At 40.5% G+C, this 288,358-nt stretch overlaps 1 protein-coding gene and 3 pseudogenes across 1 annotated transcript; 2 read left to right on the plus strand and 2 right to left on the minus strand.

Annotated features, from left to right (window-relative positions):
• The first annotated feature begins 14,273 nt into the window (after positions 1–14,273).
• On the plus strand, positions 14,274–239,401 carry LOC133055035 (SNRPN upstream reading frame protein-like; annotated as a pseudogene).
• Positions 21,763–22,299, minus strand: LOC133052325 (peptidyl-prolyl cis-trans isomerase A-like; annotated as a pseudogene).
• Positions 239,402–239,607: 206 nt separating the features above from the next.
• Positions 239,608–240,542, plus strand: LOC133050497 (small nuclear ribonucleoprotein-associated protein N-like; annotated as a pseudogene).
• An 8,662-nt stretch (positions 240,543–249,204) lies between these two features.
• On the minus strand, positions 249,205–249,626 carry LOC133050499 (large ribosomal subunit protein eL34). The gene has a single exon (XM_061134719.1). The coding sequence runs from the start codon at positions 249,588–249,590 to the stop codon at positions 249,237–249,239; it is 354 nt and encodes a 117-aa protein (XP_060990702.1). The 5' UTR covers positions 249,591–249,626; the 3' UTR covers positions 249,205–249,236.
• Positions 249,627–288,358: the final 38,732 nt, after the last annotated feature.

Below are 288,358 nucleotides of genomic sequence, written 5' to 3' on the forward strand. Positions count from 1 at the left end.
GTTGACTAGTTCCAGAATTTCACTCTCAGTTCTTTCTAGAAAATAAAACATCTTTCCACCGATTGAGGGCAAAGGGAAGAAAAAAATCTTGTGTAAATACAACTGGAAGGAGATAACGTGTGTTGGCTTGGATGTTAGCTGCCATATGTCTTCATATCTGCTTTCATAATGGTTCTCTGGCTTCAGTGTCCATTTTTATGTCAGATGGAAATGTAACTTGCTGAGGACATTATTTCTCTACTCTGCTCTGAGTGAATTGATGTGATCAGAACAAGGAGCCAGAATTCACACAGATGATCACGTCAGCCTCCACAGCAAGTACAGATAATTAAAGGTCGTGACCAGATCCACAGAAACAAAATAGTTTGGATGCTATAATACTTTATGCAGTGTCTATGAATTGACATTCAGACACATTAGGAAAAGTCTCATTGCCTGACTCCCTTGACTAAACATTTTCTCTTGGCAAACTCCTACATTTACCGTATAACCTTCATCATTCTGGCCTTGATTGGACACAGTCAGTATTTATTTTACATTATTTTATTTATTTTTTAGTTAAAAAACTGGCAGCACTGGGTCTTTGTTTTGGTGCCTGGGCTTAGTTGCCTAGCAGTATGTGGGATCTTAGGTTCCCCCACCAGGGTTTGAACCCACATCCCCACCATTGGAAGGTGAATTCTTAACTGCTGTACCATCAGGGAAGTCCCTCACAGTCAGCATTTATTAATCATATCATGAACAGCCAGATGCCTGTGTGACAGGACCAGGTGCATTGATGTTATTCTCCCGATAGGTCTTTCCCCACAATTCTGCCCCTGAGCTGGATGCCAATCCCTGTATTCTTCCTCAAACAGGTCACCTATCCTCTCTGACAGCTCCGTGTCATTACGATGCTATGTTCGTCTAAAAAAGATCTGACTCACCCTTTAAGATTGAACTCAAGCACCATCTCTTCCCTGGAGTCTCCCCTAATTCCTTCCACTTTGGATTTTCTTAAAATATGCATGGTAGAAAGAAAAAGAGAGCCACAGTATTTTGGAGCTCCTCCTATCAAAAGGAAGAGTCTGTTTCCCTTTTGCTTGAATCCAAACTGGCCTTATGAGCTGCTCTGACCAATAGAAAGTGGCAGAAATGATGCTATATGAGTTCCAGAGCCTGGGTCTCCAGGTGCCTTAAGATGTCTCCCTTTGTCCTCTTGGAATGCAGCCCTGAGACCACCAAGCAAGGGAACTGTCCAGCCTGCCAGAGGGTGAGAGGCTGTGGGGGAGAACCAGGGTGCCCTGGCTGAGGTCATCTGATCAGCCCCTCCCAGTGGAGCCATTGGATGATTCTAGCCACAGGAATGAGCGCAGGTGAGCCAGATGTTCCTGTGTGTAAGCCTGGCCAAGAGCAGAATCATAAGCATATAAATGGTTGCGTTTTTAAAAAAATTACCTTTTTTTTTTTTCCCACATGACATATGGGATCTTAGTTCCCCAACCAGGGATCAAACCTGTGCCCTGTGCAGTGGAAGCTTGGAGTCTTAACCACTGGACCACCAGGGAAGTTCCCTAAATGGTTATGGTTTTAAGTCACAAGATATTGAGGTGACTTGTTACACGGCAATGGATAACTGATAACAATGGGCTATTTTTCTTGATGTTTTTAAAGGTCACATATGTGAAGGATGTTAGAGAATTGTGTTTGGGAAGGTGCTTTCTTCTCAGGGGAAAATCTTCTCTTTCTCCTATTTTCTTTATTCAAAGAATTCTCCTTCACTATTTAAGTGTCATATTAGGTATCCATTCTTGGAATCCTTCTCTGCACTCAGAGACAGGATCAGGAGCCCCTCGGGTGGGCTGTTTTGCACTCTTGTTCTTACCATAGTGCATTTTATACTTTATAGTTAAAACTATATATTTTTTTCTGGTCTGCGTTCTCTGTGAAGGTCCTGGGAGGGCAAAGACAAAGCTTAGCTCACCTGCGCATCTAGAATTTGGCACAGCAGAGGACATACATGGAAGGGTTTTCTGCTTATGGATCTCACTGGTTCATCAAATACTGATGCTCTCCCCAGGTCACCTGTTCCACTGGGGGACACCACTCAGCGTGACAATGCTTTCCCCTATCACAATATAATCCCTATCTGTGTACGTTCTATTCAAAGATCTGCATCTGGCCGCTAGAGCCAGAAGACTAATGCCCTGCATATTTGAGCACAGGTAATGTGCCCTCCTCATTAAATCATTTCTTGGGACGTCGCTGGTGGTCCAGTGGCTAAGACTTTGTGCTCCCAATGTAGGGGGGCTGGGCTCAATCCCTGGTCAGGGAACTAGATCCCGCGTGCTGCAACGAAAAGATCCCAAGTGCTGAGACTGAGACCTGTTGCAGCTAAATAAATAACATAAGAAACCATTTCTTCTTCAGTTCATGGCAGGAGAAGCAGCTGAGGATCCTGGGGATGTCTGGCATAGAGCTCCTGACCATCCTGAGCTCTCTTCTCTTTATTAACAAAATTCACCCTAACTTTTGGCATCAAAACCCATTCTTTAGGTTAACAAACCCATCATAAAATGTCATAACAAGAACTTGGCACTATTGGGAGAGGTCTGATCCAGTCAGAGAAGAGTGTGATAATCACTTTCAGTTCAATTCAGTCACTCAGTAATGTCTGACTCTTTGCGACCCCAGGGACTGCAGCATGTCAGGCTTCCCTGTCCATCACCAACTCCCGGAGCTTGCTCAAACTCATGTCCATCCAATCGGTGATGCCATCCAACCATCTCATCCTCTGTTATCCCCTTCTCCTCCTGCCTTCAATCCTTCCCAGCATCAGGGTCTTTTCTAATGAGTCAGCTCTTCGCATCAGGTGGCCAAAGTGTTGGAGTTTCAGCTTCAGCATCAGTCCTTCCAATGAATACTCAGGATTGATTTTCTTTAGGGTTGACTGGTTTGATCTTGCAGTCCAAGGGACTCTCAAGAGTCTTCTCCAACACCACAGTTCAAAAGCCTCAATTCTTCGGTGCTCAGCTTTCTTTATAGTCCAACTCTCACACGACTACTGGAAAAACCATAGTTTTGACTTTTGTTGGCAAAATAATGTCTCTGCTTTTTAATATGCTCTCTAGGTTGGTATTAGCTTTTCTTCTAAGGAGCAAGCGTCTTTTAATTTCATGGCTGCAGTCATCATCTGCAGTGATTTCGGAGTCCAAGAAAATAAAGCCTGTCACTGTTTCCATTGTTTCCCCATCTATTTTCCATGAAGTGATGCAAGAAATATCAATAACCTCAGATATGCAGACAATACCAACCTTACAGCAGAAAGTGAAGAAGAACTAAAGAGCCCCTTGATGAAAGTGAAAGAGGAGAGTGAAAAAGTTTGTTTAAAGCTCAACATTCAGAAAACTAAGATCATGGCATCTGGTCCCATTACTTCATGGCAGATAGATGGGGAAACGGTGGAAACAGTGGCTGACTTTATTTTTCTGGGTGGGCAGATGGTGATTGCAACCATGAAATTAAAAGACGCTTACTCCTTGGAAGGAAAGTTATGACCAACCTAGATAGCATATTAAAAAGCAGAGACATTACTTTGCCAACAAAGGTCTGTCTAGTCAAGGCTGTGGTTTTTCCAGTGGTCATGTATGGATGTGAGAGTTGGACTGTAAAGAAAGCTAAGTGCCGAAGAATTGATGCCTTTGAACTGTGGTGTTGGAGAAGACTCTTGAGAATCCCTTGGACTGCAAGGAGATCCAACCAGTGCATCCTAAAGGAAATCAATCCTGGGTGTTCATTGGAAGGACTGATGTTGAAGCTGAAACTCCAATACTTTGGCCACCTGATGCGAAGATCTGACTCATTTGAAAAGGCCCTCATGCTGGGAAAGATTGAAGGCAGGAGAAGGGGACGACAGAGGATGAGATGGCTGGATGGCATCATCGACTCGATGGACATGGGTTTAGGTAAACTCCGGGAGTTGGTGATGGACAGGGAGGCCTGGCGTGCTGCTGTTCATGGGGTCGCAAGGAGTCGGACACGACTGAGCGACTGAACTGAACTGAACTGATGGGACTGGATGGCATGATCATAGAGTTTTGAATGTTGAGTTTTAACCCAGCCTTTTCACTCTCCTCTTTCACCTCCATCAAAAGGCTCCTCAGTTCCTCTCCACTTTCTGCCGTAAGGGTGGTGTCATCTGCATATTGGAGGTTATTGATATTTTTCCTGGCAATATTGATTGCAGTTTGTGCTTCATCCAGCCCAGCATTTCGCATGATGGACTCTGCATAGAAGTTAAATAAGCAGGGTAACAATATATAGCCTTGATGTACTCTTTTCCCAATTTGGAACCAGTCCATTATTCCATGTTCGGTTCTATTGCTTCTTGACCTGCAAACAGGTTTCTCAGGAGGCAGGTAAAGTGGTCTGGTATCCCCATCTCTAACAATTTCCCACAGTTTGTTGTGATCCACACCATTTGTGTGTGGTCAACATAGACTAAGCTAAAAGGCTTTAGTGTAGTCAATGAAGCAGAAGTAGGTGTTTTTATGGAATTCTCTTGCATTTTCTAAGATCCAATGAATGTTGGCAATTTGATCTCAGGTTCCTCTGCCTTTTCTAAATCCAGCTAGAACATCTGGAAGTTCTCAGTTTAAACCACTAACTTGGTGGCATTTTGTTACAAAGGAACAGATGATCAATACATCATCAGCCTGTGCTGCGCTGTGCCTAGTTGCTCAGTTGGGTCTGACTCTTTGCGACCCCTGGACTGTAGCCCACCAGGCTCCTCTGTCCATGGGATTCTCCAGGCAAGGATGCTGGAGTGGGTTGCCATTCCCTTCCCCAGGGGATCTTCCCAACCCAGGAATTGAACCCAGGTCTCCTGCATAGCAGGCAGATTCTTTACCATCTGAGAGCCACCAGGGAGGCCTGATAATCACTTTATTCTTTTATTAATGCAACCTAAGGCCATATTGATTTCCTGGTTACAGTGCCCCTGTGGCTAGCAGTAGCATAGCAAAAACTCTTCTGAGTCAGAGTTACATAACATCTAACCTCAAAGGAAGAATGCATAGTTTATTTTACTAACGTTTTTGGACAAGTGTGTCAATCTTCATAGCACTTAAATTTTATATGGTGATGAGGCATTTCAGATGCTATTGAAGGCATTTCAGGTGCTAATTTCAGGTGTTAATTTCAGGTGCTAATTTCTTTTTCTGTTATACCTGTGAGAATTCTTGTTGACTAGAATTTCATATCCATTTCATTTAACTATGCTATGTCTTTAATAGGAAAGCTTCTGTCTAGCATTTGGCAAAATTCTTTGTTTAATTCTATTGGATTCTGTTTGTAAAAAGAAAAAAAAAACCCAAGTGACACTAAATCTTTTCAGAGAACCGGATATTCTTGTCCCCCAGCCTCCAGTATTGCAGAAAAAGTTCCAGTAAAGTAGATAAACACTACAATAAAGTGATAGTAGAAAGAAGGGAGTTTGTAATCAGACAAATTTGGGTTTGAATCTCTCTTCAACCACTAGGTGGTCTATGAAAATAGAGATGTGACTAAACCACACTATCAGTTACCGGAGTGAAAAAAGGGAATGAATTACTTCATGGTACCAGGGTGTGGTCATCCGATGTCTGGGATTCCTTCGTTTGTGGTTTCCTGTAGGTCCTGGCTGTGCGGAGTACCACCCCCAGTGAGGTGACCTGGCCGACGCTGGGGCTGGTAAATTCTGATACCGAAGCTGTATTGCTGTGTATCATTTGTAAATAATACAAAGCATGTATTATTTAACATGCTGCATCTCCAGTGACTTCTGTATTTAAAATAGGGATGAACAAACGGATGCAATAGCCCTCTGAACTTTACGATTTGGTGTGTCAGGGGCTTTTTCTGGGCTTGGACAGCTTGGGTGGGGTGTGTGTGTATGTGTGTTTAAAAGATCCACAGCTGCATACAAAGTGACAGGACCTTCTCAGTGAGTGAGGGAGGACTATGTGTGCACCTGTGGAGGCGAGGAGAAGAGGGCCTCTCACAGGGTTAAAACACAGGGTAACAATGTTTTCTGAACCCGCACTGAATCGGCAGCTCGCCTCCCACTAAAGAGATGAGGAGGACTCAGGTTTCCTCCCATCACCTTGCTGCAGAGACGGGCTAGGCTGGTTGTAGCGTCTGTGGGTGGATGCTGCCACCTCGTGGTAGCTTCTCAGAATGCGCCACGCAGGACCCTGCGAAGCCTGAGCTGTCCCCCTTCTGCTTTTGGAAGAGGATTAAGCGATTTTGCCAGAAAGTAATTTAAAAAAAATTATAAACTGAACCAAGATAGATGTATTCTGGAGTAGAATGTATGTCATATTTACTTTATTTAATACTGTTTCAGAGTGGTTTTAGATTCACAGCGACACTGAGTGGAAGGTACAGACATTTTCCCTTATCGCCCCTGTATCCCTACTTAGACACCTAACTTCCCTCATTATCAACATCTTCCACCAGAGTGTTACATTTGTTACAACCTATGAACCTACATGGTAATCATCCAAGGTCCACAGTTTACATGAGGGCTCATTCTCAGGGCTGTACCTTCTACAGACTTGGACAAAGTTATAATGATGTGTATCCATCATTATGTATGGTCCAGAATATCTTCTCTGCCCTAAAAAATCATCTGTGCTCTGCCTGTTCACCCAAAACTTTACAGAATGCCAAGCAATGTAAGGACATATACCCAAACCCTTACTAGCCCTTTCACTCAACTTTGAACATGTAAGGAAAAAAAAAATAATACAGGCATAACTCAGAGAGATCACACATCGTGTTCCAGACCATTGCAGTAAAGTGAAAGTCAGGAGGACCAGAAGTGTTGATGTCTGAGGAGAGGAGAAGATAAGTTCAAGCAAAAAAGCAAATTTGCCCTTCCTTTACCTTTTTGTTCAATTCAGGCTCTTTTAAAAAAATTATTTATTTGGGTGTACCAGGTGTTAGTTGCGACATGAGGGAGCTTTCAGTTGTGGCATACAAACTCTTAGGTGTGGCATGTGAGATCTAGTTCCCTGACCAGGGATCAAGCCTGAGCACCCTGCACTGAATGCAGAGGCTTAGCCATTGGACCACCAGGGAAGTCCCAATTCAGGCTCTTTATGGATAGGATGATGCCCACCCACACTGGGGAGGGCAATCTTCTTTACTCAGCTGCTGATTCATATGCCAGTCTTTCCTGGAAACACTGTTGCAGACACACCCAGAAATAATGGTTTACCAGCTGTTTGGTCTCATCCCTTCAGTTCAGTTCAGTTCAGTCACTCAGTTGTGTCTGACTGTTTGTGACCCCATGAATCACAGCACGGCAGGCCTCCCTGTCCATCACCAACTCCCGGAGTTTACTCAAACTCATGTCCATCGAGTGGGTGATGCCATCCAGCCATCTCATCCTCTGTCTTCCCCTTCTCCTCCTGCCCTCAATCCCTCCCAGCATCAGGGTCTTTTCCAATGAGTCAACTCTTCGCATGAAGTGGCCAAAGTACTGGAGTTTCAGCTTCAGCATCAGTCCTTCCAGTGAACACCCAGGACTGATTTCCTTTAGGATGGACTGGTTGGATCTCCTTGGAGTCCAAGGGACTCTCAAGAGTCTTCTCCAACACCACAGTTCAAAAACATCAATTTTTCGGCGCTCAGCTTTCTTCACAGTCCAACTTTCACATCCATACATGACCACTGGAAAAACCATAGCCTTGACTAGACGGACCTTTGTTGGCAAAGTAATATCTCTGCTTTTTAATATGCTATCTAGATTGGTCATAACTTTCCTTCCAAGGAGTAAGCGTCTTTTAATTTCATGGCTGCAATCACCATCTGCAGTGATTTTGGAGCCCCCCAAAATAAAGTCTGACACTGTTTCCACTGTTTCCCCATCTATTTCCCATGAAGTGATGGAACCAGATGCCATGATCTTAGTTTTCTGAATGTTGAGCTTTAAGCCAATTTTTTCACTCTCCTCTTTCACTTTCATCAAGAGGCTTTTTAGTTCCTCTTCACTTTCTGCCATAAGGGTGGTGTCATCTGCATATCTGAGGTTATTGATATTTCTCCCGGCAATCTTGATTCCAGCTTATGCTTCATCCAGCCCAGCGTTTCTCATGATGTACTCTGCATATAAGTTAAATAAGTCAGGTGACAATATACAGCCTTGACGTACTCCTTTTCCTATTTGGAACCAGTCTGTTGTTCCATGTCCAGTTCTAACTATTGCTTCCTGACCTGCATATAGGTTTCTCAAGAGTCAGGTCAGGTGGTCTGGTATGCCCATCTCTTTCAGATTTTCCACGATTTATTTTGATCCACACAGTCGAAGGCTTTGGTGTAGTCAATAAAGCAGAAATAGATGTTTTTCTGGAACTCTCTTGCTTTTTCAATGATCCAGCGGACTTTGGCAATTTGATCTCTGGTTCCTCTGCCTTTTCTAAAACCAGCTTGAACATCTGGCAGTTCACGGTTCATGTACTGCTGAAGCCTGGCTTGGAGAATTTTGAGCATTACTTTACTAGCTTGTGAGATGAGTACAATTGTGCAGTAGTTTGAGCATTCTTTGGCATTGCCTTTCTTTGGGATTGGAATGAAAACTGACCTTTTCCAGTCCTGTGGCCACTGCTGAGTTTTCCAAATTTGCTGGCATATTGAGTGCAGCACTTTCACAGCATCATCTTTCAGGATTTGAAATAGCTCAACTGGAATCCCATCACCTCCACTAGCTTTGTTCGTAGTGATGCTTTCTAAGGCCCACTTGACTTCACATTCCAGGATGTCTGGCTCTAGGTGAGTGATCACACCATTGTGATTATCTGGGTCATGAAGATCTTTTTTGTACAGTTCTTCTGTGTATTCTTGCCACCTCTTCTTAATATCTTCTGCTTTTGTTAGGTCCATACCATTTCTGTCCTTTATCGAACCCATCTTTGCATGAAATGTTCCCTTGGTATCTCTAATTTTCTTGAAGAGATCTCTAGTCTTTCCCATTCTGTTGTTTTCCTCTATTTCTTTGCATTGATCGCTGAGGAAGGCTTTCTTATCTCTCCTGGCTATTCTTTGGAACTCTGCATTCAAATGGGAATATCTCTCCTTTTCTCCTTTGCTTTTCGCTTCTCTTCTTTTCACAGGTATTTGTAAGGCCTCCTCAGACAACCATTTTGCCTTTTTGCATTTCTTTTCAATGGGGATGGTCTTGATCCCTGTCTTCTGTACAATGTCACGAACCTCTGTCCATAGTTCATCAGGCACTCTGTCTATCAGATCTAGTCCCTTAAATTTCTCACTTCCACTGTATAATCATAAGGGATTTGATTTAGGTCATACCTGAATGGTCTAGTGGTTTTCTCTACTTTCTTCAATTTAAGTCTGAATCTGGCAATAAGGAGTTCATGATCTGAGCCACAGTCAGCTCCTGGTCTTGTTTTTGCTGACTGTATAGAGCTTCTCCATCATTGGCTGCAAAGAATATAATCAATCTGATTTCAGTGTTGACCATCTGGTGATGTCCATGTGTTGTTGGAAGAGGGTGTTTGCTATGACCAGTGCGTTCTCTTGGCAAAACTCTATTAGCCTTTGCCCTGCTTCATTCCATATTCCAAGGCCAAATTTGCCTGTTACTCCAGGTGTTTCTTGACTTCCTACTTTTGCATTCCAGTCCCCTATAATAAAAAGGACATCTTTTTTGGGTGTTAGTTCTAAAAGGCCTTGTAGGTCTTCATAGAACTGTTCAACTTCAGCTTCTTCAGTGTTACTGGCTGGGGCATAGGCTTGGATTACTGTGATATTGAATGGTTTGCCTTGGAAACAAACAGAGATCATTCTGTCATTTTTGAGATTGCAATCCAAGTACTGCATTTTGGACTCTTTTGTTGACCATGATGGCTACTCCATTTCTTCTAAGGGATTCCTGCCCACAGCAGAAGATAAAATGGTCATCTAAGTTAAATTCACCCATTCCTGTCCCATTTTAGTTTGCTGATTCCTAGAATGTTGACATTCACTCTTGCCATCTCCTGTTTGACCACTTCCAATTTGCCTTGATTCATGGACCTAACATTCCAGGTTCCTATGCAATATTGCTCTTTACAGCATCGGATGTCAAATTGACACATAAAATTACCCATTACAAGCCCTAAGGTGTCCATACCTCTTAATCTTCTTCTTCCTGAGGGTTAACATTTAGATAAAAATTCTGTCTGATTTAAACTTAGCCTCGTTTTTCTCCTGAGGCAATGGTAACACGACCAATTATTTGTTCATCTCCTAGGACATGGAATTGGGAAACATACAATAGAGATTAAATATTTCAACATATTACCTTGCTATGTTTCTCCTTCTGGTAAATATTTCCGACAGTGATGGTGACCTGAATGTCTACCTTGACTTCTGATCAAAATTTCAAAAAACTAATACCATTACTTTTCCAGAGTAGAGTAGCTGATGGGTCAGAAAAGCAGGTGAACATTGGAAGGGGTGTGTGTGTGTCCAGTAGGGAAGAGCAGTTGGGTTCTGTCACCGATAGATGGAGAGTTCGGGCACATGATTTGGTTCCTCTTGGATTTATGAGACTGGGGACCAGTGGCAGAGAGCCCTGGGAATGAGGATCCTGGGATCTTTTTGCTGTGTGGCTGATCACAGAGAGCCTGTGGAAAGAAATTCTCATTACCTACCCCCCCTCCACCTGGCTTCCAAAAAGACTGTAAAGTGACATCCAAGACTTATTTATTGATACTTGTGGTGTTCAGTTCCCATCTGCCTGCTGGAATCACCCTTCGCTGTCCAAGGAATAGGTTCAGTCCCTTTAGAAATGCTGGGCAGGAGACAGGGACTTATAATAATCACTTTAGAAACTCCCCACCCCCACCCAGGTATTCTCCTAAGAATTTTAGAGAATTGAATTCTTCTCCATCATATTCTAGCAAGGGTTCATTTGTTCTCACTTCTTTTTGCGGACAACCCCAATGTGGCCCAGAGAATTTAAACCACTGGGTAGAAATGCAGCTGGTTTTTGAATACGATTTTACATCCTGCATCTTTACTGAATTTGTGTATTACTACTAGCATTTTTTTTTTCTGGCAGACTCTTTAGGGTTTCCTTTATATAATATCATGTCCTCTGTAAACAGAGGCATTTTTACTTCTTCCTTTCCAATTTGGATGCCTTTATTTCTTTTCCCTGTCTAAATGCTCTGAGTAGGAGTTCCATAACTATATTGGATAAAAGTGGTCCGAATGGGCACCCTTGTCTTGTTCCTGATCTTAGAGAGAAAGCTTTCAGTTTTTTACCATTTAGTATAATGTTAGCTGTCATACATGGCCTTTATGTTATTATGTTCCCTCCATACTCATTTTGTTGAGAGTTCTTATAATGAATGGGTATTGGATTTTGTCAAATGTCTTTTCTGCATCTACTGAAATGATCCTATGATTTTTGTCCTTTATTTTGTTAATGTGCTATACCACACTTACTGATTTGTGTATATTGAACAATCCTTGCATTCAGGGATAAATTTCACTTGGTCATGGTATATGACCCTTTTAATGTGTTGTTGAATTTAATTTGCTAGTATTTTAAGGATTTTTGCATGTATATTCATCAGAGATCTTGACCTGTAATTTTCTTTTCTTGTAATGTCTTTGGCTTTGGTATCAGAGTAATGCTGTCCTTTTAAAATGAGTTTGGAAGCGTTCCCTCTTCTTAAATTTTTGGAAGAGTTTGAGAAGGCTTGACGTTAATTCTTCTTTAAATATTTGGTAGAATTAATTGATGGGGTCATCAGAGCCTGTTCTTCTCTGTGTTGCAAGATTTTTGATTACTGATTCAATCTCTGTACTGATTAATGGTCTGTCCAGATTTTCTGTTTCCTCATTATTCATTCTTGGTAGGTTGTGTGTTTCCAGGAATTCGTCTGCTTCTCCTAGGTTGTCCAATTTGTGGGCGTATAAATAAATGTTTGTGGTAGTCTTCTATGATCCTTTGCATTTCTATAATATTAGTTGTAATGTCTCTTCTTTCATTTATAATTTTGAGTCTTTTTTCCTAGTCTACCTAGAGATTTGTCAAACTTTCTTTGTCGTTAAAAAACAAAACAAAACCCAGATCTTTTCACCTTACTTATAGTCTCCTTTGTTGTGCAAAAGCTTTTAAGTTTCATTAGGTCCCATTTGTTTAGTTTTGCTTTTATTTCCAATATTCTGGGAGGTGGGTCATAGAGGATCTTGCTGTGATTTATGTTGGAGAGTGTTTTGCCTATGTTCTCCTTTAGGAGTTTTATAGTTTCTGGTCTTAACGTTTAGATCTTTAATCCATTTTGAGTTTATTTTTGTGTATGGTGTTAGAAAGTGTTCTAGTTTTATTCTTTTACAAGTGGTTGACCAGTTTTCCCAGCACCACTTGTTAAAGAGGTTGTCTTTTTTCCATTGTATATCCTTGCCTCCTTTGTCAAAGACAGCCCTCAGATTGGGAGAAAACAGTAGCAAATGAAGAAACAGACAAAGGATTAATCTCAAAAATATACAAGCAACTCCTGAAGCTCAATTCCAGAAAAATAAATGACCCAATCAAAAAATGGGCCAAAGAACTAAACAGACATTTCTCCAAAGAAGACATACAGATGGCTAACAAATACATGAAAAGATGCTCAACATCACTCATTATTAGAGAAATGCAAATCAAAACCACAATGAGGTACCATTACACGCCGGTCAGGATGGCTGCTATCCAAAAGTCTACAAGCAATAAATGCTGGAGACGGTGTGAAGAAAAGGGAACCCTCTTACACTGTTGGTGGGAATGCAAACTAGAACAGCCACTATGGAAAACAGTGTGGAGATTTCTTAAAAAACTGGAAATAGAACTGCCATATGACCCAGCAATACCACTTCTGGGCATACACACTGAGGAAACCAGATCTGAAAGAGACATGTGCACCCCAATATTCATCGCAGCACTGTTTATAATAGCCAGGACATGGAAGCAACCTAGATGCCCATCCGCAGATGAATGGATAAGGAAGCTGTGGTACATATACACCATGGAATATTACTCAGCCGTTAAAAAGAATTCATTTGAATCAGTTCTAATGAGATGGATGAAACTGGAGCCCATTATACAGAGTGAAGTAAGCCAGAAAGATAAAGAACATTACAGCATACTAACACATATATATGGAATTTAGAAAGATGGTAATGATAACCCTATATGCAAAACAGAAAAAGAGACACAGAAGTACAGAACAGACTTTTGAACTCTGTGGGAGAAGGTGAGGGTGGGATGTTTTGAAACAACAGCATGTATATTATCTATGGTGAAACAGATCACCAGCCCAGGTGGGATGCATGAGACAAGTGCTCGGGCCTGGTGCACTGGGAAGACCCAGAGGAATCGGGTGGAGAGGGAGGTGGGAGCGGGGATCGGGATGGGGAATACATGTAACTCCATGGCTGATTCATGTCAATGTATGACAAAACCCACTGAAATGTTGTGAAGTAATTAGCCTCCAACGAAAAAAAAAAAAGAAAACCAGATCTGAGTTTCATGAATATTTTCTATTGTTTTTCTATTATCTATTTCATTTATTCCCACCCTCATCTTTATTCCTTCTCCTAACTTTAGTTTATTCTTCTTTTTCCATTTCCTTGAGGTGTACAATTAGCTTGTTTGTTTGAGATCCCTTCCTTCCTCTCTCTCTTTGATAAGATGACCTAATTTTATTTTTCAAATTTCACTTTATTGCACAGAAACTAACACAACATTGTGGAATAATTTTACTCTAAAAAACAAGAAAACCAACCCAAAGTGAATTTCAAAGATCTGTGCAGCGGGTAGTGATTGAGTTAATTTACAGAGGCTCGGAGTCACAGGCCTCCGCAGACCCTCTTCAGTCTGCGCTCGGCCCCACGCCCCACCCGACGCCCTGGACGCTGTGTTGTGTTGGGTCGCCCGTCCCTGCGGCTGGCCGATGGGTTTTCTCGGGGGCACGCGGGTCTCCGACCGGGCACCAGTCAGGTGCGTGCTAGCTGCAGAGCCCTCGGCCGTCAAGCCTGCCGTGTGGTCTGGGAGGCGGTCCCCACAGTGCTGGAAGGATCCGGGCAGGAGTAGCTGCCTTTCCAGGCTGCCATTTCCAGGGCGTCGGACTCCCGGGCCCGCCTCCTTCCGGGGACGCCCGCCGCGAGCACGGGGCCTGTGGGGGCCGGTCCTTCCCTGCAGCTGCCGGGCCGCTGGGAGAGGCGGTGGAGGGCGGACGCACGGGCGACGGTTGTTTCCTGGGGAGAAGGGCAGGGGACACGGAGCGGCGCCTGGACGCCGCGCCTGCGGCCGCTAAGAAGGCGTGCGCACCCCTGAGCCTGCTCTGGGCGCGCCGGGGGTCGGGGGACCCTGCTGCACGAGGCCGGTGACTCTGCGTGCGCGCGGGAGGCAGGCGGAGGTGGGGTCCGGGGGGCGAAGAGGCCGCCTGTGCCCGGGGTGTGGGCTCCGGCCTGGGCCCAGGTTCCGGGGATGACCCAGGCTGCGGTCTGTCTTAGTGGCTCCCGCGGTGGGAGCAGGTGCCACAGGGCGTGCAAAGCAGGCCGAGGTTTGTGCTCGGGGAGAAAGGAGGGCGCCGAGGGGGCCCTCCGGGGTGGCTTCGGCAGGAGCCGGGCTGGCATCACAGCTCCCCGGCATGTGCCCTGCCCGAGCAGGACCCCTTCCATGGTGCCGTCGCTGGTGGGACCCACAGGGCGGTGGGGTTAGGGCCGCCGGGCCCCGGGCCTCCCTCCCAGCCCACACCTTCCGCCCTCCAGCCGCATCCTCCCGGGCCCTTTCTGCTCGTGGGCCCAGAAGGGGACCACCCCAGTCCTTTCCGATGTGCTTTCCGAACTGACTCTCAGGGTGGCGAAGCTGTGGTCAAGGTGTATTTCCTTCCAGAAGCTTCTGGGCGCCAGGCCTTTGATAAACTACAGGGCCTGGATGGGGCGGGTCTTCTGGGAAGATGGAGGGGGAACGTGGAAGACGTTTGCAGATTTCAGCTTTCTGCTGAAGAGCAGCTCAGGTGGCAGTGATCCACCAGCTAAGTGGTCTCCGAGGGGGTCCTTGTGTTTTCAGTGGGCTGATATCATCAGATGAACCTTCTGAAAGAGCCAAGACTCAAAACAGAGGTGGAAACGCCTGTGTGGGGTGCAGAGGACCCTGGAGAAACGAGCTGGGCCACCACAGATATTTTGAGGGTGGCCAGAAAAGTGCTTAGCTGGGGGCACGGGCTGATAGGGTGGCCTTTGTGGAGAAGGGTGGCAAGGATCCACTCTAACCACTTGCTGTTTCTCTCCCCAGGTTCAGAGGGCTCATCTTAAGCAAGACCGTCACCTAGCAGAAGTGCAAAGGCATGGCCGTATTTGCTCTCATCATGTGTGGTAGGTTTTGCCAGTCTCATCACTTTTTCTTCCAGGTGGCGGGGCTGAGACGACAGCTACTTCGGGAGTCTGGCCCTGGCCGGGGAAGGCAGCTGGGAAGCTGAGCTGTGGCTGGGCTGCTGTCCCCAGATGGAAGCAAAAAGCCCTGCCTGGGGCTCCTCCAGCTCACACCTGCCCTCGCAGGCACCCAGGACCAGAGCTGATCCCACGCCTGCAAGGGTTTAACCTGGGATCTGCTGGCATCTGAGGCTGAATGTGGCTTCAGAACTGGGGTGTTGGCCTCTTGTGGCTTTTCTTTTACTTTAGATTCACTGACGACACTTAGAACTCAGACAGTTACACGTGAAAATCTGGATTCCCATCTTCTCCTTAAAAAGCCAGGCTGTGACAATACTGGTTCATGTCAGGGTAGGCAGGAGTCAGCTGCCACCAGGATAGTGTAGTTTGCCTTGATCCCCTCCATCCTCTGTTGTCTTCTCCTTGACCCTCCACTGGTTCAACTTCTAGGCCTAGGCCCCGGGGGCATTTGTGGTAAGGACCCATTTTTTAACCAGAGCTTGACTTGTGTCCAATTTCTGGGAAGGCTCTGTAAGTGGGACCTGGGGGTCGGAGAGGAGCCGGGGGGACAACTCACTGCCCAGGCCCTGGCTGTCCGGCTCTGCCTGTCAGTGGGCCTCGCTTCAGATCTGCACCCCGGCAGGATCCAGAAATCCCTTCCTGGCGCAGAGGCTGGTCACTGCAGGGAGGATGGCAGCAGTTATGGCAGGCCCAGGGGACCACAGGTCTGGAGAGAGTCCCTGGGGGTGCCCTCCTCAGCTGTCCGTGGGGGCTGAGTAAACAGCCGGAATGAATGATTTACACAGGGGAGGCAAGCTGGGTGGTGGTCAGCAGTGGGGAGCAGGACAGAATGCAGAGTGGGTTCCTGGCTGACTAGCATGGTGCCCAGTAAGTTGCTAGCTGATGGGAGCCAAGGTCAAGAGTTGCCAGAGAGTATATTTATATCCAGTTGTTACAGCACTGTTTGTTGTTAAGACTTTCCTTTCTGCATTGTCTGTGTGCCTTTGTAAAAATCCAGCTGTTCGTGTATGTGTAGGTTTTTTTTCCTCTGGACTCACTACTCTGTTTGTCTGTTTTTATAGAAAGCCATGCTTATTTGTTCACTCTAGTTTAAAAGAAGAAAAACTCTTAAAATGAATTATGTTAGTCCTTCAAATTTGTTCTTTTTCTAAGTTGTTTTTGGTTATTCTAGGCTCTTGATCTTTTCATATGAATTCTTGAGTTACCTTATCAATGTCTACAAAAATGTCTGCTAAGATTTTGATTGAGATTGCTTTGAATCTGCAGATCAGTTTGGAGGAGAATTGATGTCTTAACAACTCTGAGTCTTCTGACCCAGGGTCAAAGTATAGCTCTCCATTTGTTTAATTCATCCCTAATTTCTCTCAGCAACATTTGTTTTCACTGTTTGGGTCTTTCCCATCTTTTTCTGGTTTATCCCTAATTAATATTTTACCTGTTTTAAGTGATTTTTTAAAAATTCAGATTCCAACTGTAGAAGCATATACAAATATAATTGATTTTTAGGTATTGATCTTGAATCCTACACCTTTCCTATACTCATCTATTTATTCTAATAGTTTTTTGGTTGATTTTGTCTTCTTCCAAATAGGTTATCATAGTATCTGTGAATAAAGATTAACATTTCCCTTCTTCCTTTACCATCTGGATACTGTTTATTTCTTTTTCTTGCTTGATTACACTGTCTAGAACTTCCAGTACAGTGTTCGGTAGAAGTGATGAAGAGTGGAAATCCTTGACTTGTTCTTGATCTTAGGAGGAAAACATTCAAGTTTTTCACCATTCAGTATGATGTTAACTGTTTTTGTATGTGTTTGTGTCTATGTGTGTGGATGGCTTTTCTCAGATTGGAGAAGTTCTCTTCTGTTTCTTGTTTCCAGAAGTTTTTTTAAAAATCAGGATTGGATGTTGGATTTTGGCAAATGCTTTTTCTGTGGCTGTTAAGATTATCATATTTTTTTTGTCTTCAGTTAGTTTACTGTGTAACATAGTAAATTACATTGATTGAATTTTGAATGTTAAAATAACCCTGCATTCCTTGGAAAAATCCCACATAGTCCTGATATATTATCGATTTAATATGTTGTTGGTTTTGATTTGCTAAAATTTTGTTTAGAATTTTTGCCATCTATGTTCAAGAGGAATATTGGTCTGTTTCTTTTCTTGTAATGTCTTTTTCTGATTTTGTTGTTGGGGTACTGCTGTCCTCAGAATAAGTTAGCAAGTAGTCCTTTCTCAATTTTTGAAAGAGTTTCTATTGAATTGAAATTATTTCTTTAAATATTTGATAGAATGCACTAGGAAGTCATCTGGCCTGGAGTTTTCTTCTTTTTTAATGGTGCAGCTACTATTTAAAAAAATTTTTACTTTATATTGGATAGTTAACAATGTTTTGTTACTTTTAAATGTACAGCAAAGTGATTCAGTTAAACATATACATATATCTATCTTTTTCAAATTCTTTTCCCAGTTAGGTTATTATAGAATATTGAGCAGAGTTCCCTGTGCTAAACAGTGGGTCCTTGTTGCTTATCTGTTTTAAATATAGCAGCGTGTACATATCAGTCCTAAATTCCCAATCTGTCCCTCCTTCAACGCTTCCCCCTGTCCACCCCCCGCATCCGTCTGTTACTATCAGTTCTTTCTCTAAGCCTGTAAGTCTGTTTCTGTTTTGTAGATAAGTTCGTTTGTACCACTTCTAAAAATTCCACATATAAGTGATATTGTATGCTACTTGTCTTTCTCTGACTTACTTCACTTAGTATGATGATCTCCAGATCCATCCATGTTCCTGCAGATGGCATTATTTCATTCTCTTTAATCATTGAGTGATACTCCATTGTATCTTCCATTGCACCACATTTTTATCCACTGACGAGGGACATTTAGATTGCTTCCACGTCTTGGCTGTTGTAAACAGTGCTGCAGTGAACATTAGGATGTATATATACTTTTTTTTCCCCCTGTATATACAATACCTTATTTATTTTTAAAAACTTTTTATTTCATATTGGGGTATAGCTGATTAACAATGCTGTAATAGTTTCAGGTGAACGGTGAAGAGACTCAGCCATACATACACAATATCCATTCTCCTTTGCTGGGGTGTTTTAAGTTATGGTTTAGGTTCCTTTCATTGATAGACATTTTCAGGTTGCCATATGTTTTCTTTAATGAGCTTTGGTCATTTGTGTCATCTAAGGAATTTGTCCATTTCATCTAAGTTTTTGTATTTATTGTCATAAGGTTGTTCATTATATTTACTTTTATTTTTAAAATTTATTTATTTTTTGGGTGAGTGGAATGTGGGATCTTAGTTCCCCAGCTAGGGATCAAACCCATGCCCATGCTGCATTGGAAGTGCCGCGTCTTAACCACGGGACCATCAGGGAAGTCCCCTGTATTTGCTTTTTTCCTTTAATATCTGTAGAAATTTACTTTTTTATTTTTGACTGTACCATATGGCTTGCAGGATCTTAGTTCCCAGACCAGGGATGGAACCTGGGTCCCAGCAGTGAAAATAACAAGTTCTACCACTGGACTGCCAGAGAATTCCCTGTAGAAATTTAAATGTTGTAGCTCTTTCATTCATTATGTTGGCAATTTGTGTCTTTTCTCTTTTTCTCTTAATCATTATGGCTAGAGTTTTATTAATTTTATTGACCTCAGAGAAGCAACTTTGGCTTCATTTTTTTTTTTCTATTGCCTTTTTGTTTGCTGTTTCATTTATTTCCACTTTGATCTTTAGTATATCCTTTCTTCTGCTTAATGTGGGTTTAACTTTATCTTCTACTTGTAATTTTTAATGTGGAAAGTGAAATTGATTTTTCTTTTCTAATATAAGCATTTTGTCTTATAAATTTCTCTGCTTTGGTGACATTCCATAAATTCTCATATTTTCATTTTCCTCCTGTTCAAAGTATTTTCTAATTTCCCTTTTGATTTTGTTTTTGACCTGTGGATTCCTTATATATGTATTTAGTTTTAAAAACTTTGGGGATTTTTTTCAGAAATCTTTTTGTTATTGATTTCTAATTTAATTTCTTTGTGGTCAGAGAAAAATACTTTTTGGGAGTTGCGTCCTTTAGAAATAACTGAGATTTGGGGTATGACCCAGTATAGGGTTTTTGTTGGTGACTGTTCTGTATGCATTTGAGCAGAATGTGTATCCTGACATTGTTGGGTTGAGTGTTTTGTAAATGTCCCTCAGGTCAAGCTGGTTGATAGCTGTTCAAATCTGCCACCTCTTTGCTGATTTCCTGTCCATTTGTTCCATCAATTATTGAGACATACTGAAATGTCTAGCTGTAACTTGGGATTTGTCTGTTTTAATGGCTCATACTTTGAGTGTAAGTATCTCCTGCTTTTTATTTCCCTGGGAATCTTGTTCTGTTCTCCCAGCTCACCTCCAGAATGAGGTGGTGCTCTACAGAGCACATTCGACTTTTCCTGGAGGAGTGTTCACTGCTGTGTTTGTCTACTGTTTTTTTTTTTTCTTTCAGTCCTTTCACTGGGTTATTATGTCCTAGACCACAGTGACTGGGTTTTGTTGCACTCGCATATGAGAGACTCAAGAAGCATTTTATGACGTAAGAAAGGGATTTGAGGCTCAGTACATGTACACGTGGCATTGTTAGAACTAGGAACAAGAATTCATTAGACTCGGAAAGTGCAGCCTGCAGTGGCAGTGAGAGTATAAGAACCTTGAGAATTAACAGAAATTATTGTGGAGGACATGACTTTTGACTTGATCACAAGTTAAGAGTGAAAACTATCAAGTGCATCTGGCACGGGGTTTCATTCACATCTGCTCAAGTTAACAGGATCACATCCTTGATCCTTTTGTTTCTCTTCATAACCCATTTCCAAAGGATTCGTGTAAAATGTTTTCCAGCGGATGGAATGTGGGCTTCATCTGAGATCTCATGTGTAACGCCCAGAAATTATAGAGATCACAAGGGTTTACTCTGGATGCTTTGGCCAGAAGGTGGTATGACTGAGGTGGTATGGTTTCACTTTGTTCATATAACCCGAAGTTGGAAAGTTCATGGGAAAATAAATCATTGTGGTTGGCGAAGAGCGTGGGATCAGAACCTCTGGTGCATAGTAAGAGTCTGAGGACATAGGCAAGATTCTTAACAGAAAAGAGATGTAAAAACAAGAGGGTTATGGTTTAGGACAAAATTTGAGAAAGAGAAAAAGCTGGATGAGATAACTTCTTTTTAGGTCTTTTGATCTGGGGATGGGCTGTCAGGCTTAAAGGGACAGAGCTATACTCTGTTAGATAAGATATAATCTTAAGAGGTGATACATTTGATATCATTCTGCAGAAGTGACAGAAGGAAGCTCTTTCAATGCTCAAAGACCCAACTCTCTGGAGCCAAGACAGATGGTGAGCAGCAATCACTGCTTGAATGGGTGGAAAAATGTCAACATCACGGAACGTTTTATCTCCCGTCTGTTTCCCTCTGCAGTTTCAATTTGGTGCAATAAATCCAAGTTTCCCATTTCCTTTCCTCAGGCTGCCCAGGTTGCCAGTGTCTTAGAAGTTGACACGGATCCAGGTTGTTTTGAAAGGGAAGTGTTTAACCAAGATGCTGAGCCTGGAGCTTTCAAAAATGGTCCTCTTGCTTAGGTTGTCAGATTGTATTAATGCTTTTTTTACCCTGGGCTTTGATTCTGTATGTCCAGTATCCTCATAAAGAGATAGGAAATAATTCATTCAGTAGCTTTCCGTTCAAACATCTCTGCCTTAGCCACTCAGATACTCCACTAGTGTATTAATATATGAATTAATTCAAGCTTCTGTCTGTTTAGGAGCTGATGATACAAATGTAAATTTGATATGATCCTTACCCATAAGGATCTCATGGTCTAGTAGAGGGGAAAGTGGATAGATGTTGTTTTAGTTATCTATATAGTAATTTATGATTTCCCATAAATCCAGGGCTGACTTTAAGGTTTCTGAGGCTCAAATGGGCAGTTTTTCTGCTTGTCTTGCTTGGGGAGTCTCTCATGCACATGCATTCAGCTGGCTATTGAGCTTGGCTGGAAGATCCAATATGGCATCACTCATATGTCTGGCATCTCAGTGCTCTTCCATATGGCCTTTCTCTTTCTTTGTGGTCTCATCATCCAATAGTCTAGTTCAAGTTTCTTTGCAGCGAGGTGCCTGGTTTTACCAGGGAGAGGGCAGAAGCTGCCTGACTTTTTAAAGGAGAAGACCAGAAGTGATACCACTTCTGTTGCATTTTATTTATTTACTTTTAAGGATAAAAAATGTCAAATTTATTAGATTTTTCCACAGTCAACAGTGGTGATCTTCTTGCTGGTATTGCAGTTTCTGGACCCAAAGCTCTCTATGGCTTCCACAATATTCATGACCTCCTTCACCTTGCCAAAGACCACATGCTTGCCATCCAACCAGTTAGTCTTAGCCGTGCAGATGAAAAATTGCAAACTGTTTGTGTTGGGGCCCGTGTTTGCCATGGACAAGAGGCCAGGACCTGTATATTTCAGGATGAAATTCTTATCATCAAATTTCTTCCCAGAGATGGACTTGCCACCCGTGCCATTATGGCATGTGCAGTCACCACCCTGGCACATAAATCCTGGAATTATTCTGTTAAAGCAGGATTTATCCTTTCCCCCCAGTGCTCAGATCATGAAAGTTTTCCACTGTCTTGGAACTTTGTCTGCAAACAGCTCGAAGGAGACGTGGTCCAAAGACTCGCTGTTGTCAGCAGTGTTGAAGAACACAGTGGGACTGACCAACGCTGGGCAATATAGAAGGCTCTGGGGTGGTGGCGTCTGCAAGGCCTGTTGCATTTTATTCACCAAGGGAAGTCTTGACTCAAGAGGAGGGGTAGTAGTAGTGGTAATGGGTGAAGTAGCACACACTTACAGAGAGGGAACTCTCTTTGGAGAGTAATTTCCACAGAAACAAATAAACAAGAACCAAAGCTAAAATTTAGTGAGCTCTTCTGTGTCAGACAGCCAGCTAAGTACTGGTCATATGTTATCTCACGACATCCTCATACTAACCTAAATGAAGTAGGAATCATTCTTACCCCCATTTTATTTATTTATTTATGTATTTATTTTATTTTATTTGGCTGCATTGGGTCTTAGTTGCAACACATGGGATCTTTAGCTGCTGCATGTGGGATCTAGTTCCCTGACCAATGATTGAACTCAGGCCCCCTGCATTGGAAGCACAGAGTCATAGCCCCTGGACCACCAGGGAAGTCTTACCCCCATTTTGCAAGTAAGTGAATGAAGCAAGAGGTTAAATAAACGATCCCAGGTCTAATAAATGGCCAGGATCCAAACTCCTCAGAGATTAATTTGTTGCACTAAGAAAAGTTTGAGTGAAATGATGAAGAACTCCGTCTATGGAGTCATCACATTGTATTTAATGCTAGAGAGAGGGCAGTGAGGTTCAGTGAAGGGAAAGATCCCTTCTGTGTGGGAGTTGAGGGAGGTCTTTAGGAAAGGTGACATTTGATGCTGAAGGATGGTTTAGACATGAACAGATGGTGGATGGAGGTCTCCTTGCAGGTGGGAAACAGCATGCACACATGTTGAGGAGAGGGTCCAGGAGTGCACTCTGGGGCCAGCAGCCAGTTTATCTTGAGTGGTCTCCAGAATTCAAGGAGGGAAACAGAAAGTGTGATGCAGGACATTTGGGGTCAGGTTGTGAAAATACTCAAAAACCAGGCTGAGATATTTGGACCTTTACTTCATGGGGAGACATTTAGTGTTTGGGAATAAGAACTTTATTTTAAAAAGGTTAAAACCACAGAGGTAGATTTGATACACAAAAATGCAGATACTTAAAACAGGATGAGCAGAGAATGAATTCTATGTAGGCTAATGGAGCGGAGATTTATGTCCGAAGCTTTTAATTGACCCCTGGGATGGATTAGAGGTAAAGAAGAGTATAGATATTGAAGGGTTGATAGCTGAAGATAGAATCAAAGATGAGTGTCAAATAACCAGCCGCAGTAACTAAAATAATAGGGATGGGATAGACTCCGGAAATATATATATAGCTGTTTAAATTTTAAGCTACAGAGTTGACTTCAAACAATGCTGTTGCCCTGAGGGTGGGGTGTGGGGGGCAAGGTGGGTTTGCAGGAGTTGATCCAAAGGTAAGAGTCAATGTGACACTTTTCCTTTAAATTTATTTGGCAAGATATTGTAGGCTATTAACATGATTTTCTCCTTTTCTCTTTGTTACTTTCAAATGCAAATGGAACCCAGTTACTTTTATGGCCGGATGCATTAGCTGTATATGTCTCCTAACTGTATCCCTCCCCCTGACATCCTCACATTAACCTCAGAAGGGGCACTGCCCTGTGTCAGGGCATTAAGAGCTCGGTGGGATACTATGCCTTGACCTACTGCTTTACACGTAAGAAAATGAGAGAGGGAAAGTTAAATGACCAGTATAACATAAGAGTCAGAATCTGTGTGCTGACCTGAGCCTACGCAGATAGAAGGACATTTACGACCTTTATACCCAGGGCGTGGGGAGGTGGAAGGCCAGGTCATAGATAAACTTAAGCACCCAGGGAAAAGATAGATACTGCCCTGTGGCCTCTCAGCATCAGGAATAAGCCTGGGATAGATAGAACTGTGAGCCAGTGACTCAGTTTCCTTTGCAAGATATTTACTTTTGACAAGAGTCCTCATAGGTTCAGGATCTAAGATCCTGTAATAGTGCTGTGGTTAAAGATTTTCCTTCTGGATAGAGTCACACACTGGCAAATGGGTGGGAATCACCAGAACTTACGTAGCTGCTCATCAGAATGAATGCAGTCATTTCTGAAGTGGGTGGTTAACTTTTTACTTGCTCTCTTGTTTTTCATTTGTTTCAGATCTGAGTATGTGAGTTCTGGGGCCTTGGGAATGGCAACTGGGATTTAAATATTTAATGGAGACTGCTTCCTACCATTATGCCTCATTACCGACTCTCACTCTCATCATTCATCAGATCGGTAGCCCCTCAAGGAATGGGAAGATTGCACTGTCTCCTCACATATGCTTTGTCAAACCCCTGATTATTTGTCTGAGTTGGACATGTCCCATGTTGAAGGGAAAGGGTTCATGTAGGAACTGGTTTCCAAGAGCCCATACAGTTCGTTGAGGACTTCCCAGGCCAGTGTTTTGTTACTTGTGGCCATGTGCTAAAACAGTAACTACTACTAATATTTACAATAGCAGCAGTGTTCAACTTACCTTACAGTGGGCTGGGCAAGTTATACTTATTATTTTGAATCCTCGTAACAACCCCTTTTACACATAAGGAAATTGATATGTCTCAGTTCCACAACTTTAAATCCTGGTTCCGATGTCAGAGGTTATGCCTTTTGTCTTCTGTGATGGGAACTCTGTTGTTCCTCTTACGTGGTGGAGAATAGGGTTGTTAGGAGAGGCCTTTGAATATGATCTTCCATTGTTTCTGTACCCTCTTTTGGTTATTTCAGCAAATATGGGCAGCATATGTACACAGTTCCCAATATTGTATTTCTTCCTTACTGCCTGGGGCAGCCAGAATAGAATGCTCATGACAGTAAATTGGTCTTGGGCATCAAGGAACAAAACAGACCAGATTCATGGAGTATATGGATTTCTTGGATCATCTTTTCCCTGCAGCTAGGCTGGCCTCTGCCAATAGGATGTGAGCATTTTGAAGCTACATGTAAATCAATACTTAGCAGGTATAGCTTAAGGTAATAGGTAGTATTGATCAGGAGAGAAATCTATTTTATGTGTGGGGGGCAGTACAGCAGGCTAGGCGGGGAGCCCACAATAATGAAGAGGACATAGACTTTCCAATTTAGTGGACTCTGGCTTGGATATTGTCTCCACAACAAACCTTGTGACTTTCAGCCACTCTCTTAATCATTCTGAGCCTCAGTTTCCTTGTCCGCAGAATCCTCCTACCTACTGGTTTGTTCTGAGGAAGTTATAGCTACTTGTTGCCAAAGCTTATTACTCCTAAGGCACTATGATTACTGCTTTAAGTATACTCTGTATGTGTTTACGCTTTTATTGTTGTTTGGATGCTCACCAATGTTTGACTGTTAATTTCTGTTATTATATTTTCCTTTACTTACATTTTCACCTTTTGGTGGTTATTGACATTGTTTTTGAACATACCAGCCTATCCTTGCTCTACTTAAGACAAAGAGGACATTTTTAGTGGCCACTGTGGATTCCAAGAAATGAACAGGAAGGATTTCCCTGGTGGTCCAGTGGTTAAGACTCCATGCTCCCAGTGTGGGGGTCACAGGTTTGATCCTTGGTCGGGGAACTAAGGGCTCGAATGCCACATGGAGGGGCCCACAAGAAAGGAAAAAAAACAAAAAAACCAGCAGGATACTCCTGGATGCTACGGTGGAATGAAAGGAAAGAATACAAGTAGAAGACAAAACATAGAGCCCTCTTCATACAGCCAGCCCTCTGTCTGGGAGAATCCCCGTTATGCCCTGAACCATCAAGGGTCCAATTTCACAGGTCTTGATGTACTGGACTTAACAAAGAACTTATTCCTTTGCTAATCCCTTAAATTCCTTTATCTGTATCTTATTTTTGTACTTAATCAAATGTTACCTCATACTGTTATTATTTTCTAAGAACCTTATCAGTGTTTTTGGGGTTTCCCTGAAAGAATCCACCTGCAATGCAGGAGACCCTGGTTCAATTCCTGGGTCCGGAAGATCCAGCAGAGAAGGGATAGGCTACCCACTCCAGTATTGTTGGGCTTCCCTTGTGGCTCAGCTGGTAAAGAATTTGCCTGCAATGCATGAGACGTGGGTTTGATCCCTGGGTTGGCAAGATCCTCTGGAGGAGGGAAACGCTACCCACTCTAGTATTCTGGCCTGGAGAGTTCCATAGATTGTACAATCCATGGGGTCACAAAGAGTCAGACACGACTGAGCAACTTTCACTTTATCACTGTTTTTATATTATGATGTCATCACCATTTCCACTGTACCTAGCTCAGAGTTGGCACATAGTAGGTGGTTAGGTAGGTGTGTGTGTGTGTGATGTTTTCTATTGTTTCTTTTGATTTAATAAGTAAACTAAAAAGAGAGAATTGCCATTTCAGTTAATCCCACAAACCTTTGTTGTTGTTTCTCTTTCATTGCTAAGTTGTGATTGTTTCTCTGCTACCCCATGGGTTGTAGCCTGCCTGGCTCCTCTGTCCATGGAATTCTCCAGGCAAGAACATGGGAGTGGGATGTCATTTCCTACTCCAGGGGATCTTCCCAACTCAGGGATAGAACCTGCATCTCCTGGGTCTCCTGCACTGGCAAGTGGATCCTATACCACTGAGCCACCTGGAAAGCAAATCCTTATGAGGTAATTACATAGATATACTCAGTTATACACATACTTGAGTGTTTGTACAGAGCTAGAATCTGAGCATACAAAGAAATCAACATAGTCCTTGCCCTTGAGATTCCCATAGTTTGGTGTGCAAAATAGCCACACAAGAACAGTTCGTAGTAAAACACTGGATATTATGTAAAAAAAGAAGGGGAGTCATATTATCTGGGGTTTCAGGGAAAGCTTTCTGGACATGCATCTTGTTGAATCTGATTGAATGAATAAAAGCCATCCAAGGGAGAAAAGAAGGGTGATACAATCCAAGCAAAGAAAATAGCATAAGCAAAGTCAGAAGGTATATGTGGGAAGTGATATGGTGTTTCACCAGAGTTTGTGGAAAGCAGTTTGGAGTTATCACACTCCAAAGTACAAAGTAACTTATTTTGGAAGTGAGGAAAGGAGAATGGATAGAGGGGCCAGACCAGAACTAGTCACTATAGCCCACTAAGATAAAGATGTCTGTAAATAAGGTGATGTAGTTACAGTTGTCTTTAGATTGATCAGTCTGGTTACTGATGGGATGATGAATTTATGATGTGCTAGAGATAGGGGGAGGAATTAGAAGGTTGTTGAGATAGTCCAATGAGAGAAATTAAGGGCCTAGCTTAGGTCGGAGAAGGACAGGATGTTGATGATGAAGTTGCTTGTACTACTGTTACTCCCGGTAGCAACATTTAAATACAGTTGATCCTGGAACAACTCACAGCCTCCCCAACTGCCCCCACTCCATGCAGTTGAAAATCCCCATCTAACTGATAGTTGGCCCTCCTACCCACGGTTCCACATCTGCGGATTCAACCAACCTTGGACCAGGTGGTACCATAGTATATACTTTCAAAAAAAATCTGCATGGAAGTGGACCTGTGCAGTTCAAACCCACCTTGTTCAAGAGTCAGCAGTATATCCTGATACATTACAGGTTCCGTTTAAAGGGTTTAATAGGAATTAATTTAATTGTCCTATCGACCCTAATTCTTTCCCCATTTTATAGATGAGGAAGCTAAGAGGTTAAGTAGTTCATCTAGTGTATCATGAGGCAAAGTGGCCGAGCTCGAGTTCAGGCCAGGCTCTCTGGCTGAGTCTGTGTCCTAATCACTGCTCCTTGCTGCTGCTTTCTATATCAAAGCAACAATAGGGTTTGTTTTTCTGATATTTTAGCAAAGGAATCTATTCCTCAGTTAATTCTCATAATTAAAACTGTAACTTTATCCTTTGATTAATAGTTATGATAGAAAATTTATATAGTACTGATAAGCAAAAAGAGAAAAATAAGCAACCACTCCAGTTCCAATATCCTTTAGGTAACTAGTGAAAGCAATTTGTAATTTCTTTTTGTATCTTCTTCCCTCCCTTTCTCTTTCTTTTTTTTTTTATTTTAAATTTTAAAATTTTTTTTTTTTACCTTTCTGTCTCTTATCTGATCCTCTGTGTGTATGTACGCATGCTTTTGGGACATCTTTCTAAGGTACTAGATGTTTCTCCATCTCTCCCTCTTTTTTATTTTGACTGTGCCATGCAGCATGTGGGATCTTAGTTCCCTGCCTTGGAAATGTGGAGTCGTAACTACTAGACTTCCAGGGAAGTCCCTCAATCTTATTTTTAGTGACTGCCCAATACTCCTTTTTAGAGTGGAGGACTTTGGTGACTAGATCAATGTGGGTGGGTAAGGAAGAAGTAATATACTTAGTATGACTCAGATTTATGGCTATGTGTGTGTTGATGCAATGAGGAACAGAGAACTCTGGAAGGTTATATAGGTTCATGTTGAGTTTGAGGGATTTAGGTATCATTTGAGTAAGGATGCTTTCAACTAGCTCAGTATATGAATCTGAAGGTCAACAGAAATTTATTTTTCTTTCCATGCACTTGATGAGTTTGAAACTCAGAGGTTAAGTCACTTTCCCAAAGTTCAAAGTCTGGCCTGGTCACAGCTCATGTGTTCTTCACACATTATTATTATTATTTTTTACACACATTACCCATTACATGGGTAAATAAATTAATGAAGAAACTTATAAAATAGTCTTTTTTTTTTTGATAATGTTCAGTGTTCAGCCCACTTTTCATTCTGCTGATTCTCACCTCTCACTTTCTTCCTCAAAGAAGATACAAGGGTAGGCTTGCCCTAAGGAAGTTTAGAAGCTGCATTTGTTGAATATTACTTCAAAGGTCCAGTACCCTTAGGCTGTTTAAGATTGTTTAGCCTGCCTTGCTGCTATTTGAATAGACAGGATGCTTTGAAATGAATGCAAAACAAACAAGAAAACAGACAAAAATAAGAACACTAAAACCCTAGTGAGACTGACAGGTCATGAAATGGAAAGATTGGGATGTAAGAAATAGGCCACCTCAAGTTCTGAACGTTATCTGGCTCTGTTTGGGAGCTCTACTTCTTGGCTGTTTGTGGGACCCTGTGTCCAGCAGTGGTTGCTGCTGATTTAAAGCTTTAATCCTGTGAAGCCATGTGTAGCTCATTTATTTCATGGGCAGAGTAGTAGAGGATGAGGCAGTGTCCAAGTGAAAGGAGGCAAGAGGAAGAATGATTTTCCTGCACTTAAGGAGCAGCCAGTGTGTACAAGTCTGCCCTGGCCCAGAGGGGAAGAGACCTTGGATTGCATCCAGCTTATTTTTCTTCTTACATCTGTCTCTTTCTCCAACGTAGCTGGCTCACTGTTGCCCAGCTTGCTGTACGCAGGAGCAAACACACACAGAAAAGGCAACACTCCATCCTGGACAGTCGGACCCCAGGCATTTGCCCTTTTGGACTTCCTCCCAGGGGACCTAGTTCTTCTTTCTAGAGCCGCACAGAGTGTGTTCCTTACCTTGTCGCTGTGATGTCACTTTAAAGAAATTCAGGCGTTACGAGAAAACTTCCCCATGCTTCATTAGCTTCCTCCTTGAGTCTCCTCCACTCCTTCGCATCTGACAGTTCCCACTTTGGTCCCTTTTCTTTCAAGGTGTGGCATTCAAAATATTGCTGCATTTAGTGTTTAAAAAACTTACTGTGGAGTCTTTATATAGGCATTAGGTAGGATGTATTGAAAGTTAAGAAGCTTAGTCCCTGAATTGGCCATACCAGTTACTGTGTGGGACTTGGGCAGACTAGGTCTCTAATCTCTAGTTCTCTAGTCTGAGCATCAGTTTTTCCATCTGTAAAATGAAGGGCTCAGATTAAGAGATCTCTATTCCTCCTGGTTCTGAATGGACCCAGTGCCAACGGAGGATGAACTTTATTAAAAATCACCTTTTAAAAAGTTTTAACACAGAGGATTGTAGAAATGAATACAAAAGGATCTTAAATCTGATACCAGGATATCCTCTGGTGACTTTAAAGAGTTATATGTGTTGAGTAGAAAATTCAAAAAAATATCATAAGATGTGAAGTAAAAAGTAAAAGTCCCTCTTCCAGTCTCTGATCCTGGTTCCTTTTCCCAGAGGATTTCAGTATAGCTAATTACTTGTTTTTTCTTCCCTCTCTTCCCAAAATAAGAGTATCAACTTTTAAAACAAGAATATAGAGTTTCGAAACGTCTGTTTCTTCTCTATGGTCTTGGGTGAGAGGAGTCTACACTTTCTTGTGCAGTTTCTCTTGTGGCAAGTGCGATTAAATACAGGCTGTCCTCAACTTGTAATGGTTCGAGTGATGACTTTTATTTTATTTTTAAAAAATGCACAACCTCCTTTTTTATTAATTGATTATTTTTGGTAGTGCTGTGTCTTTGTTGCTACATGCGGGCTTTCTCTAGTTGCGGTGAGCAGGGGCTGCTCTTCGGTGTGGTGCATGGGCTTCTTATTGCGGTGACTTCTCTCGTTGCAAGGCACAGGCCTTAGGCACCTGGGCTTCAGTAGGGGGCTTAGTTGCTCCCAGGCATGTGGGATCTTCCTGGACCAGGGATCGGGCCGGGTCCCCTGGACTGGCATGTGAATTCTCATCCACCGTACCACCAGGAAGGTCCTGACTGATGACTTTTAGACTTAACAGTGATGTGAAAGTGATATGTGTCCAAAAAAATCGTACTTGGAATTTATTTATTTATTTAATTAATTTATTTTATTAGTTGGAGGCTAATTACTTTACAATATTATAGTGGTTTTTGCCATACATTGACATGAATCAGCCATGGATTTACATGTGTTTCCCATCCTGATCCCCTCTCCCGCCTCCCTCCCCATCCCATCCCTCTGGGTCTTCCCAGTGCACCAGCCCTGAGCACCCTTCTCATGCATCCAACCTGGGCTGGTGATCTGTTTCACCCTTGATAGTATACTTGTTTCAATGCTGTTCTCTCTGAACATCCCACCCTCGCCTTCTCCCACAGAGTTCAAAAGTCTGTTCTGTACATCTGTGTCTCTTTTTCTGTTTTGCATATAGGGTTATCATTACCATCTTTTAAAATTCCATATATATGCGTTAGTATACTGTACTGGTCTGTATCTTTCTGGCTTACTTCACTCTGTATAATGGGCTCCAGTTTCATCCATCTCGTTAGAACTGATTCAGATGAATTCTTTTTAATGGCTGAGTAGTATTCCATGGTGTATGTGTACGTACATGGAGTTTTAAATTCTGCTCTCCTCCTGGGCCAGCAACACACACGTCTAGTACTCCCCTGTGATGCTGGACGTCAGCAGTGAGCTGCAGCTCCCAGTCAGCCACGTGATCACCAGGGTGAAAACTGATACACTATTAATCATCCTGTTCTTCACTTTCAGTACAGTGTTCAGTATCTTCAGAGACATTCAACACTTTTTGGTAAAATAGGCTTTGCGTTGGATGACTCTGTCCAATGGTAGGCTAACGTAAGTGTTCTGAGCAAGTTTAAGGTGGTTGTTTAGTCGTTAAGTCTTGTCCGACTTTTTGTGACCCTGTTGGCTGTAGCCTGCCAGGCTTCTCTATCCATCGGATTTCCCAGGCAAGAATGCTGGAGTTGGTTGCCATTTCCTTCTCCAGGGGATCTTACTGACCCAGGGATCGAACCTGTGTCTCCTCACTGGCACGCAGATTCTTTACCACTGAGCCTTCAGGGACGCCCCTGCCACCAATGTAAGTGTTCTGAGCAAGTTTAAAGTAGGTTAGGTTAAACTGTGATGTTTGGTAAGTTAGGTATATTACATTCATTTTCTGTTTATTATATTTTCAACTTATGTTTATTGGGAGGTAATCTTTGTTAGTCGAGGAAGATCAGTAGTTAAACAGAGAGGTGCTTCGGTAGTGGAATCTTTGGTAATTATTGTGGCTTGGCTTACAAACCTGAGTGCTAAAAAGACAATCTTGAAGTCCTCAAAGAGGAGTGAAATTGATAGCTAGAGGTTTCACTGGATGGCGGCTTTTAAGTAGACAGCAACACCTAGTGAAATGATTTGTGGGAGTCCTTATGACTGTGATGGACCTTCACTTGGTGATTGAAAAGAAACATTAGCATGGAGCATTATCTACTGAAATAAGTTTTTTTTTTTTTCCATCCTAGATTTATGAGTCAGTGTTGAAGGAGCCCCATTTAATGGTCTCACGAGGAAAAGAGTCCTTATATGAATGGTTGAAATAAATCTCTTGAAATTCTGTAGATTTTTATTTTAGATTTTACTTCTGTTAGTACTTACAAGACAAATAGGCAGTTATCACCAGCTATGGTCTGGCCCATAACATATTTTAGCCATGCTGGACTTTCAGATTGATATCTCATAGAAACTGAAGATTCCATTTCCCTTAAAATGTCTTCCCTTATTATAGCAAATGAAATTCCCACTAGTTTAGAAATCTCTTTGGATTTATTAAGATATGCTTTAATGCTTTATGATTCTAAAATAGTGAGTGCCCGTTTTTGTTGAGGCATGATTGATATTCAATAAATGGCACATATTATAGTTCATAATTTGATTCATTTTGACTTATGTATATACCTGTCACAATCAAAGTAGTAAACATATCATTCATGACCCGTATTTTTCTTGCTTTCCTTTAAAATTCTTCCTTCTTGTCCCTCATCATCCTGGCTGCTCCCCCTTCCCTCCAACCAGTGATCTCTGCTTTCTGTCACTGTTCAGTCACTAAGTCCTATCCGAGTCTTTGTGACCCCATGGACTGCAGCATACCAGGCCTCCCTCTCCCTTACAATCTCCTGAAGTTTGCCTAGGTTCTTGTTTGTTGAGTCAGAGAATTTATATAAAAAGAATGACAAAATATGTTTTTTATTAAAATTTTTTTAGTCTGGCTTTCTTAACTCAGCATGATTATTTTGAAAGTCATTCATATTGTGTATATCAATAGTTCATTCCTTTTTGTTGCTGAATATATCCTATTGTATGGATATACCACAATTGTAGTATCCTTTTACCTGTTGATGGACATCTGGCTTATTCCCAGTTTTGGCTATCACAAATAAAATTGCTGTAACATTCTTAAACAAGTCTTTGTAGGGACATAGCTCTTCTTTTCTCTTGGATAAATAGGGATGGAATAGCTGGATCATATGGTAGATGTAAGGCTTCCTCCATGGCTCAGTGATAAAGAATCCGCCTGCAATGCAGGAGTTGGAGGAGACACAGGTTCCATCCCTGGGTCGGGAAGATCCCTGGAGGAGGGCATGGCAACCCACTCCAATATTCTTGCCTAGAGAATCCCATGGACAGAGGATTCTGGTGGGCTACCGTCCAGTGGGTTGCAAAGATGGACATGACTGAAGCACCTTAGCTCGCACATGGTAGATGTATTGTTAATTTTTTAAGAAGGCGCCAAACTGTTTTCCAAAGCAGTTGTACCATTTTACATTCCTACCAGCAGTGTCTGAGGGGTCCAGCTCCTCTGCATCTTCACTAGCACTTGGAATGATCAGTCTGTTAAATTTAAGCCATCAAATTAAAGTGTGTGGTGCTGTATCATTGTGGTTTTAATTTGCATTTTCTTAATGAATAATGATATTGAGCATCTTTTTATACTTCTTTGCCATTCGTATGTCTTTATTTTCTGAAGAATTGGTTTAACTCTTTTGCCCATTTAAAAAAATCAGGTTGTTTTCTTATTTTTGAGATTTGAGAGGTAAAATATTCTGGAAAGAAGTCTTTTATCAGATATAAGATTTGCAAAAATTTCCCCCTGCTTTGTGACTTGTCTTTTAACTCTATAGTCTTTTGAAGGACAAAGATTTTCAATTATCATGAAGTTTAGTTTATTAATTTGGTCTTTTATGGATTGTGCTTTTTGTATTGTAGCTAGGAAGCCTTTGTCTAATTCAATGTATTCTCTCCTTTGTATTATTCTAGAAGCTTAAGGTTTATATTTGAGTTCAAATGAGTTAATTTTTGTATATAGTATGAGATACGGATCAAAATTATTTTTGCTATGTTTATATATAGATTATACTAATACAGTAGTTCCATCTCCATTTGGTGAAAGACTATTTTCTTCAATGAATTGTTTTAGTGTCACTGAAAAAGATCAACTGAATTTTTCATACATCTATGGGTCTATTTCTGTTCTATTCCATGGATTTATTTGTCTATCTTTAGTTGGGTCTTATATTTTGTAAACCTGGCAATTTCTGCCTTTAATTGGAATATTTGGATCATTTTCTTTGATTGTAATTCTGCTTTGATTAGGTTTAAGCCTATCATCTTCCAGGTTGTTTTCTATTTGTCTCATCTGTTCTTTGTTTTATTTTTCTTTTTCTGCCTTTTTTTTGAGATTATTTTTTATGGTTCTATTTTTATCACCCTTGTTAGCTTTAATAACTGTGACTCTTTGTTTTGTTATTGTAGTTTAGTAATCACCTTCTTTTGCCCCCACCTCCCAGCTCTAAGCAACCACTAACTTACTTTCTGTATAGCGTTTCCTGTTTTAGACATTTCATATACATAAAATAGTATCTATAGACTTTTGTCACTGACTTCTTTCACTTTGCATAATGTTTTCAAGGTTCATCCCTCTTGAATTGCTTTTATTTAGAAGGACATTTTTGCCAGGCTTAGAATTCTTTTATGACAGTTTTGTCTTTCAGTACTTTAGATGTGTTACTCTTCTGTTTTCTTTCTTGTTTTGTTTCTGATGAGAAACCTGCTATCATCCTTATCTTTCTTCCTCTCTACATGTCTTTTTTCTCCAGCTGAAATTAAGGTTTTTTTTTAACCACTCTGTAGTTTAATTATGATACATCTTGGTATAGTTTTTAAAAATTTTTTCTTGTGCTTGGGGTACGTTTGAGCTTAAATGTGTGGTTTATAGTTTTCATCCTGTTTGACAGTTTTTGACTGTAATTTGTTCAAGTATTTTTTTCTCCTTCTCCCCCTCTTTTTTAGGGCTATAAGTACCCATATATTAGATTTCTTTGAATTTGTCCCACATCTCACTGATTCTAATTTTATTGGGTTCTCTTTTCTCTCAAGGATACATTTTCCCCCCAGTGGTACATTTTGAATATTTTTTACTGCTGTGCTTTTAAGTTCACTTATTTTTTTGCTTTGTAACGTCTAATCTGCTGTTACTCTCATCAAGTCAGTTTTTTATCTTATAATTGTATTTTTCATCTCTAGAAGCTTGATTTGGATCTTATCTTTCATGTCTGTACTTCAAAGTGTGAACATATGGAATGCATGAATACCAATAGTTTTAATTATCCTCCTCATTCTGGCTGTATCTTTTTACTTTTTCATATCTGTTAATTTTTTAATAGATGCCAGACATTGTGAATTTTACCTTACTGAGTGCTGGATATTTTTGTATCCCTCTAAATCTTTTTGAGGTTTATTCTGGGACATATTTAAGTTACTTGGGAGAAATCCTTTTGTGTATAGCTTTTAAGAAATATTAGGTAGAATCTGAGCAGAGCTGTCTAGCCATGATTACTTCCCATGACTGAGGCAAGAGTCTACTGTGTACTCAGCGACTTGTGAATCATGTGGTTTTCTAGTCTGGATGGGTAGCTTTTTCACATATATGCATCGCACTGATCAGTCCTCGTTAAATACTTAAAGGGCACCCTCTGCAGTGTCTGGAGTTCTCTGTGCCCCTCCCTCCTTACTGGTTCTCTGTGCTGTGGATTGTAGCCACTTTGGTGTCAGATTTGCCTCTTCAACTCAGGGAGTCTGCTCAGTTTTGCCTGGTTTCCCCTCCTGTGCAGAGGTGCACTTTATCTAAATAAAGTATCCTGAGGCAATCATAGGGCTCATCTCATTTGTTTCCCATCTCTCAGGGATGACTGCCTTTGTTGCTTGATGTCCAGAGTCTTGAAAACCTTTGTTTCATAAGTTTCATCTTTTAAAAAAAAATTTACTTATTTTATTTATTTGGTCGTGCCAGGTCTACCTTGCGGCATTCAGGAGTTTTAGTTGCAGCATGTGAATGCTGTGGCTTGTGGGATCTAGTTCCCTGACCAGGGATCAAACCTGGGCCCTCTGCGTTGGGAGCAGGGAGTCTTGGCCATTGAGCCACCGGGAAAGTCCTTATTGTCGTGGTCTGGGTGAGGGTTAGAAAAGAATTTCCAGACATGAGACAGAATGAGAGGGAAATAAAGTTTATTAGAGTGTGAGACGCTGTTAGAACATTGGACCAGCTCAAGGGAAAACTGACGTTAAACAGGGGTCCTCAGTTCACTTTTATAGGAGGGTACAAGGAGTGGGACAGGGGTCTTGCAGGTCATTTGCTGATTGGATGAGGCATGTATACTGTGTGGGGGAAGAGTACGGCAAATACCTTCTCCCTATTGTTCCATTAATAGTTACAACATGGGGGTTCTATTTCCAGTTTTTTGAGGAATCTCCACACTGTTCTCCATAGTAGCTGTACTAGTGTGCATTCCCACCAACAGTGTAAGAGGGTTCCCTTTTCTCCACACCGTCTCCAGCATTTATTGCTGTAGACTTTTGGATAGCAGCCATCCTGACTGGCGTGTAATGGTACCTCATTGTGGTTTTGATTTGCATTTCTCTGATAATGAGTGATGTTGAACATCTTTTCATATATTTGTTAGCCATCTGTATGTCTTCTTTGGAGAATGTCTGTTTAGTTCTTTGGCCCATTTTTTGATTGGGTCATATGACCCAGCAATCCCACTGCTGGGCATACACACTGAGGAAACCAGAATTGAAAGAGACATGTGTACCCCAGTGTTCATTGCAGCACTGTTTACAATAGCCAGGACATGGAAGCAACCTAGATGACCATCAGCAGACGAATGGATAAGAAAGCTGTGGTACATATACACAATGGAATGCTGCTGCTGCTGCTAAGTCACTTCAGTCATGTCCAACTCCTTGTGATCCAGACGGCAGCCCACCAGGCTCCCCCGTCCCTGGGATTCTCCAGCAAGAACACTGGAGTGGGTTGCCATTTCCTTTTCCAGTGTGTGAAAGTGAAAAGTGAAAGTGAAGTTGCTCAGTCGTGTCTGACTCTTAGCGACCCCATGGACTGCAGCCCACCAGGCTCCTCCGTCCATGGGATTTTCCAGGCAAGAGTACTGGAGTGGGGTGCCATTGCCTTCTCCGACAATGGAACATTACTCAGCTATTAAAAAGAATGCATTTGAATCAGTTCTAACGAGGTGGATGAAACTGGAGCCTATTATACAGAGTAAAGTAAGTCAGAAAGAAAGCACCAATACAGTATATTAACACATATATATGGAATTTAGAAAGATAGTAACGATGACCCTATCTGCAAGACAGCAAAAGAGACACAGCTGTACAGAACAGTCTTTTGGACTCTGGGAGAAGGCGAGGAGGGGATGATCTGAGAGAACAGCATCGAAACATGTACATTGTCATATGTGAAACAGATCGCCAGTCCAGGTTCGATCCATGAGACAGGGTGCTCAGGGCTGGTGCACTGGGATGACCCTGAGGGATGGGATGGGGAGAGAGGTGGGAGGGGGGTTCAGGATGGAGAACACATGTACACCCATGGCGGATTCATGTCAATGTATGGCAAAAAAACCACTACAGTATTGTAAAGTAATTAGCCTCCAATTAAAATAAATAAATTAATTAAAAAAATAGTTAAAACATGGTGGAGGGAAGGACGATAAGGGTCTGGTCTTTCTGTTCCTGCATTCCAAGACCATCCTTGGTTATTTGCTCTTTTGTCCTTGGGTCACCACACTTATTTCACCTGTTTTTTGTTGTTTTTGATGTAAGGGTGAATTCCTTCTCTGTTACTCAATCGTGTATACCCAATTTTAAATACTGAGAAATATAGGCAATAATTAAGATAGACATAAAATTAGTCATCATCTTATATTTTAGCAATACTTAGTAGTAACAGATTGTAGAAGTTTTATCCATAAATCTTGTATGCTGTGTAGTAAAAATGCTTATGGGGGTCAGATATACTTAGGACTAAATATGCCAGTTATTTTTTATAGGTTACTAAAACTCTAATCTTAGCTTTCTTATCTGTAGGATAGAGGTAATAATACTTATCTCATGGGTTGGTGCAAGGACTAAATAAAACTGCATTTTTAAAAGCTGTAGTTTTTATACAGTGCTGAGTATATAATGAGAATGGGTAGTTAATGTTGATAGTCAGGAATCAGGGAGATGATAAGGCAGAAAGAAGCAGACTTGAGTGTGAAGATAGCAGTTTGTAAGTCTTGGGGAAAAGCCACAAATGCTGTGGTGTATCCTTGCTATGGCAATTTTGTATTAGATCTTCAATACTTAAATTTGGTGGCTGTTCTGAAAGTGTCATAGTTGGATTGCATAGGAAGTGCAGATGAGGTGGAGGAATACAGGAACTCATATTGAAGATGTGGATGAATAGGTATTAGTGTGACATGATAGTAACCATCATAGAAAAGGGAAATGAGAGCATTAAGGCTGGGGGGAGTGATGTAGGGGTTCACCCGTGCAGCTCTAGGCAGATAAATAATAAACCCGTTAGCACAGTCTAAGCTCCAGTGGACCAGTTATCTGGCTGTGGAATTGCTTGTTCTCTGGATAGGATGGGAACGTGGAATGGTTGATTTTTAGCATGAAAGGGCTTAGCTGAAGGCAAATCGAGGCTCTTTTTTTAAACTCTGAGAGCTCTATGAATAATACGATCTAGTCATTTATTCTCCCTTGATGGATTTCTTTATATCATCAAATTACATCGTTTGCTGTTGCTCTGGTTAAAGCTTTTAACTCCGTATCTTGGTTCGGCCAGACATGGTGTGGAAGGTGACTCAAGGTCAGTAATTTGGTCTCTGGCTCCTGGGTCTTCACTCTGTTGTCTTTCTTTAGTAGATAAAAGGGGCCCGTGAGCACTACAGTCTGCTGAGTGACTTTCATTTATAACTTTAAAAGGGGTTGTCTGAAGACAAAAAATTTCCCAAGGTGAGCGTTTTAATATTCAGAGATACAGCCTGCTTTTGGGAGCCGAATTCTTTTGTTGCTGACAAAAATCAGAAAAGCTCTGGAGTGTGGGGGAAAGATCCTTGTTTTTTAAATTGCTTCTGAAATCACTGTGTTATTGTTAAGAAAATGTTCACTTTGTGGGTAATGGGGACAAAATTCCCATCCCCTGCCCACCCTGCACTGGGGGCTCAGTGCTTCCTGATGCTGTAGTCAGGGGCTCTGGGTATTGTCTTTTTGAATGGGGGTCAGACTTTCCAAAATCTCTCTTTCAATTCAACACAGTCATCCTGTGGTGTATTTTTATTTTATTAAAAAGTGTTTATTTATTTATTTGGCTGCACCATGTCTTAGCTGTGGCACTTGAGTTCTTCAGTCTTTTTTTTTTCTTTTATATTTATTTATTTGGCTGCACTGGGGCTTAGTTGCCGGATGCAGGATCTTTGTTGCAACATGCGAACTCTTAGTTGTGGTGTGTGGGATCTAGCTCCCTGACCAGGGATTGAACCTAGAGCCCCTGCCTTAGGGGGACAGCACAGAGTCTTAGCTGTGGACCACCAGGGAAGTCCCCCCCCTTTTTTTTTTAACTTTGTAAAATTCTTTGTTTCAGCGTTCTTTGAGGTTTCACGCTTTTCTGTGGGAATGAGTCATTTAATTCTGTACAAGTTTGCAAGAACATATTGTTGGTCTAAAGTAAGATACTGCTCCCCTTAGCTCATCACTTGGGAAGGAATTCCACCCAGATGAGCCCTCTTTCCCGGGATCTCTAGGATTATTGCTCATCTTCTGCTGATTCTGCTCCCCTCCTACTGGAGCTGCTCCTTCCTGGGCTTCTCTCCTTCCACCTTCGCCTGCTCAGTCCTATTTGTCATCATGTCAGGGCGTGGCTTCCGCCTCCCTGAGTGTTACCTCACCTATACTCTCTCCGTTGTGGATTCCTGGGAATTTCAATCTTTATTGCAGCATGCGAACTCTTAGTTGTGGCATGTAGGGTCTAGTTCCCTGACCAGGGATCGAACCCAGGCCCCCTGCATTGGGAGCTCAGAGTCTTAGCTGGACCACCAGGAAGTCCCTTGTGGTATATTTTAAAAGTTGCCTCTATAACACCCACCCCAACCTTCTCTTTTCCCAAAGGGCAGAGATCAGACACTCTCTGACCCCAGGCTTATGTGTGTAATATTGGGAAAGGCATGCCACCAGGACCAAGATTATGGACTATGAAGCAAAATCCTGTCTCACCCTGAAACTTTTCCATATCTCCTGTGGCATAATGCAGAGTTACTTAAGTTTGGCACTACTGACATTTGTGCTGGATAATTCTCTGCTATGGGAGACTGTCCTGCCCGCTGTGGGATGTTTGGCTGCATCTGTGGCCTCCACCCCCTGGATGCCTGTAGCCTCTCCTCTGCCCTGAGCCGTGACAACCCAAAGTATCTTCAGACACTGCTAGATATCCCCTGGGTCCGGGTTGGGGCAGAATCACTCTCAACTGAGAACTCTTTGCATACTAGTTAAAAGCCTGGGCTTGGGAATAAGGCAGGCCTGATAACATGTGACTGTCATTTGTCAGCTGTGTGGCTTTGGGATAGTTAGTGGATCTTTTAGGGCTCAGTAGCTCCATCCGTAAAACAGGGATAGGATTACCTACTTTATATGTTCGTTCTAAGGGTTGAGAGAAACAGTACCATCATTGACTCTAAGTTCATGTGTCTGAGGCACAGCGAGGCCAAGCAAACTGAAAGAACAGAGTTTGGAGCCAAAAAACATTTATTTTTTTTTAATTTTTTTCTTTTTTCTTTTTTCTTTTATTTTCCTTTAAAATTCCCCACGGGGACTGACCGAGAAGATGGGAGGTGTAAGTTTGTCTCAGATCCATCTTACTGGCGGACGGCTTTTAAAGGCAACATTTGGGGTGAGGGTTATGGGGGGGTTGGGCACATGACTTTCTTCTGATTGGTTGGTGGTGAGGTAGCAGGTGATGTTTCAGGAATGTTCATCATCAGCCTTCTGGTTCCAGCAAGTCCGGGGTCTCCGTGCGTGTGCTTAGCATATAGTCACCATGGTCCGCCTGGTGGGGATCTTCATTCCTGCAGAATAGCTCAAAGTCAGGTTGTTCTGTGTAGCTCCCGGAGGAGGAACTGGAACTCTGTTTTATTGCTCAACTATTGTTTCTTGACTGCTTTTCCTTTATTTACGTATTCCCTCACTTCCCTGTTAGTAACTGCTTGAGTTACTTTGAAACTCAGGGATTTTTTTTCTACAGATGGTATGTAGAAGATATTTTTCTACAGATGATAAATGAGGGACAAGAAAAGGCTTTTGTGCCCAGGAGAGCCCAGAAGGGTCCTCCTTGGTTTCAGTAGTGTAATAGCACAGTGCCTGCTAAGGCTCTGCCTTTTTTTTTTTTTGCCATATTGCGCGGCTTGTGAGATCTTAGTTCCCTGACCAGGGGTTGAACCTGCTCCCCCTAGAGTGGAAGCATGAAATCTTAATCACTGGACCACCAGGGAAGTCCCAAAGCTCTGGCTTTCTTGCCTGTCTTTCCTCCCTAGGTTCCTAGTGTCTTCTTCCCCACCAACTTCTGCTGGCCCTGCTTTTAGATTGCATATACATATGTATTAATATATATGATATAAAAATACTCGGACGGATATACAGTAAAACAGTAACTACAGTCATATCTGGAGGGGTGGATTACTGGGGAGACAAAGAAACTCTTACTGTATACATATGTAATTTGAGAAATGATGTTATAAATGAATATATGCGTATGTGCTTGCTAAGTCACTTTAGTCCTGTCTGACTCTTAAGCGCTATAGACTGTAACCTGGCCAGGCTTCTCGGTCCATAGGATTCTCCTGACAAGAACACTGGAGTGGGTTCCCATGCCCTCCTCCAGGGGATCTTCCCAACCCAGGGATCAAACCCGCATCTCTTATGTCTCCTGCTTCCCAAGTGGCTCTAGTGGTAAAAAAATCCACCTGCCTGTCAAATGAATATATGTATTGACTCAGAACATTTTGAAGTGAAAAATATAATTTGCAAAATAATATGAAACCTTTTTAATAAAGAAATTCATGTATGCAGAGAAAATAATCTAAACTGAAGAAGAAGGTAAATGCAAGAGTCAATAACAATTACTTTTCGGCAGTAAGATTGTGGATGTTTTCAAATGTTCTTTTAGCTTACCTGTATGCTTCAATTTTGCTGCGACAAACATAGATTGCCTTGAATAAGAAAACAAAAACACACACACATTAGGAAATAAAGTTAGAAGTTAGCTGCAGAGAAAATCATCCTTGTTTAGGAAGCAAACTCAGCTTTTTCCTTCAGTGTAGGAAAAAAGACCCCAGTTCTTCCCTACTAGGTCTGTCTTCCCTATGTGTCTCCCTTAACTTCACAGAGAACACTTCACTTCTGACACTTCTGGTTACCAAATGCATGGAGATTTCCCCCTACACCAAGCAGTTCTCTGTGACACCAACTGGTTGTCCAGCAAGTCAACTCCATTCTGACACTGTCTACTTGGAGATAGCTTCAGATCCCTCTGGGTAAGGGTTCAGTCCTGTAGGACCGCTCCCTCCCTTTCCCCACCACTTCAGATGCCATTTGCAAAAGCCCAGGTTGTTATCTGTACTTCTGACCAAATAGCTATAAATTAGAGGTTCCTACGACTGCCCTCTTTGGGTTTAATTAGTTTGCTAGAGCGAAGCATAGATCCTAGGAAACCGGTTTCCTCACTAGATTTGTTGTTGTTGTTCGGTCGCTAAGTCATGTCTGACTCTTTTGTGACCCCATGGACCATAGCCCACCAGCCTCCTCTGCCCATGGGATTCTCCAGGCTAGAATATTAGAGTGGGTTACCATTTCCTTTTCCGGGTGATCTTCTTGGACCAGGGATCAAACCCGTGTCTCCCACATTGGCAGGCAGATTCTTTACTACTGAGCCACCAGGGAAGCCCTACTCACTAGATTACTGGTTTATTATAAAAAGATTTACCAGGAACCGCTAGATGGAAGAGATGCGGAGGGCAAGGTATGGATAAGACACAGAGCCCCCATGCTTTCTGTCAGCCCACCCACTCTTTCCAAGTCTTCCTGTTTGCCAGCCTGGAAGCTCTCCAAACCTTGTCCTTTGAGTTTTTATGGAGGCTTCATTACATAGGCACTGCTGATTAAATCATTGGCCATTGGCAGTTGAATTCAATCTCCATCCCCTCTCCTCTCCCTGAAGTTGAGTGGGGGGGCACTGAAAATTCCTACCCTTTCATTGCTTCACTGGTCTTCCTGGTGACCAGCCGCCCCCCCCCAGTCATTAAGTTACCTACTGAAAATCGAAAGTGTTAGTCGCTCGTTTGCGTCTGACACTTTGTGACCCCGTGGACCCTAGCCCGCCAGGCTCCTCTGTCCATGGGATTCTCCAGGCAAGAATACTGGAGTGGGGAGCCATGACCTCTTCCAGGGGATCTTCCCAGCCCAGGTCTCCTGCATTGCAGGTGGATTCTTTGCTATTCTGAGCCACCAGGGAACTTACCTAAGGGCATTCCAAAAGTTGCCTCATTAATATAACAAAAGACACCTTAAGTGCTACAATCAGAGGTAATGCCAAAAGTTTTAGGAGTGTAAGGTGATCTCTTATTGTAGTTTTGATTTGTGTTTATGTAATAACTAACAATGTTAAACATTTTTTCATGTGCCTATTGGCCATCTGTATTCTTTGGAGAAATGTCTATTCAGGTCTTCTGCCTATTTTTTTTGAGTGGGATGTTTGTTTTGATGCTGTTAGGAGTCATAAGTTATTTATAAATTTTGGACACTACTCCCTTGTCAGTCACATCATTTGCAAATATTTTCTCCCAGTCTTTGCGTAGTCTTTTCAATTTGTTTATTGTTTCCTTTGCTGTGCAAAAGCTTTTGAGTTTAATAGGTCTCATTTGTTTTTGTTTCCATTTAGGTTTTTTATATTGATTTTTGTATAGATTTTGTATTGTATTTTGTATTGAATCACTTTTTCCAGCACCAGTTGGTTGACAGGCTATGATTTCTTCATTGACTTGCCCTTACACCTTTGTCTTTTGGACTGTGCTTTTGGACTGTGGTGTTGGAGAAGATCTTGAGAGTCTCTTGGACTACAAGATCCAACCAGTCCATCCTAAAGGAGATCAGTCCTGGTGTTCATTGGAAGGACTGATGTTGAAGCTGAAACTCCAGTACTTTGGCCACCTGATGTGAAGAATTGGCTCATTGGAAAAGACCCTGATGCTGGGAAAGATTGAAGGCAGGAGGAGAAGGGTGCGACAGAGGATGAGATGGTGGGATGGCATCACTGACTCAATGGACATGGGTTTGGTTGGACTCCGGGAGTTGGTGATGGACAGGGAGGCCTGGCGTGCTGCAGTTCATGTGGTTGCAAAGAGTCAGACACGACTGAGTGACTGAACTGACTCACTACTCTTGCACTTTTGTCTAAAATCAGCTGACTTACGTAAGCAAGTCTGTTTCTGGATTTTCTATTCTTTTCCATTGAGTTAAATATCTATTTTTTCCCTTCAATATCATTCCCCTTGACTTTTATCTTTAAAATAGTAGATCTTGAATTCAGATAGTTATCAGTCCTACTTTGTCCCTTTTCTTTGTAAAGTATAGTTAGGGCCGAGGCAGAAAAGGCAGAAAAGGAAAGATGACCTCAACAGAAGTAGGTTACCTTTATTCAGGCAAGGAGGGGCGACAGTCGGCCTAAGGACCACGCTGAGCGCTGAGAGGGATCAGGGAGGCTCCATACTTACAGGGAGGTTTGTGGAAGCGATAAAGGAGACGTTAATCAGGTGGGATGTTTTGGGTATTCTTTAGTTGAGATGGCATTTGTAGTTGGGCAGGGGGTGATAAGTCTTCTGGGCAGGTGTAGGGGGTGGAAGGTTTCTGGACAGGGGGTGATAAGTCTCAGATAGATGCAACCGGCCTGGAGCATCAGGGCAGGACCTAAAGTTCTGTTTTGTTTTCTCCGAAGTTAGATGATTCAGCAAGGGCCTTTGAGACTGTTGTTTTCTTTTCTAGGCCCAAAGACTCCTTCAAGATTGACTTTACTTTTCTGAACCACTTTTCAGAGTCAGACCCATCTGGGCCATCCTTCTAGGAGCTGAGTGACTGCGCATCTCTGAGCGTTTGTTGTTGGCATTGTTTAGTCGTTCAGTCATCTCTGACTGTGATCCCATGGGCTATAGCCTGCCAGCCCCCTCTCTCCATGGGATTTCCCAGGCATGAATACTGGAGTGCTACTTTGTTCTTATTTTTCAATATTATTTTGGCTATTCTAATGCTGTTGTAATTGCATGTGATTTTAAAAATCAGCTTATCTGCTTGTACAAAACTTTCTGATGGTATTTTTTTATTGGATTGTGTTGAATCTATATATCAGTTTGGGAAAGACTTGACATCTTAACAACACTGAATCTTCCAATCTATTTACCTGGTATGTTAAAAAAAAAAAATATATATATATCTATTTATTCAGGAACTTTAAAATTTCTTTTATCAGTATTATATATTTAATATTTTCAGCATATAACATATCCTTATAAGATTTATCTTTGAGTATTGCATGTTTTTTCTGCTATTGTGAGTGACTTTTTACACAATTAAAATTTTAACAGTTCACTGTGAATATATAAAAATATAATAGATATTTTTACATTGACTTTGTATCATGCAGCCTTGCTAAATTCACTTATTAGTTCTATTAGGTTTTTTTCAGTGTGTATGTGACAAATTCTTGGGGTTATTTATGTATACAACAACTTTGTCATCTGTGAAAAAAGAATTTTATTTCTTCCTTTCCAACTGTATTCCTGTTACTTATTTTTCTTATTATATCTCCTAGGGTCTTCTGTAAAATGTTAAATAGGATTGGTAAGAGTGGAATTCTTGCCTTGTTCCCTATCTAAAGCACTCTGCCTTTCTCCAGTAAGAACATTAACGGTCAGGTTAAAAAAGTTCCTTTATATTTCCAGTTTGCTGAGAGTTTGTATCGTGAGAGGTTTTTGAGTTTTATTAAAGGCTTTTTCTGCTTCTGTTGAATCAGAAGTATAGTTTTTCTTGAGCCTGTTGATGTGGTGAATTATATTGATTTTCATGTGTTTAATCAGCTTTGCATCAAGAGATAAATTCCAATTGGTCATGATGTATTTTCCTTTTGATTTATTGTTGATTTTATTTACTAAGATCTTAGTGAATGAGGATTTACTTAGGAATGAGGATTTTTTTTTGTCAGTGCTCAAGAGGGATATTGCTCTGTAGCTTTCTTTTCTCCCAATGTCTTTGTCAGGGTGCAGTGTTGTACTCATAGAGTGATTTGAGAAATGTTCCTTCCTCTTCATTTTCTGGAAACCTTTATGTAGAATGATATTATTTTTTCTTTAAATGTTTACTAGAATTCACCTTGGAAGCTGTCTAATTTTCTTTGGGGGAAAGTTTTAAGCTGCCAATTGATTTCTTTAACAGGAATAGTGCTATCCAGGATATCTCCTAGGCTTGCTTAGTTTCTGACAGGAAGTTTGCTATAATTCTCATTTTCTCTGTGTAATGTGTGATTTCCCTCTAGCTCCCTTTATTTATTTATTTTTAAATTTGGCTACTATGATACAATTAAAATTGAAATATAATTGATTCATAATATTGTCTTAATTTCAGGTATATAGCATAGTGATTTAGTTTTTTTTTTTGCTGATTATATTTCATTAAGAGAGGCCCAGAAAAACATCTGCTTCTGCTTTATTGACTATGCCAAGGCCTTTGACTGTGTGGATCACAACAAACTGTGGAAAATTCTTAAGGAGATGGGAATACCAGACCACCTTACCTGCCTCCTGAGAAATGTATATGCCTCCTGAGAAATCTGTATGCAAGGAGATCAAACTGTTCAGTCCTAAAGGAAATCAGTCCTGAATATTCATTGGAAGGACTGAGGCTGAAGTTGAATCTCTAATACTTTAGCCACCTGACTAAAGAGCTGACTCATTGGAAAAGACCCTGATGCTGGGAAAGATTGAAGGCAGGAGGAGAAGGGGACAACAGAGGATGAGATGGTTGGATGGCATCACTGACTTGATGGACATGAGTTTGAGCAAGCTCTGGGAGTTGGTGATGGACAGGGAAGCCTGGCGTGCTGCAGTCCACGGGGTCACAGAGAGTTGGACATGAACTGAGTGACTGGACTGAACTGAACTGATATTCCATTATAGGTTATTACAGGATATTGAGTATAATTTCCTCTGCTGTACAGTAAATCCTTGTTGCTTATCTATTTTATGTTTAGTAGTTTGAATCTGTTAATCCCATACACCTCATTTGTCTGTTCCACGGCCCCCACCTTTGGTAACTAAATTTGTTTTCTCTGAGTCTGTTGCTGTTTTGTATATAGATTCATTCACTTTTCAGATTCTACATGTAAGTGATATATAGTATTTTTTTCTCTGATATATTTCACTAAACATAATATTCTCTAGGTCTATCCACATTGCTGCAAATGGCAATATTCCAGTTTTTTAAGTGTCTGAGTAATATTTCATTGTATATTAGCTGCCTTTTAATATTTTCTTTGTATCTTTCATTTCAGGAAGTTTGGACATGGTATACATAGGTGTGCTTTGTTTAGTACTTATCCTGCTAAACCACAGGTGTTTGTCATTAGTTTTGAAATATTTATCACTATTATTTCTTTGAACATTTTTCCTCCTCATTTCTTTCTCTCTTCTGGAAAAGAAATGGAATCTTTTTCTGGGATTCATGTGTATGAGACCATTTGACATAATCCCACAGCTCTTGGATTCCCTGGTCTTATTTTTTTCTTTGTGTTTCAGTTTGAGTAATTTCTGTTGACCTATTGATACATTCAAATTCACTGACTTTTTCCTTCAGTTATGTCAAGTTTAGTGATTAGTTGGTTGAAGGCACTCTTTATCTCTGTTACAGTGATATTCATTTCTAGCATTTCCTTTTTTTTTTTTGGCTGAAATCATTCATCTGATCTTGCATGCTATTCACCTTTTCATGATGCACCCCCCCCCCCCCTCCTTTTATTGGTTATGGTCTGCAGCTTGTGAGGTCTTAGTTCCCTGACCTGGGATTGAACCTGGGCTCCCAGCAGTGGAAGTATGGAGTCCTAACTACTGGACCACCAGGGAATTCCCTCTGTGATAGCCTTTAACATAATAATCATAATTATTTAGAATTCCCTGTTAGTTTCCACAGCTGTGCCATATATAAGTCTGATTCTGTTGCTTACTTTGTCTTGACAGTTTAAAAATTTTTTTTGGTTTGTCATTTTTTGTATGCCTGGGTTTTTGATTGAAACCCAGACCTTTCTTTTTTAGGATGTAGAAATTTAAGTCAATAGTTTTTATCTTTGGAAATTGGCGTGCCTTTCTTTTTGCTAGACCTTTAGTGTAGTGGTTTATTCAGTCGAGTCAGGAGTTAAGTGAGGTTTGGGATTTATTTTTTCTGTGGCTACTCTCTGTCTTAGTTTGCTAGGGCTGCCATAAAAAAGGTACCACAAACTGAATGGCTTGAAAAACAGAAATTTTTATCTCATAGTTGTGGAGGTTAGAAACCCTAAATCAAAGTGTCTTCAGAGTTGGTTTCTTCAGAGATGGCTGTCTTCTCTGTATTTCTCTTCACATCATCTTCTATGTGTGTCTGTCTAGCCATCCTTCCCCTTTTATAAGGAAATCAACCCTATTGAATTAGGGCTCACCTAAAGAACCTCATTTTAACTTGACTGTGTGAACTTATCTCCAAATAGGGTAACATTCTGAGGTACCAGGGCTCAGGATTCTAACATAGCTTTTTTGTCAGGAAGCAGTTCAACCTATAGCATCGTCTCTGTACCACAGACTTCAGATTCTTCTAGATTTTCTTTGTGTTTAAGGTAAAAGGGACTAACTTGCCAGAGGGTTTTTCTTCATATGTGCTCCACCGTAGGCATTAGGTCTTCACTGTTGCCCCTCTCCGGCAATAGACTGCTGTTATTATTATTTTTAAGTTGGAGTATGAGTGCTTTACAATGTTGTGTTAATTTCGTTACAGTGCAGTGAGTCAGCTCTATGTATACATATATCCCCTCCCTTTTTAAAAAAAATTATTTATTTTTTAATTGAAGGATAATTGCTTTACAGAATTTTGTGTTGTTTTCTGCCAAATAGTAACACTGAATCAGCCATAGGTATACACATCTCCTCCCTCTTAAGCCTCCCTCCCACCCTCTAGGTCATCAGAGTGTCGAGCCGAGCTCCCAGCCCTAGACAGCAGCTTCCCGCCAGCTATCTGTTTCACACATGGTAGTGTACCTATCTTAATGCTTCTCTCCCAATTAGCCTCACCCTTCCTTTCCCCCTCTGTGTCCACATGTCTGTTCTGTACCTCTGCACCTCTGTTCCTGCCCTGGAAATAGATGCATATGTATCATTTTTCTAGATTCCACATATATGCATTAATACACAGTATTTGTTTTTCTCTTTCTGACTTTAGTCTGTCAGAGCAGAGGAGGGGTCATATTTTCTGTTTTGATTAAGCCTTAGAATCAGATAGGCACTGTGTCCTATCTGGGTGTTGAGGATGAAGTCTACGGATTCTGTTCCCTTCCCACTCAGCTAGAGGAAGTGTCTAATGGCCCATGTCTGCTCTTTCCCCCAGGGATAGACATTGTTTTCTGTTCCTTTCTCCAGCTGTGATGGATTTGCACTTGTGCCCTAAACATGATAAGACCTAACTCTTCCTCTGTGAATTAGAAGTATGATAATAACAACAGCAAGTCTATAGGGATATTTTATGATAAAACGTGTGATTTAAATATGTTTGTCTCTTAGTTGTGTCCAACTCTTTTCGACCCCATAGACTATAGCCTGCCAGGCTCCTCTGTTCATGGAATTCTCCAGGCAAGAATACTGGCGAGGGTAGCCATTCCCTTTTCCAGGGAATCTTCCCAAACTAAGGATCGAACCTGGGTCTCCTGCATTGCAGACAGGTTCTTTACTGTCTGAGCCACCAATAGTAGTTAACAGATAGTTGCTTATTGTGCTTCACCCAATAGCTTTTTTCTCCACATCTTCACGTTATCTACAAAGCTGAGTTCCTACCTTTACATCTTCATCTAAGTCATCACAAGTGCTGATTGTTATAAGTCCTGAACCCAAAGATACTCATTAGCATTTTTCAGAGAAATAATAATAATTTTATTGAATATCCTTTTTGGTTTAAATATTTTTCAGCATGACATAATCTGAGATGAACTTTCCAGAGAGCCCTTCATGTTGGCAATTGTAATACAATTGAATGCCCCAAGAGAGATGTTTTATCTTGTGGGATATTTGCACAGGGCAATGAAAATAGGGAAAATCCAGATTCAGATTAAAGTTTAGAGGTCATAAATGGGAAGGTGAATTGCAAGCCTGGAGGCTATTAAAGTTGAAGATTCCAACCATAAGCACAATGGACAAGTTATGCTTAGTGTTATTTTTAAAAAAAATGTTGTGTTGGGACTTCCCTGATGGTCCAGTGGTTAAGACTCTGTGATTCCAATGCGAGGGTACAGGTTTGATTCCTGGTCGGGGAACTAAGATCCCACATGCCGTGGAGCAACTAAGCCCTCGTGCCGTAACTACTGAGCCTGTGTTCCGCAACTAGAGAACCTGTGCTCCGCAGTGAAAGATCCTGAATGGTGCAGTGAAGATTCCACGTGCTACGACTAAGACCCGATGCAGCCAAATGAATAAATTGATAAATGTTAAAAAAAAAAGAGATTGTGAACATCTTGAGGATTTCTGGCAAGTTTAGGTGAAATGTTATGTTCAGGGAGGAACATGGGAGCATTTTGGGAGAAAGGGACATTCTAGTGGTAAAGTGAAGGGTGTGATTACCCACACATGTGCAGTAGTTCAGAAAGTTTGTGTCTCACCATGTCTGCCTCTGGAATTTGAGCAAAAACAAGATGAAGGTGAATTTCATCTCTTCTCAATGTCCTATATGAGTGTATAGAATGGTAGCAGAAAGAATGGGCAAAAGTATGGTGAGTGTATAAGGAAGGATACTCATTTCTGATATCTGTGATACAGAGATTTAAATGATCTACCTCTTGAATCCCTAAATCCATAGTGGGAGAGGAGGTTAATCGTTTTTTAGTAATTAACAAGAGCATTGAACCTTTTGTTCTCATGTATACAAATCATCAGCAGAGCAAAGAACCAGCTGGAGGCAGGTGGTTTTCCAACTCCTCCAGAGCATTTGGAGAATTCATCTTTGGTGATGAAAGTTTTTCAAATTTTCAAGCTGCGTTTTTACTAGAAAAAAGTTTATGGGAACTGAGTTTCAGTGCCCCTGTTTAGATACCTCTGATGTTATACCAGTGTCTTAGTAGAGTGTCCCAAGCCATCTATTCCATGGACTATATAAATCTGCTCATTTGTCAGGCTCATTTCAAATCCTTAGCAACCTATTTTAGTATTCAGTTTTCAATGGAAACAGTGACAGACTATTTTTTTGGGGGTCCAAAATTATTGCAGATGGTGACTGAAGCCATGAAATTAAAAGACGCTTACTCCTTGGAAGGAAAGTTATGACCAACCTAGACAGCATATTGAAAAGCAGAGACATTACTTTGCCAACAAAGGTCTGTCTGGTCAAGGCTATGTTTTTCCAGTGGTCATGTATGGATGTGAGAGTTGGACTGTAAAGAAAGCTGAGCGCCGAAGAATTGATGCCTTTGAACTGTGGTGTTGGAGAAGACTCTTGAGAGTCCCTTGGATACAAGGAGATCCAACCATTCCATCCTAAAGGAGATCAGTCCTGGGTGTTCATTGGAAGGACTGATGCTGAAGCTGAAACTCCAATACTTTGGCCACCTCATGCGAGGAACTGATTCATTTGAAAAGACCCTGATGCTGGGAAAGATTGAAGTCGGGAGGAGAAGGGGACGACAGAGGATGAGATGGTTGGATGGCATCACCGACTAATGGACATGAGTTTGAGTAAACTCTGGGAGTTGGTGATGGACAGGGCATGCTGCTGTCCATGGGGTCGCAAAGAGTCAGGCACAACTGAGTGATTTAACTGAACTGAACTTTCCCTCTCTCCTAAGTCTGTCTTATATTTTCCTCATATACCAACAGTCTGTGACCAGGATTTAGTAGCCAGCCCAGCTTCTTTTCACCTTTTCTCATATCAGGTTCAGTTCCCCATGATTAGGTCACCCTTTGGGAACAGATGTCATTGACCCCAAGTTTGGGCCTTCTGTCCTTTTTTTTTTTGAAATGTTGCTGGTGATTTGGGTTAGGGACCAAGCAAGCTTCCCTATGGAATACTTGAGTGCTTTGGGGAAAAAAGCACATTCATTGGGTTTATAAATAAGTTCCATGAATGAAAGCCAGCCTTTGATTTTTGTTGTTGTTGTTTTTATGCCACACCACGTGGCATGTAGGATCTGCAGGAACTAAGTTCCCTGACCAGGGTTTGAACCCACACTGCCTGAGTTGGAAGCTTGGAGTCCTAACCACTAGACCACCAGGGAGGTCCCTGAAAGCCCGTCTTTGTAAAGAACCTTTTTTTCTGTTCTTGCTTCCTTCCATTCTTCCTTTGTTTTCATTAGATTTGAGTGTCCAGTATGAGCTAAGTTCAATAACCATTTGGTTTCAAGGAGTAAATACTCTTAAATTTTTTTTTTTTAAATTAAAAAAAGGTGCATGGCAGAGTGGCCCAGTCACACCCACACAGGTATCCATTCTCCCTCAAGCTCCGCTCCCATCCAGGCTGCCACGTGCAGGGCTCCCCGTGCCATCCTGTAGGTTGTCGCGTAAACGCTCTTCAAGCTTGGTTAAACTAAAGCAGAGAAGGGTGGAAGAGCATCAGAAGAATACAAAATCAGGTCTCATGAATGTCTGGAACCAATAAAGTTCAAAGCCAGTGGGAGCGACGACAGTTTTTCCTCCCTTTTCCTTCCCTCCCTTCTCTTTTCCGAACACGTGTTCATCTCTGGTCCGAGACTCAGTGTGGGAAATCAAATGATGTGTGTGGGAGGAAGCCACTGGCTGTATTCTGAAGGTGTCCCTACTTCCCAGAAGTTGAAACAATCATTTTTCTAGCTCATCCTTCCTTTTCCCCAAAGAGCTCTATGTATAGGCTTGGATTCCTATCCATCCAGTAGTCCCAGAGACTCCTTAGAGACTGTTGAGAACAGGCCAGAGATTTATTACTGTAACATTAATTAGTTAGTTCATTCAACAAGTCTTTCCTGAATGTCTTCTTTGGGCCATGTGCAGTTCTAGGTTCTAATGACACATGGGTGAATGAGACAGAGCGCCTACCCTTGAGGACCTAAATATTAGTAGTAAAACCTTCAGTGAATTAACTGAGAGCTTTTTACCTAGACTTATGGAGGAAAACAACTCTCTCCATGCCCCACCCCCCCGCCCTTTAAAAAAAATTCAAACTCTTTTCTTTCAGGAGATGTAAAGGTCCTGCTTGAATCTCCAAATAGCACAGCTGTTGGTTGGGCAGGTTGTTGATCAGTTGTACTAAATAGCCTCTCTTGAATATTCCAAGTACTCCTCAATTCAAGAAAACCGAATTCCTCAGCTACCGAACTCACATCTTCCAATGCACACTGGCATACAAACACATGCAGAAGGCATCACAGTTCACCCACTTGTCCAAGGTAGAAACAGGAGATATTCTCAATTTATGCCTTATTTCCACATTCAGTTGATCTTATTCAGTTAGTCCTTTTAAGAATTTTACTAATATATCATCTCTTACATCGGCTTCCTCTTTTTCAAAAAATGTTTGGCTTGTGCAGGGCACGCAGGGATCTTAAGTTCCCCAACCAGGGATCGAACAGCTCCCCCTGCAGTGGGAGTGTGAAGTCTTAACCACTGGATCCCCAGTGAAACCCTCTCCTTCCTCTTCTTTACCCCTTCTGGTATCATCTTCAGACATTTCAATCTCTCACCTAAATCCCTGCCATGGTCACCTAACTGACCCTCAATTTCCAATCCATACTCCGTCCATCCATTTTCAAAGAGCAGCGTCTGACAAACAGTGAAAAAAAAAGCGCTACTTGCTTAGTTGTGTCTGACTCTTTTCAACCCCCTGGACTGTTGCCCACCAGGTTCCTCTGTTCATGGAACTCTCCAGGCAAGAATACTGGAGTGGGTAGCCTTTCCCTTCTCCAAGGGATCTTCCTGACCCAGGGATGGAGCCTGGGTCTCCTGCATTGCAGGCAAATTCTTTACCATCAGAGCACCAGGGAAGTCCCCTGAAAAACAGTGGTTATTGTTAAAAGTTGAAAAAAAGAAAAGGAACTTTGATGTATTGGTTTGATTGCCTCAAGTTACCCTGATCTTAGTGTCCGAGATGACTGTGTTTTCCATTTGGCCTCCTCTAGATCTTTTCAGTGCTAGGATGGTAGTAGTATCTATATTCTTTACTGAATAAGAAAAATTATTTAACACTGTTAAATGAATTGTTTTGGTAATTAAAATTTCATATAGAGCTTAAAATTTTGTGCAAGATATTATTCATTCAATCTGTAGACTTCATTTCATGCATAGAAATTCACATACTATGTGTAATGTCAAGATAGCTGTCTCCATGAGCTTGTGGTCTAAATGATAGAAATCACTGTCCCCTCTATAATAAAGTTAAATACAGCCTTCCACTGGTAAATTTTGAAGTGTAAATAAATCTTCCTTCTACAGTGCCCTGGTAATTGCACTCAATGTTAAGCAGATCCCCATCCATATGAGTTAATTACTTAATTGGTCTAAAGCTTTCTTTCTAGCATATTCTTCCGATCAATATTCTAAATTTAGGGACTCCCCTGGTGGTCCAATGGTTAAGAATCCACCTCCCAATGCAGGGGATGCAAATTTGATCCCTGGTCAGGAAACCAAGATCCCACGTGCTGGGGCAACTAAGACCCAAAGCAGGCACATAAATATTAAAAAATACTGTGAATTCTCATCCTACTGCGTACTCTCATTTTAGGATGTATGTGTCTTGCCTGACAAGGTGCTTTTGCCGGTGCTGTTTCTGCTGCTAGTCAGGCATTCTTTCTTTCACGTTTTTGTCTATTGAAATTGTACCCACCTTTCAGTTCAACTTCATCCATAAAATTCTCCCAAGATCCTTTTGAAGAGGCATTTAATATTAACTTCCCTGTTAGACCATAGCGATCTCGAGATCATAAATCATATTTTAATTACCTTCGTGTCCTTTTTCAGTTCTTAACACATCAATTAGCTTATAGTAGGTGCTTAGAATATTTGATCAATGGATGAAAATAGTGGCTAACACTTACAGTTAACTTACAAAGTGAAGGTTACTAGGGAGGTATGGAGTCGGGGTGGCCAAAGATGAGTGAGATGTGGTCTCTAGTGTTATGTACTCCTCTGTGTTGCATATTCCTACAAATCAAGCAAAAATAATTTTTGTTTTGAAATACATTAAAAATAATATGTCAACTCTGTATCGTTCCCTAAGTGCATGCATGGGGTGAAGGAGGGAGACAGGTAGATTGTGAAATTTTGCAAGGTGACTAAGAGGAACAATGCTTATTTATTTAATTTAATATTGACTTTTATTTTTTTGATGAAAACTTTTTCGTTGTTTTGATCGTTGTTTTATTTTTTCGATGAAAACTTTTTTTATATGTTTTCATATAAAACATACTCTTTTAGCTATAATGAACTGTACAGTTGATGGGCACTAAGTACCTTCACATTATCGTTCAACTCGTACCGTTATCCATCTCCTGAATTTACCTTCCTAAACTGAAATTCTGTCCTCATTAAACACTAAGTCCCCATTTGCCCCCCACCCACTGATTCTATGAATTAGACTATTCTAGGTACCTTGTATAAGTAGAATCAATCAGGATAACAGTGCTCATTTAGATGTAAGTTTTGGTCTGTTTGTTGCATTTCCAGGGTGACCTGGCAAGACTTTAAATATTTGCATGCTGTGTTATGTGGTTGTGGGCAGTATTTACATATACAGTGAATTTCTAGTACTTCAGATAAGAATGCTTGAGTATGGTTTCAGGACAAAGCAGAGTTAAGCTGAGTACTGTGTCTGAAGCACAGTTAAGGCTCAATAAATATTTATTAGGGAGGAAGAAGGAAGACAGAAAACAAGCTAAGCCAACCAGCATACTTCTGAATAAACAGAAGCTAGCTACTACGTAAGAACAAGACCCAAATGGAGTCAACAGATGTGAAACCATGAGGCAAATGAGATAGTACTCATAATTATTATTTTATTAACAGTACTGTTGCAGCTTAATTTCTTTTTCTCCTTGCACCAGGCACCTCTCATATGTTAACACATTTGTTATTTAGAAGAGCCCTTAATTATAGTTACTGTTAATAATTACTTTGTGGATGAAGAAGTTAAGATTCAGAGAGAGCAGTTTGCCGAATCACATACAGCTAGGAACTGTGGTACCCTGTGCCCTACAGAACATTCAGGGTGTTCTCTAAACCATTCAGGGTGAGACTCTGCCTAGGTGACCTAGACGCCCGACATCCCCAGGCCATACCCCCTCAACTCATCTTTTTCCGCTCTGCTGAGGTGGGAAGTTCATTGTCCCACCCCCATCCTTCCTCAGGCATGTGTGCCCTTATCTCTTTCTGGTTTTCTGTCCCAGGAGGTTTTCTAAAACCATGGAAGGACAGTCAGGTTCTTATCTGCTCAGCCCCAAGATGCAAGGGAGCAGTCCTTCGCCAGTGGGAAATGAGAGTTGGTTGATGAATGCACCCTATTCCTGTCCTTCTGAAGGACAACCCTGAAGTGCTTTCCTCATGGGTTCTTGGAGTGTGGTATCACGGAGCTCTATCTGACCCACCAGCAAATAGCTTAGTGACCCATTTGTCATGTTCCCCCTTCCCTGTTTTATTTCCACTCTTCCACACTCCTGCTTCTGCCATCATCTGTACTCAAAACATCATCTGCACTTGTTTCAGGCAAATCCAGTCTAGATACTAGTTAATCAGGCCCATATGTCACATCAAGGTCATACTCCTTAGGGTGCCCTAAAGGACCACCAGGTATCTGAATCAGTAAAGCCACCAGTATCTTTGCTTGAGAATCATACCTTGTATGACAGAGAAAGATGTGTTTTTATTAATTTTTTTTTTTTTTGGCCACAGCATGCAGGATCCTAGTTCCCTGACCAGGAATGAAACCCAGGCCCCCTGCAGTGGAAGCACGGGATCTTAACCAGGGAAGATTTTGCCAAAACACCAGGGAAGTCCCAGAAAGATGTGTTTTTAAAAAGCCCACCTTTCGATGTTTGGGTAGTTAATGTCACATGGAGCTTTCTCATTTTCCTATCTATGTCCCTGTGATGGGGACGCATGATATTGATCTCAAGGAAGTGGTGCTTAATTCTAGGAAGTGGAGCTTACATTCTCAAGGGGAGACAGACTGCACAACAGTTATAAGAAGGCATGGCAAAGACTGTGATGCGAGAAATATGTCAGGGGAGCTCCCACCCTCGAGGCCCAGGGCAGGTTCCCCAGAATGAGACTGGATATTTCCAGGCCAAGGTCTGAAAGCCGGGAAGGGTTTGAGGAGGGTCTGGGGAGGCTGGGCCAGCTCATGGAGCTCCAGGGCAGGAGGGTACGCTGAGATGTGAGCAGGGGTGGGCGGCGTGTCAAGCTAAAGAGAAGCTGGTGTCCTGGCTGCAGGGACCTTGACTTGCTACAGGGCTTCGTTCCGAAGGTAGTCGGGCATTCGGTATTTGGGTTTGTTTCCTTTATAATGACCACTGCACTATGTGATATCACTTATATGTGGAATCTAAAAAATACAGCGGACTAGTGAATGTAACATAAAGGAAGCAGACTCACAGATAGGGAGAAGAAACTAGTAGGTTACCAGTGGGGAGAGGGGAGAGGGGAAGGCTGATAAAGGGGTAGGGGATGGAGAGGTACAAACCATTAGGTATAAAATAAGTTGCAAGGATATATTGTACAACATGGGGAATATAGCCAATATTTTATAATAACTATAAATGGAGTAAATTGGAGTATATAAATGGATTATATTTAAAAATTGTTAATTATTATATTGTACACCTATGACATATCACATTGTATAGCAACTATAATTCAACTAACTAACTAAATAAATAAATAAATAAAAGCTTAAAAAAAGAAAACAAAAAATTTAAGAGGAAATAAGGGCGGCTTCGTGTGCTGCAACCTGGTTTTAAACTGATTTTGGATCGCTTCGCGGGTCATACCCACCAGGGAACACAAGGGGGCAGCCTCACACCGGGTTCTCAGGGAGGGCTGCCTGTGATCGCGGCGGCTGTTGGCTTTCCCCCGCTTTCTGTGCACAGAAAGTAAAACTCCATAGTTTGGTGTGGAAGCGGATTGATTTTTTTCTGTTTCTTTACGAAGGACTTAAGTTAGGGACCAGGGTTCGCTCGGCGGCACATCACAGGAAGTGCAGCGTCTTCGCATCTCACTTCCGAGGGTCTTTTGATTGCCGGGAAGAGGCACCCACTCCAAACACAATGCGTCCAAGGACGCTGAGTCGCCGCCCTCTTGATTGCGGGGAAGAGGCACTCACTCCAAACACAATGCGTCCAAGGGTGCTGAGAGTCGCCGCCCTCCCTCTGTTGTCTTCAAGAGTCGTCACAGAACTGCTGTGCGCGAGAAAAAAAAAAGCCCAGAGCTCTCCTGGAAAGGAGTGGAGTGGATTGCTCCTTTGGGGAAAATTCTCCCTTTGCTTGGGTGACCTCATCCAGGCCCAAGACTTTAGGTGGTATCTTTTACGTAGTGGCTCAGTTGATAAAGAATCTGCCTGCAGTGCTGGAGACTCAGGTTTGATCCTGGGTTGTGAAGATCCCCTGTAGAAGGAAATGGCAACCTGCTCCAGGATTCTTGCCTGGGAAATCCCGATGGACAGAGGAGCCTGGCAGGCTACAGTCACGGGGTCTCAAAGAGTCCCGCTGCACTTAGCCCCGAAACCACCACCAAGGAAGGTAACTGTCGGTTGGATGGCTCAGTTCTCAACATCCTCCCAGAATCCCAGATTTGTATATTTCTATTTTGAATTATCTAGCTGGTATAACATAATGGTATCTAGTAGGCATCTCAGCTTTGACCAAGAACAGCTATTGCTAACCCTCACGCTTGATTCTTTCCCGTGGCCTTTTTTCCTCTCCTCAGTGTCAGCCATCACAACTTATCTGATTGCTCAAACCTCAAACCCACCAGTGATGCTTCTTCCCTCCTTTCTTTTCTCACCTCCTCCCACATCTAATCAGTTGATATATGAGTTCTGTTGACTCTCCATCTCCAGTGACACCTTCACTCTCCTCTCTCACCTGGTTGCCTGTTACAACTTTCTTACTAGGCTTTCTTGCTGGACTCTGGACTCTCTACGTATATGCCAGGATGATCTTTTAAGGAGAATTGAGATCACTCTTCTGCTTATATTTCCAAGCACTCCTAGGTGGCTCAGTGGCAAAGAATCTGCCTGCCACTGCAGGAGATGCAGGAGGCGTGGGTTCTATCCCTGGGTCAGGAAGATCCTCTAGAGAAGGAAAAGGCAACCCACTCCAGTATTCATGCCTGGAGAATCCTATGGACAGAGGAGCCTGGTGGGCAACAGTCAAGGGGGTCACAAAGAGTCAGACTACTGAGCACATCCACAGAGTCTCTGCTTATAACCCTCCAGTGGATTCTGCTGCACTTGCAATAAAATCGACATACCCTGTCATGGATGTGCAAAGTCCTATGTTATCTGCTCATGGCCTGCCACCCACCCCTGCCTCATTGTATACTCTTCTCCTTCTTCTCTTGGTTCTAGATGCCTTGGTCTTCTTGGTGGTGTTAAGCAGCCTTGGGCCTTGGCATGAGCTTTTCATTCCTGCTTGTATGCGTTCCTCTCTGGTCTCTACATAGGTGGCTCTTTGTGTCCTTCAAGTCTCAGCTGGAATGTGACTTCTCAGGGAGAGCGTCTCTGGTCCTTCCACATATAATGGTCACCCAGTCATTCTCCCATCCCTCTGTTTTCATTCTCTGTAAGCACTGATACTAGATGCATTTCTTTCCTTCCTTCCTTTCTGCGTGGTTTACGGGATCTTAGTTTCCCTACTAGGGGTTGAAGCTAGGCCTTGGCAGTGGATTGAACCCAGCCGAATCCTAACAACTGGACTTCCAGGGAATTCCGTAGATGCATTTTCTTGCTTATTTATTTGTCACTTCATTGTCTCTCTTCCTTCACTAGAATGCTAGCTCCATGAGGGGTCAAATATATCTGCTTTGGACGTTCAACCTCATCCCGGTGACTAAATAGGGCCTGACATGTGAAAGATGCTCAACAGATGTTTGTTGAATAAAGAAATGATTCAATGGGTAGAACTTCCACACCTGACCCTGCTGAGGGTGGATTGCAGGGTTCTTTACTATTTATTACCTATGTGGTTGGTCTGAGGTGAGACATTTCTTCTCTCTGAGCATCAGTTCCCTCTTCCAGATAAATACTGTTTTGAAAGTGAAAGTGAAAAAAAAAAGAAAGTGAAAGTGTTAGTCACTCAGTTGTATCTGGCTCTCTGTGACCACATGGACTGTAGCCCCCCAGACTCCCCTGTCCATGGATTCTCCAGGCAAGAATACTGGAGTGGGTTGCCCTTCCGTTTTCCAGGGGATCTTCCCGACCCAGGATCGAACCCAGGTCTCCTGCGTTGCAGGCAGATTCTTCACCATCTGAGCCACCAGAGCCTGTGATATGCTTATTCTAATCCACAAGTGTGCTTCTCATATAGGAACTCCTGAATGGAAAACCCACTTGCTGTCTAAAAGTTTGGAACCCCTTGAAACTAGTGAGAAGCACCGAGACTTCATGATTCCTATCCGTTCATTTTCATGTAAAGAATCAACACTTGAAGTTGCCAGGGTTTTTGAAGTCTCCTATGATGCTGGTTCTGTGTCATGAGACAGACCAAGCTTACCTTCTCAAGACAGTGGTTCTCTGAGTCGATGAGCTGGAGGTCAGACTGTCTTTTCTCAAAGGCTTTTGGTTAGTGATACTTGGTTTGAAATTCCGGACCTGCTATTTTAGAAACAATTTAGGAGCAGGGTGTCCATTCTGTCTTAGTGTATCTTAGATTTTATCCAAGTGAGGCAACAATTACAGACCCAGACTTTTTAGGATGCTAAAGTGCTATTCACAGCTAGCCAGGAAAGGTCACCAGATAAATACTTTGACATCTGCTAAGAAGGGAGATTAGTGAAAGCCTTGACTCTGTGTTCACCTAGATTGTGGGATGTGGGAGCATCTTTATTCCCTTTCAATTCCTTTGTTGCTCTGGGATTCTGATATGCTACTAAGCTTTAATTTCTTGAAAAGGCATTTCATCAACCCTGTTGACTTGTGTGCTGAGATTCCCTCCTCCCTCCCTCTCCTACATTTGGGTCAGCCAGTACCAAAGGAGAAGGTTATCTGGGCTGTTAAACCTTTGACTTGGTGTCTTTTGAAGAGCGCATTTTGCATTTTGTTATGTCAGGATTGTAATTAGATCCGTTAATTAAGGAAAGAATGAACTTTTCCCAAACTCTGCACCTCTTTGAATTTTTGATAAGTTTGCTTAGGTTGCCGCTGACCTTTGCTAAGGGGTATGCTACTGCTCATTAATTGGCAAATTTTAATGAGGAGAGTTGATGAATGTGCTGGCCTTGACAATAAATAAAGCTGGCTTCCACTCCAGGCCTTACCACCTCTGGCTGCTTCAAAGTGTGTGGTGTTTCTTGACCAGTGACCATTAAACTTGGGACACTTGGCTGACATTCTGTCTTATGAGTAAGCAAGGGAGGCCTCCTTATCCAGGCACTGATCTGAACGGCTCCTCATCCACCTTCCTATTTCATTTTGGTTGTATTGTGGACAGCGTGCTCAGTCTTGTTTGACTCTTTTGGACGCCATAGACTATAGCCCGCCAGGCTCCTCGGAACATGGGATTTCCCAGGCAAGAATACTGGAGTGGGTTGCCATTTCCTACTCCAGGGGATCTTCCCGACCCAGAGATTGAACCAGGGTCTCCTGCATTGCAGGCAGATTCACTGCACTCCCTGGAATTCCCTTTAATCTGATAATACTCTTATTATACCTGTTTTAGACAAGGGGAAACTGAGGCATAGGGAAAGTAGTACATCACATAAGGATAGGTAACCAGTTAATGGTAATAACTAATATTGAGTTCTCATTGTGTGGTAAGCACACTCCCAACCTCTTAATGTGCGTTGTGTCACTTCATACTCATAACAGCCGTGTGAAATAGGTAGTATTTTTGCCCCTACTGTAAAATGGGACTTGATTGCCAAAAGGGTTGATCTCCTGTAGGATTGACTGGTTTGATCTCCTTGCAGTCCAAAGGACTCTCAAGAGTCTACTCCAACACCACAGTCCAAAAGCATCAATTCTTTGGTGCTCAGCCTTCCTTATGGTCCAACTCTCACATCTGTATGTGACTACTGGAAAAGCTGTAGCTTTGACCATACAGACCTTTGTTGGCAAAATGATGTCTCTGCTTTTTAATATGTTGTCTAGGTTTGTCATAGCTTTCCTTCCCAAGGAGAAGCATCTTTTAATTTCATGGCTACAGTCATCATTTAGAGTACAAAGAAGAATAAAATTCAGATTCACACACACACGTATGAAGATTTCTTTCCTTTTCAAATATGTTTCTGCTGCCACTCAAAAAACCTAGTGAGCTGTGACCCTGCAGAACATAATGAGGGCTACAATATTTAACTTATAGAACTGATCGATGAGGGGACTGCCCTGGTGGTCCAGTGGTTAAGAATGCATACTTCCACTGCAGAGGGCCCAGGTTCAAACCTTGGTTGGGGAACTAAGATCACACATGCCATAAGGCATAGCCAAAAAAGAAGAAGGACCTGAGTGATGAGAAATTTACTTAGTTATCCAAGTCCGAGACATGAATTTTGGCTTTATAGCTGTACTCACTATGACTCCTTGGATTACAGTGAGCAAGAGGGTATCTTCTGTTTGGAAGTATTGATAGGAAAATAAAACAAGCCTGGCAGAAGTCGTAAGTAACTCTTCAGAGCCTCTTTTAAAGATTCTGCAGAATACTAGTACTTTTAGTAATTATAAAATGTGGCGCTGACATCTCTGTGCCCCTTACTGAAACACTTACAATCCTTCTACTAATCCACAATGATAATAACCCTAAAAAACGATTACTAAATACTCAACAGTTTAAAATACTCACCAGCACTCACAGTTGTCACAAACATTCCCCATTTTTTTTTTTTTTGCTGAAAATATCCTCTCTAGCAAAATGTCACTACATTTAGAATTTCTGTTTCTGAACATTGCCCTAAGTGACTTCTGAGAAATTTTTTACAGACCGTTGATGACGATAATTTGACGTCACTGAGTAATTGGTTCATTTGGGGAAATGCTATTCACATTTCATCCTCATCATGTTCTTATTATTCCTGTTTTCTAGAGGAGAAACACTGAGGCAGAGAGAATGTTGGTGTCTTGTGCTGGGTATTACTTAGCGAACACTTTGTTAAGGATGTTTAATGATGAATCTCACAATATACTTGTGTATTTGAATATATGCCCCCTGTAATCTACTAATATGGTGAAAGCCTGTTTAACCCCTAGAACCTTGGACATGGACTAGAATATCTAGACAGGGGTTTTCATGTCTCTGGGTAGAGGAGGAAAAGTCCTACCTTAAGTCAATATTGGAGGCTGATCTGGAACTCAGGGGTCCGAGGTTTTCCTTAAAAATATCTCCTGAACTCAAGGCAACAGGTATTATAAACTGGGATTGTAGGACCCAGTGAAATCAAAACCTTCTTCTACCAGGCATGGCCTTGCTCTTTTTTTTGGTGGGTTAAGAGCAAATGAGTTGGTTATGAAAGTGAGAAAAAGAGTGCTGAGATTGCCAAGGGGAGATCTAAGAAGGTTTTATAGTGAGAGCAGTAACTGCGTGAAGCCTTGGAAAATGGACCAGATTTCTGTTTCTAGATCCGTGTTTCCTACTCCCATCAAAGACTTTTACCCCCTCTTGCTAGAATGTGAATGAAAAGAGGGTAACACTTCCTCAGGAATCCAGGGTGTTAAGACTTTCGTGGTGTTCTGTTTTCTTCTGAGCTCCTCCTGAAGAGTGAAGAAAGAAGGGCACTGCATTTTCTATGAATCCTGAAAGGAGCAAAGCCATACACATGTTAGAAATGAAATAAAATAAAAGCAGAATCCAGAAAATCCATGAGTATCTCATCCTCATTCTGGATACTGAATAAATAAGCAGAATGGTGTATGAGCACAATGTTTGCAAGGAGGTGGACTGTTTTCCCAGGGAGTTTTCAGGTTTAAATGCAGAAGGGTCGTAAAGCCACACCCTTTTTACAGCTGGAGCGTGGCAGCTCTGTCTTCCAAGACAGGAACCAAAAACTTTTTATAAGTGCTCAATCAAGAGGTAAGGGCCAATTTCAAGTACTGAAATGATGCCTATTAAAGTTTATTAAAAACAGAATAGAAAGTGCAGACCTCCCTGTTCATGCTTTCTCTTTCAAATTCCTCTCCAGAAATACCATGTAGACCTATGAACCTTATTTTTTTTTTTTGTCCCAGTCGGCATTTTGGCTGAAATAATAGAGGTGACACATACAGCGTTGTCTCTTGGAAATATGGGTTGCTTCTTGGAACCGAGCCTGGCATTTGCAGGGGCCACATCTTAGTTCAAATTCTCCCAACAGAGGTTCAGACATGAACTTGGTGTGCAGTTTATTTGGGAAGTGACATCAGGAAGCAGGAACAAGGAGGTAGGAGGAAAGAGACAGGGAAAAAGGAAAATCCAGTACCAGTGTTTATCAAGATTACTGTTCTGGAAGATGGAGATTTGGTTCTTCTAGGAACCCCTGAACAAACTACAAAATACCTCTCAGGATTTTTCATCTGAAAGGATAGTCATCGACAGGTTTCAACCCACTGGTTGAAGGTTGCTCCCAGGATCCACCACGAGGCCTGCAGGAAGTAGTAACTCAGTATTAAAAATTAATTAATTGATGGATGTGTGTGTGCGCACGCGTGCATGTGTGCTCGGTCATGTCTGATTCTTTGCCACCCCATGGACTGTAGCCTGCCAGTCTCTTCTGTCCACAGGATTTTACAGGTAAGAATACTGGGGTGGGTTGCCATTTCCTACTCCAGAGGATCTTCTCAACCCAGGGATTGAACCTGTGTCTCCTGCATTGGCAGGTGTATTCTTTACCACTAGCACCACCTGGGAAGCCCGTATTTGATGGGTATTAGATTGTTTCTAAATTTTTGGCTATTAAAAAGAGAGCTGCTATAAACATTCATGTACAAATCTTTATGTGGTTATATGTCCTCATTTCTCCTCATTTCTCCAGGGTAATTGCTTTAGAAGAGGAATGTTTGGGTCATGTGATCAGTGAATGTTTAACGTTTTGAAAATACTGTCAAAGTGTTTTCTAAAGCAGTTGTGCCATTTTACACGCCCACCAGCAGTGTACGAGAGTTCCAGTTGTTCCATATTTCATTGCCACTTGATTTGGTCAGTTGGTGTGTAGTATATCTCCCTGTGGTTTTATTGGTAGCCCCCTAAGAAACTAATAGTGCTGAACATCTTTTCATGTGCGTATTTGTCACCTGTTTATTTTCTTTGGTGAAGCCTTTGATAACATATCTTGACCATTGTTTTTTCTTTTTACCCCGGTGTGTTTGTTTTCTTCTTATGGAGTTCTTTGTATATCCTGGTTCAAAATTCTTTGCCTAATATATGTCTTGTGAATATTTTATCACAGTCTGTGTGGCTTGCCTTTTCGTTTTCTTAACAGTGTGTTTGGAAGAGTGAAAGTTTTAATTTTGATGAAGTTCAATTTACTGATTTTTTAATAGTTCATGCTTTTGTTGTCCTATATTAGATATTTTATCCCAACTCAAGACCATTATGAATTTTTCTTGTTTTCTTTTAGAATATTTGGAGGTTGACATTTACATCTATGGCCCATTTCAACTTAGTTTTTCTACACTATTACCATAAACTCAGTAAAAGGGACAGAGTATTGATAGATGCAAAAACATGGATGGATCTCAGAAGCATTTATGTTGAATTACATAAGCCAGACCAAAAAAGAGTACATACTATATGACCTCATTTCTAGAACATTCTAAAAAATACAAACAAATGAAAAATAACAAAAAGCAGCTTTCCTTGTTTATCTCAAAGGAGGCCAGGCTACAACTTTTTTCAGTCTTCTTGCATCCAAGTTTGTTCAATACCAGCTGCCTCTAACATATTGCTTATTCAACCCCAGCAATAGTGAAGTTGTGTTTATCTGAGGTGTCTTAGTGGGGAAATTGATGCCACATCTGCCCTGGTCACGAAGATCTGTCCCCTGAGTCTGTCTCCAAAAAAGCTTGGTGGTGACATCACCAAGGCAACCCGTGATACGAAGGGCCTGATAGAGTGGACCTGCACATTTAGCACAGGCCTGATTAAGGTGCTACCTACTACCTCTGCGTTGGCCATCAAAGCCCGCAAAGAACCACCTCGAGACAGAAAGAAGCAGAACAACATGAAGCACATAGGAAATATTACTGCTGAAGAGATTGTCAACTTTGCATGACAAATGTGGCACAGATTTTTAGCCAGTGAGCTCTCTGGAACCATTCAAGACGTCCTGAGGACTGCCCAGGGTATAGTTGCAGTGTTGATGGTCACCACTGCCGTGACATGACGGAGATGACATCAACTGGTGCAATTGAAAGCCCAGCTAGTTAGGAACTATTAATACTAAGGAAACTGTTTCAATAAAAGATCACTTGGAAACCAGTAAAAAATACTCCCCAAACCACAAAAAAACCCCACCCCCCCAAAAAAAAAGGACAAATAAAAAAGAAACAGATTAGTGGTTGGAGGGTAGGTTGCAGACAGGCCTAGAAACTATTGGGCATCATGGAATTGTTTGTAATGTTGACTGTGATGCTGGTTACATGAGTGTATGTAAATTTCAACACTGGTCAAGTTGTCCTCTTTGAATGTGTGCATTTTATTGTATCATTCATACCTTAGTAATACCATAAAAATAAAAATTTTCTTCCTCTGAGGAGCCTTGTAATTTAGCTGCCACAAAAAACTTCTAAATCAGAACCAGGTATTAATTTTTTCTTAAGTCATGTTTCAATTAGAAGTAACATTAAATTTTATCAATCTGCTTTTTCTAGTGTGGTCAGTTGTCCTTAGGTAGGGAAGGAGCCCAGTGAGAATATTTTATCGTCTCATTGCAGTGTGCTCTTCTTTTTGAAACTGGTGCATTATTTTTACACCTGCAATTAGCCGAAGCTGGCACCTTCAAGAATAAATCCTGTACTCAAACATGTTGGCCCTTAACCCTGCACCATCCTAGGGCAGCAGCTAAAATCCACATCTTTCCCTTGAGCAGACACTTCATTTGGAATTGTCAGAAACACGGACACTCTGAGGTCAGATGCAGTCTACACCTGTTCAAAAAGAGGGCCAATCTCTGAAAACTAGGATTTGCCCGTCTTAAAAGAAAGGAGTCCTATTTTCTGCTTCTCAGAATGAGCCTAATATCCAGCTAAAAGGAATGCCAGATTAAAATCTAGCTGGATGACTTCAACCATGCCATCTGATCTCTTGGGCCTCTGTTATTTCTAATCTAAAATATTGGTTTATTGGGTTAGTTTTTAATAGTGTTTCCTATAATGTACTTCTTCTAGAATTGGTTATTAGAAGCCATTTTATGGCTCACCCTTAACCTAGCGAATGCAGCTGTATTTTTGCTCCAAATGTTAAATATTTAATCAACTCTAGGTGAAACCCAAATGTAATTCATTAAGCAACTTGGTGTTGAGTCAAATGCAGCGGACATGAAAAATGCCTTTTCATTAGTGTCCATTGGCTTCTTTGGTTCAAGAATTCCGGCTGATGGAATGAATAGCAAAACTGTCCTCCGTTTGAACAAACTGAATGTATGTGAGTAAAAATAAAATAAAAGCCAGGAGGCTTTCCAGTTGCCTTCTACTAATTGTGATGTATTGATTTTCTATGCCACATTAATGTCTACAAGGCTCTCCTTTGGCTAATCCAAAAGATGAATGAAGTTAATGAGAATTTTTATTTCGAAGTGTGCATAAATGTAAAGACTAGAGAAAGGCATGTGTATTTGTGTGTGTGCATGTGTGTGTGCAGAACATGGAGAAAAAGACACACACAATGCAACTTTTTTATAGGGGAATAGTGGAGACCACCACCAAAGTATCTTTTGTATATGATCTTTATTTGTCCTTTATCTACAAGTCTTAAACAATTTAACCTCTCAAAAAAATAACAATACTGAACTTGATAATAAGGGCTTCCCTGGTGGCTCAGCAGTAAAGAATCTGCCTGCAATGCCGGAAATGCAGGTTCAGTTCCTGGGTTGGGAAGATCCCTTGGAGAAGGAACTGGCAACCCACTCCAGTATTCTTGTGTGGAAAATTCCGTGGACAGAGGAGCCTGGTGGGCTAAAGTCCACGGGGTCGCAAAAGAGTCAGGCACGAGTTAGCGATAAAAAAGCAACAGCAACAAACGTAATGAAAGCTGTTTGCTTCAAGTAATAAAGATTGGGCTTTCCTATATTTTTATGAGTCAGAATTAGAAAAACAAACAACAATTTAGATATGAAGTAAGCGTATATTCACACCAAGTTTATGAAGCTGAAATCAGCAAAAGGAAGGAAGGAGCGAGGGAGTCAGGTATTGTCAAAGCGTGTTCTGGGTACCAGGCACATCTCTGGTAATTCGTATCTATAATCAGTATTTAGTCATTTAGAGGACAGTGCTGCCCTTACATAGACATCCTAAAATTAGCAACCGTGAGCTTAGTAAAGTGGGTAGAAGTTCAACATAGAATGTGACCGTCTTGGGTGGTGACTGTGGCATGAGTTTCCAGCCTTGAGTTCTCAGACAAGGGCACATTTCTTCTCTCTTACTTCTGGGAGGACAGCCCCTCGTCTTTAATTTCCTGGAGCACGGGGTAAATTCCAACTCTTGGTTCGGATCTGGTGTGCTGCCTGTTTTTGTATGGATTGTGAGCTAAGAATGACTTCTACATTTTTATTATTAAGAAAATTTTTTGGTGTGTGGACTGCTTTTAAAGTCTTAATTTGTTACCATATTGCTTCTGTTGTATGTTTTGGTCTTTTGACCCAAGGCATGTGGAATCTTAGCTCCCCCACCAGTGACTGAACCTGCACCCCTTGCATTGGAAGGTGGGACTTAACCCGTGGACCACCAGGGAAGTCCCTACATTTTTATTTTTTTAAAAAATATTTATTTATTTAATTTATTTGGCTGTGCTGAGTCTTAGTTGTGGCACTAAGTCCCACTAAATGTGGGATCTTCAGTCTTCGTTGCAGCATGCAAACTCTTAGCTGTGGCATATGGGGTCCTCGGATCCAGTTCCCTGACCAGGGATTGAACCTGGGCCCCTGCACTGAGAGCCCAGAGTCTTAGCTATTGGACCACCAGAGAACTCCCCAGGACCTTCTTGATAAGTAAATGTTTGATTCCTACTGGACTTTTGGAAAATTTGCTGAGTTAATAGATTTCCATATCATGGCACAATATTTGGGGACCTAGGAGGGTGCTTACAAGCCCCCTCTCTGGAATCATAGAGAACTGTGTTTGAATTGCCATTTTACCGCTTACCAAATAAGGAATATTTCTTAAACATGCTTCTTGACATCTCTGAAGGCCTCACCTGTAAAAGGGAAATAATAAAGGTGCTTAAAGGAACTTTGTATTAGTAAATGAGATAGCAAATGTAAAACAGGTAACTTAAAAAGTACGCTGTAACTGTAAGCCATGATTTTCTCTTAATTGGATAAAAGTGGAATTCCCACATAGCAATAGCTCACTTTTTCCACTGAAACACCCATGTCTAATATTTCAGATTTAATTTTTTAAAAGCTCAGGTATGCACTCTTGAACTCCCCTTGCATTTTGCTGCCTGTTTCCCAAAGCCTTCAAATGCATTTGATGGTTGTGCTGAAGAAGGGACAGTCAGGGGATGTCATCATGACAGCCATTGGTGTTTTTTGACAAGGTGTTGAGAGTTGATGATGATCAGGGAAAAGGTGACTTCAAAACGCTCTTCCTAAATCATTAGACACAGATCATTAGCATGGCTCAGAAGTACAGCGGAACATTTGTAGGAGTCTATACTATCAGCAGTCCACAATGAGCCTGTTCTTGACACCAAAGACTTTTAACATCTCAGTTCTAAGAAGCTGCAGAGATGGTTGACACTTTTCAATTCAAAGAAAACACTATGAACATACTTCTTTCCATTAAGACATTAACAAATATACTTTCAGAGTTTTAAATGTTTCTACGTGGGACAGTTATGTTAAAAAAGCAGTGTGGGACTTCCCTCGTGGTCCAGTAGTTAAGATTCTTCACTCCCGATACAGTGGGCATGGGTTCAATCCCTGGTTGGGGAACTAAGATCCTGCATGATGCACAGAATGGCCTAAAAAAAAAAAAAAGACAATTAAAAAAGAGAAAAAAAGCACTGTGTGCATTTACTGTGTGAGATTATTAAGAAGTGAGATATGTTTTATTCATTTCATAATGGGTGTATTTTTGCAAAGCTCTGCCCTAATTTCTACACACATGGATATATCCACATACATAAGTATCTAATTTATCAATAAGTTCTATTCATACCACACTACACTGGACGAAGAACACATGCAGAAGTCCTGTAAATGTATCCTTGTCTTATTTTCAACCATTTTTCTCTAATGCTCATTTTCATGTAATTCTGTCCCTGTTGAAATTTTTCCAACATGTGGGAAACTCTAGGTGGGATTATCATCCCAGCTCAGGAAGGGAAAAATATAAGGAATTTTTTTTTTTTTAAATATATGTTTATTTATTTATTTATTTGACTGCATGAGGTCTTAGTTACAGCACATGGGATCTTGTTCCCTGACCAGGGTTTGAACTCCGGCCCCCTGCATAGGAAGCACAGAGTCTTAGCCACTGAACCACCAGGGAAGTCCCCGGGATTTTTTTTTTAATATAAGGGAATTTAACTCACTTTGTTTCTCAAACTTTTCTTTGTAGAATAAAATGAGGTCAAAAGTATTGAACAATACATATACAAGTTCATACAGTTAACTTGATAAGAAGTGCTGAGGATGAGGTGGAAAACTCATTTACTTTCTATAACTAATGCTTTAGGTCACTCAGCCAGATTGTTGGTTGAGGTTTTAAACACAGAGTCAGCTCCAAAAGTGAACTATTTGTATCTTGTCTGTCAAACTGTCAATAAGAAAGTAAGTGAATAGTATATGAAGATTTCTTTTATCTGAATCTTTTTATCTATTTAGTGGAGACAAATCTCGTCCATGATAGAGTCTGTTTGCATTTTATGAGCAATACTACTATACCTTCTTTCAAATCTCAGTGTTTAATTAGTTTCAGTCCTACAAGTTATTCCTTGACCCAAGCTCTTTAGGTTCTGTCCTGGATAAGCAACATGTCCTCTTCATTTGTATTTGGACCATGAAGTAAGACATTTCTGAACATAGTACATTTTAGTCCCACAAGCCATGCTAATAACACCAGTCTTTTTATTTCCAGATTCAGATTATTGTGATACAAGGGCTGAGGCCAGGTATGAGGGTAAATGTTCATTTCAGATTTAACAGGGTCAACTTTACATTGCCCCTTTCCCTCCCTCACCCCATCTGATCTGACTTGCTCCCCTCCCCCGCCAAATTGTTGTTTTTGGGAAATAGCATATCCACCCTTCTTCCCCATCCCAATTTCATGTGGTAAACAGGTCATCTGACATCTCATATTTGTTCACTCCTTACTTACACCCAATGACAAATCCTGTCATTTCTTGTTCCAAAGTATTCCTCTGTCTTCATGATCAACACAGGAGTCAAAGGCACCTTTATGCCTCCTCTCCTTCAGTGGCCTGTGGTACTAGTTCTCCCTTTTGTATCAAACTCACACCTCACAGCTGCATAGAGTGTTGCTGTGGTTTTTTTATATTTATATTAATATTTGGCTGCACCGGATCTTAGTTGTGGTGCGTGGGATCTTCGATCTTCATTGTGGCATGCGAACTCTTACTTACTGGATGTGGGATCTAGTTTCCTGATCAGGGATTGAATCTGGGTCCCTGCATTGGGAGTGCAGAGTCTTAGCCACTGGACCACCAAGGAAGTCCTAGACAGTGTGTTTTAATAGTCAGTTTCAATCATGTCACCATACTGCTGAAAAGCCTGTGAAGGCTTCTTCATGTCATTAAAAGAAGATCCCATATCCTTAACGTGACTCAGAGGATCCCACATGATGATCCCCATCTATTTCTAGAGACTCATTTTCTGCCCTTGCAGATGGATTCATTTTCTGTCACCTTGCTCGCCGTATTCTATCCATGCTGGCCTCCTCCAGTCTGTTTAGCTTGGCAAATCCACCTCCTCGTCCATCAGTGCTGTTCCTTGCCCTCTCAGACTCTAGGTCTCAGTATTGGAGAGGCCTTCTCTCACCTGACTACACCCCTAGGTAAGGCAGATTCCCCTTCTTTGCTCTTTCATGGCGCCTGTTAGTTTTCTTTACTGCACCTTTCCCCTGTGGCTGTCCATTCGTGAAACTATCACTGGACGCCTTTTTCCTACTCGTTCATGCTCCCGGAGGAAGACACCACTCTGCTTTGTTCATGCCATATATCCAGTACCTGGTAAGAGTTTGGCAAAATGTAAGACCTCAGTTAGTCGTGAATGCATGAATTTTCAGACAATTAAGCACAAAATAGATTAATGTTTCATCATGACTAATTCAAGCAAATCATATCCATTTATACAATCAGAAAAGCTCTGTATTTTTGGCCTTAATTAACCCTTTGTAAAAATCAGATGCTATCACCATCATCATCGTCACCATGAGCTCAGTGTACTTCCTGGATCCTATTGGATAATCAAGTCTGCAAAGAGGTAGGGTGGTCAGCTAAAAGACAGGATGCTCAGTAAAATTTGAATTTTGGATAAACCACAAGTAATTGTTTTAGTGCTGTATTTAGGATGTACTAAAAAATTATTTGTTACTTGCCTGAAATTAAATTTTAAGCCAGTATCTTGCACTTTTACTTGCTAAATCTGACAGGCCTACCACAAGGAAAAGGTCATTTGAATTTTTTAGAAAGTTAGTTTCACTGAAGTTTATAGACATATCACAAGGAGAGGCACAGAAAATGAACCTTGGACGTCTTTGTGATGAAAGTGTTTTTTCTTCCAGTTTTAGAGATATAATTGACAGACAGCACTGTATAAGTTTAAAGTGTGCAGCATATTGATTTGACTTAAATACATCAGGAAATGATTACAGCAATAATCTCCTACAGATACAAAATAAAAGAAAAAGAATTTTTTTTCCCTGTGATGAGAACTCTTAGGATTTACTCTCTTTAGTTCAGTTCAGTTCAGTCGCTCAGTCGTGTCCGACTCTGCGACCCCATGGACTGCAGCACACCAGGCTTCCCTGTCCATCACCAACTCCTGGAACTTGCTCAAACTCATGTCCACCGAGTTAGCGATGCCATCCAACCATCTCATCCTCTGTCGTCCCCTTCTCCTCCTGCCTTCTGTCTTTCCCAGCATCAAGGTCTTTTCTAGTGAGTCAGTTCTTTGCATCAGGTGGCCAAAGTATTGGAGTTTCAGCTTCACATCAGTCCTTCCAATGAATGTTCAGGACTGATTTCCTTTAGGATGGACTGATTTGATCTCCTTGCAGTCCAACGGACTCTCAAGAGTCTTCTCCAAAACCACAGTTCAAAAGCATCAGTTCTTTGGTGCTCAGCTTTCTTTATGGTCCAACTCTCACATCCATACGCGACTACTGGAAAAACCATAGCTCTGACTAGACGGACCTTTGTTGGCAAAGTAATGTCTCTGCTTTTTGATATGCTGTCTAGGTTGGTCATAGCTTTTCTTCCAAGGAGCAAGCGTCTTTTAATCTCAGAGCTGCAATCACCATCTGCAGTGATTTTGGAGCCCAAGAAATTAAATAAATAAACAAATAAAGTCTGTCGGTGTTTCCATTGTTTCCTCATCTGTTAGTCTTATATGATCAGTTGTGTCTGACCCTCTGCAGCCCCATGGTGTAGCCTGCCAGGCTTCTCTGTCCATGGAATTTTTCAGGCAAGAATATTGGAGTGGGTTGCCATTTCCTACTCTAGGGGATCTTCCCGATCTAGGCATTGAACCCACATCTCCTACATTGGGAAGCCAAATAAATGGCAGGGTTAATTAATCATGCTGTACATTATATCCCTAGTACTTATTTTTCTTATAACTAGAAGTTAAACCTCTTGACCGCCTTCACTCATTCCTCTGCCCTTGATCCCTTCCCCTGTGCCTCTGGTTACCACAAATCTGATCTCTCTATGAATTTGTTTGTTTTTTGAAGTATAAATGGCCCACAACACCATGATAGTTACTGCTACACAGCATAGTGATTTGATATTTCTGTGTGTTACCGAATGATCACCACCATGATGGGAATATTGAGCAAGTTTTAAATTCATTTCTACTGTATGAGATAGTAGGACAATTGCTTAGATAAAATGTCAGTACTTTGTTGATTGTTACAGGGGCAGGTGAAGGGACTTGGAAATTTGGTTAGTCAAGAGATGTTCATGATCTTTATTATTATACAGTTCTCATAGTTGAAGTCCATTTAAGTGACCGAGTCAGCCATGGTAATGCTTATCTCATCATTGGGCTTACTGGAACCAAGATTCATTTCAAATAACTAAAAATGCATGACTCTACATATGATTGGGCTTTCCTGGTGGCTCAGATGGTAAAGAATCTGCCTGCGGTGCAGGAGACCTAGGTTCAGTTCCTGGGTCAGGATGATCCCTTGGGGAAGGGAATGGCTACCCACTCCAGTATTCCTGTCTGGAGAATTCCATGGACAGAGGGTCCTGGTGGCTACAGTCCATGGAGTCACAAAGAGTCAGACATGATTGAGTGACTAATACTTTTACATACGATTGTGCCATTTAAAAAACTTAAATATTCATGTTCTTTTTTTTTTAAACCTGTGAACTTGTCATTGAAGGATAAATTAATAATTTTCCATAAAAACTAATTAAATGATAAAAATAACATTTAGCACTGATTTTTTAAAGATTATAGTTTATTTTAAGAGTTTTACCGAAAAATATATTTGTGTATCCGCTAAGACTCTAGAGTGTTTATTTAGAGTCTTGCTTTAGTGTTTATTTAGTGTCATGGGAGTGGAGTTGGGGAGGGTGGACTGGGAGTTTGGGGTTAGTAGATGCAAACTATTACATATAGAATAGATGGACAACAAGGTCCTACTGATTAGCACAGGGGACTATATTCAGTGTCCTGGGATAAACCAGAATGGAAAAGAATATAAAAAAATGTATGTACATATATAACTGAGTCACTTTGCTGTACTGTAGAAATTAGCACAACATTGTAGATCAACTCTACTTCAATAAAAATATAATGTCTTGATATAATTCTCTATGGCAGTACACAAGATAAAATCACTCAAAAGTTAATTAGAATATTTAGCATTTATCTCAAAGATTAAGTATTAAGTATAGTCAGGAAGGTAGTATAATGTCACCTTTTAAAAATTAATAATTAATTGATTTTTGGTTGTGCTAGGTCTTTGTTGCAGTGCATGGGCTTCTCATTGTGGTGACTTATTGCAGAGAAATGGCTCTAGGTCCTCGGGCTTCAGTAATTGTGGCACTCAGGCTTAGTTGCTCTGAGGCATCTGGAATCTTCCCAGACCAGCAATCAAACCCGTGCCCCCTGCATTGGCAGACCAGTGATTCTATTATTTTTTTTTTTTTAATTTTCGTTTATTGGAGGATAATTGCTTTACAGTATTGTGTTGGCCTCTACCATACATCAACATGAGTCAACCACAGGTAATCATGTATCCTCTCCCTCCTGAACCTCCCCCCCTCGTTTCCTACCTCATCCCATCCTAGGCTGTCACAGAGCAGGGGGTGGTCTGGCTATAAATATAAATACTTCCAAGCCTTGCTTAGGGTAGGCAGGGGGCAGTTATGTCTAAATGGAGTGATTCATACATTCACAGAATTTTAGAGCTGAAAAGAATTAGATTGTTAAGCTCAAGGGCTTCATTTTACAGATTGGGAATATCCGCACAGAAAAGTTAGGTCATATGTGTGGCACGCAGCAAGTGAGTGCTTCACTCGGGAGCAGATTCAGCTTCTTTGCACTATGTTTTCTCCTACCACAGTTTACTTGTTGCATTTCTGGTTGTGGAATATTTTGAGTCAGTCCAAATCTCAGACTAGTTGTTGTGCCCTGGAGCCCTTTTCATGCCGTCTACTCAGTGCATGTGTGTGTTCGTATTAAATATAAACTCATGTGGTAATTGGTTTCAGAATATCATTTTGGAAGATCCGTGATGATTACTTTTGTAAGGAAGAAACAGCCAAATAACACTCCCTCTGAGGTGCTGGATTAACCCCATGATGAAACTGTCATCCTTGTCTTAGAGATGAAAAAGCTAGGGATCAGAAAGGTTAATTTAATTATTTAAGGCACATAGCCTGGAGTGGCAGGTTTTGGATAGAAAACCAGGTTATCCAAATGATTGCATCTGTACCTTTTTCTCCTCAATTTTTCAACACCTGTCCTTTCTCCTTTCTTAGCTTGTGACCTCTTTTTTTTTTTTTTTTTAATTTCACTGAAGCAAATGGAAGCAATCAGAAGAAAATTGTTACAGCCTCCCCATGACAAATCTGCCTAATGCCAGCACCTTCTGCTCATCTCCCTTTCACAGAGGAGGAAGTTTCAAGCTCTTATCTAATTTCCCCTCCCTACAGTCCTTGTAAATGAGATCCTGTACCTGTAAACTGCTCAAAATCTTCCGGCTCAAATTCAGTCCTTTCTCTTCCAAATCATCAGTTACCCTCTTTCTGTTAGATTTTCTCATCAGCACAAACATGTGGCTTAATCTGTCTCATCTTCAGAGTCCCGCTCCAGACACTATAAACTTTGAGCACTTTTCTTTATAGACACAGGGATTGAACCTGTGTCTCCTGTGGCTCCTGCATTACAGGCAGATACTTTACCGCTGAGCCACCGAGGAAGCCCCTTCTTTAGCCTAGATGATATTAATTCAGTTCCAAGGCTTTTTAATCCCCGTCTGTATTCGGAGGCCTCCTAGTTGTACATAACCTTGGATTTTCTAAGTTCCAGGATGTGTGTATGAATGAATGAAAGGTATCATGACTCCCTTTGCACAGAAAAGAAACAGCAAGCCCAAATAAGAGTGCCCAAAGGAGTCTCACTCTTATTCTAATCATCTTTTACCATTGTCATCACTTTTCTTCTTTCTGGTTAGAAGATGTCCTGTTTTAGCACTCAAAGTCCGCTGACTGGTTGGTTGGTGCGCAGAATATATTTTACATATAAATGTCCCTCTCCAAAGAGCCCCTTATAGGTTACATTGGAATACCACTGCTTGTGCCAAGACTTCAAACAATTTTATGAAGATTTGAATTAAGAGTAGAAAATGAAAGCTGTTCACTGCAAATTGGCTTCTCTGCCTTCCCAGGAGTCAATTTCTACTTTCAAACAGTTAGGAAAATCATGAGTATTACTTTTTTGGTTATTAACTATATGAGTGACACTAGAATTTCAGACTGTGTTTTACTGAAGTTTGTGATTTAAAGCCTCAGATACTTACTATGAAATGCATGGTTGTTTAAAATGGATAAACTATCTGAAGAATTATTTATCTCCTGGGAAAAGTAGAGCAAATCAATTAGTATATATCAAAACACAATATGGCCAGGTTTTCGTGGATCATCTGCAAGATTGATAGAGGTGTCTCATGTCCTTTTATTGTGTGGTAAATTTTTACAGGTTGTTTAGATTTGTCCTTTTTAAACTTCAGTGACGATGTCTACAGTAGTTTACTATATTAGTGGTTTACAGGAGTGCTAAAGTTCAAGTGTTAAACAGGGCTCACTGTCCTGGAGTGTGTGTTTTAACTGACAGTTGTGAAGGGAAATGTTTTGATGTTAAAAAAGGCATGATCATTTTATTAAGCATAACTTTACTGATGCACAACACAAGACTTTCCTGAGAGCCCGCAGCCCTAGGGTCATTTTATTCTTGGCTGAAGTTAGAATTGCATTGGTGAGGAATTTGAGCAGTGCATACACTTCTGGTGGCAGTGGACAGTCACATATATATCATCTCTCTTTCCAGGGCTTCCCTGATGGCTTGGTGGTAGAGAACCCGCCTGCCAATGCAGGAAGCATAAGAGATGCGGGCCTGATCCTTGAATTAGGAAGGTCCCCTGGAGAAGGAGATAGCAACCCACTCCAGTATTCTTGCCTGGAGAATCCCATGGACAGAGGAGCCTGGTGGGCTACAGTCCAGGGGGTCACAGAGTCGAACATGACTGAAGTGACTTAGCACTCTTTTCCGTAGGCTCTAAGCTCCCCCTATTTAGGGACTATATGTTATTATTATTTTTTTTTTTGGCCCCATCATGCGGTTCCTGGGATATTAGTGCTCTGAGCAGGGATCGAAACTGTGCCCCACCTTCAGTGGAGGCACGGAGTCCTAACTACTGGACCGCCAGGGCATTCCCTATGGCACTTTATTTTGTAATTCTGTAAGGGTCACTGTGCTTGGCACGTAGATGAGACTCTAATAAAAGTCGTTGAGTGGAACTCAGGCAGATAGAACACAGTGTTTAAAAAATAATTTCTAAGGCAATAGCAGAGTATCCACAAATACAGAAAGGTTGCATTGGTCTCAAGGAAGAAAATGAGTTTCTTGATTTTTCACATAGAGCAGTGGCTGATTAAGCCTTAGAGATGAAATTTGGGAATGACTGACTTGGACAGAGAGTGACAAGGTAGCTCTGTGGTTATGTCCAGAGGATCATTAGAGCATGGCTAGAAATGTAAGATATGATGATTTGAGGTGTGCATTCATAGACCCACATACGAGGAGTGAATTGCACATAAGTGGGAAGCTGTGCCAACAGTAAAGTGGGCCAAGAAGTCATGTTACATACATTTGCTTTACACAGTGATGAAAGGGAGCCGGGTACATCTACATAAAACAGTATAGATGAACCTAATGAGCCACAGATCCCTCCATATGATTACACTTATACAAAGTCCTCTCCCCTCCAAAAGAGGCAAAATTAATGTATGATGTTAAAAGTCAGCATACTGGGTATAGTAGTTAATCCTTGGCAGGATAACTTGAATGTAACAAAAGCGAGTGTTATGCAGAAATGTTCACTTAGTGAAAATGCATCAATTTATACAATCATGATTTCTGCATATGTGTATGCATATCAATTTGTGCATATATATATATATGTGTATATATATATATATGCAATCAATATATGTATTACATCACTAAAAACTTGAAACAGCTGCCTAATGTGAATTGTGGTCATGAGTTAGAAAACACCTAGGACTGCTAGAATCCATCGAGGAGTACAAACACAGCATCAGAGGGCACACTGGTTTGGAGAAGCACAGGGATCTGGGGATAAATGCATGGGGTTATTTCAGCTCACTTACACTCAAGACTACTGAGTTTTATCCTTTTTCATCAAGCTTTAAGCGTTCTGGATATCAGGCCAGTAATCAGGGTTAGGCTGTTAGAGAGGTACATTAATGAGGAGGCTTTAAAAGTAATTTGGAATTTCTAACCCGAGAAAGCAGCAGTGCAGACATATACTTTTTTACTGATTTTTTGCAGTGGAGTCAGCAGGAAGGGAACCAGGGTGGCGCTGGCTTTGGGAACTGCTTTCAGGGCTGGTCTAAGTTTTCAAGTATAGGCAGGAATTGTTGGTAGCTCTTTGTTGAGAAATCATTTTAATAATCACACAAAAGTCTGATAATAATTGGAGAGAGTTTACTCTTTTTTTTATTTAAGATGGGCCCTTTATCCTCTCTTTTAAAAAAAATAGGTACTTTTTTGTGTTTTGGTTGTGCTGGGTCTCTGTTGCTGGACTCTGGCTTTCTCTAGTTGCAGCGAGCGGGGACTGCTGTTCTTTGGGGAGCGTGGGCTCCTCACCGTGGTGGCTTCTTACAGAGCACAGGCTGGAGGTTCATGGGCGTCAGCAGTGCGGCGCGTGGGCTTGGTTTCTCTGAGGCACGTGGCATCTTCCTGGACCAGGGATCGGACCTGGTCTCTTGCACTGGCTGGTGAATTCTTATCCATGGTACCACCAGAGAAGCCCTGATCCTTTTACTCTTTTTGTTTCTAGTCAAATAAGTTAGCATCAGTTCCTCTTCTTAGGTGTTAGGTGGCATTCAGAGGGATTAAAAAATGTACTTTTCATCCTTCCTCAACATGGAATCAAAATAATATGGACTTTGTGAAGCCACTTAGTAAAATCGTAGGTTATTAGACAAAGATCACTCTTTACACACGAGCTCACTGTGTGTGTCTGTGTGTATGTGGCCTATGGAGATGCAGGAAGAAGTTGCATTTAAGGGGTAGTGAATTTCATCTCATAAAAGCTTTTTAAAATTAAAAAAAATTTAAAAATTGTGGTAAAAATACCCATAATATTACCAAAATATAACCATTCTTAAGTATACAGCTCAGTGGTATTAAGTATATTCACCCTGTTACTCAGCCAATCTCCAGAACTTTTTTAGTAGAATCGCCACTCTGTACCTGTCAAACAGCTCTCCTCCCCAGCCTCTGGCAACCATCATTCCATTTTCTATTATTATGAGTTTTTCTATTTTAAGTATTGGAATCATACATTAAAGCTCTATTTTAATTTTTCATTCTGAGCCTGGTTTAGACAAGTCTATGAGCTAAAATAATTTTATTGATTGCCTAATGTTGGTTTACAGGATCACCCTGTAAATTATTATTATCAGATGGTCCATAATAACATCTTAGAATGGACTATTTTACATGTTCTAGAATCCTTTGCTGACTACATTTTCAATAGGAAAAAGAGGAACAAGACAGTCAGAGCTCCCAGCCCAATTAGAGGGCTTGACGGCATCACCAACATCCATGATCCTGCCTCAAATGGAAGAAGCTGGTAGAGGCAGTGGTCTTCGAGTGTGCAGAGTTAAGCATTTATTGAGTTCCTGTGATACAGTAACTGCTTTTGCATGCAAGTCATCTGACTTTGTGTGTGTGTTTAGTTGCTCAGTTGTGTCCAACTCTTTATGACCCTTGGGACTGTAGCCTGCCAGGCTCCCCTGGCAGGGAGAGCTCCCCTGTCCCTGTCTGTCTCCCCAGGGAGAGCAGGGACAGGCTCCCCTGTCCATAGGGTTTTTCAGGCAAGAATACTGGAGTGGGTTGTCATTTCCTCCTCCAGGGAATTTCCTGAGCCAGGGATCAATCCCGAGTCCCCTGTGTCTTCTGCATTGCAGGCAGATTCTTTACCTGCTGAATCACTGGGGAAGCTTCCCTAGTGGTTCAGGTGGTAAAGAATCTGCTTGCATTGCAGGAGACCTGGATTCAATCCCTGAGTTGGGAAGATCCTCTGGAGAAGGGAATGGCTTCCCATTCCAGTATTCTTGCCTGAAAAATCCCATTGACAGCGGAGCCTGGCGGGCTACAGTCCATGGGGTCCCAAAGAGTTGGACACGACTGAGCGACTAACACTTTGACTTCATCTGCCTTTAATCCTCATCTCAATATTATGAAATTGGTTTTTTGTACCTGCTGTGCAAGTGAGGAAACTGGAGTTAAGAGAGTCGAGTGGTTTCTCCAGGTTTCCAAAGCTAATGGTAGAGATGGTATTTGACCTGGTTTCTTCTTACCCTCCTTTATCTTCTGTCATGCAGGAGGAGCTGTAGTAATATGCATGATGTACATTATCCTTGTGTTAGGGATATCAAACTGAGTTAAGTTGGGCTAAGTAATTTTCCTCAAATTACTTATCTAGCAAGTAGTAGAAATAGGAGTTGAAATCAGGAGATGTAAGAAATAAACTGTAAGCCTTTCTGGGTTTGGAGCGATCTTTACACAAAAGTTTATAAAGTTTTTGCGGTTAAAAGCATTGGTAGGTGGAAAGTCTGTCTGTGCAGAAATAATGCAAGTGTTGTGACATTTGGCACTGCCTTCGTCACAAGAGATGAAGGTTGGTCTGGTCATATGGGAGACCTTGAATGACCCACCTACGGGTTTGAACTTAATTTGGTAGACAATCAGGGGCTTTTGAAGAACCTTGATTGAAGGTGATCAGAGCTGTGCTTTTAGAAAAATCAATGCATACATTAGAAGGTGAAGCTACTGAATGTAAGCACTCTCAACAGTACTTAAAATTGGAATGACTTTATTGCCTCTCTGCATTCCCTTGACCTTTTCCCAGTATCAGTTAGGAAATCTCCTGTTATTTTACATTTAATACAAGGTATTATATCTTTTCTCCAAAGGCATTTGAATGGTGAGGCTAACATCTCAAACTTTTGCGTATATACAAATGAAGACATTTTAATGCTAAGTCAGTAAGTCCGAGCAGTCAGTATTTTAGTGATAAACTGGTATGTGGAGTACTACATGTTTCTTGGGTGACTTTTTGAACCAGGGAAATGATTGTGCATGTGTGCATGTTAAGTCCTTTTAGTCATGTTCGACTCTTTGTGACCCCATGCACTGTAGCCCACCAGGCTCCTCTGTCCATGGGATTCTCCACGCAAGAATACTGGAGTGGGTTGCCATGCCCTCCTCCAGGGGATCTTCCCCACCCAGGGATCAAACCTGCATCTTTTATGTCTCCTGCATTGGCAGGCAGGTTCTTTACATTATGTTGCAATAAGTATACATACATCTGTGTATATGTGTAGTTTTATATATATATATGTGTATAGTTATGCTTATATATGTAGTTATATATATTTAGGATTCTGCACTATGTGTTGGTTTCTGTTTCTCATACTTTGCTCATATTCCTCTTAACAACACTAGAGGTCACTCAGACCCTGTCTGTAGTTTAGTTTTGCCATTGTTCATCTTCATTTAAGTTGCATCTGCATTCCTGTTGTGGACTTGCTGTTTTTCTTTATGAATTATACAGCTTGCCTCTCTTAACCTGCTAATGTTAGTTTGCAGCAGTCCCTATTACAGCGATAGTTTAATTGACAAATTAACTTGTATTAGTTTGCCAGATACTGGCACAAATGAGATTTTTCTTCATCTCCTCAATGGTTGATGTCAGCTATAGAGAGCCAGGTTGATTAGATGCAGAATGGTTCTAATTTCAGAAAAATCAATGCTATAACCATAGTGTTCAAACTACATTTTTTTCAAGTATTATATTTTCAGTCATAGAAAATAGGCTCTAATTTTTGTTTTCGGTCAACTTAAAAAATTTTTTATTACCTGCACGCATTAAAACATGACATTAGTTTTCTGTTCTGTAGGCATAAAAATGTTAGTTTACTGTTCTGAATTAATCAGATTAGTCATTCAGTTAACAATCTTTTATTAAACACATACTATAATGCAAGAAACTAAATCAGGCACAGAGAGCATGAAGACTAATTAAACTGAAAATGGATCAATAGACTTTATTCACGTTCCCCTAAACTCTAAAATTTTATGATGCTGGGAATAGGTTTTCTTAAATTCTTTAAGAATAAATTCAGTAAACTCTAAGGAAGGGTGATTCATTTCCTTCCATTCCTTAATAATTTTATTTTCCCTCCTAACTTCTTCCAGAAGTTATACTGGTGGGCACCTGCTCCTGGATCTCCATGTAACTGGTACATAAATGCTGTCTGGGACTAAATGGCTTCCTGAACCTGTTATGTCCTCTGAAATATTGACCATCAAAGGACTTGCCAAAGCAGAACATTTTCATCCAGTTTTTGCAAAGTACTTGATTGATAAAGGTTTGTTATGAGCATAAGGCCATTTTGTGATAAAGAAGCAATCTGTGTGTTTTATTTAGTTTCTCTCATGAACCACTCTTTGGGAATGGGAAGACAACAGCATAGTCAAAAGCAGTGATTCTAGGACCTTTCCTGGTGGCCCGGGGGTTAAGAGTCTGCCTCCCAATGCAGACTTCCCTGGTGGCTCAGTCGGTAAAGAATCCGTCTGCAATTCAAGAGACCTGGGTTTGATCCCTGGGTTGGGAAGATCCCTTGGAGAAGGAAATGGCAACCCACTCCAGTATTCTTTCCTGGAGAATTCCAAGGACAGAGGAACCTGGTGGGCTACAGACCATGGGTTTGCAAAAGTCACACATGACTTTGTGACTAAACAACAACAACAGTACATCTTTCATATACCAGTTTAACAGTCATAACTGTGAAGCTTATGAGTATCATTTGCACCCATCTCTAACTCCCTTTGATAAAGCTGGTTATTGCTTTTAAGGTCTTCTCATGTTAACGTTGAACATAATACATGTCATATTAAGATAGGGTTCCTGTTGGTTCATTGGACAGCTGCTTCTCTCAGAGGAGATAGAATCTTATTCATCTTTGTGTCTCTATTTCCTAATGAAGTTCTAGTACAAAGCTTGCATTTCATAAATTTTTAGTGCATGATTAAATCTATGTATATATCTGTTTTTCCTTCAATATTGTGAGATTCTCTAGATGGATATCTTAATCAGTTTTGCTTTTTTGATACATTCCTCTCTTCCGTGGTAGCTCAAAGGGTAAAGCGTATGCCATCAATGCAGGATACCTGGGTTCGATCCCTGGTTTGGGAAGATCTCCTGGAGAAGGAAATGGCAACCCACTCCAGTACTCTTGCCTGGAAAATCCCATGGACAGAGGAGCCTGGTAGGCTACAGTCCATGGGGTCGCAAAGAGTAGGACATGACTGAGTGACTTCACTTCACTTTCACTTTTCTCTTTACACATTATAGTCCAGTTTTAATGAAGGTTAACTGGGTGTTCATTGGAAGGACTGATGCTGAAGCTGAAACTCCAATACTTTGGCCACCTCATGCGAAGAGTTGACTCATTGGAAAAGACCCTAATGATGGGAGGGATTGGGGGCAGGAGGAGAAGGGGATGACAGAGGATGAGATGGGTGGATGTCATCACCGACTCAATGGACATGAGTTTGAGTAAACTCCGAGAGTTGGTGATGGACAGGGAGGCCTGGTGTTCTGTGATTCATGGGGTTGCAAAGAGTTGGACACGACTGAGTGACTGAACTGAACTGAACTGCATAAAAAAATGAAAAGAATGAGAGAACTTATATTACTTTTAGTTAAAGTGTCTCCAGATTCTAAGTGCAAAACTGACTTGGTATTTTTTCATTGTGCATTTATTATAATTGGATCTGATTTTAATAGTTGTATTTAACATTTAGACATGGTTTTGTGATAGGGACTTCACAAAACACATTTCAGGGATTTTTGCAATATTCACAACAGTCTACAATGTTTTATTGCTACCTGTATTTTACAGAACGAAAAACATTGTGAGCTTGAGTTGTCAAACACGTGTCAACATTTAATATAAAAATCAGAAAAGTCAATGAAAGTAGGATATAGTGATGGTCCTTGTACCAGAAACAAGGTGGAAATAAGTTGTCCAGAGTTGCACTAAGATGGAATGACTTTTGAAGCTTTGATAATGTGTCACAGCTTGTGGCAGGAAAAGCAAGTATACAGATTATGTGTCATTGGTCCTGTGGCAGGGCTCATGCTAAGCAGAAAAACTGGCGTAATTCCTGTTCTTTTGTCAAAAACTCAGGCTGTAAGGAGGAGTTACTGTTGAATGAGGCAAGTCTTCCGTGCTTCTCATGTTCCTAGAACCCTGGTTGTTTAAGGCCAAGAGTTAGAAAAAGTTTTGCCCATGAGCTGGTAAAGGCACTTGCTTATTATCATTAGTGACTTGAAGACTCTTTTTAACCTACAAATTACAATTATGTCTTACTGGGGTCTAGCCAAACCTCCTCCTGCCACTAAAAGCTGACCCTAAGACAAGGAGTTGATATGGGGAGTTTATACTGGAGGTAGTCACAGAAGTGTGGAAAGTAGAGAGAGAGAGAAGAAAGGAAGAAAAACAATGAAGTGTGTGTTAATGAGCTGTTTACTGCCTAGAACTGTCTCACTGAAAGACAAAGAAGTTGGGACATTTATCCATAGGCTGTTATGTTCCATAGCATGAGGATTGCATTGGGGGTAGACCCCTGCACATTTCTGGGTTGCATCTGCATGTGGCAAAGCCATCTTCTCCAGCTTTAGAGAAAGCAGTTCAGAAAACTGTGGTGGAATATTAGGAAAGATGCTTGGAACTGTCCACCATACAAGTGCTGAAATTAGGTGGACTGAGGGTGGGAAATGGTTCATTACGGGTATTTTCTACAGATGACAAAAGATCTTACCTAAGAATAATGGCCAAAATGATGAAATAAGTTGTATGTGCTCTACTGATTATTTATATGTTTGTATATGCTTTTTTTTTATGTTTTGAGAGATTACAATCATGTCAAGTGATATTCAGTTTAAGGTTGGTATTTGTGCCAACCTCTCTTCATTTTGGAGAAGGCAGTGGCAAGAATAATTGGCAAAATGCCAATTTCTAGAACATTTTGAAAGAGCCAAAAAAACTGTAAAGCTTATTAGTGAATTACTTGTACTAGAAGGTCAGATCATGGGATGGGAAAAAGTGGGTACAAAACTCAAATAACACACATTTAATATAATGGCATCCAGAATTTTGAATTTAAAAATCATCTTATTTATCATTTCAGAAAATTACCAAAAAACATAAATAAAAATATAAAGAAGGGAACTGTATCAACCATAACCTCCCCATCTAGAAATGATCATTATTACTGCATTGATGTAATCCTTTCCAGTCAACAATTCTTATTATAGATGTGAGTAATGATTTTTTTTTCTTTTTGCTAATAAATGCCAATTCCCTACTGTGTGGCAGGTAAGGAGACTGATATTTGTTAAATGCCTGTTATTTGCTGGATATCGAGTTGAACATTCTACACACCTTCCCTAATCCATTAGCCCTTGTGCTGTTTGTTTTTAGGAAGCCACTATCCCAGTCTCAGAGGTTAGCCTACGTGTGTTGGGTACTGCCCAGAGCCTGTCTCAAATCATTGAGAGAATGCTCTGTCTTCCACAGGCCCCAGGTGAGCAAGTGAGAAAGGTTAAGGGCAGCCTGGGAAATGCTGAGAAGTGTTTTTTCCAATGGAAACAAAAATGGAATAGAGAGAGGCAGAGGAACCAGGGAAATGTATTAGAGTAGAGCAATAGAAAAGAAATTTCCTTAAATTTATTTTCCTCTCAATACTGTGTTACTCCCAAGACTATGTTATGTCTGTTTTTAGGTCTGCTTGCTCAAATGACTAGGCAGATTTTCCCAATTAAACCATCATTTACAGCCCTACTCATCCCAAATGTGTAAATAAGCTTCCTTTGGGTTTGTGTGACAGGCATTTGCTTTGCATCATCATTCGTGTTTTGACAACATTCCTGGCAATGAAAACAAGCCTGCCATACCCCCAACTCCTTCGAAATGCCTTTTTCCTCCTTTTATCTTTGATTCAGGAATGTCAGTAAATAAAACCTGCCCGACCGAGTCTTGCTTCTCCTCCCCGCCTTCCTTCTACATTCAGGATTTTAATTTGAAAATGGTTATTTTTAGCCTTGTTCTCAACTGTGCCTATGCTCTGTCCTCACCATGCTGCTGATTGCTGATAACGCTGCCGGCTTCAGGGGTGGCTGGCGCAATCTGCAAACATTACAGATAAGATTGATTGAAAAGTGGGCTGCGGCTTATAGAGACCCCTCTGAGGCTTTGGAAGCAGGAGCTTCCTAAAAGGCTTGCTTTTTAGGGGGAAGTTTTAAAATCACATTTCCAGGCAGGCCTGTGGTGGGGAGAGGCATTTATTAAAAACTGTCCCTTTTGGAGCAGTCCTGGGACTCAGGAGTAGGTGGAGCAGTCATGATTTTAGAAAATTAGGGACTGTGTGGGCAGAGAAAAAGAGTCAGGAGGTATGCTACGTCCAGAGGCAGTCCCAAAAGGTTTTCAGTAAAGATAAAAGCAGGGGTCCCAGTCTGATGACCTGTAGACCATAAGTGTTTGTAGACGATAAGTGTTTGTAGACGTGTTTTGCTTGGCTCCCAGTGTTTTTCTTTAAAAATGTATTATTATTGATGTTATTCAATTACACATTTAGTGTTTAGTTGTATATTCAATATCCAATTATACATTTAACATGAACTTGAATATTACACATTAATCGCACATTCACATATATATGAAAGCACTGTGTGCCAAGAACTGCTCCAAGCTGTTAACAAATACCATGAAATTTACTTTTAATAACAGCCCTATTGATTAGGTTCCAGTATTGTCCTTATTTCACTGATGTGGAAACTGAGGCGTGGAGAGGCTAGGTAACTTGTGCAAGGTCATATATCTTACACTTGATATTGAAATAGCGAGAGATTTTTACATATAAGGCACAGTTCAGTCTTTGAGTCATGTCCGACTCTTTGCGACCCCATGAATCGCAGCACACCAGGCCTCCCAGTCCATCACAAACTCCCAGAGTTTACTCAAACTCATGCCCATCGAGTCGGTGATGCCATCCAGCCATCTCATCCTCTGTCGTCCCCTTCTCCTCCTGCCCCCAATCCCTCCCAGCATCAGGGTCTTTTCCAATGAGTCAACTCTTTGCATGAGGTGGCCGAAGTATTGGAGTTTCAGCTTCAGCATCAGTCCTTCCAGTGAACACCCAGGACTGATCTCCTTCAGGATGGACTGGTTGGATCTCCTTGCAGTCCAAGGGACTCTCAAGAGTCTTCTCCAACACCACAGCTCAAAAGCATCAATTCTTCGGCACTCAGCTTTCTTTATAGTCCAACTCTCACATCCATACATGACCACTGGAAAAACATAGCCTTGACCAGACAGACCTTTGTTAGCAAAGTAATGTCTCTGCTTTTTAATATGCTGTCTAGGTTGGTCATAACTTTCCTTCCAAGGAGTAAGCATCTTTTAATTTCATGATCTCTGTTCGTTTCCAAGGCAAACCATTCAATATCACGGTAATCCAAGCCTATGCCCCAACCAGTAATGCTGAAGAAGCTAACGGTTCTATGAAGACCTACAAGACCTTTTAGAACTAACACCCAAAAAAGATGTCCTTTTTATTATAGGGGACTGGAATGCAAAAGTAGGAAGTCAAGAAACACCTGGAAAACAGGCAAATTTGGCAAATTTGGCCTTGGAATATGGAATGAAGCAGGGCAAAGGCTAATAGAGTTTTGCCAGGAGAACGCACTGCTCACAGCAAACACCCTCTTCCAACAACACAAGAGAAGACTCTACACATGGAGTAGAGACTCTACACTCTACACCAGATGGCCAACACCGAAATCAGATTTATATTCTTTGCAGTCAAAGATGAAGAAGCTCTATACAGTCAGCAAAAACAAGACCTGGAGCTGACTGTGGCTCAGATCATGAACTCCTTATTGACAAATTCAGAGTTAAACATATAAGGCTAGAAATCAGTATTTCTGAATATTTGAAACTTCTAGGCAATATTGGGCTCTCAATCCTTACGGCAACAAATGTCACTATTAGATAAGATATGCAGGCCGCTGCTTATTGGAGTCTTCACATGTTCCTATTCCCTGTAATTGGTTGACTTAAAAAATGTCTGTTCTTTTTCTTACTCCTGTAAGTAGTTAGGTAGATTCACAGTTTTCAAATCAGGGAGATAAGGTTTAGCAAAAGGAGGCAGTAGGAAATAGGAGTAGGACATGGAGGAAATCATGAGAAAATGTGTAGAGTCCACTGGCCCCAAACCACCTGTCGCCCCCCTGGGTAGTCATTACAGTCATGCATCTATTCAGCCACTTGGAGTAGATGGCTAAAACTGAGCTTAAGACTAAGGACACAGCTCTGGGTGAAAACCAAGCAGAACTTTTGAGTCTTGAAGGACAGTGCTGGTGATCAGTGACTCTACAATCATGCATTACATACAGGAGGAAGCCTTGAAGTGGGGATGTCTGGGGGGTCAGGTCTGAGGAGGTGCCTTTTGTTCTTAGGAGCGCGAGTAGTTAGCCAGCAAGGAATAGGTCGTCACTTATGGTTGTGACAATTATGCCCTGAAAACATACCTTCCCTGAGAGAGCATTAGAAATCAAGAGCAACCTAGTTGCAAAGGCTGGAGAAAGCAGGGCAGGCAGAAGAAATGAATGAAGGACCTGTGTTGGGTGTGGAGGACTGAGGGCATGTTGGGGAGGACACTCACCAGCTTTGTCTGTTAGTTGAAATGTTGGTTTCTTTTTAAAATATTTATTTATTTATTTGGCTTTGCTGGGTCTTACTGCAGCATGCTGGACATTTGATCTTCGTTGTGGCATGCTCACTCTTAGTTATAACATGTGGGATTTAATTCCTAGACGAGGGATCAAACACAGGCCCCCTGCATTTGGAGTGAGGAGTCTTAGCCACTAGATCATCAGGGAAATCCTGAAACGTTGGTTTCTGAGTGCCACCTTTCTTCATTTTAAAAGTGTGGATGGAAAAAAGTGCTGACCTCATAGTTTTGCTTCAAGACTTAATTGTGATAATATAGGTAAAGTGCTTAGAGAGAACAGCACACATTGCATTGATCATCAATATGGCTATTATGTCCTATCACATTTTTCTTCTATTATTTTTGGTGCTAATAATAATGGTGAGGTTAATAGTTTTTATATTATTGTTATTAGAAAGTCCAGTTGTTACTGTGGGAAGAGAAGACATTGTTTCCATAAGTACATCTTATGAAGATCTAAATAACAGACCCATGAAGGAGACAGTGTGCAGTTAAGTGACCCTGAGATGGTGGGGCATTGGGAAGGTACTAATAAAAAGCTGAAGAATTGATGCTTTTGAACTGTGGTGTTGGAGAAGACTCTTGAGAGTCCATTGGACTGCAAAGAGATCAAACCAGTCAATCCTAAAGGAAATCAGTCCTGAATATTCATTGGAAGGACTGATGCTGAAGCGCCAATACTTTGGCCACCTGATGCAAAGAACTGACTCATTAGAAAAGACGCTGATGCTGGGAAAGATTGAAAGCAGGAGCAGAAGGGGACGACAGAGGATGAGATGGATGGATGGCATCATTGACTCAACGGACATGAGTTTGAGCGAGCTCAGGAGTTGGTGATGGACCAGGAAACCTGGTGTGCTGCAGTCCATGGGGTCGCAAAGAGTCGAACATGACTGTGCAACTGAACTGAACTGAATAAAAAGCAAAATAAACAGAACAACTGAAAAAAAATCACTCTAAAATGCTTTGACAATTTCTTCCTGCTATTAAAATATGGTGAAGCTATTTCTCTTACCCTTGACCTTTGTAATTGATGAGTTAGGAATTAGAGGTAGAATTTAGGCTCAAATGGGCAGTTGATAGTTTCTTTTTCATATCCAAAGTAGAGCTAGACTCTGAACTTCAAATCCTAATTATAGTCTGTTTTTAAAAAGTATTTATAACTCCCAGATACATAGTAGTGGGTTGGCCAAAATGTTCATTTGGAGTTTTCCACAGCATTGTACAGAAAACGTGGATTAACTTTTTGGCCAACCTAACATGTATGTGTGTGTGTGTGTGTGTGTGTGTGTGTGTGTGTGTGTGTGTGTGTTGGAGAAGGCAATGGCAATCAACCTAACATGTGTGTGTGTGTGTGTGTGTGTGTGTGTGTGTGTGTTGGAGAAGGCAATGGCAATCCACTCCAGTAGTCTTGCTTGGAAAATCCCATGGACGGAGGAGCCTGGTGGGCTCCCGTCTCTGGGGTCGCACAGAGTTTGACACGACTAAAGTGACTTAGCAGCAGCAGTGTGTGTGTGTGTGTGTGTGTGTGCGCAAATAGTCCAGCCTGGCATCAGGGTGATACCCTAAAGGAAAAGAAACTGAGGGCCTCCCAGTAGAACAGCTCCACCGTCTTGTCGATAATTATAGTCTAGATCTGTCACACTTTGTCTTTGTTAACATTTGATTACATTGCCCTCACAAAAGGTGTGCTTCCCTTGTGGCTCAACTGGTAAAGAACTTGCCTGCCATGAGGGAGACCTGGGTTCGATCCCTGAGTTGGGAAGATCCCCTGGAGAAGGGAAAGGCTACCCACTCCAGTATTCTGGCCTGGAGACTTCCATGGAGTCTCAAAGAGTCGGACACGACTGAGCGACTTTCACTTCACTTCACTTCACTAAAGGTGGAGAATGAATGTCCTTTTATCTGTTCTCTCACCCTCTCTGTCAGTTCTTCCCTCCAGGAGACATAAGAGGGCAATCAACTAAAAGGAAACAAGCCAAGCCTTAGAAACCTAAAATTTGGTTCAGAGGCATTCCTTTTTAGCTCCATGTCTGAAACTTTTAAAAGCTAGGGGCTCGTTGTTCAAATGTGGGAACTGAGGGGTATTTCTGCCTTTTTCTTTCTCCCTTCTCAGTGTTCATTAGTTGTTTTTACTAATAACAGTTTCTGGAGACTCCTTTTGGAAATACACCTTCTCAGATCCTTAGCTGATCCACCCTCAGCTGCAGGGGTGAGCAAGAGACCAGCCCACCCAATTGTTTCATCCTGGAGCCTCAGGGCTTCCTTCTGGGTTGGGGACACACCCCAGTCAAACAATCAGAGCTAACACTTGGATGCTTACTGGGGAGACTGAAAGAAATGGTTCTTCTTTCTGCTGATCTTACAAAGATGAAAGACAAGAGCTTCCAAAGGCCGTGCAAAGAGATCCCATTTGAGCATGAAACACACACAGAGGAAAGCAGAGCCAAGGCATGGGGAAAGGAGAGGGAGATGGAGAGAGAGAGATACATCAGGTAGAGTTGAGAGGGGAGAGGCCAGAGGGAAGGGAAGGGCGTGGGAGAGAGATATCTCTAAAATGAACTCTACTACAAGCAGGACTGTGTGCATCACAACAAACTGTGGAAAATTCTTCAAGAGATGGGAATACCAGACCACCTTACCTGCCTTCTGAGAAATCTGTATGCAGGTCAGGAAGCAACAGTTAAAACCGGACATGGAACAATGGACTGGTTCCAAATTGGGAAAGGAATTATGTCATGGCTGTATATTGTCACCCTGCTTATTTAACTTATATGCAGAGTACATCATGAGAAACGCTGGGCTGGATGAAGCACAAGCTGGAATCAAGATTGCTGGGAGAAATATCAATAACCTCAGATATGCAGATGACACCATCCTTATGGCAGAAAGTGAAGAGGAACTGAGGAGCCTCTTGATGAAAGAGGAGAGTGAAAAAGTTGGCTTAAAGCTCAACATTCAGAAAACTAAGATCATGCCACTCGGTCTCATCACTTTTTGGCAAATAGATGGGGAAACAATGGAAACAGTGATAGACTTTATTTTCTTGGGCTCCAAAATCACTGTAGATGGTGACTGCAGCCATGAAATTAAAAGACGCTTACTCCTTGGAAGAAAAGCTATGACCAATGTAGATAGCATATTAAAAAGCAGAGACATTACTTTACCAACAGAGGTCAATCTAGTCAAAGCTATGGTTTTTCTAGTAGTCATGTATGGATGTGAGAGTTGGACCATAAAGAAAGCTGAGCACTGAAGAATTGATGCTTTTGAACTGTGGTGTTGGAGAAGATTCTTGAGAGTTCCTTGGACAGCAAGGAGATCAAACCAGTCAACCCTAAAGGAAATCAGCCCTGAATATTCTTTGGAAGGACTGATGTGAAGCTGAAACTGCAATACTTTGGTCACCTGATGTGAAAACCTGACTCATTGAAAAAGACCCTGATGCTGGGAAAGATTGAAGGCAAGAGGAGAAGGGGACGACAGAGGATGAAATGGTTGGATGGCATCACCGACTCGATGGACATGAGTTTGAGCAGGCTCCGGGTGTTGATGATGGATAGGGAAGTCTGGCATGCTGCAGTCCATGCGGTCGCAAGGAGTCTGACACGACTGAGTGACTGAACTGAAATGAACAAGCAGGAGGGCATCCTAGGTGACTCAGTGGTAAAGAATCCACATGCCAATGCAGGAGACGCAAGAGACGTAGGTTCAATCCCTGGAGAAGGGAATGGCAACCCACTTCAGTATTCCTGCCTGGGAAATCCTATGGACAGAGGAGCCTTGCAGTCCATGGGGTGGCAAAGAGTGGGACACAGCTGAGCAACTAAACAACAACAACAGTAACTAGCTATTTTAGTGATACCATCTAGTAGCGTCTCCTGTTTTACTTTCACCAGTTTGAATAGGCTCTTCATTAATTTGCAACTCTAAGAGTGATGGCTAATAAATATATGTTCACAGCCATCTGGGTCCCAGGCAAAGCAAAACCTTTGAAATTGGTTTGTTAATTCAGAAAGAGGAAGGCAAAGAAAAGGAAGTGGCCTCGAAATATAGAGAGACACACGAACACCAGAGTAGATGGACTGTGCTAACTTGGAATTGGTTCTGAGGCATCAGGTGTGACAAATGGCATGTGTGAATTTAAAAGGGATGAAGTAAAAGGTTGCAAATCTTGACAAGGACACTGTGTGGCTGCAAAGCCCTGATATGACAACTGAAGTCACACTTCCCGAGGGCGTGTGAAAGATTATCAACTTCAGATTCTGATTCCATCAAGTTGTGTATCCTCTTCTTCTTTTCCTGCATCCTCATATGTTATTCATAAAGGTCGTGGTCATTTGCAGAGGTACATTTTTAACATTTTTTTTTGTAGCTGGGAAAAACAAGCACATGGATTCATCTTTGGCTTGGAGGAGAAGGAACAAGGATGAGTGCTAAAAGAACCTAAGTATTTCATCACTGTTGCCTCCCCGGAATGCTGTGATCTTAGGTGGTTTCATGCGTCGCCCTACAGGACTTACATGTACAGTCATGTTGTAGGTAGCCAGACAGGTGCCAGGTAGTGCAGAATTCTGTAGACAATTGCAAGGAGCTTGGAGGAAGCCATTCTACATCCTATCATGTATTTTCCGACAAGACTCTGACACCTCTACTTCTTTCCCTTCCCTAGCTAAATAATGCAAATTATTCCAAGTAATCATCATATGAAGTTATTCCCCCACAATCCTCAAATGCAGGAAACTTGTCTTTTTTCCACAGGTGCCTTCCCAGATCTTAGCATAGTTCCTAGTCCATATTAGATGCTCAGTACATTTTGGGAGTTCGAATCGGTTTCCTTATCATATCATCTTTGTTTTTATTTATTTTTGCTCACTCCGATTTCCCTTTGGCAGGATGTTGTTTTTTAAAAATTTCAAACTCAGTTCTCCGTCTCTCTTCACTTCTAATACAAAGGGAAAGAGAGAAGAGAGAGAGTTAGTTAGCTCTGGTTTCTTATGAAAAGAGGAACTCCGTCATGGTGGCCACAGCCAATTGATTCCTAATTAAATGAAGCATAGAATTGGGCCGGGATGCATTTGTTCTGATTCAAAAGTCATCTTTCCTTCCTGCCTGATGATTGTGTCTCTTTCAATGTCAGCACAATGTGGGCAGGGAGGAACTCTCTCTGCTCTGTTCCACTCCACACAGGGATAAAGGGTTGGAAGTGCAGAATGCTTTGTGATGAAGCGGGAGCCACTTGTTAGAGTGAGGGGGAAAAGCGACAATAATAGGAGACTGCCCAAATGGAAAGGATGGGATCACAGGCAGTCGTTCTTTCAGCAGCAGAAACTTTTCACTCCCCAAGAAGCAGGAAAGGAGCCAGCAGAGGTGATTAAGCCAGTGATCAGGATGAAGAGCCGCCCGAAATACAGTCAATGTGCAGAAATGACTCAGCAGGGGCTGAACCTGTGGCTCTGTGAACCAGCCTGAGCACTTCATCGCCTGGAATCTGCCAAGAACCAGGCTGTAATTTATCTGTGGCAGTGGATGCTGATCGTCAGATATCCCAGTCATTCACTCACGCATTCCACAACTGTGGAGGGTGCTCCCTCTATGTGCCAAACCGCCTGCTAGACAGTGGGGATTCATAGGTGATTAGGACAGTCTCTTTTTCTAGAGGAGCTCCTAATTTAACGGGGAAAAGCAATAAATGAAGCCAGAGTAAACCCTCCATAGCTGGTAGCTGTGTTTTCATATTGTATTTTCATATTGTGGGGAACCCAAGCAAACATTCATTAGTAATGATTTCATATAACAACTCTGGGAGGTAAATTCTATTTTCCTCTCTGTTTTTAGGTAGAAAGCTCTATGATCAACGTTACCTCCAAGTCAGTGAAAAAGCTGAGTTTGAACCCGTCTGGTTAAGAGGCAAGCACAAAGTACAGTTAGAACATAGGAGTGATTGACTCACCTTTTCTGAGAGCATTCAGAAAAATGTTTTCAAATAAGTACTTTTTGATTTGGGTCTTGAAGTACAAGTAAGAGTTCAATCACAGGCAAAGGTTGACAGGAAGTCATTTCTTTCTTTTGTAACATGTAAGTGGGAGTGGCCATGGAAAATATTTCTGGATTTCTATGTGAAGCCCAGTTAAGTAAGTTTTCATTGAGCAGGCTATTTTGATAATCTGATTTAGATTCAGTTTTATGGCTTTAAGCAATATAGCTTTGGCTTCAGTCTGTTGGTCGCATTTTACTGACTTCTAAAACTTGAGGTATAATTGACATGTAACTTTAGTTTTAGGTATACAACATAATGATTCAATATTACAAGATGATCATTATAGTAAGTCAACATCCCTCACCATGCAGAGTTACAAATGTTTTTTCTTGTGATGAGAACTTTTAAGATCTACTCTCTTAGCAGTTTTCAAATATGCAATACAGTACTATTATTTTTATTTATTTATTATTTATTTTTGGCTGTGCTGGGTCTTCACTGCTTTGTGCTGGCTTTCTCTAGTTGCAGTAAGAAGGGGCTACTCTCTAGTTGTGATGCGCGGACTTCTCATTGCAGTGCTTCTCTTTTTTGCAGAGCAAGGGCTCTCAGGTGCGCGGGCTTCAGTAGTTGTGGCGTGCGTGCTCGGCAGTTGCCAGGCTGGACTCCGCGCAAGGAGGGATAGAATTTTCCTGTTAGCATACAAAGGACTAAGATATGATGAAGTTTGAGTGCTTTCAGAAAATAGGTAGAAATAGGTAGATGGATATTGAAAGAGAGACAGAGAGGGGGAGAGGGGAAGGGAAAGAAAAATGAGAACTGAGAATAGACTTTAGATGTCTGTGCATGTGAGGACCGGAGAAGGCAATGGCACCCCACTCCAGTACTCTTGCCTGGAAAATCCCATGGACGGAGGAGCCTGGTAGGCTGCAGTCCATGGGGTCGCTACGAGTTGGACACGACTGAGTGACTTCACTTTCACTTTTCACTTTCATGCATTGGAGAAGGAAATGGCAACCCACTCCAGTGTTCTTGCCTGGAGAATCCCAGGGACAGGGGAGCCTGGTGGGCTGCCGTCTCTGGGGTCGCACAGAGTCGGGCATGACTGACGCGACTTAGCAGCAGCAGCATGTGAGAACAGGCACCTACCTGTATTCGCTCTGTGTCCAGCTTCTAAAGCCCCCATTCCCTGGACCGTGAGAAAGATATGCCACATGCTAGATTGTGCTTTTTTAAAAAAATTATTTATTTTTGTCTGGGTCAGGTCTTAGTTGCGGCATGCAGGATCTTCACTGCAGTAAGCTGGCTTCTCTCTCGTTGTCACAGGCGGGCTTAGTTGCACCTCGGCATGTGGGGTCTTCATTCCCCAACCAGGGATTGAACCTGCATGCCCTGCATTGGCAGGCGGACCCCTCCTGATTGTGCTTTTTTTTTTTTTGTGCATGAGCCACAGTGCCTTTCTGTCAAATATGGTTTGCACATACACATACACACATCTGTCTAGCTGACCTTTAAAAGACTATTCTCTTTTAGAAGCTAAGCAAGCCTTTACTTTCTCCTGTTATACCAGCTTGCCTTTCCAAATAATCCTTGCTTCTACACTTCTTTCTGTTTTACTCCTCATGCCCTCAATAGATGACAGATAAATATGAATAAATATACCAGTCCCTCCAAATATGAATAAATATATGAGCCCTTCCAAATACAAGTAAGTACACTGGTCCTTCCAAATATGAATAAATATACCAGTCCTTTCAAACATAAACTGACATAAACTGTGTGTGTGTGTGTGTGTGTGTGTGTGTGTGTGTGTGTGTGCGCGCGCGCTAAGTCGCTTCATTCGTGTCCGACTCTTTGTGGCCCTGTGGACTATAGCTCTCCAGGCTGCTCTATCCATGAAATTCTGTAGGCAGGAATACTGGAGTGGGTTGCTATGCCCTCCTCCAGGGAACCTTCCTGGGCCAGGGATTGAACTTGAGTCTCCTGCATTGGCAGGTGGGTTCTTTACCACTAGTCCCACCTGGGAAGCACGGTATGTGTATATATAAAGCAGATTGAAAACACCTAATGAATTGAATCTGTTTCTTCCCACCAATGTCTAGGAATGGCTGAATTTACTGTCCAGGGACATCATGCCAGGGGCTGCCGGGACCTGGTTGTTCTTTGGTTCCCATTTCCCATCGCAGTGATCATGCTGTCTGCCTTTTGTCTCTTGCTGTTATCAGACAAGCCACCGCAGACCAAGCTGGATATGGGGAGCAGGCAGCACTGTCTGGTTAGACTCAAACATCCCTGGGAGTTGTACTCGCCCATTCTTTGCTGTAAATTGAAGCTTCTTTTCTTGGCATGATGAGCCCTAGACCTGGAATATGAGAGCAGCACATTGAGAGATATGGAGAAGAGGGCCAAATGTGTGTCTTTGTCCAGAGAAGAATCATTTGTGTATGCATTCTGCAATTATTACAGTTCTCAGCTCTGTGGTCTCGACCTGTTTAGGAACAGAGCACGCTTGGTTATAGTCTATATCTAACTTTAAATCCAGCTTTTCAAAAACTATGTGGATTTGGCAGCCAGAGTAGTAATTGAGTCAGATTTAATGTTTTGGTGTTTGATAAACATAATCTCTGGCTTAATGATTATGTCTCTGGTTGAGTGGATATTATTGCTTGACACTAATTTAATCAGATAATTATTTAGCTTGAAAAGATCCTACAGATGGCCTACTCCAATATCTTATTGATCTTCCCATGAATATACCTCAGTTTACTCATTTGTGCACTAACTCCTGCCCCCAGGAGGTGCCAAATTTCACATGGCAGAGAGAGAACCTGTGGAGGAATTTGGTATTCAGTGGGAGGTGTCCACTTTATCCTGCATATAGGAATGATTATTTTTCATGACCTTCAAAACAGATTCTAAATAGATGTCCTTCTGTGCATTAGGGACGGAGCGTGCGTGCAGAGACAAGGAGTGGAAATGGATTGGGAAGTGAACCCAGAGCCCTGATCTTGAGTAGTTCTCTGCTTGGTTTGACTGTGGGGTCACTGCTTGAATGACCTAGAGACGCTGAAATTCTTTATTCTGGGACTCAGACCACAAAGAGAGTTTTTATTGTAACTCTTCTCTTCTGGTAATAATGAAAATGAAATATTAAGAGCTCTTCATTACAGGCCTTAGGGAAATACGCAAATATGTTACAACTTTCTAAAATATGTCCTGATTAAATATCTCATTTCTCCACTTCCATAATCGGGAGATAATAGACCAACTGATTGTGCTAAATGGATTCTAGCAAGCCTCACTGTCTTGTTCCATCAGGAGGGAATACTGATTTCTTCTCTGTGTCATCTTTGTCTACAAAGGAGAACTAATTTCTATTATTCAATGTAAATTTCTTAAAAAAAAAAAGAAGAAACCTAATAATCAAAGCTCTATTTCTGTTTTATATATGAATATCTTAGATACAGATATATAGATATGGGCTTCTGCACCTGCCCAGAGGAGAAGGGGGCGACAGAGGATGAGATGGTTGGATGGCATCACCAACTCAATGGACATGAATCTGAGCAAACTCTGGGAGATAGTGAAGGACAGGGAAGCCTGGCGTCCCCCTGGCAGTCCATGGGGTCGAAAAGAGTTTGACACAACTTGGCAAGTGAACAACAAATGGGCTTCCCGGGTGGTGCAAGTGGTAAAGAGCCTGCCTGCCAGTGTAGGAGACAGTCCATAGGGTCACACAGACTTGGACACGATCGAAGAGACTTAGCACGCACACATATATAGACACAGTTATAGATATGCTTTGACCCATAATGTTGTAAGTGTTTTTTTAGTTAGGGAGATTGAGGAATTTTTTTGCATCCTTCATAAGGCTTCTGTTTCTTTTGTTTACAATTTTTAATTGTTTTAAATTTAGTTTTTATTTTATATTATAGTTGATTTACGGTGTTGTGTTAGTTTCAGGTTGTACAGCAAAGGGATTCAGTTATACATATACATATATCCATTCTTTTTCAGGTTCTTTTCCCATATAGGTTATCACAGAGTATTGCATAAGTTCTCTGTGCTATACAGTAGGTCCTTGTTGATCATCTATTTTGTATATAGTAGTTTGTCTACATTAATCCCAACCTCCTAATTTATGTTGTGGTTTCTTGTAAACTCCCAGGTGCCTCCTATAACCAAATACCCGGGTAAAGGGTTCAGTTAAATTAGACAAGGATGGAGCACTTACATATGCCAAACATTGATCTGAGATCTGGGTATTTAAGGATGAACAAGTTATAGATGCTTAGTGTCAAGTGGTAAGACTATTATCTTTGCATATAAGTCTTGTTTCATGCAATAGCAGTAAAAATATACATGAGGTTTTGAAGATTCAGAAACCACCTTTATTTGGAACATGCAAAATAACCTGGATGGGGTTTTATGGGCTCATCATCCATGGCTTTAAAGTTTATCATCCAGCAGTAGTGAAGGTGGTCATTCCATAGTGGGAACAGCATGTGCAAAGGAAGGAAAGCCTTTTAAAAGTTTGCATCGTGTGTTGTAAGGGCAGGAGAAGTCCATTAGGATTGCTGAAGTGTAAGAGTGGGACAGCATGGGGGCAGAAAGACCAGTGTAGCTCAGATCATGTAAATTCATGAAGACTGGTCAAGGAACCTGACCTTTATCTTTTCAGAAATGGGGAACAAATGAAGGGGAGCTCGGCAAAAAGGTTACTCCCGAGAGCTTCGTTTTCCTCCTGTCCAGAGCTTTGCTATTTAGCCACAGGAACACGGGTGATCGTACCTCAGAAGGTGTCTGCCAGCATTCATAAGACCAATGCTTAATCTCAACTGACAACATCAGTGTCAAAATCAGAGCTTGGAGCTGGCAGTGTTTCAGCAGAGGAGTCTTTGGAACTTCCACAAACTGGTTCAATAAACAATCTTGCTGTGAAACACAAAGCTTGGAATTTAGAAGGGTTTTAGCTGGCACATCCACAAAGTCGCAGCGTCCTGTCCACTGACTAATTCCACTGTGAAATGTTGAAATATAGCTCTTAACTCCAAGAAAGCATGTAGGCCCCCATTTGTATGCAAATCGCTGCCATTCATGTGTGAACTACAGCAGGTAACAGCTCTGCCAGATGGAATAATTTGGGGTAGGGCCATCCTCCTTGCTAAAGGCCACAGGTATCCACACATGCGGCAGTGTACCTCATTCCTATTTTCCACATCACCCCCCTGGGGAATAATCATCTTAATAATGGGCATCAAGGCAAGAAACCTCCATCACACCCTGTCATCATCTAGTAAACAAATGGTGCTAATTAGTGCAATACTGAGCTAAAGCAATATTTGATGCAATTAGAGAATTGAGCCATAGCTACTGAGAAGGATAACAGGGGACATGGTAAATTGATAAAGAAAACGCCCTTGGATTTTGAAAGGGTACAAAGAGCAGTTTTCAAAGGAAGACCACTGTGCTCTCAATCTCTGAAATCGTTAGGGGTGTATGTCTCTGGGATCAGAGTGCTTTTTAAAAAATATTTATTTATTTGGCCACTTTGGGTCATTGGTGTGACATGCCGGATTTTCATTGCATCAGGCAGGATATAGTTCCTTGACTAGGGATTGATCCCAGGCTCCTTGCTCCAGTCTTAACCACTGGACCACCAGGGAAGTCCCAAGTGCTTGAGTTTTTTTTTTAGTTTTTAAAAAATTTATTTATTCTTGGTTGTACCAGGTCTTTGTTGTTTTGCTTGGGCTTTCTCTAGTTTCAGCCAACAGGGGCTACCCTTCGTTGCTGTTCATGGGCCTCTCATTGCCGTGGCTTCTCTTGTTACGAAGCACAGGCCCTGGGGATGTGCGTGTGGCCCATGGGCTTTACTTGCTCCACGGCAAGTGGAATCTTCCCGGACCAGAGATTGAACCCATGTCCCCTGCGTTCGTAGGTGGAGTCTTATCCAGTGCACCACCAGGGAAGTCCCCAGGTGCTTGAATTTTAATCATAGCTCTACCTCTTACTAGCCAGGAGACTCTGAGTGAGTGACTTGAACTTTCTTGTTTAGCTGCTGCTGCTGTTTCAGTCATGTCCGACTCTGTGCAACCCCATGGACAGCAGCCCACCAGGCTCCTCTGTCCACGGGGTTCTCCAGGCAAGAATACTGGAGTGGGTTGCTATTTCCTTCTCCAAATTCTTGTTTAGATAGGAAGTAAAGATAATAGTACATGGTTAGTTTTAATCCTTTTATAATCATGTGAGGTAGGTCTGATTTAAGTAGTTTAACAAATTTCCTTATTTGTAATAAAGCTTAATAATAATTATGATTACTATTAATAAAATAACTATAGAAGCTGGTTGAATTCAATGTATTTAGCCATGTATTTATCCCTCATAGCTCAGTCAGTAAAGAATCTGTCTGCAATGCAGGAGACCCGAGTTTGATTCCTGGGTCAGAAAGACCCCTTGGAGAAGGAAAGGGCAACTCACTCCAGTATTCTTGCCTGGAGAATCCCATGGACAGAGGAACCTGGCTGGCTACAGTCCATGGGGTCGCAAGAGTTGGACACAACTTAGCAACTAAACCACCATTTATCCATGTAGTAGCTAATGTTGCTTTGGGAACACTGATTCACAGATCTGATTTCTCCAATAAATAGGAAGCTCCTAAGGACAGAAACCGTGTCTTCTCACCCTATCGTCAGTAGTTTGTTCAGCGGTCTAAAACTTAGCAGGTGTTCAACAAACAGCTGTTAAATGCATATTAAAAAAAAAAAAATCTTTGGTGGTATTTGTTGTGGTGTATTCTTTCTTTCTCCACCTTCTTCTCTTTTCTTCTATCATTATCATCATTGTCATCATCATCCTCTTTTATCCTCTCTATTTCCAACAACAAAGAAATAAAATGTCTCCCAGCGGGATTCATGCAGATAAAATGAAAGCAATGTTGCTGTTTAGTGGCGGAGTTGTGTCTTACTCTTTTGCGACCTCATGGACTGTAGCCCACCAGCCTCCTCCGTCCATGAAATTTCCCAGGCAAGAATACTGGAGTGGTTGCCATTTCCTTCTCCAGGGGATCTTCCTGACCCAGGGCTTAAACCCACATCCCCTGGATTGGCAGGCAGATTCTTTACCACTGAGCCACCCGGGAAACCTGAAAGCGATATTGCAGACATTCAAATGTCCTCTGGGATACCTATCAGCTTGTGGATCTTTGATATTTTTCATTTGAATCTCCAGACTTTTTTTTTTACGATTTCCCAACTCTATTCTGTGGAGTAATTCGTTGGACTTCATTAATCAGTTTGCTTATTTTCTAGCTTCCTGTTATATTCAGCTGATGGGGACCTAGGACAGTAAGAGGAGAGTGAGGGTAGATTTCTCTCTACTAGATTTAGCTTTATGTGGTGAGTTCTTGTCTGCATGCCCATATTTTAGGGTATGACATGTTTTAGGAAGAATGGGCAGCACAATATGGCTGAATTATAGTGGATATTCGTGGGGTAATACCCGAATGGAGGTTGGACTAGATTAGCTTTGCAGAAGCTTGAATGTATATTAAGAAATTAGGACTAGACTAGGTCAGTATTTTTCAGTCTCTTTTTTTTTTCTTTCATTGAAACTCTTTATTGAAAAATTTGTGTTCAGAAGACAAATAAGTAACGAAGAAAAGGAGGTTCACTCCCAGTGGAAGCCAGGAGCCCTGCCTACTTTTTCCACTCTACCAGTTGCTTCTTATTCAAAGGCAACTACACATCTACCAACTCCCTAGGATTTCAAAAAGCACAGTCTGAAAACCTGCTCTAGGTTAATGGGAAATCATTGGATCCATGTTTCAGAAAGAGTACCACCAACTATGGAGAGAGGAAGACCAGTCTATTGCTATCATGGAAGGGGAAGGTGATGAGGGCTCATAGTAAAGTTGTGATGGTGAAAGTGAAGAAGAGGGACAGATGCACAGCCAGGTCAGAGGTAGAGTCAGTGTGACATTGTGATGTCTTAAATATAGAGTGTAAAAGAAGTGGGAGTACCAAGATTGTCTGGGGTGTTCTATTCAGCTTAGATTGACTAGGAAATTCTGGGCAATACTAGGAAACAAGCATGAGAGAACTGTATTTCCCTTGTTACAGAGCAGGGGGCTGTCATGCTGACAATATAGAGGGCAATCCTCAAGAAAGAAAGAAAAAGCTCCCAGAAAGAGAAAGAGATGATGAATGAGTGTCTAGAATAGAACACAGTCCATTTTTCCATTATTCAAACATGAACTCCTTCAAATAAGACTCAAGCTGGAGAGCTCTAAAATCTTAATGGTTTGGAAAGGGTATAGGGGACCCTCCAAAATATTATAGAGTTGGGTTGGGTGTGAGATGATTGTGGGGAATGACAGGCAAAGTTTGAAACATGAAAGAGGTCAATTAAGAATGTATGAACAAGATATGAGTTCCACAAACTCAAATACAGATTCTGAAATTTACCAAAGCCCATATACTAATTCATCATTTAAAAATGATTCAGGAGTTAATGGATACTTAAAGGGACTTAGCAAATGGATAAAACATCTCATGTCGGTATCTTTCACTCTTCTGATCAAACATACACATGTTGCTTGTCCTTGACAACACAGGCAGCTGACTTATAAACCATTCCTTTCGATTGTCTCAGCAGCCAATGCCCTCAACCAATGGGCATTCCTGTCATCTAATATGTCAGTAAAATCTATTGGCTCTGCCTTCCAAATGTCTTCTGAGTCTATAGACTTGTTTATATCCCTTCTTTTACCATTATCCTCTTTTCCCGGTTCAGTAACATGGCTTTCCTATTCTACTCTTGTGTTTTCCCCTCCATCCTGCTCCCAACAAAATCCATTTTTCAAAGAGCTTTTGAAATGAGCTTTTGTTGTTATTGTTGTTCAGTTGCTAAGTTATGTCTGACTCTTTGTGACCCCATGGACTGCAGCATGCCAGGCTCCTCTCTCCTTCACTATCTTCTGGAGCTTGTTCAGATTCATGTCCATTGAGTTGATGATGCTATCTAACCATCTCATCCTCTGTCTCCTCCTTCTCCTCCTGCCCTCAATCTTTCCTGGCATCAAGGTCTTTTCCAATGAGTCGGCTCTTCGCTTTAGGTGGCCAAAGTATTGGAGCTTCAGCTTCAGCATCAGTCTTTCCAGTGAATATTCAGGACTGATTTCCTCTAGGATTGACTGGTTTGATCTTGCATTCCAAGGGGCTTGCAAGAGTCTTCTTCAACACACCAGTTTGAAAGCATCAATTCTTCAATGTTCAGCCTTCCTTATGGTCCAGCTCTCAAATCTGTACATGACAACTGGAAAAACCATAGCTTAGACTATATGGATCTTTGTGGGGAAAGTGATGTCTCTGCTTTTAAATACACTGACTAGGTTGTCAGAGCTTTCCTTTCAAGGAGCAGTTGTCTTTTAAATTTTATTTATTTATTTTTGGCTATACTGGGTCTTTGTGACAGCTTTTTCCTAGTTGTGGCAAGTGGCAGCTACTCTCTAGTTGTGGTGCGTGGACTTCTCATTGTGGTGGCTTCTCTTGTGGAGCACGGGCCGTAGGGCGCGTGGACTTCAGTAGTTGCGGCATGTGGGCTGAGACGTTATGATTCCTGGGCTCTAGCGCACAGCCCCAATAGTTGTGGCTCCTGGCCTCAGTTGCCCTGAGGCATGTGGAATCTTACAGCCTGGGGGTCGAACCCATGTGTCTTGCATTGGCAGGCAGATTCTTTACCACAGAGCCACCAGGGACCCCCCCACCCCCCCCCACCCCCCCCACCCCCCCCCCCCCCCTCGCCAGAGCGAGCTTTTAAAAATGCAAATCAGATTCTGTTACTTTCCTTCTCAATGCCTTTATTGCTTTCCCATACCTGGCCCCAGATTTCAAGGCTGTATACACTTTGACCGTACCTGGTTTTTAATTCCTTTCACTTTTGCTACCTCCACCCAAGACTACCTACAAGTCCTTGGTTGCTCCATGCTGACTACATTGCCTTTCTTGTTGTTCCTGAAATATACAGGAGTGGGCCTTTGTGGTAACTTTTTTCCTCTGTCTGGAATGTGATTTTCCTAAATTGAGCTTCATCCCTCACTTTTTTTCAGGTCCTTTCTCAAATGTTATACCAAGAGGCTTTCTTTGAGTGCTTAACTAATGGTCTTGTTCCCTGTTCCCATTCCCAAGGCACCCCTTAATCCTTTCATGTTTCTTCATATACTTTTGTACCCTAGAAGTTGTATTTTATTTGCCAGTATGTATCTGTTTAAATGTAAGTCTTTGAGGGTGGGAACATTAACCTTTATTGACTGTTGTTAAATCACTAAGACCTCATACGGTCCCTGGCACATGGTTGACAATATATATTATTTGATGGTATTTTTTCTTTTTTTAAAATTGAACTATAATTGACATGTAATATTTTATTAGTTTCAGGCATATAACATATTGATTCAATGTTTGTGTATGGTATGAATTGATTACCATGATGTGTAGTAACCATCTGTCTTCATACCCAGTTATTGCAATGTTATTGACTATATTCCCTATGCTGTATATTATGTTCCCATCATTTACTTATTTTGTAACTGAAAGGTTATACCTCTTAACCCCCTTTACTTGTTTCACCCAGCGTCACACCTCCCTCCCCTCTGGTGACCACCAGATTGTTCTCTCTACCTATGGCTTTTTTTTGGTCTTGTTTTATTTATTCATTTGTTTTGTTTTTTGGAGTCCATATGTAAGTGACATCATACAGTATTTGCCTTCCTCTGTCTGACTTATTTCATTTAGCATCATACCCTCTAGGTCCAAGCATGTTGTTTCAAATGGCAAGATTTCGTTATTTTTTATGGCTGAGTAATATTCCAGCATGTGTGTGTGTGTGTGTGTGTGTGTGTGTGTGTTTATCATATCTTCTGTACCAATTCAATGATCAGTGAATGCTTAGGTTGCTTATATAATTTGGCTGTTGTAAATAATACTATACCAAACAGAGGAGCATTTATCTTTTAGAATTAGTGTGGTTTTTTTTTTTAATGGTAACTTGATATATTAATCAGCTGTCTGTCTTCCACCTTACATATTTCTTCTCCTGATTCTTGCTTGAATATATGCTGGTTATCTAACCTGCACCAAACCAAAGCCTGCCCTCGACTCAAGTAATAAGATTTTTTCCAGTGTGGAGGAGAACTTCACACTTGTTTAGGAATTGGAGTGTCTGAATAGAATAATTTATTTTGCAAAATATTATGAAATCTGGATAAATTAGTTGTGAAATAATGGCATATATAACTGTGTGAATAATCAGACATCATCATATATCCAGCAGTATACCAGAGTGTTTAAGGATAATTTCTAGAAGAAAGGGAACCTTAAATCTGTAAACATTCTCTTCAATGACTTCTTAGGAATTTTTGCTGAGAATTTGCAGAAAAGGATCAGTTATTCTACGACTGTCTTAGAATCTCTTGGACAACTTTGAATCATGGTTGTATGAGAATTATTATCAAAGGCATTAGAGTTCAAAAGAAGTCATAAGGGGTTTTTCCTTTGATAATTTTTAAAAATAGTTTTTTACAAATATTCTTTTTCCACTGTGGTATATCCAGGATACAGTTCCCTGTGTTATACACTAGGACTTTGTTGTTTATCCATTCTAAATGTATTAGTTTGCATCTATCAACCCCAAACTCCTAGTCCTTTGATAAACTTTTTGAACCATTATACAGTTAACTTAAAGTTCTTTAAGAGCTGACTCACTTACTCTTCTCTTCATATGAATATTTTGATTCTATTTGATAGAAGTATCAAGGAAAAAAATTTTTTCCTGATCTAAAGCTTAATTTTTCCTTTTCTTAATCTCATGCCATTACTCTTATTTCTATCTCCTTGTTCATATTGCAATGAACATTTTCAGCCTTGCACACCTCAGCTGTGTTTCTGGATCTAGTGAATTAGATTAAATTATTCTGCCTCTCTCTTGGCTTTGTTCCATCCTTTCTCCTTATTCTTTCGTGATACTTTCTCCAGTTTAATTCCATATTTTCAGCGTTAAAGTGCTCAGGGCTGAGTCTAGCAACTCATCTGAAGGAATGTATCGTGTCATTGCTCAGTCGTGTCCGACTCTTTGTGACCTCATGGACTGTAGCTGACCAGGCTTCTCTGTCCATGGGGTTTTCTAGGCAAGAGTACTGGAGTGGGTTGCCATTTCCTTCTCCAGGAGATCTTCCTGACCCAGGGATCGAACCTGTGTCTCCCGCACTGCAGGCAGACACTTTACCCTCTAAGCCACCAGGGAAGTCCCAGGAATGTATCAGATTACTTTATATGGTGTTTGTTGGCTGTCTGGTCATGCCAGGCATTCAGCCTGTTGCTTTTTGCATATACTGTCTTATTAATCAGACAGCGATTCTGTGAGGTGTTATCATCATTCCCATATAAAATGAGATGAAAAATTGAATCAGATGAAAGACTGGGGTTCAAATCTCAGATCTCTTACTGAATCCAAATCTAAGGTTCTTTCTGCTCTACCATACAGCAGTAAGCCAGAGTTCTTTTCAGTAACCTTTATAAGCTAAGATCTAATTGACTTTTCACTTCATTTTCCATTTAGCTTTATTGAGATATAATTGATGTATACCATTGTGTATGTTTAAGGTGTACAGTGTGTTAATTTGATACTCATATAGTTTTCAAAACGATTACCTCATTTGTGCTAGCTAAAACCTCCATCACATCACATAATTACCATTTCTTTTTTTGTGGTGAGAACATTTAAGATTCAGCAACTTAGCAACTTTCAAGTATGTAATGCAGTATTATTTACTTTACTTAGCTATACATTAGATCCCCAGAACATATAACTTTTAAAATTTAATCTGATTAAAAAGTACACGGAAAAACTGAATAGATACTTTCCCAAAAAAGTCATATAAATGGCCAATATGTACAAAAAAGGTATTCAATATCACTAATTGTCAAGGAAATGCAAATCAAAACCACAATGAGATATCACCTCATTGAAATCAAGAAGACAAGAGATAACAGGTGTCGGTGAGGATGTGGAGAAAAAGGTGTCCTTGTGCACAGTTGGTGGGAGTGTACATTTGTATAGCTAGGATGGAAATAAGTATGGAAGTTCCTAAAAAAAAAAATTAAGAACTACCATATAATCTGGCAATCCCACTTCTGGGTATATATCCAAAGAAAATGAAAACAGGATCTGAAAGAGATATCTTCACTCCTATGTTCATTGCAGTGTTATTTATTTATTTATTTTTTGAACAAAGCACTTTTATTTTTTTCATTTATTTTTATTAGTTAGAGGCTAATTACTTTACAATATTGTAGTGGTTTTTCTCATACATTGACATGAATCAGCCATGGACTTACATGTGTTCCCCATCCCCATCCCCCCTCCCGCCTCCCTCCCCATCCACCCCTCTGGGTCTTCCCAGTGCACCAGCCCTGAGCACCTGTCTTATGCATCCAGCCTGTGCTGATGATCTGTTTCACCCTTGATAGCATACTTCTTTCAATGCTGTTCTCTCAGAACATCCCACCCTTGCCTTCTCCCACAGAGTCCCAAAGTCTGTTCTGTACATCTGTGTCTTTTTTTCTGTTTTGCATATTGGGTTATTGTTACCATCTTTTTAAATTCCATATATATGCGTTAGTATACTGTATTGGTCTTTATCTTTCTGGCTTACTTCACTCTGTATAATGGGCTCCAGTTTCATCCATCTCATTAGAACTGATTCAAATGAATTCTTTTTAATGGCTGAGTAATATTCCATGGTGTATATGTACCATAGCTTCCTTATCCATTCGTCTACGGATGGGCATCTAGGTTGCTTCCGTGTCCTGGCAATTATAAACAGTGCTGCGATGAACATTGGGGTGCATGTGTCTCTTTCAGATCTGGTTTCCTCGGTGTGTATGCCCAGGAGTGGGATTGCTGGGTCATATGGCAGTTCTATTTCCAGTTTTTTAAGGAATCTCCACACTGTTCTCCATAGTGGCTGTACTAGTTTGCATTCCCACCAACAGTGTAAGAGGGTTCCCTTTTCTCCACACCCTCTCCAGCATTTATTGCTTGTAGACTTTTGGATAGCAGCCATCCTGACTGGCGTGTAATGGTATCTCGTTGTGGTTTTGATTTGAATTTCTCTGATAATGAGTGATGTTGAGCATCTTTTCATGTGTTTGTTAGCCATCTGTATGTCTTCTTTGGAGAAATGTCTGTTTAGTCCTTTGGCCCATGTTTTGATTGGGTCATTTATTTTTCTGGAATTGAGCTGCAGGAGTTGCTTGTATATTTTTGAGATTAATCCTTTGTCTGTTGCTTTGTTTGCTATTATTTTCTCCCATTCTGAGGGCTGTCTTTTCACCTTGCTTGTAGTTTCCTTTGTTGTGCAAAAGCTTTTAAGTTTCATTAGGTCCCATTTGTTTATTTTTGCTTTTATTTCCAATATTCTGGGAGGTGGGTCATAGAGGATCCTGCTGTGATTCATGTCAGAGAGTGTTTTGCCTATGTTCTCCTCTTGGAGTTTTATAGTTTCTGGTCTTACATTTAGATCTTTAATCCATTTTGAGTTTATTTTTGTGTATGGTGTTAGAAGGTGTTCTAAGTTTCATTCTTTTACAAGTGGTTGACCAGTTTTCCCAGCCCCACTTGTTAAAGAGGTTGTCTTTTTTCCATTGTATATCCTTGCCTCCTTTGTCAAAGATAAGGTGTCCATAGGTTCGTGGATTTATCTCTGGGCTTTCAATTCTATTCCATTGATCTATATTTCTGTCTTTGTGCCAGTACCATACTGTCCTGATGACTGTGGCTTTGTAGTAGAGCCTGAAGTCAGGCAGGTTGATTCCTCCAGTTCCATTCTTCTTTCTCAAGATTGCTTTGGCTATTCGAGGTTTTTTGTATTTCCATACAAATTGTGAGATTATTTGTTCTAGTTCTGTGAAAAATACCGTTGGTAACTTGATAGAGATTGCATTGAATCTATAGATTGCTTTGGGTAGTATAGCCATTTTTACAATAGTGAGTCTTCCAATCCATGAACACGGTATATTTCTCCATCTATTTGTGTCCTCTTTGATTTCTTTCATCAGTGTTTTATAGTTTTCTATATATAGGTCTTTCGTTTCTTTGGGTAGATATACTCCTAAGTATTTTATTCTTTTTGTTGCAATGGTGAATGGTATTGTTTCCTTAATTTCTCTTTCTGTTTTCTCATTGTTAGCATATAGGAATGCAAGGGATTTCTGTGTGTTAATTTTATATCCTGCAACATTACTGTATTCATTGATTAGCTGTAGTAATTTTCTGGTAGAGTCTTTAGGATTTTCTATGTAGAGGATCATGTCGTCCATTGCAGTATTATTTATAATAGCCAAGATATGGAAACAGCTCAGTGTCCATCAGTGGATGACTTTTCACTGTAATTCCTGGATTTGCTTTATTTTTTTTAAAATAATTAATTAATTTATTTTACTTTACAACATTGTATTGCTTTTGCCATACATTGACTTGAATCCTCCATGGGTGTACATGTGTTCCCCATCCTGAACCTCCCTCCCACCTCCCTTCCCATCCCATCTCTCTGGATCATCCCAGCGCACTGGATTTGCTTTAGAAATAATGCCTTAGAAGGTTTTTAGTTGATGATGTCATAGACATTAGTTATTATTTCCTCTGTCAACTCTCACCCTCCCCCATTCCTGCTCTCAACTCTTAAATTTTCCATGGTGCATTTTTGGTTGTTTGCTTGTGTCTACATGTCTAACTTCTCTGGATTTCTTTTGATAATTTAATAGTCTTTATCACTGTTTGCAGTGCCTCCTCATACATTACTATTTGTGAATTTCATTAGCAAGTTATTTGCTCCCTCCTTCAGGTCATTAATGAAGATGCCAAATGAAACTCAATCCATCAATCCCTGTGCCACCCCAGTAGCAAACTAGGTACTCAGAGTTTTATGATTATTTCTTGTTCATGACTCTTGAGCCAGTTCCCAAATCAACTGAGAGTACTCATAGCCAAGCCAATTTCAATTAATTCTGCAAGGAGAAATTTCATGAGCTAAAGTAGCACCTGCTTCTCTAAAACTAAGATGGATCACTTGCATTCCCTCAACCTACTAAAATTAAAGTTGTGTCCAAGCAGCAATTATGGACCATTTCTCTGATGATATTAAATCTTTTCTTTTTTGAATTTCTCTTTATCTCATATTTTTCTTGACCAGAAACTGTTTCTTAAATATGTCTATTTTTCAGTTCCATGTTTAAAAACAAGTATGAATACATATGCTTTTGACTTTATAGGTTTATGTAATAAAAATTACATAATTTTTAAGTAAGCATTATGTAATAAAAAATATACAGGTTTTGGAGTCAGCAGTCTTAAGTTTAAATCTCTGCTGCCCTACTTCTTAGTTGTATGGTTTTGGACAAATAATAACTCCTCCTTGTCAATGAAAACCTCAGAATAATGTAACAGTGTAATAAAATTCATAAAAATAACAAAAATTTAGGGATAGTAATTCCTATCTTTCTGTTTTTCAGAATTTTCATGAGGATTAGAATTGATGAAATGTAATAAATACTCAACAAAAAGTAGCCATTATTGAATTGAAATTTTTTTCCTTCATTTACAGAGATTTCTGGACCTACTCATGTACTCTTATAATTGTGTTCCATAAGTTAATTTGAAAGTAGTCAAAAGTCCAATAAGAAAAGAACAAGAAAGTTTAATATGGAAAAAGATCAACCTCACTAGGAATTAATGAATTTCAAATTTAAAAAATGAGGTTTTATTTCATACTCACAAGACTTATAAAAATTTCATTGACCAGGACTTATTTTCAAATTGGCAAAGATGTAAGTGGTGAAAAAGAAATGCAGACACTGTTTATGAGAATGTAAAAATCTATCACTTTTCTCAGTATTTTAAACTGTTTTCCAAAGTTGAATATCAGTATGACTTTATAAACTTGCAGTACTAGGGAATCTCAGATATATATAAAGAGTTCATTATATAAGATGTTCACTGCAGTACTGGTTATAACTGTGAAGAAGTAAAAATAAGTAACTTACTAGAATGGATAAACAGATGTATGTATTGATAGCACATTCATTATTGGAATTCTATGAGTTAGGAGTTAATGAGGCTGCATGTGGTAGAGAACCAACTACTGTACCTTAACTGAAAAGAGATTTTGCTCTTCCCACTTAACATGAGGGCTTCCCTGGTGGCTCTGATGGTAAAGAACCCACCTGCAATGCGGGAGACCTGGGCTCGATCCCTGGGTCAGGAAGATCCCCCAGAGGAGGGCATGGCAACCCACTCCAGTGTTCTTGTCTGGAGAATCCCATGGACAGAGGAGCCTGCAGGGCTACAGGCCGTGGGGTCCCAAAGAGTCGGACATGACTGAGTGACCACACACACACACACACACGCACACACACACAGAGACATAGACACACACACATGCACACACACACACGCACAGAGACACAGACACAGACAGACAGACACACACACATGCACGCACACACACACACACATGCACACACACACACGCACGCACACACATACACACACAGAGTATGAAGTCCAGAGGCAGGACTACCTGTAGCTGCTATGGTGGCTCCACAACGCCATCACACACACACACACACACACACACACACACACACACACACACACACACACATGCACACACACAGACACACACACAACACGCATACACACATACACACACACACACACACCCCTACACACACAGAGTATGAAGTCCAGAGGCAGGCCTACCTGTAGCTGCTATGGTGGCTCCACAAGACCATCAAGGATCTAAACTTCTACTTAGTATGGTAATTTCTAGGTCCATCCAGGTTGCTACAAACAGCATTATTTTATTCTTATTTATGGCTGAGTAATATTCCATTGTATCTATGTACCACATCTTCTTTATCCATTCCTCTGTTGATGGACATTTAGGTTGCTTCCATATCTTGGCTATTGTAAACAGTACTGCAGTGAACATTGGTGTACATGTATCATTTTGAATTATGGCTTTCTCTGGGTATATGCCCAGGAGTGGGATTGCTGGATCATATAGTAGTTCTATTTTTAGTTTTTTAAGGAACCTCCATACTGTCCTTCATAGGGGGGTTGTACCAATTTACATTCCCACCAACAGTGTAGGAGGGTCCCCCTTTCTCCACACCTTCTCCAGCATGAGACTTTTTGATGATGGCCATTCTGAGTGTAAGGTGATATCTTGTTGTAGTTTTGATTTGCATTTCTTTAATGATTAGTGATTTTGAACATCTTTTCATGTGCTATTTGGCCATCTGTACATCTTCTTTGGAGAACTGTCTAATTAGATCTTCAGCCCATTTTTCCATTGGATTGTTTATTTGTTTTTAATAATGAGCTGCATGAGCTGTTTGTATATTTTGGAGATTAATTCTGTGTTGGTCGTTTTGTTTGCAAATATTTTCTCCCATTCTATGGGTTGTCTTTTTGTTTTGTTTATGATTTCCTTTGCTGTGTAAAAGCTTCTAAGTTTATTTAGGTCCAATTTGTTTATTTTGTTTTTATTTTCATTACCCTAGGAGGTGGATCCAAAAAGATATTGCTGTGATTTATGTCAAAGAGTGCTCCGCCTCTGTTTTCTTCTAAGAGTTTTATAGTATCAGCTCTTATATTTAAGTCTTTAATCCATTGGGAGTTTATTTTTGTGTATAGAGTTAGAAAGTGTTGTAATTTCATTCTTTTATGTGTTAACTGTCCAGTTTTCTGAGCACCACTTGTTGAAGAGACTATCTTTTTTCCATTGTATATTCTTGCCTCCTTTGTCATAGATGAATTGAGTATTCTAGAGCAATCCCAAGCAGACTTTGCTCAATTGCATTAGCTAGAAATTTAACTGCAAGAAGCTTGGAAAACATTGATTGATTTTTCAGGGCACATGCCTACATTGAAAACAATATTATGTTTCTCTTAGAAAGAAAAGAGGCAAGGGTATGTATCGCGGCTCAACTACTGGCGATGTCTGACCACTCTATTTAGCAGCTGGAAAAAAGAGAACTTTATTTGAATTTATCAATCTGGATAGACCTCAGAAGCATAGTTTGAGTGAAAAATCTAAGGAATAGAACAACACCCATGATAAAATACCGTTTATGTGATTTATTTTTTTTAAAAAGGCTACACACAAAGTAATACTATCTGTTGTTTATGGATGGGTTTCCCAGGTGGCTCAGTGGTAAAAGAATCCACTTGCCAAGCAGGAGATACAGGAGACGTGGGTTCTATTCTTGGGTCAGGAAGATCCACTGGAGGAGGAAATGGTTACCCACTCCAGTATTCTTGCCTGGGGAATCTCATGGACAGAGGAGCCTGGTTGGCTACAGTCCTTGGGGTCTCAAACAGTTGGACACAACTGAGCGACTGAGTATGCATACACGTTGTTTATGGATAGGTATGTATGTATTAAAAATGCAAAAATATATCTGGGAAAACCATACAACTTGGGAGAATAGGAGAAGGGAGTAAAGCAGGGCTAGCTACAAGGGAGGTTTCAATTGTTTTTTTAATGTGTGACTTCTAAATGAAAGTTCTAAAATTAAAGTAAATAATATGAACAATTTCTGAAATTATATATTTAAGAGTTTGCTTCTAAGTTATTTGAGTTGAGTCTCATCTTCCAGGTGGCTAGCTGCAATGGCTTTCTGTTTTCTGAATCTTTTCTGTTCCAGTCTTCTTAGATATAAAAGAATCAACCCTGAGGTGACAATTAATTAAACTGCTATAATTATTTTCTGAGAATGAAATCTGTCATTCAAAACCCATAATAAATATTTTGAGGAAAAAAATAATAAGAAAACATAAATAGGAATTTGCTTTTGGCAATCTATTAAAATATTTACTTTTGTGTAAGAATGAAATAGTTCCTTATGTTATCCAATGCCCTCTGCATTCTGAAATTCTTAGGGAGGAAATTACAAAGATGAAAACTAAATGGCATTTGATACAAGGATCCAATTGAATCTTTTCTTAGTATTATATGTTGTATTATAAAACTGTTATGAAAATACATTGTTACACAAAAGTGATAAATCTATAAAATTCTTTCCCAATCCTAAACCAAGTTTAGAGCTTAAAATATCTACTGAGCAATAATGAGATAATAAAGGCCAGCATAATTGATAAAAAACTTTCATTTATGCTGAGATTTACCTTTATAATTTCTACCATTTGATTATACATTTATTCGGTAAGCTTTGATTAAACATCTTTTATATATGAGGACTTTGCCAGATACGAGGAGTTCTGATACTACAAAATTATTACTCTGGCGTTTAAGAAGCTAGTGGAGAACATGGACATGTAAAAAAATGCCATAAAAGTATGAAAAAAAATATGAAAAAGTATGAAAAAAAATGTTATTAACAGAATCAGAGACCCCTGCCTACCACTGGGATGCTGTGCTGTGCTTAGTCGCCCAGTCAGGCCCTGTAGCCCACCAGGCTCCTCTGTCCATGGGGATTCTCCAGGCAGGAATACTGGGGTGGGTTGCCATGCCCTCCTCCAGGGGATCTTCCCAACCCAGGGATTGAACCCATGTCTCCCTCATTGCAGGTGTATTCTTTACCATCTGAGCCACCAGGGAAGCCCATTGGATGGGACGATGGAAAGTCTTAATTTGTTTAGTTTCTGAATCAATTAGTCTAGACACCAGCAGGAAGTGTATGGCACACTCAAAGCAGGATAATTTGAGGTCGGTTGAATAAAGGACCATTTTCAAAGTGTGGCCAGGAAATAAAGACGCTGCAAGGCATAGTCGTGTGTACCACCTTTAAGTTCAATGCGAGAAGGGAGAAGAAGTGGTCAGTCTCCTACCCCCTCAGACCTCCGGTCAAGACTCTCCATACTGAATGTAAGCAGAAGTCATAGGGCCTGGCCACTGATAGGTGTCCTGCATGTAGGTGACCCTTTTAGGAAAGAAAATTGGTGGGGAAGGGTCAAGATGGGGCAAATACAATACCTGGTCATATGGTTTTAGGTGGCTTTAGACAAATAAGAAGCTCCCTGGGAAACTTTGCAGTGGGGGAGATAGACTATAGGTGGGCTAGTCTGGGTCAGGATATTGTACACAGTTGTGAACAGAAGAATGAAAGAGAAACTTTTGTTTCTGGGTTTAATGTGGTTGAGATTTAGGGAGTGTATTGTGTACTGGGATGTGTTATCCTCATTAAGGAAGATAATCCCTCTTTTCCATTCAGGGTGAAATGCAATGTCGAAATGAAATGGTCCGATTCTCTGATTATGAAGTGTACATTCACTTTATGCCATGGTACTATAGAATATTGTATTATAGATTCTAGTTCTTTCTTTTGAAAAAAAATTTTATTTATTTTTGGCTACATTGGGTCTCAGTTGCAGCCCATGGGCTCTTTCATTGTGGCAGGCTTCTACTTGGGCTTAGTTGCACTGTGGCATGTAGGATCTTAGTTCCTGGATCAGGGATAGAACCCATGTCCGCTGCACTGCAAGGCAGATTCTTAGCCACTGGATTTCCAGGTAAGTCTTTCGGTTCCCTTTCTTTGGCCCCCTTTCTGAATTCTGTTGATAAGTTCTTGTGGTGAGTTTGTTAACTGTTGGTGAGTCTGTTAACTGTTGTAGTTTCAGTATAATGATGTAATGATAAATAGAAAATATGTCAGGATAACAGTTGTAATACTAAATGACAATATCTGTGATTTCTACTAGACAGTTGAATGAAATGTTAAAATTCACTTGGAGGCTAACACAAATTGAGATGTCATTTTTCCCATACAAGTTTGTAACTACTGATAGTCTGTGGACCTCACATTAAAAAGTCCCATTTTAAAATTCATTTGCAGTATCTTTGAACATATCAACTGAATTTTACAGTCATTCAATTCATTAAACATAGGATGAATGGATATCTTATGCCAAATATTGTGCTAAGGAGATACATACTGAGGGAAGTTTTTCTTTTTTAACACTTCAGAATTCTGCGGAAAAATGCAATTATTCCCAAATGACTAGTCACAAAGCATTAGAATACAATAACTGAAGATTTCATCTACTACTTCATTGAGGTAATTCATAACAGAGTGATACTCATGGAATCATATACTGTATTTAATGTAATAAAAATACAAACTGCTAAATTGCTACATTGAAAAATATAACCTTTTTATGACAGAAGTTTAGCCAATTATAGTCATTGTTAATTCTTACAGTTGGACACAAGTCATGCCTTGTTTCAGGGACTCGACTGCAAAGATTATTAATATCTTCCATTAAATGTTGTTACAGATGTATTACATTTAAACACTTTTTGTTGAACTGAAATGTAAATAAACACAAGTGCACATGACATAAACGTCCAATGAAATTTCACAAACTAAATATACCCAAGAAGCAGAATATGAAAGTGCTCCAGAAGCCCCTTGTTACTCCTTCCCAAACAGTGTAGCCTCCTCAGTGTCCTTGACATCTAACAGCATGCATTCATTTTTACCACCATTGATAGGGGTTTGGATAATATGAATGTTGCTGCTGTTCAGTCGCTGAGTCATGTCCGACTCTTTGCAGCCCTCTGGACAGTAGCACACCAGGCTTTTCTGTCCTTCACTATCTCCCAGAGTTTGCTCAGTATGAGCAGTAGTGAGCATTCTAATGCATATCTTTTGATGAATATATATGAACACTTCTATTGGGTATATACCCTGGAGTGGAATTACTGAGTTATATAAAATGGGTAAGTTCAGTGTTAAAAGATACTTCTAAATATTTTTCCAAAGTGATAGTAGCAATTTATACATCTACCAGAGGATCTTGATTGTTCCAAATTCTAGTTAAGACTTGGTATTTTCTATCATTTTAATTTTAGCTGTTTAAATGTATGTAGTATGTTGTTTTTTGGTTCTAATTTGACTTCTCATTATGATCAGTGAAGTTTATGATCTTTTACTATGTTTATTGCTCATTTGACTCTTCCTTTTTGAAATTTCTGTTCAAGAATTTGTCTTTCTGTCCAGCTTTCCTCATTGTTAGCCTCCTTTATTGGTTATATGTATTGCAAGTATCTTCTGTCTTCTGTGGGTTACCCTTTACTCTGTTAGTAGTATATTTTGGTGGAAAGATATACTTAATCTTATTACAGTCCAATTTATCATTTATAAATTTATGGTTAGTACTCTTGGTGTCTTGTTAAAAAATATTTGCCTACATTTAATATCATTAAGATATTCTAGGGAATTCCTTGATGGAGTTGGTGATGGACAGGGAGGCCTGGTGTGCTGCAGTCCATGGGGTCGCAAAGAGTCAGACATGACTGAACAACTGAACTGACCTAAACTGGGGAACTTTGATCCCTCAAGCCACAAGGCAAGGTCAAAAAATAAAGATGTTCTATATTTTTCTCTAAAATCTTTATTATTTTAGACTTTTATACATAGGTCTGCAGTTCATCTTGATTTTTATTTTCAGGTTTATTTGAAGTAGCCAACAAAATATATGTTTTTTCCATATGGATGTCTAATTAACCTAGAACCAGATAAAAAAATTCCCCGTTGTATCTCATGTAATCATAGAAGTCTATTTTTGGACTCATTCTGTTCCACTGGTTATTTTATCTATCCTTGTGCTAAAACCGCACTGTCTTAATTACTAGAGCTTTACACTGAGCCTTCATATATGGTAGAATAAATCCCCTGGCTTTGTTCTTTTTCTTCAAGATTTCTCAAGTGCACTACTCTTTAAATCAGACAGAATAAAAAATTCTATTTTCAGAGGACAGAACAGTCCAGACTAGACAACTATTTGGATGAAGAATTATATCAGCAGGCAGATAATCATAGAGAATCCTTTATACTACATCTAAGAGAGAACCATTTCTGTAGAAATCTGTAACCAGAATTGAGATAAAGTGTGATATAACAGGGAGCTCACAGACTTTGAATTAAAATTTGGTGGAAAACACAGTACTGACTAGGTCTCTGATGCAGATCCAGCAAATATTTACTTAGTACACACTATATGCCAAGTTAGAGTCTGCATTTCTGCAGCAACCGATGATTGACTTCACAAACTTCTGTGATCCCCAATTTCCTCTTTTGTAGGGTAAAATATTGTAAAGATATATTCTAATATCCCACAGATTATATCCTTGTCTCATAAAGTGATTAAATAGTAGACTTAAGCTATAGAAATTGACTCTGACCACAGTGGAATTTGTTAGGGAAACACTGAATGATTCATTACATCAATGAAAGTTTGAAGAAAAAGACATTAAGAAAGATGAGAGTCAAGATAGCTTAAGTGGAACTCTCCTGGTGGTCCAGGGGTTTAGATTCTGTGCTTCCATTGCAGAGGACTTGGGTTCAATCCTTGGTTGGGAAACTAAGATCCCACATGCTTTGTGGAGAGGCCAAAAATTAAAAAAAAAAAAAAAAAAAGATAGCTCAAGAGAAGGAACTTATGGAGAAACCAAGTTCCCTAAAAATAGAGCCTGAGGCAAGATTTAAGTGACAGTAATTTATTGGAGGTTCAAATCCCAGGACAGAGAGAGAAAAAGGCAGTGAGGCCGGAAAGGATGGGGAACAAATGCAAAGTGATGCATTACTGTGTGACCACTGTTTCACGATGAATCACAGTTGGTCACTCAGTAGGTACATCCACTAAGCTGTGTGGGACGGATGGCTGGACACTCTACACAAAGCAACTGGGCTCCAGTCTCATGCAGTAAAGACAGAGGAAATTTGCCTGCCAGCTCCATCCCATCTCTCATCTCCCATTGGTCAAAAGGTAGAGGAGACAGCTTCTCTACACTTCTAGATTAGATCACCCAGTCCCTTCATCTTGTCCTCCAGGCCCTGGGACTTAGGCTTCACCTGAGCTCAGGAAGGTCAAGAGGAGCCAGAGCATGAGGCAGTGGGGCCATATGCCCTGCATGGAATTAAGACCCTGGTAGCAACCGAGGTGGAAAAAAGTAACCAGAAGCCTAGGACATAGATCAGGTGGGAAGACTCTTAATGAGGTACATATGATGGGTCCTAAATACATGAACTTGGTAGGCAGCAATTCTTCAAAGTAAGGGTTGCAGCATGGACAAAAATCAAACCAAGTTAAGTAGCAAACAAATATAGTCTTTTGTTTTTGGCTCATCAAAAGACTGCTCTTAATAGCTAAAGCAAAACAAAACAAAAAACCCAACAAGATTGAGTGATGGTAATGATTTGAAGTAGCTGCAACTCTTACATATTGATGTGTGTGTAAAATGGTACAGTCCTTTACAAAAGAGTTTGACGGTTTTCTTTCCTTTCGTTTTATTTTCATTGAAGTGTAATTGACCTACAACACTATGTTAGTTTCAACATGGTGTACAACATAGTGATTAGAAATTTCTATACATTACAAAGTGATCATCACGAGAAGTCTAGTTACCGTCCGTCCCCATACAAAGTTATTACAATATCGCTGTCTATATTCCCCATTTTGTACATTTGTTCCCCATGACTCCTTTGTTTTGTAACTGGAAGTTTGTACCTCTTAATCCCCCTCACCTATTTCACTCATCCGTTTATTCCTCTCACCTCTGACAACCACCTGTTTGTTCTCTGTATTTATGAGTCTGTTTCTGTTTTGCTGTGATTGTTAATTTGTTTTGTTTTTAGATTCCACATATAAGTACAATCATATAGTATTTGTCTTTGTCTGAGTTATTTTACTTAGGACAGTATGTTCTAGGTCCATCCACGTTGTCACATGTGGCAAGATTTCACTTTTTGTTTATGGCTGAGTAATATTCCATTCTAACTTCCTCCCCTCCCCCCATATATCACATATCTTCTTTATAAATTCATTTATTCATGGACATTTGGATGGCTTCTGTATCTTGGCTGTTGTTTTCTATGCTAGTCTTCAGGTTGTTTTCACTGATAGTTGCTCCATAATTAGTTGTAATTTGGGTGTGCCCATGGGAAGAGGTAAGTTTGGGGTCTTCCTACTCTGCCATCTCGGTCATTCCTCTGTGTTTGTTTCTTGAGTGTATATTGACTGGTGTGTGCTCCACTGAAATGGGCAGTTTCTTAACCAGTTAAATACCTTCTACCATATGACCTAGCAATTCTATTCCTGGTTATTTTTACCCAAGAAAAGTGGAAATATATGCTCACAAGAGGTTTACACACAAATGATCACTGAAGTTTTATTCATGCTAACCAAACTGTAAATAACAACAGATGAATAGAGAAATAATTGAGGTATTATTACAGTGGATTACTACTCCGCAATAAAGAATGAACCACTGATATGTTTAACAGCATAGGTGAGTGTTAGAATAATTAACTAAGCGAAGGAAACTAGACACAGAAGAGTACATATTTTAAGATTCAGAGCGGGCAAAACTAATCTGTAGCCACACAAGTCAGAATGAGTGATTCTCTGGAATGGAGGAGAGGACTGACTATCCTGGGGCATGGGGGAACTTTCTGGTCATGGAAATGTCTTTTACCTTGATTGAAATGGTAGCTGCATGGTCGTGTACATGTACCAAAACACATTAAGTGTGGGTACGTTTTATTTAAAGCAAATTATAACTCAATCAAATTGATTTAAAAATACTGCTCTTAAACATGAGTCAGTCCACTCTACACTGTAGGACAACCTACCCAGAATGCTGGCCACTAATGCCAAGTGAAAAAGTCTGTCTGCCTGGTCTTCTCATTTGTCTTTATCACAGATTGAGGGCGGGAGGAAGGGCTAATGTGCACAGCACTTGGCTGATTCCTTTGTCCCTGACCATTCATCTGTGTACTGCAGCTTTGTGGAACTCAGGCAAACTTTTACTCTCATTGCACCATACCTGAATATTTGGGCTCGTGAAAGTTTCTGAAAGACTATCGTCTCCCGTGCACAGTACTTTTAAGTTTCTTTCTGATTTGTCCCTTGCTTATTAGCATTCCTCGTTCCGTCTTTTACACCATCTTGAATGTGTTGTGTCATCATCAGTCCTCCCTCTTTTTAACCTTGTTTTTCTTCTTAGCTTTAAAATCCTCCAGTATATTTTGAGTGGGAGACACTTGGAAGGGGCCGAGGCGTAAACAGGAGAAAGTGAGTCTCCGAGGATAGGGACAGCTGCCCCATTTTTATACCCGAGCCTGGTTTCTGAGTCTGAATCAGAGAGAAATAAACGGAGATCCAAACCCCTTCTGGGTGGTGTGTTTGCTTTGCGAGATCATTTGCAGGGTGTCATCTCAGCTCTCTTGGATTGCTGCAGTTTCCTACAGATTCTGGTAATGGCTTCGTTCTCTCAGTTTCCAGGCTTCCTTTGAGTTCTGATGTCTTTCTGAGTCTTTGTAAGTATTACAGTAGCATATTTTGAGATATCGATATATAGACTGCTAACTAGATGCAACTTTTACACTGGCAAATATACTTTCATTTACTTTTTAGGAGTCTCTTTAAGGAGGGTGACATTCTTCAGCAAGATTTATTCTAACCTAAATGTATGCTGGCTGCTCTGGGTCTTCACTATGAGTAGTGGGCGCTACTATTTTGTCAGCTTGAAAATCTCTACTTGTGCTTGCCGGCTCTCTCACTGTCATTTCTAATCAGCCTAGTACTCCTTTCAATGCCTATATCTGTGTAATTACATTAATAGGATGATGTCCTGGAGGATTTCATCTGTGTTCTATCTTGAAAGTGAAAAATCTGTGAGTCCCTATTTCTCATGAAGCCACCTTCAAAGGATTGATCATATGCACATTTTCTTAGACTTTATCAGCTTATAAAACATTGCTACAGTGAAACTGATACTACCTTCACTTTGCAGAGGAGTAATTGGCTTTCTTTGAAAAAATCTAACCCAATTCTTATTTTAGATAAATGGAAAGTGAATTTAGAGACGTGTATGTACAGGTGGAATGTAGGAAGTTGAGTTTGAACATATGGAAAAGTGACCTTTTCACCAAATCCTTTAACCCCTAGAGAAATGTTCAATTTCAAGATGTCAGGTTCGGGGATTTCCCCAGTGGTCCAGGGGTTAAGAATCTGCCTGCCGGTTTAGGGGACACCGGTTAGATCCCTAGTCCAGGAAGATTCCACGTGCCTCGGAGCAACTAAGCCTGTGTGCCACAACTATTGAGCCTGTGCTCCAGAGTCCAGGAGCCACAACTACTGAAGCCCACGTGCCTAGAGCCCTTGCTCCTTAGCAAGAGAAGCCAGCACTGTGGGAAACCTGTACCCCCCAAAATAGTAGCCCCCGCTACTCGCAGTGAAGACCTAGAGCAGCCAAAAAATAAAAGAGAGAGAGAGAGAGATTTCAGGTTCGGCCCCGGGGATAGAGGATTAGAACATCTGTGGTTGGTGACCTTCCTAGGCCGTGAGCTTTTGATGCACATGTGTCTAATCCACAATTTGAACTTTAACCCATAGTTAAATGATCCAGCGGGAGTGAGTTCTATCACATGCAAATGGAGTATTTCTATTCATGGCTCAGTCAATATTGTGAAAACTCAGCATTTTTATTATGTAATAAAATGATAGCGTATTTTCCCAGTAAGCACACTTAGTGAAGAGTTCCAAGAATTAAGAATAGTGAAAGATGACTGTATTCCATTAGGGGCAATATGTTATGAAGTCCATGCATTTTAAACTGGGAGAAAAATGCAACCATGAGCCCTTTTGTTTTTACTTAATAAACTTTTGTATTTCGCAGGAGTATTTATTTGTTTTCCCTTACTTTTCTTTTTTTCTAGCTGAAAGTGGAATGTAATACGGGACAGTCTGGGCTGGTGAAAGGTAAGGCAGGAGGTGAAACTAGGGAATTGAGATGTGATCTATTGTGAAGCAGTATAAGCCATAGAAACACTACATTCAAGACATTTGAAACTACCATCATTTAGGATGAATAGCACTGTCTAAATTCCTGAAAAAAATAGCTCCATATTATCATAAAGACAAAAACTGGTTTGTACAGGATGGTCCAAAATAATTTAAAAAGTTTAAATTATGTTCAGGGTCATCTGGTAACAATGTTTCACTTGCCTTATTACATTTTTGGAAAAAAGAAAACCTTCCTAAATGAATTCTGTTAAGGTGTAGATCTAAAGAAAGTGAAGAAAAATGCTAAAAGAGAAGAAAAAAAGCTATTTATGCAAAAGCAATGGCAGTTTTGCTGCTTTTCTTTAGCCAACAGTTAAGGGTATCATATGCCAGTGACCTACTTTGGAAAATCAAGTGAGACAGATTAAGATGTAGATGTGTTTTGGAGGCCTGCAGTGGGACACTCAGCTGAATTTCTGGCAGTTTTTGATACCAAATTTTAGAAACTGAGTTTCTACAGAAACTTACAGGAGAATTCCCCAGTGACTATGAATGATACTTTTGGATGATCAGAAAACATGATTGAGGTTTTGCTGATAGGATTCTTAATTTCCATTTATGATACACAGAATAATAGGAATATTATAGCAATAATGAGTTTTAGATATGAACTTGGTGCCAGCCACAGGAATAGGTGCTTTAGTATACATCCTCACATTTAATCATTGCATTAGTCCTGTTATGTATGTATGTATGATTATTCTAGCTTTACAGGTGAGGAACTGAGATTTAAAGAGATCAATAAACTTACCCAAGATTTAATGACTTAGTTAAGTGATAGCATTAAGACTGGAACATGTGTTTTTTTTTTTTTGAACATTTTTATTTTACATTGTAGTATCACAGATTATCAATATTGTGGTAATTTCAGGTGAACAGCAAGGGGACTTAGCCATACATATTGGAACATGTGTTTTTGAAATTCAAATTCTGACTTTTAATTGCTCCATTAGACTCCTACTCTGTGTGTGTGTATCACCATATATGTGTGTGTGTGTGTGTGTGTATAAGTGTTATTCTCTGTTGTGCAACTTTTAAACGTGCTTATATATTTATTTATTTTTATTTTTTGCTGCATTGGGTCTTTGTTGCTGTGGTGGGCTTTTTCTCTAGTTTTGGCAGCAGGAGCTCTTCCCTACTTGCAGTGTGCAGGCTTCTTGTGGTGGCTTCTCTCGTTGTGAAGCACAGGCTCTAGGCACACTGGCTTCAGTAGTTGTGGCCATGGGCTCACAGTGGGGCTTGAGGGCTTTCGCGCACGGGCTTAGTTGCTCTGTGGCATGTGGGATCTTCCTGGACCAGGGATTGAACCTGTGTCTCTTGCATTGCAAGGTGGAGTCTTAACCACTAGACCACCAGGGAAGCCCTATATACATATATTTATATCTATATTTATGTGTTTGCATTTATAGTTATAAATAAGCATTATGTTTCTTTCTATAATCTTGAACCATTTGTGCTAGCCAGGTGGCAGAAAGCATAGCTTTTTCTGTTCCCCCCAGAAAAATAGATGTTCACAGTTCCTTGCGAGAGACTGTGGAAAATCAAAAAGAAACTCTTGAAAAATTTAGCATGATATTTGAATGAAGTGGCCTGGTGTGCTGCGATTCATGGGGTCGCAAAGAGTCGGACACGACTGAGCGACTGAACTGAACTGAACTGAACTTCAATATTGGCATCAATGTGGAATGTAAACTTTGTGAGGGCAGGGACTTGATTCTTTTTTCTTTCTCTGTTCCCTCACTGCTGCAGTATATAAAATAGGGCCTGATTAAAAAACAGATACTTTATGTATATATTTGAATTAGAGAGAATTCAATAATCAAACAGCCCTCAATTTCCCTCTCTCAGAGGCCAGACCAGTCTCTTTAAGAGTGTGAAAAACTAAAAAAAAAAAAAAAAAAAAAGAGTGTGAAAAACTGATTCTGACTTAAAGATTTTAAGACCATAGGATTTTTCTGAAGTCAAAGGACAATTGATTTGGAGGTGAGTTTTCATTCCTATTCTCTCTTACTTCTTTAAGACTAAGACTATGGTGAGAATTTTTTTAGTTTTCCAAGTAAGAGGTCCAAATGCACTGTGAACTGGTATTTACAACTGGTGCTGGTGAAGGGTAGGGTAGGTTAAGAAACTCTTGGAAGTTGAATATTTGAGTTGGAATATTGGTGATACCATCATTTTTTCTAATTGCTTTAACTCATTTTGAATTGAAACTAAATTTGTAAAATACTTTATTATTGTTAACAAATTTAGTCAGTATTATAATGCTGTGTGTATGTGTTTAATAAATGCCTCTAGATCTCCATAAGAAAAGAGACAAAACAAAACAAACACTGTAGGTTGGTTAAAATTAGTTCTCATCATTTTTGTGGCTGCTTACATCATACACACTATGGGCCCAGACTAAAGAGAGAAAGAATAATGGAGAGATTATTAATGTACTTAATGTGTCCAGTCATGAAGGGACATACTTTCTGATTGGAGAAGGAAATGGCTACCCATTCCAGTGTTCTTGCCTGGAGAACACCATGGACAGAAGAGCCTGGTGGGCTGCAGTCCCTGGGTTGCAAAGAGTCGGACACAACTAAGTGACCAAGCAACAACAAATACTTTCTGATAATTCCTCAAGAAGGAGGGAATCCTTTGCTTCAGTGTTCTGTAAGCAAAATTAGGGTTAGGGTTAGGGTTAGGGATATGAGAATATTTCCAAAAATATTCTCTATTATGTGGCTGTGGACTTAGATTAGAGAAGGTTGGCACAGACTGTGAAAATAGAATATGAGCATTTGTTTATATAATAAATATTTTAAAAATACATCTTGTTATTGACAAGGAAACATGAGGAAATGTGGATTAGTATCAAGACCTTGCATGTTTACGCTTGTATAAAAGTTTTTTTTTCCTGAAAATGTCTTCATTTAATGTGTTTTCATTAAAGAAAATTACTAAGACCATCAACATGTCAAGAAATTTGTCAGTTTCTAACAAGACATGAAGAAGTCAAAAAATGTTATGTGTGCTTAGTAGTGTTGGACCCTTTGGGACCCCCCTGCTAGGCTCCTCTGTCCAGGGATTTTTTATTTCTCTTGCCTTGGGAGACTGACCTAAGAAAACCTTGGTAGGATTTATGTCAGAGAATGTTTTGTATATGTTTTTGTCTAGGAGTTTTATGGTGTCATGTCTTACGTTTCGGTCTTTAAGAGATTTTGAGTTTATTTTGTGTATAGTGTGAGGGTGTGTTCTAGCTTAATTGATTCACCCATAGCTGGCGGACATATTTCTTGAATCTGAAGGAACTGAATACAAAGTACTTATACTTTTCAGTTGTCAAGTTATTGGCTCATCCAGAGAAGAGAAAAAAGTTTTGGGAAATATTACATTTAACTTCATCAAAATTCAGCTATGGAGTCTGAAGTGTTCTAGGACCTTTTCAACTTCTGTTTGTTTGTTCGAACCTGGAATTCTTCATTCTGACAAATTTTCTGTAGAAGCCCAGATTAAAGCAGAGATGATCTGATTGAAGAAGGAATGGGGAGTGAGGGTGAAATCCACCCACATGGCGGACTTCTTAGCAATTCTCTTTCCTTTTCCACCTCTGCCTGAAGCCCAGGGCTCTGAGAAAACCAGTTTCTAACCTATTGACATTACCCACATGGTGTTTTGCAGGAGACTAAACAGTAACTGCTGTACTGTGACATCCAAATGCATCATTAAAATCAAACACTTGCTTTGTGTCAAGCACTGTCAGCAAGATAGGCAGGACTGAGCCCTCATAAAATGTATAGTCTAGTGGAGAATGCAGAAGGGAAAGAGGGAATGTTTGCATTCCTGCAAACTGCTCAAACACAGAGTATGTTTTCAATGCTCAGTTCATGCTTCAAGAAAGGGTAAGACGAAGTATCTCTCAGATTATATGCTTAGCATTATTATAACTTAGCATGATTTGGTAACATAAAATTGAATCATCTTTTAATTTGGCTGGAAGAATGTCTTTTATTATCATCCAATAATTAACTTAGCTTAAGTACTTATATTAAGATGGAGTTTACACCCCAACCTGTATTGCATGTGAATGTAGTGTTAATCAGATGTGCATATCAGGATAAAAAAATTTTTAAGAGTTTTGTTTTAAAGAACACTTTTGGTGAAGGGGAGGTGCTGGTTGCTTACAATTTAATGCTTTAAAATAAAGTTTAACATATTAAAAGGAGCTTTTAAAAATGATATATGTGACTATTTGCAGATTTTTTGATTTGCAAAAAGTGGAACTGCAGACTTTCTTAATCTAGAATTCAAGGAGATCCATGGATGATGAAAGGGCATCCATATCACTTTGAAATTATATTCAGCATTTTGTGTATATGGGCATTTTTCCTCTGAGTTGAGGGAAATGAATTTTTAAAAAATATTCTGAGAGGTTCCCAGAAAATGTGTTGCATAGCGAAGGCTTTGTTTCCAGTTGGTTGTTCTGACTCAATTTTTGGATCCAATTATGTTTTCACTACACTTATCAAGTGCATGTTTTCTTAGTGTTCCTTAGAAGGCATCGATTATAATCAGCTTTTACTTAATGATGAAGTTGAAAGCTTTAGCATTTACAATTAAAGAGAAACTTGCTATGGAACAGTTTTACTGAGAGATACTCTGATTTATTGACTGTTCACTCTGCAGCTTTATTGAAGTAGAGTTGATAAAATAAATAGTATATATGCAAGATGTACAAAGTGGTGATTTGATATTAGCTTTGATGGAACTCCTGAGCTGGAGAGAAGAATAGAACAGGTGGCCTCTAGAGTGAGGATAGGTTAGCATGGTGACATTCTAATAAGGGGAAAAAGCCAAGGAAAATCAGACAAAGAGCCTTGTTAAGTGTAGGTGGTTTCTTTGGTACCTTTTGCATGTGGGGGATTCAGTTACCCGTTACTTATTTATCCATTCCTGCTGTGTTGTTAGTGCCAAAGGAAAAGACTTGCCTAATTTTCCAGCCCCTAAATAATTCCTTATTGCAAAATTGAATTAGGAAAAGGGAAATTTTATATCTGTTTTTGTTGCCTTAAAACATAGTTTTATGCACATAAATTACTTTGGGGATTGGATGCCTCTCTTATGAAAGAACGTTTATCTTGGAGATGTATATAAAAGCATTCACGAAGGGCATAATGCATGTAATTCTCCAGAAGTTTTTGCAAACATCAAAGAACATGACAGCTACCGCTCACCATCTTTCAGCTGTGATTATGCCGGGCTGCTTCCGAAACGCCCATTTTTACATGTATAAGTCAAATGATTTGCCCAAGCTAAGTTGTCTGTGGATTCTTCCAGGGATTGATGAATTTCTTTAAATATCTATAATGAGTAGTAGTGACCTATAATTTCAGGGAACTTGAAACTACTTGAACATAGTTTCTTTAAAGAAGCCTGCTGGAGTCCAGTTTGAACAACCAGCCTATCACAAACAAACCATCATCAATCAGGCATAAAAGGAAAACCCCTTTCCTGATTGAGAATCCAGGAACAGTGTCAGAGAGTGAATTTTTGGTTGGACAGAGAGTGATCGATGGCTCTGATAGGGGTGTGTGTTAGATAATCACTTAACTTGCCTATCTTTTGTTTCTTATTCTCCCAGAGAGGGGGGCAGATGACATTATCTTTAAAGCATTTTACACATCCAGGCTTTTGTTAGTTGAGGAAGTCTAATTTGAAGTCTGATTCAAATGAATCATGTAGAAGGTGTTTGCTTACTGCTCCAGGGGATAAACAACAAAGCTACCACTGAGTTAAACCCCTGGCCTGCATTTGATTTCAGCTAGAGCTCTAGTGGGCAGTTCTACCTGTCCTCATACTGCCAGGGTCCCTTCTTTGTCTTTTAGCACTCAGCCCTGGGCCTTCTCCTATGCAGCAGGAGTGTGCCTAGCCTGAACACAGACAGGGCCCTGAAGTGGTTCTGAGTTTTCCTGAAGGCCATGGCAAAAAAGTCTTAATTGTAGAGTGCATACGTGAACCTGAGACACTCTTGAGAAGTGCATCAAGAGTATTTCCTCTGGATTATGACACATTTACCTGCCAGCGTGTGCGCTGGGATGGTATCTCATGACCTGTGATTCCAGAATGCGTACACATATGCATATGTTATGTATGCGTGTGTGCTAAATCGCTTCAGTCTATGTCCTACTCTGTGTGACCCTATGGGCTGTAGCCCACCCAGACGCCTCTGTCCATGGGATTCTCCAGGCAAGAATACTGGAGTGGGTTGCCATGCCCTCCTCAGGGGATCTTCCTGACCCAGGGATGGAACCCACATCTCTTATGTCTCCTGCGTTGGCACGCGGGTTCTTTACCACTAGTGCCATCTGGGAAGTCCTGTGTTATGTATATGTACACACAAATAGGCACACTTATAGAATGCCATTGTCTATCAACTGTTGGTTGATTGATTGATACATTAGCTCAATAAAATTTTACTCAGCACCTCCTATGCCTCAGATATGGCTCTGGCTACTGGTACTGCAGTAGGGAACAAAAGAGACAACTATTTCCCCTTTGGATATTATGTTATAATGGGTGAGTGGTGCGAGGAGAAAGAGAAACAAGCATTAAATTAACTAAGATAATCATAGGTCAAAGTTTGATATCTGCTATGAAGGAAAATGAAGTAGAAGATTAGGAAAAGGAGTAGTGGCAGGAAGGGGTAGAAGTTTGCAATTTGAAATAGGGTGGTCAAGGCAGGCCTCTCAAGATGGTGACATTTGAGCCAAGGCAAGACGATTGTTTAGGAGCAGTCCTTGTTACCTCGGGGAGAGGATTACAGCAGAGGCTCTGGAAAGATCAAGTGGTCAGGCCATACAGTAAGTGTGAGGATTCTGTTCTGATGCCTGAGATGCAGTTAGGCATATAGGGAGAAAGAGTGAGGCAGGCTAGATATAAGAAAGACTGACTAGCTATGACTTTGTTGAACCATGGAATGAATGCCAGTGAAGACTAACTACTGTTGAATTTTTTTTGGATTTTTTTTTAATTTAAGAAAAAAATCAAGAAATTTGATAAAATGCACATACATAGTATGTACCATCAACTATTTTTAAGTGTACAGTTTAGTCAGTTAAGTACATTTACCTTTTGTGCAACTATAGCCAGAACGCTTTCATCTTGCAAAACTGAAACTCTACCCTCATCAAACAACTCCCATTTCTCCTTCCTTCAAGTCTCTAGCAATCACCTGTCTCTATGAATTTGAATTTGCTCTTGGTACTTCATGTAATTGGAATCATACAGTATTTGTCTTTGTGATACTAATTTACTTCAGCAAGCATTTGTTGTTGTTCAGTCGTGTCCAACTCTCTGTGACCCCACGGACTGCAGCATGCTGGGCTTCCATGTCCTTCACCATCTCCTGGAGCTTGCTCAAACTCAGGTTCATTGAGTCAATGATGCCATCCAACCATCTTGTCCTCTGTCATCTCCTTCTCCTCTTGCCTTCAATCTTTCCCAGCATCAGGGTCTTTTCTATTGAATCGTTTCTTCACATCAGGCGGCCAAAGTATTGGAATTTTAGCTTCAGCATCAGTCCTTCCAGTGCATATTCAGGAGTGATTTCCTTTAGGATTGACTGGTTGGATCTCCTTCCAGTCCAAGGGACTCTCAAGAGTCTTCTCCAACACCACAGTTCAAAAGCATCAGTTCTTTGGCGTTCAACCTTCTTTATGGTCCAACTCTCACATCCATATGTGACTACTGGAAAAACCATAGCTTTGACTATATGGACCTTTGTCAGCAAAATAATGTCTCTGCTTTTTAATAATAGTATTCGCAAAGTATATGTTGTAGCATGTGCCAGAATTTCTGTCCTTTTTAAGGCCAGATAGTCCACTGTATGTATATATCACATTTATTTATCCATTCATATGTTGATGGAAACTTGGGTTGCTTCCAACTTTTGGCTATGATGAGTAATGCTGCTACGCATATGGATGTATACCTGTCTCTTTGAAACTCTGCTTTTAATTGTTTGGGGTATAGACCCAGAAGCGGAATTGCTGGATCATATGGTAATTCTAATTTTTAAATTTTTTTGAGGAGCCTCCAGACTGTTTTCCATAGTGACTGCACCGTTTTACATTCCCACCAATAGTGCACAAGGGTTTCGATTTCCTCAAATCCTGGCCAGTATTTGTTACTTTCTTTCTGTCTTTTTTTTTTTTTTTTTAATACTACTGGGTGTGAGGTGATATTCCATTGTGGTTTTAATCTGTATTTCCCTAATGATTAATGGCTTTGAGCATCTTTTGATATGCTTGTTGGGCATGTCTTCTTTGAAAAAATGTCTGCTGAAGTTCTTTGCCCATTTTACTTTGGGTTATTTTTTGTTGAGTTGTGGGATTTCTTTATGTATTCTGAATGTTAACTCCTTAGCAGGAACGAGTTCTCCCGTTCCATTGGGAGAACTCACTCTTGTTTGTGTCCTTTGCAGCACAGAAGTTGCAATTTTGAGGTAGTCCAATCTGACTATTTTTTACTTTTTTTTCTGTGCTTTTAGCATCATGTCCAATAAATCATTGCAAAATTCCGTGTCAAGAAGCTTTCCCCACATGTTTTCTTCTAACAGCTTTAAATTTTTAATTCTTATGTTTAGGTCTTCAATCCATCTTGAGTTAATTTTGTATGTAGTATAAGGTAAGGATCAAATTCATTCTTTTACATGTATTATCTAGTTTTTCCAAGACCATTTTCTGAAAAGACTGTCTTTTCCACATTGAACGGTCTTGGCATCTTTGTCGAAAATCATTTGGTCATATATGTAAGAGCTTATTCACTTACCAGATCTTTTGATGCTTCAGAATAAAGCAGAAATTCAGAATTTCATGTGTAATAGTATTTTAAGTATAAGAATATACATGAAAAAAAGAAGTCACAAAACAAAGGAAACACATCTTTGGGCTATTTTCCAACACACTGGGCAATAGCTTGTTGCTTTTGTTTTGAAGAGAATAGGAATGGGTGTTTCCATGCACACACACACATTTCAGCAAGTTTGTGCTCTGGAAAAAAAATGTTATTTTCTGCTGGGTTTATAATTAAGCAAATTTTTGTGGAGAAGTATTAGTATGGAAAATGGGGCTTTTGGGTTTCTTAAAAGTGGGTGAAAGCAGGGTATAAAAAGGGATTCTGAAGTCACTTCTCCTTTTCAAGAATGGAGAACTTTCCCCACGCAACATTTCTTTTCTGTGTTCTCTCTGTGGAATTCTCTGAGGCCATAAAGATAGAAAAGAGAGAAGAAGGAAGCAAACCAGTGTACATATATGCCAAGTGCTTTACAAATTTATTTTATTGTCTTTCAAAAGGTTCCTTACAGATTGGCATTTCTTTTTTCCAGTTTGACTTTTATTATTTCCATTTAAATAACACTTACAAAGTTAAGAGAAAGCGGGAAGCTTATTTTAGAGCGCAAAGTAAGTGAATTGCAGAACTAGAGTTTAGACACAGGTGAGCCATCCTCTAAAACTGCATGATTATGTCAGGAAAAGTTATCCCTAAACAAGTTTCCCAGTGTCTGAGGTGGCCAGCCAGGAGGCTGAGCAAAGGGAACAGGATTGTGCCATCAAAAAAATATAACTATATTAAATGTAAATAAAAAGATCGGTGCAAATCAAGAGAAACCTAACCTTTCTGGTTTTATAATGCATTACTACCTTAATACATGCCTGAAATGAGTCAATTTACACAAATATCCTCACCCTGTAATTAAACTTTTTTTCCTTTTAACTAAGCTCCTAGAGTGTGGACACTTAATAAGTGATGACAATTATTATTCTGTATAATGATAATGAAAAGTCTGAATAGCCATAACTAGTGAAAGCAACAGTGTCACATTGGAGTTAGGGCTTCAGTAGATGAATTTTGGTTGTGGGACACAAATATTCAGTCCATAACATTGACAAAAAGTTATCAAAGTGTTCTTTTTCTCTCTCTATATATTAATGCATAAACATTATATATATGATATATATGTACACATTGTGTATACATACTTACAGAAAACTACATATGTATATAGATTATATTTAAATGGTCTTTATTAATGTAGATAATATATTCAAGGATATTATAATTGATATGGAAATATTAATTCTACAGAGATAAATCTCTTGCTCAGTGTTGAAAATCTTGGTCTATTTTCAGCCTCCACTCTCAATCTGATTGCCAAATAAACACCTATTTTCCTTTTATAATAAAGGCTCTGTATGTCATGGGTCTTGTTCAGTTATTAGTAACTGATAAGATCTCAAAAAATATAACAAATGAGTAACACAAAAAGTTACAGTACATTTATTGTCATTTGCTTTTTTCCCGAACTGTATCCATACACTTTAAAATACTGAAAAGCAATGTTCTAATGGGAAGAGATGGATTATAGAAACACAGACTCTAAGAAATTTGGGTTTTTTTTGGATGTCTGCCTATGACCATTTATTTTTTTTTTTTCTTTTCACAAGTACAAGTACGGATTGAGCCAGTCTTGATTTTAGACATTGAAAACACATTGTCTTTAAAAGTTCATATTGTTCTTCCTCCAATCCCAAAAGATAGAAAACGTAGTAATTAAACGAAACTTTTTAGATACTCTTTTGAGGGTGTGATTTAATCCCTAAATAGGCATGATAGCTCTTTTTTTTTCAATTGTGATACTCATTTTACTGCAGTGTTCTGAAAGTGAACTCTCAATATTGCCGAAGTATGCAAACACTCTCAGACAGGAACTACTATGGTGCTTGGGGTCTGTGGGTATCAGTTTCAACTCATACACTATATCCCTGTATTGATTTTCTCACTGCCAACACACCTTGCCACAGATTGCTGGCTTAGAAGAGCACGTATTTGTATGATAGCATTGAAGTAAGCAATTGCAAGGTTCAGTTAAGTAGCTCAGTTGTGTCCGACTCTTTGCGACCCCATGGACTACAGCGTGCCAGGCCTCCCTGTCCGTCACGAACTCCAGGAGTTTACTCAAACTCACGTCCATTGAGTCGATGATGCCATCCAACGATCTCATCCTCTGTCATTGACCCTTCTTCTCCCGCCTTCGATCTTTCCCATCATAAGGGTCTTTTCCAATGAGTTAGTTCTTCACATCAGGTGGCCGAAGTATTGGAGTTTCAGCTTCAGCATCAGTCCTTCCAATGAAAATTCAGGACTGATTTCCTTTAGGATGGACTAGTTGGATCTCCTTGCTGCCCAAGGCACACTATTCATTGTGTACCCACTATGTACCAGGTACTGTGCTGGGTGCCAGGGATATGTTTAGGAGCAATTATGGGCACAGTCCCTGACCTCAGGGTGCTTATGGACTAGTATAGTGATAGTCCATAAATAAGTAAACACTAAATAAAAATGGGAAGAAAAAGAGTAACACCTACTTACTATCTCACAGTTGTGTAGGTCATAATTCTGAGTATAGCATGACTCCATGTGTCCTCCTCTTAGAGTCTTTATTTATTTATTTATTTTTTATTTTAATTGGAGGCTAATTACTTTACAATATTGTGGTGGTTTTTGCCATACATCACATGAATCAGCCATGGGTGTACATGTGTTCCCCATCCAGACCCTCCCTCCCACCTCCCTCCCCATCCCATCTCTCAGGGTCATCCCAGTGCATCAGCCCTGAGCATCCTGCCTCATGCATCGAACCTGGACTGGTGATCTATTTCACATATGATAATGGACATGTTTCAATGCTATTCTCTCAAATCATCCCACCCTCACCTTCTCCCACAGAGTCCAACACTCTGTTCTTTACATCTGTGTCTCTTTTGCTGTCTCGCATATAGGGTCATTGTTACCATCTTTCTAAATTCCATATATATGTGTTAATATACTGTATTGGTGTTTTTCTTTCTGACTTACTTCGCTCTGTATAATAGGCTCCAGTTTCATCTACCTCATTAGAACTGATTCAAATGCTTTCTTTTTAATAGCTGAGTAATATTCCATTGTGTATATGTACGACAGCTTTTTTATCCATTCATCTGCCAATGGACATCTAGGTTGCTTCCGTGTCCTGGCTATTATAAACAGTGCTGTGATGAACACTGGGGTACACGTGTCTCTTTCAATTCTGGTTTTCTTGGTGTGTATGCCCAACAGTGGAATTGCCGGGTCGTATGGCGGTTCTATTTTCAGCTTTTTAAGGAATCTCCACACTGTTCTCCATAGTAGCTGTACTAGTTTGCCTTTCCACCAACAGTGTAAAGAGGGTTCCGTTTTCTCTGCACCCTCTCTAGCGTTTATTGTTTGTAAACTTTTTGATAGCAGCCATTCTGACCGGCATGAGATGGTACCTCATTGTGGTTTTGATTTGCATTTCTCTATAATGAATGATGAGACAGAAACATAGATCAATGGAACAAAATAGAAAGCCCAGAGATAAATCCACGAACCTATGGACACCCTATCTTTGACAAAGGAGGCAAGAATATACAATGGAGAAAAGACAACCTCTTTAACAAGTGGTGCTGGGAAAACTGGTCAACCACTTGTAAAAGAATGAAACTAGAAAATTTTCTAACACCATATGCAAAAATAAACTCAAAATGGATTGAAGATCTAAATGTAAGACCAGAAACCATAAAACTCCTACAGGAAAACATAGGCAAGACACTCTCTGACATAAATCACAGCAGGATCCTCTATGACCCACCTCCCAGAGTAATGGAAATAAAAGCACAAATAAACAAATGAGACCTAATTAAACTTAAAAGCTTTTGCACAGCGAAGGAAACTATAAGCAAGGTGAAAAGACAGGTTTCAGAATGGGAGAAAATAATAGCAAATGAAGCAACTGACCAAGGATTAATCTCAAAAATATACAAGCAGCTCCTGTAGCTCAATTCCAGAAAAATAAGTGACCCAATCAAAAAATGGGGCAAAGAACTAAACAGACATTTCTCCAAAGAAGATATACAAATGGCTAACAAACACATGAAAAGACTCAGAAATTTGAACAGGTTTTTGTGAGCTGCATATATGGTAATAACATAAGCTGAGCATCAGAAGTAGGGTTGGTAGATGGAAGGTGTCCAGCAGTGATCCCCAGTAGCTACAGTTCTCCTGCCTACTGCCTCTTTCTCCTTACAGAGTCTGCTTTTGGAATGTGTCTCTAAGATAAACAAGTAAATGTTGAGCAGACAAATTTGGAAAATTGTTCAGTCTTTTAAAATTCCAACTACTTCCATGACCTGTTGAAAACACAATTGTATAAAATTGGTTACAGTCACCTTGTTCTAGGGCCCTGGCATGGACTCAAGCCCTGTCCTTCCTTCTGTCAAAATATGTCAGAAATCCTGTGGAGACTTTCCCTCCATAGGTTTTTCAATAACTAACAGTTGAACGTTGAGTCAAGTAATTAAGACAGCTCTATTTGACATAACCAAGAAACATTGCTCTGGGAGCTAGGGAAAAGATAGTATAGCTGGCCTCTTATATAGCAAATCTACTGAATTATAAATGAATGAATGAATGGCAGAGGGGAGAATTCAGAACTTAATACTAATGTCAGCTCTATGCTGGACACTGTATGTCTAGATGCTGTGTACTGTGAGAAATGCAATCATGGAACGGAATGTTACAATGAAGCAGATAGATAAGACAATGACTAGAAGTGAAGGAAGTATGTGTAGGGGTAGATGAAAGAGAGGAGGTTGAGAATGAATTGGAACAGCTGTGAGAATGGGGTAGGGGTGGGCAGTGGTGGTTTCAGCAAGGAGCTGGCATGTGTGTGTCTAAAGGAATGAAGAGAATTTTGCAAGGGCAGTTCCAGAAAAGGACAGCAGTGAAGCTTATGGCTGTGGGGTCAGCAGCCTTTAGTTCTCAGGGGACTCTGCCACATTCTTATCTGACCTGTGAGTCTCAGTTTCCTTGTCTGTGCAATATAGGAGGGGCTGGGGGAGACCAGGCTGGTTGCAAAGATTAAATGAGGTGACACGCATAAGGGACTCTGCATAGAATCAGATCCAGTAAGTGCTCGATAAATAAATACAATGACAGCTACTGTGATTATTTTCCCATTTTAACTAAATGTAACCCACTCCAGTATTCTGGCTGGAGAATTCCATGAACAGAGGAGCCTGGTGGGCTCTAGTCCATGGGGTTGCAAAGAGTCGGACACCACTGAGTGCGTAAGCCCAGCATGAAGTTTTTTGCAGTGGCGCGTGTCTAGAGAATGCAGGCAGATCTCACCATGGAAAGACAAGGAGCAGCTGTGGATTTCAGTGTGAAGAGGTTAGGTTCTGCCTGGCAGGGGAATTATGGAGAAGGGAATGCCCTCTTACTAGACACTCACTTCTCTAGATGCTGGGAGCTTTGGAGGACACAGATGCAGTCCTGCCTTTTGGCACTTGCTTGGTGAAGGTCAGGCAAGAACCTGCATCATCCTGAATGCAAGAAAGACTGTGATTAGAGTCTGTATGTGCTCAGTTGCTTAGTCATATCTGACTCCTTGTGACTCCATGGACCATGGCCCTCGGGGCTCCTCTCTCCATGGGATTTCTCAGGCAAGGATACTGGAGTGGGTTGCTGTCTTCTTCTGCAGAGGATCTTCCCCACTCAGGAACTGAACCCCCATCTCTTATGTATCCTGCATTGGCAATAAATAAATAGGTGAATTTTTACCACCGTGCCACCTGGGAAGCCCTGATTAAAGTCTCTAAAAGAGGTGCAAATGTGTCACAGAGAACAGGAGTGATCAATTTCCCTTTGAACTATTAAAATGAGGTGATATTAATATGCATCTTTAAAAAAGTGTGATTTAAAAAGTGAATCTAAAGCTGTTTCTGATTCTAGATTCTAGAAGTGCCACCACTTTCCTGGTTCTGACATCAGGGTGAATTGTTTAACCTCTGTAAACCTTAGCTTTCTTATCTATTAAATAGGGATAATGTGGTACCTATTGCTTAGAGTTACTTTGGGGTTTACAGAAGGTGGTCCATATAAAGGAGCTTACCTGGCACAATGCCAAGGAACTGATTCAGTGAATCACTCGTATTTATTATTATTATTTCAAGACTATTTTATAAGATACAAAGCTTGTTGTTATAGATTATCTCATTTGATCCTCATAACCTTCTGGTAACATTGGCAAGATAAACAACTATAATTTCCATTTATTTATTTATTTGTCTATGTTGGGTCTTAGTTGCAGCATACAGAAGTTTTTTTTTTTTTTTTTTTAAAGTTGGAGCATGTGGCCTCTTAGTTGTGACATGAGGGATCTAGTTCCCTAACCAGGAATCAAACCTGGGATCCTGCATTGGGAGCTCAGAGTTTTAACTGCTGGACCACCAGGAAAGTTCTTATCATTCCCTTTTAATTGATGAGGAAACTGAAGATTGAAGAGATGGGTTTATCAAGTCATACAGAACTTGTATGGGTCACAGTCAGGACTCAATCCCAGATCTAACTCCCTGAGTACATTTCCTTTCATTTCTGTCTAGTGAGATCCAAACCATACTCAAAAAGATGTAATTGCTGTATTAGCTTTAACATTGTGGTTTCTTTAAAACTTCAGAGCTTCTTCCATTCAAATGAAATCTCAAACCCCTAATATATACAACAGTAAACAGAATGCTCTATTTAAAAACTCAAGACTGTAAGATTCTCTCCATTCCTCTTCCCTCAAGAGTGCCATGTAGCCCAACTTGGGAGAAAAAATTAAACAGACCTGAAGGAAAGATCTAGATTTGGAGTCACCAAGAACAGCTGAAACAAGGGCTCTGTGGTCTGACAGTCCACAGCCTTTCACAGGCTTGGAGGTCTGAGAGTCCACAGCCTTTCACAAGCTCAGTGGTCTGGCAGTCCACAGGCTTTCACAGGCTTGGAGGTCTGAGTCCACAGCCTTTTCCAAGCTCGGTGGTCTGAGAGTCCACAGCCTTTCATAAGCTCTTGAGGAGTTTGATGTTCCACCCGCGGCTGGACCAGCTTTGGAATCAGTGCCTGTGAAGTTCACTAACCGTGTCACCTGGGCATGTCTCTTAGATTCCTTTTGCCTAAGTTCTTTCATCTACAACTTAACAAGTAATAACATCTACCTCATAGGCTATTGTAATAATAAACAAAACATTTATGTTCATGACGGATAGTAAGTGCTCAATAATCATTTACTGCAAATATTTTCATCCTTCTGGGCTTCACTTTTCTCTTCTGCACAATATGAATAATAATTTATTAATACCAAGAGCATTTTGGTCAGACTTCCATGGCCTAATGCATATCAAATGCCTGGCACATAACTAATGGTAACTAGATGTCATCATAAGATTCTCCTTGTGACTTCTCTCTCTTTTCTGTATCCTAACTTTCTCAGGAAAAGCAAGTCTTCTTTTGTCTTTCCAGTTTCTTCTTCTTCCCCCGCCCCTGCTCACACGTGAAGGACCTTTCCTGTTTCTGATGTCAGTCCCTGGACTCTTTTCATAGGAAAGACTCATGTCCTCCAATTAGACCAATACCAATTGATTCAGGCCCTTCGGCAGTCCTGATGCCTTCCACATTAATTTGATATCCTCTGTTCACCTTGAAAATATGCTAATTGCAAGAGGGATCTGAAGATTGCATGAAACATGGGTTTGCAAGAGTCTGTGGTATGCTAGGAATAATTGCAAATTTGATTCCCTTTGAGAAGGTGTACAAAAACCTGACCACTCCCATTAGCCCAGAAGAAATTAGAATCTCTGAAATCAAGTGAAATGAACTAAATTAAAGGACAAATATTTCATTTTGGAGGGGAAAAAACTCTACATTTTATAATTTAAAATCTTCCCAGAAAAAACTTTGGTAAGGAAAGAGTGTTTTTCAGCCCCTTTGTTTCCATTAGGCAGTTAATTTTTAAGAATTAATATTCTGAAAAACAACTTGCCCAACTTTATTTTTTAGAGACAAGCTTACCTTTAAAAATAAGTAAAAAAAGAGATGTGGGTAAAAATTAATTGTATAATTGTCAGAGGAGCACTAATTTAAGCTAAGCATGCAGCACTATCATTAAGAAAAATATAGTCTTAAATTTTAAAAACAACTTTATCAAGGTATATTGAGTGTATCATAAAATTCACCCATTTCAGGAATACCATTTAGTGATTTTTTAAAAAATTAGCTTACCATTGCCATTACCTTAAATCAGTTTTAGATTTTTACTTCTCCAAAAAGAGTCTTCATATCTATTTATAAGTTAATCCCCATTCTTACCTCTAGCTCCTGGCAACCACTAATTTACTTTCTGTTTCTATAAATTTGCCATTTCTGGAAATTTCATATAAATGGAATTACACAATATTTGGTCTCTACTGTATGGCTTCTCTCACACAGCACAACATTTTTGAGCTTCGTTCATGCGGAAGCATGTGTCAATAGTTCATTCCTTTTTATTGCTGAGTAGTATTTCACTGCAGAAAGAGACTTCATTTTGTCTGTTCATTTACCAGGTGCTGTACATTTAGGTGGCTTTCAGCTTTTACCTATTGTAATGTAATCTTATTTTTTTCACATTGGATAAATTTGACATGTAACATTCTGAAAATTTAAGGTATATAGTATGTTACTTTGATATATTTATATATTGTAATATGGTTTCTGTCAGAGCAATGTCACATCACATATTTATAGCCCAGTATTATTGTCTATATTCAATATACTGTATACTAGAGCTCTATAGATGTCATCTTATTTTTATGAGATGAATGTGTTAACACTTTGGTGCTTGTTGGTTCTTCTCTCCTGACCCCAAACAACATGGGGAGTTTTGGAATGAAGCAGAGAGGCATCACCCATTACCACCAATGACTCCTGAGGCTTCTGCCATCCTCAGCTTTCTTTGTTCAATTCTGCTTAATATTGTGCCTTGGAAGATGAACAACACTTTCTGCAGTTTTGGAGCCTAGTTTAGGTCCATAACTCAAGAACCACAGATTATTTTAATGGACAAAGAGGAAGGGGAACTGCTAAATGTTCCGTGTTGTACATTGGAGAATTAAGCTTTCAGGGCAAATTCTCCACTCACACTTTGTAAAATTCTCTTTCTGTCAAAATTTCCTTCTCAGCCCAATTGAAGCAATATATCAAAAGTAAGTGGGTGAGTGACTCCCAGCTTAAAATTATACATTCTGTCCATTCTCACCCACATTTTTAATATAAATGTGAAGCTATCATGAGAAGTGTTAAGAGCTCGCTGGTTGTATTTTCATGGTTTGTGCTTTGCTGAGACAGCTTTATCCATCTCTCCGAGGATAGCTTCGGAATAGCGTTTAGAACCCCAGATGGCTCTAAAGGATTCTAGGTAACAAAGTTAGAGAGAGACATAGAGATACAGAGAGACAGAGGGGGGACAGAGATGTTATTAGTGTCAAAGGAAAAAGAAAATGGAAAATAGAAATGGACTCATCTCCAGGTATTTTCAATTCACAGTCCGTATTTGATAGAATCCATTCATTTCTGAGCAGCCAGCACTTACCAAGCACCTGTTACATACAGAATCCTGAATTATTAGCTGGAGATGCAAAGATAAAAATGTTTATCCATTTGATCACTAACAGTATTTACTGAGTAACAATTTTGTGCAATGTATTGTAGATTCTCAGCATTCAAAAGTGAAAGCCACCTTGGTGCCTGCTTTTGTGGAGCTAGCGGGCGAGTGGGAACAAAGATAAAGCAGATGAAGAAATATAAAAAAATAATTGCATGTAGTGATGAATATTGTGAAGAAATAAAAGAAGTCAGGGTATTGAGGGGGAGTATAATGAGAGGTATTTAGACCTCTGAGGAGGTGGCAATTAAGCTGAGTCCTAAAGGAAAGGAGGAGATAGACCAGAGTCAGGAAAAGGGTGTTCTAGGCAAGGTACCAGCGCGGGCTCAGCGGGGGCAGGGAGCGAGTTCGGAAGACAGACGTGGCACTGTGTCTAAACTGTCTGTTTCTGGAAGCAGTCGTGGACAACGTACACGCAGGTGCCATGTGGGCCAGAAGCAGGAGCTCAGAATGGCACTTTGCACAGAAAGCTAGAAAATTGAGTTTAATGGCTGAATGGCTGAATGAATAAATGAAATGACAGAATGGGCAGATGAACGAATGACTGTCTGACTGACAGAATGCATGAAAGCATAAATGGAAAGAAGCCCTTTTTGATAGGTGGGTAGAGGAGACTTTTATGATACGAAATTTATAATCCAAGGACTGTGAGAGGAAGCAGGCATATAAGCAAATGGGAAGGAAGGGAGACCGAGCTGAGGGTTCTTTCCAGCTTCATGTTTTTCTCTCCCCTGAGGGGCTATCTCTGAGTGTCTTCTTTCATTCTAATTGGAAGAACCTTCCCTGCACTATTTTAGGCATAAAATGAGAGCGTCCTCCACCCCTGTGACAGCTGCCTGGTGAGCAAAGGAAAATTAATTAACTGGCATGAATGGCCTACAGGTCAGATTTTCCACATAAATAGCACATAAAACAGTTGTATCTTTTGAGATTGGATTCATCTTGAGAAAGCAGGGGAGGCAGGATATGTGAGCCCAGAGTAATTCAATGAAAACTATCAACCAAGTCATTTAAACATGAATAGACACACACACACACATACATACATACATACATGCATATTTGTTGACTTCGGGAGACAGGAGACATTTATCTCCAGTGCAGTGAGATTATATAGCTCCAGGTTGCAGCATCCTCTTGTGTTACACCACAGGGAAGTCTTGACAACTGTATGCATTATGTGATAACCATCGTGGGCCAAGACTGCATAGACTATCAATATTTTTGAAAAATCGGGCTTCCCTGGTGGCTCAGTGGTGAAAAATCCAGCTGCCAATGCAGGAGATGTGGGTTTGATCCCTGGGTCAGGAAGATCCCCTGAAGAAGGAAATGGCAACCCACTTCAGTATTCTTGCCTGGGAAATCCCATGGACAGAGGAGCCTGGTGGGCTGCCGTCCATGGGGTCGCGAAAGAATTGGACAGGACTTAGCGACTAAACAGCAGCAACAACAATTTTAATAAATCACATGTACCTCTCACAGCTGGCCAATTTCCAACTGGATGGATTCTTTGTACATCTAGAGAATATGCAAGAGTGGTCCTGGAAGCCTGAACTTACTGGTTTCCCTCCAGAGTTACTTACTTTTGTTTCAGGAGGAAATGAATGCATTCCATCAACTCAGGAAGCCCAGAGTCCTAATGCAATTTCTCACAGCACAAGCAGCACCTCCAGAAAGGACACTTAAGCTCCCCACTCATGGCCAGTAAAATCCTTTTTTTCCTGATAGCATTAATAAAAATGACACATGGAACATTTGCTCAAGTGGCAAAGTGGGACATTCCTGGCTGTAACTTTTGTTTAAATCTTTCTCCTGTTATAGTTTATTCTTTCAGGTCACAAGGAAATTGGTCTAGCTGGAGGCCACAGGGAGCCAGTGGCCATAACAGGTGACTTCCCCAAATGGCTTAAGTTCTCTATAAGCAGAGAGCACCTGCTCACTGCCAGGTAGAGGCTTATGGGTAGACTCAGCTGATGCCCTGTCCTGACTGCAAACAAGCAATAGGGGTAGGAAGTAGTGTCAGAACGTGGAAATCGGCTCCTACTTCTTTGCATGTCTACTGATATCTAAACTTTTTTTTAGCTCCTTTTATTTTCTCCTCAGTTTTATTGCCTTACCTCAATGACTTCTGTTGAATTTTCAAAATACAGTATAGCATCTCTTCTTTTGCATAACATTCTTGGGTCCCTCTTCCTTGCATTTAGAGCACCTTGCATGTACCATCATCATGTCATGCGTCAAAACTTCTATCAATTGAAATGATTTCGTTCAGTCTCCCACCTAGGCTCTCCTGTTCTTCCTCTTTGACAACAAACTGCTCTGACAGCCATGGCAGGAGATTTATTTAAAATTGTTGTAGGGACTTCCCTGGCAGTCCAGTTGTTAGGACTCCATGCTTCCACTGCAGGAGGCATGGTTCCATCCCTGGTTGTGAACTAAGATCCCACATGCTGTGTGGTATGGCCAAAAAAAAAAAAAAATGGTAAATTGTTGTGGTCTTTATCCTGGGGTATTGCTTCTTTCACTGTTGGGGAAAGAACTGAATGCTTTTACCTCTTATTAGGCCTTTCTTCACCTTAGGGAGCTGAGCCCTGTAGGTGCCACCACAGGGCTATAGATTCCTGGAAAAGGCATAAAGATAGAGCCAGGGGAAGACATAAGGTAGCTGTTACCATCACACCAGCTCCACATCAGAGCCCCTGCCTTTGAAGGGCTCAGTGGAGGCTGCTTCATCAGACACTTTCCATCTTCATACCTGAGCACAGAATGGATAAAATGTGTTGTACATCTCCTGGGGCAGCTTCAGCCTGGTCATGCAAAAACTGTTGAATCTTGATTGACTGGGACTTCTTGATTTTTAAATGGAAACTCTTTCCTCTTTTTATCCCTTTCTGTTGTTTTTCATCATTAAAAAATGAAGGTTTGCATCTCTTAAAAGAAAAAAAATATAGTCTTATTAAATTTGGAGTGTGTGTGTTTGTGTGTGATGTATATTTTGGATGAATGTTTGGGGTGTGGGGCTGATATATACAATTGGTGTGACTTATCTGGTCTGGCTTATATAGTGGACATGTCTTGGGTATGTGAGTGTAGGAGAGGAGTATGCAAGAGGCACATGTGTTTTGTTTTGTATGAATGTGTGGAGGGTGTGTGTGTATGAATGTAATATTGTGAGTATCAGTATTCATGGGGTATACACTCTGTGCATTGGGTGGGTGTCTGCCATATGTATTTATTTGTGATAGACATGTGGGACTGTGCATGTGAATATGTATGTGTGTGTCTTCACCTGTCTTTTAATGTTAGTTTTGTATTTTTCAGCTGCATTGCTCAAAAGCTATAGAGTTATAGATCAGAATAGTTCTCATAAATAGAAGCATTTGGCTTCTGTGGTTCAACTGCATTGCAATTGGCAACACATTCCCTCTCAGGGTGTCTATTTCTAGAGGTGGGGCTTTGGGGAGATTCCCCAGAACTATCTGGAGGCATGTTAGATGACTCACCTCCACGGATTGAAACACCCCCGAGATCTTATTGTTCCGTGTTAATCACAGCCCTAATTCTGCCTTTCGAATTGATTTTTTTTTCACACCCTAAGAATAGAACCACCAGGATCCCACTACAGCCTTTGTACTGACTCATAAACCCCAACTTTCATAATTCCTTAGGAGAGCTATAGAGTTGGCAGCAATCAGAGATCTTTTTTTTAAAAACCCCAACCCAGTGTAAATGTATTTTATCAGGAATAATATGCCCTGTTAATTTGATCATCTGTTCTGCTCACACTGCCCACGCTGAATACTTCCTGCCTTAGGAAGGAATCAATGTGGGATGTTCCTATAAATCTCCGCAAGGAGGCCTTTCCTCACGGCATCACCACTGTGCCCTGCAGTGATTGCAGGTGTGATCCCTTTCTGTAAACCTTCCCTGACCACCCCAGTGATGGAGGGGGAATCCCTTCTCTGTAAGTTCGGAGTTTCTTTACCCTGATCTTTGCACATGTGGCACATAAATGCAGACTCATAATGGGCACAGGGTCTTCCCCACCAGACTAAAGTGTGTCCATATCTGTTCCCTAAGCACTGTGCAGTCTCTGACTTAGAAGAGGAGATAATGGACTCAGAAAAGGAGGAAGGAGGAAGGGAGGGAAGATTAAAAAAAGATAGCCATCAAAAATATATTTCTTTTCAGTGCCAGTCACTTTTCTCAGTGGTTCATGTTATTACCTCACATAATTCATCTATCAGCCTTACCTAAGTAGGTTCTACCATTCACTGCAAGTTATAGATGAGGAAACAAATAACAAGCAAGGATCACATGGCTTGCCCAGCATCACTCAGTTTGCTAATGAGCCAGGCTATGAACCTAGGCAGTCTGGCTCTAGGTTGTTGTTGTTGTTCAGTTGCTAAGACCCCTGAGACCCCATGAGACCCCATGAGTTTGACTTCCTAAGACCCCGTGGACTGCTGGACTGCACCGTGCCAGACTCCCCTGTCCTTCACTATCTTCTGGAGTTTGCTCAAATTCATGTCCACTGAGTTGGTGATGCTATCTAACCATCTCATCCTTTGCTGCCCTCTTCTCCTTCTGTCTTTAATCTTTCCCAGCATCAAGGTCTTTTCCAGTGAGTCAACTCATTGTGTCAGATGGTCAAAGTACTGGCTCTAGTTGCCAGTCTTTAATCAGCCCACGTGTTGCGTGTTTTGGCTTTGTGCTCTGCCCGAAAGTGTGTGTGTTGTTGCCTCTGTGACACTGGGAGAGGGCAGCGTCAAACTCAATCCATGTCTTTGTCCATAGAGACTTTCCCCCTTTATATCTCCTTATATTAGTAAAGATATTTTTTCTTTTTAATTGATTTTTTTATTGAAGGACAGTTGCTTTACAGAATTTTGTTGTTTTCTGTCAAACCTCAACATGAATCAGCCATAGGTATACATATATCCTCTCCCTTTTGAACCTCCCTCCCAGTTCCCTTCCCATTCCACCCCTCTAGATTGATGCAGAGCTCCTGTTTGACTTTCCTGAGCCACACAGAAAATTCCTGTTGGCTATCTATTTTACATGTGGTAATGTAAGTTTCAATGTTACTGGTTCCCTCTCCCTCCTCTCCCCATCTCACCCTCTCCTCCCTCTCCCCATGTCCTTAAGTCTGTTCTTTATGTCTGTTTCTCCACTGCTGCCCTGTAAATAAATTCTTCAGTACCATTTTTCTAGATTCTGTATATATGCAATATGATATTTAGAATATATAATCCATATATATAGAATACAATATTTATCTTTCTCTTTCTGATTCACTTCACTCTGTATAATAGGTTATAGGTTCATCCACCTCATCAGAACTGACTCAAATGCGTTTCTTTTTATGGCTGAGTAATATTCCCTTGTGACTATGTACCACAACTTCTTTATCCATTCATCTGTTGATGGACATCTAGGTTGCTTCTGTGTTCTAGCTATTGTAAATAGTGCTGCAGCGAACAGTGGGTACATGTGTCTTTGTCAGTTTTGGTTTCCTCAGGGTATATGCCTAGGAGTGGGATTCCTGGTTCATATGGTGGTTTAATTCCTAGTTTTTTTTTTTAAAGATATCTCCATACCATCTCCCATAGTGGCTGTATCAATTTACATTCCCACCAACAGTGCAAGAGCATTCCCTTTTCTCCACACCCTCTCCAGCATTTATTGTTTGTAGACTTTTTGATGATGGCCATTCTCATGGGTATGAGGTCATATCTCATTGTAGTTTTGATTTGCATATCTCTAATAATGAGTGATGTTGAGCATCCTTCCATGTGTTTTTATACATACAGCCATCTGTATGTCTTCTTTGGAGAAATGTCTGTATAGGTTTTTTCCCCAATTTTTGATTGGATTGCTTATTTTTCTGGCATTGAGTTGTATGAGGTGCTTGTATATTTTAGAGATTAATCCTTTGTCAATTGTTTCATTTGCTATTCTTTTCTACCATTCTGAGGATTGTCTTTTCAACTTGCTTGTAGTTTCCTTTGTTGTGCACAAGCTTTTAAGTTTAATTGCGTCCCACTTGTTTACTTTTGTTTTTATTTCTGTTACTCTAGGAGGTGGGTCATAGAGGATCTTGCTTTGATTTATGTCATCAAGTGTTCTGCCTATATTTTCCTCTTAAGAGTTTTATAGTTTCTGGTCTTACATTTAGGCCTTTAATCCATTTTGAGTTTATCTTTGTGTATGGTGTTAGGAAGTGTTCTAATTTCATTCTTTTACATGTAGCTGTCCAGTTTTCCCAGCACCATTTATTGAAGAGGCTGTCTTTGCCCCATTGTATATTCTTGCCTCCTTTGTCAAAAATAAGGTCCCCTGGGTGCATGGATTTATTTCTGGGCTTTCTGTCTTGTTTCATTGGTCTATATTTCTGTTTTTGTGCCAGGACCATACTGTCTTGATGACTGCAGCTTTGTAGTATAATCTGAAGTCAGGAAGGTTGATTCCTCCAGCTCCATTCTTGTTTCTCAAGACTGCTTTGGCTATTCAGGGTCTTTTGTGTTTCCATATAAATTGTGAAATTTTTTTGTTCTAATTCTGTGAAAAATGCCATTGGTAATTTGGTAGGGATCACATTGAATCTGTAGATTGCATTTGGTAGTATAATCATTTTCACAATATTGATTCTTCCTACCCAGAAATTTGGGCTATCTCTCCATCTGTTTATGTCATCTTTGATTTCTTTCATTAGTGTCTAATAATTTTCTGTGTACAGTTCTTTTGTCTCCTGAGGTAAGTTTATTTCTAGATATTTAATTCTTTTTGTTGCAGTGGTGAATGGGATTGACTCCTTAATTTCTCTTTCTGACTTTTTGTTGTTAGTATATAGAAATGCAAGTGATTTCTGTGTATTGATTTTGTATCCTGAAACTTTGCTAAATTCACTGATGAGCTCTAGTAATTTTCTGATACTATCTTTTGGGTTTTCTATGTACAGTATCATGTCATCTTCAAACAGTGAGAGCTTTACTTCTTTTCCGACCTGGACTCCTTTTCTTTCTTTCTCTTCTCTGATTGCTGTAGTTGGGACTTCCAGAACTATGTTGAATAATAGTGGGGAAAGTAAATACCCTTGTCTTGTTCCTGATCTTAGGAGGAATGCTTTCAATTTTTCGCCATTGAGAATAATGTTTGCTGGAGGCTTATCATATATGGCCATTACTATGTTGAGGTAAGTTCCTTCTATGCCCATTTTTTTGAAGAATTTTAATCATAAGTGGGTGCTGAATTTTGTCAAAGGCTTTTTCTGCATCTATTGAGATTATCATATGGTTTTTATCTTTCTATTTGTTAATATGGTATATCACATTGATTGATTTGTGTATATTGAAGAATCCTTACATTCCTGGAATAAACCCAACTTGATCGTGGTGTATGAACTTTTTGATGTGTGGCTGAATTCTGTTTGCTAAAATTTTGTTGAGGATTTTTGCATCTATGTTCATCAGTGATACTGGCCTGTAGTTTTCTTTTTTTGTATTGTTTTTGTCTGGTTTTGGTATCAGAGTGATGATGGCCGCATAGAATGAGTTTGGAAGTATTCCTTCCTCTGCAATTTTTGGAAAGAGTTTTAGAAGGATAGGCATTAGCCCTTCTCTAAATGTTTGGTATACTTCTCCTGCGATGCCATCTGGTCCTGGGCTTTTGTTTTTTGGGAGATTTTTGACCACAGCTTCAATTTCAGTGCCTTGTAATTGGGTTGTTCATAATATCCATTTCTTCCTGGTTCAGTCTTGGAAGATTGAACTTTTCTAAGAACCTGTCCATTTCTTCCAGGTTATCCATTTTATTGCCATGTAGTTGTTCATAATAGTGTCTTGTAATCCTTTGTATTTCTGCATTGTCTGTTATAACCTCTCCGTTTTCATTTCTAATTTTGTTGATTTGATTCTTCCCTCTTTTTTCTTGATGAGTCTGGCTAACAGCTTGTCAATTTTATTTATCTTCTCAAAGAACCAACTTTTAGTTTTATTAATCTTTGTTATTGTTTCCTTCATTTCTTTTTCATTTATTTCTGCTTGTATCTTTATGATTTCTTTCCTTCTACTAACTTTGGGGTTTTTTGTTCTTCTTTTTCAGTTGTTTTAGGTATAAAGTTAGGTTGTCTATTCAATTTTTTCTTGTTTCTTGAGGTGGGATTGTATTGCTATAACCTTCCCTCTTAGAACTGCTTTTGCTGCATCCCATAGGTTTTGAGTTGTGTTTTCATTGTCATTTGTTTCTAGAAATTTTTTTATTTCCCTTTTGATTTCTTCAGTAACCTGTTGGTTCTTTCAAAATGTGTTGTTTAATCTCCATGTGTTTGTGTTTCTTCGTTTTTTTCTTGAAATTGATATCTAGTCTCATCGTGATGTAGTCAGAGAAGATGCTTGATACAATTTCAGTTTTCTTAAATTTACTGAGGTTTGATTTGTGACCCAGGATGTGGTCTATCCTGGAGAATGTTCCATGTACACTTGAGAAGAAGGTGTGTTCTTCTGCATTTGGATGGAATGTCCTGAAGATATCAATGAGATTCATCTCATCTAATGTATCATTTGAGACTTATGTTTCCTTATTAATTTTTTGTTTTGATGATCTGTCCATTGGTGTGAGTGGGGTGTTAAAGTCTCCTAAAGATATTTTTTTAAAGGCAAACATCATACACCAAATTCTATCTTGCTTAAGTTAAAAGGGAACTTGTTGGCTCATAAACAGTGAAGTTTAGGTCTAGGATGGCTTTCATTCATGACAGAAGTAAGCAGGACTTCACAGTGTCATCAGCAATGTTTTTTTCCACCTTTAAGTTCTGCTGTCTTCTGTGGTGATTCACTGTCAGGTGGGCTCTGGATACATTGGAGAAAAGTTGGTCAGTAGCTACTCAGCTCTCTGGATATATGTTTGGAGTTTAGAAATTCCAGTGTAAAGTAGGAAGACATTTTCCCCCCCTGATAATTTCTGTTGGGTTGGCCAAAAGTTCGTTCGGGTTTTTCCATGAGATGAAGTGGTAGAGAAAAAACCAAATGAACTTTTTAGCCAACCCAATACAAAAGTCTCAGGTGTGATTCTCACAGGTTAGGCTTGGTCCACACCCACCCTGAAACTGTCACTGGTGGGGTTGATGCTGTGCCTTGTTTGGCCAGGCCAACCTCAACTGTCCCCTACTGGAATGATGGGGGTGGGGGCGCTCCTCTTAGACCACAGGGTCTGAAGATGGAAAGGCGTGGTCCCCACAGACACCTAGGACAATCTCGAGTAGAAGCGGATCTGTCACTGTGTCTTCTCTGACCTCTTTACCTCTGTTATCTTTTTCCCTTAATTGGTAGACGTGGGCATGAATCTGTTGTTACTCTGAAATAAGTAGATTTGTGCTAATACTCTGGGGTCTGGGACATCAGAGAGCAAAAAACATGCTCTTCCAACCCAGAGTTCTCATCTAACTAAAGGGCTTTCTCATAATTTGAGTGGACCATGCTGGCCCAAAGACCAACAGATTCAGTGACTTTGCACTTGAAAAAAAGACCTATTTGAATTTGAAATGAGGATCAGCATTGTAACCCTGGATACAGTCAGAGAGACAAAAAAAAATCTTTAATGCCATAAGGAAAGGAGACCACATTCATAATACAAGAGGAGATGGTTTAGATTGTTTAAAGAAGGAATATGTTTTTGATAACAGAAGTGTGAAGAAGCATTTATACACCATGCTGCATTTTTAAGCAACTGGAGAACAAACAAAACTATGGGAAATTATCATCGGCAAGTGCCATTCTTTCCACTCAGACTTTCCGTTCAAGTACCTGAGGGAGGGTCCTATAATTCAGATTTAACTGCTCCACTCTCTAGCTCAATGATACCCCATTCCCTGCAAGATAAAGTTCAGAGTCTTAGACATAACAAAAGAGCTAGGCTAAAAACCTTTAGAGACTGTAAGCACTGAAAATATTGTAGTATATACTTCATATGTAATAAAAGGTGAAAACAATACTATGATTTTTCATAGTATTCTGAGTTTTCCCATGGTCACTTCTTGTGGATTTGGTTTGCATCTGTAATAACAATTTTTTTTTTCTCTCTTTCCTCTCCTGAGTGCTACAGCATATGCCAGGTCTCTCTGTAGCTTGTTATGTCTGTGCTTCTCAGATTATAATGTGCGTGCTAATCACATGACATCTTGTTAAAATGCATATTCAGATTCAATAAATCTGGGACGGGGCCTGGAATTTTTTTTCTTAATCTCCATTACCTCCAGTCCCAGAGTCTGTAGGATGGGCTGTTTTGATTTTAGATTTCCTGGTGATTACTCTTTAGCTTTAAGCTTTAGACTTGTAACTCTTTTCCTTTTTTTAAAAATCAACTTAAGGCATTATCTATTTACTCCCTTTTATGAAATATGAAAATTTTGTAATGCCACCTCTTTACCCCACCTTTCTTCCTTCCAATGTTTAATAGTTTGATATTAATTTTAGTTTTACTGTTACTTCCTTGTTTCACATTCCGTCACCTCTAGTCAACATTCGTCTCTGCTTTGTGTGTGGTAAGAGTTACTGCACCCCTTCCATTCCCCTTGTCTTTGCATCTGTATCTACCTTTCATCTTCTACCTTCTGTCACTTCTAATTTTACTCTTACTTTTAAAAGAATTGCATTTATTTTATTTTATATTTTGTTGTTCATGGGCTGTGCGGCATGGGAGACCTTAGTTCCCTGACCAGGGACTGAATCAGTCCCTGCAGTGGAAGTGCAAAGTCCAGAGTCCTAACTCCTGGGCTGCCAGGGAAGTCCGTTTACTGCTAATGGATAATGCGTTCCTTCTGCAGAACTGTAGGGGTGCTTTAGTAAAAACAATTGGGGAGAAATGGGATGAACTTGATCAGTGGTTTCCAGACCTGGATAATTATAAGAAAGACTTTCCAACCTATAAGTCTTGGACCATACAGCTGAAAATTCTTCATCTCTAGGGCTTTGGAATCTGTATTTTATTAAACGTTTTCAGGTGGGTTTGGCAATTCACCAAACATGGGAATCAGTGAATGAGAGACTTCATTTGCTCTTCAGATGGTGTTTTAGTCAGGATAGTCAATATCAGCTGCTGCAGCACATAACCGTACAATCAAGGAGTTTAACACACTAAGGGTTTATTTCTTACTTTCAATCCCTTGTGGGTCAGCAGCATCAGGAGTCTCTGCTTCATTCAATCAGGACTCAAACTTCCTCCAGTGGTTCTATAGACACGGAAACTTCAACTGAATCCTAGGCTTTTAGCTAGGAAACAAAGAAAGAAGGAGAGTATGGAGTATCACATGGTAGATCTTAGCAGTGGTGTGCAGGGAGGGACAGGAGTCTCTGCTTCATTCAATCAGGGACTCAGACTTCCTCCAGTGGTTCTATAGACACTGAAACTTCAACTGAATCCTAGGCTTTTGGCTAGGAAACAAAGAAAGAAGGAGAGCATGGAGTATCACACAGTAGATCTTAGCAGTGGTGTGCAGGAGCTGGCTCAAACTGGGTTGTGACAAGCCACTGCTAAATTTGTAGGAGTTTTTTGAGTTGTTTTAAAAATATGACCACTATGAACAATTAAATTACATAAACTTACAATTAACTAAATTATATTAAAAATAAACATCATTTCCTAATATTACTACATTTTTATGTGCTCTTGAGGTTATTTCCATCTACTATTCCTGTATGATAAAAATATTATGTAATACATTTTCCCCCCAACTCCATGTTCAGTAACATTATGTTACTTTGAAATTAGGCATGGTGGGAGAAGTTTACCATGGAAATCAGCAAATGCTGCAAACCAAGATTCTCCCCTCACCTTCCCCAATAGCTGGTTGTTAAATCTTTCCTAGCACATCCTTATTTAGGGGTGGAGGTGGCATATATCCCTTTAGTATGTATTCCATTCACCAGTACATGTCATTGTTGGTGGCTTCACCTAGATGTATGGGTTTAGTTTAGTTGATCCATCAAAGACCATGGATATTGGCAGGCAGGCATTAGAACCTTATCCCAAAAGATAATTTAGCCATTGAAATGACTACTTTCTAGGACATTTTCATGGGTAAATTATATAATATGTATATATAATGTGCTGATGTATATAGTCACTTAGGAAAATTCATGAATCCCCAGAAACTAGAATTGGGGGTATCATGTGAAGAAAGGCATGGTAATGCTAAGCTTTAATATGTGAATTTTGTATTTCAATTTATCATGTACATTGCTACTCTAAAATTCTCCCATATCTCAAGACCTGCAATTTTATATTGACCTTGTAATTGTGAATCAGGGTATAGTATGTCAATGAGAACACCTGCCTCAGGATAAACATATTTAAAAATCAGCCTTTTACTCTGATTGGCTTTGAAAGTTCTACTGATTAGATATAGATATTTAAAGCCTTACCTAAAAAAGATATAAAAAATGAGTATATAATTAATTCTCTAACTCATTCATCAAAATGCTAGGAATTTCCACATGGTAGTAAAACTTGTGACCAAAGTGACCTGGGTCTCAGATAAATTGAGTTGATAGTAGCATTTAGATATTTAACATGAATTGAGAAACTTAATTATTAATTTCCATTTTGTATTTGTATACTATGATTATTCTTAAGGAAACTATACATTTATTAAAAATTTTGTGTGCAGATTATTTTCTTGAATACAGTGCATTTTAAAGATGCTAATTAAGTAACAATGGTATTCTTTTTTTTTGGCCGCTCTGGGTCTTAGTTGTGGCATGTTGGATTTTTAGTTGCAGCATGTGAACTCTTAGTAGTGGCACGTGGGATCTAATTCCCTGACGGGGGATCGAACCTGGTCCCCCTGCATTGGGAGTGCAGAGTCTTAACCACTAGACCACCAGGGAAGTCCCCTCAGTGGGGATCTTATTCTCTATAATTTCTTTATTTTTTATTTTGTTAATTTCTGCTCTTGTGTCCCTCTATTAATTTCTCCTATGTTTATTCTGCTTTTTAAAAAAAATTCACATCTTTATTCAAGTACTTATTCATTTTAAATCTTTCTTTTCTATTGTATTCATTTAAGGCTTTAATTGGGCTTCCCAGCTGGCTCAGCTGGTAAATCATCTGCCTGCAATGGGGAGACCTGGGTTTGATCCCTGGGTTGGGAAGATCTGGAGAAGAGAATGGCTGCCCCCTCCAGTATTCTGGCCTGGAGAATTCCATGGATTATGTGTAGTCCATGGGATCGAAAAGAGTCTGACACAACTGAGTGACTTTTACTTTCAAGGCTTTAATCTCCCTATAATTATTTGCTTTAGAAATAGCTCTTCACTTTTACTAGTTACTTTTTAATACAAAATTATATATATATTTAAAGTGTACAGTGTGGTGTTTTAATATACATATACATTGTGAAATTATTATGACAGTCAGGCTAATTAACATATCTACCACCTCACATGTTTGTTTATTTTGAGGTGAGAGTACTTAACAATCTACTCTCTTAGCCTATTTTGAGTATAGTGTGCAGTATTATTAACTATGGTCACCATACTCATTTCTACACTTACTCATCGCATATAACTGCTATTTTGTACTCTTTGACCAGCATCTCCCCATTACTCCAGTTCCTTAGTCCCCAGCAACCACCATTCTACTCTCTGCTTTGTATGAATTTAATTTTTTTAGATTTCACATATGAGTGAAATAATGCAGTAGTTTTCTTTCTGTCTTTGGCTTATTTCACTAAGCATGATATCTTCCAGGTTCATCCATCTTGTTGAAAATGGCAGAATTTTCTTCTTTTTAAAGGCTGAATAATGTTATGTTGTATGTATGTGTGTGTATATATACACACATACACACACATACATGGTTAAAGTTAACTATATAGTCAAATACAGATAATGTAATAGTGTAATGGTAGTGTGTAAATAACTTATGTAAAAGTTAAAAGGCAAAAATATAAGAATAATTAGAATCACAAAAGTTTATTGATGGATATATAATATAAAAAGAAGTAAACTTGGACTAAAAAAACAAAGTATAAATTGGGAGTGTTTAAAGTGCAGTTTTTAAATGCAATTAAAGTCAAGTAGATACCAGCTTGAAATAGATGATTATACCTATATTTTGTGCAAACCTCACAGTAACCACCAAGAAAAGCCTATCATATATATACTCAAAAGATGAAAAGAATCAAAGAAATCATTACAAATTCATCAAATAACAAGGGAAGATAGCAGGAGAAGAAGAGGGGAGCAAAACAATAGCAAAAGAGACAGAAAACTATTAAGATGGCAATACCAAGTCATTGCCTATTGATGATTTCTTTGAATGTGAATGAATTTAAGTCCCCAATCCAAAGGCTGAGAGTGTCTGAATGGATTTAAAATCCTTAATTTTCAATGACCTACCTTTGAGGTCTCTCTTGTTTGTTTGGTTGAGTCAGCTGTTGAAGTTCTCTGCTGTGTTTTTCATTTCAGCCATTGTGTTCTTCAGCTCCTCAATTTCTGTTTAATACTTTTTTTATGATATCTATATCTTTGTTGAGCTTCTTGTTTTGTTTAAGTATTATTTTCTTGATGTCATTGAGCTGTTTCCCTGTGTTCTCTTCTAACTCACTGATCTTTAAAAAATTATCTTGAATTCTTTGGCAAAGTGTAGATCTCTATCTCTTTGGAGTTGGTTATGGCCAGTTATTGCATTTCTTTAGCAGTGTCATGTTTCCTTGGATTGTTATGTTTCCTTGCAGTCCTGGACTGTTGTCTTCATATTTGAAGAAGTAGTCTTCCCTTCTAAATATGAAGGACTGGCCGAGGCAGGCAAAGACCTCCTCTCATGGGTGGTTGCAAGGCTATTAGCTGGGTGAGGTGAGCAATGGATCCATGCGGGAAGATGTATGAGGATGCCAGTTCTGGGAGTACGCAGTGGTGTGGTTTCCATGGAGCATGCAGGTTGGGTCTGGTGGGTGTGTGGATGCATATGTAGCTGCGGCAGGCAGCTAGTCTCATGGGTGTGCCTTTGCAGCTGAGATAGGTGCCTGGTCCAGCATGCATGTGGCTGCATGTGTGGTAGTGCTAGTGGGTGCTGGGATCAGTGCATGGGCACATGCTTCATGGTGGGTCTCAGTTCCCAGGCATGGGGGCTGTGGCCTCACCAGGACTCAAGTCGGGGGAACAGCACCTCTGACTCCAGTGGGGAAAGGGTGGCTCTTGATAGCTCCAGTTTCAAGGGGCACAGAACCTCTGGCTCCAGGCAGGTCTGGCAGCTGGGTCTGTGTGATGACTCAGGGGGTGCTCTGTGGTAGTAGCTAGGGCTGCTGTGATCAACAGGGGCCAAGGCTGCTGAGATATCCCGCTGTTCTTTACCCCCAGGGGAGGAACTAGTGGCCAATGGGATGCTTCATGGTGACGCACCAGTGAAGGTGATGGGGCAATGCAGGCAGAATGTTTCTTGCCTCCTTGAATGCTGCCATTCCCAGTCCTCATGTCATTCTGGGTCACTGCAGCCCCCTAATGCCCCCCACGGGGTTCTTCCAGAGCTGTCCTCACCCATGGATCATTTACTTTATCTTTTGTGTGGTGGTAAGGGCCAGGATCGGAGAAGGAAATGGCAACCCACTCCAGTGTTCTTGCCTGGAGAATTCCAGGGATGGCAGAGTCTGGTGGGCTGCCGTCTATGGGATCGCACAGAGTTGGACACGACTGAAGCGATTTAGCAGCAGCAGCAGTAGCAAGGGCCAGGATCTCTTTGTCTAATACTTTTCTGATGTCACTCTTACTGTATTATTTAGAAATGAAACTTTGGGTAATATTAAGTTATGGTTTGGCATATTTTAAGGTATTAATACATACACTAAGGTATGTATTAAAGTGGAATTACCCGGGTTCACTTCCTGGGTAGGGAAGATCTGATAAAGGAGGGCATGTCTCCCCACTCCAGTATTCTTGCTTGGAGAATCACATGGACAGAGGGGCCTGCTGGGCTACAGTCCACAGGGTTGCAAAGAGTTGGACACAACTGAAAGAGACTTAGCACACCACATACAAAGTGGAATTATGTTGCAAGACCCAAGAACCTCTTGCAAAAGAAGTGAACACAAGGAGTAATATGAGAAGTGCACTGGTGACTGGACCAGGGTTCACTGCTCTGCAGAACAGCATTTGGGAAAGCAGGTTTGGAGTGTATATCTTTAGGTTTAAGGCTTAAATGAGACTGCCAGTTTCCCCAAATTCGAATGCAGACTATAGGACCTTATTACCCTATGGATTGCTGCAGTAATAAATCAGTGATGAGGGAACCCTGAGGTTTCAGGCTCTTAGTTTGCCAGCCCGGCCACCCTGAGCCACACCCATATGAGTTAATGCTTCATGCAGTAGTTATCCTAGTGATTGATAAACACAGACCAATTTGTGTCCCAGACATTGACAAAATACTCTTAACAGTCCTTTCTCCTTATGAAGCTAGGGGGGAGAGGGAGAAAGTATGTTTCACTCAGTCGTCAAACCATTGTTTCAAAGAACATACCTCATCAAATACAGTAACTGAAAATAGGGAGCAAATGAAGATATTGCCCCTGCTGGCTGTATATATTAAATACCATGGAGTTGTTGTCCACATTAATCATCATATCAATGAAATAAATAAAAAGGAGATATATGCCATATATAAACATCTTTCATTTGGAAACATGTATGTTATCCCTTGTGACAGCCATGAGATTATACCTTGCAAATCTCTAAGTGTAACTGACCAAGGGCACAGGCTTGTGCTCTGAAATCCACAGCAGCTTGAGTGTTCAGAGAGTGTTTCCTGCCAGCTGCTCCCAGAATGAAGGAGTGTGGCAGAGTAGTAAAGTGGGCTCATTCCAAGGAGACATGGGGCTCATCTGATTCTGGCTTGAGGGATGGCTGTTCGTCTTGTGAAAACTTCCTATGATTGCATCACAGTTCAGGATGCCTTGACCCAACCTCTCTCCATGACTCTTTCATTTGAGATCAGATTGCTTCCTGGTTTGATGGTTTTCCCAGCCTTTACAACTCTCATATAGGTGTTTTCCCTGAGAACATCTTTGAATGTTTTTTTATTTAAAAAATCTTTAAAAGATTTTTTTGATGTGGACCATTTTTAAAGTCTTTATTGAATTCATTAAAATACTGTTTCAGTTTTATGTTTTGGTTGTTTGGCTGTAAGGCATGTGGGATCTGAGTTCCCTGACCAGGGATCAAACCTGTACCCGCTGCATTGAAAGGTGAAGTCTTAGCCACGGGACTGCCAGAGAAGTCCCTGAATGTTTAATCTTAGATTAACGCGCCCTTTTAAAATGGTGCTCTTTATACAGAGTACCTTAACCTGAGCATTTAAGAAGGACTTGCAAAAGAGTGATTTTAATAATTTTATTAAAAATATATAATTTATGATGCCTCTAAGAAAGACTAATGAAAAATATCTAAATTTTTCTTATAGTTTTGCCTTACTATTTAGTTACAGTTTTCCACACTAAGGAAGTTGTTTCACTCTAAATTTGTTAAATTTAATAAGCTGCCTTCGAGGATAGCTCTATTTAAGCTTTATTGGTTGAAAGTACATTTTCTCAGAGGCCATGCTTTTTAAGGAATCATTGAATTGGAGGAAACTGAAGAATAAAATTTTCCATAGCTTACCTCATATAGAATCAAGTAGCTAAAGTTCTATCAGATATGATTGATCTACTGATTGATAGATCAGTATCTATCTATCATCAATTATTAGTTTATTGTTTTAAAGTTTTGGCTAATACAGTCTGGCAAACATGTTATCTTCAGCTGATTATCTTAATCTGTGATAAGATTCAAGAAAAATGCAATAGGAAATCTGAATTATTCCAAGCAAGATGTCCATAGGATAAAGGGACTGTGCATTGCTCTGGTAAACACATAGAGTGTGGTTCATGGTGAATGAGGGCTTGGCTGGGTGAATCTCTTACTCAGGTGGTCTCCACAGGCATGCTTGCCCAAGTTCTAATGAAGCTTGAAATTAACATGGCTCTGTTGGTTTAATTCCTGGTTTCTGCTGGAATTCTAGCAACACTGGTCTATCAGTCTTAAACAGGGGGCCAGTACATTTTTGGCAACATCACTTGTAGATGGGAATTTTGTCAGGAGAAAAATCAATAGCCACATAGTTATGCTCATATCTTTCTTTTGCCTGGTATGTTTATAGTGGTTAAGTAAAAATAATGTGTATGTGTACGTGTGTGTGCATATGGTGGTTCTTAGAACAGATCCATCTCAATAAATATTAAGTTGATGAAAATGATGATAAATAGCCTCTGGATAGTATGTAAGAGCTCATAAACCATGTCCACGTGTACTGTGTATTTAAATCCTAATTGTAACTCTGAGAAGGAGATGTAATTATCCCTGTTTTACAAATGAAGGAACTGAGGATCAAAGAGGTTAAGAAACTCCTACAGTTAATAAGAGAACATAAACCAGGAAGGTGTGACTATATTTTCATATTCTTACCTATACATATTACTTCTCTTTTTTGATATAGCTTTGATTGTGCTTGTGATGTATATTCAGCTAGACAGTCTGTGATTTTGGATGACAGATAATTTTCATAAAGTTTGAAATTTCTTTATTCTTTTTCTCTTATTAAGAGGAAAAAAGGAAAATATTTTCAAATGTTTATAACATGCTAGGCAATGGTTGGTTATTTTTTTACATGTATTATCTCACTCGGTCTTCCCAATAACAGTTTAAGAACAAATTATTTCCATTTTTACAAAAATTAGGAGATTTTTGGAATGGACTTCTCAACGTTTATGGAGAATATTACAAGAAGAGAACATACTATTATGGAAGACCACATGTAACTTCTAACGTAGATATTATTTTTATTATGTCATTTTATTCCCTTAGTCTAATGAGGTAGGCAGCACAGGTCATAATATCCCCAATTTATTTTTATTTACTTTTTAATGTTTATGTTTTTTATTCTTTTTAATTGAGGAATAGTTGATTTACAGTATTATATTAGATTCAGGTGTACAACATTTTTATAGAAATATTATACGTATATACTTCATTTAAAATTATGACAAAATAATGACTATATTTCCCTGTGCTATGCAATATATCCTTGTTGCTTATCTATTTTTTTTTTCTCATTAGAACAATTTTTTTTTTCATTTATTTTTATTAGTTGGAGGCTAATTACTTCACAACATTGCAGTGGGTTTTGTCATACATTGACATGTATCAGCCATGGAGTTACACGTATTCCCCATCCCGATCCCCCCTCCCACCTCCCTCTCCACCCGATTCCTCTGGGCTTATCTATTTTGTACACAGTAGTTTGTACCTCTTAATCCCATACCCCTAACTTGCCCCTCCCCTCTTCCTTCTCCCTATTGGTATTGACTAGTTTATTTTCTGAATCTGTGAATCTGCTTCTGTTTTGTTACATACATTTATTTGTTTTATTTTTTAGATTCTACATATGTGGTAACATATATGTTAGTCTTTCTCTGACTTATTTCACTAAGCATAATACTCTATAGGGCCATCCATGTTGCTGCAAATGGCAAAATTTCATTCTTTTTATGGCTAATATTTCATTGCGTATACACAGACACACCCACAACACATCTTCTGTGTCCATTCATCAGTTGATGGATAGTTGAGTTGCTTCTATACCTTTGGCTAGTACAAATAACGCTGCTGTGAAATCGGGGTACATGTATCTTCTCAAATTAATGTTTTCCTTTTGTTTGGATTTATTCCCAGTGGTGGAGTTGCTGGATCATGTGATAGATCTATTTTAATTTTTTGAGGAGCCTCCATACTGTTTTACATAGTGGCTTCACCAATTTACAGTCTGACCAACAGTGTTACCTGGATTCCCTTTTCTACATATCCTTGGCAGCATTTGTTATTTATAGACTTTTTGATAGTAACCACTCTGACAGGTTTGAGGTGATACCTCATTGTGATTTTGATTTGCATTTCTCTGATGACTAGTGATGTTGAGCATCTTCTAATGTGCCTATCTGGCATCTGCATGTCCTCTTCAGAAAAATGTTTATTCAGGTCTTCTGCCCATTTTAAAATTGGGTATATCTGTATTTCTTTTTTGATATTGAGTTCTTCATTTGATATTGATATTGTTGGAGCTGTTCATGTATTTTGGATACTAACCCCTTATAGGTCATATAGTTTGCAAGTATTTTCTACTATATTTAGTAGGTGGCCTTTTTGTTTTGTCACTGGTTTCCTTTGCTGGTACAAAAGCTTTAAAGTTTTATTATGCTCCATTTGCTTATATTTCTTTTGCCTTGAGAGACAGATCCAAAAAAATACTATGATTTAAGTCAGAAAGTGTCCTGCTTATGTTCTCCTCTAGGAGTTTTATGGTTCAGGTCTTAGACTTAGGTCTTCAACCTATTTGAGTCTATTTTTGTATATAGTATGAGGGACTACCCCAGTTTTAGAAATGGGGAATTGGGATATTAAAGACATAATATGCTACTCAGAATTCTTGGTTGCACCTGGAAGTTCATCTACTGATGAATGGAAAAAGAAGTTATGGTACATACATACAATGGACTATTATGTGAATGTGTGCTGAATGCATGCCGCATGCTCAGTTGTTTGTGACCCCATCAACTGTAGCCTGCCAGGCCCCTCTGTCCTTGGAATTTTCCAGGTAAGAATACTAGAGTGGGTTGCCATTTCCTACTCCAGGGGATCTTCTTGACCCAGGATCGAGTCCACATCTCCTGCTTCAGCAGGCAGATTCTTTACCATGGTGCCACCTGGAAAGTCCAATAGAATATTACTCAGCCATAAAAAATAATGAATGTGAGTCAATTCTAGTGAGGTGGATGAACCTGGAGCCTGTTATACAGAGTGAAGTAAGTCAGAAAGAGAAAACAAGTATTGTACATTAATATATGTATGGAATCTAGAAAAATGGTACAGATCGACTTATTTGCAGGGAAGGAATGGAAATGCTGATGTAGAGGACGGACTTGTGGACACAGTAGGGGAAGGAGAGAGTGGTACCAATGGAGAAAGTAGCATAAACATGTATACACTACCGTGTGTAAGCTGCTGCAGCACATAGAGTCAGCTCAGTGCTCTGTGATGACCTAGAGGGGTGGGATGAGGGGGTGGGAGGCTCATGAAGGAGGGATATATGTATAATTAGGGCGGATTCACACTGTTGTACAGCAGAAACCAACACAACATTGTAAAGCAGTTTTTCTCCAATTAAAAATTAATAAAAAAAAGAATTTTTGGTTGGAGATGATGAGAAACAACTTTAACTTATAAAAAAATGACTTATTGGAAGAATATTGGGAAACCCTGAATTCCACTAAGACTCGAAAAACAAAATGTGAAGAGGGGTCAGTTCTCAAAATAGGAACTATTTACAATAGTGATAACTTGCCCAGTGTCACATTTAGAAATGTAATTGGTGCCCAACTCTTCTTTTTATTTAAAATTTTTTTAGAACACCAAACTCACATTTATCTGTTTTCAAAATGGAAAGTTTTGTACCTTCCTTTCTCACTTTCAGTTCAGTTCAGTTCAGTCGCTCAGTCGTGTCCGACTCTTTGTGACCCCATGAACTGCAGCACGCCAGGCCTCCCTGTCCATCACCAACTCCCAGAGTTTACCCAAACTCATGTCCATTGAGTTGGTGATGCGATCTAACCATCTCATCCTCTGTTGTCCCCTTTTCCTCCTGCCTTCAGTCTTTTGCAACATCAGGGTCTTTTCAAATGAGTCAGCTCTTTGCATCAGGTGGCCAAAGTATTGGGGTTTCAGCTTCAACATCAGTCCTTCCAATGAACACCCAGGACTTATTTCCTTTAGGATGGACTGGTTGGATCTCCTTGCAGTCCAAGGGACTCTCAAGAGTCTTCTCCAACACCACAGTTCAAAAGCATCAGCTCTTCTATGCTCAGCTTGCTTTATAGTCCAACTCTCACATCCATACATGACCACTGGAAAAACCATAGGCTTAACTAGATGGACGTTTGTTGACAAAGTAATGTCTCTGTTTTTTAATATGCTGTCTAGGTTGGTCATAACTTTCCTTCCAAGGAGTAAGCGTCTTTTAATTTCATGGCTGCAATCACCATCTGCAGTGATTTTGGAGCCCCCCAAAATAAAGTCAGCCACTGTTTCCACTGTTTTCCCATCTGTTTGTCATGAAGTGGTGGGACTGGATGCCATGATCTTGGTTTTCTGAATGTTGAGCTTTAAGACAACTTTTTCACTCTTTTCTTTCACTTTCATCAAGAGGCTCTTTAGTTCTTCACTTTCTGCCATAAGGGTGATGTCATCTGCATATTTGAGGTTACTGATATTTCTCCCAGCAATCTTGATTACAGCTTGTGCTTCATCTAGCCCAGTGTTTCTCATGATGTACTCTACATATAAGTTAAATAAGTAGGGTGACAATATACAGCCTTGACATACTCCTTTTCCTATTTGGAACCAGTCTGTTGTTCCATGTCCAGTTCTAACTGTTGCTTCCTGACCTGCATACAGATTTCTCAAGAGGCAGGTCAGGTGGTCTGGTATTCCCATCTCTTTCAGAATTTTCCAGTTTATTGTGATCCACACAGTCAAAGGCTTTAGCATAGTCAATAAAGCAGAAATAGATGTTTTTCTGGAACTCTCTTGCTTTTTTGATGATCCATCGGATGTTGGCAATTTGATCTCTGGTTCCTCTGCCTTTTCTAAAACCAGCTTGAACATCTGGCAGTTCACAGTTCACGTATTGCTGAATCCTGGCTTGGAGAATTTTGAGCATTACTTCGTTAGTGTGTGAGATGAGTGCAATTGTGCGGTAGTTTGAGCATTCTTTGGCATTGCCTTTCTTTGGGATTGGAATGAAAACTGACCTTTTCCAGAGAACTCAAAATGTTAAGTTTCTCATCATCAATTGTCTACGAGTACTTGGAATTTTTGAAAGTAGCTTTAAGTTTTGTGGTGAGTACAAATAAAGAAAAAATAGCTTTGGTGAGCCTCCTTCAAGCCTCGCCTGAGGACTGCTGTGCTGGACTGGGTAGGGAAGCACTTGGACTGGCCTAAGCCTCTGGGTTGGTGGGAGCAACCACTCCTCCAGTTGGAGTGGCCATATGGTCTTGGCCCTGGAGAAGGAAATGGCAACCCACTCCAGTATTCATGCCTGGAGAATCCCATGGATGGAGGAGCCTATAGTCCATAGTGTCTCAAAGAGTCAAACGTGACTGAAGCAACCTAGCACATGATCTTGACAGCCAGCCATGCAGAAGATTGGGGAGGTGATGAAATGCAGAGATGGGGTTACACTGTTTAATCCCAAGTGATATCTGCAGCTACAAAGCTGAATGAATGACACAGAGAACTACCCCCCTCCATATTCTGTATTTAGGAGGCAGATCATATAGACTTTGAGTAGCACCCCAAGGATGAATAGATTTATATTGTAAACAATGCTTATTTCATTAAAAACATTCTGTAATGATTTACTCTCTTAAACCACAAAATCCTTCTTCATTAATAATAGACTTCATTATTTAAATGTACTGCTGTAGATTTCAAATATCAGGCCGCTGGTGACTTATTAGCCAGTCTCTAGGTAATAAGAACTAATATTTATTAATGAGGGCTTAAAAGATGTAAACCATATAATTTCTTAATCTAATCCCAATGCAATGAAATCATTAATACATGTGAGTCCACATCACTGTGATCATATGCTCACATTCTGCTTCCTTGGTTCCCTTGTTATTATCATGAAATAATCAGTGTTTATCATATGGCATATAATGAAATTGATAGTAACCCTGTCTACCAATGAAAAACATGTATGTCACTTTTCATGCCTGTTGTCCTTTTCCCCCATATCTTCCAGCATTGATTAATGAAATGTCATGTATAGAATGGCATTATAGATTTGCCATTTAGCGACGTATTATATCAGGTAATAAGTGCCACACTGTTGCTTGTTCTTTGTCTTCACCCTTTATTTAAGTATGGTTTCAACTGTAAAATGGGCTTATTGCACATGAAACCTAAAGATGGAGTATAAAAATTTCTGATAAAATTATGATTCAGTTTTTTATGTGAGAAAACATTTTATTTATTTATTTTAAAAATTCTATTTATTTATTTTTGGCTGCACTGAGTATTCATTACTTGAGCGGGTTTTCTCTAGTTGTGGCAAGCAAGGGCTACTCTCTAGTTGCAGCATGCAGGCTTCTCATTGCAGTGGCTTCTCTTGCTGCAGGGCACAGGCTCTAGAGCAAGGGCCCAGTAATTGTGCAATGCCAGCTTGGTTACCCTGAAGCTTGTAGAATCTTCCTAGACCAGGGATCAAAGCTGTGGCCCCTGCATTGGCAGGTGGATTCCTAACCATTGGACTACCAGGGAAGCCCCTGGGGAAATACTTTAAATGTGTAAAAATAAACATATGCTCTTTGATTTCAACATTGAACTATATCTGGTTATAGCATATGATTCTTATGTACTGGAATGCTGCTCTTGGTTTGGGTAATTCTATGCAAATTTTACTTCAGTGTAACAGGGTCATATATCTGTGTGCTGGGTGAATTATAAACTACTTCAAACACCCTTGGATGGAGGGGCTGTAGTAATTTATACTCACATTCCTGCCAGTGATATAAATGTTCTCTTTTTTTTTGGTGGAGGCCAGCCATGAGAAAATCTGCTTCACATGACAACATTATATACCATATTTAGATTTGCAGCCATAATCTTGTCAAGAGTCGATTATCACATGATTGGAACAGTAAAAAAAATGAATTGGAGTTTAAACTTTTATGAAAAAGCACTTATATTGTGGAATAAGACTTCTTAATGGAGAGAAGGCATTAAACAGACCTTGTATTAGGCTCTGAAATTAATGGGTCACTATATAACTTTCTAGTTTTCATAGCCAGATAAGATTAATGCTTGCTTATATAGCAAATTCAATGGCTCATTTAATTTCATATGAATGTTTAAAGTCAAATTGCTTTTGGATTAAGTCTAAATTCATTATTCATTTTAATGTCTGAAAGAACTTTCATTTTTCTTTCATTTTATTTAATCAAGTGCATCATCATTAAGTAAAGGCTAAAGACCTAGATAGCTAAAAATAATATGAAAAGGAAATTTATTAATTTCCATTGAAAAGAGACTTATTTGTAATAAAAGTTATTCAATACTATACCATGCTTGTGCATGGTACTATTTCAGAGACAGTGAGATATTTACAGGCTTATGGTTATATTTTAAAAGATCCAATTGAGAAGCTTCCCATTGGCTACCTAATGTTCAGTGTGCACTCCTTGAGCAAAGATTGCCATTTGACCTTTATTTATACATTTTTCATTTATTATTGTAGTTAACAAACATTTATTCAGAACCTACAGTCAATAAGCACTGACCAAGTACTGTGGTGTGTTCACCTATGAAAACCCCTCTTTGTCTGTGACCTGTGAGAATCAGCAAGTCTAACAGAAGGGAACATCTCTGCAGAGGGCCGTGGAGTTCTCACTTGTATCATGTGGGGAGTTCAGTCAAGACCTCGGAGGTCCTCTTTGAAAAGACAAAAGGTTTATTGATTTGAAGAGAAACCAGAATATTGAGGTCCTGGTCAGTTCCTATATTCTGTGATCCCTTGGCTATATCATCCTTTGGGTTGTGGGTGGAAAAGAAAAAAAAAAAAGAATGAATTTTCACATGTATACTATTGGTCATATTAATATAATATCAGTAATAGCCATAACTACAACTATAATTATTAATTAGAATATTCCTTGGAAATATATAAAGCATGTTACTTTCCATTCTATCATTTCATGTTGACCAGGTAGCCATTATTGTCTTCAGTTTGGATAATAGTTATGATAAGCATTTGTTGACCGTGCACTGTATTTCCAGGACTTTGCCAAGTTCTATGAGGCAGGGGGAGTTTGGTTTGTCTTTGTCACTGCTTTGTCCATATGGCCGATAACAGTGCTTGGCATGTGGTGGCTAATCAGTATATATTGGTTAAGTGAGTGAATGAAATAATGTTTAAAAGAGTGAAGAAAACCCATATTGTGGTTTTTTACAGGATATTGAGTGTAGTTCCCTGTGCTATATACTAAGATTGTTGTTTATCTATTGGGTTGGCCAAAAAGTTCATTTAGGTTTTTCTGTAAGATGTTACCTGAATGAACTTGGCCAGCCCAATATTTATTTTCAATATATCTGTCTTATCCCTTCCTAGCCAGATTGAAAACTACTAAAGGCAGTAAAAAGAAAAGAGTGAAGGAGAGATGGATACTTTTGTTTCATGAGTAACTGATTGTAGTTGATATTTTATCTTCATTTTATAGATGATGAAACTAAAATTTATAGAGATTAAGTAGAGTAGAATATATGTGGTAGGAAGGATATGGTTGAGTTAGAACCTTAGTTACTGTCTGCTCTTTTTATGTGAACACAAAACAGAGATGCTGATTCTGAGAACAGTAGCTCATACTGTATGATCTACTGGCTGTATGTTTCAATCTTTTAGAGTTCTTTTTAAATTTTTGCTTACTTATCTATTTTAGAGTTCCTTCTGAAATCGCCCATGCCTGCATCCCACCCCAGCCCAATTAAATCAGAATTCCTGTCATGCTGGACCTGGGCTTATGTATTTTTAAAGCATCCCTCCCACTTCTTTCCTCTCCTTTCTTCTTTCCTCCCTTCCACTAATCTTTACTGTACTAATCTGGGAGGAAAGACATAAAACGTTGCGCTCAAAGAACTTATGGTTTAGTACAATCGCTACTGAGCAGTCAAATAGAGAAATGCTAAATCCGAGAATGCCATCAATCTGTTCTTCACCTGTATCAACCATTATCCCCAAACCATAATTATACTAAATCTGTCAGTTTAGAGCTGCTGTTTGCTCTTGACAACTCAAAAGCTCCAACATGCCTGTCTATAAATACCTGGGGAGCTTGTGAAAACTAGAGATTTACTGAATGGAAATTCACAAGGAAAGAGGGCATGAAACTGTGCCTTTTCCTTCTCAGGCACTCCCAGGTAATTCTTAAAAATGGGCCAGTGTGGGAAACATTAACATAACCTGAAAGTTCCTAAAAATGTAGCATCAGCATCACTTGGGAACTTGTTTTAAAATGTGTATTTTCTGATCCTTTTTGGATCTACTGAACCATAAACTCTCCAGTTCAGCCCTGTAATCTGTGTTTTGACAAGCTCTCCAGGTGTGCAGTAACATTTGAGAGTCACTGACAGAAGGAGGCTGTTTAGTGTTGTGCTCTAAGGAGATGGCAGCATGTCCAGTGCCTTGTTCAGTAGCTAAGTTCATGTCTAACTCTTTGCAACCCCATAGACTGCAGCACGCCAGGCTTCCCTGTCCTTCACAATCTCCTGGAGTTTGCTCAAACTCATGTCCATTGAGTCAGTGATGTTATCTATCACATCCTCTGCCATCCTCTTCTCCTGCCCTCAACCTTTCCCAGCTTCAGAGTCTTTTCCAGTGAGTTGGCTCTTTGCATCACGTGGCCAAACTATTGGAAGTTTCAGCTTTAGCATCAGTCCTCCCAATAAATATTCAGTGATTTCCTTCAGGATTGACTGGTTTGATCTCCTTGCTGTCCAAGGGACTCTCAAGAGTGTTCTCTAGCACCATAGTTTGAAACTAGTTCGAAACCAGACCAGTATCTACCTGGTTTGAAATCTGAAGGGTTAAAACAAAACAGACCAGCTTCTAGTCTTGACTAGGGAAGTGAGGGTTCGGATGAGAACAAAGAGGCCCCAGAAATAGAGCTGTGAGCCTGCTTGGACTCTCTCCTGGCTGAACAGGGGAGAAATCTGAGGCACTACCCACAGGCTCTGCAGAGCAAGTATGTTCACGTCTTGCTCATGCCTTGTGGTGAAATGGAAGTAGAGAGAGGATGCTGATTTAGAGATGGATTTAACCAATGGAGAGGATTGTCTTAGAAGCTGGATAGAGCCAAGGTATGGGGCTTCCCTGGTGGTTCAGTGGTAAAGAATCGCCTGCCAATGCAGTAGATGTGGGTTCGATTCCCAAATCAAGAAGATCCCTTGGAGGAGGAAATGGCAACCTACTCTAGTATTCTTTCCTGGGAAATCACATGGACAGAGGAGCCTGGTGGGCTATAGTCCATGAGGTCATGTAAGAGTTAGACATGACTTAGCAACTAGACAACACAACGGAGCCAAGGTATGGGTTCGGAAATCCTCTAGGATGTTGGTAATGGAGCAGCAAAGTCCCCACTTCCCTAGTATCATTTTTCTTTTAAAACAGAAAAAAAAAAATGTTTTGTGATGTTTCCTTTGAGAGTTTAAGAATTCCAAAGCCTTTGCTTTTTCCGCATAAGGAGTGCCACAATGTGAGATTTTTTTTCCCCCTCAGTTATGTTGGCTTAGAGAAACATATTAGATAATGAATTATTCAGGGTGATTTCCTAGGTTGGAGAAGAGACGCACCTGTCTGAGACGCTTATAGACTTGATTAGATAACATTTGTCAGCTGCATCAGCCGCAGGTAATTCCTGACGCGAATTGTATTTCCCCGTGGGTAGTGGAACCAAGCAATGTTCCAGATTTCATGGGGTTGCTGAAGAGGCTCGCAAAAGTGTCATGCCTAAGAGGCTGTACTGCATTTGTCAAGATAATCAGACTATTTGCAATCACTATTTTCTACCCTCTTTTTTTCAAAGTTCCTAGGTGAGAATGTAAAATAACCGAGAAAAGGTGACACATTTGTGTGCTATAAATAGACCGTTTTCAGTCAAACTATAATAGATATATACTTCTCTTGATAAATTCTATGAGTGGTTCTTTTCTGTTTTTTTTTTTTAAACTACTGTCATTGAGTGCAACTCTTGTGAATACATAATGAGCCACATTTATCCTGCCAAAATTTTGTCTTCATACTCGAAACTACTTATACTGTGCACTGGAGATTTTCCATTTTGCTGAAAATACTTTTTCTCTTAGAAAGGTTTGCATCTTCTTGAAAGCACTCTTTGGGTTTTTTTTTTTTTAAATATATCTCCCAGAAAAGCACAGTATTATTTCTCATGTTGGAGTTGGAATATCTGTGGTTCCGCTCTTAGCATAGTCAATGAGAATGTGGAGCTTAAATTACCATGTATGATGAAATATTTGAGAAGCAGTGTGACTGCATTCAAATCCAGCTCCCTCACCAGCCAGTTCTGGGGCACCTTAAGGATGGTACCTGGGCTTCCTGAGATGGTGCTGGTGGCTGCCTGAAACAGATGTTTTCGCATTAAATAGAATAATGTATGCAAAGTGGTTTTGCTCAGTATTAATAAGCTCTTTATAAATGTTGGTTTAAATTTTTGGTTGGAGGTAATAAGGCAGAGTGAAGAGAGCTCTACGGAAAGCTGGGTCGAAAATTCACAGACAGGCAGTGTGTGCTGGGCTCAATCTCTCAGTCATGTCTGACTCTCTGAGACCCCATGGACTGTAGCCCACTAGGCTCCTCTGTCCATGGGAGTTTTCAGGCAAGAATACCTGGAGTGGGTTTCCATTTCCTACAGACAGACCTTGGAGATATGGTGTGTTCAATTCCAGATCATTGTAATAAAGCAAAGGCTGCAGTAAATCGAGTCCCACTAATTTTTTTGATTTCCTAGTACATATAAAAGCTGTTTACACTATACTGTAGTCCATAAAGTGTGCAATAGCATTATATCTAAAAAAGCAATATGCATACCTTAATTCGCGACCCTGTGGACTGTAGCCCGCCAGGTTCCTCTGTCCATGGGATTTCCCAGGCAAGAAAGTGGAGTGGGTTGCTATTTCCTTCTCCAGGGGATCTTCCCAACCCAGGGATCAAACCCGGGTCTCCCGCATTATAGACAGACGCTTTACTGTCTGAGCCACCAGGGAAGTCCTAATTTAAAAATACTTTATGGTTAAAAAATCATCTGAGCCTTCAGTGAGATATAATCTTTTTGTAAACGTGACATCAGAGATCTCTGATCACAGATGACTGTAACAAATATAACAGTAATAAAAAGTTTGAAATATCAAGTTCAATTCAGTTGCTCAGTTGTGTCCGACTCTTTGCGACCCCATGAACTGCAGCACGCCAGGCCTCCCTGTCCATCACTAACTTCTGGAGTTCACCCAAACCCATGTCCATTGAGTCAGTGATGCCATCCAACCATCTCATCCTCTGTCGTCCCCTTCTCCTCCTGCCCTCAATCTTTCCCAGCATCAGGGTCTTTTCAAATGAGTTAGCTCTTTGCATCAGGTGGCCAAACTATTGGGGTTTCAGCTTCAACATCAGTCCCTCCAATGAACACCCACGACTGATCTCCTTTAGGATGGACTGGTTGGATCTCCTTGCAGTCCAAGGGACTCTCAAGAGTCTTCTCCAATACCACAGATCAAAAGCATCAATTCTTTGGTGCTCAGCTTTCTTTATAGTCCAACTCTCACATCCATACATGACCACTGGAAAAACCACAGCCTTGACCAGATGGACGTTTGTTGACAAAGTAATGTCTCTGCTTTTTAATATGCTGTCTAGGTTGGTCATAACCTTCCTTCCAAGGAGTAAGCGTCTTTTAATTTCATGGCTGCAATCACCATCTGCAGTGATTTTGGAGCCCAGAAAAATAAAGTCATCCACTGTTTCCACTGTTTGCTCCATCTATTTGCTGTGGGGTGATGGGACCAGATGCCATGATCTTCGTTTTCTGAATGTTGAGCTTTAAGCCAAGTTTTTTCCCTCTCTTCTTTCACTTTCATCAAGAGGCTCTTTAGTTCTTCTTTGCTTTCTCCATAAAGGTGGTGACAATGCATATCTGAGGTTATTGATATTTCTCCTGGCAATCTTGATTCCAGCTTGTGCTTCCTCCAGCCCAGCGTTTCTCATGATGTACTCTGCATATAAGTTAAATCAGCAGGGTGACAATATACAGACTTGACGTACTCCTTTTCCTATTTGGAACCAGTCTGTTGTTCCATGTCCAGTTCTAACTGTTGCTTCCTGACCTGCATACAGGTTTCTCAAGAGGCAGGTCAGGTGGTCTTGTATGCCCATCTCTTTCAGAATTTTCTACAGTTTATTGTGATCCACACAAATATCAAGAGAATTACCAAAACATGATACATAGGCATGTGTCATGTGAGCAAATGCTGTTGGACAAATGGTGCTAGTAGACTAGCTAGAACCATGGTTGCCACAGACCTTCCGTTCATAAAAAGCATAATCGCTGCAAAGCATGATAAAATGAGGCATGCCTATAATTTCTTGCTAGTCCACAGTTTTCTTATCATTGCCAAGAAGAGTTTGAATCCTGTGGTTTCTAAGAGCTGTTGCAATGATGGAACCTTGCTTTTCTATTAAAAGGATCCCAGACCTATTTTGAGGGGGAAGAGAGAAATGTGGAACTGATTACTTACCCCTTATCTTCATTTATTTATTTATTTTTTACCTCCACTTCTCCTCTCTTTCCTCACGTTACTATCTCTCTGTCCCTTAACATATCACCTCAACATTTGAAGTGTTAGAGAGAAGAGTCAATTGAGAAGATGGACTTCCTTCCTAAGAGAACTTATTCAGCAGCCTCTTATTACCAAGGTACGAATTTCCACATTGTGCCTGGGACCGCCTCACTGACAGCCTTTAGAAAGGCAGCTGCCACATGGTTCTGTGACATGAAGTTGGGACCTCTGGGTTTGCATGAAGGCTGAATGATAAAGGAAAGGTGATTCAGTTTGGAACTTCAAGTGGGGTTCCAAGTCCTGAGGTCAGTTTTGGCTGCCAGTCAAAGGGTAAACATTAGCTCTCTATCATCATGAGAACGTGGAAAGAAAGTTCTCTCAGTTACTCAGTAGTATCTCAATATTAAGCTGTTGATTGGAGTATCATGTCTTAAGTGAATGATTTGTAAACAAAATATATGAACAACCACAGATGGTTGGCTAAATAAACTACCAGATTTGTGGTGCTATTAAAAAATAGGCAGTAGAAAGAAAATTAGCTGGCTTTGAAAGATGATTATGTTGTATTACTTGATGGTAGGAAGTTAAATAGCATACACCACTTTGTCCATTAAGAATGTGTCTATATGTGAGACTGCAAGCCATGAAAAGTTGTTAGGGTTATCTCTAAATGTTGAAAGTTTAAACAGATGCATTGCTATACTTTCAGCATATAAGCTTCTAACTTTAAAAGGGTGGATAGAAATGTTAGTGTTTGTTGCAAAGACAAAATCAGAGGCTGTTACTTTGCAACCTTGGGAGTTAGCTGGGTGCAATCTGAAACTGGGTTTGTGGATAAAGGGCGAGGAGAAATGGAAGAAAGAGGCAGGCCACTCCAGGTTGGTAGGTGGCAGGTTTAATAAGAAAGGGAACTTACATACGAGGCTTGTCTCTGGCAGCTGCAGACAAGCAGATCTTTGCACCTGCCTGCTAAAATCTTAAAATTTCATAGAGGCCTTAATAGGGCTCAGTAACATATACTGTCCAGGTGGTATCAGTGCCACCTTACTATCTCAAGGCTGTGTCCTTGGTCAGCTGCCAGTGTGGGGAAGGCAAGCAGAGCTCACGTTCCAAGGACGGGGGAGGGCGTGAGAGCCTCCGATTGCCTGGGTACAGCTGTGGGTCAGCTGGCAATCACACATCCTTTCAATGACCTCCTCCTACACTTTATCCCTCATTATGGGCTCTTATTTTTTTTGGGGGGGGGCCACCCCGTGTGGTTTGTGGGATCTTAGTTCCCTGAACAGAGAACAAACTCATGCCCCTTCAGTGGAAGTGCGGAGCCTTAACCACTGGACTGCCAGAGAATTTCCTCATTATAGGCTCTTATAATCTTGTGTGTCCTCCTCTTCTGAATGGCCAGCAAGAGGTTTCATTAGCACGGAGGTGGCTTGTTTGGCCACTGACTGCATGGGAGGCCAGATGTAGCAACAATATAGGCACACGTAAGAGAAGACACAGATTAAGACAGTGATTCCCAGAATCAGTGATGATTTTTTTTTTTAAATCAAGAGCCCCATGATCCAAGTTGTTGATTTATTAAGTCTCCTAGGCTGGGGGTTGGATCACTCAGGGCATTTGTGTTTTTATGTGATTTAATAAAGGCACTACATTAGCAGACTCATCAGGTATGAATACAACGTTCTGTTTGGATAACTGCTCAGGAGTCCCCTTGTGAGGCAGTAATGACGTCCAAGCCCATCCTCTTCTGGAGGACGTGTTGCTCATTAGACATATTTCAGTGTTCAGTAAGGACAGGCTTTGTTGGCTGTCATTTAAGGCTTGCTAGGTGAATTTAGTAAGGGCTTCTGTGTGTGTTATAACATCCTCCAGGTCAACGGAGGAAATAGTGAGGGAAGCCAAATGATTGTACCAGTGAAAAACAAAATGTGGCCCTCTGGCCTTGAGGAGAGGAAGCTGGCAATTTTTGCTGTGGGTGGCTTTTCCCCTGTGCCCAGGAGGAGCCCAGAGTGCAGTGGCCCAAGCATCCAGGTGGAAACTACGGACAGAGATGTGTGCCCCATGACATGGAGTCACGTGGGGTTACTCAGTAAATACCTGGGAGGTATGACAGTCACTGTACATCAGTCACTGTCCTTTAATATGATATAATGACTACACAGTTATGATGATACCCTCTCATATTCCTGGTACAGTTGAGTTGGTTCTCTTTAGAGCGCTTTTCCTGTTTCTAACATAGGAGTGCCTGGAGGTTCAAATGTCCCAATTCTGGGGTAAAACCCATAAAGCCATTCCAAATCTGAGCATAGCCACCCATAGCTCTAGTGGTGGTATTCCTAGGATCTTTCCGGTCAGTAGTCTGATGGACTGCCACTTGTAGTTTGATTGGCAGAAAATAATACTGTGCCCTGTGTTATTGATGGTGTGTGCCACCAGCCAGGTTTTTGGATTAGCGTTGGTGGTAAATCAGTAGAATTGAGTCTCAGTTGTAGCTTGTTCTTCCTGACTGTACTGCTTTCAGGCTTTCCAATCCCCTTCCTGGAGCAGCGGTAGTCACCATGGCGATCCCAATGAGCTAGAGATGGGGAGCTGCTCACATACCCAAATCAATCAACTGGATTGATTTCTTTGCTGGGCATTCTTTGTGGGCCACTGCAGGAAGGAATTTATATCAGGTGCCCATCCTGTGACTGAACACCATAGGAGCCACAGAAGTCTAAGGTTAAAAAGACATTACTGGGACTTCCCTGGTGGTCCAGGGGTTAAGAATCCACCTGCCAGGGTAGGGAACATGGGTTAGATCCGGGAACTAAGATCCCACATGCCGCAGAGCAACTGAAGCCCTTGCGCCTAGAGCCCGTGCTCTGCAACAAGACAAGCCATCGCAATGAGAAGCCCATGCACTGCAACTAGAGAGAGTAGCCCTCACCTGCCATAACTAGAGAAAGCCTGTGCAGCACCAAAGACCCAGCATAGCCAAAAAATAATAAAGAAGTAGTTAAAAAAGAGATTATTTAGTAGGAACCTGTCTGGGGAGGTCTTCCCTTCTGTAAGAATTGCACTTGTGGCTTGATCCTTAGATGTTAACGTGGCTGCACTTTGGGAACTTGACCTGGTTGTTCAAATCATATGAGTAGGTTGGCCAGCTGCAGGGGGTGGGGGAGGCAGCATTGTCAGGTGTGAAGAGGGGCAGGATATTCCAGACCAGGACCTTTACTTTCTTTCCTCTTTTGATGGCATGCGGTCCATTGCAGGTATAGTGCATTTCAGCAGGCCTAGCTTGCAGCAGGACAATGGAACCCAGTGGGTGAGAAGTAACTCACTGGGCTGATAGGATGTCCCATAGCAAACTCTAACAGGGAACTCCTTTCCCAGATGTCAAGGGGCTTGTCTTCTCAGCACCGTAACTCATGGACCCATGGTGAGAGTGGGGAAAATACCTTTCTGAACATTGATGCCTTGGTAGGGGTTTCCAGTCTGGCATATGGGACACTAGGCCCCGCAGGTTAATCATTCAAATGTATTAAAGCCTGGGAAAGTACTTTAGTCCACCCAGCCAAGGTGGTTTTGAAAATGAAAGTGAAAGCCGCTCAGTCATGTCTGAGTCTTGCGACCCCATGGACTATACAGTCCAGGGAATTCTTCAGGCCAGAATACTGGAGTAGGTAGCCTTTCCCTTCTCCAGGGGATCTTCCTAACCCAGGGATTGAACTCAGGTCTCCTGCATTGCAGGCAGATTCTTTACCAGCTGAGCCACAAGGGAAGCCTAACAATACTGGAGTGGGTAGCCTATCCCTTCTCCAGTGGATCTTCCTGACCCGGGGATAGAACTGGGGTCTCCTGCATTGCAGGCGGATTCTTTACCAATTGAGCTATCAGGGAAGCTCATGGTGGTTTTACTTGTTACTAATTTAATCCATTTTTGCTTTCTACCAACCCTGCTGCTTGTGTGTTAGAGGGAAGATAGAACTTCCATTCAATGTCATGTTCTTTTGTCCAGTCTTGCGTGTTTGAAATGTGACCCCAATCACTGTGTATTCAATGAGAGTATCCATACATGGTACTCAGTGTCCCTGATCCCCTAATGGTGGCAGCCTGCTTTGCATGGCAACAGGGGAAAGCTTGAAGCAGTGTCTACGTAAAACAAGGCACCTCCCTCCTCACTCTCAGGGAGGAGACCAATGTAATCAATTTGTCAACCCCTCACCTGTTGGGAATTCCACTGCATGGCCCCTGACTGCTTGGGCAATTGCCTTAGGACTTGTTGAAAATACGCAGAACATGCTGTTTCTGAATTAACCAAGTTACTGTATTTCAAGGGCAACTTAACATCCTTGTTAATACACCATTCCATGGAGGCACTGTGGTAACAGTCTGTCTAGGGGCTTCTTCTGCTATATTTACTGAAGGGTCGGTTGTAAGGGCTCATATCTGGGCTAGGGCTTCCGCTTCCTGAATCCAGGAGGTGTCAGTGACTTATGAGCTGGGATGTGGAAGATAGTGAGGATCGTTTCAGGCTCGTGCAGGTGAACCCACAAGCGCTGACTCATGATCATCCACCCAACAGCCTCCTGCTGCCTAAGCCACAGGGTTCATCTATTTAAAAAGCTCTACCATCAATGCAAAGGATTAATGGCCAGGGCTCATAAGTGATCATCAACTAAACCACTCTGAGCTCAACTCATTGGCTGCTGCTGTTTGTTGCTCTTTCCATCTGGGGGTGTCATTACGGGGCTGAATAGTGTCTGCAGTCTGTGTGGACGGAGGGCTAGGCTAGCTCCATCTACATACCAGCCATCAGTGGGAATTTCCCCCATTCTTTCTTTCTAGGCTGCCCAGGCTCCCATCGGCATAGGAGCAGGGGCATCTGGAGGTCAACATGTTCTACAGCGACGATCCCCAACCTTTTTGGCCTCAGGGACTGGTTTCATGGAAGACAGTTTTTCCATGAAATACCAGGGGTTTGGGCGGATGGTGTTGGTTTCACTCGCCACTCACTTCTTGCTGTGTGGCTCGGTTCGAAACATGTCACAGATCGGTTCTGGTCCGTTTCCTGAGGACCCCGTTCTACAGGGCCTAACAGCACTGGCACTTTTAGAGGCAGTGGACGGGGGGACAGGCTGCCCCTCTGCTGCACATAGGCAGGCCATGCGATCACAGTGGAGGTTTGCACCATGGCAGAGGTGGGTTGATGGATAGGAAGGGACGTTCTTACCATGATACGCTGCTCTGCCTGGAGGTGTGCCGTGCAAGCAGTAGGAGCTGCCAGTGTGGGGTCATGTCAGCTTCCCGCCCACTTTCGGAGCTGGGGCCGAAACCCTACTGGTCCTCTCTCCCTTTGCATCTCTGCCCCAGTGCCCTCTGCATGCCTTCTGGAGTCACAGGCACATCAGACTCAAATGGTAGGCATGCTTCGGAGACGCCCAGAGCTTTAATCTGCTTCACTAGTGGTTTTGCCTCTCAAAGACAGCTTGCCGCTTTGATCTCCCGGCCCATGTGTGCTCTTTCTCTACCAGGTGGTACAAGGGATGGAGGTACTGTGCCAGCTGGGGAATAAAATCCTCCTAAAATCAAAGTTCCTTCAAAAGCTTGCATCTCTCTCACGCTCCGAGGGGTTGATAGGCCTTCTCAATCACACGTTCCGGGGCAACACCCTCTTAAACAAATGATTCCCTGAAACTTGGTGGCAGTGCCTGGGCCTGGAATTTTCTGTGGGTCCCCTGCCCAGTCTCTCCCTCACAGATGTTCCAGCAAAACCTGCAGTATCCTACAGCAGAGGCAAGTCTTCACATGTTAACATTATTTCATCAATGTAACAGGTTCATTGTATTGAATTGAGGAAGGAGGACAGTAACAGGTCTTGGGTTATAATCCCACGACATAAAATGGAGCTGTGCTGGTAACCTTGGGGAAGCACTTGAAATGTCCATTCTTGCACCCCGTCTTGTAAAGGCAAATTGATCTGTGACTCAGTGGCCAGGAATTTACTGAAAAAGTATTTGCACAGTATGGCACATCCCTCGGACCAAGGCCAGGGTATCTAAGATGGCGACAGTGATGGTATAGCTGCATGAATGGGGGACATTACCTTGTTCAACTGTCAGTGGTCCACTAATGATGGACCTAGCCATCTGATTTTTTTATCAGCCTTACTAGGCTAATAGTTCACTTGAGATTTCCTCCACATATGCCTTTTTCCTAAAACCCATTTCTTCTATCTCCTGGCCAGCTTGCCAATTACTGATTTGCAGACCTGGGAGCTTCCTGAGTGTAATCTAAAACTGGCCCCCATACTTGGAGGGCAGAGAGAGATGGAAGAAAGAGGCAAACCCCTTTAGATTGGTGGCAGGTTTAATAAGCAAGGGAACTTATATACAAGGCTTGTTTGGGGTGGTGCAAGATGGGTAGATCCCTGGACCTGCTCTCCAGAATCATAAACTTTATATGGAAGTCTTAACAGGGCTTAGTCACACAGACAGTCCAGCTGGTCTCCACAATACATTACTGTCTCAAGCTGTGTCCTAGGGAAGCCTCAAGTATGTGGAAAGCAAGTGGAAGATATGCTTCAAGGGCAGAGGACTGATGAGGAGCCCAGGTCCAGCTGGTGGGTCAACTTGCAATCACATTCTCTCAATAATCTCCACCAACAGAGGCAATAAGTCAAGGAAATGATTCTCTGGACAAATTTGCACCAGACAAAAGGATGGAGAAATTGCCTGTGATCTAGCCAACTCCCTCTCCCCATTCCCTTACCCTGGGTGCCTGGCTCAGCCTCCTGACTCCAGTTTTGCTCCACCTGGTTGGAACCAAACTACGGAACGATTGACACGGCCTTAAACTTGACTCCTTGAAAGTGAGTCAAGGAGAGAATTAAGTAGCAATTCTAAGAGACAAAAACATTAAGAAATATTGCCTCAGACTAAAAAATTGCCCCCAGATTTTTCTCAAGTGCAGCGGAAATGAAAGCAGAAAATTGCTCTGTGCCATTTCTGGGGCCCACTGCTATTAGAGACAGATGATAAACCTCACCAAATTGGCGCACCAGGCAACAGGCTGGAGCAGACCGACGTAGCTTGCCCTTTTTAAACGGAGCTAACATGGCAACAAGCTGATTGCAGCTAAATCAAAGCCTGCCACTGAGCTCTCTTTCTGGAGGCCACCAGTTGAAAGGAGTAAATATAAATGCGTATGTGAGAGCCGCTCGTGTTCCTTTACTTAGAGCCCTCCAAAAAGGGGCCGAAAAGAACTAAGCCGTTTAGACATCCGCCTGCTTCATCATTTCGGATGTGGTCTCAGATTACCCCAATTTTAAGACAGATTTGGGGTTTCAGAATCTCCCTACAAGGTCCAGTATGCCTGAATTTTAACCTTAGCTCCAGTGTTGGTAGCTGAGTAATCTCAGCAGCTACCTTCTTTCCCTGTTCTGTTTGAAGGCGAAGATTTATTTTATTGGTTTGTATTACTCTCCCTCCCTCCATTCCTGTGAACAGAGTTAGGTTTTTGCATGTTTCATTTTGTTTTTGGCAGTTGCATCTCCATTGGTAAATGTGAGAAATAGATTGAGAGGGAAAATATTGAGAGAGCACGATAAAGAGCCTAAAGTCAAGTGGAATAATAAAGAGATGAAAGAGAAAGAGGAGAATGACAGGGACTGGGGAGTTCGGGCAAGTCCTATGAGAGGGGTTAGAATGGCCACAAATTTCCCGAGAATAGAAAATTGGTGGTGGGAAGGGTGATAAGTGATTGTAAATTAGGAATTTGATCCCTTTAAATATATTTTTAAGGAGATGCATGTAAAGAATAGATTCCCTTGATAATTCCTGAGTTTAGTTTTATGGCTAGGTGGCACAGAGGCTGGACCATGGTTTAAATTCAGGTTATACAAACATGAATTTGTTTTGATTTCATAGTGTTAAAACAGATATTTCAACTTTATATGTGATAATTCTGATATTCTGAGAGTTATATATAAATTATTCGATGAAATTATTAGGTAAGGGAGTCAGATTTTGAAACCAGGTCTATCTAAATATCAGCCCCTATTCCTTTCCATATCATGTTTCCAAGGCACCTGGATTCTGAACAGAGGTATATGACAGAAATAAATGATTGTTTTCAGTAACAGCAATTGTTGCATGAGGAAGCTTTTTGCTTTGTTAAACAGTTGGAAGGCACAGGTTCAGCTGTTGGCTTTAACTGGGTCAGATATTCATCAGTACACACATTCATTCAACCAGCAATTTTTGTTGTATGTGACACATACTGTAAGGGGCTGGGAAACAAATATAAATTAAAAAGAGGTGCGATCTCTGTTCCCATGAAGCTTACAGCTCCAGTGGGGAGATTGGCATTCATCTACTCATAAATTCATAAGTACAAATAGATGTTTGCTCCTTGAAAGAAAAGCTATGACAAACGTAGACAGCATAATTAAAAAGCAGAGACATCACTTTACTGACAAATGTCCATATAGTAAAGCTATGATTTTTCTAGTAGTCATGTATGGATGTGATAGTTGGATCATGAAGAATGCTGAGCACTGAAGAATTGATGCTTTTGAACTGTGGTGCTGGGGAAGACTCTTGAGAGTCCCTTGGACTGCAAGGAGATTCAACCAGTCCATCCTAAAGGAGATCAGTCCTGGGTGTTCATTGGAAGGACTGATGCTGAAGCTGAAACTCCAATACTTTGGCCACCTGATGTGAAGAGCTGACTCATTGGAAAAGACCCTGATCCTGGGAGGGATTGGGGGCAGGAGGAGAAGGGGATGACAGCGGATGAGATGGTTGGATGGCATCATCGACCCAGTGGACATGAGTTTGAGCAAACTCAGGGAAATAGGGAAGGACAGGGAAGACTGGTGTGCTGCAGTTCACGGGATCACAGATAATTGGACACCACTTGGCGACTGAACAACAACAACAAATAGACCAAGTTATTTGAAAGAAAGAAATATGGTTTTCCAAAAGCCTGTACTGAGGTAATCTATGATTGAGAATCAGAGGAAAACATTCTGTGCCTTCAAACCTTTTCAATCTGGAATGCTGCTGCATCTCTTTTGTGCTAAATACCCATTAACTGTTTACCTTGTTTACTGTATTCAGAGCCTAGAATAATGTCTGGTAAAGTCCCTGCATTGTAAAACTTACATTCAGGTAGAGGAGATGAACGATAAACAGATAAACCAATATATGACGTATTTTCAGGTGGCGACAAGGAAGCTGGAGGAAAATAAGAGGAGGAAGAGTAACCAATGGTGTTATTTTTCAGTAGGATGTGGGATAACACATCTGAGAAAGTGACATTGAAGGAGAGACCTGAACAAAGGCTGGGACTGACCCATGTAACACACAGGAGAACAACATTTCACATCAAAGAAACATAAAGCACAGGTGTATTCTTGTGCTTTGTATAAGACAGGTGTATTAGTGTGCTCAAGTGACAGGGAAGCAAGGGACAAGGGGCGGATTGAGGGAAAGCTGTAGAAAACATAGTAGGAGAGATGATCAAGGGTCACTTTGTAGACCTTGGTAAAGATTTCAGATCATAATGTGATAGGAAATATTTGGGTACTTTTGAGCAAGGAAGTTACCTACTCATATATATCTTTTTTCTTTAATGGATCAGAGCAATTTATTATTGCAAACACATATATGATTTTTTCCCCTTCCTTTTTTTGGGATTCCTAATTTTTTTAAAATTTATTTTTGTTTTTTAAAATTTATTTTTAATTGGGGGAAAATTGCTTCACAATGGTGTGTTGGTTTCTGCTGTATCATATATATATATTTTTTGTTGCTTCTTGGGGGCAGTTATTTATTTATTTATGACTGTACTGGGTCTTTGTTGCTGCCCATGGGCTTTCTCTAATTGCAGCGAGGGGGAGCTACTCTCTAGTTGTGGTGCACAGGCTCTCATTTTGGTGTGGAGCTTCTCTTGTGGAGCATGGGCTCCAGTGTGTAGGCTCAGCAATTGTGCCCAGGAGCTTAGTTGCCTCAAGGCATGTGAAATCTTCCCTGGTTCTCAGGAATCGAACCTGTGTCCCCTGCATTGGCAGGTGGATTCTTAACTACTGGGCCACCAGGGAAGTCCTCCATATATATCTATACACATTCGTATATATGTGTGTCTATATATATCAATACATATATCTTAGATGTATCTCCTAGGAATAAAGGTGACTATTTCCATCACTGGGCACACTCTGTCAATTGGCATAAATCAAAATGTCTTAGATCAAATTCGTACCCCTCCGGCATAACGTGAATGATAAAGGGAAGGGATCTCATTTTGTCATTTTCCTTTCAAGTATCAAGTTGTATTAAAGAAAACATTTTTCTCAATCACAGGTGCAGATGGGAAGAGTGAGTGACATCTTGATGTCCTCTCTTTGATAAGTCTTCTCCCTTGGCAGCTTCCAGTGTACTTTTAGGAACAAGCTTCCATTTATCTTTTACAGAGTAGATCTGTGTCTTGGAGCCAGCAGAGCTACATTTAAAAGTGTGCTTCCAGCTTGAGACTCTCAGAGGAGCAGCAAAGCAAAGAACAGAACATTGCCCTGAATGTTTGGAGAGCTCAGATGGAGGCTAAGCCATCAAATGTAGCTGTCATTATCACAAGCCCTTGCATTTAAGTTTCCAAAACACTTCTTACATTCACTCATTCATTTGATCTTTGTAACAATCCAGTGTAATCATCCGGGCAAGAATATGTACTCCAATTTTACTGGTAAAAAAGTAAAGTAAGGCTTAAAAGAAGTGAAATAAATGACTAGAAATGACGGCACATGCATACATTTGCTGACAAAATTATACATGTCAGTGATAGGCACAGAGTCAGATCTCAGTAATTTTAATATTCTTATCCTATTGGCCATGCTATATATGTTAACATATGAATTGTTGAGGTCTTACTGGCCAGTGTTTAGTGATTTAAGAGGACTTAGTCTTTTGTATTCTCTTTGGTTGTTATGCTTCAGCCTCTTTAATTTCAGCAGGCCCACTGACAGAGAATTACTTATATTTGGGATATTTCAATAGAACCTCTAGCTTGCCCATGGCTGTGTTCCAGGTAGCAGTCTGTGAAGTGAAGAAGCTCTTGGAAAAGACAGAACTGCTGTCAATGAGGAACTCCCAGAGTTCCCAGCATTGCTGTGCTTCTGCATAGGAACAGCGATGCTGGTTCCTAAAGCATTAAGACATCCTGGGAACCTTCACAGAATTTCTGTGTAGAATATAGCCAACACCAAAATCAAGCTTCAAATATTTTAAACTCTATGTATATTCTTTTAAAAAATATGGTTTAATTATGTAAATCCATGGCTGATTCATGTCGATGTATGGCAAAAACCACTACAATATTGTAAAGTAATTAGCCTCCAACTAATAAAAAATAAATGAAAAAACAAACAAACAAAGCAAACAAACAAAAGAAATATGGTTTAATTTTACATGAAAGGCAAAATTTCTTAGCACATTAAGTAGAATGAATACTTGTTGAAGTCTTGAGGCTTTTTGGAGCTTTTATTTGAAGGGGATGAGGGGGCAGTTTAAACTTTGAGGCTACTCAGATTTCAAACTTTCTATTTAGAATAAGTTCCCTATTGTATATAGTGTAGGGGTACTTTCCATTTCTGAAACTCAAAGGTAGTTGGGTAGAGTTGAGGGTATCTTTCTTTCCTTACCAGTGTATCCAGGACGCCATTTTATGGGATTTATTATTAACAAAGACTCTTTCTCCTTGTCTTCCTCCTCTTCCCCTCTCCTCCCATTTCCGCTTTTGCCTCCTCCTTCCTTCTCTTCCTTCCTTGCCTTTTTTTTTTCCTACACCCTGCGGCGTGTGGGATCCTTGTTCCCTGACCAGGGATCAAACCTGAACCCCCTGCAATGGGAACACAGAGTCTTAACCAGTGTACCACCAAGGAAGCCCCCTCCCTTCCCTTCCTTTTCTCTCCTCTCTTTCCTGCTTTTCTGTCTTTGATCCTGAGGGAGTTATCCAAATAGTAGAGAATAGTGTAGAATTTCATAATTACAGCAGCAGAGACAAGAGTCATTTGTAGTGACACCAGCTGTCTGGCGACTGTTCTGGTTCCATGTCAGTAGTGATCTTCAGACTCATCCCACCAAATGACCTTGACTGTGTTTTATGTTGGTCTTTCTAGGTGGTGCTAGTGGTAAAGAGCCTGCATGCCAATGTAGGATACGTAAGAGATGCGGGTTTGATCCCTGAGTTGGGAAGAGCCCCTGGAGAAAGAAATGGCAACCCGCTCCAGTTTTCTTGCCTGGAGAAGCCCATGGACAGAGGAGCTTGGTGGGCTACAGTCCAGGGGTGTCACAAAGAGTCCGACACGTCCCTTGGTTGGTGTCCCTTGGTTCCTGCTCATTTTCCTAGCTCTATTCTCTGCTTACTGTTGATTTTATGAAGTATAGTATATCCTTTCAACAAGGTCTTTTTTTGTCCATAAATTAGAATAGGTTCCTATTACACATAATAAAAACCGGACCAGTAGATTGAGTAACAGCAGTTTCTGTACCTACCTGTCCTTATTTGACTCATTCTATAAGAACTGATTTAAATTCCAGCTCAAGTATAGCCCACCATGACTGTTTCACTTCTTCGTGGGTTTTTGTGCTTTGGGAGTGTGTGTATGTGTGTGTGTGTGGGGGGGGGTCCTATACGACTTACCATTTTATCTTGTTATACTGGTAATTTTTTCTAACTGAACTAAGCTAATTTTTTTCAAATTCCTACTTCCATCAAAAGTTCCTCAAGGGCAGATTCTTTATGCATCCCACCTACTCTGATTTTCCTCTCTTTCCTCTTCCCCTGGTAGAACCAGGTATGAGACTGAGCACACCAAAGGTTTGAAGGTGAGAAAATACTTGTTTTTCTTTAATTGATGTATATCTTAGTGCTCTGGGATTAAAAAAGATTAAACCAAGCCTGTGCAACCTGTGTTGGAAAAGCCCATGTCTGTGTTTGTAGCTCATCCAAACAAGAACAGCGTACTAGTGGGTTTGAACATGAACTCTAGAGGAGACAGACCTGGATATGACCTTGGAAGGCTTAAAGTTTTTCCAGCTGTATAACCATGGTGGTTGTGGTGGTGGTTTTTTTCATTAAGTCATGTCCAACTCTTGCGACCCCATGGACTGTAGCCTGCTAGGCCCCTCTGTCCATGGGATTCTCTAGGCAAGAATACCGCAGTGGATTGCCATTTCCTTCTCCATAGACTGGCTTAAATTGGCTTACTCATAAATGGTTTGAACAACCCTTTCTTTCCAGGGTAGAAAAGAGGATTAAGAAAAGTAATAATAAAGTACCTAAAACACCTATAGAGAGCTCAGTAAAGTTTGAGAGTATTTAGTCTCAGTCTCTTGTGGCTTATCAGAATAATGAGTGCATAGAATGAGTTAATTTAAGTAAAATATTAAAAGTGAGGGAGGTGAAAATTCCACTGTCCTTCAGCCCTTCTTATCTACTGAAAGTAAGCATTTCTGGGGTCCTTCAGGGACCCCATTTTCAGGGATGAGGAACCAGGATATTGGAGGTTTTCCTGTGGAGAGTGAGCCTTCATCTGTGTTGCCCTAGATGTAAGGTCTGGAAACAACGGATTCTGTCTGAGTACAGTGAAGAAGGCTGCAGTCTGACATTAGGAAACACTTTACTGTGTGATTGTGGGAACACAGAATGGCAACTGAAGATGCTCAGTTAGAAACTGCATTAACACTTGGCCAGTGTCTGGTGGGGAGGACTGAGCAGTGGAAAAGTAGGTTGTATTAAATTATCCTTAAAGATTCCTTCTACACTTTCTCTTGGTATCCTTATGGCTGTTCATCATCTAGGGTAAACAGTTCCCTAGAATCACAAAATCCTTATGAGCCAACATACCTCTGGAAATGCTCCAGCACCAATATTCCAGATGTCTCTCCTTTACTTCTAGCAACATTTCCCAAACTTTTCTGATTACATCCAGTCGTGGGTCAAGGAAGCTCGTTTGAATTATCCTACAATGTCTTGTCCTCCCCTTCCTCTCTCAACCACATCCATTTACACAGTGATGGGCTCAGAGTCCAGCCTGCAGCTCAGAGCAGTGGCTATGCTTGCTTTGTTTACTGGCATTGCTATGCATCACCGTGGAGTCTGCTATTGTGCCTGCTCAGGGCATTTTGTGACAATTGCCAGTGAAATGGCTTGCACATCTGCTGGTGTCAACTTTTAACATGATGGCAGAAAAATTATGGCAGTACTAGAGATGCTTATTACTGTACAGTTTGAGCTGTCTGTGGATGTGGCCGATTGTCTAACGCTTCCTTGTAGAGATGCTTTCTGATTCTGCTAAAACTACCTGCACTCTAAAGCAGCCTCACATAATTGCTAACTTCCTCCTTCACTCCTCAGGATCAGACTCTCTTTGCCCATTGGCAGCGGGGACAAAAAAGGAACTCACAATTATTGGACACTGCTTTGGTGTTTTACATTGGTTATCAAATTCTGAGCTTACTGTTGTAAGCCAGAAGCCACCCAGATAGAGTGGCTCTGTGATTCTCATTTTATAGAAGAGAAAACCAAATATCAAGGAGTTCAATAAGTTGTCAAAGACACAGATCTAGTCAACAGTTGAAGATGAGTTAATGAACTTTATGATTAAACTTACAAGAGTCAATTTTGCTTGCCACTAGGGATCCCAATCCAGGAATCAAGTCCTCTTTAAACCAAAGCTTATACCCAAGCATCAGTTCAACCTCATCACCTCTCTTTGAGATGAACCTAGTAGATGAGTCAGCCTGCTTAAAAAGATCTGAAGAGAGATACTCTTGTTTCTGAGGGCCCTGCTGAGTTATCATTTGTAGGGGAAATAAAAGATTGTGTGTGTGTGTGTGTGTGTGTGTGTGTGTGTGTATGTATAGAGTCTGCATGATTTCAAATTCAAGCCTGGTTTCTTTTTCTTTCTTTCTTTTTAACTATTTATTTGACTGCGTCGGGTCTTAGTTTGCAGCACAAGGGATCATTTGTTGCTGTGAATGAACTCTCTAGTTGTGATTCTGGGGCTTAATTGCTCGGAGGCATGTGGGATCTTCGTTTCCTGACCGGGGATCAAACTTGGGTCCTCTGGATTGGGAGGCAAGTTCTTAACCAGTGGACTGCCAAGGAAGTCCCCAGGCTTGATTCTTGATTAGCTATTTGAAGTTCAGAGAAATTAAGGAGCATGGTCCAGGTCAACTTTCTCATGTGAATGATGGGCATGATATGCATCTCACCAGATCATGAAGTGAGCCATTTGTTTTAAACACTTCTCACAAAGTAGATGTTAAAAATACTCACTAACGTTCCTTTCTGTAATAACCTTTAAGACCCCGTGTTTTCCTGATGTATGTAATATTACAAAGTCAACAAAACTGGGGAATAAAGCCAAGTGAAATAGGTGTCTTTATTTTGTTGATCAAAAGTAGGTGGAAATCTTCAGCCAGTTGAAAACAGGCCACCCACTTGCAGAGTAGGGACAGGACTGACAGTTAAATTTCTCAGATGTGTTGGAGAGAGAGTTAAGCACTGGAAGTAGTTATGTCCCACATCAGTGTTTTTCAAAATGTTCTCAAAAGTTCTCTGGAAAACCTCAGGGGCGTCAGTGAGAGGAGGTGATATGGGGAAGGAGTGGTGCATGCCTGATGCTCCATTTGAGTTCTTCATCATCTTTTAAAGTTATTGCTTGAATCATGGTGTTCAAACCAATAGACTCACTGGCCATAGTTGTTTCCTTTTCCTCCTCTTTTGTACAAAACCAGGGCTTCTGCTTTCCAAGATACTCATGTCTGTTATGTGTACCATGAAAGGAGCTGTGATTAGTCATTGGTTTCATTCACGATGAGGCTCAGGCTTGTGTGGATTCTCCATAGGCAGACTGGCCCCCTCTCCTTATCTCTGGCCTTGGGTTCATTCACAAGGGCATCTGCTCCCTTTTCCAGCTCTGGTGTTGACTCTTCCTCTCTGTAGAGTTGGATGCTGGAGTCTCACAGGAGCTCAGCATCTGAGTTTAAATTCAGATGGCCAGATAACTAAGGAAGTTCTAGTAGCTTACGCTCTGGTGAAATATGCGTTTTTTGTTTTCTGTACATAATTGCTTTTGTATTTTGCTCCCCTTATCCCCAACTGACAATATTTTAATTAAAAGTTGAGGTGTGAGAACATGAGGAAGTTTGTGGAGAAGCGTGGTTGCCTTTTGTTTAATCCTATCACTCCAAAAAATATGCTTTCAGCCCTTTGGTAAGCAAGAAGAGAATTGCAAAGGGAGAAAAAGCCAGACACAATGTGTTTTTCAAAAATATCTTATTTTGTTATTTCTTATTTTTTAAAGACTCATTTCAAATGCCTTTGCTCTCCCAACTCTGTATTATTGCCTCAAGAAATGATCAAGACCATTGAATCCTTTCATTCCTAAATTATATAAAAACAGGCAGATCATATATCTATCCATTTATCTATCTATTTATGATTTTAAATGGCAAATTCAGCATAGGACCTAGTCTAAATCAAATATGAATTCCAAACCTGAATCCAGTTGATTAAATTAAAATAAAAATTTGTTTATAAAAGGATGCTCCTATATATTATTGCTCATAGGGTTGCAGTGGGAAGAGTGCATTATTTTATTTCTTCCGTCAGATGAGTTTTCTCCATTCACTTCCGCAGAAAAGTAGAAGTTGCAGGTAACAAGAAAATGAATTTATTTCTGTTCTCACTGTTGCATAACCTTCCTCACTTTTAGCTGCCCCCTCCCAGTGCTATGTAGCCTCTCTCTAGTGTGGTCTTCTTCCTGATGTTTTCCCTGGGCTTTATTTCCAAGGGGAGAAGGGAACATACTCCTAAGCTTCTCCTAGAAGCATAGTTATTTGTCTTTTGCCACCTTTTCTTTTTCGTGATGTAGGGTCAGAAAAGCAGCCTCTAGCCTAGCTTATTGTCCGCAAATGATTTTTGCAAACAAGCTGATAAGAGGTGCCAGAGGAAAATAAAGCTATTTTAGGATTTTTCCTTTTTCTGGATACGATATTGTTGAAGGCTTATTGGGTTTTGCCATCTTCTATTATGGATACCCTGTAATTCACACAGGAAATGTTCTTCCTGCATCCACCCTGCCATAGTCTGAAGGTTTGTGTCCCCCCAAATTCATATATTGTCCTTCTCAGTGTAATGGGATTTGGAGATGGGGGTCTTTGGGAGGTGATTAGATCAGGAGAACAGAGCCCCCATAAGTGGGATTAGTGCCCTGATACATCTCATGTGCCCCTTGCTCCTTCCAGCCCGTGAGGACACTGAGATGACAGCTGTCTATGAAACGCAGTGAGATGAGTGCTTCTTTATCACTGTAAAGTGGTAAAGCCCCAACCCTGGGAAGCCCCAGCAGCTATCCTCACCACACACCGAATCCACTGGTGCCTTGATCTTGGGTTTCCCAGCCTCTGGAACCAGGGAGGTGGGGGAAATAGATGAGGTGGTCAAAGAGTATGAACTTCCAGTTGTAAGAAGACCGAGTTTTAGAGATCTAATGTACAGCATGATGATGGTAGGTAACAATATTGTTTATATACTTGAAAATTGCTAGGAGAGTATATCTTGAATGTTCACACCTCTTCGAAAAAAAAAGTAAGGTGATGTAAGGTGATGGATGTGTTAACTAACTGTATTGTGTTAATCCCTTCACAGTATATACATGTATCAAATCATCACATTGTGCAACTTAAACTTATATAATGTTATATGTCAGTTATATGTCAATAAAGAGGAAAAGTTTTTTTTTTTGAGGGACCAAAATATATATATTTATAAAAAATTTCACAATTATGATTTCTGGGCTTAGACATGGGAGGCTACATGTATGTGATTTTTATAATAGTGCTTCTCATATTGACATGCTTGATATTATAATATTTGTTTTATTCATTTATCCAGGGCTTCCCTAGTGACTCAGCAGTGAAAAATCTGCCTGCAATTCCGGAGCCACAGGAGACGCAGGTTAGAACCCTGGGTCGGGAAGATCCCCTACAGCAGAGCATGGCAATCCATTCCAGTATTCTTGCCTGGAGAATCCAGTGGACAAAGGAGCCTGGCGGGCTAAAGTCCTTGGGGTGCAAAGAGTTGGATACGACTGAAGTGACTCAGCACACATGCATGCATTAATTTATCCATCCATCAGTGCATTTGTCACAGGTCTGCACCAAAACAGCCCAAGGCAAGGATAAATTCTGATACAATCAGCATGTATTCACTTGACAGATAAAAAGATAGCAAATATGAGTTGAGAGAGAGGAGAGGCATTCAAAAGAAGGTTGCCACTGCTTTACAAGCCACAGCAGACACAGCTGATTGCTCAGCAGATCCAGCTCCTCAAGATCACAGGGTGCTTTGGGACAGAGAAGCTGTTTTGGAATAGTACTTTGAAGGGATAAAGGATAAGAGAGTTTGTCTTTTGAATTCTTATCATCCATCTTCTGTCTCTCATTGGTCAACGTTTGTCACTTTGGGAATTAGTGTCTCCAAACCTCTGGGTTGTTTTTTAAAAATCTCTTTTGGCAGGCATTATAGAAGTCATTTGGGATGGCACTTCGGGTGCCATTTATGCCAACATAAGGCAGAAATTTTATGATTAGTAATTTTGCATTCCATTTGTAATATTTTTGCTTCCAAGTCATGAAGCTATTTTCTTATTTTTTTCTAGGAGCTTACTCTTTTATTATTTACTTCTACAGTTCATATAAAATTGAGTTTTATATATGGTGTGAGGTAGGAGGTCAGTATTTTGATTTGCATTTTCAGTTGGCCCAGTAGCAATAAAGGCTGTTTCTCATTTTATTGCGATTTCACTTCAGGACTTAAGAAAATCTTTCACTGGTCTTTTAGTCTTTCCTTACACCAATATCCAACAGTCTAAATTGTTGTAATTTCATAATTAAGTTCTGATTTCTAGTAGTGTAAGTGCACAGCTTTGATATTTAAAACAAAGCTTGGACTATGCCCTCCTATAAAATGTTCTTACTGACGTTAATTTATGCACATAGACACCTTTGAAATTTCTTTCAAAATTGCATAAGATCTACAGATCAGTTTAAGAAAAATTAATACCTTGAGATCACTGAGTTTTTGAACATGACTTTTCTTTGCATGTTTCCTTCCCATTTTTTCTTTCATTCCATCTTTTTATCCTTTAAATTTTTTTCCGTCAGTATTAGTTTTTAATTTTCAGCACCAAAGTCTTGCACATTGTTCTGAGATAAACTTCTGGTTATTCGATTTTTGGATGGTATTTTGATGAATATTTTTTGAAAAATAAATTTCTTTTTGTTTCTGGTGTTTATTAATGCAAATGTTTTTTGTACATTGACATTTTCATTATGAATTCGTGCTAAATTCACTTATTATGTCTAATATATTGTCCATAGAGATGAACTATGTACACAACCATGTAGTCTGTAAATAATGACACTTTTAATTTTGCTTTTCTTTGCATTTTTAAATTCTAAAGGCTTGGCTAGGCACTTTTTCACTATTAAATGTTGGATTGAATTGATAAGCACTGACATTGTTTTGTTATTCCTGATCTTGGGGAAATCTTTTAATATTTCACCTTTAAGTTTGAAGATTTTTTACATGAAAGCATATGAAGTATGATTTTTTTAAAAGATGTGATTTCTCAGATAAAGAAAATTCCCTGCTATTTATAATTTGCTGAAAGTTTCATTTTGAAATAATGGAAGAGTTTTGAAGTTTATTAAATACCTTTTCTGTATCTGTGAAAATAATAGTTGATTTCCCCCCTCCTTTTATTTTCTTAATTTGATGCATTATGTTGAATTTTCAATGCTGAACTAATATTATTTAGAAGAAATGCAAGTTGGTTGTAACATATTTTCCTATATACTGGTGAGTTTTGTTGTGTTCAGGAATGTGTGTCTATGTTCATTAAAAAATAGGTTTCTCTGATTAGATTTTGGTGGTAGCTTACCCTGGCATTATAAAATAAGTTGGAGGTTTTCTCCATACTTTCTTCTGTTTTTATGGAAGAGGTTGTATACTGTTGGGGTTCTTTCTTTCTTAAATATTTAGAAGATTTTACTAGGCAAGTTATCTAATTTGAAATTTGATTTGTGGGAAAATTTAATAATAGGTTTAATTTCTCTAAATTTGAGTATAAAACTACTTAGAAATTCCTTGTTTTTCCCTGTATTTCTTTTAAGGAGATAGTTTAAGTTGTTCTTATCTAGAAAATTCTTTGTATCATCTAATTTTTAAATTTGTTAGCACAGAGATATTGATAATCACATCTATTATCTTGTTAACATCTGTAGAATCTGTAGAAATATCCCTTTGTTCTTAATTGAAATTGATGGTTTGTGCATTCCTTTTCTCTGTTTTTGTGAATCATTTTTGTTAGGAAACTTAATTTTTTTATCTTTTCAAAAAATTTTCAAGTTTGCAGACTTATTTGATATATTTGTCTTGTTTTGTTACTTCTTTCGCCCTGGTTCTCCAGGATTTTATTTTCTATTCTTTATTTTTAAAGATTTTTCTCTTTAAAGTGATACTTAGTCATTTCTCTTTCCTAACGCATGCATTTAAGAATAGCTTTGACTGCATTCAAGTGGTGGTGGTGCATTGCTCTGTTGTTGGATGTGTGTATGTGTGCATGTGCAGAGCGTCTCGTCCATTTACGTTTACTGTTATATTAGCTGACTTAGTATTTATTCTCTGTTTATCACATTGGTCATATTCTTTTCTTCTCTCATTTCTTGCCTTTTATTGATTAATTATTAAAAGTTATTTCATTTCCATCACTTATTGTTAGTTCACTTTTCTTTTTGTGGTTTCTCTAGGCATTCAGACATTAAGACATGCATCCTTAATTTATTCCAATGTAATATAATTTAGTACTTTTACTAATTCAACAAAAATTCTAGGGCTGTAGGGCACTGTATTGATTTACCTCTTGCCTATACTGTTATTATTCTACACTTTTCTATGTATATTAAGTACCATAATTTATTACTATATTTATTGTTTTGCCTAATAAATACTTATTTAGATTCATCCACCTTAAAAAAAAAAAAACCCTTTTTTGGGTCTTTATTTCATCTTCTATTCTCATATTTCCATCTGGGATCATTTTCTTTCTGGCGAACCAACACACTTTAAAAGGATGTTTACCATATTTTTTGCTAGTGTTTCTGGTTGTTTTTAGGAGCTTTTTCAAGATAACTAACCAAGTTCCAGAAATAGAAATCTGTTGCTTCTTTTCAGTGGACTTACTTTCTTTTCTGTAGAATCTCGAATTAAACTGGACGAGCTCTCAGATCTTTTTTTTGTATCCTGATATTACTTTAAATAAAAATTTAGAATTTAGTAAAGTAATTTTGGACTAATAAGCTCAATTAGACTTCATTTATTTTTTATAGCTAGATTGGCATGTAGTGTTGATGCTTAAATATGCAGGGAATTAATATCTTTTAAACTTGTTGCAAACACATGGTTGATTGAGGCTTCCTAAAACAGAAATATTTTGTATCTATGTATTTTTGTCTCTATCAAATACCACCTCTACATTTTTCTGTAGTTGTGTAGTCTGGGATTGAACCTGGGCCCCCTACATTGGGTAAGTGGGGTCTTAGCCATTGTGGTGTTGGAGAAGACTCTTGAGAGTCCCTTGGACTGCAAAGAGATCAAACCAGTCAATCCTAAAGGAAATCAATCTTGAATATTCATTGCAAGGACTGATGCTGAAGCTGAAACTCCAATACTTTGGCCACCTGATACGAAGAGCCGACTCATTAGAAAAGGCCCTGATTCTGGGGGAGATTGAAGGCAGGAGGAGAAGGGGACGACAGAGGACAAGATAGTTGGATGGCATCACCGACTCAATGGACATGAAGTTGAGCAAGCTCCGGGAGATGGTGAAGGACAGGGAAGCCTGGTGTGCTGCAGTCCTTGAGGTTGCAAAGAGCCAGACACGAGAGCGACTGAGCAACAGTGAGCCACCGGATTGCCAGGGAAACCGCTCATTGTATTTACTTTTGTGTCTGATTGGTTTTACCCCCTGAAACATCACGCTTTTCTGTATGGCAGCTTGGTAGTAATAGTGGTAGTAGAAACAGTTGTTATTGTTTTTATTTCCTGTTCTGTTAGAGGACAAAGAAGAGCCCAAGGAATATTGCCTGGTGAAACCCTGTTTTGAATTTGTACTAACACCTACCTTGTTTTCTTTTTGAGATAATACACATAAGATCATGGTATCAGAAATATCCTAGATGTTAAAAATCTGTATTAGCAAAGGTCTCTTTCACAACCATAATCTATTACCTTGGAAAGCTGTTACAATGTTCCCCCCTTCAGGCTTCATTTGGGATGTGAAATTTATAAATACTGCCTTTGCCTCAGATCCAAATGTTAGAAAATTAAATGCTTTTGAAGAATCTGACAGATTCACCAAAGCCAAATTTTATTTCTATTATGAAACAAGTATTGTCTATTTGGATTTATTATATATCATTAGGAGCTTACTAGAGTCTAATGAAGGCTGTCTGTATATCACCACTATTGCAAAAAAGTACTTTTGACAATCGATTTTTTGTGTGTAGAATAGAATTTAATTTTGTGTGTTAGAGATATTTTAGTATTCAGGGATTGTCAGACCTTTGGTTTAAGGAAGTTTGATGGGGTTACTGTGGACTTCATTGTTCAAATGAAAAGTTCAGAAAAGAGAGTGTAATGGAATTTGGGATCTACTCTATCTGCTTTTGAATACAGTCCAGCTATTATATTAATACCAAGATAGATAGAACAGAGTCGGCCCTATGTGCAATTTTTCTTACTTTGAAGCAGGCTCCATGAAGAATTTTTATGTTTTGTTTTTGAAAAGTAGGTAGATTATATTCTTGGTTCATCTTTGTTTTGCAGAGGTAAAATTAGAGGCCTCAGCCTCCTGCTGGCAGAACAAGCTCTCAATTTCTCACTGGCGAAATTCAATCTGATTTCTATCTTTTTCACTAAAAAGCTGTCAACAGCAAATAAGCATTCCCCATCAAAGAGCCACATTCATTTCTGAGGTATACAAATTCCTCTCATGGGAGAGGATTCAAGTAATTTAAATTGTTTCTGACTTTTAATTTCTTTTCTGGGAAATGGGAAATGATATTAGCATGGACTTTAACTGCAGTCCAAAATGAAAGAAGAAAAGACATGACTGGATACTCTTCAGTGTGACATCCCCAGTACTTTTATGCCTCAGAGTGCGGGATGCTTACAGAGCATAAAACAGTGTTTCCATCTGCATTCTTGTCTGCAGCTAGTCATCTAGTCTGAGCTATCATTTCATGCTTTTAAGATGCATTAATACAAGCTCATTTTTTTAGAAGCAGACTTGCTGTTGGAATGTATATCGCCAACATAAAAGTAGGAAATGCCTCTGAAATAAAAAAAATATATTTTTCTTTCTTAAAAGTTAGTTTGGGAAGTGGCCTTTTCTTTAGAAAAAGATGAAGTTCTGGGCATTATCTTGTCTCCTTATTTTTACTTTTTTGGGGCCTAGTTTATTTATGGAAGATAAGCGTTTAATAGAGTGTATTGGTTTGTAGCTAAACATTTATGGTGAGCATATGCATTACTTTGGTTGCTGAACTTCTTTAAACAGACTTGTAAAAATGTGGGCTTTTGGTTTTAAACCACAAATTTCATTGTCTTTCACTGTCGCCTGGTAGTTCATGCAGACGTTCACAATCTCAAAATCTTATGATTGGGATAAACGGGGTAGGCGTGGTGCATGCCTGCCAAGTCACGCCAGTTGTGTCCAACTCTTTGTGACCCTGTGGGCTGTAACCTGCCATACTTCTCTGTCCATGGGATTCTCCAGGCAATATATTGGTGTGGGTTGTCATGCCCTCCTCCAGGGGATCTTCCCGACCCAGGGATCGAACTCGCGTCTCCAGCAGCTGCTGCACTGCAGGCAAATTCTTTACTGCTGAGCCACTGGGGAAGCCCAGTGAGCGTGGTACACACATACAAATGAGTAAGCTGCCTATCACAGTTAAAAGCAAAACTCCCTTTCTGTGCAAATGCATTTGACAGTATTTAGAAAGGAAAAGGCATTTAAGAAGTAGATTTAGCATGAGCAAGATATCTACCACTCTAAGGTTGTCAGATGACTTTCAGGACTTTGAAAGTCTCCCCATTTTTATAGGCGTATTCTGATTAGTGAGGGTCTCCTTAAAATGAAGACACCTAGTATCAAACTCAAAATTGCAAATGGTGTTTCATTGGCACAGAATGAAAACACAATCTAACTGTATTTTCTGATCTAGCATCTATATATATATGTGTATGTATATCTATATTTATGTCTTTATCTGTATCATTTGTCTATCTAAATTCTGGGCTCGTTCCTTTCTTTTATTCAGTGTAATTTTTGAAGATCTACCTAGGAGGTTCCCAACAGTGAGCTAAGAACTATGCAGTCTTGACAGAGAATGAGCAAAGCGGAATCTGACAGTATGGGGCTAGGGAAGATGCATGCTAATGCACCATTGCATATGTGACATATTTTAACAACGGAGGAGTGAGAACCATTAAAGCAGTCCATAACGGGTATCCCCAGTCCCCAGCTGGGTTTAGAAGTTTGAGCAGCCTGCTCATGTAGCCCCTTCTCGCCCCAGCTGGATAAGTGTGACAGCATCTGTTCAACGGGCACTTGCAGGGGAGGCTGAAGAGGGGAGCAGTGCTGAGACTCTCCTCATGAGGAAGTTTAGCTGCTGCGGGTTTTAGCCAGTCAGCCGCTCTGAATTTCACCCTCACCAGCAGTTCCATAGTACATACTAGAAAGGATTCTGGTTGATTCAATTTGTCTTCTCATTTCATTTCGAGTGATGTTTCTGTACTTTTTCTAGAGGAGGACTCTGAAATGTTGGGCCTCCTGAAGTCTCCCTGAGAAATGGTGTTTAAAGAGCCTCCGAGGAGGAGAAAAAACTGTGCATTTGGAGAAGGACTGGGAGAAGGAGTCTGAGAAATAAGGAGCAGTATGTGCAAGAGTGCTGGGGAGAAGAGAGCAGCTGCTGAGACCAGGAGGTCAGCGGAAATGAGAGACACCAGGGAATCAGGGAAGGGATACAGACATAAGGGAGGTTGACTTGAGATGGGGCTAGAAGGATGGGTCAACTTTATCCCTTTTATTCACTTGTACCCGCAGTTCTATTCTTTCCCCTTTTCTGCTCTATTCTGTGCTTTGCACAGTTGACCCTTGCAGATTGCCTCACTGAGACTCCCTGGCCGGAAGGCTAATTGTTGCATTTGACCAGTAAGATGCAGTGGCTGTACACTGAAGTGTGGAGGGGGAGAGAGGGCGGCATGTATCTCTCCAAACCCTCCTCCTGCTTTGGTTCCTATCTCAGGCAAGAACTACCTACCCCCAGTTTCTCTGGAGAACTCTCCTCCAAGGTTCCGTCTCTCACTGGGTTCCTGGAACATCCTAGCTTTGGCTTTAGGGATATTAATGTCATCTCTTCACATTATTATTATCATTTTTTAAATGTATTTATTTATTTGGCTGAGCCAGGTCTTAGTTATAACAGGTGGGATCTTCCATCTTCATTGTGGCATGTGGGAGCTTTAGTTGTGGCATATAGGATCTTTTTTTTTTTTCAGTTGCAGCATGTGGGATCAAGTTTCCTGACCAAGGATTGAATCCGGCCCCCCTGCAATGGGAATGCAGAGTCTCAGCCACTGGACTGCCAGGGAAGTTCCCACATTATTATTTCTTATTGCCCATCATCTTTGATTGTTTCCTAACTATGGCTTCGTTGGTGGCTCAGATGGTAGTGTCTGCCTGCAATGTGGGAGACCTGGGTTTGATCCCTGGGTTGGGAAGATCTCCTGGAGAAGGAAATGGCAACCCACTCCAGTACCCTTGCCTGGAAAATGCCATGGACAGAGGAGGCTGGTAGGCTACAATCTATGGGGTCACAAAGAGTCGGACACGACTGAGTGACTTCACTTTCACTTTTTCTAACTATGCCTGTACTCTTGTAATTGGTCCCTAATTTAAAATATCTTCATTTGAATGACCTAGGATCAATTCTGCTTCCTGCAGGGAGCCTGACTCATTTGGGTGGGTTCTAAGGCTGTGTAGCTGAGGAAACATCATGTAAATCCAATAAAAGTACCACTTTTCTTACCTCACCCAAGATGTTTGATTCCCACATCCTAGAGACAATAAGAAGTTGGAGCTTTGGTGAATCTTAGTAACTGCTATCATGCCCCTTTCTGGTATGAACCATATATGAGACTGGCTGAAGGCTTATCTGTAAGGTTGTGTGCATGTGTGCATGCTAAGTCACTTCAGTTGTGTCCAACTCTTTGCGACCCTGTGGACTGTAGCCTACCAGACTCCTCTGTCCCTGGGATTCTCCAGGCAAGAATACTGGAGTGTGTTGCCATGCCCTCCTCCAGGGGATATTCCTGACCAGGGGATCAAACTCACGTCTGCCTACGTCTCCTCTGTTGTGGGCACCTTCTTTACCCACTGAGCTACCTGGGAATCCCATCTGTAAAGTTAGGAGGAGGGTTTTCCATACCTTCTGATTTCCTCCTCTCCCTGCCTACTTGGAAGGCCATTTCTGACCTTTCATGTTGACTGCTATTGTGTGCTAAGCTGATGAATTAAAAATAATGATCCCAAAAGCTATACACATTTTCAGATCCGCAGCTAATACATAGGCTTTATAGATCCACGATAAAATATATATGGTTTATGATGATTTAGTAAGTTACTCCTTTCTCTAAGACAGGAATCCTGGCGATAAAAGCTTGGCTCAGAATATAGTATCTCAATATCTACCTCATTTATGATGTGGGTCACGAGTAATTTGTGACCATTCATAGTTAAGTGCTGAAGTTCACAAATATTACCTCTGGATTCATAGTTACCTTACAATAACAGAATACTTTCTTGCACAATGCTGTGCTTCTTTGAGAAACAAAAAAGCAATTAAGATACAGCTAGCATGCAGGGAATTGTATAGAAAACCCAGCCTCTTTGTCTATGACACAGTCATGAATGGAGTGGTGATTCTGGTATTTAACCAGCACCTTGGAATAAAAAGACCGAGAACCACTTTCTTCACAGTTAACTATGACTAGAGGTATAATTTCTTATTTTGTGATGTGTATATAAGGAGATCCTATTTTCTTTCTGTGGGAGAGTAGATGGCAAGGAATAATAATTGCTCAAAAGCCAAGAGTGTTTGCATCCAGGATGTCAGTTTCAGGACAGTAGAGCCTTTGTTTTTTAGTGCTTTGGCCCCAGTGAGTAAGACTAATATCTGGCATATAACAGATACTCAATACATATTAGTGGAGAGGAGAGAGAATTGGACAGTTTCCTTTCTGGACACACACAGGTACTTCCTTCTCAACCTCTGTGCCTGAGATGCATTATAAGAGGGTGGTAAGAGAACAGATTTTAGAGGCCAGTAAAAATGCTTGCATGCAGAGCTGTCCTTCCTTTGGAGAGCCATCTCATGTGATTTAACCAATTTTGTGCTCTTCAATTTCTTCATCTATTCTTTTGTAAAATAAGGTACTAATATTTATGTCACTCTGTTGTAAGAGTGGTGTAACATAAGGTGTGTGGAAACCTTAAACAAATGATTTATCATTATTATTATTTTTACCATATGATATTACTTATGAGCAAACTGTTTTTTTGTAATTTCTGTGTCAGGAGAAATGGACAGATGCAAAACTGGTAGAATCTTTGGGATGGAAGAATAAATTGTTGGGGCTGACCATGGTTTACACCAAGACCAGGGTCTTTCTCCACCTAAGTTTTACTAAATATGGGTGAAAGATGGCTCTGATTAAAGGAAACAATCGTTTTGATCAATTTGGTTCAAATTACTCTTCATGTCAGGGGAAGAACAGCCAACTAGTTTTTCTGAACAGAAGCACAACAGGTTAGCCAGAGTGCTAGGAACTAGGAAACTGAGTCAGTTTTCTGATCCCTGCCTCTCTCTGTTACTGGGCTGCTGGGAAGACCATCTCAGAGAATGGACCAGAATGTCCTATGTTACTTTTGGAACCTGTACATATATTAGAAGTTACCATTCCCTCCCTCCCCCTGAATTTTATTTATCAGTTTACATTATCATGCAGAGTGAAGTAAGTCAGAAAAAGAAAAACAAGTACTGCATATTAACACATGTATGTGGAATCTAGAAAATGGTACAGATGAATCTATTTGCAGGGAAGGAATGGAAACACAGACGTAGAGAATGGATATGTGGACACAGAGTGGGAAGGGGTGGTTGGATGAATTGGGAGATTAGGTTTGACATAAATACACTCAGTTCAGTTCAGTTGCTCAGTCGTGTCTGACTCTTTGCGACCGCATGGACTGCAGCACTCTAGGCCTCCCTATCCATCACCAACTCCTGGAGTTTACTCAAACTCATGTCCATTGAATCGGTTATGCCATCCAACCATCTCATCCTCTGTTGTCCTCTTCTCCTCTTGCCTTCAATCTTTCCCAGCATCAGGGTCTTTTCAAATGAGTCAGCCCTTCGCATCAGGTGGCCAAAGTATTGGAGTTTCAGCTTCAACATCAGTCCTTCCAATGAACATTCGGGACTGATTTCCTTTAGGATGGACTGGTTGGATCTCCTTGTAGTCCAAGGGACTCTCAAGAGTCTTTTCCAACACCACAGTTCAAAAGCATCAAGTCTTTGGTGCTCAGCTTTCTTTATAGTCCAACTCTCACATCCATGTATGACTACTGGAAAAACCATAACCTTGACTAGACACACTTTCGTTGGCAAAGTAATGTCTCTGCTTTTTAATATCCTTTCTAAGTTGGTCATAAATATACTACCGTGTATAAAATAGATAGTTAGTGGGAAGCTGCTGCATAATACAGGGAGGTCTGCTTGGTGCTCTGTGATGACCTAGAGAGGCAGTATGGGAGGGAGGGAGGTTCAAGCGAGAGGGACTATATCTATGCATATAGCTGATTCATGTCACTGTATAGCAGAAACTAACACAGTAAAGCAATTGTACTCCAGTAAAAAAATTAGTGAATCAGAGTGGCCATCTTGGTAAAGACTAGCCCATGATGGCAGGTGAGAGTGTGAAAAATTTGTAAGCACCTGACTTACTGCTTTTTTGTAGTCTGGCCTTTCAGCTCATGAAGGTTGCTTCCTGTTGCCAATCTAAGAAACCAGGGGAACAAACATCCCCAGTCTAAGGAAAAAAAAGGATGCCTACTCTCTTCCAGGAAAAGTACCCGAAGCTTCCAGGGCCCCTCAGACTGAAAGCACAAGAGCTAAATACTGTTGCTCATAGAGAAATCAATACCAGCTTTTGTTCTGTTCTGAAGAATGAGACGACTCTGTTCCAGCTGGTGTGGGATGTTCTGGGTCTCACCTGGCCAGCAGTTGCTGAGGAAGGAATCTGATAACCCCAGATAATTGTGACAGTGAAACCCACCAGGGACTTGGAAATGAGAATGTCGGTGCATTGCTTCCATTTATCTATTTCTTAAAGACAGAAGTGGAAGAGGTTTAAAGCAAATATTGTCTTTAAATAATGGAATGTACTGAAACTCTTTTGCTGTTAAACTAACCCGAGATCTGGATCTGCCTTATACACAGCGGCTTCAAACACTTTTTGACTATGGGATGCTGTGCTGAACCCAGAAACCCAGTAAGTGATACAGGTAAAGATGAACCCATTCCCGCTGATGGGAAATGGGGGCCACTGGTTTGGTCCCTGACTACGTTGTTTGCCTGGTGATTGTCGTCTCTAAGTTGAAATTCTCTTAGCTCTGGCCACTCTGCTCAGGTTGTTCAGCCCATCTGTCGGGTCACCCAAATGAGGCCCCTTCCTGCTGGGCCTCTCAGGTAGAGTCATCAGGGGTCACGTGGGCACTTCAGATGAGGACAGTCGCATCTCTTGTCTTCCCAGGGTACAGTGAAGTACCTGGCACCCCCGGATGTCGGCGTGTGCTTGCTCGGTTTACCTGGATTCCATTTTGTCCTCCTTTCTGTTACAAGTCACTTGTACCTGGGTTCTTCTTGTTTCTTCTGTCTATCTCTGGGATATGTCTGTTCTCTAAATTCTCAGCTCCTTCAGATCTGGGCTATCCTACTGGAGAAGGAAATGGAAACCCACTGCAGTATTCTTGCCTGGAGAATCCCATGGACGGAGGAGCCTAGTAGGCTACAATCCACGGGGTCGCAAAGAGTCGGACATGACTGAGCGGCTTCACTTCACTTCACTTCACTGACAATTGAGCTTTTCATTGACATGCCAAGATGTAATATTTGGGTGGAGATGTTGAACTCTTTGGAGCTAGGTGGGGGCCTTGAATGCCAAGAGGAATCACTATCTGTTTAAGACCTCTCTCTACAACTTATTTATGCATTAATATAGCTAACTTGTCTGTGTGATCAGTTGCTCAGTCGTGTCCGATTCTTTGCATCTCCATGGACTATAGACTGCAAGGCTACCCCTGCCTAAGGAATTTTCCAGGCAAGAAAACTGGAGTGGACTGCCATGCCTTCCTCCAGGGAATCTTTCTGATCCAGGGATTGAACCCGTATCTTTTATGTCTCCTGCATTGGCAGGCAGATTCTTTACCACTAGCACTACTTGGGAAAGCCCCATATGTCTACTTAATGAGCATTTATTAAGCACCTACTGTGTTTCTGACACTGTTTCTGATGACAGAAATACAGCAAAGAATAACAAACAGAATCCCTGCCCTTAAACAGCTTACTTTCTAATGGAGGAAAACAAATATAAACAACATGAAAAAATGAAAAATAATAGATACCCCAGTGATAATTAATATAGGGTGATGTAACAGAGTGGCTGGGTGCCTCTGAATGTTTACTCAAGAAAAGCCTCCCTGAGAGGTAACAGGCTGCAAACTGAGTGACAAGAAGGAACTAATCCTGCAAAGACTAGAGGAAGAGCATGTCAATAAGAAGAGACAATTAATTCCAAGGCCTTATGGATGCTTTCTGAAGCAGAGTGGAAATGTGGCGGTAGATAGGATCAGAAAGATTAGAGGGTACCAGATTGGATAGGACTCTGTAAGCCAGGACAGGTAATGTAATGTTATTCTCTTTTTTTAACTTAAAAAAAAAAAAAAAACCTTTTACAACTTAAGACCTTTATTAAGATGGTGTTTGCAGTTTGTTGACTTTTTTGAAAAAATCAAGTTGTAAACTTTCATTTACCACTTAAAAATGAGGTTTGTAAAAATCTCAGCTTCACTAGATATGAAACAATTTAAAACCTTTAATGCTGTATTGAGAAAAACCAGGCTTCAAAAAAAACACATTTGTCATTACCAAAAAGAGATGTCTTTAGGTAAAAATGAAAACCCCATGCTGCAGGGACAGTGCAGATAGTTCTAGTCGTTTGGTCAATGGGCAAAAAGTAACCACTTGAGGTCTTCAGCTCCTATCTTCTGTTCATTTCTTACTGCTGGAATCTCATGTTCATTTCTTCTTCTTGGATGATTAAACAGGATGACTGCAGTGGTGTTAAGCCGGCCCTACTCAGTCAGCCGTGGGAGTGGATGAATTCTCAGCGGGTGGCTGGACTGTATTTGTCTCTGCTCTCCTTTGGTTGAAGGTTTTCTGGGTGTCTGCGTCAGTAGTTGAAGTTGCAGCAGTATCCATGTTGAGGTGGCCGTTGACCTTGGTCTGGTGTCCCGGGTTTTATTTTCTTTATTGCCTTCCTCTCTAGGCCGTCTGACAAGGAGGATCCTGAAAGGTCGGGGCATGCCCCGGGAAAGTGCCGCAAGGCAAATTCCGGAGGCTGGCTAAACTTCCGGGGACCGACCCCCTGCAGCCTGGTCCAATCAGGTACCGACCTGGAGCCCTCAGACACTGACCGCCGCTGTAGCCCACGCTTTCTTCCTTATATGAAAAGACCTGGCTTAGATGCCGGCCCTGGCTATAAAACCTCTCCCCACCCCTCATACCTCGCAGACTCCCTTTGTCTCCTCACTCACCCGCCCCTGGGAGTTCTGCCCGAGAGCGACCGCTCAATAAAGGCCTTTACCACCGGTCCTTAGAGGCGGCTTTTTTCCTCCCGCGGCGTTTTCTAACAGATCCCTGCAGAATTTTGGTCTCAAACCTGATACATATATTCTGTCTCACGGGCCTACCTTTTTCTGCCCCTGGTTGTCAGCTCCCTCTGTCCCTGCTCATTGTGCAGGAGGCTTGGAATGCTGTGGGCCCCGCCTAGACGGGCTCTGCATGTGGTAAGGTGGACACGGGGAGCACTCTCCCATCCCGCATCTTCTGCCACTCTCACTATTTTGGTAACTCTGCTGCTAACGGTGTGGGGGACCCTGCATGGACCACGCCTACCTGCCTGTGGTCTGCACAGACCGCCCTGCACTGTAACTCCGCCAGCCCCTGTAACATGTGCTGCCTACCCCATCTTTTCTTTCTTCAGCAATGTCATACTCCATACTTTCTCCATCTCCTACCCTGCAAAGGTGCTTCTGGGGTTATTCTTCTTTATGGCAGTCTGGTGCACACATACATCTTCCTTGGTGTCATTCCTGTCGATGAAGCCACATCCGTTTCTTACGTTGAACTATTTGGCTATTCCCAGACCCCTCCATGCAAAACCTTCTCGTACTGCCTGCCTTCATTCATTGTACCTTTGTAAAGCTCTCCAGAGAGTGAGACTGGACACAGAATTTCTTTTTTCCATTTTACCACACCTCCAACTTCCTGAACTATTCTTTCTGCAGCAGAATCCCACCCTCACCCCATTAAATAAAAGATGCTGATGAAAGGAATGTGGGTTTTATTGAGAATGAAACAATAGCTGCAGTGGGTTGGAGATAGTAATCTGGTCAGTCACACTGCAATGGAACTCAAGTGAATGGAAAACTGAACTTGAAACTCAGCCTGTGAGCTGATAGCATCAAGAACACAATCCCTGAGAATTTGTCTAATCTCTCATCTCTGGATTTCTATAAGGTAATTAGTAATGTAAAAGGTAGTATATGGAGTGCATACAGTGTGCTACACTCTTAATGTATTTCATTTTATTTAATTCTCTATGTAATTCCACATGGCCATTAGCTATCTCTCTATTTTACATATACAAAGACTTAGGCTCTGAAAGACTAAATAATTTGTTTAAACCTAGTTAGAGCAGTAGTAGTAGAGTCAAGATTTAAATGTGTCTGTGTAACTTTTGTTCTTCTTTTCCTGTGCATAGGCTGAAAGATATGCAGTGGCAGAGCTAAGGTATTTGAACTTCTTTCCTATTTTCTGTAACCATGTTAATTAGGATTCTTTTAGTCTCAGTGATAGAAACCCAACTCTAAGCTGGCTTTGAATAAAAAGGGAAGTTTGTAGGCTGACAATTTAAAATAGTAGCTTCAGGTATAGCTAGATCCAGGTGTTCAAACAACATCATTGGGAATGAGTTCTCTACATCTCTGGATTCTGCAGTTATGTTTTGTTCTCATTTTCAGGCAAGCTCTCAATTCAAGATGGTTCCAAGATAGTGCTGACTCACTTTTTCACTTTTTAAATCTATGGAGAAAACCCCTTGTCCAGTTGCTTTGAAATTGGCTTTGAATTGATGTAAGCCTATTTCAATCCTGCAATAATCACTGTGTCCAAAAGATGGAACTAAGTGGATTGGTGAGACCTGTGATATATATGGTTTCACCTCTAGATCTAGGACATGTGTCAAGCACATAAACAAAAAGTGGAAAAAAGTTAGCTCCTTGAGAAAAATATTGGGTTGCTATTATTAAAAAATGGAGATATACATTAGATAGGAATAAACAATGAAAGGCCACAGTGATACTCTGTTGATACCACCTTATCAAGGCTTTTCTTTTCCCCTCCCTCCCTCTCTCTCATTCTCCCTTCCTTCTTCTGTTCTTCCTTCCCCTATCCTTTATTTCTATAATGTTTATTAAGTACACATATATACGGTATCTTCTTAGATACTTCCTTGGACATCATAAGATATGTCTCTCATGCGTGCTCAGTCATGTCCTACTCTTGCAACCCCATGGACTGTAGCCTGCCAGTCTCCTCTGTCATGGAATTGTCCAGGCAAGATTACTGGAGTGGGTTGGCATTTCTTTCTCCAGGGGATCTTCCCAACCCAAGGATTGAACCTGCAAGGATCTATTATTATTATTATTCTCATAGAGTAGAATGTTGAGACCCAGAGGTTGAAATGACCCTCTTTTCTCTATAAGAATTTGTCCATGAAGAAAACATAGTCAGAGCTGATAAGGTTCAGTGATACTTATATGTCTAAACAAGAGAGGGATAATCATTTGTACCCATGAGAAATCAAACCTGAGACTTTGACCTCATTAGCACTGAGCTACTAGCTCTTAGGAAATATAAAACAGTGAATGGTATGAGAGAATTAATGCACATCCCAAATGTGTTACTAGCCTGAGAAGGCCCAGGGGCAAATGCAGCTCGTTCTATGACTATAATATGAGCTATAAGTCATTAGGCGCCTCGGAGGGGATTTATAAGGAAACACCCTCCATATATTTAGAAGCAAACTCTTGTCTTTATTTATTGTCGACTGTTTTTTAACATTGAGGGAATTGATGCTTAGTCTAAAGAAGCTGTAAATGTGTTTGAGGCATTGTAGAGTGGGATCTGTGGCTCTTCTGGAAGGGTGATAAATCATAGGTACCATTACCCTGGCTCTCCTTGATCAAAAGGTGTGTCAGGTCGAGCTTAGAAAATGAACCGCCATTGCCTCCTGTGATTATGAGTCTGAGGTTTAACAGGCTTTTCTGAATCATCAACAGCATTAAGAGATGTCTCTGTCTGAGGCCTATGCTATCAAATAATATCAGAAAGTGAATTGCATAAAATATCAGGAATATCTCTTTAGATTTTATTTTAAAAATACACATATTTTTAAAATTTATTTTTTAAAAATTTATTATTTTAATTGGAGGATAATTACTCCACAATACTGTGATGGTTTCCACCATATATCAACACAAATCAGCCATTGGCATACATTTTAGTCTACCTCCACCCTTTACCCCCCTCCCACCTCTTTCCCCACCCTGTCCCTCCAGATTGTCATAAAGCACAGGCTTTGGTTGCCCTGTGACATACTTCAAACTCCCAAAGGCTATCTATTTTCCATATGGTGAGATATATATTTCAATGCTATTCTCTCAAATCATCACCCCCTCCTTCTTCCACTGAGTCCAAAAGTCTGTTCTTTATGTCTGTTTCTCCTTTGTTGTCCTGTAGGTAGGATCATCAGTACCATCTTTCTAGATTCTGTATATATGCGTTAATATATGATAATTGTCTTTCTGTTTCTGACTTACTTCACTCTGTATAATAGGCTCTAGGTTCATCCACCTCATTAGAACTGACTCAAATGAGTTCCTTTTTATAGCTGAGTAATATTGCATTGTGTATATGTACACAACTTCCTTATCCATTCATCTGTTGATCCATTTAGGTTGCTTCCATGTCTTAGCTGCTGTAAATAGTGCTGCAGTGAACTTTGGGGCACATGTGTCCTTTTCATTTCTGGTTTCCTCAGGGTATTTGCCCAGTAGTGGGATTCCTGGGTCATAAAAATATATTTTAATTTATTTATTTGGCTGTGCCAAGTCTTAGTTGTGGAATGTGGTGTCTTTGATCTTTGTTATAGCATGTAGGAGTTTTGTTTTTTAATTGTGGCATGCAGAATCTTAAGTTGTGGCATGTGGTATTTAGTTCCCTGATTAGGGGTTGAATCCAGGCCCCCTGCATTAGGTATACAGCGTCTTAACCACTGGACCATCAGAAATATTAACTAATCTTTCTCCATTTTCTATTGGAGTGAACCTGGCAAAAGGAGGTGGGATATTCCTATGAACAATTATTCATTTAAGATGTATTTCATAAGTATTTATTGTATACCTGGTGTCTGTCAAGCAGGAGGTTTAAAATGGGCCTGTGTGGTCCTTATACTCAAAAATCATACAATCTAGATCTGGAATGGGTAAAATAATAAATATACAGGAAAACAGGCAGACAGTAGATTGAATCTCCATTCTCTCATCTGCAGATGTTAAAGTTTCTGCTTTTAGTTTCCTTTTAAATGGGTTGATATTACCTCCTGTAGAAGTAAAGTTAAAGAGACAATTTCTTTAGAGTGCCTATCATGTGGCAAAAATTAGGATGTCAGAATTTTAGCACTTTTCCTGTTTTCTACCACTTTGTCTTGACAAACTGCCCTTTTCTCTGCTTCCTCCCTCCCTCCCAACTGATCAAGAACTGAAGGCAAAACTTACTTTATTAGGGGAGAACCCACCCTGTCCAGATTCTCCTGTATTCTGTCTTGTCCTAGGGCTCATTGACGGACTGGGATGGAGCATAGACTTGCCCATCTTGGAGGAAATAAACATTTTTCCCTCAAAGGAAAAGAATCTTAAATCTAGGGAGCATTAATACATGTGCCTTTTCTTTTTTCTTTTTTATTATGGTTTATTACAGGATGTTGAATATAGTTTCACTGTGCTATATAGTGGGACCTTGTTGTTTATCCATTCCATATGTAATAGTTTCCATCCACTAGTCTCAAATTCCCAGTCCATCTCTCCCTTAGCCCCCTCACCTTTGACAACCACAAGTCTTTTCTCTATGTTGATGAATCTGTTTCTGTTTCATAGATAAGTTCATTTGTGTTATATTTTAAATTCCACATGTAAATGATACCGTATGGTATTTGTCTTTATCTTTCTAACTTGCTTTGCTTAGTATGATAATCTTTAGGTCCTTCCATGTAGCTGCAAATGGCATGATTTCATCCTTTTTCAGGACTCAGTAATATTCCATTGTCTGTCTCCTGATCTATCACATCTTCTTTATCTATTCATCTGTTGATGGACATTAAGTTGTTTCTATGTCTTGGTTATTGTAAGTGGTGCTGGCTATGAACATAGGGGTACATGTATATTTTCAAATTATAGTTTTGTCTGGGTATAATGTATATGCTTTTTAAGTCCAGGAGAAATATTTACAATTATCCGACCCAGATGTGCATCAGAAACACCTTGAGGACCAGGTTAAAATATGTGCAAAAACTCTGATGCAGTAAATCTCAGTTGGATTTTTCTGTTTAAAAAATGTTCACCACTGTGAACAGTAGATTTGATGCTAAAAACAAAAGGCTGTCAAGCCATGAAAAGATATGGAGGAAACTTAAGTGTGTATTACTGAATGAAAGAAGCCAATCTGAAAGGGCTACAAACTATATGACGTTACGGAAGGGTCATAACAATGAAGACAGTAAAAAGATCATTTGTCGACAGGATTGGGTGAGGGGAGAGGGATGAACAGACAGAGCACAGAGGATTTTCAGGGCTGTGAAACTATCTGTATGATACTCTAATGGTGGGTGAGTGTGTGCGTGCATGCGAAGTCGTTTCACTCATGTCTAACTCTTTGCAACCCTATGGATGTAGCCCGCCAGGCTCCTCTGTCCATGGGATTCTCCAAGTAAGAATACTGAAGTGGGTTGCCATATCCTCCCCCAGAGTATCTTCCCAACTCAGGGATCAAACCTGCAACTCTTCCTTATTGGCAGGTGGGTTCTTCACCACTAGCCCCACCTGGGAAGCCCCTAATGGTGGACACATGTCATTATATTATGTGTGATGTGTACATATTTAGGTTGCATGTATCATAAGGTTGCAGATAGAGTAGGTGGCAGAGCTCAGACTTAAACCCACAACTTTCTGACTACAACGCCTACGATCTTGTTTCTGAACCAGGCTGCAAACAAGGTTATAAACACAGAAGGTGTCACCTCTTTGCTCTTGGACTCAGGGAGATACATCCTTCAGAAGAGGGAAGCTGACCTTTCCTCAGTATGCCTAAAAGGACTACACTGTGGTCTGCAGATGGTTCTCTGTACGTCTCAAAATTCATAACAGGAACAAGAAGTTTGCCTGGAGTCCATTTGATGGTTTATTTCAGGATGTCTGGCCCCGGCAACCCATGGGATGCATATCAAGCAGGGAGTGAGGCCCTTGGACTGAATAAACAGCTGAAGACAGAAGTGGTGGATTGGCGTCAGACAGGGCAGAGGTGACTTGGCATCAACCCAGCCACACAGCTCCTTTCATTCCTGTTCATTGGAATGATTATTAAATGCATTGCTTTTTCATCTTGATTTTTTTTCCTCTTGGCATACAAGAAGGATATTTATCTCATGATAGGATTTTAAAGCCAAGTGTCAGGTTTTAGGTCTCTAAATGCCACTCCTGAATTCATATCACAAAATACATTATATTTCAGTGTATGCACAAGGAAAGCAAAGCGTACCGGAGACCCAGAGTTCTGAATGAAGAGGTTGGGATGTACTGGGTTGGCCAAAAAGCTTGTTCAGGTTTTTCCATAAGGTGTAATGAGAAAACCTGAACAAAATTTTTGGCCAACCCAATATTTGCTTTCTAGAGTGATTCCCTGGCTCACTTTGTGCCTGTGGTGGGTCAGAAAGCCACCGAGCAAAGGGAGAAATAGCTGGGTGATGGAGGACATTGTGGAGAGATGATTCATATTGTACCATCAAAGTGCAATTCATAAATTAGGATTTGTTAAAAGTTGTGTTTGGAGTTAGAATGACTAGTGTCTAAATCCTAGCTCTACCATCTACCAGCTTTGTTGTTTTAAGGAATTTCAGCTTTCCCAACTGTGAAATTGAAACATAGTGGGGATTTAGGAGGATAAGGCCTGTCAAGTATTTAAGTGCCAGGCACTTAGATGGTGCTCAGAAAAAGCAGGTTCCCTTTCTTCTCAGTTCTGTTGTTCAGAACTGATTTACAAGGTTAAAGAGGAAGAGGAAGAGCAGGAAGAGGAGGAGGAGGAGGCTGTTTCTGTCTTTATATTTCCTTTTAGACCTCTTATCGGCAGAGAGATGTATGGGATATATAACTGAGGAGAGGAATAGATGAAATTTGTAGTTGGATAGTGTGATCAAGGGGCTTCTCAGGTGGCACTAGTGGTAAAGAACCCATTTGCCAATGCAGGAGACATAAGAAATGCGGGTTTGATCCCTGGGTTGGGAAGATCCCTTGGAGGAGGGCTTGGCAACCCACTCCAGTATTCTTGCCTGGAGAATCCCATGGACAGAGGAGCCTGGAGGTCTACAGTCCATGGGGTCACATAGAGTTGGACACAACTGAAGCAACTTAGCGTGCCCACAAGCGCACATGTGTGCATGCATGCGCGCGCGCGCACACACACACACACGTGCACAGAGTAATCAAAGCAAAGAAAAGGAGAAACTGAATGGTTTAGGTCCATATTGTGTGGGATGGAGGTAGAAACAGAAGTAGAGAGTTGAGGAGATGTGAGGGTAAAGTGAAGTGTGAGGCAGGTATGGATAAAGTGCAGGCTTTTTATTGGGGCAATCTTCTATAAGCTCTCATATAATTTTCTTGGATGGAAATTATAAAAGGTTAATAAACAGAAACCTTGGTTAGAGTTGGGAGATCAGTAAGAGGAGGGTTCGTCCTGTGAGGTGAGCTAAGCCCAGCAGGAAGGAGAACAACTCCTTTTCTTTCCTGGCAAGGACTCAGCCAATGAAAAGCCATGGACTTTGTTTATTATAACCCTCCCAGCTTCTTTTTCCTCTCTATAAAAATGTTCTCCTTTTCTTGCTGTGGGGAGACTTGCCTGAGGCTTGCCATGGTTGCAGACTCTGAATTGCAATTCTCTGCTGATCCTGAATAAACCCATCTTTAGAGACATATCAGGCAGTCTATTTATTTCAGGTCAACAGAATCAAAAAGTCACAATCAGGATGAGAAAAAAGGACCTGCCCTTATCTACTTCAGTTTGAATTATATTATTTTCAGATATTTGACCATCAACCCTGAAGAGGGTACTTTATTTATTTTTAATTTAATTTTATATTGGGATATAGTTGATTTACAATGTTGTATTAGTTTCAGGTATACAGCAAGTGGTTCAGTTATATATATATATATCCATTCTTTTCCAGATTCTCTTCCTGTGCAGGCTATTACTGAGTAGAGTTCCCTATGCTATACAGTAGGTCGTTGTTGATTATCTATTTTATATATAGTAGTGTATATATGTTAATCCCAATCTTCTAATTTACCCCCACCCCCCTCACCTTTCCCTTTTAGTAACCATAAGTTTGTTTTTGAAGTCTGTGAGTCTGTTTCTGTTCTGTAAATAAAGTCATTTGTATCATCTTTTTAGATTTCAGGTATAAGTGATAGCATATGATATCATATGATTTTTCTCTGACTTCACTTAGTATGGTAATCTCTAGGTCCATTCATGTTGCTGCAAATGGCATTATTTCATTCCTATTTATGGCTGAGTAATATTAATTGTATACATGTATCATATCTTCATCCATTCATCTGTCAATGAACACCGCTTCCATGTCACGGCTATTGTAAATAGTGCTGCTGTGATCACAGGGTGCATGTATCTTTTCAAATTACGGTTTTCTCCCGATACATGCTCAGGAGTGGGGTCAGATATTTAACCATATCCCTGAAGAGGGCACTTTAAATACTCTTGTCCCTTGCTCACAGTTTATGACCTAAATCCTCTCCATCTATCTTATGTTTACCGAATTCCAGAGTACTGGTTTCCTTTCTTTTCTCATTCTAATACCTTTCTTTGAATAAGGCAACTGCCTTCTCTTCTCTGGCCACTATTCTCTATCCTGGATTTGCCTGAACCTTGCCCTTTGATCCCGTATGCTCTGGCTGCTGCCCTAGATAACCCCTCATATGAAGGAGCCCTGTGTTCTGGAACTGACCAAGTCTTAGTTCACTTGACTGAGATCCCTCACTGAAGTTAACTCACTCCCTGTAAAGGGGAATCTGACAGTCTTTGTCTTTGCCAGTCAGAGAATTTTGATGTGGTCATTGAACTTTACAATCAAAATAAAATTTAAGGGCCTCAGCTTGTTCTCAGTGGTAATCTGTTTGAAAAGGGGTATAAAATTACAAACTTGTTTTCATCTGTTTATTTGAGTATCAATGCAGAAGAGAAACAACCTGATGTATAGAAATAAAATGAAATAATTAACAAGTTGCACAATGTGAACCACCTAAGATAGAACCAAGCAGGCCCATTGGAGATAATGGTTATCTATTTACAGTAAACATGAAGTGAGAACAATTCTTGTCTTGTGATAACATTCAACTGAAAGGAAGTAAATTAGATGTAGACAAGGCCAGGAGAGGATTACAAACACATGCAGGGCCAGACAGTACAGAGGGAAGATGGGGGCACCGGGGCAGAATTTTTTCTTTATCAGGTAATTGAAATAATGCTTTATATTAACAGTATGAGTTAAAGTGGAAACTGGAGTCAGGAGGTACTGGAAAAAAAAAAAAGAGGGAGACAGAGGGAGAGAATGCAAAGACCACTAGAAACTGAGTTAAGAAAATAAAGAATAACTGAGGGTCTACTGTGTGCCAAATGCTTTTACATATATAATCTCACTGAAGCCTGTAAAGTGGGATCAGCAGTTCCATTTTTGGTGGAGGGGGAGTGGGCTCAAATATAATAACTTGCCTCACAGCTTTGTAGCAAGTAAGTAGTGGAGTTGAGATAAAAGCTGAGGTGTACCTGACTTTCAAGTCTCGTTCTCTCTAATGCACCAAGCCATCCTGTAACTGCTGAGTGATTCTGTACCATTGAGACCCAGATTTGTTGTTGGCAGTTGCTAAGTCATGTCCAACTCTTTTGCAACCCCATGGCCTGTAGTGTGCCAGGTTTCTCTGTGCACGGGATTTCCCAGGCAAGTATACTGCCCCGGGTTGCCATTTCCTCCTCCAGGGGATCTTCCCAACCAGGGATTGAACCCACATCTCCTACCGTGGCAGGAGGTTCTTTACCACTGAGCCGCCTGGGAAGCCCCTGAGACCCAAAGACTGTTACAGATCTAGATGTAGCTGAGACGTTAAGGGGGGTGGGCTACTCTGTTTCTCTGTTACTCATGTATACACACACATGCACACATGCACACACACACACACAGCCTTAGTCCCACACTGAGTTGCTAGCTTTGTATATCCATTTGAGTGTCCCACAAACAGATCAGATTCAACTTATCTAGAAATCACTAAAGCATCCTTCTCTGATTGTCACTTTTTTGCTTCCTCTGTCCATCAGCTCAAGTCAGAAATTTGAAATTTCCTTTGATCCTTTCTTTCTGTTAACCTCATGTTCAATAAATCTCCAGCTCTTATCAATTCTACCTCCAAAATGTCTCTGTTTACTTTTCTCCCCCCATTCATTCTATATCAACTTTGATACAGGCTAACAACATCCTCTCCTGCAAAGAACACTGGTCTTTTCTAGCATTTATTCCTCCCTCCCCAAATCCACTTTTCATGTTGCAGACGCAGAGATGATTGTAAAATACAAATGTCCATTAATCTTCCATACCTTTCCTTTTCTTTAGTATAAAGTTCAATGTCTGTATAAGTCTATTTAATAGTTTTTGCATTGGATATCTCCTCTCCCCTGCCTCCAGTTCCATAAGTAGGTGGAAAAATTGCATTCTCTGCAGTGTCATCACGCTTTCATAATCATCCAGCTTTTTGAACATGCTCTTCTTTTCTATATGGTCCTACATAGAATATTTTTCTGCCTTTCTTTTGTTTTTATCTGGACTAATTAGTTCCTGCTTGTCCTCCAGAAGCCAGTACAGATATGTCTTCCTCCATTATTTCAGGAGAAAGAGCAAGAACATTAACTAAGATCAGATTTAGAGAAGGGGAAAAGATTTTTCATCCTTCTTCACAAGCTCCTTTTCTGAATGGGGGGGGGGGGTCCCTGTCTCATTTTCATCACACCACAGCATATAGTCATAACACCAGTTAGCATGCATTTCAGGGTAAATAATCGTTCTAAAGAGCTGTTGTCTATCTAGTTCGCCTCTTCTCTTTATAGCTCTGAGTAGGAGAGCAATTGGTTAATCCTTCTTATTTGGGGAATAGTGTGGTGCCCTGGAACCCACTTCAGTATTCTTGCCTGGAGAATCCCTGTGGAGAGAGGAGCCTGGCCAGCCACAGTCCGTGGGGTCTCAAGGAGTCGGATGTGACTGAGGGACTAAGGACAGCACAGCACATGCTGCCTTAGAGGATCGCTGGTGGCTCAGTGGTAAAGAATCTGCCTGCAGTACGGGGGACCCGGGTTTAATCCCTGGGTCGGGAAGATCCTCTGGAGAAGGGAATGGCAACCCACTCAAGTATTCTTGCCTGGAGAATTCCATGGACAGAGGAGCCTGGCGGGGTACAGTCCTGCCAGGAGTCAGACACGACTGAGCAACTTATACACACACACACACACACACACACACACACACACACACACACACACACACACACACACACACAAGGTACCTTCGGACTTTCCCTGGTGGCTCAGTGGTAAAGAATCTGCCTGCCAAGGCAGGAGATGCAGGTTCAATCCCTGGGATGGGAAGATCCCCTGGTGGAGAAAATGGCAACCCACTCCAGTAGTTTTGCCTGGGAAATCCCATGGACAGAGGAACCTGGCGGGCTACCATCCTTGGGGTCACAAAAGAGTGAGATATGACTTAGCCACTAAGCAACAACACGGTGCCTTGAACGTAGTAGATACTTGCTATGATCTGAATGTTCGTGTCTCCCCCAGTCTCACGTGGTGAATTTCCTACTGCTGATGTGATGGTATTACCAGGTGGGGCCTTGAGAGGAACTCAGGTCATGAGGGTGGAGCCCTGTTGAACTGAATTAATGTTTTTATAAAGGAGACCCCAGAGAGATCTCTCAATCTTGCCACCATATGAAGAACAAATGAGAAGGTGCAGGCTGACTATGAGCCATGAAGAAAGCCCTCACCAAAACGTGACCATGCTAGAAGCTTGATCTTGGGCTTCCCAGCCTCTAGAATTGTGAGAAATAAATGTTTGTTGTTTATAAACTACTCGGTTAATAGTATCTTGTTACAGCCCCTGCAAAAAACCAAGATAATACTGAAAAGGAAAATACATTTAGTTAACACAAAAGAAAAAATTAAGTTGAGAAAAATCAGAAGAAATACTTCCACATTTCCATCTACTAAACATAACAATTGTAAATATTTTAGTATATTTCCTTCCAGTCTTTCTTTGTGGTAGGTGGTCTTAGTTACCCCATAGCATAAGAGATCTTAGTTCCCTGACCAGGGATTGAACCTGCATCCCTTGCATTGCAAGCAGATTCTTAACCACTGTACTGCTAGAGAAGTCCCCTTCCAGTTTTTCTCACAGGCACAGTCTTAACAATTGCCATGTACTAATACTCTGCTGTAAGTTGCCTGCCTTTCTCATAGGCAGTCATTTTTAAAAACAAAAAGATTATTACATTACTAGGAGGTTGATTCTGCCTCAACCCATCATCCTAAGCATAAAATACTCTGTTTGGAGAATCTCAGGTGATAAGATATTCAACATTCATTTTATGTATACCACCTGCCAGACCATGTGTTAGGCACCTGAGGAGGGAAAGAAAAATCAGGCTTGGTTCTGCCCTCGAAGCACTTACATGGGAAAGAAAGCTTCACATTCATATTTTATCTCCTGGGAGGTGACTCTCTAATGTTGGCGTAAGCTTGTTCTGTGTAGTTGATATTATGCTTTTTAAAGTACAAGAAAAAGAAGTTAGGCCCACTGAAGAAGTTTCAGCAAGGAGCCCATTTCTCAAAAATAAACAGACAAATAATCCCTGCAGATTAGCCAGCCACTGTAAAATAATTTTAACACAATATCCAGCTGATCATTTGGGAGGCAAGCAAGTCAGCTGGTGGGGAGTGAATGTTAGCGACTTGGTTGTCATGGAAACTTTTCTTCCAGACCAGGAAAAAGGCAGTCGCGGGGAAACAGGCGATGTGGAAAAATAGCCCACTTCTCCATGATCTATTTCTCTGTTGATCACAAAGTCGACACCCTACTGGGGCTGGGAGTGGGGAGAGAGGCAGGCATCCCAAGCTTACAGAGGAGAGCAGCAGTTCCCCTTGTGCAGACAGACCCAAGGGACATGGTTCAAACAAGAAGTGTGTGGATAAAAGTTGGCGAGCCAAGGTCATACATTTATTTTATTTTTATTCTTTTTATTTTCCTTTTACTGTTTTTCTTTTAAAAAATGATTCCGTGCAAGTTGTTAAAAGGCTTATCATTCTCAGTTGTCCTCAGATACTGTTGACGTGAAAGCTTGACTAGCATTTTCAGTGCTGACTCAAGACACGTCACAGTCTTGCTCGGAAGTGAAGTTGGTGTCAGGTGGCTTGGTGGTAAAGAATCTGCCTGCAATGCAGGAGATTTAGGAGACACGGGTTTGATTTCTGGGTCAGGAAGATCCCCTGGAGTGGGAAAATGACAACCAGTATTCATACCTGGAAGATTCCAGGGACAGAGGAGCATCCTAGGCTACAGTCCGTGGGGTTGAAAAGAGTTGGACATGACTCAGAGACTGACCACAGCGTAGCCTGTTTAGCCCCACTAGGAAATTGTTGGTCTCTCAGTCGTGTCCGACTCTTTGTGACCCCAGAGAAAAAGCCAGAGTTAAGCTGTGATGGGTATGACTGTCAGTCTTTTAAACAGTCTTTAAATTGTGAAAGTGAAAGTGAAGTCATTCAGTCGTGTCCGACTCTTTGCGACCCCCATAGATTGTAGCCTACCAGGTTCCTCCAATCACGGGATTTTCCGGGAAGAATACTGGAGTAGGTTGCCATTTCCTTCTTTAAATTGTACAAAGGTATAAAAATTACTTTTAGAACTTGGTCTACCTTGATTAGGATATTGTTTATAAATGCTTATGATTCTTGCCAGTCTCTGTCCATGTTTGCCCAGGTTAATCTGAATTTACATAATCATAATAAAATAATTTTTTAAAAGGTAGAATTACACTCCTAGCTACATATCCAGCATTAACATGCGTTATAGCTGTTTGTTCACATTTCCAACTCTTCTAATTTGTGAGCTCTTCAGTGCTTTGAATAGTGCTTTGTTCATCTTTGTGAGCTTACTATTAGCACAATGCTCAGTTCTTTTTTAAATTTTTTAAAAATTAAAAAAAATTTTTGATGTGGACCATTTTTTAAAAAGCCTCTATTGAACTGGTTACAATGTTACTTCTGTCTTATTTTTTTTTTTTTGCCACAAGGCACGTGGGAGTTTTAGCTCCCCAACCAGGGATGGAACATGCACAACTGAATTGGAGGGTGAATTCTTAACCACCTGATCACCAGGGAAGTCCCAATGCTCAATTCTTAAGTGTTTAATTCATGGAGCAACTTCTGGGTGCTGGTCTCTGGGATATGTTGGTAAACAATGCTTGTTAAATGAATAATTGGATGGATGGATGACTATATTCTGGATTTTCTTGGTTTTCTGTGTTTTGAAGAGCTAAACAATTATTTCATAATCCATCACACAACTATTTTCCTGGTGGCAGCTTTGTAAGGTGTAGAAAATAATTAAGATAGAACCTCTGTAGAGATTGCTTGGTAAATCATCACAGACTGGTAAAGTCTTATCTTTGCTTTCTATTACTATTTAGAAGTCTTTTATTTATAGGTTAAATAAGATCTACTGATCTACTCAAGAGTTTGCATGAGTTTTTTCAGTATACAGTTCTATTTGTATACAAAGACTAATCTCATTACATAAAGAGTTTATTTCTCTTGCTCAGAGTTATGTGGCAATAATTCAAAATATCTTCGTTGTCAGAGATTGTTTTTTCTGACCCCAATATTCTCCAATTTTCCCCACTTTCTTCTTTGTACATTGTACATGCTCATAATCTCATACTATCATTTTTGCCTTTACCTCATTTAAAAATTTTTTTAAAATTAATTTTTATTGGAGTGCAGTTACTTTACAATGTTGTGTTAGGTTTTGCCACACAGCAAAATGAATCAGCTATATTCTTTCATATATCCTCTCTTTTTGGATTTCCTTCCCATTTAGGTCCCCACAGAGCGCTGAGTAGAGTTCCCTGTGCTGTGAAGTAGGTTCTCCTTAGTTACCCATTTTATACATGGTTTCAGTAGCGTGTATGTCAATCCTAGTCTCCCAATTCATCCCACCCCACCACCTTTCCCCCTTAGTATCCATACATTTGTTCTCATCTGTGTCTCTATTTATGATTTGCAAATAGATTCATCCCTACCATTTCTAGATTCCACCTATATGCGTTAATATGCAATATTTGTTTTTCTCTTTCTGACTTCATTCTATGATGCTTCTTTTCTTTAAAAGTTTATTTATTTATTTGTGACTGTGCTGGATCTTGGTTGCTGTGAGGGCTTTTCTTTAGTTGTGGCGAGTGGGGGCTACTCTCTAGTTGTGGTGCGTGGGCTTCTCATTGCCGTGGCTCCTCTTGTGGTGGAGCAGAGGCGTGAGGGCATGTGGGTTTAGTAATCGCAGCATGTGAGCTCAGTAGTTGCAGCTCCCAGGCTCTGGAGTGCAGGCTCAGTCGTTGTGGCATATGGGCTTGGCTGCTCTGAGGCCCGGGGGATCTTCCCGGACCAGGGCCTGAACCCCTGTCCCCAACACTGGCAGGCGGGTTCTATACCATTGAGCCACCAGGGAAGCCCTCTATAACACTTTTTTAAAAGGTGCGTAGATTATGAGCTTTTTCCGTGCATGTAGCCAATTCGGTTGAAACCCGGGTCTGCACGGTGTGGCCTGTGTTCTTCTGTCTCCATCAAGTGATCTTCTCTTTATTGACCTGGGTTTACTGAGATATAATTGACAATTAAAATTTATATATATATATAGTGTAAAATTTGAAAATTTGATTTTCACATATACTGTGAAAGAACCATCACAATCAAGCTAATTAACATACCCATCACCTCACATAGTTACCATCTTCTTTTCTGTGTGTGTGGTGAGCACATTGAATATCTACCCTTTTAGCAGGTTTCAAGTATACAGTACAATATTGTTCATTATACTCATCGTGTTGTATGATGAGTATAACTTATTCATCATTATAACTGAAATATATATCATTCTAGAACTTACTCATCTTATAACTGAAAGTTTGTACCCTTTGGCCAGCGTGTCTCCAATTTTCTACGCAGAGCCCCTGGTAGCCATCATTCCACTCTCTGCTGCTATGAGTTTGACATTTTTAGTTTCCACATATAAATGATATTATAATATTGTTATTCTGAATCTGGCTTATTTCACTGAGTGTAATGTCCTTCAAGTTGAGCCATGTTGTCGCAAGTGGCAGATTTCCCTCTTTTTCCAGCCTGATTCATTTTCCACTTTATGTATATACCCCATGTTCTTTATCCATTCATCCACTGATGGAAATTTAGGTTGCTGCCATTTCTTGGTTATTGTGAATGATGCTGTAATGGGCATGGAGTGCAGGTGTCTTTTCAATACCATGATTTCAGTACCTTTGGATGAATACCCAGAAGTGGAATTGCTAGACCTCATGGTAGCCCTATATTTAATATTTTGAGGAACTTCCATATTATTTGCCGTAATGGCTGTACTAATTTACATTTCCATCCATGGTGTGCAAGGGTTCCCTTGTCTACATATCTTTACTAACACAACACTTATTTTTTTAAAAAGTAATAGTCATTCTAACAGGTGTGAAGTGATACCTCAATGTGACTTTGATTTGCATTTTCCTAATGATTAGTGATGTTGAATACCTTTACATGTATCTGTTGGCCATTTGTATGTCTTCTTTGGAAAAATGACTGTTAAGTTCTGCCCGTTTTTAAATTGGATTGTTTATTTTTTTGCTATTGAGTTGTATGATAAAGAAGATGTGTGTGTATGTATGTGTGTTGTTGTTCCGTTGCCAGGTCATGTCTGACTCTCTGCAACCCCGTGGGCTGCAGCATGCCAGACTCCTCTGTGTCTATGTCTGTGTATATATAAGTATGTGTGTGTGTGTATAAATATGTATATGAAAAAAGTGAAAATGAAAGTCACTCAGTCCGTTTCCAACTCTTTGTGACCCCATGGACTATACAGTCCATGGAATTCTCCAGGCAAGAATACTGGAATGGGTAGCCATTCCCTTCTCCAGGGCATCTTCCTGAGCTAGGAATCAAACCTGGGGTCTCCTGCTTTGCAGGCAGATTCTTTACCTTTTGAGCCACCAGGGAAGCCCACGTGTGTGTGTGTGTGTGTGTGTGTGTGTGTGTGTGTGTGTAAAACCTTTGTGTATTACAGAGGTTTTAAAGATCAATTTGTCACTGGAAATCCTTGCCACTGAACAAGCTTATATAGTACTATATTTTTTGTAAAAATTGTTGCTACAGTGGTGTGTTTTAACAACAGAGTTGCTTATGTGGGATATATTAATAGTGTATCATAATCCTGATTAAAGTCTCATGTGAAATCAAGCCTTCTCTCATTTTATATTATACCTATGGTGTTTTGAAATTATAATTTTTTTCAATGATAAAAGTAATACTTGGTTGTCACAAAAAAGTAAGGGAAAAGCATAATCCTAAATACTTAGGGACAGACATTGCTTTCGTATTTTTAAATTTTACTTTGTTTTGGTTATACAAGTTAAACATGTTTAGAGAAGAAATTTAGAAAATGCAAAAGATAAGAAAATGAAATCAATCACAATTTCACCACTAAGAAGTGACACTTTTAACATGTTGGCCTAAGTACTTATCTAGATTATATATTTGTCTACCAGATATTTAAAATATGCATTTTATTTTTAACAAAAGAAACCATACATATTGGATGACAGTTTTATATTGTGATTTATTACTTCATTTTCATATTTCTAGGCTAATAAAATACTTTTATAATGCCACTTTTACTAAGTCTATAGAATTCTATCACACTATAATTTATTTTAGCAGTCTCTTATTTTTGGTTATTTGTGTTAATGGGCTTCATAGGATCATAGAAAAGCCAATCACCAAGGAGTTGGACACTGAATGTGATAGAGATGAAGTACAACTCCAGCTCTCAGATCTGATCATCTTCTGCCCTCAGTAAGAGATTTTAAAAAATATATTCTAAGTTTTTATTTAAAATTAAAAAAATCTTGGCTTTTATGTATATTAATGACACATTTAGTAGAAAAGACTGAGAGGAATTCAAACAGCTTGATAGCAGAAAACAAATAGCTCAATTGAAAAATGGGCTAAGCACTTGGATAGACATATGTTAAAAAAGATGTGCAAGTGGAAAATAGGTATATGAAAAGAAGCTCAACATCAATAATCATAAGGGAAATGCAATCAAAATCACAATAAGTTATCACCTCCCACTTGTTAAGATACCTGTCATTAAAAAGAAGATAATGTGATTCATGTCAATGTATGACAAAAACCAATACAATATTGGTAAGTAATTAGCCTCCAACTAATAAAAATAAATGGGGAAAAAAATAAAGTACTGAAAACAAAACAAAACAAATAAATAAAAAGAAGATAATGAGTGTTGGTGAGATGTGGAGAAAGGAAACCTTTGTATACTGTTGGTGAGAAGTAAATTGATAAAGCTATTATGTAAAATAGTATAGAGGTTTCTCAAAAAATTAAAAATAAAACTACCATATGATCCAGTAATCCCACCTCTGGGTACCTATCCAAAAGAGCAAAATCTTTATCATGAAGAGCTATCTACATCCCCATATTTATTGCAGTGTTATTTATAGCATTTAAGACATGGAAACAACCTGCACACTTCAACAGAAGAATGAATAAAAAATTATACATACATGCACATAGACATACATATACACACTGGAATATTATTGAACCATAAACAAGGATGAAATGCTGCCATTGTGAAAACATGGGTCAACCTGGGGGACATTATGCTAAATGAAATAAGCCAGATACTGAAAGAAAAATAGCATATGATCTCACTTACATGTAGAATCTAAAAATGTCAAAGTCTTAGAAGCAGAGAGTAGAATGGTGGATACCAGGCGCTGAGTGTGGGAGAGATGGGTAGACATTGGTCAAAGGGTATGTAAGTAATAAGAGGAATAAGTCATCATACAGCATGATGACTATAGTTAACAATGCTTTATTGTATGTTTGACATTTGCCAAGAGAATTTTTACTGTTCTTCAGCACTCTTCCGTTTTCATGTCTTACTTAATATTTCTTACTGCTTTCTGCTCTTATTATCAACTTTATATACTCTATTTCTCATATTTTAACTTCCAGATATAATATCATTGGGTCAGAGCATCATGAATGTTCCTCTTGGGTCATGCTTTTGCTCCACACTGCTTTATAGGTCAACTGGTTTTCCAAGTCCAATGGGAAGCAGAGAAGCAGGGCAGAGACAGAGAGAATGGCAAACTGTGTAAGAAACCCATTCACAGGTTGGTCTTTATTTCTGGTAGAAACTCAGAGCAAAATAGGCTTCCCTTCTCCTTATTATTTTAAATTACATTTCACTGTATATAAACAGCACTGAATAAATTTTATATAGCCACTGGTCATTTGTATTTCTTGTTTTGTAAATTTATTGTTAATATATTCTAAGGTTAAAATAAATAGAAATGCAGGCATTATTATTTAACAGGAAAATGTTTAATTAATGATGTTTTTATTTCCTGTTTGTTTGAATCAAGTACCTTTGAAGTTGGGAGAGTATATTGGAAATCCTTAAATCACTTAAGATAATTTAGACCCACTATTAATTTTATATCACAAATGAGTAGTTAGTGCAGAGTTAGCAAGTTCATCACTGCTTTTTAATTAAACATGAGTTGACTGTAAAGAGAGAGTTATTGAGCATTTGAGAGATATATCCAATGGCTATATAATTAGATGAAAATTATATAAGCAAGGAATGCCCAATTTAATTCTTGCTATATATTAGTTGTAGGAAAAATATGCAGATACTTCATTCACATTTATCAAAATAGCCTACAGCAAGATAATTAGGGATCACCTTTGAAAATGGTGGTGCTTAATAGACATATTAATTGATATCAGTCTTCCTTCAAATAGTCCATTAAGTGGAAAACTATTACATCAAAAATAGTTTATCAATAAAAATAAAAAATGTATATCTTTTATTTGAAAAGTTAATTGCACTCATATATTTTCATTTATTAAAGTTAAATAATAATTTTCTTTGCTTTGTTGATAAATAACCATAATAATAGTCAATGAATCTCAGTTAAATACTGATGGTAGTTAACAATCACTTTATAAAAATAATAATGATATGCCACAGAATCAGAAACAATAAAATGTAAACTTATTATATTGAAATAAGAAAACCATATGACTAAGTTTTATTTATTTGTGTTCATGATTAGGTAGACTTCTAGTAATAACTTTAAAAATCATCTCTTTTTGAGGAAATTGCAATAAATTGGTAGAATATCATACCAGAGCTTTTGTGTTAGGAAAGTGCTGACTGATTGAGGTCTACTCTGAAAAAAGTGAGCATTTCCAGTCAATTTGCATTATATATCAGATAACAATTTGTGATAAAGTTTACAAAGCTGAAAAAGAAAATAATAATAGCAAATACTATAATAATAAGTAAAATTTCAAGGTTTGGGAAGAATATCAATAACTTATAAGTAGTCTTTGAATCTACTCGATTACTGTAAAATTTCAATTAAATGAAATCAAAACAAAAGCCAGGAAAAAAGACTGCAGTCTAGGAAGAAGATCTTGAAATAAATGGAGTCAACTAACATTATATAATTTTGTTTTTCTAATTGAAAGTCAAATCTATTAATTAATCATAGAAGTAATGTTAAAAGTTACACAAGCATTAATAATAAAATAGAAAAAAGAGTTCAGCAGTTCAGCACCTATAAAACAAATATTTTGCCATGAGATTTGGTTTTAGTTTAGTTATATCCTTGATGTGTATGTGTGTGTGTGCATGTGTTGTGCTGCATGTTGATGGTGATATAAACTATATTTCTATTGTAGGTCACAGCTTGTATTAGTAAGCCTTCTTCAGAGAGATAGAACCAGTAAGATCTATCTCTCTATCTATCCATAGATATAGGTATATCTATCAAAATGCAGGCAAGGGCCTTGCAAGTCTTTCTGGAAAGCTTGAATGTATTATCCTGAATGTAATATGTAGTCATTAAAGAATAAAAAGGGAGAGTGATAGGATAAGATTTATTGTAGAAACATCAGAAAGAAGTGATATGGAAGGTGGATTATAGAAGAGTAAGGTTTGATTCCAGCATTGTAATTAGGAGGCAGTGAGACTCAGGAAAGAAGAAGGGATAGATTCGAGATGTATTTAAGAGGACAGAACCGATGGTCCTATCTGGCTGAAATAATGGGTGAAGGATAATGGAGTAAGAGGTATGAAGGACAACTCATAGCTTTGTGCCTTGGAATTCTGAGCAGAGACCAGTGTCATTCAATAGCATATGGAACAGGAGAAGGAGTAAGTTTTAAAGGGTACTTGATGATTCGATTTTGAATTTGTTGAGTTTGAGGTCTTTGAGGACTCCTCAAGGGAGTTGTCCAGTACCCAGAAAGATATTTGGGACTGAAGGTCAGTGTAGAGGACTGGTATTATTATGCTAAGCATTTGAAAGTGTTGAGCATTTCCTCTTATTTGGAAATCAGAGTCACAGATGTGAAGCTTCACAGGAAAAGTCTATATAATAAAAAGAGAAAAGCATGGGAAAGGTCAAATGTAACTCTAGAAGGAAACAGAATTTAAGGGATAAACAGAGGAAGAGAAGCCAGAGTAAATCAGAATTTATGTTTTGGAGGTGCCTAGGGGCCTAAATAGATGGACACGGAAGCCTGGTGTGCAGCAGTCCATGGGGTGACAAAGAGTTGGACATGACTGAGCAAGTGAACTGAACTGAGGGGCATAAAACTGTCAGAAAAAAATCAATCAGTTGATCTAAGAAAGAACTGGAAAATTTTATTCAAGCCAAATCTGAGGAATATAACCCGGGCAAAGCATCTCCGAAAGCTCTGAGAATTGTTCTGCGGGTTAGAAATCAAGGCATGGTGACACAAGTTTTTTTGAGACAGAGGACTGTACGTCAAAGGACGTATTATCAACAGTTTACATACTCCAAATCTAAGCAGCATCTTGGTGGTCACGTGACCCCTTCCAAGCTCAAGAAGGAATAAGGAGTCTTTTACGGAGCTGTCTTGCTGATGCTAGGAGAATGTTGCTCTTTGTGGTTGAGCAGGTGCTCCCGCCAACGAGGGAAGTGTGTTCGATGCCTAACATAGACATGCAACATACAGGGCCGAGAGAAGAATTTTTATGTTTCAATTGTCCCTGTCTTGTCATAAAACAGGAATTTTACCTCACAAGACTAATTTGGATTGTGTGTGTGTGTGTGTGTGTGTGTGTGTGTGTGTGAGACAAGTAAAGGCCCTGCTCAGGGACCTTGTCTTGAAGCCGTGTTTCCATCAGAGCACGTTGCGTTTACTCGGGGTATATGTTTACGTGGGAGGGCTGTTGAAGATAAATGTTGTCACTGTTTCTTGACCACACGAAGACAGACTCATTAAGGAGACTGAGCAGGAAGAGTCAGAGATAAGAAGAGAGGGACAGTGGCATCAAATGTGGGCGAGCGAGAGAGCGAGATAAGGACTGTCCAGCCGCAAACAGATCGCACTCTCAAATTGGGTCATCTGAGGAGAGCTTAATAAAGAGACGGTGTGCCAAGGTGTGGGGAAGGGGCGGGGAAGCTCCGTGCGACAGGGCCTTCCAGCAGGGCTGGTGAGAGAGTGATGCTGTTCTTGTTCCTCTGCTTACCGGGGCAGGAGGAGGGTGCAGCTGTTGAAACCTGGTGTGGGAGAACTTTGTTGGGAGGCTGCCTGAAGGAGCTCTGAGATGTGATCCCGGGGCTTTGCAGGGAGGGGCTGGAGGGCAGGAACCCTGGCCCCTACTTTCTCTCTTTTTTATAAACTTTTAAATTTTATACTGGAATATAGCCGATTAACAATATTGTGATAGTTTCAGGTGCACAAACGGACTCATCCATGCCTATATGTGTATCCATTTTGCCATCTCTCCTCCCACCCAGGCTGCCATATAACATTGAGCAGAGTTCTCTGTGCTGTCCAGTAAGTCCTTGTTGATTATCCATTGTGAACATAGCAGTGTGTCGTGTCCATGTTGATCCCAAACTCCCTATCTCTTCCCCATATTCTCCCCCCTCTGGCAACCATAAGTTCGTTCTCTAAGTCTTTGAGTCCATTCCTGATTTGTAGCTAAGTTCATTTATATGCATGTGAGCTCTCCAACATGCTCTCTCCCACCTAGAGAGTAGGGATTCTACTTTAGATGTCATTACAGATCTTCCTCGGCTTACAGTGAGGTTATGTCCAGATAAACCCACCGTTAAGCCCAGAATTTAATACACCTAACCCACCAAACACTTACATTAGCCTACAATTGGACAAAGCTGTCTAACACAAATCCTATTTTATAATTAAGTATTGAATGACTCATGTAATTTATTGAATTCTGTACTGTAAGTGAAAATAGAATGGTTGTCTAGGTACATGATGGTTGTAGGTGTTATTCATTGTTTATTCCAGTCGTGGTGTGGCTGACTGGGAGCTGCTGCTCGCTGCCTCTGCCCAGCATCAGGGGAGTATTGTACTGCATATTGCTAGTCTGGGAAAAGGTCAAAATTAAAAATTCCAAGTATGGTTTCTACCGTATGTGTATCTCTTTCTCACCATTGTCAAGGTGCAGAATTGTAAGTCTTACCATCATCTGTATAACTTCAGTGCCTAATGAAGTGTTTGAAACATAGCAGGTGCTCAGTGAAAATTTTGAATACAAAATGCTCAAATGTCCAAAACCCTAAAAACATCCCAAAGGCATAATCCAAATGCATGAACACAGTCAGCTATTGTGTTCTATTTAGCTCTTCAGTATGGCCCTGTCCTTCTTCAGTATATGTCATGCATCTCAGTTTATCACTGCATTTGTTCCTCCCATAAGTCATCTTCCTTAAATGAGTTTTAACCCCTTCTATCCAGACAAAGTTCGGTTCTTGTTTGAGAAGCCTTATCAGCTTTGCACAAATGCTGGAATATCTCTCATGTGAATTTAAGTTTATTGCTAAACTCTTTTCTCTCCATGAAGCTTCTTTGGAAGGCTTTCTTAGAAAGTAGTTTTTCTCCAGTCTTAACTGGTTCCTTTTCCATCCTGATATTACAGTGTCTGAGTTCTAAGACGTGACAGAAGTATTCCCTGTCTAACTGGCTGAAGGGGGTTGAAAGTTGCTTTTGGGTACTCTTATGAGTATTTTAAATATGATTCTCTTGCTTAAGAAGTATTTTGACATATTTAGAAATTCTTAGTAACAGTTTTGGAAAGAAAAGTATAAAAAAAGAATCTTGCTTCTTCTATAACTCTTTAATTTCTTTTTGACAATTCCCATTTCTCTCTTTTAAGATACATAATTTGAAATCAAATTCTACTTTTTATTTCATTCTCAAACCATAATATTATGAAATATGATAAAAGCAAATTATCCTGAACAACAAAATAATAAAAACATAATGAAACTTGGAAATTCTAAATTATAGAACAAAAGATGAAATTAAAATCTCTATTGTGAGAAAGGATCTGGCAAATTCCAGGTTGGCCTTAAAGGGCCCTTGATACAACAGGCAGAAGCGTAATATATAAAGGATAGTAAATCAAGCTGAACTTAGTGTTGCTTTGTTTTTAATGGTTTGTGTTTAACCCTATGACTAAATGTTCCAAATGGTGGTTTAAATTATGGTACTGGGATTAGTAGGCATAGTTGTGCAGGAAAAGCTGGATTTTCTGCTTTGAAATGTGCATATTTCACAGATTATGTGCTTCACATGCCAAGACATGGTAAAATTTTGCTTGTTTAGGAATAGCTCCATTTTTAAGCTTCCTAAGTACCTCAGCTGAAATGATATATATTTTGCACATAAATATTGGAAGGGTTGGGGGAGTCAATGTGATTCTTGCTTTGTGGAGGCTAGACACAGTGGGTATCCATGTTTTACGTAGTCCTGAGTCTTTGTGGTTCCAAAACACACCCATTTTATAGGACGGGTTAGAAACATGTTGCTTCTCAAAATAATCATTTAATATTTTGTTTTTATTAAACTACTGAAAAATATCTGACTGGATTATTTCATTTTGAACATGTTATTTTTTTTTGGTGTGTATAAAATGCTATTTAAGTAATTGAGTGTTTTTTCCCCCAGTTGTTTGAGTGTTGAAAATTCAATCTTCTGTAATTAAAAATAAATCTTCTAACTGAACATAGCAGTTATTTCCCACATACTTTATTGAAAGTGACAAAAATGGATAAAATATAACCATGAATTGTGCCTCATTCTTATGATATATCAAACTCCCATTTCATTAAACTTGGGAGGCTTTTTTTTTTAATATGATACTGAAAGAAGGGAAATAAAATTCTTAGAAAGGTTTCAAAAGATTATTAATAGATGAGATTTGAATAAGACTGATCAAATGCTGGAATGGATGCTTTCTTTTCTTTCTTTCTTTTTCTTTTCTTTTTTTTGATTGCCTACATTGTCTGAAAACTGTTCAGCAGAACAAAGGGTTTTATGGATGAAAGACTAGTATGAAGAAACATGAATGTCAACTCAGGCTCTGAAAGACAGTCTGCTAATGAAATATTCTAAAAGTCATTTTCAAGGTGGTTGAAAGTTCTCACTGACGTGCACCAATGCTTTTGATAAAAAAATTATATATATCAAATAATTACACAACTGTTGGCTCCAGGGATAGAGAAAATAAGGTGAATCCATATGCACCCAAACATTAATGAAAGACTTGTATATCATACTTTCTTTCCATGGGTAAAAATAATCAGACACATCGTAACATTATTTTGCTAGTAAATTTCTTACTTTTTGCATCTGACGAGTGCCCCTTTCTACTATCTTGGTAATGCTAACTAACTGTGATCTATGATTTACTACATTAATAGTTAGCTCTTTATGTGCAAAGTGTGTTATCTTTTAAAATTGAATTTCCCTAAAACATCATTCAGTGAACTTGCCTTGTAAGTGCAAGAAGTAATGACTTTTCCCCAAAGGTCCACTGATCCACTCTATGAATATACATACCTGCCAATAACATCTACTTATCCTCTATTCTTGGAGAAGGGCATGGCAACCCACTCCAGTATTCTTGCCTGGAGAATCTTATAGCCTAGCAGGCTATAGTCCATGAGATTGCAGAGTCGGACATGACTGAAGTGATAGCATTCACGCATGCATCCTCTATTCTATGGTATGCATTCTTTCTTTAGGATATAACACACACACATAATCTTGGTAATAATTTTGAAAGATGTATGAGTGAGTGAGTGAAGTCGCTTAGTCGTGTCCTACTCTTTGCGACCCCGTGGACTGTAGCCTACCAGGCTCCTCCATCCATGGGATTCTCCAGGCAAGAATACTGGAGTGGGTTGCCATTTCCTTCTCCCCATATATTTATATACATATAACTATACCTGCCATATATATATGACATATACCTCTGTGTGGGTTTATAATTTGATGGAACTATATATTCAAATATCCTTGGAATCTGTATCTGTTTTCTCTGATTGATTTTAACCATGCAAATTTGATGAAGATTCTCTTTCAGGAATGTCTATAATGATGCCCCATATAGGGAGGCCCTTAATTAGGCTAACAGTGGTTCTATGACATGTTCAAATTAATGGAGGTATGGTTGGTAGGTTTTTGAAAATATTCCAAATCAAATTGACCATGGGATGTCTGCTTTCTGCCCTGTCATAGTCCCAGAGGACTGGGCTAAATTGCAATGGTCTGACAACAGTGTTAAACTTTGTATGCCTGGGTCTGGGCTGGGCTTGGTTTACAAGAGGCAGCTAATCTCTGGGGAGTGGAGTCTATTCCCATTTCATTTTATATTTTCATGAATGGAATTTTAATTACATGATACAAACATAAACAAGAATTTTGCATGACATTTAATATTTTTGGGGACCAACCCGGTCTCAATCTCTCAAACCCATCTGCCTTTGTATATAATATGTATCATAAAATTGCCGGTTTATAATGTACTTTTCTTTTACGCTCTTTCAACTTGAAACTCCTTCTCAGCAGTCTATATCCAGTCATAATGCTGTCTTTTCTTCACAACATCAGCTAACATTCTTACAGGTTTTTTGTTTTTTTTTGTTTTTTACATATGTTGTTTAGTTGCTAAGTCATGTCTGACTCTTCTGCAACCCCATAGACTGCAGCCCACCAGGCTCCACTGTCCGTGGGGTTTTCCAGGCAAGAATACTGAAATGGGTAGCCATTTCCTTCTCCAGGGGATCTTCCTGACCCAGGGATTGAATCTGTGTCTCCTATATTGGTAGGCAGATTTTTTTTTTTTTTTTAACCACTGAACCATCTGGGAATTCCTTTTACATATGTATATCAGGTGACAAATATTATATGATTATATTTCATATCACATTATAATTTTTGAGTATTTTTATATGTTTTATACTAGTCAGAGAGGTTCTAGAGCTGAGGGGCTAGTGCTTACTCATTTAAAAAAAACTCCCAGCATCAAAAGTAGGCACTCAGTGAGTGAATATTAGTTTTAAAAAATTGTTTAAAGGTAAACAAAAGTGTGTAAAATAGGGTTTTTACAATTAATAACGAAGCATAAAAGAAGATGGAGACCAAGATGTGGTGACATTGAGATAGTATAAAAAGTGGAATCACCTTATAGAGAATTGGGACCCTTGTGCACTGTTGGTAGAAATAGAAAATGGTGCAGCTGCCATGGAAACTGTATGACAGTTTCCCCAAAATTAAGAATGTAATTCTTACGTGACTCAGCAATGCCACTTCTGTGTATGTATCTAACAGAATTCAGAAATTCAGAAAACAGAATTCAGAAAACAGAGGTGTTTGCACAACCATGTTCATAGCAGCATAATTCATAATTGCCAAATGATTGAAGCAATCCAAGTATTAGATGAATGGATAAACAAAATGTGGTATATACATACAATGGAGTCTTAAAAAGGAGGGAAATTCTAATGCTTGTTACAACATGGATGAACCTTGAGGACATTCAGCTAAGTGAAATAAGCAAGATGCAAAAAGGCAAATGTTGTATGATTCCACTTACATGAAGTACCTAGAGTAGTAAAATTTCATAGAGAAAGAAAATAGAAGGTTAGTTAGTTGCTAGTGACTCAAAGGGAGGGGAAATGAGTTGTTTCATGGGTGTAGCATTTCAGTTTTGCAAGATGAAAAGAATTTTTGAGATTGGTTGTACAAAGATGTGAGTATACATAAAGGAGTATGTCAAGGCTGTATATTGTCACCCTGCTTATTTAACTTATATGCAGAGTACATCATGAGAAACGCTGGGCTGGAAGAAGCACAAGCTGGAATCAAGATTGCTGGGAGAAATAGCAATAACCTCAGATATGCAGATGACACCACCCTTATGGCAGAAAGTGAAGAAGAACTAAAGAGCCTCTTTATGAAAGTGAAAGAGGAGAGTGAAAAGCTTGGCTTAAAACTCAATATTCAGAAAACTAAGATCATGGCATCTGGTCCCATCACTTCATGGCAAATAGATGGAGGACAGTGGAAACAGTGTCAGACTTTATTTTTTTGGACTCCAAAATCACTGCAGATGGTGACTGCAGCCATGAAATTAAAAGATGCTTACTCCTTGGAAGGAAGGTTATGACCAACCTAGATTGCATATTAAAAAGCAGAGACATTACTTTGTCAATAAAGGTCCTTCTAGTCAAGGCTATGGTTTTTCCAGTAGTCATGTATGGATGTGAGAGTTGGACTATAAAGAAAGCTGAGCACAGAAGAATTGATGCTTTTGAACTGTGGTGTTGGAGAAGACTCTTGAGAGTCCCTTGGACTGCAAGGAAATCCAACCAGTCCATCCTAAAGGAGATCAGTCCTGGGTGTTCATTGGAAGGGCTGATCTTGGAGCTGAAACTCCAATACTTTGGCCACCTCATGTGAAGAGTTGACTCATTGGAAAAGACCCTAATGCTGGGAGGGGTTGGGAGCAGAAAGAGAAGGGGACGACAGAGGATAAGATGGTTGAATGGTATCACCAACTCAATGGACATGAGTTTGAGTAAATGGGAGTTGGTGATGGACAGGGAGGCCTGGCGTGCTGCAATTCATGGGGTCACAAAGAGTCGGACACAACTGAGCGACTGGACTGAACTGAACTGAACTGAACTGATACTTAACACTACTTAATTGTATGACTTCACAGTGGTTAGAGGGTAAATTTTATCTTAATTATATTTTACCATAATTTAATATAACTGAAAAAGAGAAGTCATCCTCATTATATATATTGCAATTATGTCAGACTAATTCATCCCAAAGGTATTTTAAAATCTATAATTTTGGTTATATATTTTGGGGCAGCTGTGTGCATGCAAAGCCGCTTCAGTTGTGTCTGATTCTTTGCAGTCCTATGGACTGTAGCCTGCCAGGCTCCTCTGTCCATGGGATTCTCCAGGTGAGAATACTAGAGTGGGTTGCCACACCTTCCTCCAGGGGATCTTCCCAACCCAGGGATCAAACCTGCATCTTCTGGGTCTCCTACAGCATCTGCCCTCGCAGGCAGATTCTTTATCCCTGAGCCACTGGGGAAGCCCCTTTGGGGCAGCTAGTTTACTTTTATTTTTAATTTTTTTTTTTTTTTACTGAAGTAGAGTTGATTTACAATGTTGTGCTAATTTCTGCTCTACAGCAAAGTGACTGAGTTATATGCATTCCTTTTTGATGTTCTTTTCCATTATGGTTTATCCCAGGAGACTGGTTATAGTTTCCTGTGCTACGCAGTAGGACCTTGTTTATCCATTCTAAATTTAGTAGTTGGCATCTACTAACCCCAAACTCCCAGTCCCTTCCTCTGCCTTCCTACCTTTCCCTTGCTAATCACAAATCTTCTCTGTGAGTCTGTTTCTGTTTCGTAGAATATATATGTAAGTAATGTCATATGGCATTTGTCTTCGTCTTTCTGAATTGCTTCACTTAGTGTGATAATTTTAGTCACATTCGTGTTGCTAGAAATGGTACTCTTTCCTTCTTTCTTATGGCTTAGTAGGGTTCCATTGCTCTATATACACCACATCTTCTTTATCCATTCATCTGTTGATGGACATTTAGTTGTTTGCACATCTGTACTATTGTAAATAGTGCTGCTATGAGCATAAGACTGCATGTATTTTTTTCAATTATAGTTTTGTTGGGTATATGTCCAGGAGTGGGATTGCTGGATCATATGGTAGCTCTGTTTTTAGTTTTCTGAGGGACCTCGACATTGTTTTCCACAGTGGCTATACCAACTCACATTCCCACCAACAGTGTAGAAATGTTTTGGGAGCGGATAGTTTAAATACAGACTATCTGGTTGTTGTAGAAATATCCACATGCAAAAGGGAATTTACTGTTTTATAATTTTAAAATCAATCCACTAAGATGTATTTATTGCATATTCATAGTGTTTCATAGCCTTTAGACATTGGGAAAAAGGGTAAAATAAAAAAGGTGACTACCTGACTACATTTGAGAGTTTTTATATAGCAGAGTCATAACTCATTAAGGGAATTGAGACAACTGCTTCTGTAAAGTCAAACTTTCTGGAATTGTTCTAGAATAAGTCTTAGCTAAAAATTAACTCAAGAAACTCAGAGCTCTGACACCAGGGAGAAAGGAGAATGAGATTTCCAACAAGTATACTCGATCAATTAGATCTGCAATTTGGTGGTGGCTTGAGAGTGAGATTTGAGGTAAGAAAATTCTGAATTTTAATCCTGGCTCCATTGGAGAATTTGACCAAATTATTTTATCAATAAATAAGATAAAATATTTACCATGACATGTAACCAGAGTTATGTGTGTGTGTGTGTGTGTGTGTGTGTGTGTGTGTGCATGCGCGCTTAGTCATGTTAGCTCTTGGTGACCCTATGGGTTGTAGGCCACCAGGCTCCTCTGTTCATGGTTTTTTCCAGGCAAGAATACTGGAGTGGGTTGCTATGTCCTCTCCAGGGGATCTTCCAAATCCAGGGATCGAACCTGCGTCTCTGGTTCTCCAGCATTGACAGGCAGGCTCTTTACCACTGCACCCCCTGAAAAGCTCATTAGATCCACTAGAGTGTCTTGAATGCTCACGTAGCAATTGCTTTAGCAATATTATCTCTCTCGTGGCTGCAGCAGTGGAAGAGAAAAGGCCAGACAGAAAAATCTGACTCTCCTCAGCCATTTTTCAGCAGTGATGTAAGTCTTTTAAATCAGATCTGTCGAGTTTCATGTTCCTGCCTCTGAAGCTGTTGGGGATGGCCTAGAGAAAGGCAAGTTGAAAGGCAGCTATCAAAAGTGGGGTCAGGGGGTTTGCTGCACATGCGCAGACAGGGCCGGCGTGATTAGTTGGTGCGCCTGTGGCAAAGAGCATGGTGGAGCGGAGCGGTCCCTGGAGATGCCTGACCTTTTCTGTTCTGTTCTGTTCTGTTTTGAGGAGTGGCCAGCGGCGTGACAGAGCAGGCCAGGGACGGTCTACACCTGAGGAGGACTACGGAGCAGCGCTGTACGTGAGGTAGGAACGCAAGTCAAATGTAGGGCAGCCTCACTGAGCAACCAGCCGTGTCACCTGTACCCGAGGCGGTCAAGTGCCTGTGGTAGATTTCCAGGCAGAACTGCGGCAGGTCTTCTTAGCTGAGACACCAAGAAGTCATTAAAGCAGTATCAGAACACCCAGGTAGCTGATACCAAGAGGAAACAGATCAAAACAAAGAGGCTTCTTCTACTGTTGGAAGCTTCTGCCGCAGCCTGCAGTGTTCGGTGGAGAACCTGCATCATACCTCAATCCGTAGGCTTCCTTAGGTCTTAAGGATCCCGAAACTGTCCTGTGGACATCGAATTTGGTGGAACAGCAATTGTAACTATGGGAAAGAGGTGCAAGATGCTGCAGCACATTGACTACGTGTGAGACGCGACTGGCAGGGTGGTTCAATCTTCACTGGCCCTTTTAAGGCTTTTGACAAATAGGTGAACTTGACCCTCTGTGACTGTGATGAATTCAGAAAGATCAAGGCAAAGAATTCAAAGCATTCAGAGTTTGAAGAAAAGCAAGTTTGGGGGCTGGTGTGGCTGCCCGGGAGAACTTGGTTTCCATGACTGTGGAGGGACCACCCTGTAAAGATACTGGCATTGCTCAGTACCACTTACTGGTGACGCTGGGGGTTGGGAGAGCAGCTGGCAGAGGTGTTCCAGCTGGTGTTCCAATTCCCCAGACTCTTCCTGGACAAACAGGCCCTGTCCATGGGGGCGGGGGGCCATCCCAATGAGTAATGACCCCACAGGGAAGAGGTATTGTAGCAGCTGCTGCCACTGCCAGCGTTACTGGAGCCCCAACTCAGTATCCACCAAAAGGGGGCTACATCCACACCACACATCCACACCTGTTGGTCGAGCAATCCCACCTCCAGGAATTATGGCTCCTCCACCTGGTATGGGGCTTCCCAGGTGGCACTAGTGGTGAAGAATCTGCCTGCCAGTGCAGGGGACATAAGAGACACAGGTTTGACCCCTGAGTCAGGAAGATACCCTGGAGAAGGAAATGGCAACCTCTTCCAGTTATTTTTGCCTGGAGAATCCAATGGACAGAGGAGCCTGCTGGCAGCAGTCCTTGGGGGTTACAAACAATTGCACATGACTGAAGCAACTTACCATGCCACATGGTATGAGACCACCCATAGGCCCACCAGTTAGGCTTCCCGTACTCGAGGGATGCCAATAAGCTAGCCCCTGTTGGAATGAGACCCTCCACCAGGAATCAGAGGTCCACTTCCACTAGGAAGGGGTCCACCAAGACCCTAGGATATTATTGATCCTTCTTAGTGATTTTTATTTTCCTGCAACGCATCTTGTGAAATGTGTGCAGTACTTGTAAGCTTTGGTCCTCTCTGCTGCATTAATGTAAGCTAATGCATAGAGTCATTAAAAAAAGTGGGTTCAAAGGAGGTAGATGAACTTCACCTAGAAATTTCAGAGATTGATTGGGGATTGAGATAGCTATGAAGAGGAAAATTATGGACCTAAATAGAGAACCACAATTAGTAGGTCAGAGGAGACAAATAATACTAGATACAACTCATAAATTTATGGACCACAAACTGTATACCAGGTGCTCTTCTAATCGCTTTGCTTGTATTAACTCAATGAATCCTTTCAACAGCTTTATGCAATAGATGCATGATTTCCCAATCTTCCCTGGTATCATCCCAAAAGGAGACCTGGGGACAGGGATTTGGATTCAATCCCATGAAAATTATCTCAGATACTCTGTCTTCTAGGGCTTCCCAGGTGGTGCTAGAGGTAAAGAATCCGCCTGCCTTTGTAGAAGACATAAGAGACATGTGTTCAATCCCTGAGTCAGGAAGATCCCCTAGAGGAGGGCCTGGCAACCCACTCTAGTATTCTTGCCTGGAGAATCCCATGGACAGAGGAGCCCAGTGGGCTATGGGCCATAGGGTTGCAAAGAGTTGGACATAACTGAAGTGACTTAGCAGGCAGGCAGGCACTCTGTCTTCTCTGAAGGAGTGGAGAAATGGGACAAGGAAGGAAGGCAAACCAAATGAATTTTTGTGAGTTAGTGTTGGCTACCATGGGCAACCAGGGCTCCAAATGCCGCTGGAAATCCTGTGTAATCTCAGAACTGTCCCACTGAAGGACAGAGAGCTGGAGATTTTACCCATCATCCCCTACCCTTCATTGAGGATACGGTTGAGGATTGCTTTGGGGCATTAGTTCCCAGGCCTGCCATGTTACCATATTCCAAAAGTGCCGTCAGGCAGAGAAGCAGGCCTTGGTAATATAAGGAGCTGCCAATGGTGTCAGAGCAAAGACAGCGTCTGCTTCCTTGAGTTCACAAATGGGGAACATGGGACACAAAGTTAACATCATTCAATTTGCTTTATTATAAGCCCATCATTGGATTTATTATAGAAATGATGATCACTGACTGAAGCTAGGTTCTATCCTCTGCCTGTGTTAACATCAGTAACCCAGTACAGCTGAAGCTGATGAAACAGAGTAGAAAGACATCTTACTCATGGAATCCATAGCCAACACTGAGACACAGTTCACTGGTTCATTCATTCAATCATTTGTTCTTTGATCCAAAAATTTGTTAAGCGCCAGGGTGGAGAAGGCAATGGCACCCCACTCCAGTACTCTTGCCTGGAAAATCCCATGGATGGAGGAGTCTGGTGGGCTGCAGTCCATGGGCCCGCTAAGAGTTGGACATGACTGAACGACTTCACTTTCACTTTTCACTGTCATGCATTGGAGAAGGAAATGGCAACCCACTGCAGCGTTCTTGCCTGGAGAATCCCAGGGACGGGGGAGCCTGGTGGGCTGCCATCTATGGGGTTGCACAGAGTCGGACATGACTTAGCAGCAGCAGGGTTGAGTTCAGTACTGTTCTATGCACTGGGGGTGGTGCAGGGAGAGGAATATAAGGAGAACAATTATGACCAGATTTCTTTTGTCATGTAGCTGGCATGTTATTAGAGAGACAAAATAACAATTTCAAATGACACTGAATACCTTGAATAAAAGGGACATCTATGTGGCTAGTTACAATGCTAATAGTCGCTCAGAGCACCAGGGACTTTGCCATAATTGCTAAAGAAAAAGGAAATTTCTACTTTTTACCAGAATTAGACTCCTAAATACCATACCGAGGGCTGTGTAGTTAGCAAGTGGATGGCAATACAGCAAAGAAGAGGTGGATAAAGAAATTGTAAACACATTGCCAGTGGGCCTTGGTGCACACCTGTCCTGATTAGAATGATGAATTGTGATATTTCAAAAGGAAGAAAGTAGTTGTGTATATTATTCTTTATTTATCTTTGCATAAAAGATTAAAAGCATATAGTCACATATTCTGTATTCTTAGTGTATTGAATGTGTGCTCAGAAGTGTGATAACTCTAGTACAGGGATTAAGAACTTCTTTAGAGCATGTTTTTTTTTTTTTTTTTGGCCACCCTGCTTGGCTTTCGGGATCTTAGTTCCCTGACCAGAGATTGAACCCAGGCCCTCAGCAGTGAAAGCGTGGAGTCCTAACCACTTGACTGCCAGATAGCAGTTCCAGACACCAATTCCTGGGGGCATGCTTCTTCCTATACTCCAGGAGTGTTGTTTGAGTTACATATTGTAGGTCATACTTGGAAACTAGTCAGTTGTGGGATGTTTATAATCAAAGAATGCTCATGCATTCCCTCATTAGTTTTATTTTTATCCTCATATTTACTGAGTGCCCGCATGGGGCAGGTACAGCTTGGGGCACTGAAATGAGCAGGAGAGACATGGTAACGGGCTCACGTTCTGGTGGGGGAACCTGACAACAGGTAAACAAGAAACTTATCAACAAAATTGCTAACAAGCCCCAGTAGGGTCCTCCTGCCCAGCGTTGTTCAAGCCAATAGAATGATACTGAGTTCAGTCCAGAAGCAAAGGAAGGTTTTACTCTCTGCTCAGAAAAACGGAGAGGTGTGAGCTCTTGCCCTCTGAGTGCTGAAGAATTGATGCTTTTGAACTGTGGTGTTGGAGAAGACTTTTGAAAGTCCCTTGGATAGCAAGGAGATTAAATCAGTCAATCCTAAAGGAAATCAACCCTGAATATTCATTGGAAGGACTGATGCTGAAAGTGAAGCTCCAATAATTTGGCCACCTGATGCAAAGAAGTGACTCGTTGGAAAAACCCTGATGCTGGGAAAGATTGAGGGCAGGATGGGGAGGGGGACCACAGAGGAACAGATGGTTGGATGGCATCACTGACTTGACGGAAATGAGTTTGAGCAAGCTCCGGAGTTAGTGATGGAAAGGGAAGCCTGGCCTGCTATAATATGTGGGGGTCGCAAAGAGCTGGACACAACTGAGCAATTGAACTGACTGAGCCAGGAGGAGGACGAGATCTTGCCGTCTGGCCCCGGTGTGCTGCTCACGCTCCCGGTAGGGTGCAGCGCCCCACGCAGCGTCTCTGCACTCCGCCTGCCGCCACCATCTTGAATCTCACTGCGGTGCGCAGCGCTTCTGCACGTGGAGCCCGGGTGTCAGGCGCAGTCTTCTTGCACTCGGAACTCTGGTCCAAAAGTGTCGGGTACAAGAGCTCTGCATGCGGCAGCCAGTGAGCAAATGAAACTAGCACAAAGGAAATGGAAAAGAAAAGGTTAGGCTTTTATTTTTATTTCTCAGGAACTATTAATGGGCTCTCCCAGTGGCAAGTTCTTCCTCTGTCTTTTGAGGGGCGCGGAAGGGCGCAGGTCCAGCTTCCTAAGTACTGCCTACTGGTTTTGGGCGGTGGTGTAACCCCGGGTGGAGAACTGAACTCCCCAGCTATCTTGAGCTACCTATGTTACCCGAATCCCCGAGCGACGCAATTTATCTAATCTTTTGGAGACAGAGGATGTTACCCAATTAGATGTGAGACCCCCCCCTCCCCCACTCTTGAGGTCCCTCTGAACTGAAGCACCCCCTGGATTGGTCAGGGAGTTCTTTCCTGCTCAGGTTCCCACTGCCAAAAACAAAACTTGAGGTTGGCGCAGGCAAGACAAGCTGTTCTTGGATGGCCAGGGAATGGAGAAGGGGAGCTCATGTCTAAAGGCACCTGCTCCCCAAAGGGAGGAAAGTGGGGAGTTTTGCGGGGGAGAGAGGCAAGTGCATCATCAGAAACTGGGGCAAAGGACAAAGATTTCCAGGAACAGCTGGTGCATGGGCAGCCCCTCCCGCCCGCTTGGTCTTGCACACATTGTGCTTCTGTGCTGTTTTCAGCACAGTCGTGTCCTCATACGTGCTCATAGCAGCACAGTCGTGTCCTCATGTGTGCTCATGGCAGCACGGTCGTGTCCTCATACGTGCTCGTAGCAGCACAGTCGTGTCCTCATGTGTGCTCCTAGCAGCACAGTCGTGTCCTCATGTGTGCTCATGGCAGCACAGTCGTGTCCTCATGTGTGCTCATGGCAGCACAGTCGTGTCCTCATACGTGCTCATGGCAGCACAGTCGTGTCCTCATACGTGCTCATGGCAGCACAGTCGTGTCCTCATACGTGCTCATGGCAGCACAGTCGTGTCCTCATACGTGCTCATGGCAGCACAGTCGTGTCCTCATACGTGCTCATGGCAGCACAGTCGTGTCCTCATACGTGCTCATGGCAGCACAGTCGTGTCCTCATGTGTGCTCATGGCAGCACAGTCGTGTCCTCATGTGTGCTCATGGCAGCACAGTCGTGTCCTCATGTGTGCTCATGGCAGCACAGTCGTGTCCTCATGTGTGCTCATGGCAGCACAGTCGTGTCCTCATGTGTGCTCATGGCAGCACAGTCGTGTCCTCATGTGTGCTCATGGCAGCACAGTCGTGTCCTCATGTGTGCTCATGGCAGCACAGTCGTGTCCTCATGTGTGCTCATGGCAGCACAGTCGTGTCCTCATACGTGCTCATGGCAGCACAGTCGTGTCCTCATGTGTGCTCATGGCAGCACAGTCGTGTCCTCATGTGTGCTCATGGCAGCACAGTCGTGTCCTCATACGTGCTCATGGCAGCACAGTCGTGTCCTCATACGTGCTCATGGCAGCACAGTCGTGTCCTCATACGTGCTCATGGCAGCACAGTCGTGTCCTCATACGTGCTCATGGCAGCACAGTCGTGTCCTCATACGTGCTCATGGCAGCACAGTCGTGTCCTCATACGTGCTCATGGCAGCACAGTCGTGTCCTCATGTGTGCTCATGGCAGCACAGTCGTGTCCTCATGTGTGCTCATGGCAGCACAGTCGTGTCCTCATGTGTGCTCATGGCAGCACAGTCGTGTCCTCATGTGTGCTCATGGCAGCACAGTCGTGTCCTCATGTGTGCTCATGGCAGCACAGTCGTGTCCTCATACGTGCTCATGGCAGCACAGTCGTGTCCTCATACGTGCTCATAGCAGCACAGTCATGTCCTCATGTGTGCTGATAGCAGCACAGTCGTGTCCTCATACATGCTCATAGCAGCACAGTTATGTCCGACTTCTTGCGACCACGTGGACTGTAGCAGCCAGGCTCCTCTGTGTGGGGTTTCCTAGGCAACAATACTGGAGTGGGTTGTGTTGTTCTTTAGTTGGTAAGCCATGGCTTGCCATAGCAGAGTACAAATGACCCCTGGAGTGGAGTTCTTAGTGTGGTAATGGAGCAGAGGGAACTTTCGGACTCCTCCAGGTCTCATCTGTGCAGGTGTGTCCCTGAGGTCAAGTCAGAACCCATCTGGGGCGGTTGACCAGTATGTGACTCTCAAAGCATCTCTCTCTCTCAAAGTCCAGCTGCAGAGCATCTCTGCCAAACACCTCGTATTATTGAAACAAACACAGAGCTGAATCTGGGCAAGGGTCCTTTAGCTCTCAGGGGCTGGTGTGGAAACACAGAGATCAACCAAAGCAAGAAAAGCGGCAAGCTTTAGCCTACTTTTCCCTCTCTTGGATCTAGCCAGTTTGGTCTGGTTTTGCAGTGGGCCTTTGTGGCATCCTGTTGATAGAACACAATTAGCTTCTATGATCAGCCATATGGCCTGGGTGACAAGGACACTGGTCGATTTAAGATACATGGCCCACATACTAGCAAGAGCAGCATGTCTCAGCTATCTCATTGATTATACGCCTCATGCCAGGAGCTACTATGACCTCAACCAACCAATTACATGGGGCTTCTCTCCCATAATGAGTTCCTTGATGAGCCTCCCTGATGGCTTGGCAGGCTGTGGTTTAGGGAAAGAAGTTTGGCCCGTGTTCTGTAACTAGCCACCCATGGCCTCCTAGACCTCTAATGAAGCCCTGTTTCCACGTTGTCTAATTCTTGCTTATGTAGACTGGGGGATAATTGGATGGATCTGGCCCTTGAGGTGTAAGGGGTGGTTGCCAAGTTACTGGTTCTCAGGCTGCCTTTTGGCAGTTGAGTCTGCCTTGTTTCCCTCAGCACCCCAACCCCCCGCCGCCCTTTTTGGTGACCCCTACAACGAGTCGCTGCCACCTTTTTGGAAGCTGTACTAGTTCTGAGGGTTTCAGTGTGATTAAGCCATGTTTCAGCTGTTCATTCTCCACAGTAAACACAACTCTTCCTTACAAATTGACCCGCGGGCGTGGAGGATGGCCAGTACGCCCTGGGAGTCTGTGTAAATGTTTCAGATCCTCCCATTCCTGAGCTCTAAGGATCACCCCTGAGAGTTGTCAGCTCTGCCTGTTGGGCGGACGTCCCTGGAGGGTAGGCCTCTCGCTTCCATGACTTGGGTCTGGAAGGTTGTTACGTATCCTGCAGACTTCTCCCCTGTCTCATAAAACTGCTCTGATCTGTGAACCATTCCTCTTCCATGTTTGGAAGAGCCTCACTTCCTAGGTCAGGGCAAGCAGAATAGATGGTGTCTATGGTTTCCGTACAGTGGTGCTGCAGGAGCCCTGTGGGTATCGTGGTGGCAGGATTTAGCGTGTGACAGGTTTTTGTGGTAGCCACTGGATCGTCTAAAAACATAGTCCGAACTTGAATCAGCCTTCTGGGGGCCACTCTGTTCCCTTAGAACATACTAAAATCTGAATCTTTTTTAAGATGAAACTTGAAAAAATTTTATTATTTTTAAGATTTTATTTATTTATTGGTTGTGCTGTGTCTTCATTGCTGCACGGGCTTTCCTTTAGTTGCAGCGCACAGGCTTCTCACTGTGGTGGCTTCTCTCATTGCAGAGTGTGGGGTCTAGGATGCTCGGGCTTCTGAAGTTGCAGCTCGGTAGTTGTGGTGTACCGCCTTTAGTTACCCCTGGTGTGAGGACTCTTCCTAGACCAGGGATTGAACATGTATCACCTGCATGGCGGGTGGATTGTACCACTACGGAAATAAACTTTTTATTTCATTCAAGTATGGCCAATATACCATGTTGTGATAGTTTCAGGTGGAACTCAGCAGAGGAACTCAGCCATACGTATACATCTATCCATTCTCCTGCAAACTCCTCTCCCGACTGGGCTGTTATATAACATTGAACAAAATTCCCTGTGCTATGCAGTAGGACTTTGTTTAAAACCTGAATCATCATGGAGTCCCTGTAGTGATTGGCTGACCAAACGTTAACTTTTCAGCCTCCTTGAGCAGGTTGTAATAGCAGCTACTTCCTGAAGCCAAGAAGGCCATTCCTTAGTGGCTGGATCTAATTGTTTAGAGAAATAAACAACCACCCGAGTAAAGTGCCCCAGTTTTTGAACTAATACCCCAAGGATGATTGTTTTTCTCTCCTGAATGTAAAGGTCAAGGAGTGTAGCTTAATCTGGGAGGGCCAGGGCAGGGGCCTGAAACAATTACTTTTTCAATTCTTGAAAGGCCCCTTTGCATTGTGAATTCCATTCCAAACAATCATCATCCTTTCTTTTGAACTTTGCATATGGAGGCATAACTAATAGACCATAGTTAGGGATCCAGAATGGCAAAACCTGGCCATGGGAAGGGGGAACCCTTAAGCTGTCTTCTGGTTTAGGGGGTGAGGCTGCAAATGTTTTCTCTCTTTTCCTGGGTGGGCTTCTCTGACCTATGAGAATGAAGCCTGGGTGGGTCGCCCTAGTTTGTGCCATTTGAGCCTTTTCCTTGGACACCATATATCCTTTAAGGAGGCTAGGTGGTTCAGAAGCCTCCTTAGGCAGGCTGATGATCAGGATGTTGTCTGCACAGTGGAAGAGGGTTCCCTCTTCCAGATGGAGATCTTTTAGGTCTTTGGCTAAAGCTTCCCCAAAGGTGGTGGGGGGAATTTTTAAACCTCTGAGGGCAGGATTGTCCAGCAGTATTGTTGTTTTTGTTACATGTTTGGGTCCAGCCACTGAAAAGCAAAACTTCCTTATGAGTCTTGGATTAATGGAATACAGAAGAAGTCATCTTTAAAGTCTAATACAGAATACCAGGTCCTGGTGGACAGTAGGGTGGTCAGCTGGATGCAGAGGTTAGGGATGACTGGAGGTGTATAAGGAACCTTGGTCACTTATCTTTTTTTTTTTTTTTCTTTTTCAATAGTAAATACTGCAGTACTAAATGATCCCTGACTGGTTAAATCCTTAGATGTTGGACCTAGATACAAACCACGTATACTGATGACTAACAGTAACTTATAAGGGATTTTCAACTGTGTGAGGAGGGTTGGTGCCCTAAGCCCCTGTTGTTTAAGAGTCAAATGTGCAGTCTTTGAGTGACCGCTGAGCCACTAGAAATTGCAAGGAGAGCCTCCTGGGACTGACGATTGTTGGTACATTCTGAAATATTAGTATTTAAAATTAATTAATTATACTTTGGCTATTAGTTAGTTCTTATCTCACATATAATATCACTGAAGATGTTTGCTTTTTATTGCTGTTGTTGGAGTCTAGGTGATTTACCGTGTTGTGTTAGTTTCAGCTGCACAGCAAAGTGAATCAGTTATACATTTACATATATCCATCCTTTTGTAGATTCTTTTTTTTTTTTTTTTTTTTATGAGGCGTTTTGATTTAGTACTCAAAAATGGTTCATTTTTTATTTAGCTTTCTGACTCTGTGCTTGTGCTTTCAATACTTTCACAACGATCTTCTGCTCTTCAATAAGGAAAGCACGCTTGATTCTGTCGCGGACACATTTAGCACACATGGAACCACCATAGGCTCGGCTGACGTGTTTCTTCGTTTTAGACAACCTCATGAGAACTTTAGGTCTCACAGCACGAACGCCTCTAAGTCGGCCTGGGCACACACCACATGCGGATTTTGGTGCTTTCCCAACCTTCTTGGTGTAAAGGTAAACAATTCTATTACCAGGGGTTCGGGACAGCCTGGTTTTGTTAGAGGCTGTATTGTAGGACAGCCTACGGCGGTACGTCAGACGCTGCACCATCCTGAATGCCTCTAGATGCCGTCCCCGGAAGAGGAAAAAGGACCTTTTGTAGATTCTTTTCCCATATAGGCCAATGCAGAGGAAGATGTTTTTATTGATTCATTCATGCGAGGTACCTATAGAGCCTCTCCTGTGTGGTAGGTATTTATGCTGAATGCTGAGGAGATGAAGGCAAACACTACACGGTCACCATTCTCACCACTTAAGGTGAGAATTTAATATAAAAAAGCAAGTGTTATACAACATCAGTCACGCAGTTACAGAATCTCTAGAATGTGCAGTGCTGTCATGTACGGTGATGCAGTGAGGGTCTAGTTTGGAAGGGAACATATGCAAAATAGCTGTCAGGCAAATCACAGCATGCTGACATTTATCACCAACAACTGTTGAATAATGTCAAATGATAGGGCTGTTTGTACATATAAATGACAGAAACATACATGGCAGATTCTTGAGAGTGCACTAATTCTCAGAGAGCCTCAATACTTTACTAAGTAATGATAACATAGAGGGTTTTTAAAAGAACTATTTCAATAAAAATATTTCCTTGCATGAGATATTGAGAAAATTCTGATAAAAAAAAATGAGTGTGTTTTTGACCTTACAAATATACTCCTGGGAATATTTTCTCAAGATGTATGTGTAAAGATTCAGACACAAAAGTTTTATTTTTTTGAAATGATTTTCTCTTTTACATTGTATCAGCATGTCACACATACTCCTTTCTCTGTCTCTTCTCTCTCTCTCTTTTTCTTTTGGCCTCAACACATAGCTTGCAGGATCTTAGTTCCTTGACCTGAGTTGGAACCCAGGCTCTGACAGTGAAAGTGCCCAAACCTAACCACTGGACCATCAGGGAATTCCCTCTGCCTCTTGTTTTACTGAATCTGGAAGATTTGTCACCCAAATTTCCACTGGGCCAATGCCATACTCTCATTCACATCCCTGTTTGAAGGTCTTCTTATCTTGGAGACCATCTATTATTTCTTGCCACTGTCTTCTTATCCTACCTTATTATGATATTATAGTTTATTGTAGGACTTAATCACCAACTACCATATTTATTTGTGTTCATTGTTTTTCTTGTCTATCTTTATCCCTAAGTCTCAGAAATGTAAGCTCTATAAGAACAGAGGCTTTGTATTCCCAATCCGGGACAAGGTAGATATTGAGCAATGAACAAATATTGCATAAATAACCATTTAACAAATAAATAACATAAACAAAACAAGCTGCATGTCCATCAGTAGATTATTCACCAGTGCAGTAAGTAGCCATGTCATGAAATTCTAAGCAGCCTTTAAAATGACAGTTTTAGAAATGTTTACGTGTCAGTCACTCAGTTGTGTCTGACTCTTTGTGACCCCATGGACAATAGCCCACCAGGCTCTTCTGTCCATGGAACTCTTCAGGCAAGAATACTGGGAGTGGGTAGGCTTCTCACTGTGGTAGTTTCTCCTGTTGCTGAGACGGGCTCTAGGGCGCTCCGATTCAGTAGTTGTGGCCCACGCACTTAGTTGCCCAGAGGCATATGGGATCCTGCCAGACCGGGGATCGAACCTGTGTCTCCTTCATTGGCAGGTGGGATTTTTACCACTGAGCTCCCAGGGAAGCTCAATAAAGGCATTTTTAATCCTCAGATTAAGCAGTTGTGTTGAGCATTACAGATTTTGAGGGTTTTGCTAATTTCTCTCCAGAGTGACCCTGCTGCTGCTGCTAAGTAACTTCAGTCGTGTCCGACTCTGTGCGACCCCATAGACATCAGCTCACTAGGCTCCCCTGTCCCTGGGATTCTCCAGGCAAGAACACTGGAGTGGGTTGCCATTTCCTTCTCCAATGCATGAAAGTGAAAAGTGAAAGTGAAGTCGCTCAGTCATGTCCGACTCTTCACGACCCCATAGACTGCAGCCTACCAGGCTCCTCCATCCATGGGATTTTCCAGCAAGAGTACTGGAGCGGGGTGCCATTGCCCTCTCCGCCAGAGTGACCCATACTGACAAAATTTTAAACTTGTCATTGGGTTATTATCCATTGCCTCTAATATATAGGCAGCCAGTGACTTAATGCTTAATTCAAGAATTTGCGTGTGTGAAAAGTTCAGTGAAAGAGTTTGTCACTCAGACATGTTTGGCTCTTTGTGACCTCATGGACCATAACCTACGAAGCTCCTCTGTCCCTGGGATTCTCCAGACAAGAATACTGGGGTGGGTTGCCATTCCCTTCTCCAGCGGATCTTCCTGACCCAGGGCTCGAGCCCAGGTCTCCCACATGGCAGGCATATCCTTTGCCATTTGAGCCACCAAATTGTCCCAATTGTGTTGAAAGTGAAAGTGAAAGTCACACAGTTGGGTCCAACTCATTGCAATCCCATGAACTGTAGCCCACCAGGTCCTCTATCCTTGGAATTCTCCAGGCAAGACTACTGGAGGGGGTTGCCATTTCCTTCTCCAGGGGATCTTCCCGACCCAGGGATTGAACCCAGGTCTCCTGCATTGCAGGCAGATTCTGAGGGTTTTGCTAGTTTGTCTCTCAAGAGTGACCCATATTGACAAAATTTCAAACTTGTCATTGGATTGTTACCTGTTGCCTTTAATATATTTATATAGGTAGCCAGTGACTTAATGCTTAATTCAAGAATTTGGTAGAGTTTCTAAGTGGAAAAGTACATAGTAATAGTCCTGTGATATACGATATTAAGAGTTGGACACGACTAAGCACACACACATATAATATTTTTGCATCCTAAATATACACTTTTAAAATTGACACCTAGTATATGTTTTTAAATAAATGATAGTTTAATGTAAATAGCAAACTGTGTCTTCTGACTTTAATGTGGCTTTTGAGTTTTGGTTGCTACTTTCCTCTTTTCTCTGCCAAATTTAGCATTAGTACTGTTACAGAAAGAATCTATTTATTCCTTCAGTCTTTTGATAAGCCTGAGATATTTAGATAATATTTACAAGAAAGTCATGGTTCTACTGCTTCAAGAGTCTCAAAGGATAATTTTATGAAAATAATACCTTATATAAATGACAATCCTTAGGCAGCCTCTTAGTATTTCCCCCAATATGAATCAGCCCATGAATTTCTGAGAAAGATTAAAAATACATTTTAAACTTCTTTAAACTTTTTAAATTTTAAATGCTTAACTCTTTTTAAATGGGTGACACCATCCATCACAATTTTATATTTAGACACATAATAATGTATAATCTCAGCTTACTGTCCACTTGTAAAAATGGGAATAGACTTGGAGAAATAAGCAATTTCCCAACAGAAAATTGGAAATTCTGCCAACCAATTCCAGGTGACCTGCCATCAATCAGTGTTAAATTCTCTGGGGCTATTGTTGAAGGGTATTGCTATTAGTGAAGGGCTTCACTGGTGACTAATGGTATATAACAAATACATTGAAGAACTATACAGACCCCCCGAATTTGTAATTGTCTGGCAACGTTCCACAGAGACCTTTCCTAGCAATTGAGAAAGTGAGATTTTTATAACCTCCTTGTAGTTCTCTTATTAAAATACCTGTTTTTAGAGAAATAGGTGAAACGATTATGCCATGCAATTAAATTAAATTAGCTGACAAAATATTTCTTTATGACTAAACTGTTTAATGTAGGCATCTGGAAATATGTGGTATCATTTAGACTATGTGCAAATGTGACAATTATTCTGATTCTGAAGTTAAATAAGAAGTCTCAGTTTGCAATAAAATCTCCTTGTTTGGTATTATTAAGCAATTATGATTAATGTCTGAAATGTAATGTTCCATGGTTATAATTTTCCTTGTTTGCTTGAGTGAGTACATTAGGAATTCATTAAAAATGCAAGCCGTTCAGATACCTGCAAACTACAAATGTAGTGAGGACTTTCTGGAAGTTAGGAAACATTTCAGAATAAGAAACCATGACTGGGGTGAACCAACAGCTGGCAAATAATTATGATGGATTTCTAGTCCTGCAATGCAGGGATAGACAAATGGGTTTGTTCATTGATGTCAAAAATCAAATCCATTCTGATGTGAAAATCTAATTACAAGACATACCTGTCATTCTTCTGACTCTTAAAAGCTGAAGCAGTTAAGGCTTAAAACTTAACAAAAGTGGCTTATGCTGTTGTGTAAGCTGTGGATATATGAAGGCAGCTAAGAACCTGATGTTGTTAAAAAGCAGTTTGTCTTAAAGTAGTGAAAATAGTAAAATCAATTGATCGATCAGTGCAGCATTCCTGGAGCACTTGCCTCACCAGATGGCTGTGAAAAGTAGATTAAATGAGGTATATAAAATACCCAGTCTTGTGTTTGTTCTGTTTGGGAAGTGTCATTTACAGTGTTGCTCCAGGGTTAGCTGTGTGCTGGTCAATCAGTTGGCCTTTGTCTACTTAGGATAAAGTCATGCAGTAAAGAGCTTCTCCATTCCAGGAAGATTGTTGCCAGTCAAAGAAGGCTGAGCCCTGGTGTCACTTCTTATTTTTATGAGGACACAAATCCCATCATGAGGGCCCCACCCTCATGGCATTATCTAAATCTAATCATCTCTCAAAGACCCTACATTTTAATATCATTATATTGGGAGTTAGGTCTTCAACCTATGAACATTCATTCAGTCCATAACAAAGGGAATGAGGGCTTCTCTGTAAAGCCTATAAATCATAACAGGTATACAAAGGAGAACTTCCGGAGAAGTAGGTCTAAGATGTCCTTTCTTGTTGTTGTTCAGTCACTAAATCCTGTCTGACTCTTTGCGACCCCATGGACTGTAGCCCACCAGGCTCCTCTATCCGTGGGATTTCTCAGGCAAGAATACTGGAGTGGGTTGCCATTTCTCTCTCCAGGGGATCTTCCTGACCCAGGGATCGACCCATGTCTCCTGTATTGGCAGGTGGATTATTTATCACTGAGCCACCTGGGAAGCCCAAAGTGTTCATTTACTGTCTGTTACAGAATGCTCAAACTACTGCACAATTCACTCATCTCACACGCTAGTAAAGTAATGCTCAAAATTCTCCAAGCCAGGCTTCAGCAATACGTGAACCGAGAACTTCCAGATGTTCAAGCTAGTTTTAGAAAAGGCAGAGGAGCCAGAGGTCAAATTGCCAACATCTGCTGGATCATTGAAAAAGCAGGAGAGTTCCAGAAAAGCATCCATTTCTGCTTTATTGGCTATGTCAAAACCTTTGACTGTGTGGATCAAAATAAATCAAAATAACCTGTGGAAAATTCTGAAAGAGATGGGCATACCAGACCGCGTGACTTGCCTCTTGAGAAATCTGTATGCAGGTCAGGAAGCAACAGTTAGAACTGGACATGGAACAACAGACTGGTTCCAAATAGGAAAAGGAGTACGTCAAGGCTGTATATTGTCACCCTGCTTAGTTAACTTATATGCAGAGTACATCATGAGAAACGCTGGGCTGGAGGAAGCACAAGCTGGAATCAAGATTGCCAGGAGAAATATCAATAACCTCAGTTATGCAGATGACACCACCCTTATGGCAGAAAGTGAAGAAGAACTAAAGAGCCTCTTGATGAAAGTGAAAGAGGAGAGTGAAAAAGTTGGCTTAAAACTCAACATTCAGAAAACTAAGATCATGGCATCTGGTCCCATCACCTCATGGCAAATAGATGGGGAAACAGTGGAAACAGTAGCAGACTTTATTTTAGGGGGCTCCAAAATCACTGTGGATGGTGACTGCAGCCATGAAATTAAAAGACACTCCTTGGAAGGAAAGTTATGACCAACCTAGACAGCATATTAAAAAGCAGAGACATTACTTTGCCAACAAAGGTCCATCTAGTCAAGGCTATGGTTTTTCCAGTAGTCATGGATGGATGTGAGAGTTGGACTATAAAGCAAGCTGAGCACCAAAGAATTGATGCTTTTGAACTGTGGTGTTGGAGACGACTCTTGAGAGTCCCTTGGATACAAGGAGATCCAACCAGTCCATCCTAAAGGAGATCAGTCCTGGGTGTTCATTGGAAGGGCTAATGTTGAAGCTGAAACTCCCAATACTTTGGCCACCTGATGCGAAGAGCTGATTCATTTGAAAAGACCCTGATGCTGGAAAAGATTGAAGGCAGGAGGAGAAGGGGAGGGCAGAGGATGAGATGGTTGGATGGCATCACTGATTCAATGGACACGAGTTAGGGTAGGTTCCGGGAGTTGGTGATGGACAGGGAGGCCTGGCGTGCTGTGGTCCATGGAATCACAAAGAGTCAGACTTGACTGAATGACTGAGCTGAACTGAACTGGACTGAAAGCTGTTAGATTGTGAACATAAGGAGCATGGCTTATCTCTTGCCATATTATGCCCAGTACTTGACACAGGGTCTTGCACATGATAATGAATATGTAAATGAAAGGATGAGTAAGTAAACACACAAGAGCTATTTTAGCTCGAGGTTGCACAGCTGAAAGATAATTGCACAACTTTCTTTAGAATCATGCATTTTCCAGTAAGAGACATTAAGAAAACAGAGAAACTTATCATTCCTTAAATTTGATTAAGTCATGATTTTACCTAGTTTAGAGGAGGCACAGGTAAACACTTTGGCAGTTACAAACTAAAGTTTAACATAAAAACTTTTCTATACCTTCTGAGTTTTGAGAGAAAGTCAAGTGAGATGTTTATTTTGCTCCGTAAATATTAATAATATCAGTGACTGTATTGTGCTAGGCTGTTTTGTGTCAGGAGCTGTGCTAGGTACACTTGGAGCAGAATTTAATTCTTAGAGCCATTTGCTTTCATTTTCAGGGTTTTTGTTTGTTTTGGCTGCATGGGCGTCTTTCAGGGGTCTTAGCTCCCAAATCAAACCCATGCCCCCTGCCTTGGTAGCACAGAGTCTTAATCACTGAGCCACCAAGAAGTCGTCATCTGCTTTCATTTTTCGAAGAGGAGTCAGGGTTAGAAAAGGGAAGAGGCTTGCTGTGTGCCCCACATCTGGCACATGCCCCAGCTGGTCATCTCAGCCTAGCTGCTGTTATTCCAGAAGCTGTGCTTGTAACCGTTCTACAACCCTACCAGATGTGGTCATCCAAAAGTCTAAAAGGCTTTAGTCATACTTTTTGTTTATGACATAAATTCAAGTCAGAATCTGTATAGCAACTACAGGAAAAAAGAAAAAGACCTTTGTAGCAAGTAGCCAAGGGAGACAGTATCATCCAGAAGTAAAGCAAGATTCGTATCATGTGGTTCTGTAAAAAGTAAAGTCCCGCTGACTTCAGAACATGATCAATTCTGTGTGAGACAACGGACTGTGTTAGAGTTCCCATAGTTTGGCATTTGCCTGGTTTCAATGCCTTTTCATACCACTCCCTAGGTTTACCACATTGCAATTGTGTTAATTTCTTTCCTCATCTTTGAATTTATCAGATATTTCTGTCTCTGGACCTTTGTACCTGTCTCTGTCCCCATCTTCTGGAGCTGTCTTCTTTAAATGCTTGATTTACTTTAAATGTTTGGATTATTGTCATCCTTTGTGCCTAGAGTATAGTACACAACCAATAAATATTTTCTGAATAAAGGAAAGAAAAAGAGACAGATGAGATACTGGCCTTTTTAGCCTGATTTTTACACTGATTTTCTCGAGGTCTTTCTCCCCTACTGTTGAGATATGTTAAGCACGTGCCTTTTTTCCTTGTATCTCTGGAAGATGGGGAGGGAAAGTAAACACATGATAACTACTTGATTTATAACATTATATAAGTTTCATGTATACAATATTATATTTTGACTTCTGTATATTCTGTAGCATGCTCATCACCAAAAGTTTAGCTGCCATTTCTGATGTGCCATGTTCTTACATATACTTGCCCCTTAAATCCTCAAAACATCTCTTTGTAGCAGTTTAAAGACATGAAATTTGAAGCTCAGAGAAGTTAATAGCATGGTCAAAATTATTAAAAGATAGAGAGTTACCTGGTGGTTGAGTAGTTAGGACTTATTGCTTTCACTGCTGTGGCCTGGATTCAGTCCCTGGTGGGGGAACTAACACCCCGCGAGCCTCACAGCATGACCAAAAAAACCCCCCAAAAAACAAAAAAAACCCCAAACTTTTTGGGATTGACATGTACACACTGCTATATTCACAGTAGATAATCAGCAAGGACCTACTGTATAGCACAGGGAACACTGCTCAATATTCTGTACTAACCTAAATGGGAAAAGAATTTGAAAAGGAAATAGATATGTGTATATGTACAGTTTAGTCACTGTTGTACACCTGAAACTAACAGAACATTGTTAATCAACTATGCTCCAATACAAAATAAAAGTTTAAAGAAAAAAATAATATTATTGTATTTTAAGAGATATATTAAAATGGTGTTTAAAAGAATTTTTCTTTTAAATGGAGCCAGCCAGCATTGTAACCCAGGTCTATCTGATTCCAGAGGCCACCATCTTTCCACTGTACCAGAGTGACCTGTATTTATGAAATAATCAGAAACATTTCTTATGGAAGGGAAGAGGTGAAGGGATAGGGACTAACTTTAGGAGTAGTTAAGCAAGATGTTGGCATAAGGTGGATGTCATGAGTTTTCTTCCTTAAGTACATCCCTTTCTTAGTCCTGGGATAATTGTATTAGCTCTGGCTATTGTGTACAAAATAATATCTATCTAGACTCTTGAGAGAACAAGAGGTTGAATAATATCTTAGTAGTAAATAAGTTATCTTAGATGAGAAAAGTGTACTTTTCTCTTCCAGTAAAATTGAGAGAAACAGGAATTAGGATATAGAAGTAGGAAGATACTACTTGTAGTAAATGAAGAAGGAAAATAAGAAACTGAGGGTAGAAGACATTGAATTGCAAAATTGTCTTGCCCTCAAGTGGCGTTTTGGGCTAGGACATATAGAGAAACACCTCTGTCATCGAGCACTGATACCTGTTATATCAAGTGTGGTGTCTTTGACTCTCATAGCTGGTGGTGGTGTGGGAAGGACCAGACACATGGAGACAGGCAGACAGAAATTTAATTCCTAGGCAGGTCTTCCAGTTAACTACCTGATTGACACTCAGATCTTTAAATTCTCTTAGCTTCAGTTTCTTCAACAAGAAATGAAGAATATCTAACTCTGGGGTTGTGTGGACTAACTTCAGTAATACTGTGAAATGCTTTGCACAGGAAAAATGCTGTATAAAATGAACTGTGGTGATAGTTAATAACATTATTAATGTTAACAATTATAATCCTTTGTAATGATAAAGATACTAGAAACAGTAATGGTGCATTATGTTGTACATAACATGTAATCATTAAATAGAATTACTTATAATTTGTTTTTTATTAAGTGGTAAAGTACATAAAAAAAGATGCTTTACTTGAACTGTATATCACTTATGTATTTTATCTTAAAATGAGACATTATTCCTTTAATATTTAGTGCAGTTATGGATTATGCTGCCTTCCTTCATTTGTTTGAATAATTACTTTCTGCCTGGGTCTCACAGGAACCTGATTAAAAATCACCAATAAAGACAACCTCTTTAACAAGTGGTGCTGGGAAAACTGGTCAACCACTTGTAAAAGAATGAAACTAGAACACTTTCTAACACCATACACAAAAATAAACTCAAAATGGATTAAAGATCTAAATGTAAGACCAGAAACTATAAAACTCCTAGAGGAGAACATAGGCAAAACACTCTCCGACATAAATCAAAGCAAGATCCTCTATGACCCACCTCCCAGAATACTGGAAATAAAAGCAAAACTAAACAAATGGGACCTAATGAAACTTAAAAGCTTTTGCACTACAAAGGAAACTATAAGTAAGGTGAAAAGACAGCCCTCAGATTGGGAGAAAATAATAGCAAATGAAGAAACAGACAAAGGATTAATCTCAAAAATATACAAGCAACTCCTGCAGCTCAATTCCAGAAAAATAAATGACCCAATCAAAAAATGGGCCAAAGAACTAAACAGACATTTCTCCAAAGAAGACATACAGATGGCTAACAAACACATGAAAAGATGCTCAACATCACTCATTATTAGAGAAATGCAAATCAAAACCACAATGAGGTACCATTACACGCCAGTCAGGATGGCCGCTATCCAAAAGTCTACAAGCAATAAATGCTGGAGAGGGTGTGGAGAAAAGGGAACCCTCTTACACTGTTGGTGGGAATGCAAACTAGTACAGCCGCTATGGAAAACAGTGTGGAGATTTCTTAAAAAACTGGACATAGAACTGCCATATGACCCAGCAATCCCACTTCTGGGCATACACACTGAGGAAACCAGATCTGAAAGAGACACGTGCACCCCAATGTTCATCGCAGCACTGTTTATAATAGCCAGGACATGGAAGCAACCTAGATGCCCATCAGCAGATGAATGGATAAGGAAGCTGTGGTACATATACACCATGGAATATTACTCAGCCATTAAAAAGAATTCATTCGAACCAGTCCTAATGAGATGGATGAAGCTGGAGCCCATTATACAGAGTGAAGTAAGCCAGAAAGATAAAGAACATTACAGCATACTGACACATGTATATGGAATTTAGAAAGGTGATAACGATAACCCTATATGCAGAACAGAAAAAGAGACACAGAAATACAGAACAGACTTTTGAACTTTGTGGGAGAATGTGAGGGTGGGATATTTCAAAAGAACAGCATGTATACTATCTATGGTGAAACAGATCACCAGCCCAGGTGGGATGCACGAGACAAGTGCTCCGGCCTGGTGTACTGGGAAGACCCAGAGGAATCGGGTGGAGAGGGAGGTGGGAGGGGGGATCGGGATTGGGAATACATGTAAATCCATGGCTGATTCATATCAATGTATGACAAAACCCACTGGAAAAAAAAATAATAATAATAATAAAAATTTAAAAAAAAAAAAAAAAAAATCAATAATACTGTTTCTTTAACTGCTCTTCATGTTATTTAGGGAGGTGTGAAAAATAATTATATCTGTTAACAAAAATTATCAACTTATGCAGCTGAGCATCAGTATCTTTACCTGGGTTTTCAAGATCATCAATAGCCATTTTTGTAATAAGTGAATAATTGAGCTCCCCTCTTAGAACCTGAAAATGGAAAAATAGGAAAAGGGAAAAAAAGACAAAGAATTCACAGAGTCACCCATACATGTTCTGCATACTAATCTGAAACTCTGCCTGAGGGCACGGCAATGCCCTCCCAACCTGAATTCCGTTCCCACCCCCTGGCTCTCAGGAGAGCAGGAGTTGAGAATCAAACTAGCACCTATACTAATAATACTTTTAAGACATTGAAGGAAGCCATTTATCAGAATCAGGATGTTTCTAAAGTGGTGTTTGTCAGCTGAGACATTTAGATTTGTTCTCATGACAAAGAAGAATGAGGTTAAATTAATCAAGCAATCACCAAACTTTTGCTTTGGTAAAGAAATTAAATACTCAATCTGAAAATTGGTTGAAGGATCCTTGTAGAGCTGGGTCTGTGTGGCCACTGAAAAAGCATTTCAGAGGGAAATGTTAACGTGAGGTCCCATAGAACACTGAATCCCCTTAGAGGTTTCCCTCTTTTGTAGTAAAAACATAAAAATAAGCACAGAGTAGTGAATTTTTATAAAAATGATTCTTGCTTTCACTTAAAAGGCACACATTCTGAGATTATAGCATTCTGTAGCTATCTATCTAACATCCATGAAAAAAATTAATCAATCTAGGAAAGATACGGAAAATTCAGTTTGAGTCAACCTGAGGATTATAACCTGGGAGAGAGTCTTTCAGAAAGCTTTGAGGACTGTTCACCCTTTAGAGGTCAAAGCAGTTACGCACGTTTTTGAGACAAAGTGTTTTATTTTGAATGACGTATTGACAGTTTATACACCCCAGATCTGCATGTACAAAGCAAGTGGGGTCATCCCAATTCCTTACAAGATTAAGAAGTAAGATTATCTCCCAAGGAATTATTGAGTAATGGGTCATTCTCACCCTTTAGAAGATTAAGAAGAAATGTGAGCTTCTGAGGAGGTCTGGTTAGTGCAGATGTGCAATACGCAGTTAAGGGGAGGGAGGAGACACAAACAGGCAGGAAAAAATTTTATGTTTAAATTTTTCTTGTTTTATTTATTTATTTATTTTTGTTAGTTGGAGGCTAATTACTTCACAACATTTCAGTGGGTTTTGTCATACATTGATATGAATCAGCCATGGAGTTACATGTATTCCCCATCCCGATGCCCCCTCCCACCTCCCTCTCCACCCGATTCCTCTGGGTCTTCCCAGTGCACCAGGCCGGAGCACTTGTCTCATGCATCCCACCTGGGCTGGTGATCTCTTTCACCATAGATAATATACATGCTGTTCTTTTGAAACATCCCACCCTCACCTTCTCCCACAGAGTTCAAAAGTCTGTTCTGTACTTCTGTGTCTCTTTTTATGTTTTGCATATAGGGTTATCATTACCATCTTTCTAAATTCCATATATATGTGTTAGTATGCTGTAATGTTCTTTATCTTTCTGGCTTACTTCACTCTGTATAATTGGCTCCAGTTTCATCCATCTCATTAGAACTGATTCAAATGAATTCTTTTTAATGGCTGAGTAATATTCCATGGTGTATATGTACCACAGCTTCCTTATCCATTCATCTGCTGATGGGCATCTAGGTTGCTTCCATGTCCTGGCTATTATAAACAGTGCTGCGATGAACATTGGGGTGCACGTGTCTCTTTCAGATCTGGTTTCCTTAGTGTGTATGCCCAGAAGTGGGATTGCTGGGTCATATGGCAGTTCTATTTCCAGTTTTTTAAGAAATCTCCACACTGTTCTCCATAGCGGCTGTACTAGTTTGCATTCCCACCAACAGTGTAAGAGGGTTCCCTCTTCTCCACACCCTCTCCAGCATTTATTGCTTGTAGACTTTTGGATAGCAGCCATCCTGACTGGCGTGTAATGGTACCTCATTGTGGTTTTGATTTGCATTTCTCTGATAATGAGTGATGTTGAGCATCTTTTCATGTGTTTGTTAGCCATCTGTATGTCTTTTTTGGAGAAATGTCTGTTTAGTTCTTTGGCCCATTTTTTGATTGGGTCACTTATTTTTCTGGAATTGAGCTGCAGGAGTTGCTTGTATATTTTTGAGATTAATCCTTTGTCTGTTTCTTCATTTGCTATTATTTTCTCCCAATCTGAGAGCTGTCTTTTCACCTTACTTATAGTTTCCTTTGTTGTGCAAAAGCTTTTAAGTTTCATTAGGTCCCATTTGTTTATTTTTGCTTTTATTTCCAATATTCTGGGAGGTGGGTCATAGAGGATCTTGCTGTGATTCATGTCGGAGAGTGTTTTGCCTATGTTCTCCTCTAGGAGTTTTATAGTTTCTGGTCTTACATTTAGATCTTTAATCCATTTTGAGTTTATTTTTGTGTATGGTGTTAGAAAGTGTTCTAGTTTCATTCTTTTACAAGTGGTTGACCAGTTTTCCCAGCACCACTTGTTAAAGAGGTTGTCTTTTTTCCATTGTATATCCTTGCCTCCTTTGTCAAAGATAAGGTGTCCATAGGTTCGTGGATTTATCTCTGGGCTTTCTATTCTGTTCCATTGATCTATATTTCTGTCTTTGTGCCAGTACCATACTGTCTTGATGATTGTAGCTTTGTAGTATAATCTGAAGTTTTTCTATAAAATATAGATTTTATTTCTTCACTACCTGCCTGTCATCATCATCTACCTATATATCACAAAATACAGAGGCAAGTCTAGATCATTCTCATTTAACTTTGCAATTTAACTGTTCCTTGCAATTCTAATTCTGGATACCAGAGATGTAGAGTTAATACTTCAAAGATGACCTTGCAGCCCCAGGCCTACTATTAATTGGCTAGATAAACTTCTTCATCACTTGCTTTAACTAAAAACTCAGTTTCTCATCAGAGATTTATTACAGTGATGTGGATAGTCTGGCACAGTGCTACACAAAAGTCTGAGGACCAGCATCACCATCATCACTTGGGAGCTTATTAAAAATGCAAAATCTCAGGCTCCAGCCCAGACCTACTGAGTTAGATGTTCTGGTGGAGGGGCCCACACACACCTAATTTAGTAAGTTCTCCAGGTGATTCTGATAAACTCTAAAGACAGGGTATTAGTACTAATCTATCCCGCAGAGATGATGCTCTTGATTTAGAACCAGAGTATTTCATTGTAAATTTTATTCTTGTTAGAGGAGTCGGGTGTCACCCTGAGCTGTCCACACTCTCTCAGTTGGTAACCAGAGTGTCTGTGGCAGTAAATGACCCTTCATGGATCAACTTCCTGGAGGCCTTGGTGCCTCAGTGCCTTTCAGTTTGGAGGCTCTGAGAGATGAAGCATTCCCACTTGGTGAAAAGGCACTCATTGTTTTGCCTCAAAGAATCAGTAGGTCTTTTTGTTTCGAAATTATAGTTGATTTATAATGTTATATTAGTTTTGGGAGTGTAATACTGTGATTCAATATTTTTATAAACTATACTCCATTTAAAGTTGTTATAAAATATTGGTTATATTCCCTGTCCTGTACATTTCAGTGGTCTCCAACTTTTTTAGCACCAGGGACCAGTGTCATGGAAGACAAATTTTCCATTGACAAGGGAGGAGGAAGGGGATGATTCAAGTGATTACATTTATTGTGCACCTTATTCCATCAGTGATCCATCAGGTGGATATGATCTCCACCTCAGATCATCAGGCATTAGATCCCAGAGACTGGGGAATCCCTGCATTACATCCTTCTCTCTTACTTATTTTATACTTAGTAGTTTGTACCTCTTACTCCTCCTTCCCTATCTTGCCCCTTTCCCTCTCCTCTCCCCAGTGATAACCACTCATTTATTCTCTATATGTATGAGTCTGTTTTTCTTTTGTTGTATTCATTTGCCAGTTTTATTTTTTAGATTCCACATAGAAGTGAAAATAAATAGTATCCATATTTCTCTGATTAGCTTCATTAAGTATAAGACCCTTCAGGTCCATCTATGTTATTGCAAATGGTAAAATTTCATTGTTTTATGGTTTAGTAATATTCCATTATATTCCAACATCCCATTACATCTTTAAAAAAAAACTTTTTTTTTGGAGTAGAGTTGATTTACAATGTTGTGTTAGTTTCAGGTGTTATACATATACATATATTCATTCTTTTTACATTATTTTCTCAATTAGGTTATTAGAGACTAGTAAGTAGAGTTGCCTGTGCAGTACATTGTGTCCTTGTTGGTTATGTATTTTATATAATATTTAGTAGTGTGTGAATATTAATCCCAAACTCCTAATTTATCCCTCCACCCATGTTTCCTTTTAAATCATCACATCTTCTTTATCCATTCATCTGTTGATGGACTCTTAGATTGTTTCCCTATCTTGGCTATTGTAAGTAATGCTGCTATGGACATTCAGGGTGCATCCATATTTTCAAATTAGTGTTTTTGCTTTCTTTGGATGTCTAGCCAGGAGTAGAATTCTGGATAATCTGTAGTTCCGTTTCTAATTTTTTGAGGAAACTTCATACTGTTTTCTGCAGAGATTGCACCAGTTTACATCCCACCAACAGTGAACTAGTGTCCTGTGTAGCCTGCCTGTAACCAGTGGCTTTGATGGGAGAGTGAGATCTGAAGTGAGCGTGTGCTGCGTCTTCCCCAGGGAGGGCTGGCAGCCGTGGTCTTGGTGGGAGACAGGGTTGGAGCTGGAGGGGCTCGAGCCAGAGTCAGATGCAAGCGGGGGCTGCTTCTGTGTTCAGTGGCCATCACCACCCTGCTGGGGCTGAGGAGCTGGAGCTGGAGGCTTGCGGGAGTTGGGCTGCTTCTGGTTATGTGGCAGAGCCCAAGAGCTCACGGCTGCGCTTCTGTGCTGGTTTCACTTTTTCCTGGAGTGTGGGCCTTGGTTAGGGTGGAGTCAGGCTGGAGGGGTTGGTGCCACATCACTGAGGCGGCCACACCCCTTCCCGAGTGTGTACAGGGCTGGGGACTCCAGCCCAGGTTGGCCCTGCTCTGGAGCTAATGTCAAGTTGTGTGCAGGGACACGAGAGCTGTCCTGGTCAGAGGCAGGACTGGGGTTTGGGCTGGCTTTGTTCCCAACAAGTTTGCCCACTCTTGTTGGCAGCGACAGCCTCCGCCTTAGCGGGGAGTAGTGCTGGGGCAGGAAGGGCTAGAGCGGCGGCCTGGAGCAGGCTGGGATGTGTCCTGGGGTGGTCCTAGCAAGCTGGCCAGGGCCCCAGGCAGCTTTTAATCTGCTACCACCACACCGTGACTGTAAATCAGTGTGTGTGCTCATCAGGAGTTTGGTTCTTGGTTTCTTAAAGCCCTTTGGTAAGCCCCAATGGTTTTCAAACCAACTAAGAGGTCTTGTCTTCCTCATGTCTGACTCCAGGGCTGGGGTGCCTAATGAGTGTCTTAAACCCGTCGCTCCCCTGAGAGGCGCTCCTAGCCTGTGATATCCCCCTCCACTTCTCTTTCCCCCAGGCAGATTCCTTCTCCTTGTTTCCTAACAGAATCTGTATGGATCTTTCTTCTTTACAGCTAGTTGCCAGTGAGTCTCTCTCTTGGTAGCTGTAGTTTTGGTGTGTTCACAAGGGGGCGTGAACCCAGTATCCTTGTGCGCCACCATCTTGATCTCCAAAAACCCTCAGTAGTTCTTCTTGCTGAGAACAAAATACCTGGTGAAAGAAAAGGGATAGTATAGTAACATGGGAGAGAATGCATGCAGGTCCTGGATTTATTTTCTCGTGACTCCCAACTCTTGTATAAGATCAACAGCAGCTTCCCTTATTAACCTCCTGTGTGTGTGTGTTCAGTCGCTCAGTCGTGTCCGACTCTTTGCGACCCCTTGGAGTGTAGCCCACCAGGCTCCTCTGTCCATGGAATTCTCCAGGCAAGAATACTGGAGTGGGTTGCCATGCCCTCCTCCAGGAGATCTTCCTGACCCAGGGATTGGACCTGGATCTCCTTCATTGCAGGCAGATTCTTTACTGCTGAGCCACCAGGGAAGCCCCTATTAACCTCCTAAGGCTGTGTAAATGATGATCATTAAAGGGTTTTGTTAGGATTAAATGGGGCTCTGTCCTATTGTGTCCAGTCACTAAGCATGTCTGACTCTTTGCGACCCCATGGACTGAAGCACGCCAGGCTTCCTTGTCCTTCATTATCTCCCAGAATTTGTTCAAATTCATGTCCATTGAGTCGGTGATGCTATCTAACCATCTCATTCTCTGCCACCCCCCTCTTCTTTTGCCTTCAGTCTTTCCCAGCATCAGGGTCTTTTCCAATGAGTCGGCTCTTCACATCAAGTGGTCAGAGTATTGGAGCTTCAGCATCAGTCCTTCCAATGAATATCCAGGGTTGATTTCCCTTAGGATTGACTGGTTTGATTTCCTTGCAGTCCAAGTTTAAGTGAGGTAACATGCAGAAAGCTTATCCCTAGTCCTAGCACATAGAGAGCACTAAACACATATTACTTATTTTTGGAGATTAATATGAACTTTCTGATAATGGGATGAAGGCCAGAAGAAGAAAAATTGTTTTGTGAACTTCATACTCAGGGAAAAAAGAAAAGTGTGTTGGAACATATATCCACCCTATGATCCAGCAGTTTTGCTTCTGGTTCTTTACAGAAGTAGAAGTACAAAGTATGTATAAAATGGGTAAGGATTTTATCACAGCTTTATTCATAAAAGCCTAAAACTTGAAACAAATGCCTGCCAACAGGTGAATGGGTGTACAAACTGTGATATTTTCATACAATAAAATACTAATCACTAATGGAAAGGAATGAGCTCCTGATGTGTAAAGCATGGACATATTATATCCCAAAACATTATGTTGAGCAAGAGAAGCCAGACACATAAGTTGCTTATTATGTAGTCTGTAAATTAACTTCTAGAACTAAACTAAGTCAATGTGATAGAAACTGGAGCTTTAGTTGTCTTAGGAAGGGGTGTTGACTAGAGAGGTACTTTGGGAACTTTGGGGTAATGGAAACTATTCTACATCTTGATTGGGATGATTATTATGAAAGTGTATGTACATTGTCAAAACACACCAAAGTGTACACTCAAAATACATTTACTTTTATGTAAATTAAAATTGAATCAAAAGTAACTCCCAAGAACAAGATGGTGGAGGAGTAGGTGGATGTGGAATTCATCTCTCTCTACAGATACATCGGGAATACATCTTCAGACAAAGAAGTCCATGCAGAACACCAGCTGAGAGGAAACAGGAGTACTTGACCAGTGGAAAAAAATATATAGAATCATGCAAAACTTGGTAGGATGAAGAAACTAGGGGGAAGGAGTGTTAGTAGGACTGGACCTGCCCTTGGTGGGTAGGGGAACTGAATCAGGGGTCCAATCCCCACATTGGGGAAATTGTCTGAGTCAGAGGAGAAACATTTAAGGCTGAGAGTGAAACAGCTGATCTGTGGCAGACTAAATGGAATGAGAATCGGACAGTCCTTGCCTGATACTTACCCCACACAGGGACACAGGTCCCCTGGAAGGCACAGAAACTGGGAGCTGGAGTTTAGAGATTGTGGAACAATCCCAGGGTGAGGGCTGCTATTGACTGCCAAGGATGGACGGAGGAAATGTGGGGGAAGATAATGTGGTGGGAGAAGCCTGTGGCGGAAAGCCAGGAGCCATGGAGGCAAGGTGATCCTGCTGAGTCACGCGTAGAGGGTGGAGCCATCACCATAGCCTCTCTCTCCCACACTGCCAGCATTGGCAGCTGAACAATGGAGAGGCTGGCCTGCCAAACGCCTGATGCACTCATCTACAGAGGAGGACCCCACCCAGCGTGCTCCTTTAAGTGACTGATGTGCCAAGCTACAGAGTAGGACCCCACCCAGGCTGCCCCTTTAAGTTCCTGATGTGCCAGTCTTCAGAATAGGACCCCAGCCAGGGGCCCCCTCTATGTGCCTGACACACGGAACAACAGAGAAGGACCCCAGGCAAGAGAGCCCTGCAAGTGCCTGAACGGGTGGAGCTACGGAGAAAGACTGGCCAAAGAGGCCTTCTGATCACCAGCTACAAGAGGCTTGAGAAAAGACTCTGATAGGGCCATAACTACAGCAGAGGCAGCCCGTGTCCCCGCACACTTAGTGATGCCAGGGTCCCCACAAGCCAAGCAGCTGCGCCACCTTCACGCTCAACTCTTACTGGGACTGAGCTGCCACAGGCAAAAAAAGTCTTGTGTTTGTGCACGCAGGGTCACTTTGGTTGTGTCCACCTCTTTGCGACCCTGTTGACTGTGGCCTGCCAGGCTTCTCTGTCAGCGGAGTTCTCCAGGCGAGAATACTGGAACGTATTGGCCAGCACTGGTTGTCATGCCCTGCTGCCCTAGCCACCAACTCCCCTGAGTGCCTGTGCTGCCAGAACCCCTGCAACCCAAGCAGCTGCACCACCTCCAGACCTGGCCCTCACAGGGGCAAACCCAAGTCCTCCAGGACGGCCTCAGGAGCAAGCCCCAGTGGACGACCCACATGCAGAGGTGGAAATAAAGCCACAATTGAAACCCAGGGCAGTGTGGCTAAGGAAGAAGACCCAAAACCTTCCCACCAGCTGTACAAGCTGCAGATTAAATCCACACATTCAACTAGGCAGACTCTGTCTCTATGGAAATATAAAAGGTCATTGAGAGCTCCCACAAAAGAAAATGCACTAGTTCTGAGGCGAGAACACACAGGAGCAGGACCATATTAGAATCTGAGCTGCCCCTCCAGCAGGTCCAGAGATCAGCACAGTGTCGGAGGGCATCCTAGGGAAGTGGGGTGGACTGTGACTCCCAGCGAGGGAAAGGACTCTGACGGCAGTGACTCAAGAAAAACATTTATTATTCTTATGTTTTGACTTGTTCCGTAGATTCTTTTGGAGTTTTTTTCTCTCCCCCTACCCCTGTTGTAGTTGTCGATTTTATTGGCACTGTGAAATTTAATTAAGCTTTTGAGCTTTTTTTCCCCTCAGTCACATTTTTTATTGTTGTTATAAACTTTTGCCTGTACGTTTGGCTTCTGTGGTTCTGTGGAATTTTCCTTTTTTTTCTCTTTAATTTTTAAACCTATTAATAAAAAAAAAAAACCCATTAATATTTTTCTACATTTATTCATTTGCTTTTCCTACTGTTCTTTTCTCCTTGAAGTTAATATTTAATGTATATAAATCTTATTCATCTACGTCTATTTAACTTTGCATATCTCTTCTTTCTTTCCTTTCCTGTCAACATATTTGGTAATTTTGTTTTCATTGCTTTATTCCCCACTTGGCATCTTGCTTTAGTTTTATTTTCCAGTTTGTGCTTTAGTTAGTTTTGTTCTTAACTGGTAAATATAAGTTTTGATTTCTTTTGTTCGCCAGGTCAATCTACTGTATTTTTATTGGACTGTTTTGACTTTGCTTATGGGTGTATACATATGTGTGTATATTCCATTATTTTAATTATTATTTGCCTGATTTTGTAACTGCCATTTGTCTGGGGTTCCTCTTTGGTTTCTTGTTTTTGGGTATTTGTTTTGATCTCACTTAACAAACCACTGGTGAAATCTTCGTTCCTGACCAGAGATTAAACCCTAAAGCCTTTGGAGTGGGAACACTGACTCCAAGACTCTGGACTACCAGACAACTAATCCTCAGTCAGTTCAGTCGCTCAGTCATGTCCGACTCTTTGTGACCGCATGAGTCACAGCATGCCAGGCCTCCCTGTCCATCACCAACTCCCGGAGTTTACTCAAACCCATGTCCATCGAGTTGGTGATGCCATCCAGCCATCTCATCCCCTGTTGTCCCCTTCTCCTCCTTCTCCAATCCCTCCCAGCATCAGGGTTTTTTCCAATGAGTCAACTCTTTGCATGAGGTGGCCAAAGTACTGGAGTTTCAGCTTCAGCATCCATCCTTCCAATGAACACCCAGGACTGATCTCCTTTAGGATGGACTGGTTGGCTCTCCTTGCAGTCCAAGGGACTCTCAAGAGTCTTCTCCAACACCACAGTTCAAAAGCATCAATTCTTTGGTGCTCAGCTTTCTTTATAGTCTAAATTTCACATCCATACATGACCACTGGAAAAACCATAGCCTTGACTAGATGGACCTTTGTTGGCAAAGTAATGTCTCTGCTTTTTATATGCTGTCTAGGTTGGTCATAACTTTCCTTCCAAGGAGTAAGTGTCTTTTAATTTCATGGCTGCAGTCACCAGCCACAGTGATTTTGGAGCCCACTAAAATAAAGTCTGCCACTGTTTCCACTGTCTCCCCATCTATTTCCCATGAGGTGATGGGACCAGATGCCATGATCTTAGTTTTCTGAATGTTAAGCTTTAAGCCAACTTTTTCACTCTCCTCTTTCACTTTCATCAAGAGGCTCTTTAGTTCCTCTTCACTTTCTGCCATAAGGGTGGTGTCATCTGCATATCTGAGGTTATTGACATTTCTCCTGGCAATCTTGATTCCAGCTTGTGCTTCTTCCAGCCCAGCGTTTCTCATGATGTACTCTGTATATAAGTTAAATAAGCAGGGTGACAATATACAGCCTTGATGTACTCCTTTTCCTATTTGGAACCAGTCTGTTGTTCCATGTCCAGTTCTAACTGTTGCTTCCTGACCTGCATATAGGTTTCTCAAAAGACAGGTCAGGTGGTCTTGTATGCCCATCTCTTTCAGAATTTTCCACAGTTTATTGTGATCCACATAGTCAAAGGCTTTGACATAGTCAATAAAGCAGAAATATATGTTTTTCTGGAACTCTCTTGCTTTTTCGATGATCCAGTGGATGTTGGCAATTTGATCTGTGGTTCCTCTGCCTCTTCTAAAACCAGCTTGAACATCTGGCAGTTCACGGTTCACCTATTGCTGAAGCCTGGCTTGGAGAATTTTGAGCGTTACTTTACTAGCGTGTGAGATGAGTGCAATTGTGTGGTAGTTTGAGCATTCTTTGGGATTGCCTTTCTTTGGGATTGGAATGAAAATGGACCTTTTCCAGTCCTGTGGCCACTGCTGAGTTTTCCAAATTTGCTGGCATATTGAGTGCAGCACTTTCACAGCATCATCTTTCAGGATTTGAAATAGCTCAGCTGGAATTCCATCACCTCCACTTGCTTTGTTCATAGTGATGCTTTCTAAGGCCCACTTGACTTCACATTCCAGGATGTCTGGCTCTAGGTGAGTGATCACACCATCATGATTATCTGGGTCGTGCAGATCTTTTTTGTACAGTTCTTCTGTGTATTCTTGCCACCTCTTCTTAATATCTTCTGCTTTTGTTAGGTCCATACCATTTCTGTCCTTCATCGAACCCATCTTTGCCTGAAATGTTCCCTTGGTATCTCTAATTTTCTTGAAGAGATCTCTAGTCTTTCCCATTCTGTTGTTTTCCTCTATTTCTTTGCATTGATCGCTGAGGAAGGCTTTCTTATCTCTCCTGGCTATTCTTTGAAACTCTGCATTCAAATGGGAATATCTTTCCTTTTCTCCTTTGCTTTTCACTTCTCTTCTTTTCACAGCTATTTGTAAGGCCTCCTCAGACAACCATTTTGCCTTTTTGCATTTCTTTTCCATGATGGTCTTAATCCCTGTCTCCTGTACAATGTCACAAACCTCTGTCCATAGTTCATCAGGCACTCTGTTTATCAGATCTAATCCCTTATATCTATTTCTCACTCCCACTGTATAGTCATAAGGGATTTGATTTAGGTCACACCTGGATGATCTAGTGTTTTTCCCTACTTTCTTCAATTTAAGTCTGAATTTGGCAATAAGGAGTTCATGATCTGAGCCACAGTCAGCTACCAGTCTTGTTTTTGCTTACTGTATAGAGCTTCTCCATCTTTGGCTGCAAAGAATATAATCAGTCTGATTTCAGTGTTGACCATCTGATGATGTCCATGTGTAGAGTCTTCTCTTATGTTGTTGGAAGAGGGTGTTCACTGTGACCAGTGCATTCTCTTGGCAAAACTCTATTAGCCTTTGCCCTGCTTCATTCACTACTCCAAGGCCACATTTGCGTGTTACTCCAGGTGTTTCTTGACTTCCTACTTTAATTAATCCTAGGGAGTATCAAATAGTGAGAACTCACACAGAGGAAACCCTTCGATGCAATATCTGGCATCACACAACCACCAGTAGCACCCTGTGCAGGACGCCTCATCTAAACAACAAACAAAACAAAAATACAAATCCAATCATCAGCAGACAGGATTATCATCTCACTCAGCCTTGGCCATCAGAGGAAAAACAAACAAGCAAACAAAGAAAAACTCAGCATAAATCTCACCCTATATGAAGCTTACACAAACCATTGGACCAACCTTAGGAGGGCAGAAACCAAAAGGAAGAAAGAATTCAGCCTTGAAGCCTGGGAAAAGGAGACCTCAAACATAAGTTAAAAAAAAACAAGGAAAAAGCAGGGAAATACTACACAAATGATGAAATAAACTAGAATCACAGAAGTCCAAATAAATGAAGAGGAAATAGGCAAACTACCTGAAAAAGAACTCAGAATAATGATAGTAAAGATGATCAAAAACCTTGAAAACAAAATGGAGAAAATGCCAGAATCAATTAACAAAGACTAGAAGAATTAAAGAATACACATACAGAGACAAACAACACAATTACTGAAAATAAAAATACTCTAGAAGGAATCAATAGCAGAATATCTGAAGCAGAAGAACAAATCCATGAGCTGGAAGATAAAATGGTAGAAATAACTTCTGAAGAGCAGAATAAAATAAAAAGACTGAAAAGAACTGAGGATTGTCTCAGAGACCTCTGGAACAATATCAAATGCACCAACATTCGAATTATAGGGGTCCTAGAAGAAGAAGAGAAAAACAAAGGATATGAGAAAATTTTTGGAGATTATAGTTGAAAATTTCCCCAACATAGAAAAGGAAATAGTCAATCAAGTCCAAGAGGCACAGAGTCCCATACAGGATAAACTGAAGGAGAAACACGCCAAGACACATATGAATCAAACTAACAAAGACTAAACACAAATAAAGAATATTAAAAGCAGCAAGGGAGAAGCAACATACAAGGGAAACCCCATATGCTTAACAGCTGGTCTTTCAGCAGAAACTCTGCAGGCCAGAAGGGAATGGCAGGATATATTTAAAGTACTGAAAGAGAAAAATCTACAACCAAGATTACTATATCCAGCAAGGATCTCATTCAAAATACAACCAAGATTAATATATCCAGCAAGGATCTCATTCAAAATCGATGGAGTAATAAAAAGTTTTTCAGGCAAGCAAAAGTTAAGAGAATTCAGTAAACCAGAGTTCACCAAACCAGCTTTACAACAAATGTTAAAAGGACTGTATAGTCAAGAAATACAATAGAATAAAAAAGATCTACAAATCTACCCCAAACAATTAAGAAAATGGCAATAGGAACATTTATATCAATAATTACTTTATATGTAAATATATTAAATTCTCCAACCAAAAGACACAGACTGGCTGAATGGATACAAAAATAAGACCCATATATATGCTGTCTACAAGAATCCCACTTCAGACCTAAAGACACATATAGACTGAAAGTGAGAGGACAGGAAAATATATTCCATGCAAATGGGAAACAAAAGAAAGCTGGAGTAGCAATTCTCATATCAGACAAAATAGACCTTAAAATAAAGAAGATTACAAGAAATAAGGAAGGACACTACGTCACGATCAAGGGATCAATCCAAGAGGAAGACATAACAATTGTAAATATCTATGCACCCAACATAGGAGCACCTCAATACATAAGACAAACACTAACAGACATAAAAGGAGAAATTGACAGTAACACAATAATAGTCGGAGACTTTAACACTGCACTCACACCAATGGACAGATCATCAAAACAGGAAATTAATAAGGAAATACAAGTCTTAAATGATACTTTAGATGAGATGGATCTCATTGATATCTTCAGGACATTCCATCCAAATGCAGAAGAATACACCTTCTTCTCCAGTACACATGGAACATTCTCCAGGATAGAACACATCTTGGGTCACAAATCAAACCTCAGTAAATTTAAGAAATTTAAATCATATCAAGCATCTTCTCTGACCACAACGCTATGAGACTAGATATCAGTTGCAAGAAAGAAACTGTAGTAAACACAAACACATGGAAATCAAACAACATGTTTCTAAATAACCAACAGGTTACTGAAGAAATCAAAAGAGAAATAAAAAAATTTCTAGAAACAAACGACAATGAAAACACAACTCAAAACCTATGGAATGCAGCCAAAGTAGTTCTAAGAGGGAAGTTTATAGTAATACAATCCTGCCTCAAGAAACAAGAAAAGCATCGAATAGACAACCTAACTTTACACCTAAAACAACTGAAAAGAGAAGAACAAAACCCCCCAAAATTAGAAGATAGAAAGAAATCATAAAGATCAGAGCAGAAATAAGTGAAAAAGAAATGAAAGAAGCAATAGTAAAGGTTAGTAAAACTAAAAGTTGGTTCTTTGAGAAGATAAACAAAATTGACAAACTTTAGCCAGACTCATCAAGAAAAAAGAGAAGAATCAAATCAACAAAATTAGAAATGAAAAAGAGAGGGTACAACAGACAATGCAGAAATACAAAGGATTATAAGAGACTATTATGAACAACTATATGGCAATAAAATGAATAACCTGGAAGAAATAGATTCTTAGAAAAGTTCAATCTTCCAAGACTGAACCAGGAAGAAATGGAAATTATGAACAACCCAGTTACAAGCACTGAAATTGAAGCTGTGATAAAAAATCTCCACAAAACAAAAGTTCAGACCAGATGGCTTCACAGGAGAATTCTATCAAACATTTAGAGAAGAGCGAATGCCTATCCTAAAACTCTTTCTAAAAATTGTAGAGGAAGGAACACTTCCAAACTCATTCTGTGAGGCCACCATCACCCTGATACCAAAACAAGACAGAGACAATACAAAAAAAGAAAACTACAGGCCAATATCACTGATGAACATAGATGCAAAAATCCTCAACAAAATTTTAACAAAGAGAAGTCAGCAACACATCAAAAAGCTCATATACCACAATCAAGTTGGGTTTATTCCAGGAATGTAAGGATTCTTCAATATATACAAATCAATCAATGTGATTCACCATATTAACAAATTGAAAGATAAAGACCACATAATAATCTCAATAGATGCAGAAAAAGCCTTTGATAAAATTCAGCACCCATTTATGATTAAAACTCTTCAAAAAATGGGCATAGGAGGAACCTACCTCAACACAGTAAACGCCATATATGATAAGTGAAAGTGAGAGTCGCTCAGTCACATCCGCCTCTTGGTGACCCAGTGGACAATACAGTCCATGGAATTCTTCAGGCCAGAATATGGCCTTTCCTTCTCCTGGGGATCATTCCAACCCAGGGATTGAACCCAGGTCTCCTGTATTGCAGGCAGATTCTTTACCACCTGAGCCACAAGGGAAGCGTGTATATGATATAGTAAAGGCCATATATGATAGTTCAGTTCAGTCGCTCAGTCATGTCTGACTCTGTGACCCCATGGACTGAAGCACACCAAGCTTCCCTGTCCATCACCAACTCCCAGAGCCTACTCAAACTCATGTCCATTGCGTTGGTGATGCCATCCAACCATTTCATCCTCTGTTGTCCTCTTCTCCTTCCACCTTCAATCTTTCCCAACATCAGGGTTTTTTTTCCAATAAGTTGGTTCTTCGCATCAGTTGACCAAAGTATTAGAGTTTCAGCTTCAGCGTCAGTCCTTCCAGTGAATATTCAGGACTGATTTCCTTTAGGATTGACTCGTTGGATCTCCTTGCAGTCCAAAGGACTCTCAAGAGTCTTCTCCAACACCAAGTTCAAAAGTATCAATTCTTCAGCACTCAGCTTTCTTTATGGTCCAACGCTCACATCCATACATGACTATTGGAAAAGCCATAGCATTGACTAGACAGACCTTTGTTGGTAAAATAATGTCTCTGCTTTTTAATGTGCTACCTAGTTTGGCCATAGCTTTTCTTCCAAGGAGCAAGTGTCTTTTAATTTCATGGCTGCAGTCACCATCTGCAGTGATTTTGGAGCCCCCAAATTAAAGTCTGTCACTGTTTCCATTGTTTCCCCATCTATTTGCCATGAATTGATGGGACTGGATGCCATGATCTTAGTTTTCTGAATATTGAGTTTTCAAGTCAACTTTTTCACTCTTCTCTTTCACTTTCATTAAGAGGCTCTTTAGTTCTTCACTTTCTCTCATAAGGATGGTGTCATCTGCATATCTGAGGTTATTGATATTTCTCCCTACAGTCTTGATTCCAGCTTGTGCTTCATCCAGCCTGGCATTTTGCATGATGTACTCTGCATATAAGTTAAATAAGCAGGGTGACAATATACAGCCTTGCCGTACTCCTTTCCCGATTTGGAACCAATCTGTTGTTCCATGTCCAGTTCTAACTGTTGCTTCTTGACCTGGATACAGATATCTCAGGAGACAGGCCAAGTAGTGTAGTGTTCCCATCTCTTTTAGAATTTTCTACAGTTTGTTGTGAGCCACACAGTCAAAGGCTTTGATATAGTCAATAAAGCAAAAGTAGATGTTTTCCTGTAACTCTCTTGCTTTTTTGATGATCAGGCAGATGTTGGCAATTTGATCTCTGGTTCCTCTGCCTTTTTTAAGCCTAAAGCAAACATTATTCTCAATGGTGAAAAACTGAAAGCATTCCCCCTAAGAACAGGAACATGACAAGTGTGTCCATTTTCACCACTATTATTCAACATAGTTCTGTAAGTCCTAGTTATAGCAATCAGAGAAGAAAAAGAAATAAAAGGAATCCATATTGGAAAAGAAGAAGTAAAGCTCTCACTGTTTGCAGATGATATACTGTACATAGAAAACCTCAAAGACAGTATCAGAAAATTACTAGAGCTCATCAGTGAATTTAGCAGAGTTGCAGGATACAAAATCAATACACAGAGATCACTTGCATTTCTATATACTAACAATGAAAAATCAGAAAGAGAAATTAAGGAATCAATCTCATTCACCATTGCAACAAAAATAATTATATATCTAGGAATAAACTTACCTCAGGAGACAAAAGAACTATACACAGAAAATTATGAGACCCTAATGAAAGAAATCAAAGATGACATAAACAGATGGAGAGATATCCCATGTTTCTGGGTAGGAAGAATCAATATTGTGAAAATGACTATACTACCAAATGTAATATACAGATTCAATGTGATCCCTATCAAATTACCAAAGACATTTTTCACAGAACTAGAACAAAAAATTTCACAATTCATATGGAAATACAAAAGGCCCTGAATAGCCAAAGCAGTCTTGAGAAAGAAGAATGGAGCTGGAGGAATCAACCTTCCTGACTTCAGATTATACTTCAAAGCTACAGTCATCAAGACAGTATGGTACTGGCACAAAAACAGAAATATAGACCAATGAAACAAGACAGAAAGTCCATAAATAAACTCGTGCACCTATGGGTACCTTATTTTTGACAAAGGAGGTAAGACTATACAATGGGGCAAAGATAGCCTCTTCAGTAAATGATGCTGGGAAAATTGGACAGCAATATATGAAAGAATGAAATTAGAACACTTCCTAACACCATACACAAAGATAAACTCAAAATGTATTAGACCTAAATGTAAGACCAGAAACTATAAAACTTCTAGAGGAAAACATAGGCAGAATACTTGATGACATAAAGCAAGATCCTCTATGACCCAACCTCCTAGAGTAACAGAAATAAAAACCAAAGTAAACAAGTGGGACCTGATTAAACTAAAAAGCTTCTGCACAGCAAAGGAAAGTATAAGCAAGTTGAAAAGACAACCCTCAGAATGGGAGAAAATAATAGCAAATGAAACAACTGACAAAGGATTAATTTCCAAAACATACAAGCACCTCATTACAACTCAATACCAGAAAAACAAACAACCCAATTAAAAAGTGTAAAGACCTATACAGACATTTCTCCAAAGAAGACATACAGATGGCTAACAAACACATGAAGAGATGCTCAACATTGCTCATTATTAGAGAATTGCAAATCAAAACTACAATGAGATATCACCTCACACCAGTTGGAATGGCCATTATCAAAAAGTCTATAAACAATAAATGCTGGAGAGGGTGTGGAGACAGGGGAAAGCTCTTGTACTGTTGGTGGGAATGTAAATTGATACAGTCACTATGGGAGACGGTATGGACATACTTAAAAAAATAGGAATAAAACCACCATATGAACCAGGAATCCCACTCCTAGCCATAATACCGAGGAAACCAAAATTGAAAAAGACACATGTATCCCATTGTTCATTGCAGCACTATTTACAATAGCTAGAACATGGAAGCAACCTAGATGTCCATTGATAGTTGAATGGTTAAAGAAGTTGTGGTATATATACACAATGGAATATTACTCAGCCATAAAAAGGAACTCATTTGAGTCAGTTCTGATGAGGTGGGTGAACCTAGAACCTACTATATATAGTGAAGTGGGTCAGAAAGAGAAAGATAAATAATCATATTCTAATGCACATATATGGAATCTAGAAAAATGGTACTGAAGAATTTATTTACAGGACTGCAATGGAGAAACAGACATAGAGAATAGACTTACGGACATGGGGAGAGGGGAGGAGAGCATGAGATATATGGAAAGAGTAACATGGAAACTTACGTTACCATATGTAAAATAGATAGCCAACGGGAATTTGCTGCATGGCTCAGGAAACTCAAACAGGGGCTCTGTATCAACCCAGAGGGGTGGGATGGGGAGGGAGGTGGGAGGGAGGTTCAAAAGGGAGGGATACGTGTATACCTGTGGCTGATTCCTGCTGAGGTTTGACAGAAAACAATAAAAGTCTGTAAAGCAATTATCCTTCAATAAAAGAATAAATTAATTAAAAAAAAAGTAGCTCCCAAGAGAAAACATCAGGTCTCCTCCTCACCATCTCAGAAGTTCAGTGAGATCAAAATCTGTACAAACTTTGTAGAATATTTCATAGCCTTTAGGAATTCTTCATTGTTTCTTCCTGTGTACAGTTCTCCATGGTGAATAGCAGTTCAGCTCTGAAGTTAGAAATTATCAAGGACATCATTGGGCGCAAGAAGAAGCTGCAGATCCAGGGCTGTAGCCAGACCCATTTCACAAGAATTAGAAGAATTGTGCATTAACCACAGTTTGCTACCTTCTGACTCCTACAGTGACATTTTGTTTTGTTTTCAAATTCTCTTAAAAGTATTTGGGTAAAATTAAAAGTGATTTACTTTGGGTCTATTCCCATTACTACCCACTATCTATGGCCACTAATCCTATCATATTGTGTACTTTCATTCAGCAGCAGTCAGCAAGCATTAATTGAATGCCTACTGCCTGCTCAGTAGGGTCTTTAAAGAGGTAAAAAATAGGTGTTAACATGACATTTTGGAGCTGGGAAATCCGTGTGGTTAAATAACCTCTTATACCTGTGTAAATTGCAACACAGAGAGGGCGATTGGCTTTAATCAAAGTCGATTTTGCACTCCTGGGCTTGAATCTCCTGAATGCCAATCAAAGAGCCTCTTCATGGAATCCCATTGGTATAGGTCTTGCTTTTATGGGATTTATGATCTATTTGTCATACTCCTGCAAGCACAAGCTAGAGATTAATTAGAGCATAAACAAGGAGACAAGAGAACAGGGAAAAGAGATTTAATGTTTGAGCGTAGGCTAGGGGCCAGATAATTTTCTGTGTTTTAATTCTCTTAACTATCTAAGAAGCGCATGTTCTTATTCCCACCTTATAGTTGAGAAATCTGAGGCTCAGAAGGTTCCCTTGACTTACTTAAGGTCATGTTGGTAGAAAGTAGCAGAACTGAGGTATGTCAGGCTCAAAGTCTTTACAGTAATGAAGCTGGAGCATAATAAAGCAATCTTTTAAGGAAGAGATTTCAGTGAGAAAAATACTCAACAGACCAATTGAATCAATTGTCTTTCCTTGTTTTCAGTAAGGAAAACAGAATTTCAAAGCCTGTTTGGGGTGTCCAGTGTAGAGTGGGAATTCACACATTCCACAATGACAGAGGAGAAAAAGACAGGTTGGGGAGATGAGATGTAAAGAGAGGAGCGTTCACCTGGCTTTCTTTTTTTTTTTTGTTTTTCTTTGCTTTCACTATTAGTGACACAGAGCTTCTAATCAAGCATTTAGTACTTTCTCTTTGCCACTCAGTAAAAGGCTTTTTATTTCAATTCGCCTCCTAGGTGTTCTATGTCAGGCAATTACTCTACCTGAAGGTTTTCATAGTCTAAGAAATTAAATGGGCGGTTCTTAAAGCAACACTCTCTTGAAAGCATAATTGCAGCTAAATAATAACAAACGTGAGCGCACAAATCGGGTCTTCTTCTCTCAGCTACTGGGCTCCTTCCACTTCTGTGAGTGTGAATTTCTGGTATATCAGAGAGGAAACCAGAAACCTAGACCCAGAACAGTTGCCCTTGTGATCCAGGAACGCTGCCTAACAACACTAGGTTTTCAGAAAATTACTCCTTCCTCTTTTTTGGGGGGGGAGGGTATTGTCTCAGTTTATTGCCTTTTTCTAGTGGGTCATGAGATTACGTGAAGCTCCAGTGTGACAAAAGGACTGAGACAGGGCCCTGGAGTGCTTCCTAGGAAATTCTGGGGCTGACTATGGTGTGATTGGCATTAATGCTACTGGAATGCAGGATTCCCAAGGGCATCAGGCTCAGCAGACTGACCAGCCATCTACAAGACAGACAGCACAGCCTTCATCATGCCAGAACCTGCTCATGCCCTCTGAGTTATTTTATAAGGTGGTGGTAGGCAGAATTCTAAAGATGTCTGCCAAGATTTCCTGTCCTCTGGTTATTCAGTCAAACATGAATGTAGGGTCTGCTGTTTCGCTGGTGCACTTGCTAATCAGCTTACTTTAAAATAGGGAGATCACCATGGGGGTATCAAGGTGGGTCTGGTGTCATCACATGAGCCCATAAAAGCAAGCAGAGCAGGAAGGCAGAGGAGTCAGTGATTGAGATGCTGAAGAAGAATAGGAGGCAGAAGAGGTGGGCAGTGAGAAGGGTTTGTCTTACCATGGCTGGTTTTGACATGTAGAAGGCTATGTGCAAGAACTAGAGAAAGGATCTGGAAACCAAGGGTGGCCCCCAGTGTATTCCCCAAAGAGCAACCAAAGAAATCCAAGAAGTTGGTCTGAGTCTCCCACTCCCATTGCATTCAATATCTAAACTCATTAGTATGGCTTGTGAGGTTCTTCATGACGTGTCCCCTGCTATTCCTCTGGTTTCATCCTTTGAACCTCTCATTTGTGACCCCGTCCTGTACTACAGACATAGTGAATTACTCCATGTAGCTTCTCACTTTTTTCTTTGCCATGCCACATGGCTTGCAGGATCTCACTTCCCTGACCAGGAACTGAATCCACGCCCTTGGCAGTGAAAGCTCAGAGTCCTAACCTCTGGACTGCCATGGAATTCTCTCCAGTTGTTTTAAGTTCCCTCTTCTTTCTAGGCCTTCATCACCTTCTGCCTCCCACCCCCTAATCTGGTACATTCTTTCCCTTCCTATCTGTGTTCATCAAATAATTGCTATTTATCCACATTGACCTAAATGTCTTCTTCTCTAGGTAACATGCTCTGATCTCTCAGGATTTTATTAAGGAATCTTTTTTGTACATACCCTGAGTTTTCCGTAGTTAGTGCATATAATTGGGTATCATTCTGCCTGTTAATTTATCCATCCTCCCTGAGGTTGATTGTAAGCCTGGATGTGTTTTGTCACCAACATGGCATATAAAGACTATTCAAGAAATATTTACCATCTGGGGACTTCCCTGGTGGTCCAGTGGTTAAGAATCTGCCTCCCAGTGCAGGGGACATGGGTTTGATCCCTGGTCAGGAAACTAACATCCCACATGCCGTGGGGCAAGTAAGCCAGCATGCCACAGCTATAGGGCCTATGTACTCTGGAGCCTATGCGCCACAACAGAGACCCAACGCAACAAAAAGAAGAAGAAGAGGAAGAAATGTTTACCATTTGAAGTAACCTGGAAAGAGAAAAAAAAGAGTGAGAGAAAAAGAAATATTTACCATTTGAGAAATGAACGTATGAATGTAGGAATGTATGAGTGATACCTTTTCTATTCTGTAAGCATTGGAATTACTTCCAGAGTGCCATTCTCTCATAGATACTGATGACATATACATGGCTGAAGCTTATGGGTTAATCTTAGATATGTCCTGGGTCAGCTAAGATAGATGTTTTGAGATATGAATAGTAGTGTTTGTGAGTAAGAATGATGGTTGCTGGCACAAGCTTGACTACAGGCGGGAAAGAAAAGGCCCGCCATTGTAAGGTCAGTTCAGCATTCAGAATATGGGTGTTAACAGACCATCAAGCCATGATCGTCACGAACGCACAGCCTCTGATTTGCAGGGGCTCCTCACTTCGGAGAGATGTGCACATGATGAATAGTTATGGTTTCCACAAGCCAGGTGTGAATTCACAGACTGTGCTCCTGCTCATGAGTGGAGTCATTTCGGATGCATTTGAATCAGGTTGTTTGCTACGGTTGTCTAATGCCTGCACTATTAACACATAATCATTTTGCAATTTGGGCTGCCAGTGCTCAGTTTGGACATAATGGAGGAATAGACAGAAGACTTTGCTGTGTTTCTCTGGATGGTGAACCTATCTACAACAGTGCTTTTCAGTCTTTCATGTGCTTGGGATCACCTGGGGATCCTGTTAAAAGGCGGATTCCGAGTGGGGCCCAAGAGTCTGTGTTTCTAGAAAGCTGCCAAGTAATTCCAAGAAACCTACATTAATTAATTAATTAATTAAAACCTGCTTTATTTATTCATTTAAATGTAGTTGATTTACAATAGTATGTTAATTTCAGGTGTTCAGCATAGTGATTTAGTATTTTTTCCAATCATACTGCATTGCAGGCTATTGTGTGCTAATGGGTATAATTCCCTGTGTTTTGTGGTTCATCTATTTTGTGCATAGTAGTTGATATCTGTTGGGTTTCCCAGGTTGCGCTAGTGGTAAAGAACCCACCCGCCAATGCAGGAGACCTAAGAGAGGCTGGTTTGATCCCTGGGTCAGGAAGATCCCCTGGAGGAGAGCATGGCAACCCACTCCAGTATTCTTGCCTGGAGAATCCCATGGACAGAGGAGTCTGGTGGGCTACAGTCCATAGGGTTGCACAGAGTCAGACACAACTGAAGTAAGTTAGCATGCCCTCTTAATCCTACGCCTCTAATTTGTCCTCCCCCCTCCACCCTGCTTCCCTCTCCCCTGTGGTAACCACAGGTTTGCTTTCTGTATCTGTGAGTCTACTTTTGTTTTGTGTGTACATTCATTTATATTATTTTTTAGATTGCATGTATAAGTGATATATGCAGTATTTGTCTTTCTCTGTCTTATTTCACTAAGCATAATATTCTCTAGGTCCATCCACATTGTTACAAATGGCATAATTTTACTCTTTTTTGTGACTGAGTAACATTCCATTGTGTGGAATACATACATTGTATACATGTGTGTGAACTTCTGTGTCTTGGTTATTGTAGATAGAGCTGCTATGAACAGTGGGGTGCATGTGTTTTTTTGAATTAGTGTTTTCATTCTTTTCTGGGTATATACCTAGGTATGGAATTGCTGGATCATATGGTAGCTCTATTGTTGGTCTCTTGAGGAACCTCCATACTGTTTTCCATAGTGGATGTACCAAGATACATTCCTAACCAACAGTGTGCAAGCAGGGACCCCCATTTTAAATAGCAAGTTTCCAGAGGATAAGAGTTGAGGTTTTTTATGTTTTTCTGTCTGTAGCCTTTAAAATGGATGTTTTGAGAAGTTAAGCTAGAGGGACACAGATGGGAGGCTCAGAGATTGGACCTTTGGCTTTGGTGGCTGGGACAAACAAAGAGATGAGGGAATTCCGAAGCCATTATGTAATGTCATCTAAAACAAAGCCATTGAGAGACTTGTCACCCTTGCCTCTGTTTCCACATGGACGTCTGAAGATGAAGAGTATTAAGAAAACTTCTAAATGTATGTATCTTTTCCCTCTCTTTTACCTTTCATCTCCAAATAATAAAAAGAGAAAATCCCACTTCTATCAAGAGCAATTTCTCTACACTTCTCTTTAGTATATAGGCTTTTACAGTTTAGCTCTGTCCATGATAATTCCTTGGCTTAGCTCTGAGGAACAACTTGAACATCACTCCTTTTGGACCATCCTCCAAATGAGAAGCAGGAATATAACTCGCGAAAAATGGAGCATTTTTTTCCTCCACTTACTTTTTTTTCTTTCAAGTTCGTACTGACAGAAAGAAATCGCTAGCAACAGCAATAAAAACCTATGCTTCCCTGGCACAATCTCGATTCGGATTTAGGATCTAGATGGGTAAAAGTTGTTATGGTCAGACTTAATAATACTTCCTCCAAGAGTATGTTGATTGACAGAAGTTCTTTTTACTTGAATATTTAACTTCTATTATCTTATTTGACATTAAAAACAAGTAGTTTAGTTATAGATACGCAGAAGGAAGCTGAAAGATTTCTGTTTTCTCCATGGCCGTCAGTAAGCATGACTGGGGTCTCTGCTGACAGGTAGACCTGGGCGGGTCTTGTTCTGCTCCATCACTCTCTTGCATGTTTCCCCAGGTTGTTTCCTGAACCTTTGCTTTTACATACTTTAAAAGACACACAACCATATCTTCACTAACATTGGACATTTGATTCAGTCAGCTTCAGCACCTCATCTGTGTATGAAAATGAATATTTTGTATTTTGGTGCCCTTTACAGTTAATTGATGAATATAATCAGTTTTTACCTTCTTGAGTAGTTAAGGTTTTCAGTGTTCATCTCAGAATAAAGTGGATCTGCCAGCTGATGAGGAAGATATATTCTGATGAGGAAGATAGATTCAAAACTCTGACCTTCACTCTAGGATCTGCCTTTTACTAATACTCCTCTGTGTGCCAGGGATTATGCTAGGTACTTTACATTTGTTATAATATAATTTAATTAACATATGTTATAATTTAAGAATATAGCAACAAAACTAGATGAGATGGGTATATTTATATCTCATTGTCCTCCAACCAACTAATCTTTGGTTTACAAATCTTTCAGAAATAATGAGAAACTAAAACCAAAGCCCCATTCAGAAAAAAGTAAGCAAACTCAAGATCATACAACTAGCAGTGCTTAAAAAAAAATCAGATCTAGGTTGGTTTGTTGCTGGTATTAATGCTTTAACCAGTAGACTCTACTTTCTACTACTTCTGTCTATGCTATATATATATTTTTTTTTTTTTTTTTTCTTGTTTTTTCAGTAGATGCGTTTCTAAGGTATGGTCTTCATGATGTAACATCAGTTTTATTTTTCAAAATTAATTTTTGTTGGAGTATAGTTGATTTATAATGTGTTAGTTTCTGGTGTTCAGCAAAGTAAATCAGTTATACACGTACATATATCCACTCCTTTTAAGATTCTTTCCCCGTGTAGATCATTACAGAGTATTGAGTAGAGTTCCCTCTGTTATACAATAGCTTCATACAAGTTCTCTGTCTTGTATATACTGGTGTGTATATGTCTCACTTTTAAAGTGTAACGTGGAAGGAGCATAAAAGTGAGGAAACTAGTTCTATTTCTGGTACTTCTGGAAGATCGACATACACTTTGGAAAGTGGTGAGCCATTTTACTTCTTGGGATTTCCTTTTGCTTATCTGCTATATAGAAATTGAACTTAAGATATTTAAGCAACTCATGTACACTGCTATCACTCTAATAATTTATAGATTATATGGTGGTTGAAGGACTGGATTTTGGCTGGACACTTCTTTCTCTGGCTGAAGTGCCTCTTTACCATCCTCTACTTTTTCATCCCACTTTTCCATGGAAGGTTAAGAATTTTCTCTCTAATCCTACATTTTCTATATTTCTCTGTATGAGTCCATTGCAATCATTACATACCAGGAAGGGCAACATGGATTCATTGCAGTTTGAAAAAAATTTTTGAAAATTGCCTCCAGCATATGCACAGCTTCCCTGGTCAACATGCCAAGTCTTGCTTTATCTTTGGTACACTGTCAAACTAACAGAACTGGAAATTAAGTAAAGAGACCGTCTTAACCCCGGAAAGCTGGACTTAGAAGACATTTTATCGAAATAAATGACCTGAATTAAAGAATTTTGGTTGCTCTTTAACTCAATTGTAGGTAATAGGTTTAGAGGAAGCTGAGCTGGTGCAGAGAAGCCCAGATTCTGCTATTGAGCTCTTGGGTAATACCGATGAACCCTAGGACAGCGCCATCACTCACTTCACACTGCAACATTGCAACACATAGAGATCTGTTTACAGCAAAGACCATTTTGGTTTTACTCCTCAGAAAGCAGAATTAAAAGTTCATCATGAGTCCAGAGTCTAACTTGGGGTGTTCCTTTTTATTTGGATGCCATCATTGAGTTCACCATTTGCTTGAATTTTGTGAAAATCTCTAGCCTCTGTAATGGTGATGGTTGAATAGATGAGGCCAACTTTTTGAGAGCCAGTAAACTTTTTTTCCCCCATAATTTCATATATTTATTTATCTTTGGCTATGCTGGGTCTTCGTTGCTGCACAGGCTTTTTCTCTAATTACAGCAAGCGGGGGCTACTCTCCAGTTGTGGTGAACGGGCTTTTCATTGTAGTGGCTTCTCTTGTTGTGGAGCATGGGTTCAACGGTACACGGGGTTCAGTAGTTGGGGTGCATGGGCTCAGTAGTTGCAACTCCTGGGTTCTAGAGCACAGGCTCAGTTGCTCCTGGAGGGCCAGTAAACTTTTAATTAATAAACAGATGCATACCCTAGATCTTTAAACTCAAACCCTAGCTACATTTATAGTGCACACTTAAAATTTTCCAAGAACTGTGTTAAACACATCAAATATGTTTTCTCATTTAACCCTCAGAACAACTCTCAAATTACAAATGGGAAAGTTGAAACACAAAGAAATCATGCCATGTTGCACCCAGGTGGCTCAATGGTAAAGACTTTGCCTGTTAAGCAGGAGATGTGGGTTTGATCCCTGGGTCGGAAAGATCCCTTGGAGTAGGAAATGGCAACCCATTCCAGCATTCTTGCCTGAGAAATCCCATGGATAGAGGAGACTGAAGAGCTATAGTCCATGGGGGTCGCAAAAATGTTGGACATGACTTAGTGACTAAACAACAATGTAGTAAAAGCATAGTTGGATTTTGACCTCATGCCTGTATGTTTGCAAAGCTCATGCTCTTTGCCCCCATGTCATGAGCCCATGATAGTTATATGGGTCCATTTGACTCAAAGAAACATGAAATGTGCTCTAGCAGTAGATTATTCTCTTGCTGAGAGCTCAAGTTAAATACTACAAAGGAGTTAAATACTGCAGTGTAATTGTTTTTCCTCATCTAGATTTTTATTTCTCTAAGTAAGTTTGCATGTACCCTGAAATTTTCAGAAATTCAGTTTTTTTTTTCCTGAACATCTTGAACTTCTGTCACACATTCTGTCGTTATTAATGTATAGGATTTCTTAAAATTTATTTTTGCAATTTTATGTAAATATTTGAGGGTCTCCATAAACATGTTTCCCCTTTTTTGAGGCCTCCACTGTTCCATTAAGACCTGTGCCTAGTTTAAAACACCACAGAAGTTTAGCACTTGCTCATGGTTCACTGTACTATTTCTGACCCAGTTGCTTTGTCCCATTCCCTTCACTGCTTTCTGACATTTTCTCAGTTTC

The sequence above is a fragment of the Dama dama genome, chromosome 4, assembly GCF_033118175.1.
Source record: "Dama dama isolate Ldn47 chromosome 4, ASM3311817v1, whole genome shotgun sequence".
Lineage (NCBI taxonomy): Eukaryota > Metazoa > Chordata > Mammalia > Artiodactyla > Cervidae > Dama > Dama dama.

What these genes read in the sequence shown, in the direction of transcription:
- LOC133050499 (XM_061134719.1), bottom strand. Translation starts at nt 249,590, where the DNA reads ATGGTGCAGCGTCTGACGTACCGCCGTAGGCTGTCCTACAATACAGCC.